The sequence below is a fragment of the Electrona antarctica genome (genome assembly GCF_951216825.1).
Source record: "Electrona antarctica genome assembly, chromosome: 22".
NCBI lineage: Eukaryota > Metazoa > Chordata > Actinopteri > Myctophiformes > Myctophidae > Electrona > Electrona antarctica.
The window spans coordinates 32,389,331-32,646,215 of NC_136805.1; the positions used below are offsets into that span (position 1 = coordinate 32,389,331).

The 256,885-nt window shown below is 44.4% G+C and overlaps 9 protein-coding genes and 4 long non-coding RNA genes across 27 annotated transcripts; all 13 read right to left on the reverse strand.

The window, feature by feature from the left end:
• Nucleotides 1-7,434: 7,434 nt before the first annotated feature.
• Nucleotides 7,435-102,091, reverse strand: LOC306915970 (BAR/IMD domain-containing adapter protein 2-like). 2 transcript variants are annotated; one of them, XM_079493670.1, is made up of 14 exons: nt 101,572-102,091; nt 74,439-74,514; nt 64,669-64,755; nt 45,580-45,641; nt 43,749-43,820; nt 41,258-41,395; nt 20,544-20,696; nt 16,430-16,666; nt 14,492-14,714; nt 13,730-13,931; nt 12,274-12,354; nt 11,691-11,865; nt 10,244-10,281; nt 7,435-7,816 (listed from the first exon to the last, which is right to left on the reverse strand). In XM_079493670.1, the coding sequence occupies exons 1-14, from the start codon at nt 101,617-101,619 to the stop codon at nt 7,783-7,785; spliced, it is 1,626 nt and encodes a 541-aa protein (XP_079349796.1). In that variant the 5' UTR covers nt 101,620-102,091; the 3' UTR covers nt 7,435-7,782. The 2 variants fall into 2 exon arrangements, with proteins under 2 accessions (XP_079349796.1, XP_079349797.1); XM_079493671.1 differs by lacking the exon at nt 64,669-64,755.
• LOC306915651 (enoyl-CoA hydratase, mitochondrial-like) lies at nt 33,567-34,442 on the reverse strand (the record flags this gene model as incomplete). Its single annotated transcript, XM_079493127.1, has 1 exon — nt 33,567-34,442. The coding sequence occupies one exon, from the start codon at nt 34,440-34,442 to the stop codon at nt 33,567-33,569; it is 876 nt and encodes a 291-aa protein (XP_079349253.1).
• A 2,913-nt stretch (nt 102,092-105,004) lies between the features above and the next one.
• LOC306915987 (charged multivesicular body protein 6-like) lies at nt 105,005-112,733 on the reverse strand. The gene is made up of 8 exons (XM_079493694.1): nt 112,495-112,733; nt 111,669-111,778; nt 111,168-111,255; nt 110,964-111,050; nt 110,535-110,600; nt 109,890-109,970; nt 108,338-108,410; nt 105,005-107,096 (listed from the first exon to the last, which is right to left on the reverse strand). Exons 1-8 carry the CDS (start codon nt 112,555-112,557, stop codon nt 107,047-107,049), a joined length of 618 nt encoding a protein of 205 aa, XP_079349820.1. The 5' UTR covers nt 112,558-112,733; the 3' UTR covers nt 105,005-107,046.
• Nucleotides 112,734-113,015: 282 nt separating this feature from the next.
• Nucleotides 113,016-162,868, reverse strand: abca5 (ATP-binding cassette, sub-family A (ABC1), member 5). 6 transcript variants are annotated; one of them, XM_079492106.1, is made up of 39 exons: nt 162,715-162,846; nt 160,892-160,952; nt 159,364-159,524; nt 153,656-153,845; nt 153,247-153,420; nt 152,538-152,635; nt 151,192-151,418; nt 150,074-150,215; nt 148,070-148,258; nt 147,127-147,274; nt 146,865-147,045; nt 146,048-146,106; nt 144,597-144,883; nt 143,493-143,612; nt 143,176-143,317; nt 142,791-142,881; nt 142,417-142,556; nt 141,544-141,663; nt 132,344-132,557; nt 131,395-131,567; nt 130,613-130,740; nt 127,929-128,066; nt 127,696-127,809; nt 126,929-127,099; nt 125,982-126,095; nt 125,685-125,822; nt 125,389-125,457; nt 125,004-125,095; nt 124,451-124,574; nt 123,435-123,552; nt 123,231-123,322; nt 122,642-122,817; nt 121,856-121,931; nt 121,010-121,104; nt 120,490-120,609; nt 119,671-119,823; nt 119,180-119,259; nt 118,946-119,001; nt 113,016-118,544 (listed from the first exon to the last, which is right to left on the reverse strand). In XM_079492106.1, the coding sequence occupies exons 3-39, from the start codon at nt 159,484-159,486 to the stop codon at nt 118,404-118,406; spliced, it is 5,013 nt and encodes a 1,670-aa protein (XP_079348232.1). In that variant the 5' UTR covers nt 159,487-159,524; nt 160,892-160,952; nt 162,715-162,846; the 3' UTR covers nt 113,016-118,403. The 6 variants fall into 6 exon arrangements, with proteins under 6 accessions (XP_079348232.1, XP_079348234.1, XP_079348233.1 ...); XM_079492108.1 differs by having other exon boundaries at nt 160,888-160,952; XM_079492107.1 differs by having other exon boundaries at nt 160,884-160,952.
• A 430-nt stretch (nt 162,869-163,298) lies between these two features.
• LOC306915455 (ankyrin repeat and SOCS box protein 3-like) lies at nt 163,299-172,556 on the reverse strand. Of its 3 annotated transcripts, none has more exons than XM_079492783.1 (10): nt 172,436-172,556; nt 170,481-170,686; nt 169,709-169,879; nt 169,494-169,606; nt 169,224-169,356; nt 168,691-168,868; nt 167,906-168,124; nt 166,410-166,706; nt 165,998-166,131; nt 163,299-163,979 (listed from the first exon to the last, which is right to left on the reverse strand). In XM_079492783.1, the coding sequence occupies exons 1-10, from the start codon at nt 172,453-172,455 to the stop codon at nt 163,777-163,779; spliced, it is 1,674 nt and encodes a 557-aa protein (XP_079348909.1). In that variant the 5' UTR covers nt 172,456-172,556; the 3' UTR covers nt 163,299-163,776. The 3 variants fall into 3 exon arrangements, with proteins under 3 accessions (XP_079348909.1, XP_079348908.1, XP_079348910.1); XM_079492782.1 differs by having other exon boundaries at nt 169,709-169,882; XM_079492784.1 differs by lacking the exon at nt 172,436-172,556 and adding an exon at nt 170,980-171,085 and having other exon boundaries at nt 169,709-169,882.
• Nucleotides 172,557-173,340: 784 nt separating this feature from the next.
• On the reverse strand, nt 173,341-176,292 carry LOC306915930. 2 transcript variants are annotated; one of them, XR_013788900.1, is made up of 3 exons: nt 176,046-176,292; nt 174,347-174,541; nt 173,341-173,960 (listed from the first exon to the last, which is right to left on the reverse strand). It is a non-coding gene; the product is annotated as an uncharacterized lncRNA (long non-coding RNA). The 2 variants fall into 2 exon arrangements; XR_013788901.1 differs by having other exon boundaries at nt 174,343-174,541.
• Nucleotides 176,293-178,197: 1,905 nt separating this feature from the next.
• LOC306915095 (uncharacterized protein) lies at nt 178,198-189,840 on the reverse strand (the record flags this gene model as incomplete). Its single annotated transcript, XM_079492340.1, has 4 exons — nt 178,198-178,495; nt 178,701-179,184; nt 179,488-179,568; nt 189,696-189,840. The coding sequence occupies 4 exons, from the start codon at nt 189,838-189,840 to the stop codon at nt 178,198-178,200; spliced, it is 1,008 nt and encodes a 335-aa protein (XP_079348466.1).
• On the reverse strand, nt 187,984-201,099 carry LOC306915982 (ankyrin repeat and SOCS box protein 3-like). 4 transcript variants are annotated; one of them, XM_079493685.1, is made up of 12 exons: nt 200,979-201,099; nt 199,267-199,472; nt 198,486-198,656; nt 198,271-198,383; nt 198,011-198,143; nt 197,424-197,601; nt 193,598-193,813; nt 192,177-192,473; nt 191,894-192,027; nt 190,304-190,516; nt 189,696-189,829; nt 187,984-189,023 (listed from the first exon to the last, which is right to left on the reverse strand). In XM_079493685.1, exons 1-10 carry the CDS (start codon nt 200,996-200,998, stop codon nt 190,314-190,316), a joined length of 1,671 nt encoding a protein of 556 aa, XP_079349811.1. In that variant the 5' UTR covers nt 200,999-201,099; the 3' UTR covers nt 187,984-189,023; nt 189,696-189,829; nt 190,304-190,313. The 4 variants fall into 4 exon arrangements, with proteins under 4 accessions (XP_079349811.1, XP_079349810.1, XP_079349809.1 ...); XM_079493684.1 differs by having other exon boundaries at nt 198,486-198,659; XM_079493683.1 differs by having other exon boundaries at nt 198,486-198,662.
• A 906-nt stretch (nt 201,100-202,005) lies between these two features.
• LOC306915427 lies at nt 202,006-204,689 on the reverse strand. Its single transcript, XR_013788818.1, has 3 exons — nt 204,435-204,689; nt 202,891-203,085; nt 202,006-202,488 (listed from the first exon to the last, which is right to left on the reverse strand). It is a non-coding gene; the product is annotated as an uncharacterized lncRNA (long non-coding RNA).
• Nucleotides 204,690-210,202: 5,513 nt separating this feature from the next.
• On the reverse strand, nt 210,203-222,119 carry LOC306915981 (ankyrin repeat and SOCS box protein 3-like). The gene is made up of 10 exons (XM_079493682.1): nt 221,999-222,119; nt 220,287-220,492; nt 219,241-219,414; nt 219,026-219,138; nt 218,766-218,898; nt 218,159-218,336; nt 214,296-214,511; nt 212,872-213,168; nt 212,589-212,722; nt 210,203-210,883 (listed from the first exon to the last, which is right to left on the reverse strand). The coding sequence occupies exons 1-10, from the start codon at nt 222,016-222,018 to the stop codon at nt 210,681-210,683; spliced, it is 1,674 nt and encodes a 557-aa protein (XP_079349808.1). The 5' UTR covers nt 222,019-222,119; the 3' UTR covers nt 210,203-210,680.
• A 720-nt stretch (nt 222,120-222,839) lies between these two features.
• Nucleotides 222,840-225,662, reverse strand: LOC306915601. The gene is made up of 3 exons (XR_013788850.1): nt 225,421-225,662; nt 223,652-224,022; nt 222,840-223,253 (listed from the first exon to the last, which is right to left on the reverse strand). It is a non-coding gene; the product is annotated as an uncharacterized lncRNA (long non-coding RNA).
• A 6,123-nt stretch (nt 225,663-231,785) lies between these two features.
• LOC306915983 (ankyrin repeat and SOCS box protein 3-like) lies at nt 231,786-245,026 on the reverse strand. 3 transcript variants are annotated; one of them, XM_079493688.1, is made up of 10 exons: nt 244,906-245,026; nt 241,381-241,586; nt 240,609-240,779; nt 240,394-240,506; nt 240,133-240,265; nt 239,491-239,668; nt 235,634-235,852; nt 234,205-234,501; nt 233,922-234,055; nt 231,786-232,464 (listed from the first exon to the last, which is right to left on the reverse strand). In XM_079493688.1, the coding sequence occupies exons 1-10, from the start codon at nt 244,923-244,925 to the stop codon at nt 232,262-232,264; spliced, it is 1,674 nt and encodes a 557-aa protein (XP_079349814.1). In that variant the 5' UTR covers nt 244,926-245,026; the 3' UTR covers nt 231,786-232,261. The 3 variants fall into 3 exon arrangements, with proteins under 3 accessions (XP_079349814.1, XP_079349813.1, XP_079349815.1); XM_079493687.1 differs by having other exon boundaries at nt 240,609-240,782; XM_079493689.1 differs by lacking the exon at nt 244,906-245,026 and adding an exon at nt 241,880-242,001 and having other exon boundaries at nt 240,609-240,782.
• Nucleotides 245,027-245,309: 283 nt separating this feature from the next.
• LOC306915349 lies at nt 245,310-248,619 on the reverse strand. Its single transcript, XR_013788801.1, has 3 exons — nt 248,363-248,619; nt 246,556-246,926; nt 245,310-246,154 (listed from the first exon to the last, which is right to left on the reverse strand). It is a non-coding gene; the product is annotated as an uncharacterized lncRNA (long non-coding RNA).
• Between the last annotated feature and the right edge of the window lie 8,266 nt (nt 248,620-256,885).

Consider the following 256,885-nt stretch of genomic DNA (forward strand, 5'->3'; position numbering starts at 1 on the left):
AGGGTTGGCTGGGTGGGTGCTCTTTAACAGTGGGAGGGTTGGCTGCTGGGTGCTCTTCAACAATGGGAGGGTTGGCTGGGTGCTCTTCAACTGTGGGAGGGTTGGCTGCTGGGTGCTCTTCAACAGTGGGAGGGTTGGCTGCTGGGTGCTCCTAACCTCGCGTCACCAGACCTTTAGGAGTGCTCCTGCTCCACCACTGGATCACTGGTTGACTCCACACTGGGATGAGGTAGACAACGTGAAACATGGTGAACCTCTACTACAAATCTCTTCTCCAAAAAAGTGCTGACTTACAGGCTCACAATGCTTTGCAACAACACATTGTGAGCTTGTAGATCTACTATTTCTGGCCAATGCCCCCCTCCCCCTCCAGAACACTGGGGTTCAAGTGGTTAAGTTACTGTACAGTGTGAAAATGTGTTATTTAACCTCTTACTATATTGCATAATACAAAAATAAATAAATAATAATAATAAAGCGGATCTACAAGCTTGCATTGAGTTTGTATAGTAGATCGGCTATTTCCACTATTTCTGAAGTATTCTGACAAGTGTTGCCAATCGAATGACATGCCCAAAGTAGAGGTTCCAACTTCCAGGATAAAAGTGGTTGGTTGTGCACTTCAAGCACACACGTTTGGATTAACACTTAATTCCTAGCTTTTTATGCAAATGTGTGCTTGAAGACTTCAAGCATACATTTGCATAAAAAGCTAGGAATTTGATCAATTCAGTTTAATCAACTAAAAAATGCAAAACACAAGATAATAAATGGTATCTATACTGTATGATGGTGATGGTGCTCAATTAACATGCAACATAATTTTCACAAGTGAAAATTGCCATTGGGTGCAGAACTTTAGGTTAAGTGAACATTGAAACAAATGTTATGAAAAGAAAGAAACCAAAAACCAAGTACATGAAAACCCACAGCCAGTGAAAATGAAGCACTTGTGATTTGTGAAAATTAAAGTACACAAGGGAAGAGAGGAAGCAATGAGACAGTGACTGAAGAAGCTCCAGTGACTTACGATCGTTCTTGGTCACTCAAAAGCAGGCGTACTCTGGCCCTGTAGTACTGAAAGGTAAAGACAGTCTTACAATGTAAACATTCAAGCTCACCTCACATTACAATAATTTACAGTATCCGTCTATCTGATGTAGGGATAATTTTATTAATTATAAAGTAAAGTGTGTGATAATAAATTATACATTATATGTTTGGGATTACTTTTCAGGAAATGAAGGGGAATAATTAACCTGTGTTCCAATGCATCCGAGGTTATTATTTAGTCCCAAGCTCGAATACTTTTACCTGATTCAATATTTGTAAAATCCACAGACACATACCACTTTCACTTAAAAAAAGTAAAAATAGAAGGTCTAGAAGCTCAAAAAGCATCACATCGCGAAGCACTGTGAGCTTGAAGATCAGCAATTTTTGCTACTTTTTCTGTAGAAGGGCATTAACAAGGTTTCTGCCATTATACAGCAACAATATGAATCATTCTAACTCCAAACAAACAAACAAACAAGAAAGACAAACAAGCCAAGCAAGCAGGCAAACACATGGACAACCATAAGGGACAGCGACAACAGCTAACATCACATAACAGACAACACTGAAATAGCCCAAGGCCCATGACTAGCACGGATGCACACACACTCCCACAAATTGTACAAAGGTACCTTTATGTTTGCTTAGCAGCAGCAGGCCAGTGGGGTGTCGTACTGTACACAGCAGCCAGGACAGGGTGGATGCATTTTAACGTGCATCTTTATTTGCACATTGTCCACATACAGTACGCTCATGCATTGCAACAAAGGCCAGTGAAAGGTTACCGTGATGATAAATCATCCTACAGGCTGGTCCCCAAGAAGTGTGGAGATGGCAGCTGAGGTGACACCACATTAGGTAGGGTGAGGAGGACATCAACTACACAGCAGTAAAATCCTGTGAGTATTTATTTAGCCATGAAAGCCTTATACTGAGACGTGTTGTGATCAAGCTTGTTTTTTGTTTGATTGAATACTTTATTAGCAGGATTGTTAACAGTACAGGTTGTACAGTCAAAGCCAGGTCATGCTAAAAGGATAACACTAGCCTTAGGTGTAGCATCAAAGTCCTATACTATAATTACTGGATGTCGACAATCGGGGCTTAAAGTTACAACGTGCGTGTGCTCAAAGATTGACGTCCAAAAAAACCTGTCCATTCAGTTGATAATAAAGATATATTTTCCGTCCAAAGTCATATTCAGCATATAAATAAACATGGCAGTCAAAAGAATTATAGACAACGAGTCCTCCAAATACAGTCTAAAAACTGCCTTTTGTGTCAGCTGTGGCTGCTTACAGACAGGGTTAAATAAATACCTGTAACCCTGGCAACCTTGGCCTTGATTGACAAAGTGACAATGCCCCGTACTAATGACGTCAGTAAAAAAATATGGAGGCTCAAAAGGACGGCAGGGCTCGTTTCCACTGTGGGCCATGAATAGTAGATTGGCTATTTTCCAAATAATATATATATTTTTTCGTCTATAATGACATAGGCCAGGTCGAAAGCGGTTAAATCTGAGAGAGGCTCTGAGATTGAAATTGATTTTATTGTGTAGCGGGTGATCATCTCAGCTGACTTCCATTACTCCTTTCTAAGCAAAGGTGTATTGTATTGCTCAAGGGAACAAAAACAGACAAGTCTCTATAAGGCAGACACATGTGTGTGTTTATACATGAGAAAAGTGTTTGCTGAGAAGGGTTTACCGAGTTCCCCAAGCATCTTTACCCGACTACTGCATAATATCAATTCTAAAGCAAAGCTAATTACAAGCTCATAAAAGAAGCAGAAGCAGACAAAGTTGGCCTTTAGCTGAAGATTAATTTAGAGACAAACAAATCATTGCATTCAGAAACTAACCCACCACGTCAAAACCAGAATTCACTCTTTGTCTCGTGAGATGCAAAGGCCCTCTGAATGAATGAGTATACACAACACCCAAGAACTTCCAATTCAATAGATTTATTTAGATTTCTTTGTGTATAGACTTCCACCATACATCTGAGGTCATCCATTTTCAACATTGCACTGTTGCGGTGCCCCCAAACGGCATGCATATCCATACAATCTCTGTACACTTTTTTCTTTTTGTATACAACAAAAACAGTTCCAAAGGAAAAAACAAGACTAATAAATACAGAAATTTGAGTTATTTGGCCACTGGTGGTCGGTGTGCTATCTCCGCAGCGGTGGCAGTCAGTCAGTCAGTCATACCTTGGACTTATTCTAGTGGAGAAAGAAGAAACACTGGCAGCTTCCAGTCGTTTGCACTCGACCTTTGTCTCTAAATTCATCAAAACAGAGATGGGAAAAAAGGGTTGGCAGAGCTAGGGGGAAGACATAACCTGACTCCGCCAGATGGGGCAGCAGAGAGTACACTGGGTTCCCCCCTCCTGCTCCCATCTGGGAACGCTCAGGCAGACTTGATACCCGGCCACAAAACGGCCTGGCCAATCAGCAGCAGCTATCCAGCCTCTAGCTGCTGCTGATGGGAGCAGGAGGGGGGAACCCAGTGTACTCTCTGCTGCCCCATCTGGCGGAGTCAGGTTAGGGAAGACATAAACAGACTCAGCAGTGAGTTCCTCCTCCTGCTCCCATCCGGTCCCTCTCGGACAGAGACGATGTACTGTACTCCGATCGGCGCGATATGTGGCCGTATGCGGCCGCTAGAGGCGGGATCAACACGAGACTGGTGACGTATTGAAGTGCTGCCAAAACGCAAATGTAAACACAACCTTAAGACTACAACTCGAAATTATTATGGAGATATCAGATTTTTGTCCCGCTGCTTCCGGTTCATCGTTTCTGCTTGAGTGAGACCAGATGCAGGCAGGAGGAGGGAACTTGTGAACTCAATACTGCCGCAATCTGGCAGAGTCAGGTTAGGGAAGACAGGCATTAAGACACAAACCGCACCAAAGATTCGCCGTGCATGCAACTCCTTGCAACCAAACAGTTGTGAGTAGTTTCATGTACTTGCATGAAACCATTATCCCCAATAGCAGACAGTTGCATTGGTGTGACATGTCCTTAAAACTGTTTTGTTGCAAGGAGTTGCATTGGTGCGGTTTGGGCCTAAGACAAACAAAGAGGCGAAGAGAGGCTATAGAGACACAGCGCACATACTATGCAGCGAGGAGACCGTTTTGATGTTGTGGGCATGGGAAACGTACAGTTCGAGATGGTCGCTTGCACACCCTTGGGCTAAAGTATTTGGATCTAATATGGGTTTTTAACACATTACGACCTGATTCTACAAAATGTCGTCTAAATCCTGATCAGTGGTGCTCAAAACCTTTCATGTCAAGGACCTCCAGCATTATCTGTATTGTAGATCTGCTTATTTTTAAATAGCTAAAGTTTAAAATAATGGTTAAAGTGGTGAAAAGCTAAGATACGGGTCTTAATGGGTTAAAAGGAGAATAGTATGTCATGGCCTATTCCTCATTGTAGGCTACAGTAATACGATTTAAACGTCATGACCACATCGCTTGCCAAACATGAAAATGTTGAATACATTAGGCTTGCATGACAGACAGGTACTGTACTGACTGACTATACCCTGATTTATAGTGTGTCACGCAACAAATATACAGTAGGCGACCAACAAGCTCACAAACTCATTGCGGATGCGCCGCATTGTGCGACCGCCACGTGTTGTGAGCTTGTCAATCGCTTGTTCACCATGTCGTACGACGACGGACTACACTAAGGAATGTGAATGACGTACAACAGACGACGCAGACGAGCATCTTTATTTGATCACAAAGAGCGACAGACAAGCCTTTCATTCCCTCAAACATAAGGCTTTACTCGTTATATTCTTTGAACAAGTTTTTATTGGAACAACAGTACAGGAAGGCTGAATGAAGAGTCAACATCAAAACGATTCATCCTCCCTTTCGAGGTGGCAGAGGTGCTCATCAAAATCATATCTGGAGTGATATATTCAGACCATCATTGATGTGGACGTCGATTTTCAATCCACAGGAAGACAGACTGTATTTTATTTATCATCATTTGTCGTGTCGACAGCACAAATGATACACTTTCAGTAGAACTCTTTAATTTTCATTATGCTAGGATTTAAGGGATTTGGGTTAGCAGCAGTACCAATAGTCTTTTGTTTCATTCATTAATTTAAGTCACTGGTTCTCTTTAGTTAGGAACCAAAATGGGTCGGTGTACAAACGAAACCAAATGGATCCTTACGGGTCCATTTTGTTCCATTTCTACATTCTCCGAGTTAGGGGGGGGGGGGGGGGGGGGGACCTCAAATGGGGGTCTGTGGCCTGCCTAATTTATATCAAACTGATGGAAGTAAGCCTATACTCAAAGCCTTGCATGTCTCCAGAGGATGAAGGTTGGTCGTCCTCATCCAGCCTTTGTAGAATATTCAGACAACACAACAGAAAAACTCATACTGTAGGACCCCAAAGCACCTGGGTACGTGTGTCCGTCACACCGCCCGTCGGTAAAGAATCAATCAATCAATCAAGTTCAAAGTCCTAAACTGGTAATATTACGAGTGATTGATTACAGAACCCCCACAGAAATATAGACAATAACTTTCATAAGGTGCTTTTCATCATTTTATAAACTGTTTACAGATACTGCATGACAAGCACTGCCATACCGTATACATTTATGGCACATTTATGTACAATAAACATTATTGATTACTTGTGATATTGACCAGCTCCCTTCCCTTAGCTGGAAACCGCTAAATCATGAGTTCACTACATGTGATACATTATTATCCTCAGAGGGATGCAGGAGTTACCGTATCACACAACCACTATGTGTGAAAAGGTCAAATTAGAGCGGTATATACTTTAATACCCAGTAAAACTATTGCTAGATTTTATTTAGACTCACAATTAATTTACCTTCACGGCCGAGCTACGCCAGAGAATGTGCGCGTGACGCATGAACAAGTCCGCGCACACACAAAACGCTACACCAGATATGTGGGCGTGGGCAGATTTGCCCAATTTGTCTCGATTTAGGTGCTGCCAGACTTACTAAAGAGCCGCGGACGTTTTCGGCTGTCGGACAGCTTCTTTTCCGGGTTTTTAGACAGCTGGTGGATGGAAATTAAGCTCCACCTCCGCGGACGACTGCTGCGACGGCCAGATTCCCGGAAATGCTCTCCTCCGCGGCAGTCAGCCGCGGAGGTGGAGCTTCTTTTCCATCCACCAGCTGTCTAAAAACTCGGAAAAGAAGCTGCGGACAGCTTCTTCTGTCCACGGCTGTCGGCCGTTTTCCGCTTAGGTGTGGAAACACTGTTTGGGAGACAATATACGTGCGCGTGGGGGGAATACGCTCGTGAAAAAAATAGAACCGATCCTATTTTTAGAGCATGCGTAATTGCGTATCCGGGGCCTGCGCTGCTATTGGTGTAGTTGGTATTGTTGACATAAATTGGATGTTTCCAAACACGCTGTACGCACGCAGTAAATTCCACACGCAGGCGTGCTTGGTGTAGCTCGGCCATCATACTAATAGAGAGGACAGAATACTGTTAACCACTTAAGCCCTAATAATAATAATAATAACTTTATTTATATAGCACCTTTTTAAACAAAGGTAACAAATGCTTAAAAAAATGTGAGATATGCTGTATATACAACAGCATATTATATACTTAGTTGACGGGGGGAGGGTCGGGGTGGGGGGGACGGGGGGGTCCCTCAGGGCTGTATACTTGGTCCCCTCCTTGTTTCCCATCTACACCAAACCTCTTCGTGAAATAGCCAATCTACAAGTTCATGACACGTGATGAATCTTCAGCTTGTAGATCTGCTATACTTGCTATCATGACATGCCCAGAATAGAGACTGTCTAGGGTGTACAGTATGTGGTCAAGGCCCAAACCACACCAATGATTCACTGTGCAGCTCCTTGCAACCAAACCAGTAGTTGCATGAAGTCACATGAAACCATTAATGGCAGTTGCAAGGAGTTGCATTGGTGTGACATGTCCTTAAAACCGGTTTGTTGCAAGGAGTTGCATTGGTGTGGTTTAGGCATTAAAACCAGGTTTCATTTGACGGGACGGGACGGGACGGGACGGGGGGGGGGATATAAGAACAAAACATGGATATAAGAACAAAACAATGTACATGCATGAAAGACAGGCAAAAGATACATATTCCATTCCATTGATTTCAACAAGGATGGCACCAAGAAGTCTTGTTTTCATTTTGTGTGTGTGTGTGTGTGTGTTCTTGGTTTAGCTTGGCATGGCTCTGCATCAAGGCCTCTGGCTACTGCCCAGTTAGAAAGCACAGGGTGTGGGGGGGGGGGGGGGGATTGGGACATACATACAGTTCTCCAAACCTTCCCCCCCACACAGGGAGGGCTTGGGAAGAGTTTATTGCCATAAGCAGAAAGAGGCGAAGAAGAGGAGAGGAGGGGGTGGGAGAGAGAGGTGGTGGAAGGATGAAGGGGCAGCGAGGTCGTCTGTCCTATTGCACGACTGGCGTCGGGGCTCCACTGAGTGCGTTGCGTTTGGACGGCGTCAAAAAATCAACCGGGGCGATTGGGTGATGCCGTCCAAACGCCCTCCAGGCGCGACCGTCGGCAGTGGAGCACCCTTCATCATTGATTAAAAAGGGAACATTCCCTGCGTTGACGATGACGCGACGCTGACGGGCGGCCGACGGCTGCAGTGGAGCCCCGGCGTGGCTGAGTCTGTTTGTCCCGGCTGTCTGCCTGTCCTCACACTGTGGAAATCAATTTGCCCTCTGTGGAACTGTGGAACAAAGACAGGGAGAGGCTTCCAAATGGGCTGTGCTCAGGAGAGGAAGAACAGCCCAACAAACACAACCGTAGTGGTGGGGAGGTATAGAGGCAGGCCTCGTTCTACCTCCCACAAGCCACGCATGCGAAATGAGGAAAAAATACCTTAATTCTGGGGACATGATGGGAGGTACAGTGGTCATTCTAACGTGGTATCGTCTAATAATGACCACGAGGGAGATAAGCCCCGGTCACACATCTGCGTCAGACACAACTTAAAACGCCTGCGGTCGCGTGAGGCGTGACGCGACTGCTTCCCCGCTCACTTCTATCACAGGAGAGAGAAAAGGAGTGGTGCGCAACGGATGCCTCCCGTTGACGGCACGAAACACGCGAGGACCGATGCGCGTGAAGCACCGTGTTCATTTTCAAAAGCTTCCATCATACAGTCTGGAGAACGGAAGCTATGGTCATGAGTAAAAGATAAAGCGGAAGTGAAGCCTCCTCCCCACTTCCGTTTTGTCTTTACAGTCGCCGCAAATGTATCCCAATATAAATCGAAATCATCAAAGCATAATATATAGCTTGCTGTTTAGCAGAAATGGAAATAAAAATAATAAAATGTAACAATACTTTAACCGGCAATGACAGCTTCCTTACTCGGATTTCGGTGGATGTGTAGCTCAAGACTCTATATTGCATTCGGAGATTGTGCAATAGTTGTCTGGCTACGCGAGACTATAAGACAGAAGCGATGTGCATTGACCCCACTTGAACTACACACCGTTAAAGCGGCTCTCCTGCCAGCATTGCCCACAGCCCTGCAGGATAGCATGGGAAATGGATGCATCCGACTATGGGCCGACGCATCATCGGCATGCGTCGCAGATGCGTTGATTAGAGTGCGTCTGGCGCAGATGTGTGACCGGGGGGATGTACAACAGTGTGTTGTGCAACTTTGGGTTTTAGGTTCATGTTTTAGGTTGTTATTAGAGAAAGTAAAAGATGAGTTGTTTTTATTTTTTATTTTCATTTGCTGCTTTCTTTAGTTTTAATGATTTGACCTATTTTTTGACAGGGGGGGATTCGAATAAGTGGCTGAATATTTCTTTATTGTTATTTAGGCTACTACAATCCTACTAGACCCCAGGAAATTACATCTGGCCACAACGGATATCCACAGCATTCTATTGAATGTGAAGGAGGAGTTGACAAAGTAAAATATTGACCCTATGACACATAGTATGGCATCCCCCTAGTAGTCAGTTGTTCGTTCAGAGTTCAGACACACAGAAAACAACTACTGTGGCTGACTGATGTAATTTCCTGGGGTCTAGTAGGACTATAGTAAATAAAAATAATAATTAAGAAATCACCATAAAATGTCAAAAAATACATATTTAGCCACATATTTAGCCTCCTCCCCCGTCAAAAATAGCTGAAATCGCTAAATCACTAAAGAAAGCAGCTTTTTTTTAACACTCATCTTTTACTTTCTCTAATAACAACCTAAAACATGAACCTTGGTTGAAAACCCCCCCCCCAAAGTTGTCCTTTAAGCAGCTGGAAGCTCTGTGGTGGATTATGGAACACTGTAAAATTCTGAGACAAATTAACATTCAGAATGTTACTGTGAAGCAGCTGAGCTATAGGGGTGGAAGGAGCTGGTGAAAAAGTGCTTTTTAATTAACAAAACAACTTTTGACTTTAATTAAAATTAACCTAAAAGACCATTTTCAACCGTACGCTCATTATAAGATGGCACCATTTGTCTCTGTCTTAGAGGTGGGCTGTGGACCGTTCAGAAACCTGCCACAGCCAAGAAGTATTGGAAATACTCAAAGTACAAATTACTTCAAAATTGTACTCAAGTACAGTACTTAAGTAAGTGTATAATGAGTTACTTTCCACCGATGATTGTCCTGTTTTTGTCTTGGAATACAAGGTACACAGTGCTGCTTAAAACACCTTATGCACACTGCTATCACATCCCTATGCCTGCACTCTCGCTCTCTTTTGACCTCCTATAAACAGCTATAGTGTAGATTCTGTCTTAACACAAACCATTAAATGCCTTTGACAATGAATGGAGAACTTACGTCATAGGCCTATGTGTGTGTCTGAGCAGATCGGCTGTCGGTATGTCTGTCTGTCGGTATGTCGGTGGAAACCCTTGGCCAATAAGGGACCTTATGCCCAACAGTTTGGGCAAAGGGTTTGTTTGCAGTTGAGGGTTTTAATTTTGAACTATGTATTTATTTATGTGTACTGTAAAACATGAGCACCGTTCATATGAAAGAATTAAAGAAACAAGTTGTCTTTGTTATACGAATTGGCTGCATGGAGGATAGTTGAACTTGTACCCTCTGGCTTTAATAGTCAATAGTTTCTACTGACTAGTCAATAGTCAGTAGAAAAGTATTATGAACCTGATTCTTACCTTGTAGGGAAACGGGGCTCATACTCTTCAACTCCTTGCTGTAATATTTAAAAAAAAAAGAAAAGAAAACACTTTATAGGTCGTACAGACTCATACTAATTCCTGATGGATCTATTTTAAAATGTGGTTAAAATTGCCATAATCAAAAGGAACCAGTAGATGGCAGCAGAGTCACAGCAACGTGTAAATATGAGGGCTAAAACAATATTCACTAAAAACCTTAAGTTTGAGGGTAACCATTATGGAATTTAGTTATGGAGGTTATGGTTTACAATATGCTGTGCTTGTGATATCCTGTGTGTATAATATACCATGGGCGTGTGCATGCGTTAGTGCGCGAGTATAAGAGAGAAACAGCGAGAGAGAGATAGAGAGCAACAGAGAGAGACAGAGAACGCAGTCTCTCCTGAGGCTTATTAACCACTTAAACACTGTATAATTAGCTGACTGGAGTCCCCCAGGGTTCTTATATAAGGCCTTCACCTCTGAGCGCTGGAGTCCTTACTTCCCCTCCATATTAAACATCACTTATTCCGTAGAACGCCTGGTCTTTGATTGTGTTATTGGTACCCAGACTCGCCTCGTCTTTGATTGTGTTATTGGTACCCAGACTCGCCTGGTCTTTGATTGTGTTATTGGTACCCAGACTCGCCTCGTCTTTGATTGTGTTATTGGTACGCAGACTCGCCTCGTCTTTGATTGTGTTATTGGTACCCAGACTCTCCCATTGGTGAGTGACTTCCAGTGCAAACGGGGCTGCCTCCGCATGAAGGGCGCCAGTGATCCATTTCCCCCAGAAACTAAACGAATTAACCCGTTATGTGGCATGAAAAGTTAAGGCTGCTAGAGGACTACGCCATGCAATCAGAGCCACACAGGCACACACGTGCACAGAGGCCGTCAGTAGGAAGTCTCTCTCTCTCTCTCTCTCTCTGTTCTGTGTTTCTAAATTGCTGTGTGATCCGGTCTAGACCAGATGGTAAAATAAAAGAAAAAAAAGAAAAACGAGTTGGAATAAAAGATGGATATACCAAACGACCTCTTACTTGAAGAAACGTGTCTGATTCATACGCCGCATCAAGGCTTGTATTGGGTCGGCGCTAAAATTATGATGCTCTTGAACACAGGGGAATTTTGGGTAATACGGATTCCGGTTTGTGGTTTCCTGCCTGATGACTATACAAACCAGTGACTATACATGACCTAAGTAATACATGACTTATTAGTACGGATGAATCATTATTACGGACGAATCATAAACCTGAAAAGGAATATGCTTCCCAGGCTTGCAGCTGGCTAACCGAAGTGGATTTCACAAGATGGCCCCTGAAAAGGTGGAAGCGTTATCAGTGTTTGTGTGATGACTCAGTGTGTCGTATGAGCAAGTTGGCAGGTGAGAGTGCACGCGTGCGTGTGTGTGCGCTTGTGCATTTGCAGCGCCCCCCACCTGTGAGAAGCCTGGCCCTGCCACGCTGTAGGGGCGTTGCTGTGGTCTGCTGTGTGCCAGCGAAGCGCCACTCTGTGCCGCCATGCGGGAGTGCATGCTGTAGTCTGGGACCGGAAGAGACATGTCTTCTTTCTCCAGGAGGTTTCCTGTACTGCTGCTCTTCCCATGGTTGAGGCTGCGCGCACGCACGCACGCACACGCACACACGCACCCACACACCCACACACACACACACACACACACACACCAGAGTTAAATTACTTATGGTGTCTACTGTATGACAAAATCCATATCATCTTTTAAATCACTTCTCAAAACCCATTTTACAGAATTGCTTTTAATTAATTGAAACGCTTTCTTATTGCTCACATTTTCTTTCTTTTATTGTGTCTTATGTACGGTCACGCTGTATCTGTTTTATTCGTAATGGTACGTAGTAAAATGAACACTATGGGTTTTACTGCGTAGAGTGACTTTAGTTAAGCACATCAGTCTGCTGCATTCCTACCTCTGCTGCCTCATATTCTACACTAATCTACAGAGCTGTATCTGTGGTGCGAGTCGAGCGAGGAAGAATACATACTTGTGCACTCGAAGCTGTCTCATGGAGTCACCGTCACCGTCGGAGATGAGCTGCGTGTAGGAGAAAGGAAACCAGCCACGCCTGGGAGAGGCAGAGGAGACGCACGTTAGCTATGCATCAAAATTAACAACACATTAGCCACGCATCATAATTAACAACAAAACGCTTTAGAAAACCCCAGACCAATTAAAAGCCGCTTAACAGCTAATGATATACATATCAGCTGTTTTCGGTATTGGTACGACAATGTGCTGTGCCACGTTGTGAGCTTATATAGATCTGTTTTTGAAAATGTTTACATTTGTAGTGTGGTCCTTTTTTTTTATTCTTTATTTACCCAGGGAAGTAGCTGAGCACAGATGCTCATTTTCAGCAACGCCCTGCAAAGGAACCTCTATATGGGGACCTACCACGGGTCACAGACAGTCAGAGAGAGAAGGATTATGCTGGCAGGGCACTGCGTCAGGCATCCAGAACTAGTGGCAAACAATAACCCAGGGCAAAGCCATGCAGGACAGGCAAGAAGCGCACCACCTACGTAATGTAGATGCACTGCGGTGCGACAGCTTAGGAAAGGCAAGAAGCGCACCACCTACGTAATGTAGATGCACTGCGGTGCGACAGCTTAGGAAAGGCAAGAAGCGCACCACCTACGTAATGTAGATGCACTGCGGTGCGACAGCTTAGGAAAGGCAAGAAGCGCACCACCTACGTAATGTAGATGCACTGCGGTGCGACAGCTTAGGAAAGGCAAGAAGCGCACCACCTACGTAATGTAGATGCACTGCGGTGCGACAGCTTAGGAAAGGCAAGAAGCGCACCACCTACGTAATGTAGATGCACTGCGGTGCGACAGCTTAGCTAACAACACTGTAGAGCTCAAGAGCCTGATGCTAGATAGGAGAGTGTGGAAGGCAGCGATTCAAGAGTCCCCAGTTGGTGTTGGCTAGACCGCACTCTCGCATTGCGGCGCTAGGGTGACCAGACAGTCCTCATTTCCAAGACTTTTCAGGCGTCCCACAAATTGAGACCCTGTCCCACATTGTGACTGGCAGGCATCATTGTTCAAATGCCCTAATAGTTAGTCTCCCAATCGTTGGATTTCTGTTGTAATTTATCATGTTGTCTATTTTCCTGCAAGATGTGCCCATTAAAATAACATGAGGAATATCCTCTAGGCTACAGTACCAAGTTGGCCATACCACCCATGACCAAAACTAGCATTTTAAAACAAAATGTGAGACGCCAAGGAGGTTTAATAACAAAATGATAAGTAATATTACGCCTATGGTCGAATAAGCTAACCCCCCCCCCCCCCCCCCTGTCCCACAGGAGTGATACTTCTGTCTCTCAAATGAACAGTTTGGATCTAGTCACCCATGTGCACAACTGCACATGCACACATCCACGTGCATATATGGGCGTGTCTGTGGCTCTGTGTGCTCAGTCTGCTCACATCCTGTTCTTCTCGTTCTCTCCGTAGTGCCATCCGTCGCGGGCCTCGGGCACCAGCAGCGTGATGACGTCTCCCTCGACGAAGCTGAGCAGGGTGCTGTTGTCACCGGCCGCGTGGGAGAAGATGGCCTGGACGCGCGTCCTCCCGTTCTTCTCCAGCCCCGCCGCCATGGAGCTGGAGCGGGGCAGCGTGCGCGTCTCCGCTGGACGGGAGGGGAAAGAGAGACCATGTTATAGACCGGCGGTTCTCAAGGACCCGACCAGAGGCAGATTCTACAAATGCCTTCTAAAATCAGTAGTTCTCGCAGATGTACAAGACCAGAACTTTCGCGCGCTCACGTCTAGGGACAAAAAAAAGAACAGCATGCACCTGTAACCCATAACACGTATCACGTGATCGGGCGTAGCCGGAGAAAGACGTTGCGGCGCGATGCTAGGGAGTAATACTGGTATTACTCTTATTATTATTAGTATAATAATGTATTTATGATGTACAATACAAGCTCGCAGGGAGGGTGATGGCCTTTTTCATAAGAGATAATAAGAGATATAGGAAAACATCACTTAAGATTTCAGTAGATCAGAGCATGTGAAGGTTATACTTTGTAGCATGGCCCTTGTGGGTGACATGCAATGCAATGCTTATGAATTTTTTACTGATTTGCTTGAGGAAAAAAAAATTATATTGTGGGTCATGTGATAAAGGTATAAAATACGCGTATTAAGCGTGCCGTGGTGTGACGTGTTCTGCTCCCATCCTTACTCAGCGTGGTCTTGCTCTTGGTGGGGGCCACCTTGCGGACAGGCAGGGTGTTTGAGTACCCCTCCCCTCCTCCCTGCCGCTGGGTCTGTGGCGAGGCCTTGCCCGCCTGGGCAGCAGCCTTGCCCTCCATCCAGTGCTGGTAGTCATCTCCTCCGTGGGCGCCGCCCGACGACGTGCCGTTCGTCAGCGACATCCCTCCGTCGGCCCCCCCGCCCATCAGCCTCTGTTGTGCAAACGGCGGGGAAAGGAATTTGCATAGCGTTGAGAGATGCATTCTTGGATTGCCCCTCCTCACTCTCTTTGTCTCCCCCCCCCCCCCCCTTCCTCTCTCCAACCCCCTCTCCCTCCCCCCATCTTCATCTCTCCAACCCCCTCTCCCTCCCCCCCCCCCCCCCCCATCTTCCTCTCTCCAACACCCTCTCCCTCCCCCCCTCGTCTCTTTCTCTCCCCCACCCCTCTCTCTCTCTCGCATCACCAAGGCAGTTATGTAATGAAATGAGAAAAAGAGGTTGCGCATCAGCCATGGTTTTCAATAGAGTGCTACACTCAAACTCCAGTCTACACCAAAAAGTAGGAATTGAAAAAAATATCCAAAAACGGTAGCACATCTAAAATTTCAAATAAATGCAGGACAAAGTACTCATTTCGACTTATTTTTTATTGGAAATGCTCTGATGAAGGCTCATAGCCGAAACGCATAAGCGTTCGTTTTTGTTGGTGTGTGTCAATAAAAAAAGTAGAAATGTGAGTATTTTGCTGTTTTTGCTGTTATGTAATGGTCGGTCACAATGCGCGAGATGTAAAGTGGATGTGATGTACAGATCAGCTAATGACTGATTCATAGAATATAGCCGATCTACAAGCTCACAGCACGTCACATCGCAATGCGTTGTGAGCTTGTAGATCTGTTATGTTCAGCTAAACATGACGAGTGACGACTATACATATCCATCTATACATATTATTATTCACAGACTCGTTCTGAACGGACATCGTACTAGTACGTCTAATAGAGTGAACGTGACAACTAGCCTCAGGATCAACACTGAACTGACACAATCCTAATGAAGGTATCTCACCATCGTGTCTTCAATCTCATCCTCCAAGTTCCATGATTCATTCCACGATTACTTATAGGATGAGATTCAACGTTTTTCTCTGGGAGCACACACACCACCAAGTTACAGTACATGCACCACGGGTTCAAATTAAAAGTGTTTAATTGGAACACATTTCCATGTGAATGTTTTCCGAGTATTTATTCAGTTTCCTTTTCTGGGGTAGCAGTTCGGCTGCTTGTACGCGACAAGCTAATTAGCGTGGCCCAGCACTAACGATGTCATTTGCATGGCTGAGGGTTCCTGAGGATGCTTTGAGAGCTGTCATGATGCGACGGCAAAATCCAGGGGCAGAGCGGGGGGGCATTATTCACTGCCCGGCGGCAGCAACACACTCCAAAATCCTAATTAAAGGCATTGTTATAGGCGCGGAATGCATCGCTCTCACTCTCGTGTGTTTATGTGTGTCACAGATCTTTGCACCCCAACAGAGATCTGAAGCACACTCGCACTACATGCATTGCACGCACTCAAGCAGAGACACACTCACACACACACTCGCACGCACGCACGCACACGCACACACACACACACACACACACACACACACACACACGGGTTGCTCTCCATCACAACAGCTCTTCAAAGCATTCGGGGAAATGGAATCCCTGGATAACAGCATGAGGCTGAGGTATTAGGTGTATTAGGCTAATCAACCAGTTTGAGCAAAACACTCACAACAACATTAAACCTAACGAAGCATTGTTATGCAGCCGAGGTCATAATCATTCAACAGACCCTCCTAACAAACCAAAGGTGTAATGAAAAAATAAAAAATCTGCAGTGCATGAGAACAAGGAAGCAGCTGCCTGGAACCGACCTGTTGTGCCATGAGGGCGGCCAGCTCCGGGGGCACCGGCAGGGGCTTGGCGCCAGGGATGGGTTCAGAGATGACCTTGGAGCCTGTGTGGTGGTGGTGGTGGTGGTGGGCAGCGCCGCCACCAGGCCCCTGACTGATCATCTGCTGGGCCAGGAGCATGGCGCGGTCGGGAAGCTTGTTGGGCTCCGCGCACGACTGCTGCCACAGCGGCATCTTCTGGGAGAGAAGCTCCTTCCCCTGAAGAACACATGGAGGTTGAGGGAGAGCCAGATGTTGACGATTAATAATTGCGATTAACGATATAATTGTGGGGTTTTTTTTGCATTGAACATTGGAATGTTACAATTGAATAATAATAATATAATAATAATGAATTGGATTTTTATAGCACTTTTCCAAGTGCTCAAAGCGCTTTACAATGGTTCATTCATTCATACATTGGGAGGTGAAGCGGCGAACAGTCGATGCCAGCGTCCTCACTTCCCACATTCCCAATGGTGGCAAGCTCACACCGACCAACTCATTGGAGGCAAGTGTCTTGCCCAAGGACACTTCGGCATGTGGACAGGAGGAGCCAGGATTCGAACTGCCGACCCAGGGATCATTGGACCTGCTCTACCTCCTGAGCCACAGCCTGTTTTTCTGTTTAGCCTTTTAGGCTTCGTAATCACAAATTGCACAGGGCAGAAATAAGTAATAACTAAAATATACAAAGAAATCAAATCACCGACACATTCAATCATTTTTTAATAATTCAACGTGTTGTAAGCTTGTAGATCTGCTATTTCTGCTATTGTTGAAAAATGTTTGAACATGTATGGACATTGCCGATAATAATGGTGATTATCTCAAATAATTACGATTAGACAATTATGTAATAATTGTGACAGGTCTATCGAGATGTACTGCATGAGGGCGAGGAAGCGTGAAGACGGTCACGGAGGCGAGGGAAGAGCAGAGCGGAGGAAAAGGACGGAGAAATAAATAAAAAACACAAATCAGGCCCGGGTGGCTAGTGTAGCGGTCCGGGCACCTAGGCTGCTAAGCCAGCCTGGCGGCGTGTTGCGGGTTTGACTCCCGATCCCGACGACCTTCACCGCGTGTCACCCCCCCATCTCTCGCCCCATTTCCTGTCACCATACTGTACACTATCCAATAAAGTCAGAAAAAGCCCAAAAATATACCTTAACCCATTTTGAGCGGGAACCCCTTTTGGTGGTTACATACATTATGTTATCATTTAGCTATTGAAAAATAGCAGATCTACAAGCTCATAGCGAACTACGAACTTGTAGGTCTGCTATTTTTTTTAAATCGTTAAAATGTGCCTCAAATCTTTCAGAAAATTGTCATGATTTAGAAAACTTTTTTTTTAAAATTTCGACGTCAGGCCTGAATGGGTTAAAAAAAACAACACACAAATCAGAGGGAAGAAGACCAATGGGGAGAGAGAGAGAGAGAGAGAGAGAAGAAGAGAGTGATGAGTACACTCATGGGACGCAGAGCCTCTCTTTACGGGCATTTTGAAGGGCTGACTTGCAACTCCTCAATACATTATACAGCAGAGCACTTGGAATCCCAAGTGGGCTTATGCAAAAAAAGAAGAAAACGCCTCATTTGCATTCAATCATCGAGCGAGCGAGTGAGGAGGAGGCAGTTGAAGAAACAAAGAAACAAAAAGCGGTGAGGAGATACCGTATAGAAGCTCAAACTTTTCTCTTTCAAGCAGCTAGTTTAAAAAAACACACGTCTCTCTCTGTCTGTCTGTCTGTCTGACTCCAGAGTCGTGTGGTCCCTGTGCTGTGCGTGGGCTCCCGGAGGGAGCAGGTGTGTGGGTGGAAGGATCAGCCGAAATTAGCATAAAAATAGCAAAACTTAGCAAATAGCAGAAACCCGTCATGAAGTTCTCATTTTATACTTTCCCATATGACGTTTTCACATGGCAAAAATAGATACATTAATCTACACTCTTACAACACGACACATCGCAACGCGTTGTGTGCTTCTAGATCTGCTATTTTTGTTATATTTTAAATATTTGGACGTCTTTGCCTATAATGACAGGCCCAAACGTGCGTGTGTGTGTATTCGCCTCAGTATTTCTGGCTGTTGGTTAGGCTAGTGAATGAATGACTATTTCCCAGTTGGGGAAATAGTCAGGAGTGATAAACTCATCCAGTGTTTCCTTTCACTATTATTCACTCTAGCGGTTTCGGATGTTATCAGATGATTTAATCTCCGTCATCAGCCCGTATCAAGACGGCCATTGTCCGTGGTTGTGTTGTCCGACTACTAACACTATTACTAACCCTACTCTAAATCTTACCCGAACATCAGTCTTAACCAGCCACGTAAGTAAACATAAAGCAAATTTGTTATAAAGCGCAGTTTCACTGTGTTTTCGCTTCGGAGGCAGTCATTTCACTTCCGCGTTTCCTACTCGCCTACTTGCGGTAGGCAGTATGTAGGAAAAGTCCATATTGCTCCATTGCATGGTGTGATAAGGAACATATTGGTGATTATCGGTTGATAACATTCGAAGCGGGTGTTCACTGGATACTTTTACACGCGAGTACTTTTTCCACCACTGAGATGAAGTAAAAGTGACTGTGGGAAACAGCGTAAGGAGGGTGAGAGAAAGAGAGACACACACACAGCCAGGCGGTGGCTCTGCAGTGTTCTTGTAGAAGTAGGCCACTCTCCTGCCCTTACTTGTCTCTCTCTCCCCTCACAACCCACCCACGCGCCCTCCACCTCCCTCCATGTTCCCACATCACGTGCACATCTTCTGCTCCCGGTTCAGACATCCCAGAGCCATAGAGTAAGACAGAGTTACGACATTGAGGGGGCAGAAAACAGCCTGGTCACGTGGTTCATGTACTCGCGCGAGCCCATAGACTCCAATGCATTCCGTAAACTTCCGGTTGTCCCTTTTAAAAAGGGACAAACCAATAGAAGTCTATGTAGAAGAGCCTGGCCCCATGAAGTCAACAGAGTTGTTGTAACTGTCTTTTTAAGGCTCTGAGACAGCTACTGTGCTCACTGCTCGGGCACGAGCACATCTCAGACACAGACAGTTAGGTAACACAAAGCTGCTGACGAACCATTTCTGGAGACAATGTCAGCAGCAGAGTCACGATAGTACGTCCTCTCTGCAGATACTGCTTGGAAGCATTGTATGAATACGTGCATGTACTGCCTGGACGCTATGCATGAATAGTACTCGCATGTACTGTACTGTGTGGAAGCAAATAGGGGTGCACGGTGTTAGAAAAGCATGCGATATTCGATAACGTTGTCGAATACCTCGATAACAATATGAAATGCAGTACCTGTATATAGTTTTAATGTCTTCAGGTTAAGTTTAGCAAAATAAAGACATTAAAACTGTTAAAAATTTAAAACTAATATCTAGCAAATGAATAATGCCTCTGAACTTTGACTTTCAATTACCTTATTGCACATGGCCTAAATGCAATGATAATATTAGGCGTGCTGCCATTCAGGATGGAAAATAAAATTGTCCTGTTGGATTTGGGGAGTGAAAGTAGTTCCACGAGGGGCTACTGGGAAGGGAAGTACTTGATATAAAAAGAAAACGTTCAGTTGAGAGGGGCATATGGGGGTCATGATCTTTACGTCATTTCCAGGACGTCTTCACCAGTTGAAATAATATACTGTAGCTTATTCTGGGCCAGATCTGACGATATGACTTAAGTTGATCTAGCCTTGTTCGGACTCTCTCTGATTCACCCAGGGACCTCCGTCTTAGTGGGCAGAATTTATGTTGGCTGAAATCAGGTGATATTCTGGGCCAGATCTAGTCAAACCAAGACTAGTCAGATCTGGATAGCCCCAATAGAGACGTCACTAATTCGTCCTGGTCCTGACCGTGCTTTCTGCGAAGGCCTATTCATACTCCAGGTTTAGGTGATAAGGTGACTACCGAAACGGTGGTCAGTAAAAAACAGAGAGATGTGTTTGGGTGAGCTCATCACCGCCAGCATGACTCCATGTTGTAGTTTCCGGTGGTCACCTTATCACCTAAAACTGGAATATGAATAGGCCTTTACGGTTCTGATGGTAATGATAAAACCATTGTCCTCTATATCACCTTGCTGTGGTAGGTGTTGCTGTTCTTGGCCACGGCACACTGTCGGTCCACCAGGAAGCAGAACCTCCGCCTCTCCTCAGACAGAGCGTTCTTGTAGCCCTCTGCGATGTAGCTCTCCAGCTCGCTCTGCTTGTTGCTGATGGCCTCCACGTACTGCATGAGGAAGAGAGGGAAGGAGGGAGGAGGACGACATGAGTTCACATGGCAGACAGATAGAGATGTTGCCCAAGATATCATGGGGGGCAAAATCCGTGAACAATGTGGGTATTATTACCCATTTAGGCCTGACCTCAACATTTAAAATAATTATTCTAAATCCTCCAGTTTTCTGAAATAAATATTTTCACGATTTTTCAAAAATAGCAGACCTACAAGCTCGTAGCGCGCCACTCGGTGGCGCGCTATGAGCTTGTAGATCTGCTATTTTTCAATAGCTAAATTATGACATAATGTTTAAAACACCAAAAGGGTTTCCCCGGCCCAAATGGGTTAAACATATTCCTAAAAAAATGGATGTGAGAACTTCTCCTTTGGTCCACCTATTCCTGGGACATGAGACGTGAGAATGATCCAGCAAATCCCATACACCAGTAGTGTGGGTGGGTGTATGGGATTTTTTTCACAGGTCCCAATATCACTAAACAGTAAACACAGGTGAAATTCACCCCAACACCTGCATGTAAAAACAAAATCACACCCGTGTGAAGTGAGGGGCGCTAATATATTAAAGTCTAACTCATGTTGATTAGGTGATGTAATGATGTAAAACAAACGGTGCCAACACAAACATTAAATGCCATTAACAATAAAGAGACAATATGACGTAATGAGGGACAAGATGACGTAAAGAGGGACAATATGACGTAAATTTTCATTGTCAATGGCATTTTTTAAAACAAACATTGAACTAAAAACAAACATTAAACCTGTATATAGGAGGGGCCCCTCAATAACTTCACTTGTGTGAAGTGAGTGGGGCGCTTATCATCATACATGATCATACATCACACTCCGTGCTCATGGAGCTCAAAAACAGGGATGTGGGCAGGGAAACAAACCTACCTTCTATGATGCCATTGTGCATCACATGAAGGACCTACCCACCTCACACATTATCAGCAACATTATGAAAATCACATAATCACAATTGTCCGGGTTAAAATCACCCGGGTTTTGTGTTCTAGGGTTAAATTGATGTTTTATGAGACAGTAAAGGCTGTGAGCTATAGGAAGAGGGCACGTCAGTTAAATGGTAAATGGTGTTTTTATATAGCACCTTTATCCATGGCGCTTTACAAAGATTGTGCATTACATTCACACACCGATGCAAGGCACCAACCTGTACATCGGGAGCAATTAGGGGTTCAGAGTCTTGCTCAAGGACACTTCGACACCAACTCTGGGGGAGCCCGGGTTTGAACCTTGCGGTTCCCATCCGGTCACGACTCTACTCCCGAGCCACTGCCGCTCAGTTAGGGGCTAACGTCTACCCCTGAGCACTGAAGCCAACCAAAATGATGCCCAAAAGCTGTCTTGTATTGCCGACTACTTATCTGTGACAAATCATGGATTTGTGCTCGGGATCTACGCAGAATTATCAGCGTGGAAACAAATGGATTTGTTTAGCTTTTTATGTAAAAAGACTCAAACTTTGTTAATGTGCATGCTGACATAGAGAAAAAAATCACACCCGTGTGAACTGAGTGGTGCAAGGTCTTATATAGCCTGATCAGCTGTGGTCTGACGTAATGTCAGTGACCATAGTAACCATGCTCATTTTTTTGGGTCCCACGTACAGGTACACACATACATAGACACATAGATACAGACAAAGCTGGTTGTTGAAGTGGTTTGCACCACTCAAAAATGATTCACTCAGAGCCATGTAGCACGTTCGGAAAACGCATCCACGGATCAAGATGGAAAACCCTAACTTATAGTCGAGCCACTCAATCACGCGGTCCGATCGTATAAATCTCTCTTACGTGATGAATACGATTTCTCTACATCCTGCAGGATTAGCTTAGCTGAAGCACCCACTATAAGCCTCCCCTGGCGCTGAATCAGATATGTTAAGGCCATTCATTCACCCTCTTGTTCCTTTTATCGACAAAGCTCAATAAATCCTCTTTGTCCTTGAATGAGGGCACAGCACAATGCATGTCTTGTCCAGCTGAAAGTAGCGGAACCACTGATCCACGTGTGATGTCACCACCCTGCGAAGCACCGCGGTGCCGAGGCCAAAGTAAACCAAAGGTAACCTGTAGTGTACAGCAGTGTGCTCTCAAACTGTTTCATGTCAAGGACACCCAAGGGACCCACAAGGGATTTCAATCTCTGGGACCCCAATTTATATTGTAAAATCAATGTTAAATTTAACTCTTAAGAGTGTACACATGGAACCAAATGCATGTGTCCACTCTCTGAGTTAGAGACCCATAAGGGTGACATTTGATTCCCAACTATCAGTTAGCTGGGGACGCCCTGCAACTCCCTCAAGGACCCCTAGGGGTCCCCAGACCCCACTTTGAGAACCACTGGTGTAAGTACCTATTACCTAACCTATAAACTAACCTTGGCTGCTTTTAGAATTGAGTCAAGCTCAGGCATTAGTTACATTTTGCTCACACAGAACAGGAATTGTGAGTACATTTAAGCCTGTCACAATTATTACATAATCGTCTAATCGCAATTATTTGAGATAATCGCAATCATTTTTGCATAATTGTCAATCGTTTCCGTGTTGAAAAATGTCCATACATGTTCAAAATGTTTCCAAAAATAGCATAAATAGCAGATCTACTATATACAAAATGTCTGATGTTCATTCAAATATCATAAGGTAAACGAATGACAAAGTAATCATAGTCTGCTAGGTTTCCATGGATTTCTTTCCTGCTTTCAAAATGAGCAGATATCAGGGGAGTCATGCAAATTAAGGCACTCTAGTGGAGTCCCAGAATAAAAATAGCTGGAAATAATTAGCATAATGGTTCCTCTGTAAAGAGTTCAATCTTATAGGGAGACATTAGAACAAAAAGGTCTAGTAATTCACAAATGGTTATAAGTTAATTATCGCATGATTCATCTTTACATGCAGTCAGCCTACGCACGCACACACCCACGCGTGAAGACGTCGAAATCAGATCCCTGTGGTATACCTGCCCCATATTCACCAATGACACCACACAGGCACACACACACACACACACACACACACACACACACACACACACACACACACACACACACACACACACACACACACACACACACACACACACACACACACACACACACACACACACACACACACACACACACACACACACACACACACACACACACACACACACACACACACACACACACACACGCCTGCAGTACAGTAATCCTCTGGAGTCATTTCTTGGCATCAGCTGTGGTTATTGTTATAGGACACACACACAGTGCCGTTACAGAACTCATTACAACGGGAGCAGGTATGTATTCACTGTAAATTACACACAGATTGTATTTTTTCCTGCTCTCCACACCACACCACCCTGGAGAGTTGCTCTTCACGGAGGTGGTCTTAATCACACTGTTCCTAGCTTTACCCCCCTCTTTGGCTTATTATTGTGCTTCCTTTAACCCTCTCCCCCTCTCTCTCTCTCTCTCTCTCTCTCTCTCATTGCTAATGATGACACCCTTCAGCTGGTGCACCCTAGCCACCTGCAGTTCATGTCTCTGTAACAAGCCTAATGGCTCAGCAATGGCAGGAATGAAGACACAATGGCAGCAAAGTATAGACATGGATTTCATCTCTGTGTACACACCGATTACAGAAAGCCAAAGGGCAAATGAAAAGCTTCATTACCGCTCGATAATACACATGCAGCTTTGGAGAGAGAAAGAAAATCACTAGACCACTCCCAATGTTTCTTAAATCCACATCCCTACATTGATGGCAGTCCAGTCCATTCAATTCCAGTGTCCGTTGAATTCCATCACAAGCGGGCCCAAGTATAGGACGCACAAAAGACATCTGCCACATGGCGGCGCCACAGTGCCACAACCACTCGTCAGATGTCTTACCGTCATGGTGATCAGCGAGTAGAAAGCTTCATGTATTGTCCCTATTGCCACGCAGCCTGGTGGGATCAATACTCCTCTAATCAGGAGCGTCATGTTGTAGTCACTGGTTTGTAGTCGCCAGGCCGGAACCACCAAACCGGAAACAGGATTACCAAATATAATTCCCCGCGATTGAAGGGCCCACCCAATAAAACCCGTGATGAGGCGTAGTTGAGCTTATAGGAATACGGTAGTTTGTTTGGTATGTCCATCTTCTATTCCAACTCGTCGGGACTGGCGAGACTTTCCCACATTGGGCGAGACTAAACTAGTACCAGTTATACTCGATTCAGCATTTAAATGGGGATTGGGGGAACCAAAACAAAGTGGTGCCGAAAAACCGGGAACCAAACAACCGTTTTTGGGGAGTCACACACACTCCATTCTCATTGGGCAGGGGCCAACAAGGCCAATGTCAAATCCCAAATAAGGAACCGAGACTCCATTTTCCAAAATCCGGCAATTTATTTTGGGAACTGACCAACGGGCAACCTGCCTAATCTAAACTCTTCTGTACAACAACGGTGTTACACGCCGAAAACAGCAGAACTCACAACACGTCGCATCCACAACCGCTGTGAGCTTGTACGCCGGCTATTTTTGGCTCCCGACACCATAGTATGATAATGATAAAGTATATAAACCATCCCACGCAAACGACAGACGCGTGCGTTCGTTGGCACCGCGGCTCTCCCTCTGTCCAAAAGCTGAACAACAAACGCGTGGTTGAAGATCTCCGTCCCGCTCTGAATCCCTCATGAGGTCAACAGACAGGGGATCAGGTAGCGTGCAAAAACACACAGGTGATTCTTTTCACCGCAGGAAGGCTGGGTCGAGTGGAGCTATAGAGCAGTCTGCCCTGCTGTAAGGCTAGGCTACCATTAACAAGGTGTCAATATACAGAGACTGGACTAAGGACTAGTGGAGAGAGAATTTGTCCATGTGTGGACAAATGTTTGTGTAACTCGACCTCACGGGTCCATTTGGTTAGGCTACACTTCCACACTTTCAGAGTTAACCACTATTCCTATTCTAGGAGCAAAGTAAACATTCAGCAAAACATAGCAGAGTCTGGAGATGGGCTGTTATCAATGAAGAGATAATGGCGCAAAGGGAGATACTTAAGATTTAAGTTTAGTTTAAACCAAAAAGAAAACACAACTTTTCATTAATTAAGCACAATTAAAATAAAAAAAATAAGTAGCTGCTAGTGAAAATAGCTGATCTTCAAGCTCACAACGCGGCGTGAAGATCGGGAGATCTGCTATTTTCACTAGTTTGGGTCCCAGACAAACTCTTTTGGCTCTTGAGCTAAAAAGTTTGTGAACCACTGCTATGTAGGGATTAAATGATTAAAATAAGGATCTGTCAAGTGTCAACTAAGTACAGGGTTTAGATTGTTAAAAGACTTAAGAATGTTAGTGTGTACAGTACAGTACAGACGTGTATGTTTGTGTCTAGCAGTTCTCTGCTCTATGCAAATGAACAGTGAGTTGGGAGAAAATCAATAATGATGTCTGCTCTGCAGTACGTTTGTGTGTTTTGTTTTGTTTACCTCTGTGGGCGGGGTATTTTTTAATTCCTCATTAACACAGGCCCCCAGGCACACCCTACAAACTGACACGCCCCCCAGATGCACCCTACAAACCAACACGCCCCCAGACACACCCTACAAACTGACACGCCCTCAGGCACACCCTACAAACATGACACGCCCCCAGACACCCCTACAAACTGACACGCCCACAGACACACCCTACAAACTGACACGCCCACAGACACACCCTACAAACTGACACGCCCCCAGACACACCCTACAAACTGACACACCCTACAAACTGACACGCCCCCCAGACACACCCTACAAACTGACACGCCCCCCAGACACACCCTACAAACTGACACGCCCGCCCAGACACACCCTACAAACTGACACGCCCCCCAGACACACCCTACAAACTGACACGCCCGCCCAGACACACCCTACAAACTGACACGCCCACAGACACACCCTACAAACTGACACGCCCACAGACACACCCTACAAACTGACACGCCCCCCAGACACACCCTACAAACTGACACACCCTACAAACTGACACGCCCCCCAGACACACTCTACAAACTGACACCCTACAAACTGGCACGCCCCCCAGACACACCTTACAAACCGACACGCCCGCCCAGACACACCCTACAAACTGACACGCCCACATACACACCCTACAAACTGACACGCCCACAGACCCTACAAACTGACAGGCCCCCCAGACACACACTACAAACTGACACGCCCAGACACATCCTACAAACTGACACGCCCCCCAGACACACCCTACAAACTGACACGCCCCCCAGACACACCCTACAAACTGACACGCCCACCCAGACACACCCTACAAACTGACACGCCCCTGGTTTAAACAACATTAGGAAACAAGCCCAAAAAACAACCCAAAAAAAAACACAGCCCGCAACTACCAATATTTACCAGCAACGTTACAGGAAAAACATGCCGGATGTCGCTGATAATAAGCTGACATGGCAACGTACACTGAGCCAGATAGGAGAAGCTGTCAAACTAGTCTTGACTCCTGCTGATCGCACGCGCGCACGCACGCACGCACGCACGCACGCACGCACGCACGCACGCACACGCACACGCACACACACACACAGAGTACATAGCCTCTGGCTGACTGGCTCCCAAATGTACATATCACAACAAGCCGACAGGCAAAAGTAAAAACATATTGCACTGCATGTGCATCTAGTCTAGAAATGCAGTGACAAATATAACTTAAATATACAACGAAATCACTCTCACTTTATATAGTTGAAATAGTTGATCTACAAGCTTACAACAAGTCACAAAGTGACATGTGGTACGCTTGTAGGTCTGCTATTTCTGCTATTTTTGAAAAATGTTATAAAATGTTTGGACATTTTTCTACATGGAAACAATTGACGATTATGGAAAATAATTGTGATTATCTCAAATGATTGCGATTAGGCAACGTTGTTGGGCCATTATGCTGAGAAATGGCATCTATCAATCTATATAAATGCACCACGTCTGTCTGTCTGTACGACTGTAATCCACGTAACTCGAGAACCGTTCGCCCCACCCCTCAAATTCGACTCACACGATCCACACCCCCACAGGGAGTGCAGTGCCCGGTGTCGAGTTGGTCGGACCCACGGTTGTCCAGAACCGCCACAAAAGGCCTCTGCCCGGGCTCTGGACAGGGCCCCTGCCCAGGGTCCATATATGGGCATGCCTGACATCACAACACTCCATATTTGGGCATGCCTGACACAGGACTCCATATATAGGACTAAAGGAACACAGACCAAGCCCCCAGTAAGGCTATCCAACGTTGAAGCTGCCAGCCTGCCACTACCTACTGGCGAAAAGTGGAACTGCAGCACGTTCATGGAGGTGGACGGACGACAGACGTTCAGCGTTCAGCGTAACTTGCGTAATCCCGGACCTCAAATTTGAGGTCCGGGCTTAACTTCCACTCACTCGAGCCATCGAGTTATATTGTACTTCCAGCAGGCTTCCGGGTGCTTCAAAAACGGATGGAATGGGTACTCTGACACGGGTACAACGGGTATTGCATAGCCGGGTGGGTTACCGACTCAGTGCTCTACAGCCGGGCACCTAACTAGTTGTTATAACAAGAGTTTTATGAGAGAGCCCAACAGCACAGCAGTATTTAGACACAGACAATATTCTAAGATACGATAGATAAAGCCGAAAGACAAGTTACAACGCAGACTCACAACACGTCGTGATTTAATGCAGTGAGAGTAGATCGGTTGTTTGAAAAAAAAAAAAAAAAAACCCACCACCATGGTGTAAGTGTGAGTCTGTCTGTGGGATTTATAAATATTTAAATCGATGAAAACTATTAACAAGAGACAATTAATAGCTACATTGGGATCACGTGGTTCTGTTTTACATTTCCTTACGGGTCCATTTATACACTAGATAGTTAAATGAACACTGATGATTTTAGGGGTGCATATCAACCTGGGGGCCCTTGAAATGATAAGGCTTGAGAAGCACTGATTATGCAATACATTAGAGGCCGCTTATAGTCTGTGTGCGCTTTCCTTTTTTAATAATGCAACGTGTGGGTAATGCCTCACACACCGCCTGCATTATGTGTATGAGCACGTGTGGTGATCGCTCTCAGATATGCAGGATGCACTGTGTGTGTGTGGCATACACAAGCTCCCAGAGTGGCTGGGAAACGGTGACGCCGCACTACCCTACTGGTAGTCTGGGGTCCTTGAGAGAGTTCCAGGGGATCCCCATCTAAATGATAATTAGGAACCAAATGGACCCTCGTGGGTCTGTAACTCAGAGAGTGTACAAATGGAACCAAATGGACCCTAGCGGGACCATTTGGTTCCATTTGTACACTCTGAGTTAAATTAACTTTGATTTTACAATATTTGGGGTCCCAGAGATAGAAATGCCATTAAGTGAGGCCTTGAAATGAAAATGGTTGAAAATCACTGCCGTGAACACCTTCTCTTATGGGGGTCCTTTCCATATATTTTCTAATGTGGGTCCACAGGTTAATGAGTATCATTTTGGGGGTCCTTTGGGAACCACTGGTTTAGAGACGGACCCTCCTATGAGCAGAGAAGAGACTGACCCTCCTATGAGCAGAGAAGAGACTGACCCTCCCATGAGCAGAGAAGAGACTGACCCTCCCATGAGCAGAGAAGAGACTGACCCTCCTATGAGCAGAGAAGAGACTGACCCTCCTATGAGCAGAGAAGAGACTGACCCTCCTATGAGCAGAGAAGAGACTGAGCCTCCTATGAGCAGAGAAGAGACTGACCCTCCTATGAGCAGAGAAGAGACTGACCCTCCTATGAGCAGAGAAGTGAAGCTGTCTAATAACGTCCTTAACTAATGATATAATACACTTGGTTAAGCCATAGAGTGACTTCACCATTAGTTAATGGTGAGGACCAGGAATTAATGAGGAGGTCATGATAAATTCATGACGACTTCATGTGCGAGTGTCATCATTAATTCATCATCAATGAGGCACTAATTATACTGTACATGTCTGATCGAACCCTACAAACCCTCCCGTGCGCTCAGATCAGCCAGCGCAAGGAAGCTGGACGTACCTTCACGAGAAACGCTGGGACGACGCTCCACACGTCCCAAACCCTTCTCCCTTTCTGGCTCCGTCCAAAACTATGGAATGCAATTCCCATTGCAACTCACTGAAAACCCACCTCTTCAGACGCCATCTTGGCCCGTAGCACTTGCTCTAGCCTCAGCGACCTTACAGGCGTATGCAAGTGCGATTACGTGTGTCTGCTAAATGCCTAAAATTGTAAACATTTTACATAGCAAGTAAAGTGTGACTGCATGCGGCTGTTGACTGTCCAACTCAAGTCAAAGATAAAGGGATGCCCAGGCGGTGGCGTAACCGTCTGGGCACCCGACTGGTAATCCAGTCGCAGTGTGCCGCGGGTTCGACTCCCGAGCCCGACACGGCCTTTACTGCATGTCTTCCCCCATCTCTCTCCCGTTTCCTGTCAGCCTACTGTCTGTCCCTTCAAAAACCAATAAAAGGCGTAAGCCGCAAAAAATATCTAAAAAAAAAAAAAAAAAAAAAGATAAAGGGATATGCATAATGTTAAATATGGGAGATAGCTTTTTGCCAGCTCCTTGAAAAGCGACTGGACAACATGTTGATCTACCCCTACTAGGGACCGTAGTCGACACTTTTTCCTAATTGGCTGCTTCTATAGGCTGCCTCTAAGCCAATGGGAGACGTACCCATAAAACCCATACTCTGAACGCCGCAACGTGAAGCAGTGAGCTGAGGCAGAGGCTGCGGCACAAACACTGATTATAGATGTTCATAAACGAGGGCTTTCTGCAGCTGGTAATTATGACTGAGTCATTCTTCAAACTCTTTTGAAAAAACACTTTCATCAAACCGACTCATTAGCATAGGAACAAGAATTGGGTCGTTTGCAGAAAAAAACATTGTGTGTGTGTGTGTGTGTGTGTGTGTGTGTGTGTGTGTGTGTGTGTGTGTGTGTGTGTGTGTGTGTGTGTGTGTGTGTAAATGGTGCATTTATATAGCGCCTTTATCCAAGGCGCTTTACATAGTGCATTACATTCACCCATTCACACACACACGTTGCGTACAAAGAGCAAGGAAGAACAGTGTGAAAATTTGAATGGAAAGATATACTCAATTCCTGGTTTCACTCATTTTATTTCCCTACTCCAGCACAGCAGATCTACACGTCTCCTGTGTTGTATATTTAGATCTACATTGTTCTTGTGTTGCATGTTTGGATCTTATCACTGCACTCTTAATTCATGCAGACAAGCAATGGAGCAATATGGACATTTCCTACATACTGCCTAACGCGAGTAGGAGACTAGGATTACTCAGGGTTACTAATAGGGTTTGTAGTCGGACAACGGCGGACAACAACATCGTCAATATGGAGGAAATGACCATACTGTCTCCATGGCATGGTCTTGATAAGGGCTGATGACGGCTATTATATCATCTGATAACATCCGAAACTGCTAGAGTGAACAGGAAGCTTTTCTTTTGTTCCTACCGAATCACCACCATACCTCCTGGGCTCCTCGCAAAAGAGTGTAATCACACACACACACACACACACACACACACACACACACACACACACACACACACACACACACACACACACACACACACACACACACACACACACACACACACACACACACACACACACACACACACACACACACACACACACACACACACACACACACACACACACACACACACACACACACACACACACACACACACACACACACACACACACACACACACACACACACCTCTGATGTGCGAGCATTTCCTCTGATGCCACCATCTGACTACTGTAAGTATAAACAAATTAGTGTCAAACACGGTGTGGTCTCTTAAAGGTAGGTGGGAAGGTAAATGGAGTGGGTGTGTGTGAAGGCGTAAACGCCCTCCATATTGTGTTTTCACATGAAGAGTGACACATGCTTCCCACACATACGCGCGCACACAGCAGTGTGTGTCTCACTTTCGGTAGGCCCCATGAAGAGATGATAATTGTGATTTTCTTTGTTATTGTGGGTCCATTCGGTTCCATTTACAGTTTAACAGTGTGCTCCATTTCCTCGCAAAGTGGGATGGCGTGAGTGCTATTTAAAGTGATAAAATAAGACTTAAAAAGGGGAATACCACTCAATTTCAACATTGAACTATGTCATTAATATACCTTAGAGTTGTTGTATGGAAAGAATACAAAAGTCCCCCCTTCTGTGTAACCTAGAACAGGGGTTCTCAACGTTTTTGGCCGGGGTCCCCCGGAAATGCTTTGGCAATGTCTTGGGACCCCCGCCCCGCCCCCTCCCGACCCCCAATATAAATTGACTGCTACAATAACCTTAACCCATTTTGGGCGGGAACCCCTTTTGGTGTTTTAAGCATTATGTTATAATTTAGCTATTGAAAAATAGCAGATCTACAAGCTCATAGTGCGCCACCGAGTGGCGCGCTACGAGCTTGTAGGTCTGCTATTTTTGAAAAATCGTGAAAATACAATTTTAAAAAAATAATTTGGGGACCCCCTAAAATAATTTGGCGACCCCCCGAGGGGTCGCGACCCACGGGTTGAGAACCCCTGACCTAGAACCACCTGCATGCATGGTCTTGTTAACATAGACATATATACATAGACGCCTCATTTGCCGCTGCAGTTCATTGGAGCGACGTGTATCCCAATGAAGGCGGAAGTGCAGTGCTGAAGGCTTTTTTTTTTTTTAACAAATCTTTATAACAGTCATGACAATATACATTACAAAACAAGACAAAAAACAAACACAAACAACAAAGTTATTAACAATACAACATCAGAGCCAGGGGGGATTAGATTACTAACAGAAAACATTAAAAGAGTGAACACAAAGCAACAGTTCTCCGCAGCTTTCTTATTTAGAAGTGCTGAAGGCATTTGCTGAAGGCGACTGCGTCGCTGCCCGAGTGACGTCACTCATGTGAATCCTCCATGTCTCTCGCTGTCACTCAAGTGACTACTGGCCAATCACAGCGCGTCTTTTCCGGGACTTATGTTACGCACGCGGAAGCTTGACAAGTTTCCGCTTTGCTTCCGCTATTCTTCGCAAGGAATGTCGGGAAAATAGTGCCTTCAATTTTGACACACGCCTCAGAGCCGGAAGGGGCGTCTATGTATATATGTCTATGCTTGTTAAGGGCTGACGACGGAGATGACATCGTCTGATAACGTCTGAAACCGACACTAGAACTGGAGGACTAGAACTTGGGGTCATGTGATCAGTGACATAGGGAAGGTGTGTACTTTATGGCCTGCAGAATTAAGAGCTTGTAGATCTGCTATTTTCAAAAGATTTTCATACATTTTAAAACTTGAAATGGTACATTATGCATTAACGAGTACTTTTACATTTGTACTTTAAGTACATTTTGATACCAATACTTTCATACTTTTAAGTTCATTTTGAATTACGGACGTTTACTGTACTTGTAACAGAGTATTTCTATATTGCAGTATTGATACTTTTACTTAAGTAGGCTACTACAAAATATATACTTCCACCACTGGCTATATCGTAGTAGATTCTATCAGAGAGAAAGAGATGAATAGATGGAAACTCATGGGTATTCCCACATCCAACCTAGAACGTCTGAGTCACCTCGTCCCTTTGAGTATACAAAACGCCTACGGTCCCCAAGACTATACCTCGTCCCTGACCTGTAAAGCGCACACACACGCACATACACGACCGCCCACTCTACATTCACCCATTCACACACACATTTCAACTCCACTCTACTTGTCTTGGAAGACGGCCTTTCTCTTCTGCACGAACGCAGCCATGCCTTCCTTACAATCCTCCGTGGCGAAGGTAGCGTGGAACATGCGCCTCTCCAACCGATTCCCCTCGGCCAACGCCAGCTCGTAAGCCGCGTTGACGGCCTCCTTCGCCATGGCCGAGACTAGCTTGGAATTGCCGGCAATCTTCTCGCCGCATTTAATGGCCTCCGCCACCACCTGGTCAACCGGAAAGACCTTACTCACCAGACCCGACCGCTCGGCCTGCCGAGCATCGATCTGGTCTCCCGTCAGCACCATCTCCATCGCCAGGGACTTCCCCACGGCACGGGTGAGCCTCTGAGTACCCCCCGCTCCGGGGATGGTACCCAGCAAGATCTCCGGTTGGCCGAACTGAGCCTTCTCTCCCGCGTAGATGATGTCGCACATCATGGCCAGCTCGCAGCCGCCGCCCAGAGCCAACCCGTTGACGGCGGCGATGACGGGCTTCCTGACGGCGGACACGGCGTTCCAGTGAGCCAGGAAGTTCCCGCCGTAACTCTCCTGGAAGGTCCGGTTCTGCATCTCTTTGATGTCCGCCCCCGCGGCGAAGGCCCTCTCTCCGCCCGTGATGACCACGGCGCCGACGTCTCCGTCCACTTGGAAGTCGCCGAGGGCCCGAGCCACCTCCCACATCAGTCCGAAGCACAGGGCATTCAGAACCCTGGGCCGGTTCAGTTGGATGAAACCCACGTTCCGCTTTTCCCCGCGCTTGTCCACCAGGATGTAATCATATTGACCACCTGTACCGGCCCGGCGAGCAGCGGAGAGCATGGCCGGGACTGCTCTAGTGGGCTTCAGGAGTAGAGCAGCAGCGTTGCAGAAAAGGGACATGGCGGCGTCGGAAAATGTTTCTGCCTCGTCAAGTAGTTCCACTCAGTCTAGCACACCGTTTGTTCTCATCATTAGCACGTCCCAATCCATATGGAATTACGGTATTCCACAGTTATTTGGCCAAATATGGGAGTTCCACTTAATCTGTATGTCCGTCAAAACTTTGTCTAAATATGGAGTTCAACCACACATCGTCAACATGACGTTGATCTTGCCCAAAAATGGAATTCCACGACTGGCCTCTCAAGTACACAACCGCTCCGTCCGCAAACTGCACATACTGTAATAACTCGCCTTCCTCTCCTGCTTCAGTCTTACTGCTATGATACCTTCAATAAAGGCATATTTTGGCCCGGGCTGCTGGCGTGGTGGTCCAGGCACCCTTGGCTGCAATGGCTCTTAATGCCAGGCCAGCCTGACAGCGTGCCGCGGTTTTCGAACCCCCATCTCTCTCCCCCCATTTCCCGTCAGTCTACTGTCCTATCAATAAATAAATACATGTGTTTTCTTCAAAATATTTTATGGTTGGTTGCATGTCAACACTACCAAAAATATACAGTACTACCAGATCGCAATCGCACAGAACATCCAGGTTAAATGCTAATGTGGTTCATAAATATGGAATTTCAATCCTCTATTACATACTAAAGTAGAACTGTAGAACATGAGCACGCACGCACGCACGCACGCACGCACGCACGCACGCACGCACGCACGCAGACACACAGAGAGAATATTGAATATCGCTTTGTTCTTTGGCTTAGTACCGATGTCACCTGTTCCTGCCAAACTCTGGTTCCCATTAGGTCCCATATGACGCGCAGCGGGGACCTGGCTACCCACACACACTACTACACCACCACTCTCCATCTAATACACATGGCACTTCAAGAGGCTAGGAAAAACCAAACGCTTACACAAAGTTAACACATTGCAGCACGCACACATGCTGATAGTCTCGACAGCTTTTTAGAAACAGTTCATCTGAACAGAGGAGGACAGCAGCAGACACATGAGAGGTAGGTTCTACTAGATTACTTCAAGAGGACAGGCTTCCCTCTCTCCCCGTCTCTCTCCATGTGTGTCCGTGTCAGGGGATACATGGACTTTTTGGAGCATTGGCTGGTCGAGCCTTTCCACAGCCTCACCCAATGTAAACCTGGATTTATTTTATACTTGGTTGTGCGCCAGTGTCTGCTCAAAACAGCCGAAAGTAGCTATTAATCCAGCGCCCAGGGAGGATTTAGGGCTTAATGTCTTTGCAAAGGGACACTTCGGCACAAAGACCGGGGCCGCGGGGTGAACCCGGGACCTTCAGAATCCCAGATGGCCTCTATAAGCATTCAGCTAAAATCAGGCGTAAGAGCCATGCAATTTTAGCCACCCTGAAAGGGCTAACTAACTGCATGAGACTACATAACACAAGCTTATTCCATATTGTATGTTTTAGTATTATACATGTTGTACGACGACATGTATAATACTGCCACGCTGTGGTCTGGGCCGTGGCTCAGCAGTCCAGGCACCTTGGCTGGTAATCCAGTCTGGCAGTGTGCCGCGGGTTCGACTCCCGATCCCGATGGCCTTTACTGAATGTCTCCCCCCCATTTCCTGTCAGCCTACTGTCTGTCCCTCCATAAAAAATATAAAATAAAGAGGCGAAAGCCACAAAAAAAAAGATGACACGCTGTAAGATGACATAAGGGTCTGTGCAGTAATAGTATACTGCATTCTAGGTCTATATTGTTGCTGTCGGGCAAAACGTGTCGCAATGCGGCGGCGCTTTGCACGATCTGCTACTGTTGAATTTGAATTCTGAAAAGTTGCTGATAAAACAAAATAAAAAATAAAAACAGTTGGTTTCTGGCCCCCGACAACAACCATAATACTGTATGTAACAACTGTCTCTCTGTCTGCAGGGGTGAAAGACAGATGAAAGCAGGAGGACAGCGCGTTATTATCCCATTTTGACCTGAGATCAGATTTAAAAATGTCTTGTACATCCTGACAGTTTTCTAAAAAAAGCTATGTTTCTATGTCAGTCGTTCTTCGATTTTTCAAAAATAGCAGACCTACAAGCTCGTAGCGCGCCACTCGGTGGCGCGCTATGAGCTTGTAGATCTGCTATTTTTCAATAGCTAAAGCATAACATAATGCCAACACCAAAAGGGGTTCCCGCCCAAAATGGGTTATAGCACATAACAAGCATCTCGCTGTGTTGTATAAGGAGGTCCACCCACTGTTTGTCACTTCCCAACCTACAGGCGAGGGCAACAGGGAGGCACACGCAGTCGGTCTACGCCTCCGCTCCGCCAGAGTCATTACCGGCACCAGAGTACCTGTATGTATAATACGGGAGGAATTGCTGTACGCAAATCGCCTCAGCCCACTTCCCTCGCTGTCCTAGTTTAGTTATCCACTTCTATCAACATGTTACATAATGCTGCAGAAGTACAGCAAATGAGAAAATTATATGATAATGGGGAGGAATGAGAAAAAAGGGAAAAAAAGCATGTTAAGTGTCTTGTCGACAGTTTTTCTTTGGGCGAAAACTGCAGAGCATTATTTTGCTTTGCTTCTAGCTTCTGCCTGTTGTAGAGTGATCTAGACTCTCTCTGGTCTAGATTCTTTCTGCCTGTTGTAGAGTGATCTAGAATCTCTCTGGTCTAGATTCTGCCTGTTGTAGAGTGATCTAGACACTCTCTGGTCTAGATTCTGCCTGTTGTAGAGTGATCTAGAATCTCTCTGGTCTAGATTCTGCCTGTTGTAGAGTGATCTAGAATCTCTCTGGTCTAGCTTCTGCCTGTTGTAGAGTGATCTAGAATCTCTCTGGTCTAGCTTCTGCCTGTTGTAGAGTGATCTAGAATCTCTCTGGTCTAGATTCTGCCTGTTGTAGAGTGATCTAGACACTCTCTGGTCTAGATTCTGCCTGTTGTAGAGTGATCTAGACACTCTCTGGTCTAGATTCTGCCTGTTGTAGAGTGATCTAGAATCTCTCTGGTCTAGCTTCTGCCTGTTGTAGAGTGATCTAGAATCTCTCTGGTCTAGCTTCTGCCTGTTGTAGAGTGATCTAGAATCTCTCTGGTCTAGATTCTGCCTGTTGTAGAGTGATCTAGAATCTCTCTGGTCTAGATTCTGCCTGTTGTAGAGTGATCTAGACTCTCTCTGGTCTAGATTCTTTCTGCCTGTTGTAGAGTGATCTAGAATCTCTCTGGTCTAGATTCTTTCTGCCTGTTGTAGAGTGATCTAGAATCTCTCTGGTCTAGCTTCTGCCTGTTGTAGAGTGATCTAGAATCTCTCTGGTCTAGCTTCTGCCTGTTGTAGAGTGATCTAGACTCTCTCTGGTCTAGATTATTTCTGCCTGTTGTAGAGTGATCTAGAATCTCTCTGGTCTAGATAATGCCTGTTGTAGAGTGATCTAGACTCTCTCTGGTCTAGATTCTGCCTGTTGTAGAGTGATCTAGAATCTCTCTGGTCTAGATTCTGCCTGTTGTAGAGTGATCTAGACTCTCTCTGGTCTAGATTCTGCCTGTTGTAGAGTGATCTAGAATCTCTCTGGTCTAGATTCTGCCTGTTGTAGAGTGATCTAGAATCTCTCTGGTCTAGATTCTGCCTGTTGTAGAGTGATCTAGAATCTCTCTGGTCTAGATTCTGCCTGTTGTAGAGTGATCTAGAATCTCTCTGGTCTAGCTTCTGCCTGTTGTAGAGTGATCTAGACTCTCTCTGGTCTAGATTCTGCCTGTTGTAGAGTGATCTAGAATCTCTCTGGTCTAGCTTCTGCCTGTTGTAGAGTGATCTAGAATCTCTCTGGTCTAGATTCTGGTCTAAGGCCACTTTTACACGACAACGGTCTCCAGATAAAACGGCAAAGTCCCGGTGTGTTTTCATTCTTTATTCAGCCTTTACACGGAGACACTACAGCGGCTGAAAACGCTGTAGTGCATGTGTAGACCAGGCACGCATGCGTAATAGAACCACTTCTGTTCTACTTCCTATCACAACAAGGCTGTTTGTTTACATCATGGTTAAATTCACCAATGCAGCGGCTCGCTACTCGCTACATTTGCATTCGTAGGATGAGCGGGGCGAGGGAGCGCTTGCTCATTCTAGGAACTCCAAATATTGCCTACGGCTCTGTACCAATGTACAGTAATAAACGTGAGCCCACGTGAGCCATGATGTCACACGTTTTGCGAATTCATATAGTTTTGCCCGTTTACATGGAGACGCCAGGCGGAGCGTTTTCAGAGATTTCCACTCTGGAAATCTCTTTTCAACCCCCAAAAACTCTGTTGTCGTCTAAACGGACCCATGCAAACAATACTTTATTTTGCGTTCTAATCAAAACCGTTCTCGTGTAAAAAAGGGGCCTAGATTCTCTAGACTCTCTGCCTGTTGTAGATTATGCCCATCCCATCAGCTCATCATGTCATTGGCAAACAGCAAAAGTCACGGCGATGACCAACTGTACTGAAGCTCAAATCATCCAACTATAAATGCACCAAGTCTCTGTCTGTGTGTGACTGTGTGTGTACTTTTGGAATCCACATGACTCGAGCACCGTTCGCCCCACCGACTTGAAATACGACACACGCGTTCCACAACCCCACAGGGAGTGCAGTGCCCGGTGTCGAGTCGGTCGGACCCACGGTTGTCCAGAACCGCCACAAAAGGCCTCTGCCCGGGTTCTGTACAGGGCCCCTGCCCAGTGTCCATATATGGAGCTGCCCTGTTCTGACATCATTCTGATGTCTGCATAGACTCCATATTGGGCATGCCTGACAAAGAACTCCATGTATGGGCATAAAAGGGACACAGACATAATATCAGGGTGGGGCATTCATTCTCCAACTTGCATCGTTCCAAGTACAGCAGTGCCCAGTGGGCACCACTGTAGAGGCTCCAATGGGCACCGCTCTAGTTATACAAAAAAAAAATGGTAACAGAGACATCAATTCTAGACGCGACCAGACATGAAGCAGTGTTTTTGTTCTTTAACAAAAACATAAATAAATCCTCATAGTCAGGACTTAAGACAATAGGATGATGACAATAGGTGATGATGAGCAAGCTTAATTTGCTCCTCTGTAGCATAAGCTGCTGGCGGGCTCTCTGTACGGTGCCATCTGTTGGACTGTGGCCAGCAGGATCATATTGTCATTATGCCATGCTATGAACATTCCATTCCGATCAGCTGGCAGTGGTGGAAACTAACTAAGTACATTTACTTAAGTACTGTTGAGGTATTTGTACTTTACTCGAGTATTTCCAATTTCCAGTACTTTTACTTCTATACCCCACTACTTCTCAAGAGACACATTGTACTTTTACTTTTACTCACTTTTATTAGTTACTAATTAATTTGATTATAATTACAAAACGAAAACATACATTAAACACTTAACCCTTATATACATTTCAGCCATTTGAAAACTTGAAATGGGACATTTTGTACAATGACTACTTTGGGGACCCCCTTGAAAACGAGTTGATGCAACTCAAGGGACTATTCCCCTAGTGAAACTTCAAAATAAATACTTTTACTGTTCGTACTTTAAGTACATTTTTATGCTCTTTTACTCGAGTACATTTTGACTTCTACTTGTGACACAGACAGTACATCTGCATTGCAGTATTGATACTTTTACTTAAGTAAAAAATAGCGAATACTTTTTCCACCACTGCCAGCTGGCCTCGTTGGACCACAAAGAAAGAGAGAGAGAGAGAGAGAGAGAGAGAGAGAGAGAGAGAGAGAGAGGTAGGCTTCTGACTGTCTCCCCATGAAATATTATGGGCAGATCAGCTGATGTTTCAACCATCTGGGTGGGTGGGTGGAAGATGGTGAGCAAGCCAACTGTACCCAGAGCCATTGAATTACGAGTCCGACAGAGTTACGACATGTCCGTTTACTTAATCACGGGGCCCGTCTAATGGCAGCCCCTGGCAGGTATGGGGAGCCAAAGTCATCAGCCGAAGTGTGACAAAGCCCTGGACCTGAAGTTGACAGAATGCACTGGAATGTATGGGAGTCGAGTAGACTTTTTTTAATGACCGTGACCTTTGCAAAAAATAATTGATGTGGACAAATGAAAGAAGACATGCCACAGGTTATTTTTGGATACCTTGTTTTCCTTGTTTGTCATTATATTGACGTTTATGTTTGCACGGCATATTTATGAAGTGCCCTTGAGCAAGGCACTGAACCCCCAACTGCTCCAGTGGAGCTGCTTAGTGGCCAACAGTATAAGACTGGTTGTACTGGTCAGCTCCCAGGTTTTGATGTGTGTGTCTGTCTGTGTGTTTCTATGTGCAGGGCGTTGCTGAAAATGAGCACTTGTGCTCAGCTACTACCCTGGGTAATAATAAAAATAATAATAAAAATTAAAACAACCACTTCAACTCTACTACTGACTAGCGCTCGGGTGCTCAGTTTCTGCCCCCTCAATGACAACTCTCTCCTCTAAACGGCACTGACAGTACGCGTGTGTATTTGTACTGTATGTAATGTAATGTTTCACCTATGTGTTTTTGTATACAAATTGTATATGAGCACTATGTGAATGTTTTACTTATGTATATAGGACCCCCCTCTAAAACGAGATGTGGCATCTCAAGGGGCCGTCCATCTGCAAGTATAGTTTAAAACATGTCCTCCTCACACAGACACCAGCGGTACAGTAGTATACATGCACCAAACCAACATGCGACTTCCATATAAGTGCACGCACACGCACACACGCGCACACACACACACACACACACACACACACACACACACACACACACACACACACACACACACACACACAACTGACCTGCATCTCCTTGTCTCCATACTTGGAGGGGTGTTTGCTACCTTGGCTCTTCCGGCGCAGTTTCTTCAACTCTGCCTGGCACTTCTCCAGACTCTCCCCTTTGCTCCTGTGTTCCGTCTGGTACTTCTTCAGCGCGGCCTGAGGGGGGCGGCACAGAGTTAGTCGCACTGCTTTGATCATGTCTTTATTCATTCAGCTGCCTTTTTATCCAAAGATTACGATTATGTGCATTGCATTCACCCATTCACACTGGTGGCGATTTCGTCGACCAAAACCATGACGAAAAAAATGGTTCGTCGACTACCTTTTTTCAGAGGAAAACTAAATAAAAACGACTTGAGATCTACAAGCTAACAACACGTGTTGTGATTTGCGAACTATTTTCAGCATGCAAACAAGTGTAAAATCAGCCATTACGACGCCATCAAGGTCACCAACATACATTTTAGTCTACTAAATCAACTGTTGATTTAGTCTAAAATCGTATGATATTTAGTCGACTAAAACTAGACTAACACTAACACAAACATTTCAGGTGACTACAACTAAATCAAAATTTGCTGTCAAAAGCAACACTACTTCCATCTACTTTGTGTAAAGCAATATGTTGCCTCTTTCCCACTCAAATCTTTTATTTTTCTTTGTTTAGTGTTTTTTTTTGTGCTTGCGATGACAAAAGGCAGACATGAGGCGTGGTTATTTACTTTTGTGGAAAACTGAAATAACAAAGCAGGCAGACATGCCTGCATGTGTGTTTGAAAAAAATAATCGGAGCCCAGAATGACAATCCACTTTCTTTTCATTTGATAGGCCAATCATCGCAGCGATATATCGTCTTCCACATTATCACAAAGCATGACCTTTCTAAGGCCGACTGCACGAAGAGAACGCTCCTGGAGCCGATCCAAAGATCCTGATAAGGAGCTCGTCCACTGAAATGATTTGACAAAACTCCTCTGGTTTTCATGAAATGACTCATAATTCAAGGAGCAGCAGAGGAGGAAGTCATTTATGTAACTCTACTGCGGCGGTTAGGCTGAGAAGAAGAACCGCTGGGAAATTAAGGCGAGAGTGTGCGGTCCCGTCTCTGGCCGATGACTTTATGAGACCGTGGCTCATATAATCCCCCCTTAACGCTTTCCCTGGAGGGAGGGAGCTATCCGGTGCGGGGCGAAGTTAGACGCAGTGTCGCATCGAGGCTTTCAGTAACACGGTCCTCTCTTCAGAATACTCAGAGAACATGCAGGGCAGTGCTGGAGTGGGCACGATTACATAACACAGAGAAGTAGGATGCATTTGATGGATATATTTCCCTTACATTCTGTGCCGCACAGTGGTGGAAAAAGTATTCACATTGTTTACTTAAGTGAAAGCCTCAATACTGCAATGTAGAAATACTCCAGTAAAAGTCCAGAATTCAAAATGTAAAAGTACAAAAGTAGTCATTATGCAGAATGTCCAATTTGAAGTTTTCAAATGTATGAATCTTTTGAAAATAGCAGATCTACAAGCTCACAATGTATCGCATCACAACACATTGTGAGCTTGTAGATCGGCCATTTGAAAATGGCCGAAAATGGCCGATCTACAAAAGTATTTTTCAACTTATTCTAGTACCTCTGGACATGCTACCTCTGAATCATACTTTACTACAAATTTAGGAAAATATACCTTCGGGAAAGGCGTCATTTCCAAGATAGCGTTAAAAATAGCAGGCTTATAAACTTATAAACGGCTATACTGTATATCGCAATTGAAAGAAAATTATATAAAAGATTTTTCACTTGATTCTTGTACCTTCAGGAAAGGCTTCATTTTCAAGATGGATTGAGCTCCCGGACGCCATTTTGGACACCATCTTGAAAATTAAGCCTTTACCAAAGGTATATTTTTCTTATGTTCATAACCATGTCCACAGGTAACATAATCAAGTGAAAAAACATTAATATAAATATATATTCTATTGAGATATACAGTATAGCCAATTTAAGCTTGGCCGACGTCCATTTTGGACGTCATCTTCAAAATGAAGCCTTTCCTGAAGATAGATTTTCCTAGATTTTTTTGTAAGATCATAAGCATGTCTACAGGTACCAGAATCAAGTGAAAAATCTTTTGTATCGTTTTTTTTTTTCAATTGAGATACCGGTATACAGTATAACCGTTTATAAGCTTGTCCAGCTGCCATTTTTAATGCCATCTTGGAAATGACGCCTTTCCCGAACATATATTTTCCTAAATTTGTAGTACTGTATGTTCTTAACTATCTGTAAACTGATTGTTTTCCAGAGTATTTCCACTTATAGTATGTAGCACTGGTCACAATTCATTTCCAGCCATACAGATTTCTAGATCCAGTCTTGTTCATTTATCAAGGCAGTAGGAAGGGCAGGTGGTGTTCAAATCAGATGTCACTGCACTGTACATCAATACATACAGTACACACTGTATCTCTAAGCACAAAGTTGTTTGTTTTGGACCACACACTCACGTTAAGATAGCGCGCATCCATCTCCACCTTCTTCTCCAGTTCTGTGAGCAGCTCATTGTGAAAAGACTTCAACTAGAAGACACACACAGGAAAAAAAGCTTTAAGCAACGCTATGAAAGGAAACAACAAATAGGAGAACCTATAGACCTCAAGAAGCTGTTTAATGCACAATTGCCAAACCACACTTGTTGGTTTTGCAGTCTTTGCACTCAAACTTACTTAGTGCGAGGCATTAAGTATGTTTTTTTAATGAGTTTTGAATCGGATATGTCACGCACAAAGGATTAGGAGAGGATGTCTGGTAGATATTCGTGCCAAAGTCAATTGGTGACATGTCGGCCTGTTTATGCGTTAAGAAGGCAGAGTTCAGCTAGCGGTGACATGTCACTGCACTAGCTACAAAAATAAAACGGTATTACTCATACTTTCTGATCTGTGAAGCACCCGTTATTATCAAAGCCCTCTGAACCGCCTTCCCCCTTTCTTAACGCCTCCGTTTTAATATTTTCTTAAACTTCTATCAGCTGCCGCTGTGTGACGAAAATGTGGGAAACGGTGAGGTTTCAGACTAAAGGAACAACGCATTCGGAAGCCGGGGGGGGGGGGGGGGGGGTGTGAAGGCCATTGTCTGTGTGTCAGCGTAGAAATGATGCGTCTGGTTACTGTGTTGATTCGAGATTAGCCAATCACCAGACAGACGTCCTTTTCCTCTTCCTACAGTTGGAGGCCATCGATATTGTCCTTTTCTTTTTGCTGAGGTTTGCGTGATCTGCGCAAAAGGACAGTTAACCCATTTTGGGCGGGAACCCCTTTTGGTGTTTTAAACATTGTTATAATTTAGCTATTGAAAAATAGCAGATCTACAAGCTCATAGCGCGCCACCGAGTGGCGCGCTATGAGCTTGTAGGTCTGCTATTTTTGAAAAATCGTGAAAATATTTATTTCAGAAAACTGGAGGATTTAGAAGGATTTTTTAAAATTTTGAGGTCAGGCCTAAATGGGTCAAATGATAAGGGACAATATCGGTGGCACCCAACTGTATGAGGACCAGCGGGGCTGGATGAGTCTCAGTGATTACATGTACAGTAAACACAGGGAGGGTTTTTATCATCATTCTAATGACATTTTTATCATCATTCTAATGCGTTAGGACAGCGGTTTTCAACCAGTGGTCATTGAGGGGGTTCCAGGTGGTCCCCAGCTAAATGATGGACAGTTGGTAACCAAATGGACCCTTATAGATCTTTAATTCTTGAGTAACATCTTCATTACTTAAGTTGATTTACAAGAAGTCTACACAATTCTTATTTTGATCAACGTTTGCCTGTTATCTCTGCTAATGGTACCAACATCAGTACAGCATGGAAATGTGGACATTGGGGTCTGCAAGGCTACATCTCATCAAATGGTGGTCCGTGGCTCAAATGCTGAATAAATAATGGGCCTTGAAATTGTTAGGACACTGGTTCTCAACCTGTGGGATTTGGTGTAAAGGGAAAAGGGAGGAGGGGAGTAGTATAGAGTATAGACCCCCAGAGCTGAATTCCAATACTCTGATGTCTGCCTCCTTGCTTCCACCGTCATCTGTCAACCAGCATGGCGGTGTTACGGTGAAATTGGTGACTTGCCGAAATATGTGACCCTAAATCATTGCGTTTTGTTTATTAGCAGAGTTTACCCTAGCGTTATTAAGGCCACACATATTTAAATACCTCCATGTAAGTTATGCGATGTGAAGACCATAAGATGAAGTCACATATTATACAATAAGTCAAATCCTCATCATCGTCACTTCTGCAACACATGTCTCCATATTGAACGCCGTGCTCACCATCTCTTCCAGTTGGATCTGGATCTGTCTGTGGACCTCGGCCATCTGAAACAGAACATCCCCTGCACAGAGAAAAGACACAAGGGGAAAATAAACAAACAAACAAACACAGGAGGAAAAGGGGAGAGAGAGAGAGAGAGAGAGAGAGAAGAATGATATTAAATCTTCCCAATGCCTCTTAAAGCCACATCCACGTGCATAAAAGAAGACCATGCAGCTACAAACTAAACACATGTAATAGACAGAGAGAGTGTGGATGGCAGCAAGGGACGATGGACAAGATGGAACAAAATGTTTTACAAGCAGACAAAACACTGACAAAATAAAAGTATCTATTGAAGATTACTACAATATGCAGCTGGAAAAAACAAAACAACGTTATGGATGAGACTGAGAAGTAGATGGTTAGAGAGATCTAAAAGAAATGCTACTGCTACGAAGATCCAAAACCAAAACTTAAAATATGAACAAGATTTTCCATTTTACCAATAGCTTATACTGTACTGTACTTACAGGTACAGTATGATAAAAAATGAAAATCTTCTACACTCGTAAAGCAACTATTAGCAGTGTTCAGTAACACATAATGCTTATTTTTCCTTTACAACTAAACAGAAAAATACATCAAAAAGCAGAGCCCAGAGAAGAAGAAAAACTATAAAGATGATTCATGCAGCCAGGAGGGAAGTGCGTTGTCGTTTTAAAGATACCTACATGCTGCCTCTTCTGATTATGCAATGCATTGTGAAAAAAAAGGAACAAAAAGATCTAGTTTGAGAAAAGAACGGATTGGAGGGATAGAGACACCTGGAGAGACAGTGAGAGATCAAAGCTAGCCCAGATAGAAGAATGAGACGACGACAGGTTTTCACACACAAAAACAATATGGCTAATTTAGACTTTGCAGCAGTCTAATCCAGTGGTTCTCAACCAGTGGTCCGGGGACCACCAGTGGTCCTTGAGGGGGCTCCAGGTGGTGGTCCCCAGCTAAATGATGGGAGAGTTGGTAACCAAATGGACCCGTATTAGATGTTTAACTCCTGAGAGTTAAATTACTGTTAGACATCTGTATTACAAGAAGTCTACACAATGAGTACCACAGATGAAAAAAAGTCCAAATTTCAGACTGACCCCTCCACAAAAAGGCCTCGTTGTCCTGACTCCTTATTTATCAGTTATACATTATGGATCAATAGTGTGGACTTAGACTGTTATTCGTCTGTGGCATTATTAGAGAATGTAGAAGAATTGTTATTTTGAGCGTTTGCCTGTTGTCTCTCCTATGATACCACATCAATACAGCATGGAATTGTGGACCCCCCCCACCCCCCCCCCCCCCCCCCTTTCCCACAACGTTTTGGGTCTGAGAGGCTAAATCTCATCAAATGGTGGTCCGTGGCTCAAATGCAGAATACATAATGGACCTGGATATGAAAAGGACTGAAAAGCACGGGTCTAATGTACTGTGACACCACTCCATCTCACCCTATGAAGAATTGGGCTGAGTCTCAACCGGCAGGCCACTGTAAGCTGCTTATTAATAATGGGAGCGGAGCAGACTTATGGAGACCATGTCCGCTCCAGGATCAAACCACGTTCAATTTCCTTCCAAAAATAGCCGATCTACAAGCTTACATTGTGACGTGGTACGTTGAATACCTGGTATTGGGCTGCTGCAGGGGGGGCATTTAATGTATTTATATATATATATATATATATATATATATATATATATATATATATATAGTTAATAATTATTTTCTTTCCCTCCATAATCTACTAAATCCATTAGTCTGATTAGCCACTTAAGCCTTACTTAATACAATGTTGTAAAACAGTCTTGATCTGCATTTAAAAAATATCAGTATCATAATAATTGAAGATTGGCTATTTTAGTCAATAAACACAGTCATACAGCAAAGTATAATAAACCATTAATTGAGAATGGAAATAATTTTGAATGGAACTCATTTGATTCAGCGAACAACAACGCCCGAATAAACGACTGTAATACGCGTCATTGTTTGTCTAATAAGCAACAGCTCAACATTCCAGACTTAGGCATGGTATAGAAGAGATTATGTAAAGTGCTTTAAAACAATAGGGGGAGCCCCCCCCCCCCCCCCCATAAAAAGGCTCGGCTTATAGAATTAGGTTATAGAAATAATAATTCCTGCATGCAAGCGGATAAACGGGTTGGTTATTCAAGAAAGGGTAAGGTCGTCTCCCATAAAATAAAACCACTCAGCTAAATGCCAGAATGCGGTGTGGTCTATATCTAAAAACAGTTTTGGGGTCTGAGAGGCTAAATCTCATCAAATGGTGGTCCGTGGCTCAAATGCCGAATAAATAAATAAATACATAAATAAATAAATGGACATAGATATGAAAAAGGTTGAAAACCACTGATCCAAAATATGTGTGTGTGTGCGTGTGCGTGTGCGTGTGCGTGTGTGTGTGTGTGTGTGTGCGCGTGTATTTGTGTTTGACTCTGACACAGCACCCAGCGGGCCTGACCCCCGGCCGTAGGGAGCTGTTTTTGCCTTGGGGAGAAGGAAGGTGAGAAAAGCCCTATTATGCGGTGCACGTACCCCAGGGCTAGTGCCCAGAGCTGGGTTTTATTACCCCAGCTACACTGTCTCACTGCAGGCCTCAACGGTGGCTTAGAAAGGCCCAGAGGATGGGAGGTATGAGCGAGAGAGTGTGTGTGTGTGTGTGTGTGTGTGTGTGAAAGAAAAATCGTTGTGGTCGTGTGGAAACCTTGCATGTCCAAAACCGTTACTTTTCAGGGAATTTGAAAAATGTGTCCTACACACTATGTAATTATTTAATTTCCATTTCATGGTTCAATATTAAAACCCACAAAAGAGTTCAAAAATAGCAACAAAAAAATAATCACACCCGTGTGAACTGAGCGGTGCAGGCTGTATGTGTGTGTGTGTGTGTGTGTATGTGTGTGTAGCTACTGTACTCTGTACTGTACTGTGCTATAGCTGTCAGTGTGAAGCTCAACAGCTGTATGGTTGCCCTTTAGGCTGCTCAACAGTGCCACTTTAGGTCATCCAGAGGTATTGCAGCTGTCCGTATACTCAAACGGACGGACCTACATAGGGACAGACAGACACACATACAGTAGCTGTTCATTGGAGCGGTTAGGCACCACTCAAACATCTACAAGCTCACAATGCATCGGCCGTATAAAGTCGCTGATGATGTGACAAAGTAGTAGGGCTTTAATTTACGAAAAGACACGAAAAAGCTGAATCACAGAGTTACGAGGTTTTCCGCCCGTCGACATGCAGTGCTGGACGAGGCAGGCACAGTTAATGGCCATATGGAGAGAGGTGTTTTATGTAGTGTGAGTCTTTGTGGGGAACTGCATTATGGGAGGCTCAAAGCAAACAGACAGAGGCCGTAAGCCTCACAATGCTGCAGAGGAGGGAGGGGGAGAGAGAGAGAGAGAGAGAGAGAGAGAGAGAGAGAGAGAGAGAGAGAGAGAGAGAGAGAGAGAGAGAGAGAGAGAGAGAGAGAGAGAGAGAGAGAAGGCGGTGCCGCGGGAGCATTTGTCCTCCACAGAGCCGGCTGATTGGCTGGCTGCTGTTGTGCTCAACTGGTCCTTGAACTTCCTGTAAACACTTTATTGTTCTCCACAATCATGCATGATGCCACTTTATGTTATATACTCTAAATCTCTCTCTCTGTACTCCTTTCCCACGTGCATAAAAGAACAGCACACACACGCACACCATAATTCAAAAATAACTGCTCTCTTGAATTTAGTCTTGAAAGAAGGCTCACTACATTTAATCTTAAAGGTTGTGTCAGCAAAATACTATGACTGCAATGCATTACTCATTTACTAAATAAATGGTGCATTTATACGATTGTTCAACACACACACACACACACACACACACACACACACACACACACACACACACACACACACACACACACACACACACACACACACACACACACACACACACACACACACACACACACACACACACACACACACACACACACACACACACACACACACACACCACACACACACACACACACACACACAGCGGAGGGAACCATGCAAGGCACCGACCTGCACATCGGGAGCAATTATAGGGGTTCAGAGTCTTGCTCAAGGACACTTCGACACAAACTTTGGGGGTTCGAACTGGGAACCTCACAGTTCCATTCCGGCCGCTCTACCTCTAGTCACTGCGTAAGTATAGAGTTTAAGTGTTTAAAGTACTGTAGGCCTGCACTACAGTAATAGAGACTCACAATGTTTCAAGAGTAGGAGAGTAGCGACACACTTTGATCTCGCCGCAAAGCGGGTGCCTATTAGTTCCAAGCATTGTTCCTATGTCTGGAACTATCCCATTGTTACAATGGGAGTCATCGCTAGTGTCGCCACTCTCTTACTATATTACTCGGTTTCAAATGAGCGCTCAGTCCCCTATACTCTCCTTGTAGCTTGACCACAGCCGCCAAACCTAAACATACCATTACCAACGACCAGTTTGGACATAATAAAGGCTCTGAACCCTGCATGCACACCCCATCCATCACTCATCCTCCACAAGCTTATACACGTGTCATGTCGTATAGCACGGAGCCAGCCACAGGCACACACACACACAGTATATACATGTCATGTCCCAGCCGCGCGCTCAGCCTTTGACATCTTTAGTTATACACTGTATTGACAAGAAACACGGATCCCCCCTTCATAAATAAATCAAGGGCGCCAGCAGAAAGATCGATTGGAAATGACCGAGCCATACATAATTATTACAGGCTGGCTGATGAGGCGCAAAATGGAGATTGATTATTCAAACAGGCTGCAGATGCAAGCTGGAGAGGGGGGGGGGGGGGGGTGGGATGGAGGGATGATGATGAACGCAGGAAAGAGAAAAGTCTGAGACGTTTGAGTGCCAAAATCTTTGTGGACATATAGGGCCCGTATTTTCGTCAGTGCTAAACGCCTTATCCCTAAACTTCTTTGCCTTTATTATTATTTTGAAATAGCCGATCTACAAGCTCACATGTTGATGTAGATTGGCTAGTTGAACTATTTTAATATGTTTTTCAAAATAGTATGAATAAAAAAAAAAAAGGCAAAAAAGTTAAGGGATAGCACTGACAAAAACAGAGATCCTGTACACAGTACACGCATTACACACAGCTCACATGGTCCCTCTCTCGACTCCCTTGTGCGATGTGTGTGTGTGTGTGTGTGTGTGTGTGTGTGTGTGTGTGTGTGTGTGTGTGAGTAAGAAAACTAGATGAAGTCTGTATGAGAAATGGAAGGCTCGTCTGCCCTGTAAGGTGACACAATTGTGACAGTTGTGACACTAATGTATGTCTGGGTGAGAATAAGACAGACAGACAGACACCATCAGGGAACCGAAGGGCGCCGCTACGCTAGCACTGTAGCGTCTATGAAGCCAGTCGCTTCATAAAACACATCAGCCGGAGCGTGAATCCTACAGGATATGTCGCACAGTGACAAGATTAAGACGGTTCATTTGCGCTAAGCCTGTGTGTATTGTTGTGCGTGCGTGCGCGCGCGCGCGCGCGCGCGCGCGCGCGCTCGCTCGCTCGCTCGCTATGCATACCGGTATGTGCTATGCATACAGTATATTGTCGGGCAGAAACCATGGATCTCCACCATATTCCAACTTTGTGTTTTTCCATAAATTAACACCTTTGGCTACTTCGTCATTCAAGAGTGTGGCGCACACACACTGCCCGGGTGAGTCGCTGTCGCTAAATCGTTAATTTTTACATTCATAATTAAAAAAGGAACGGTTTTGGACATGCAGGGTTTCCACTTCGACAGCGCCGATATTATGCGTGTGAGTGAGCGCGTACGTGTCATTAACACACATGCACCAGCACCGATAAGGGGGAGGCGTCATTAGGCGTCCTGTGGCACTGAGTGACTTTTTAACACTGCAGCAATAGGAGCCAGCCTGTGTGTTTGACTACATTATCAGCACCATTAAGTCACCATTTGGCAGAGTCCCTACACACCAAGGACAGTGCGACAACTGAAGGACATTATCTCACAGCACGGTGTCCAGTAAGTAAGCCTTGGCGAGCCATGAGGGCAGGAGCCCATCTCCTGTTTCTGTAGCGTGAAGGCAGCTTGATGTACAAGTACACCACCTGGACATGACGCTAGTATGTTGCAGGGACTTAACCCGATCTAACCCTTGATGCTGAGTGTCAAGCAGGGAGGCACTGGGTCCCCAGTCTTTGGTATGACCCGGCCGGGGATGGAACCCCGACCTCCCAGTCACAGGGCGGACACTCTAACCACAAGGCCACTGAGCCGGCGTCCAGTAGGTGGTTCAAACTACATCAACACCTATCTCATCTTGGTTCGATCTGTGGGCCACGACCAACTCACAGATCCAATGTCCACATACAAAGTATGTTCCTATCATCCTCTCTCACTTAAAACAACAACAATATACTGATTTTGAACATAGATCCCATGGTTATTAATGATCAAATAATGTATAGGAGTATTTCTCAGCAAAATGCAGAAGGACATGGTGGCGCAGTCCGTCGCCGCACAGCTAGAAGGTCCTGCGTACAATTCCCCCTGGGGATGCGGTGGGCGTATTCTCTCCTCCGCGTCATCAGTGCCCATACCCTGGGTGGGGTTGCATGTTCTCCCCGTGTCCCCTAGGTTAGGTAGGTACCCTCAAAAAACATGCAGTAATCCTGGTCTCTATATACTGCCTCCCCCTGGTCAGCTGGGGAGCCTGATGGAGGGGAAAGGAACTGGATGGAATAACGTGTTACTTCCACGGCACGCACTACGTTCAACAGGGGAAACTCCCCCCTGTGTCAGGTGAAAAGAAGCTCACTCCTCATGCATTGAAGGAAGCCTATGAAATTGGCACCGGGTGTGAAAATGAGTTGCAAAATCGTGAAAAAAGAAGAAGAAAGAAATGGACGTCAACTGTGTTTCATGTCGTGCACATTTCCAGATATTTTTATGTGAAGAAGCAGCAGAAACATTGTACACCATACACTGGCCTGGGAGGCAAACTGGAGCCAAAAGTTTGATGGAATGCATTGAAGCCAATGAGAGCCAGCTGGACCAGCTTATGAACAAACTATCTTTTATGATTGTGACCTTTGTCAGATAATTGGTTAAAAAAATAAAGACGTTCAATAAATAATATGTATCCTATTTTTCTATGTGCATATTCTATAATTTTATTGAATTTATTTAAAGAGCACAGGTGGAATTGACAGACCAAGAAAGTGACGTGTGCAAAAAAATTATAATAATATATATATATATATATATATCGCGGCATGGCAAGTGATGCGCTACGTGCGTGTGCACACATGTGTGTGTGTGTGGTTGTGTGGTAGGGGGGAGGGGGGTAAGAGGAGTGGGCTGTCTCTTGTGGGCTCTGATGTCACAGTGATGTGCTCACCAGGGGCAGGCATGCAATTATGGAATAGGAGTTGGATTCTTATTAATTTTATTTTGTGAGGTGAAGTTTGATTTCAGTGGGGGGGAAGGGGGGGGGGGAGCGGGGAAAGGGAGAAGGAAGGCTTTGAAAGAGTGCTCTCACTGCAGTTTCCTGCAATGCAGTGCAAGTGTGAGCAGAATTCTGAGAAGGTTTGGGTGGTGGAGGCGTATTTTTGCTGCGTTAGCTGGGAGTTAATGCGGTAGGGGTCACCGCAAGGTCACAATCTCCCTCCTTAAAGGCCTTGGCTTGGGGCTACGGTAGAAATTTCAACCTTGACGATGCTTGGAAATGAGGGAGGGGGGGGGGGGGGGGGGTAAAGTTACTTGACAGACGTGTCAGGAAGCAATGATATATCGAACTGCGAACAAATTGTTTGTCTTTCCTACCCAGTTTCCTAATCTATTGGGTCTCAAAGTACCCCCATAGGGGTTAAAATAGCATCAAAATGTGTTTAGCTACTTGAACCCCTTACTGTTATGTACCTGTACACAAGATGTAACAATAAAGTCGAACCTTGAACCTTATTTTGAACCACAGATCTTCTAAGGGGCGTACATATGAATTTGGGGGTCCTCGACATGAAAGCGTTTGAGAACCACTGTCCTCTAAACTAGTCTAGTGTTGTGTCAAAGACCTCTTCGCAGTTTGACGCAGAACTGCCATTTTCTAAATTACGCCTCTTGATTCACAATGATATGATAGGACATGCCGGGCCAGACATGCTTCAAAACATTGTTACCTTACAAAATTGGATTTGGCCATTTGAATTAAGACTTCAATTGGTTTAATGAGATGGGCTGTACGCAATGAGGGAACATAATCAGAGATGAGAATTGGATGAGGGGAGGAACGAGCTGGAGTAATTAATTAAGAATCAGGCTACTTTAACTCATTTAGGCCTGAGGACGTGTCTGTGTCGCCTTAGCTTTTAACCACTTTAACCATTATTTTAGACTTTAGATATAGAAGCTTGTAGATCTGCTATTCTTGAAAAACCGTGAAAATGCACATCGTTGAATATATATTCCTTCACAGCAAACGTATTTAACTCAAATATTTGCTTCTGGGGGTCCCTGGAACAACATTATTTTCAGATGGGGGTCCAAATACAGATCATTTTGGGGCTCCTTGACATGGAATAGTTTGAGAACCACTTACATAGAAACATAGGATTTTCAGATTTAGAAGACATATTGTAGAATCTGGTCTCAGGTCATAATGCGTTAAAAGCGTGCAGATTAGAACAGAAAGATCTGCTCACCAAATGGCTCCCATTAACAGGATTTGATTTAATCAGACTTTAGAAGTCTGAGGAAGGGCCTAGTGTTGCTCCAAACATCTGTACTTTACCACTTTCACAATCCGGTGTCTCTATTTCAGGCACCAAACATTTCAGGAATAGCCAACGCGTGAGCTTGTAGATCGACTATTTTAACCGTGACAGACGTGTCTAAATGGTGCATTTACATACATAGCACCTTTATTCAAAGTGATTTACATTACATTCACCGATCGACGGCGGAGGACACAAAGCAAGGCACTAACCTGCTCATTGGCAACAGTTAGATCTAATCTTATGATATTTAGTTGACTAAAACTAAATGGAATTTCCTTCAAAAATTGCTGTCAAAATCAACATTGCTCTCTAGGGGTGCAACGATACAACAGCGATACGATACGCATTACGATGCATGCCGGTTGACGATACGATACATGGACAGCATTGGTTCATTCATGGAGATTGAATGATTTTAAATCGATACAGAAACTATTTAGCAAACGCATTAAATCTGTGTGAAACGTGTGGATAGTGTCGTTTTTGTTAAGGGAAACATGTATTATTATGGATATAAATGAGTAAACAGTGATTCTCTGGCAAATACATGGAGATTATATTTGAACACATATGGACAAACCTGCACCTTGACATGAACACAGAGAATACACACATTTATCAATAGACCAAGTGTAGCTACACAGTATGGAAAGGAAAATTAAGTCAACCCCGCTTTTTACTCTTTCTTCTTAAAAATGCTAAATACAATGCACAGCACATGTACAGTACATAGTATTGATACAATCGATTATTTGCATTGCAAAACCATTCGATAGCGATTGCTTCCATTGCAAAGCGATGTGATACGATACAAAGTCAAGCGATACGATTTGTTGCCGTTCACATTTCGATTATACTGCTTCAAATCTTGAAATTAAAATCGATATTTTGATGCATTTACTATATTATCACACCCCTACTGCTCTCTTATAGCATGAAGCAGGGCAACACTGCGTCTCTGTAAGTGTACTGAATGCACTGCTCTGCCTGTGCGCTGGACTGGAGCATCTTGGTGACACACACACTGACTGCGAGAGAGAGGCAAATCTGCTGGAAATAAAGAAATAAATACATCTGCATCTGAGTGACAACACAAACACAATAGTGACTGAGCGGGTCCATATATGGCCAGAGAGCGAGGAGGGGAACCGGAACTGCAGGAGCTTCCACGTCCATATTTAGCATGCGGAAGGAAGACCGCGCGAGAGAGAGAGAGCGAGAGAGAGAGATCCGCTTTTCAGACGATGTTGTGACATCACTGCCGACGAGCCTTTTTGGACAGCGCTGAGCGTACTCCGTCTCTCTCCTCCTCCTCTCCTCCTCATCATCATCATGCACACTCTCTCTCTCTTTCTATGTTTGATCTATTTTTAGAAACGCATGTGTGTGCGGCGGACAGGCAGCATGTTTTCTCCACCAGGCTCCCACATCAATGCGGGGGCGTTGTTCTCAGAATGAGAGAGAGTGTGTGGGGGGGGGGGGGGGGGGGGTCTGACTTATACTTAATTTATGCACCACAAGTCCATAGTATAGCCGTCTGGGGATATGACGATATGTGTATTGTTTTTCTTTCTTTTGCTGAATGCAGTGAATTTGGTTGATTGAGTGCATTGAGAGAGGGAGTTCCAGGGGGTCCCCAGCTAAATGACAGTTAGGAACCAGATGGAACCAAATGGACCCTACCCAACTGGTCCATTTGGTTCCATTTGTACACTCTGAGTTTAATTCTTTTTTGTATTAATGTTTTTTTTTGTGGCTTTCGCCTTTATTTTTATATATTTTATGGAGGGACAGACAGTAGGCTGATAGGAAATGGGGAGAGAGATGGGGGGGAAGACATGCAGTAAAGGCCGTCGGGATCGGGAGTCGAACCCGCGGCACACTGCCAGACTGGATTACCAGCCAAGGTGCCTGGACCACTGAGGCATGGCCCAGGCCTCTCCGAGTTGAATTAACATAGATTTTTACAAAAATAAATCGGGGTCCCAGAGATGGAAATGCCATTAAATGGTTGTCTGAGGCCTAATGCATGTCAAACTGGGGATCATTGAAATTAAAATGGTTGAGCATCACTGCTAGAGCACAAATAGCAGATCTACAAGCTCACAATGAGTCACGGGGGAAAGATAAGACCGCACTTGTATGTTTAATGTATGTTCAAATGCAAGGCAACATTTACACCTGTGATTTCTGTTACATTTTGCGAGCCACACTCAAAGTCAAAACTTCCAGCCAAAACCTCTTGATGTCAAAATAGCTGAACATTCAACCACTTAGTATGCTTGCTATTCTGAGCTCTCGGGGCTGCGCATCAGCTTTGCCATAAGTGATAAACAAGCTCTTGAACAAACACGAGTCGGCGTGAGTGGATGATGTGTGTCAGTATTAGGTGTATTTTGGGAGCCGTTAGCGTGGATCAGGGCAGGCAACCTTAAGCATGGGTGACTGCCAACACTGGCACAGGGGAAGGGCGAACACTGGCACACGTGTGAGAGATTTAAAATAAAATATGTTTTCGAGAAACATAGGTTTTTCAGAAAACTCATGATTTGTAGAATCTGGTCTCATTGGGTTAAATCCAGGCTTAAAAGCCCTTTTATATTCACAATCCCCCTGATGAACTTGCACTTTTACGATGATAAGGGTTTGCCTTGCTGCTTTTAATGTTTTTCTACTGTTAGTTGAGGAGCTTAGGGAGAGATAAGGGATATTTCACGCTAATTCGTCTAAAAGCGCCAAATTTTGCACAGATGTAGCCCAGGGCATGCTCTAATGATTTAGCTAGGGTGCCCAAACCGGCGACACAGCGGCATATGGCCACCATTAACAACTTATACAAGGCAACATTTTCTAAATTTCGTTATGCTTTAAGTAGCATGCAACGTGTCAAACTAGGGGTTTTTCATGATTCCAAGCATTAGTTTTGCACGAAAAAACACTCCTTTGGCTAAAAACGGCATCACAAATGGGCACATATGGGCAAGAGGCTATAATGATAATAATAATAATAATTTTATTTATATAGCACCTTTCCAGGCATGAGCCTGCACAGGAATAATAAGAAAATAGAAAGGAAAATATCATAATAAACGTAAATAAACAAGAAATAACCAAACATTTAAGCAAATCAAGATAACAGAACATCAGTTAAAGGAAGGGGGAAACAAAAACGGTTATTTATAGGAATGCTTTTTGAAACAAATGGGTTTTTAATAGAGATTTAAAACGTGTAAGGGAGTCAGTGAGGCGAATTCTTTCTGGAAGCGCATTCCAGAGCTTATAGGTGCTCGGATGGCGAAGGCCCGATCACCCTTCGTGACGTAGTTCGCAGTGCCAGTTTTTAGGAGCCCCTTGCCTGTGGACCTCAGGCTGAGAGGAGGGTCATGAGGGGGCAGGTATAGCGAGGGGCAAGACCTCTTTGAGCCTTACAAGAGATTAAAAGAACTTTAAAATCAATGGCCGAATTTTGCCCAAGGAGTGTTTTTTGTGCAAAACTAATGCTTGGAATGGATTCAGAATCATGAAAACCCCCTAGTTTGACACGTCACATGCTACTTAAAGCATAATGGAATTTAGAAAATGTTGCCTTATGTACGATGTTAATGGTGGCCATATTGTTTTGGCCCCTAGCAAAATCATTAGAGCATACCCTGGGGGCCTGGGCTACATCAATTTGGCGCTTTTAGACGAATTAGCGTGAGTGAAATATCCCTTATCTCTCCGTAAGCTCTTCCACTATGTACTTGAGGTTGTTTTTATTACTGACTTATTACTGTTTTTCTGTTTTTTTCCCTTTGTTTTCTTTTCTTTCTGACCTGTGTTTTCGCTCATTTGAACCGTCAATCTTTTCCCGATGTTTTGATCGAATTATGTGACTGACGCCCCTAATAAATGTCATGTAAAGTTGTTATGCAAATTACGCCGTTTCAGCTACAAGTCTGCACTGGCACATGCATGCGTGTGTATCGACGTGTATGTACAGTGCGTGTTTTGACAGATTCAATCTATCCGTAGCCTGCTCCCCTGCGGTGGCTGTGGTGTACACAGTGTACACACCAACTGCGCACGGTGTAGCTTGAAAAAGGCAATTAAAAACAGCAGTATTCTCTTTCCAGGACGCACAGCAAAATCACGAGTGTTTTTTTTGAGAGTGTACACTCTCAAAGTTACAAATGGATAAGTAAACACTAGAGTATTAGTAATGATGGGTATTAGTCACCAATGTGGAATGAAGCCTTCGAGCTGTGTGCCTTGTGTTCGTTAGATAACTAAACCTGAGGGGACATTCGAGAAATCCCACAGGTTTCCAATGCAGCGCAGAATGATGGACCGCAGAACCAGTTTGTACGTTCCACCCGAGAAAACGCAGTGTGTGTGTGTGTGTGTGTGTGTGTGTGGTTTCCATGTATGTTCACTATGTCACTATGTTCATTGTGCTCTGTAGGCCATGTTTCATCAGACAGCGATAGTTACATAGACACTGTAGATATAGGAAGGAACGAACAAAGCAATCACGACAAAACATATTAAATTATGTTTTCTATCAATACCATTTATTATACCAGCTATTCTGAATAATTGTCAATCGTATATATGTCTAATGAAGATACTATTGATCTGCAGTCAGGCCCAAACCCTAACCCTAACCGTGGAAGCCGGACTAAGGGGATGTTGGACCCCCCCCCCCTCCTCATGTCCCCTGCTGTCTCCCCTGTCACTCGCGGGAAAATCATGTGTGCACGCCACGTACTAGTGCCCATTAGTTGCCAACTGTTTTAAACCATTATTTTCTTCCAATGCAGTCCTCGTGACAATGAATCCTCCAAACACATTTCTGTTGCTGCCACTGCTATTGTACCCTATACTGGCTCACTAGCGCTAAGGCCTGTCACAATAATTACATAATCGCCTAATCACAATTATTTAGATAAATCAATCAAGCTTACAAGCACGTCACAAAGTGTTTGTGACGTGCTTGTAGATCAACTATTTCCGCTATTTTGTCAATCTTTTGGAAAGAAAGAATTATTAAAAATGATTAAATGTGTGTGATTTCTTTGTGTATTTACGTTATTTGACATATCTGCCCTGTGCAATTTGTGATTTATGAAGCCTAAAAGACAAACCAAATGGACCCATAAGGGCCCATTTGTACACTTTCAGAATTACACACCCATACGGGGCCATTTGGGACCCACTCAAGGACACTAATAGCTACTGTACCCTGCTGTGCCATCCGCAAGATTATAAGCATTAATCCAGCATTTCAAATTATATATATATATATATATATATATATATATATATATATATTACTCACGTGGTAGAAACAGCTACATCCAGATCCGACGTGCACATAGTCCCTTTTCTCCTCAAAATGAGACAAACTACGATCTTTGGGCCTTATAAAACCTGAAACTTTCATCGCGCTAAGAAAATTAATCCATCGCGCATCGACACACAGCCTAGAATGAGAATGAGGCTCAAATATGGAGGGCTATCACTTCCGGGTCGGGCGGAAGTGGTCACTTCTTCTGTGTATTTCGCACAATTGCCTGGCACTGGCCTCACGATCCCGCCTACAGCAACGGGAGAGAATGTGTTAAGACTCCACGCTTGCTGGCTTGACAGGCACTTGGGTGGCTGCACCACTGAGCTGACGCTCATTTTAATGCTCACATTAAATACATTGTTCCAGTAATTACAACTTCCTCTCTCTCTCTCTCTCCGCAAGAATTTGCTCCCAGAGTTCACAGCCATGTAAATGGTGCATTTATAAAATGGTGCATTTATATAATGGTGCATTTATATTGCGCCTTTATCCAAGGCGCTTTACATAGATTGTGTACTACATTCACCCATTCACATGCACATTCATACACTGATGGCAGAGGAAACCATGCAAGGCACCAACATGCACATCGGGAGTAATTAGGGGGTTCAGAGTCTTGCTCAAGGACACTTCGACTCTAAGCCCACAGGGATCATTGAGCTGAGAACTTCAACATCCGGCCGCTCTACCGCCCTGAGCCACTGCCGCCCCCACAAAAACCAACGATAAGCCTATGCTTTGCTGTACACAGTACAACACACAACACACAACACACAACACACAACACACAACACACAACACACACACACACACACACACAGAGAGAGAGAGTGTACAAGTGGGTCTAAACCCTCACAGGTCCATTTGGTTACATTTGTACACTCTGCAAATGGATAAACGGACATTTCAGATTGTACGTTGTGAGCACAATCTCCTCTCTGTGACCAATGCTGTGAACCCACCCCACCTTCCCCTCCGGTGTTGCCTCTGAGCTTTAGTAACTACATAATCATCACAATGGAATGGGCTAGGCAGCAAGGGCTAATTATGTACATTCTTTGTTTGGAGATTTGGAGACGTGCATTCATGAACTAAAGCACATGGGACTGGGAAGTATTCACTAATAACCACTCCCAAATAATAACAATGCATGTAATCTAAAGAGGAGGTTGGGACTACCTTTACTGTATGTGTGTGTGCCAATAACTGGCATGCAGCTTGTATCAAATGCTGGGGGCCCATAAAGAGCTCAGGGGGATGCTAGCCAGAGCCTTAGCATGAATAGAGCGTAGCGCAGTCCCACCCCCTTTCAGAACGACAAGCCGAACAAAACATTTGAAAAAAAAAAAAGTGTTGTACCCTGCCCTTTTCTTCCTTCTCAATAATGATTTGTTCGGCCCAAATGTTTTTGTTTATTGTCATGATTTATCAGGAGCCGAGTTGCACTTTGTCCGAGGCTTAACCCATTTTGACCTGAGATCAGATTCTAAAAATGTCTTCTACATCCTGACAGTTTTCTGAAAAAGCTATGTTTCTATGTCAGTGGTTCTTCGATTTTTCCAAAATAGCAGACCTACAAGCTCGTAGCGCGCCACTCGGTGGCGCGCTATGAGCTTGTCGACCGCAGGCAGCGTTCCAACCGACAACCTTCCGCAAGTGCATTACAATGCATTCTAAGACCGGTCCTTAACCCATTTTGACCTGAGATCAGATTCTAAAAATGTCTGTTTGAAAATGACAGTTTTCTGAAAAGGCTATGTTTCAGTGGTTCTTCGATTTAAAAAAAAATAGCAGACCTACAAGCTCGTAGCGTGCCACTCGGTGGCGCGCTATGAGCTTGTAGATCTGCTATTTTTCAATAGCTAAAGCATAACATAATGCTAACACCAAAAGGTCGTCTTACCACATAGATAGGTATAGTATGTATAGAATATAACACAATCTGAGGGGGCAGATATTATGCACACAACGTGCCGTCAAGACAAGTCCAACTCACATTATGCGTCCATCCACACAGACATACGTGTCAGCATTTAGAACCCTTCTGTTTTTAGACGCAGACAGCGGTCGTCGTCGTCATCCCCCCCGCCTCCAGGGGCGATGCTGATATGCGAGGACAGCATCAATCTGGCTGCTCAGCCTAGCTTGTAATTTAAACCCAGAGGCACAGGGAGGCACTGCGGAGTTTAACCACTTGAACCCCAGCAACCCTTTTCTGAGGCGAACGTAAAAAAAAAAAACATTGCCAATCTACACGCTGTCAACACGTTGCAATGTGACGCGATGGATTTGAAAAGACGAAGATCTCTGTCCATGCATGGTACTCAATGTGTTAAAGCATCTGTGTAACCACCTTAACCCTTATTTTATACTGTGGCTATTACATATACTATGTATAGATATATGTACAAGCTCATAGCGTGTCACTTCATGCCTTTCGGGGCCCTGGAACAACATATTTTGAGATGTCAAATACATTCTTTGGGGGACATGAAATAGTTTGAGCACCATGACTGCAACAAAGGTTATTCTTTTCTTTTTTTGAAAACTGTTTTAGAAGAAGACATTTTGTAGAACCGGACTCAGGTCTTAAAGTGTAGAGTTGGCCCACAGAGTGGCTGGGATGAGGATGTCACTGCCACACAGATAATGGAGCTGAAGCAGGGCTCAGAGAATGCACTGGGGGGGGGGGGGGGGGGTGCCGTACGGAATTGGAGCGGACACAGTTTCACACGCACACACAGTCCCACACCCACACACCCCACACACACCCCACACACACACACACACACACACACACCACAGTAAAATCCTCTGTGGATACTCCAAAGAATGTACAAATGGGAACACATTGACCCTGTTACAGGTCCATTCAGCTCCATTTGTACACCCTTTTGAAGTTAAATCAAGTGTGTGGAAGCAAAACAAACGAACGTGATGTGAGAGTATAGCCAAAAACACAAATGCAGAGAGAGAGAGAGTGCTTTTATATCCACCTAACTCGCTTCATATTATCCATAGCACACGCACACGCGCACGCGCACGCGCGCACACGCACGCACACACACAACAGTAAAAACCTCTGTGTATACTCCTATTCATACTCCATTTGTTGGTGATAAGGCGACCACCGAAACGGAGGCTATAGTAAAAACATAGAGATGTGTTTGGTGTGACGTCATGTTTAGTATTCACCTAAAACTGGAGTATGAATAGGCCTTTAGCCACACTGAAGTGTCTTCAGTGCTACGTAGATAGCTCTGCCACATTCATACACCAATCCAGACACTGTCTCGCACGGCGATAACGCTAGCCTGTCACCAAGCCTTGTTACAGATCATTGCGGTCAGGCAGAAACCTCCAATATCCAGTTATTGTTTGTTTTTGTTTTTTAAGTAACGGTTTCACCCCAACAACAATGTTGTGGAACTTGTGCTACTTGTAAACAACACTTAACAGGTGTCCTACTGTTGCTCACGTTGCCAGACTGTTGCTCACGTTGCCAGACTGTTGCATGAGCTATCATGAGCAAAATATGTGGAGCCTCCTTCCCCACTTCCGTTTTGTCTTTACAGTCACGCACATTTATCCTAATATAAATAGAAATCATTTAAGCATAATATAGCTTGCTGCAGCTTAGCACAAATGGAAATAAATTTTTAAAAAAACTCTTAATTTGTGAACTGAAATGACAAACAGATTACTCGGATTTCGGGAGCTGTAGTTCCAGACTCTATATAGCATTCGGAGATTGTGGAATAGTTTATATACTATTATTACCCATTTCCCCTTCCTTGCACACTGTCCACTGTCTGAAAGTCTAGCATCTATAATGAGCAGAACCAGAGCCAATCCAACCTGAACAAGACCAAGCACATTGTGAAAGCTGCTATTGTTTTTGTTTTTAATATAGGGGAAAAGTCATGAAATATTCATTTGTGCAATTTCCCTCAGAATAGCATTTTAAAGATGTTGTTTAACATGGAAACGGCGAATACATTCTGCAATACATTCACATGGACAAAACGGGGGAAATCTGCTGCGTCTCTTATTTTATGAGATATCAAATGAGAGATGAAATGTGTGAATAATTGAAACGCTTTGAAAAGTTATAACACGGAAGCCACTAAAGAGGTTCTCTAGCTTCTTCAACGTTGGGGGGAATCATGCCAGGAGATGAACAAAACAAGCACTGCGGTGCGGTAACACATGTCAGGAATTAAACTGCACAGAAAATGATTGTTCATGACAACAGGTGAGGCGGCAGGTAGAAAGTCGTATAAAACATCCAAATCACACCTTGTGAGGCCTCGAAACCCTTTGCTAAAATTGCACAGAACAATAGGGAGCTATCCATGTGTGCTGTGTGGTGTGTGTGCTGTGTGGTGTGTGTGTGTGTGTGCGCGTGAGTGTGTGCATGCGTGTGTGGAATACCAAACGACTCGCCCCTTTACCAACTCGCCCCGGGTGTACAGACGGCGGAACTGCACAGCCTGGTATTCCTAAAGTAATCTAAGTAAAGTATGCTTAAACGGAAACCTAACCTTATTCCTAACCGTAACCTCAATAAAATGCCTATGCCTAAACCTAACCCTATAACTAAATTTAACCCCAGTAAAACTATGCCTAACCCTAAACTTATTCTCAGTAAAACAAAAAGAATACAAGAACCGTCGGACCAATCGGTCGGCGTGAAGTCGGCGGAAAAATCGAGGGGCGAGATGGTTTAGGGGCGACCGTACCCGATACCTGTGTGTGTGTGTGTGCGTGCGTGTGTCTGTGTGTTGTCTTGTGTATACATCCAGTTGCAGGTTGGTCATTGGCTGCTTCTGCCCATAGCCTATAGTCTACGTCCCACAGTATCCATTATAGTTACACCTACAGCGCTACAGTCAGCCACTACTAGGACTCACCGAGATCTTTTGAGCCTTGACTCTGGCTGGCCATCTCGCCCATCCGCACCAGAGCGTCGAAGTAGCCCTTTGCAGCAAATGTCACACCTGGAAACATGGAAGTATTGGGCATCAGATCAAGGGTGCGGAGTGGGACATGAGCCCCGATCTCACCCAAACACGGTGAAAGAATAACACAGATGGCAATTCCGTACATACACTACTAGAAAACCCCCAAATGAGGAGACAAGTGCTCTCCCCACAACATCTACTATTCTATTCGGGTTGCTACTCGGACGGGGCCTTCACAACATTCGCCACGGCAACTCGCTCGCTTTAGCTCGCTCGGTGGTGGCTCTCGTTGCTCAAGTTCGCTTGGGGATTTGGGGGTTTTCTAGTAGTGTATGTACTTGTACAGAATTGCCAATCCGTGTGATTTCACCGTGTTTGGGTGAGATCGGGTTGGGAAAACGGTATCTCTGGCGGCCCTCTAGCTCTCCTGTTGGCCGCAGAGGGTGGGCATGGGACATAAATTGCTATAAGAGATACTATGGAGAGACTGAAAGGAAGGAGGGGAAAGTAAACAACAATGACAAAAAGCACTAGAGGAAATAGAGCAACTACAGGAAATGCTAACGGATAGAAGAAGCTAAATTAGAGCGAGACGGAAGCTGCGAACTAAGAACAGACCATTCTTAACCGCTAGGAACACCCAAGGCGTGATGAAATAATAAAGGCTGTTAAGAGAAGAAGACCAATTCTAAGAGAGCACCGTTGTGGAGCCACCTTAAGACAAAAGCTCTTTACATGCCCAAACAAAAGCATCTCTCAACCATCTTAAGTTTTTAAATGTAGTTTTCTCGCATTCGTTTCACAATGGGAACAAATAATGAGACACTCACTCATGCTACAACCAAGGTTACGCTAGTAGTACCCCAAAGTTTGCGTGACAGAGAGGAAAAACTATTCAGCGATTCGAGTGCTGCGGCTGCACCCCGCCGGCACCACGCCGGCACCCTGCTGGCAACACGCCGGCACCCCGCCGGCACCCTGCTGGCAACACGCCGGCACCCCGCCGGCACCCTGCTGGCAACACGCCGGCACCCCGCCGGCGGCGCCGTCTATCATCACACGGAAACGGGAACAAAGGTGCGACAATACGACCACTCCCTCCGTCCCCCAGCATGAGGGACGCTCTGAACTCACCAGCATGAGTCTATAGTCATAGAAGCAGTTGATTGGAGTTGAGGGAGGTCAGAAGGGTGAGCCACACGCCAGGGGAGCAGTGATTATGACAGCGGAAACATGGCCAGTATAAAAGGAACATACATATGGATGAGGAGTGTGTGGATTACAGGCAGCCGGCCAGCCACACTGATTTGGTGATTTTAGCCACCATCCAGATGGCTTCACAGAATGCACACTACACTCTGTCTAGATTAACAATGAAGACCTTTGCTGTCAGAAGGTCCCCAGAAGATGGAACGACCTGTGCCAGGAACTAGGGTTAATTTGTAGCGTGCACATGATGGGGCGATATTGTAGCCTGCATGGCTCCAGACCATATAGATGGACGTGTCCTATACGTTTGAAACTCAAATTGGTTAGGCCTACATCATCCACATATGTCGGTGTTGTCACTCGGCCAATCAGGGATTGTGTATTTTTGGTGGCGTCGCTCAGGCCAATCAGAGCTCTGCGTATGTCGGTGGCCCCCCTCGGCCAATTGGATTGGCTCCCTATGTTGGTGACGGCCATTCAGGGATTGGCTGATGACGTAACTATGTATGTTTACGTAAAAACTGTGGTTCCTGATTAGCTGAGGGAGTCAACGACATACAGACGAAAACAGTACTTGCACTCTGCTCGCGCAAGTAACAAGCAATAATAATAATAATAAACCATCGTGCTGAAAAAACAGAGCTTCTTAATACGGCACAGTTAAAAAGCAGGAGTTGGACAATTAATCTGGTGTCCGTGAGGTCAGATGTAGAGTATCTATCCATATATGCAGATCTAGGTGATGAATGATGATCCAGTCTTCTCCATGACACACACCATATATGGAGCGTGTCTTGAGTGTACAGGGTCTGATGAGGTCAGATCAACATAATGGAATGTCAGAACAGGTCAGCTCCATATATGGAGATCTAAGGGTTTGATGAGGTCAGATCAACATACGGTATGGAATGAATTCTGTATCAGTACTGGCCATATATGGAGCGTGTCTTGAGTGTACAGGGTTTTATGAGGTCAGATCAACATATGGAATGAATTCTGAATTGGCCATATGGAAAATTAAGAAAATGCTTAGTTAAAAAGATAGGTTTTTGCCGCATTGCCGTAGAATCGTAGATGCACTGATGTGTTTGAAGGTAAATCTTGTAGGTAATCAGGCTAAATATATTTGCTTCATCTAATACTGTAGTACCTCTTGTCGGCCAGTAGTGGTCCTACTCCAACACAGAACATACATAGGGAGCCACTGTAGTTATACTGTACGATAGCACACTGTACCAAAGTGGTGCCTTTTCATATCAAGGACCCCCATCTGAAAATATTGTGTGCCAAGGACCCCCAGTAGAGAAGATTTGTGTTTTTAAAAAAAATCTAAATGATTAAAAAATTTCTCAAATATAGCAGATGTAGAGTACAAGCTCACTGTGTATTTTTGAGAAGCCAATCAGTAAATGTGGATGAAGTGGTTGTGTTGTATATTAACTAATGTTTCTGGGGACCTCCTGGAGGAACCCTCCCAAAGACCCCTGGTGAGTCCACTTCCTGATTTAACTAAAGTACAAGAAAAGTACAATATATTTTTTTTTATTCAGGAGCACGCACATGCATTGATTACAAACAACCCTTCATTTTGCACCTCAACAAAGTTTACAAAAGCGGGCAAGTGCCGGGTGTCCCACCTGAGCCTATAGATGCATATCAATGAATGGCCAACAACCTAGTATTCTAGGTGTTAAGCGATATGTGCGTGGAGCAGTGGTGTCATGGTGTTTTTTTTACTGGTACCAGAGCATGTTAATGATGTCATGTGCACGCGCGTGCATGTGCGTGCATGTGCGCATCATGGCATGCACACAGAACAGCTGATATATTAGCCTAAGCCTACTGTTAAATGATTACACTGCAGGGAAAAAGACAGACAATATTTACTCTCGATAGTAGACGCAACAGAACAAGCTCACATTGCATTGCTGTTTTTCCTGTGGCTGACTGAAGTCCTTAGAGACCAGGCCTTAACGCCTTCCGTTATGCAACTTATTGTTCTCCTTCCTGACTATGAAACCGAGAGTCTGGCTGCACACACACTCCATAAACAATAGACATGGCTAGCACAATAATGCTTCAATAACTCTTCCCCCCTCTTGAGAAAATGATCAAAACAAAAGCAACAAGGCTGCTCCGTCTGCTCCGGAATCCCTTCTTTATTATTAAGAATCCTGGACCGTAAAACCGCCCAGAGACTTAACCAAAACAAATTGAAGGCAAACACAAGCACGAGACGGCGCTATCTAGCGTGTGCAGAGCTTCAATCTGTCATGAATACATGTAAAATATGATACATGGCACATTATGAACATCGTTCATAAACAGATAGTACTTTTAAAAGAACAACATACCATCGGACGGTAAAGCCTGGACACGAGAGACTGTGGAGCACTTAAGCCAGATTTCTAGGTAGTTGTGTGCCAGGATTGCATTGGTCATCACTGCACACGGTACCACGGCCGTCCACCCAAAGGTTTTTCAGGAGCACGCACACGCATTGATTACAAACAACCCTTCATTTTGCACCTCAACAAAGTTTACAAAAGGCGGCCAAGTGCCGGGTGTCCCACCTGAGCCTAGATGCATATCAATGAATGGCCAATTGTGTGACCTAGTAGTCTAGGTGTTAAGCGACATGTGCGTGGAGCAGTGGTGTCATGGTGATTTTTTTACTGGTACCACAGCGTTTTAATGATGTCATGTGCACGCACGCGCACATACGCATCACCTAGTAGTCTAGGTGTTAAGCGACATGTGCGTGGAGCAGTGGTGTCATGGTGATTTTTTTTACTGGTACCAGAGCGTTTTAATGATGTCATGTGCACGCACGCGCGTGCATGTGCGTGCATGTGCGCATCATGGCATGCACACAGAACAGCTGATATATTAGCCTAAGCCTATTGTTAAATAGTGTATGAGAGTTTTAGACCAAAACTATGTTATAGCCTTGTCCACAGCAAGGCCAGCCAGCGTTCAGGACAGGTAAGGGTAGGATTAGCTTGGGGGAGATCCGAGAGCTTTTTCCGTCTGTGGCACGGCGATCTGGCTGGGCGTGGACAGACAGGGATACGAGTGATTGGACGGAAGAGGGAGGCGTGAAGAGGATTAGAAGAACGGCGATCAAGGCCGATAGGGGACTCGGTCGGGAGCAAACGTGTACGCGGTGCCTCCCCTTGCCTCTTCCGCAGTCAATTAAACAAGAACGAGTGACGAGACCCGGCTCTGAACCGGCTTATCTGCCCATTGATCAGTTGTTGTACTCCAGGCTTCGTTCACAGCTCACACCCCCCTTTCCCACTCAACACCACTCGGATCTCCGTCAAGCTTTTAACATCCTCCATCAAATGCCCTTATTACTTCCTCTCCTACACAGTACACACTCTTATCCTTCTTTCTTCCCATTTCTCACGGTTAAATTCTTCCTGGTGACAGCTCTCTCCGCCCCCCGCCCTCATAGCTCTATGGTGCATCATGGGACTGAGTGACAAGTCCCCACCTTTCCATCCATCCATCCATCCATCCATCCAGCCCACTCAAACAGAGGGCTGTACTGTACTGTACAGTACAGTACAGTACAGTACAGTACTGTACTGTACTGTACTGTACTGTACTGTACTGTACTGTACTGTACTGTACTGTACTGTACTGTACTGTACTGTACTGTACTGTACTGTACTGTACTGTACTGTACTGCCCATGTTGCATCCATGAAGCTATGAGACAAGTTTAGGGATGTCAATTATTGATTCATAATTATTATTATTTTTTTTATCTGAGATATCTTTATTTCCCTCAATGTCTAACATAAAAATCTACATTTTGCTGATATACAGAAATAATACATATAATATACAGGTATATCATATAACTTAATCAAGTATTAATTTGACTATTTGAGATACAGGGCCAGACAATGGCATCTTTGTATGAGGAATACAATGAAATGAAAAGTGCACTGTCGTGTGTGTCACGCCACATGCAAAAAGTAGAGACGTTTCTGTGGCTACCAAAGGTGTGGGGGGCGACGACGACAACTTTTTTTTAGCCGGCCTACATGTGCGTTCCTCGGCCACGCGTGCACGCAGACAGACAGCATTCACAGAACACCGCCCAATGATACAAGTTTCTGTTCAAAGCATCTCATTCTGCAGTCCCCCACCTTGCTTTGCATCAAACCTGCAAGCACCTCACAATCAAACACAACCGTCTGGAATGGAGCCAAACAGGTCTCTCTCCGTGTCATTCCACTCCCCCCCCCTAGCCCAGCTGATACTACACACCCTAGTATAGGCTCATTCCCGACCTCAACAACCAAGAGGTGCTATAATGGCTATTGTTTGCGGTATCCCGATGGATTGCCTACTGGGTTCCCGTGTAGCTTTGCGGCGTGCTTTATTCTAACTCCCTCTGTCTCTCTCTGAGTGCACTCTGTATGAAAGCCCAGGCATTGCTGGCTGCCTGGCATTGACAAAGTGTAATCCCCTGCTCTTGGGAGTCGCAGGGCTATTTTTAGCCTTATCTATCTAGACTGTGCTGAGCGAGGCCTCCTTCCTTTTATTGGCCTGTGAGTTTCTCAGAGACTTCCCTGCTCTTCCCTCTCGATGCTGGGGAAGGATTGCTCACGGAACACAGCTGCAGACATGGTGGAAAAACGTACTCACATGTTTTACTTTAATAAGTAAAAGTATCAATACTGCAATGTAGAAATTGCAGTATTGGCAATAGTAAAAGTATTGACATCAAAATGTACTTAAAAGTACCAAAAGTAGAAAGTACTCGTTATGCGGAATGTCGCATTTCAAGTTTTCAAATGTATAATAATATTTTGAAATTAGCAGATCTATGAGCTCACAATGAGTCACATCGCGACGCATTGTGAGCTTTTTAGATTGTCTACTGGCTGAAATGTCCTATATAATAATAATAACAATATAGGGCTGAAGTGGGTAATGTATGTTTTGTAATTAATAATCCAAATCTACAAAGTAACTAGTAAATAAAGCTGTCAAATGAACGTAGTGGAGTAAAAGTACTGTACAATGTGATCGCGCAGATCATGATGCCATGCATAGATATTAAAAAAAGTGAGGGGCGCTCTTATCATCATACAGTACATAAAGTACATCATCGCGACGCTGTCATATTTTCTTTGGTCTGCGGTACACACAGTCCTACTCTCGCCTCGGACCTGTCATATTTCATAATTCCTCAGATAAACCAGACGACGCCATCTTGTCGTCCTCCCGGCAGAATGAATGAAGTGGAAGAGACAAGCGCTTAAAAGACGCCTTATCACAGCCGTCGCTCAAATGGCGCCCCGGAGCCCATCAGGCTTACCCGAGTCCGACCCTGTCCGTCAACGGTTCAACGGTGTTGGGGACATTAGTTTTGATGAGAGTCCAAAACCTAATCAACATTCATACAATTATGCAAATTAGAGACGCCTAATGACCGGCTCTCACCAGAATCCATGTAACACGGATTAATAACTATGATGACATGCTGCTGTGTCGAGGTAATGATCACCGATGTCGGTTCCTGTCGGCTCTGTAGCTGACGAAAGCACGCACGCACGCACACACACACACACATGCACGCACCCACACACACACACACTGTCCAGGGAAAATCTAGCAAACCGATGGACCGATCAGCAGGAGGTTTCTCGTGCATGTGCCAATAGTGTGTACCAAAATCTCCTGGAGGGGGCGTCAACATATGTGTCACGTGGTAGCGGCCGCCATACTTGTTGGCTTGTCTGGTTTGTTTACATTGAGCGACTATCCAGTGTGCTTATATACGTTCTTTTTTTAAACTGACCTCACAATGGTGCAGACTTGCTCAGTAAATAAGTGCCACAGCAGGTCACGTCGAGGGAATGAGCCAGAAAACGGAATTAGATTTACAGCTTTCCAGCATGGAGACAGCATCAAGGAACCCAGATTGACGAGTTTACAAAAATACGTAGAATGGCTTGGATCTCGGCTGTACGGCGCACGGGCGCAGAGACATAACGTTCAACAAAGTATCTAAGCACAGCCGTGTTTGTTCACAACATTTTCCTTGTCCTTGTAATGTATTTGGGCCCGACGTTCTTTCTATCCATCCTGGTGTTGGTTCACTATGTTGTCGCCAAGAACGAGCTCAATATTTACAAAAACATACCACCGTCACTCTATTCTGAGTGATGTGGGCTAGAATTGAATGCCCACGAGAGGGCCGTCCCTAGCTTTTCAGACGCCGTCCTCCTCTTGGTGACGTACACATTTTCACACGCTATAGGCCATTGAAGTTTTACATTTATTTATTTTATTTTATAATGTAGTGTTTCTCAACGTCTGGCCTTGCGACCACTGTAATTCAGAGAGCACAAATGAAACCATCCATTTGGTTCCATTTGTATTAACAACAGTAATGATTTTACTGTGTAGATTGAAACGAGCAGCTGCAGCAAGCTCTCGTTTAAGAACATCAATAATCACTTTTGTGCCGCAGATTCTTCCTCAGCCAACGGCTTCACGTTGCGGCGTTCAGAGTATGGGCTTTATGTCGTTCAGACTATGGGTTTTATGGGTAAGTCTCCCATTGGCTTAGATGCAGCCTAGAGGCAGCCAATCGTGAAAAGGTCTCCACTACTGTCGCTAGTAGAGAACATGTTGTCCAGACGCTTTTCAAGCAGCTGTCAAATGTATCAAACGTGGTCTCATGAATATCAAACTGGGGGTCCTTGAAAGGTTGAGAATCACTGTTAATGGAAGTCAAAGGGGGTCTGTTTCTGGCTGAAACCATATTAAATCGGCCACCCGATATTATCGGTCTGAACTGTATATAATATTGATATAATATTTTTATTAGATATGTGATATCGTTTACTTTTGGTGAAAAGACTGCATGTATCGGTATTTTATCGGTATATCGGAAAGTAAGAGTTGGGCAATTTTGGAAAATCGGATATCGACCCAAAAAAAGAAGCCAAATGGAGCCTGGCCTTACATCACGGATAGTGTCATAGTTATGATTTAGTTTTAATGTTTTGAATACAATTCCATTTACTTTTAGTCGTCTGATTATGTTTTAGTGTTGGTCTAGTTTTAGTCGACTAAATCATGAGAATTTAGTCGACTAAATCTACAGTTGATTGTGTGCGTGTGTGCGGCTGTTCTTACAGGGTTTTTTTTGTTACCCAAAAGCTTGCAATGAATGTTCAGTCTTAAGCCCAAACCACACCAAAGGGTCGGGCCGGGAAAAAACGTTTTTTAAGGTCAACCACACCAATGCAACTCCTTGCAACTCAATGAGTTGCATTGGTGTGGTTTACCTTAAACAAATGTTGTCCCGACGCGACCCTTTGGTGTGGTTTGGGCTCTATTCTCCCTATTGTTAATTTCAGTCTGGCTCCTCCTCTCCCTGAGCTGTGTTCAGTCGTGTCCTGGATAGATACCGCCGTAACTGTGTCCGTTCTCTTTTCCGTGGACCCCTGGGGGCCGGAGGGGGGGGGGGCTATTCTCAGAGCTAGTCTCCCTGCTCCACTTCCCATTGGCCTGTGCCCCATTTAGCTCCGCTCCTCCTCCCCCCCACCACCCCACCTCTCCTCCTCCCGCCTCCCTCAAGACATTTTCATCAGCTTCAGTCTCCTCAACCTTGAGCCATCATCACTGCATGCATGATGCATGTACCCCGTTAAGCGCACGCACGCACGCGCGCGCGCACGCACGCACGCACGTCAACATTTTAGGAAGCCGATTTTATGAATGCAATGTTGTGCCATTTCTGACCCCAATAAGCCTAAGGCCAAAAAATTGCAGATCCACAAGCTCACAATATGCCACGTGGTGCCTGTAGTGGTGCCGTACTTTATACCTCATACTTTAAATGCTTAGTATGAGGTATAACGTACAGCAGCCTTTCCGTTTTTTTTTTTTTTTTTAATGTTGCCACTACTGTTGGAGCAGCCATAAACAACACAGGTTCATCCCGATGTTCTGGGCATCTTTGTAATGTTAGTGTTAGTAAAAAGCAGGTAAAGGAGTAATGTTTGAGCAGACTAACATCAGTCACTCTACCATTCAATGTAGTAGAAGACGTGTGGGTTTACCCCGCAGCTACGTCAGCTACAGGAAATACGTAAGCTGCGACCATGAGACCCGTTTCTGGATTCGTCTATATATATACACACAGACCTGGCTAATAAAGTCCCCTAGGCACCCCCTGCGGTTTAGGGTTAGGTCTAACGCTATATGCACCCGGATGGACCCCAACTACATCAGCAGCGACAGAAGAACAACACCCCATAATACCACATGGAGCCGAGGTCATCTCTAGCTGAGACTGACCGAGAGAAGACATGAAAGCAAGCAGCGGCCGGCAAGTGTCCCGAGGGCAAGCTGTGGCCCGTTACCTGGACCACAAGGCAAAGAGGAGGAGGAGGAGGAATGACAGACAGGGGGGAGAGAGAGAGAGAGAGAAAGAAAGAGAGAGAGTAAAAAAAAGGGGGTTCGTGTACTCACTGGAGAGTGCCTTCTCGTAGCTCTTCCCCATGGCGACGAAGTTCCGCAGGCACGGGTTGAACTGCTCCATGATAGACTGCGAACAGAGAGAGAGAGAGCACGTTTGTGTTTTTCGTCGTTAAGTTAAAGCCTGATTTGTTGCATCGTCATCGTGCGGTGTGACGTGACGTACGGAGGGTAATCGACGCATAAGTCACCCACACGAGGAGAAGGGAAGGGAGACAGTCAGACAGAGAGAAGGAGAAGGGAAGGGAAGGAGAAGGGAAGGGAGACAGTCAGACAGACAGAGAGCGAGCGATCGGGAGGCAGTAGACTGCTACAGTGCACTCACACAGTCACACACCCCACTTTTTAGTAGGGCACAGACAGACAGACAGACAGACACCACCGCTCATTCAGGGGGAAGAAACAAACTATGAGGGAGAGGAGAAGTGTGAGGATTCACTGTGCAAACTCACACTATCATGGGCTGGACAGAGAGAGAGAGAGAGATAAAGAGAGAGACCACTGATGGTTTTAGTGTGTATAAAGCATGAGGAAGGCTCTTGCTTCCCTCTCTAACCTCACTTTAGACAAACTGTGAGTTTGGCTGCTGACTGGCAGTGCCCAGCAGCAGACCTGGCACCCAGTCACTATGCATGCATGTCCTTGTCCACTGTGTGTGCGTGCGTGCGTGCGTGCGTGCGTGCGTGCGTGCGTGCGTGCGTGCGTGCATACAGTAAATTATAATATCTTGGGCCGAGTTTGCTAAAGCCACCCACTATTTGGGGATTTCTCATGCAAGGGGTTACATTATGCATACAGTAGGTGTGGTACTTTGGGCGTTACAACATTAAAACCAAATTATCACCGTGCCAGATGCCATCGTCTTTGAGAGAAGACATTATCCCCAATGGAATCTTATGCCCTCTCCCTCTGCCCATGGAAGAGCGACGTTGCCTTGGAATAAATGTATATTTCATATGTTTGGGTTTCGTGTATAAATCGTGATTGTATTGTCTCTCTATCAAACGATATCAAGCGAAAAGCAAATGATATGAAAATGGGTTGTACTAATGTGTTCTTTTATTTACGGAGGGGAACAGCAAAATAGGAAATGTGACGAGGCTTACTCTTTAGCAGAGAGAGCAAGTAGAAGTACACTAGAGGTCCACCGAAAACCCAAAGTAGCCAACAATAAAATATCCGAGACCCCGGCGAGTCCGGGGCCGTGTTTTATTATGTCCAGCCTAGGCCTGCAGGTACAGTACCTGGAGTCCCGAGCCTGTTTATCATGATGTGTAACATCAGAGTGGGGTCTGAGGAGACCCGTGGCTCTGCGTCGATCAGAGGACAAAATGATGCTGCGATGCAAAAGGAGGAGATAAAAAGTTGAGCTGCGGCATCCGTGTCACCCAGGCTGCCAGCTGAGAGAGAAGATCAAAAGGTGTGCGATTATGGATTCCTTCTTTCGGAGAGCTGAAAACATGTTGTTTGATTTGTCTCTCATGTAGGCTGATAGGTTCCATTATGGAGTAGCCACTGGCATATACTGAGTTTTTACATGAATGAAGGCCATACTTCATCATGCAAGAGTCATGCAAGAGTCTGCTAAATGCCTAACATTGCTGCACCAACCTACATTATAAGAATATCAGATCTACAAGCTCACAATAGAATTTTCACTATTTTTAAATTATGATTTTTTTTTCCTTTTTTGAGTGGTGCAAACCACTCCAACAACCAGCTTTGTTTGTATCCGTGTTTGTGTGTACCTGTATGTGGGGCCCAAAAGAATGAGCATGGTTACTATGGTCACTGACATTACGTCAGACCACAGCTGATCAGGCTATATAAGACCTTGCACCACTCAGTTCACACGGGTGTGATTTTTTTTTAAAGGTACAGCTTTGACTATTTTTAAATTATGATAATGATTTTTTTTTAAATTGAACAATTTTAGACTTGGGTTTCCACCTGACAGCAACAATGTGATACCCAACAGCCTATCACAGCCGGCGGCAGGATCTCCAGGCAGACACATGGTCGCAGATAGAAAAGAACACCAACGACCGAGAAGTCTACCGAGAAGTCTATGTCCCTTGTCGACGGCCTGGCTATATACCCCAGTAAGGGTGTCAGGCATAAATAAAGTAAGTATGCAACAGCAGGGGTCGGTTGTTTGCATCTTGGAAATGGAAACAAATGGGATCTTGGAACTCCAAGGTCCAATTGGTGTTCGGGTCCATCGTGCACACCTCAAACCTCATGGTTAACTTTCTATTTGAGAGGGTACAAATGTAATCAAAAGGAACCCATACATTTGTACACTCCCATAAAAATAATAATAATAAAAAAGGTACAGTATACATTCACTCTAAAGTTAAAGTTGCAGCAAGTGTTATTATTATTCCCCGTTACTGAACAAACACTCTATAGCATGGTCACTATCAGAATAATAGCACTAAATTAAACCTCCTTAACTAAAAGCTTTTTGTTTTAACCAAAATATATCACTTTTGTCTCTCTCTGAAGCTTGCAATATCATGGTCAGGTGGGCGTAAAATAAATGGACCATTTCCAGTTCTGGATGCTCCATCTGAATATACAGTCACGACTGTTACAACCCGTTTGTGTTCTCCATGCAGGAGCCTTTTTCTCTCTCTCTCTCTCACGCACGCACGCACGCACGCACGCACTCACTCTCTCTCCTCCCTGACAGAAGTATAGATCCCCTCTCTCCTGCCACCTGTGTGGGATCCACCTCAACAGCACAAGGTCGTTAATTGGACGTGAGCGCTGTGACGTTTCGGTGGACCCTCAGGTCACCCACTGTCCACTGACTGGGCTGTCAGCGGCCCACCAGCAGAGGGAGGGGGGCCCTTGGCCTGCTGGCAGTGAGCACAAGAAATGTAGCACCGATCGATCCAGTGGTTCACGAGATTAGCCCCAGACTGTGTGTGTGCGTGTGTGTGTGTGTGTGTGTGTGTGTGTGTGTACACTGCATTTGCCTCAGCATGCAGGCAGTGGAGGGTGTCCAGTGTCCACACACTTACAGCACATACACAATAAGCTGAGGTTCTGAAGGAAAAGCCATGAAGGCATACAAGGACTTATTCTCTCCTCCTCCTCTCTCTCCCTCAGCATCGTGTCTCCTCCTCCTCCTCTCTCTCCCTCAGCAGCATGCCTCCTCCTCCTCCTCCTCTCTCTCCCTCAGCATCGTGTCTCCTCCTCCTCTCTCTCCCTCAGCAGCATGCCTCCTCCTCCTCCTCCTCTCTCTCCCTCAGCATCGTGTCTCCTCCTCCTCCTCCTCTCTCTGCCTCAGCAGCATGCCTCCTCCTCCTCCTCCTCTCTCTCCCTCAGCATCGTGTCTCCTCCTCCTCCTCTCTCTCCCTCAGCAGCATGCCTCCTCCTCCTCCTCTCTCCCTCAGCATCGTGTCTCCTCCTCCTCCTCTCTCTCCCTCAGCAGCATGCCTCCTCCTCCTCCTCCTCCTCTCTCTCTCCCTCAGCATCGTGTCTCCTCCTCCTCCTCTCTCTCCCTCAGCAGCATGCCTCCTCCTCCTCCTCCTCTCTCTCCCTCAGCATCGTGTCTCCTCCTCCTCTCTCTCCCTCAGCAGCATGCCTCCTCCTCCTCCTCCTCCTCCTCTCTCTCCCTCAGCATCGTGTCTCCTCCTCCTCCTCTCTCTCCCTCAGCATCGTGTCTCCTCCTCTCTCTCCCTCAGCAGCATGCCTCCTCCTCCTCCTCCTCCTCTCTCTCCCTCAGCATCGTGTCTCCTCCTCCTCCTCCTCCTCTCTCTCCCTCAGCATCGTGTCTCCTCCTCCTCCTCTCTCTCCCTCAGCATCGTGTCTCCTCCTCCTCCTCTCTCTCCCTCAGCATCGTGTCTCCTCTCTCTCTCCCTCAGCATCGTGTCTCCTCCTCCTCCTCCTCCTCCTCTCTCTCCCTCAGCATCGTGTCTCCTCCTCCTCCTCTCTCTCCCTCAGCATCGTGTCTCCTCCTCTCTCTCCCTCAGCAGCATGCCGCCTCCTCCTCCTCCTCCTCCTCCTCCTCCTCTCTCTCCCTCAGCATCGTGTCTCCTCCTCCTCTCTCTCCCTCAGCAGCGTGCAGAGGAGCAGTGAGTGAGTCAGCCTCCTACACAGTCCAGGCTGCCCTTTCTTCCACCACGCTGCCTCTGACACCAACCCAAAAAATCACAACAACTAGTACAGCAACAATCCTCCCTTTCTGCAATCCACATTTTTAATGTAATAATAATAATAAACAGTAATATTATATTACCGTTAGTCCATATAGAAGGCCCCAATAAGCGGAAGGAGGATTCATAAAACCATGTAAAGGAGTTATGTTCCATGCAATCTGAGAATCCCATCATCAAGTATTCCGGAAAACAGCGCCCCCCTGTTGTTCCTGTTCCATGTGACTTGTGGATGGACACTTGGACAGTCAAGACAGGCATTGAGACATGTCAGGCAGTAAGACAGGCAGTAAGACATGTCAGGCAGTAAGACAGGCAGTAAGACATGCCAGGCAGTAAGACCGTCAGGCAGTAAGACATGTCAGGCAGTAAGACATGTCAGGCAGTAAGACCGGCAGGCAGTAAGACAGGCAGGCAGTAAGACATGCCAGGCATGTCAAAGCAGCCAGCCTCTGCTGAACAGTGATTTGCCAGGCATGACAGATTCTGTTGTGTGAGCAGAGTCTCTCACACACACACACACACACACACACACACACACACACACACACACACACACACACACACACACACACACACACACACACACACACACACACACACACACACACACACACACACACACACACACACACACACACACACACACACACACACACACACACACACACACACACACACACACACACACACACACACACACACACACACACACACACACACACACTTACTTGCTGGGGACAAACAAACAAAACTATTTATAGTCCAATACCCCCTGCCATCCCGCTGTTCCCTGCATCTCCGTGCGCATCTTCTGTTATGTAACAAGCTTTGTCTGCTGAACAAACGCATTGCCTCCTTGGCAGTCCAGCAGTGGTGGAATCCACTGGTTCCCAAACCTTGTCATGTCAAGGACCCCCAAATTGACGCCAATTAACCCGCAGACCCACATTTGGAAAGGTATGCCAGAGACCCCTATAGAGCGTCGCAGTCCCGCCTCCTACCCTGGACCAGGAAATTATTCTCCGTTCATTTTCCTCATAGACATTTCAGAAAGTATTTATTTAAAGACGTTTACGCCGCGGACAAAGCCAACTCGAGTCGTGACAAATCATGACAACAAACACAATTTTTTGGGCCGAACAAATAATTAGAAAGAAGAAAAACACTTTTTTTGTTGTTTTTCTTCTTTGTAATTATTTGTTTGGTCCAAAATATTGTTTGTGTTGTCATGAGTTGTCACGACTCGAGTTGGCTTTGTCCGCGGCGTAACCGTCTTTAAATAAATACTTTAAGAAATGTCTATGGGAAAAATGCATTGGGTTTCATTTCCTGGTCCATGGTAGGGGGCGGGACTGCGACGCTCTATAAGACAAGATTTGTACGGCTCTAGCAGTCAATTCTCAACCCGTTTTAATTTCAACCCCCAGTTTGACATGCATTAGTCTACACGGCACGCACCCATTTAATGGCATTTATATCTCCGAGACCCCCAATTTATTTTGTAAAATCTATGTATATTTAACTCTGAGTGGACAAATGGAACCAAATGGACCCATTAGGGTCCATTTGGTTCCATTTGTCCACTCTCAGAGTTAGACCCACAAGGGTCCATTTGGTTCCCAACTATCATTTATCTGGGGACCCCCTGGAACTCCCTCAAGGACCCCTGGGGGTCCCTGGACCCCACTTTGAGAACCACTGGTGTAATCAGCCTGGCGTGAGTATACACGCATCATCTTTGGCAGGAATGAAAGAAAGCGTAGTAGAGGAAGCTCATATGAATATCAAATATGCAGAGCCGCCACTCTCTGAATATGAAAATTTCACACTTCGCCCTGAATAAACAGCTGGCGTGGAATGTGAAGAAAAACACCAACAACAACAGTGGTGCCAGGGGTATTGAGAAGCGTGTGTGTGTGTGTGTGTGTGTGTGTATGTGTGTATGTGTGTATGTGCGTGTGTGCGAGTGCGAGTGTGTGTGTGTGTGTGTGTGTGTGTGTGTGTGTGTTTGTGTGTGAGAGAGAGAGAGAGAGAGATAGTGAGAAGGATCATGAGAGAGGAGAGTGTTAATTAGTGTCATTAGAGTGGTATGAGTGTTTTGAATGAAGTCATCATCCAACAGGTCTGACCTCACGTCCTACATTCCTCTTTGGAGATGCCAGAAAATCATGGAAGCTTAACCCATTTAGGCCCGACGTCGAAATTTAAAATGTCTTGAGAGTTTTCTGTAATACCTATGTTTCTATATCAGTGGTGCTCAATATTTCATGTCATGGACCCCAAAGATTATATGCATTTCCAGGGACAACCCCAGAAGCAAAGATTTGAGTTAAAAACGTTCGTTCTGAAAGAACATAATTTATATTCAAAGAATTGTGCCGCATTTTCATGATTTTTCAAAAATAGCAGACCTACAAGCGCGTAGCTTGTAGATCTGCTATTTTTAAATAGCTAAAGCATAACATAGTGCTTAAAACACCAAAAAGGGTTCCCGCCCAAAATGGGCCACTGTAGATCACCGGAACATGATACAACAAGCACAGCACAGCCCAGGGTGAGAAGACGCATACAGGGACATATGGATCGAGACGCGTCATAAAGCCTGGTTGTTTCACTGATTAATATTGATGTAGGCCAATCAAAGACTGTGCTGTACATACAAGTCAAGATGGAACTCTGTGGCTCCTGTAGGCAGTGAAAATCCACAGTGTTAATTCAAAATGGACAGTGACACACACGAACACAACATGGTAAATGGTGCATTTATGATTTATATAGCGCTTTTATCGAAAGCGCTTTACATATGATGCACAAACCTGCACATTGGGAGCAAATAGGGGTTCAGAGTCTTGCTCAAGGACACTTTAACACTAACTCTGGGGGAGCCCGGGATCGAACTGGGAACCTCACGGTCTATCCGGCTGATCTACTGGTCACTCTACCCCCCCGAGTCAATGCCGCCCCGAGACACAGACACAAGCGCACGCATGCACGCACATTTTACACTATTAAAATGCATAGTGTGGACACCACTGGGACTGTAGCCTCTGCCTAACTCCTGATTTCCTCCTTAATCACCAATCAACAGGCTCTAAAATAACTGCCCATCAGCATCAGCACCACCATCCCTGCAGCACCACATGGAATATGAATTATGAACATTAATGTGGCCAACGCTAGATTAACCCACAGTTTTTATAAACCGCAACAAAAGACCGATTAGCGATCCTCGCAATCATGAACGATGATATTTGAAGAAGAAGAGGAAATTAGTGTGATTACTGAGCTAAACGGGCTAAATCAGATAAGCCTGCTCTGTGCTTTAATTGGTTATTGAGTCACTTTAACCTCCATTTAAAGTGGTTTGTTTTAATTGTGTGTATAATAATCAATCAAGAGAAGAAAACGTATTCATATTACTGCATGTGTGTGCGTGCATGTGTGTGCGTGCGTGTGTGTGCGTGCGTGTGTGTTGATTCCGTCAGCCTCTGAAGCCAACTTCCTCTGGATGACGATGTCTTGGCTCTCCAGCTGAGCACCAGTACTAGAACACTGCATACAGTAGCAGGTCGGTGTTAATTACTATCATTACACTATTTATTTAAAGCTGCATTGCTTGATACGTGGCCCGTACGTACGTACCCATAAACAAGGGGAAATAAGATTACACGCCACTGTGTTTCTAAACAAGCCAACTCTCCCACTCCACTCTGGCACCAAGGAATACTACCAGAACGCTCGCCTCTAAACACAGTCGCCCTAGCCTGGGCTCCATTCCGCCCAACTCAGAGTGGTCTCTACCTGGTGTTCTTAAACGTAGCATCAGTAAACTATGCCAAAACCTAACCCTATTCCTAAACTTAACCTCGGTAAAACGGTGCCAAAACCTAACCCTATTACTAAACTTAACCTCAGTAAAACGGTGCCAAAACCTAACCCTATTCCTAAACTTAACCTCAGTAAAACGGTGTCAAAACCTAACCCTATTACTAAACTTAACCTCAGTATAACTATGCCTAACCCTTAACTAATCCTAACTTTATCCACAGTAAAACAAATACAAGAATACAAGAACCGCCCCACCGAGCGGTCGGTGTGCAGTTGGTGTTAAAAAAAGGGGAAAAAAACGAGGGCGAGGGTGTTTTGAGGCGAGCATTCCGGCCGGAACACTCTACCACACGTCTCTACGAGACAAAACAAGATACAACCACCCAGTCAGTTAATCCTGCATGTGCCTCGGCAACAACTACATGAAAACAGCAAGAAAGTTCAACTCCTGCTTTTAGCTACGGTTAAGACAGGGTAGGGTCACCTCCCATGAGGAAAGACACAGCACAAAGAGTACCTTTCTCTTTCACACATACACACATAGAGCACACGCGTGGTTCAAATGGGCAGTCTTTAAAATATTTATCTTCAAAAAGTAGAGAAAATATCCAGGCTCACCAAAGCTATGTTTTTGTTAGTGGATGCAATGGGGGAAGCATCTGAAAGTGGGTAAAAGTGTATTTATGAACACATATGAATGAATGTCTGCATCCATGCATATAGTGCTGCACAATTAATTTAAAAAAAGATCGAGATCTAGATGCAGACACCCATGCGATCTCATTTCTTAATTTGAGAAAGTATCGTGCAGCACTAGTTGGCTGTACAATTCATTTTAGTTACGCTTACGTTTCTTCTACAAGGTAGTCTATTTTAAGCCACAATAGTTGGCTCCAGGTAATGTAGTAATAGTAATGTTCAGCAACTACAGACATGACCTCAATAACCTTGTGGAGGAAAATCGAGATTCACTTTTGAGCAAGAATCGTGCAGCACTACATGCATGCAAATCCGCAATCGAAACATGTTTGTCAGTGTATCAACTCTCAATAAGAAAGTCAAAAATTGTGAAAATAGCTGGCTATTTTCCACAATATTTATCTGTGGAACCGATTCTAACCAAAACTAAATGTAATGCCTCAACTCCTACATTCCAAGTGCTTGTCAGGGTGGGGGGGTCCCCAGTTCAAACAAATATGATTATTTTGGGGAGGTCCCCAGTTCAAATGTGATTATTTTGGGAGGTCCCCAGTTCAAATGTGATTATTTTGGGAGGTCCCCAGTTCAAATGTGATTATTTTGGGAGGTCCCCGGTTCAAATGTGATTATTTTGGGAGGTCCCCAGTTCAAATGTGATTATTTTGGGAGGTCCCCGGTTCAAATGTGATTATTTTGGGAGGTCCCCAGTTCAAATGTGATTATTTTGGGAGGTCCCCAGTTCAAATGTGATTATTTTGGGAGGTCCCCAGTTCAAATATGATTATTTTGGGAGGTCCCCAGTTCAAATATGATTATTTTGGGAGGTCCCCAGTTCAAATATGATTATTTTGGGAGGTCCCCAGTTCAAATATGATTATTTTGGGAGGTCCCCAGTTCAAATGTGATTATTTTGGGGAGGTCCCCAGTTCAAATGTGATTATTTTGGGAGGTCCCCAGTTCAAATATGATGATTTTGGGAGGTCCCCAGTTCAAATATGATTTTGGGAGGTCCCCAGTTCAAATATGATTTTTTGGGGAGGTCCCCAGTTCAAATATGATTTTGGGAGGTCCCCAGTTCAAATGTGATTTTGGGAGGTCCCCAGTTCAAATGTGATTATTTTGGGAGGTCCCCAGTTCAAATATGATTATTTTGGGAGGTCCCCAGTTCAAATATGATTATTTTGGGAGGTCCCCAGTTCAAATATGATTATTTTGGGAGGTCCCCAGTTCAAATATGATTATTTTGGGAGGTCCCCAGTTCAAATATGATTATTTTGGGAGGTCCCCAGTTCAAATGTGATTATTTTGGGGAGGTCCCCAGTTCAAATGTGATTATTTTGGGAGGTCCCCAGTTCAAATATGATTATTTTGGGAGGTCCCCAGTTCAAATATGATTCTTTTGGGAGGTCCCCAGTTCAAATATGATTATTTTGGGAGGTCCCCAGTTCAAATATGATTATTTTGGGAGGTCCCCAGTTCAAATATGATTATTTTGGGAGGTCCCCAGTTCAAATGTGATTATTTTGGGAGGTCCCCAGTTCAAATATGATTTTGGGAGGTCCCCAGTTCAAATGTGATTATTTTGGGAGGTCCCCAGTTCAAATATGATTATTTTGGGAGGTCCCCAGTTCAAATATGATTTTGGGAGGTCCCCAGTTCAAATATGATTATTTTGGGGGTCACGGCCTGACAATGTTGAGAACCGCTGGTAGGGGACATGGAGGGGAGCTTTGGATCTTCTGTGGTTTGACTGGGAGGCAAACACAGTGGCTGCTATTGCGGTGTGCCCATGAAATTCTGCCTTTTGTATGGTTTTGAATAGCATATAATCAACATCAGTGCTCTGATAACAATCGACACCGTTGTCGCACAATGGTGTCACGTCATGGGGTCGTCTACGAAGCTCACAACTCCTCGCATTCCCGCGTGTCGTTGCGAGCTTGTAGATCGGCTATTCTTTCACCATCTGTGAAAATAAGGCCATGCCCAAAATAAGGAAGCCAGTTTGAAAGTGGTTAATATAATGCCAATTAATAGTGTATTGAAATCAGGTGCTTCGCTCTCAAAAGGTTTTTTTTTTCTATCCTAAAAACTTGTGAACTGCTGTTTACAGACATAAAGGAGTTTGGCTGGAAGCCAATGAGTTTGGCTGGAGGCATAACTCATAGGCATTACTCACAGCAGTGCATTGCCTCGTTGCAAAATGTTGTTTACAATTAAACATTTTGATACATGGAGCTATGGTTGAGAGTTGCTGGTGGTGGGTTATGATTAATGTGCCCGGTTGTTAACCCATTTTGACCGAGACTACAAAATGTCTTCTAAATCATGACAGTTTTCTGAAAAACCCTATGTTTCTATATCAGTGGTTCTCAAACTAGTTCATGTCAAGGACCCCCAGAATTATCTGTATTTGGCCGCCGACCCCCATCTGAAATCATGTTGTTCCAGGGACACCCCAGAAGCAAAGATTTGAGTTAATGTTGGCTCTAAAAGTATATATTCAAAGATTTGCACTACATTTTCACGATTTTTGAAAAATAGCAGACCTACAGATCTGCTATTTTTCAATAGCTAAAGCATAACATAACGCTTAAAACACCAACAGGGGTTCCCGCCCAAAATGGGTTAAGAAAGCCCTATTTACAAAAATATGTATTTGACTCGGAGTTTGAACTTTCACATCCAAGTGCTTCTGGCTTCGACTGCAAAACTGCATCCTCCTCGCCCCGAGAGGACATTATTTATACTTTCAATTACCTTTGTGAATACAGACAGCACTGTGACCTTCCAGATAAGTGGGCAGGTCCAATTCTAATAGTCTGTCAACATGACAGAAGGTTGGAAGCTCATCACTACAGCTGAAATTGAGTGTCATTCCACTTTAAGTCTAAAAGCTGGCCATAACAGCTGGCTCATATGAGTCAAGGGAAGGGAGATGGAATAGGTAGCAGCCAGCCCTCAGCACTGAGGGTAGAATAGATCCATCACACAAACATGTCAGTGTGTGTGAGGACATTTTGCCCCTCGCAAGATATATTATATATATATATATATATATATATATATATATATATATATATATATATATGAGTGATCTGGAGTGGAGCCAGAGGTTATACAAGATATTGAAGGGGATATAAGTGATATTTTTGTGTTAAAATAAGTGTTAAATACATGATTTGTATTCCAACAGTATATTCGTCTCTTTACACAATTCACACACAAAAAAAATCATCACACCCGTGTGAAGTGAGTGGTGCAACTCCGTGTGGGGGTCCCTGGGGGGACCCCCACACAGGGGACCCTTCCAGACCCACAGGAACGCGGCCAGGGTGCCGGCCCGGTTCTGGCGAGCCGCCCCGCGTGTGTAGCATGTGTGTGTGTGTCCAGGGGGTCCCTGTACTGTACTGCACTGTACTGTACTGTACCGTACCGTACCGTACCATACTGTACCAGCAGATGAAATTGGGCGAAGAAGCTGGAGATGGATTGGGCACACACTACGCAAACCAGTGTCACCTACCACCAGACAGACTCTGACTTGGAACCCTCAAGGGAAGAGAAACAGAGGCCGGCCCAAAAACACCTGGTGGAAGGATCTCCAGGCAGACACCAAGAGGCTGGGATGCACCTGGTCACAGATAGAAAAGAACGCCAAACCCTTGTCGACGGCCTATACCCTGGAAAGGGTGTCAGGCATAAGTAAGTACGTTTCTACGGCCGAGAGTGAGGGGCATTAGACTGAATCGCGGGCGGCAGTAAAAGGGTTAAAAGAAGTGTGTGGAAAAAGATGCTCATGTGTGAAAGCATACACATGCACAGACATACAGTAAAGTAAACAACCGTAACCACACATAAAAAGGAATTGGACTCAAACAAAAAGGCTTCGGAGAACATTGTGACCTAGCTGGCACTGCCATGGAGATTTGGCCGGCGGAGCAAGAATCCGTGCTCACGTGTGTGTGTGTGTGTGTGTGTGTGTGTGCGTGTGCGTGTGTGTGTGACGTGGCGGGATGGGATGGAGGCGGAGGAGGAGTGTGTGCGGTGAGGTGAGTCAGAGGAGTGCTGCTACACAAACACCAGCAGGGTCATTCTTCTTCTTTGAGGGGCGTAAATTAGTGCGACGCCACGCCAGCCATGTGGCACCGTTAGGACCTGCTGTGACTCGCTTTCTGCCAAACACATTAAGCCACACGACAGGCAAGACCTGGCAACGCTATACCAGGCATTAAGAGACAGGCAAGACCTGGCAGAGCTATACCAGGCATTAAGAGACAGGCAAGACCTGGCAACGCTATAACAGGCATTAAGGAGACAGGCAAGACCTGGCAACGCTATACCAGGCATTAAGAGACAGGCAAGACCTGGCAACGCTATAACAGGCATTAAGGAGACAGGCAAGACCTGGCAACGCTATAACAGGCATTAAGGAGACAGGCAAGACCTGGCAACGCTATAACAGGCATTAAGGAGACAGGCAAGACCTGGCAACGCTATAACAGGCATTAAGGAGACAGGCAAGACCTGGCAACGCTATAACAGGCATTAAGGAGACAGGCAAGACCTGGCAACGCTATAACAGGCATTAAGAGACAGGCAAGACCTGGCAACGCTATAACAGGCATTAAGGAGACAGGCAAGACCTGGCAACGCTATACCAGGCATTAAGAGACAGGCAAGACCTGGCAACGCTATAACAGGCATTAAGGAGACAGGCAAGACCTGGCAACGCTATAACAGGCATTAAGGAGACAGGCAAGACCTGGCAACGCTATACCAGGCATTAAGAGACAGGCAAGACCTGGCAACGCTATAACAGGCATTAAGGAGACAGGCAAGACCTGGCAACGCTATAACAGGCATTAAGGAGACAGGCAAGACCTGGCAACGCTATAACAGGCATTAAGAGACAGGCAAGACCTGGCAACGCTATAACAGGCATTAAAGAGACAGGCAAGACCTGGCAACACTATAAGAGGCATTAAGAGACAGGCAAGACCTGGCAACGCTATACCAGGCATTAAGGAGACAGGCAAGACCTGGCAACGCTATACCAGACATTAAGAGCCGATTTGCTCGTCTACATGACGTACCGTAAATTCTCCATTCATTGTCAATGGCATTACTATAGCTGTTTATAGGAGGGTCTAGCGCCCCTCAAAAACTGTAACAAATATTTGCTAAGTTACTTCCTTGGCATACTCGCACTGTGCACGAAATGTATCGCAGATCAGTCCACACACACCTGTATGTATGTGTATGCAGCACTGCACACAGACAGACCCTCTTCTAAGACACCCCTATAGAGCCATGCTGTATATGAAGCACTTTGAAAACCAGCTCTGGGTAAGTCGACACGCATACAGTATGTACATTTTGTACATTTCTTAAATGTAAATATCAGCTCACCCGCTCCTTGGCTGCGGCTCACCGCTCCAAGAGATGGGTCAAATGCGGAGAACAAATTGTGTGTGACTTTTGACTTTCTCCCGTTTCTTTCCCGTGCAAATGATGATGAAATGGTCCCAACGTCGGCCAGGTGATTTGACACATTCTAGATGCATGTCAACACGTTACGTGCCTGCTCAGCCAATCAAGACAGAGCGCTATCCATCAATGTATTGTGGCAGCTGTGATTCATCATGGGGCTAAAGCTATAGGTGCTCGGTAGCGGTTCAAAACAATGCAGACCGTGTGTGTGTGAGTGAGTGACAGTGATTGGGTCTCAGCCTCATCGCCTGCACAGTAAAGTGGGTGTAAATGTATCCCATCCGTACGCTCTCCTAGTTAAATCAACACTGATGGTTTTCCGGTGTGGTTTCCGGTGTTTCACTGATTTCATCACCACATTACATCACTTCAGTCACCCTGATGACGACAGAGATCATCACAGACTGACTAGGCCTGTCACAATTATTATACATAATCACCTAATCACAGTTATTTGAGGTAATCGCAAATATTTTGTCATAATCGGGGCCATGTTGAAAAAAGATTACACAAAAGAGCTGAAATAGCAGATCTACAAGCTTACTTACGTGTCACGTCATTGGTCCGACAAGCGACAACCTACCTCACTCAAACCCTAACCTAACCATAACCGCAAGTACGGGAGCAGCGAATGTTCGTACGGTTCCCGTTCGAACATTCGCTGAAATAGCAGATCTACTAGCTTACTTACAACGTGTCACGTCAAGTATAAAATGTATTAAAATGCCAGAAATGTTTTGGTATATATCAGTTATTTGTCACATCTGCCCTGTGCACCTTTTTTTTTATTACGAAGCCTAAAAGGCAAACGGAATTGTAATTTTTATTCATGATGGTCCAATGTTCAATGCCAAAAACACAATTAACTCAACGCAATAATTAACGCAATTATTTGTGTGACAAATGATCGTCAACGTAAATGTGTAATCGTCGACAGCCCTAAATGTCTGACACATAGTCCAGGAAAATAACCTCTCAATCCATCTAGCCATCTGTTCGGCTCCATGTCACGCACGTGTGCATGTGGACACACACAGTCCTTGACAGGAAATTGTTTGACATAGAAACATTCAGTTTTTCCGAGTATTGTCTATTTAGAAGACTTTTTTTTTTTTAAGAATCGGCCTCAGGTCTAAATTAACTCTCAGGATCTCTCTCACACTCTCACACACTCACCTCACACACGCACCTTTTGTCCTGCTGCTATTTGGACAAGATGCATATAACCTGGTGGGGGGGAGAAGGTTAGCCAGATTACAGTGTAATCACACTACACACACACGCGAGCGCACACACACACACGTGAGAAAGGTCATTTAGCCTGCAGGTGTCCATGGCAACCGGTGGGGGGGGTGGGGGGGTTCCGGCCGTGCCAGTGTGTATGAGACAACGGTGCCAGCGAGCATGCCAAGGTGACCTGGCACCTACAACTTGTAGTGTGTGTGCGCAACGTGCGTGTGTGACTGAATGAAGGAGAGACATGCATCACCACCACCGCTGGGAAAAACAATGTTACTTAAATCTCAGACGAGTGCACAAATGAAACCAAATGAGTCCAGAGCTGGTTACACATCATGAGCACTGTTCTGAGTTCTAGATAGTCCTTTATTGATCCCGCAAGGTACATTCAGTTGTCATGGCACTAGCACAGTTAAAGGTTTATTAAACCGTTCTCTTTCTGCTGCAAGTTGGCAATGCGTGGGGTTCATTCTATTGTTGATTTGTTTGCTTACGCACCTGTTTTTAACATTTCTTTATCTAGGTGTGGAAAAACCATAGTTCTGAAAAACAGCGCAAATACAGAAAACAGATACAGCTAGGAGGAGAAAAGAGAATTCATAACAAACTAGAAAAAGTGCCCTTCTGGGCACAGGTCTCCACCAGGAGGATAGGACTGTGTGAGATGTTTGGCAAAATGTTTAGGAGTAATATAAATAAGTAATATGTTTGCCTTTGATGGCAATTGGATGATTTGAGGCGTTTTGTTCCAAAAATGTGTTTTGCAAAAATCAACCTGTTGGTGGCGCTATAACAGGCCAATGTGAAAAGGGTGGGATATATTCCTCAGCCTAGTAAGAAAATGTGTGAAAGATTTGACGTAAATTGCATGCTGCGTTCATGATTTGAGGCTTTTGTTCAAAACGGGGCAATCTTGCAAACTGTGAAAGCCAATTATAGCCAATTAGGATGGAATATGAAATATCGGACAGATCCGACTTGAGCACATGACCATAGAGATACTGTGTAACGATTTTTGAGATTTTTGGACAGAATCTGGAGGAGTAATATCCAAAAATGTGTTTAACAAAATTCGGCCTCCTGGTGGCGCTATAAAAGGCAGATGTGGAAAATGCAGGTCAAAGGTTTGTCCTTGGCCTCTAGGGAGTGTGCATGCAACGTTTCACGCAGATCGGTGCAGTTTTAGGTAAACAATGTTAAAAGCTGCCTCATGGTGGCGCTATAACAGGCCGTTCTGGAAAATGCGGGGCAGAGGTTCATCGTTGGCATCCAGGGAGTGTGTGTGCAAAGTTTGACATCGACCGGGTTAACGGTGCCGGAGATTAGCTGGTAACGGACGGACGGAAGGACGGACACACACACGGACGGACGGACGGACACACACACGGACGGAGTGCAAAACATACTCTCTCCCCATGCCTTCGGCCTGGTGGAGACAATAATAAAGAGTAACAGGTAGTAAGTATAGTATAGTATGGCACGAGGATTATGAAGAAGCTAGAAGCTCACTTCTAATGCCACACGGCACACGCCCGCGTTGTTGTCGTTTCTCCGTGAATATCATGTGTCCGAGTGAGACATTATAAACACACACATACACACACACAAAGCGTACATTTTAATTCTTAATTTTTATCCCACGATTTTGTAACCCATTTTTTCACCCAGTGTCAATTATCGAATGTAATCCTGGGCGCTACACTTCCTCTGCCAACCTGGGGGGGGGGGGGGGGGGTCAGCGGACTGACCTCATGCTACCTTCTATGCATGAGGAGTCCAAGCTGCTTCTTTTCACATGACTGGGGAGTTTCCCCGGGCCGGACATAGTGCGTGGGTAGTTTAGAGACCAGCATTACTGCATGTTTTTTGTAAGGGTACATACACTAGGGGACATGGGGAGATAATGCAAACTCCATACAGAAAGGGAGGGAGGGCAGAATCCAAAAGAGCCGGACACCGGCCGGCTGGCCGGCCGTCAACAGGCTGGCCGACCTGGTAATAGTCATCGTGTACATGGGTGGTTAGAAATATACAATATGCCAGGTAAACCTTTGACAGTACACAGCTTAGTCTTAGTGGAATACACCGTATGGCTTTTATCCCGTTCTCTGCCACACGCCATCCATACACAAAATATCATCCTCCTCCTCACTTTGAAGATTCACATACTGTACACATGAACGAGGCATACTGTACACCCACCCACCCACACACATACAGTACTATATGCATACGCATACAGTATTGCTCACGGATGCAGACAGACACACACACACACATTACACAACACGAGCTCCGTGCATAGAATGACAATGAGACTCTCTCCCTCTGTCGGCCGAGCATCGAGCCGAGAGCTTGTAATCCAACGGAACACATTAGTGCTTCAGCATTATATTCCATGGTATGCGTACCGTGTAGGTCATACGGCGTGAGGAGTGTGCTAATATTTAGTGACAACCGTAACTGATATGTGCACGTTGCGTACATTATAGCGCTCACGGCACAATCCCTCAACACGCTCCCCCAAACCCCCCCCCCCCCCCCCCGCGAGCCGAGGAAGGGGCCGTTATTTTTTTGCCCCTGCCCTGGCTATGACTGTATGCGCCTATCATTTCACAAGAGCTTGCACTGCTTGACTGCCTTCAGGAGATGGAAATTCAGTCTCCATCATCACACTGTGTTTATGTATGTGTGTGTGTGTGTGTGTGTGTGTGTGTGTAGTACGCATCCAGCCAATTTCCCTTTCAGATGAGCTCTTATCGGTACACACTGAGGCGACTCAGGCGAGCCAGCCAGCGAGCAGAGAGAGGTAGCGCTGGTGCCTTTTCCACAGGCGCAGGCCGAGTGGAGGAGGGGGCTATGGGGAGGTGGGTGGTGGGAGGAGGGGGGGGGGGGGGGGGTGCACTTCCGATTCCATATATGGAAGTGCTGGAATTCCCCCACCCATAACAGCAACAGGGTACCGACCTCACCTTCGGGTGCGTTCGGTTTCCGTTCGGTTATGTGTCACTGGGAAGGGGGAGCTGTGTGTGTGTGTGTGTGTGTGTGTGTGTGTGTGTGTGTGTGTGTGGTGATTTTGTCGGCTAAGAATATGACGAACATTTTTTTGTCGACTATTCATCAGATTGATTCTGATAATAAAAAAAATATTGCGATTATTAGGCGATTATGTAATAATTGTGGAAGGCCTAGTCCGACAGCGACGATATGCTAACACAGTACAGTACAGTACAGTACACTACGAACCCCATGCAGGCGATCAGTTGACAGTTCACCATAGCTGGAGGGTTTGACTGGTTCATGAAACTAACTGCAGTGTACAAAGCAGTGGATTCATATTAGCCGTTCATCTGAGATCTGCCTACTGGTGCGAGAACAGAACATATGATGAGCGGAGATAAGAAGAGAACATGGTTCATCGTTTGAGTGGGAGGAATCTATGCAATACTAGTGTACATGAAGCCGTGCACGCACACTAGGGGATACAGCCTATTATAGCGGTGAGATAAAAGCCAGTTCCTGCTTGGACTCCCACTAGCACAACCACTGCCTTCATGATTAAATGTCACTCTAGAAAAAGGTAGCAATGGGAAGGCAAATCTCCTATTAAAAGCGAGCGTGCACGCACTCACTCACTCACTCACGCACGCACGCACGCAATGAATTCTAGCCTTCATTTCCTCCTCATGCCTCTCTTTCCCTCTAATTAGAGCTGGAACTTGAGCACAAAAGGTCCTCACTCCTCAACCTCCTCTTCTATTCTATCCCCTTCCGTTTCTGGGGGGGGGGGGAGCCCCAATGTTCCCCGTAACGTTCCTCTCTCGACCTCAGCAGTCAGTCTCCATCTCTGCACCTCATATGAACGCGTACAGTATAGGAGGGGCCGTTAGACTGCATTCCCACCCAGCAGAAGCACAGTCAGAGCTTCAGGGCACGAGTGTGATGACAGCTATAGGCTATACGGTGCGAGCCAAGAGCTAGGAGAACAGTTGGTACAGTATAGGAGGCAACACAGGACACACTTACACCTGCACAGCTGCTAGGAACTGCCTAACGTGCTTGCTAGAGTGCACGTCCAGGGCTTCCCTGGTGGTAGCCATGGTATATTGGTTCATGGTCCAACTTCAGCCTGTTTTTTTTTCGCGCCGGCTACATTTACCGAGCAAACGTGCAACGTTCAGATTTAAAAACCGCCGGTTTCCTATATTAAGCACACTGACCGCACTGCCAATATAAACTAATAGGCGAGTGCGCTCCCGGTATTAAGAATGCACGGGTGCCAATTGCCGACCCAGCTAAATTCTAACATCCGTGGAACCTTGGTGAGCGCTTAAAATTGAAATCTGAACGTTTATCTACACGTTTGCTCTGTAAATGTAGCCATCGCAGAAAACAGGCTGAAGTTGGACCATGACTCAGACTGTCTGATTATGACAGTCATGTTTCAGGTCTACCCTGGTGGAAATGTTTAACCCATTTAGACTGCACCTGAGCTCCGATTTTAAATCGATCTGCTTCTCTTGTCTTAAGCCATATTCGCACGGAAATAGCATTACCCCAGGACCTCAGGTAAGATGTAATAATCACAGAGGACGTCTGTTTTTAATCCTGTGCAAATCCACCATGTCAGTGATTTGGGCTGTAATAATTGCAGGCCAAATTACCTACCATATTTTTATTATTTTAGGTCCTATGATAATTGTAGTCCCGTGCGAATAGGGCTTTTGATATGGTTGATTCACCAGGTTTTCTAAAGCAAGCATTTAAAGTAAACGTGTGAACTCGTGGACACCTCTGCCATGTACTGAACATGAACACGTCAAGGAACGGCCTCCTCTTACGTAACAACACGCAACAATAGGCAGACAATGTCATCAGGGTATGCTTAATTGCAACACATTGCCATTAAGAAGAGATTAGGCTTAACCCACTTACACAATAAATATATATAGTACTTAATTGACCGGGATCCCCCAGGGATGTGTACTTGCCCCTCAGTCACTCCCCCCACCCCCCCCCCACCCGCCTCCCTCACAATGCGTCGCAAGTTGGCAACGCAAAGTGAGCTTGTATTTTTCGACGAATGTTGGCCTGCTCCGACATGGTCAGAATAGGGATGAAGGCCCGGGATGAAAGGAAGCCCTGGAGCCCGGGAAGACTCAGTGAGTGGGGATCCGATAGACGCACAAAGCCGGATATATAGCTCCACACAGAGACAATGGAGGTTGAAAGCACTGTGATTAACACAGTCTATCCTCTCAAAGATACACAGTTCCATCAGTCTCTCCTCGCAAACACACACGCGCACACACCGGGAGGATTAATACGCTCCTGTATACCATCGTGTCTCATCACATAGTGGGTGGATGAGTGACTCGGGGTGAGGTTTCCTTCTTTTTTTGCAGTTGAGATCATTCAAGGTGAGTTCAGGAGACCCCCCCCCCCCCCCCCACCCACCACCACCACCACCACGATGAGCTTATGCTGTTCCACCAAGACCGTCTTTCTCCCTCCGGTGTGATTGTGTCAAAGTAGTGATCACCACGCCTCCCTCTGATTAGTCTGCCTTGTGGCAAAAGATTCCAACTCCCCCCTCCCCTCCACTGCTGCACACATCCAAGCCCCCCCCCCACCCCCCACCCCCTCAACAGATGCCCTGCCTCTCACCTGCAGAGCGCTGGCTGGGACAACAGCTCTCGCTCTCACACACACACTCACACACCCCCCCCCCCCCCATTCATTTAACGCTCTCAAGAGTTAAATTATTGTTAAACATCTGCATTACTTAATTTACAAGAAGTGTACACAATTAGAGAATGTAGAATAATTGTTATTTTGATCAACGTTATGTCTCCTGTCATAGCAGCATCAATACAGCATGGAATTGTGGACAAAATCATGTCCAACGCAAAAATATTCTCAAGTTTTGGGTCTGAGAGGCTAAATCTCAGCCCATAAATAATGGGCCTTGATACAAAAAGGGTTGAGTGAAACCAGGAGAGTGAAACCAGGAGTGAAACTCTCGGTTTGCCAGTAGTAACACTCCGGAGAGGTACAGTAGAAGGAAGAAAGAGCCGCGTGTTGACAGACTGTACTTCTGTGCTGCTTATGGGGATCACGTGTTAGTCAGCATTAACATTCTTCTGTCAAGAACAAATATTTCTGGCATGCTGTGTGTGCATTTGTCATATGACCAGTTTTTGCCCTTGTGTCTTAAAGGTATATTCAGTGATTTCACTTAATTATTTTTATTTTGGATAATCCTCCCTACTATAAAGTGTGCTGACCATATAAGGAGTTCCTCCCTGTCCCCAGTGAGCCCCTGGGGTAAAACAAAACCCTAGTTTCGGTTTGGGCTTTGGGTGGCAAAGCCTTCATCCAATCAGGATGAGAGGGGCCTTCCTCCAATCATGATCGAGTGGGGCGGGCCTTGGTGCACGTGCTGTTGGTCTGTTGTACTTCCCCCACTGTAGAGCGTGTGCATGTGCACATCTTGTTACCGGGGCGGACCGGGGTTTTCCAAATCACTGAATGCTCCTTTAACTCACTGGCCCTTATTGAAACTAGCTCCTCGCCACTCGCCCTACACACTTCCACTCGGTTTGAGCATAGATATATAAATAATAGAGACGCCACCAGAATTCCCCTCCCACCCAGTGCCTTCTCTATTATTTATTTATCTATGCTCAAACAGAGTGAAAGTGTGTAGGGCGAGTGGCGAGGAGCTAGTTTCAAAAAGGGGGTCTCGCTGCCAGGAACGTCTCAGGACGTCTTTTTTGCCCATGTCACTCGTTGCCAAGAACGTCTTAGCCTAAGACGTCCCGACGTCAGTCGGGATCGGGACTCGAACCCGCAACTTTTTATACATTTATTGATTCAGAATGGTCTCACCGATATTTACGGTATATGTAGCTTCCGATGCTAGGCAACGCTCGCTTCCGCTGTGGTCCTTCCGTCCTTCCACTTTGTCCATTATATGCGTGTTTTTCTATGAATTGAGGCTCAGATTGAGTTGATTGAACAGAACGTCGATGTTAGGAGCTCATTAAAAAAAATTGGCAGTATGTCGCGGTTACAATATTAACGATTCTGGTGAAAGTAACTACCAGCAGATTAGTTTTGGGGTCTTCAAAATATAAGACGCCGCTGCCTCCCACGGTACATAAGTTGCAGCGCCGGAGTCAATGGTGGCAGCGAATGAGTTTTAAAGAGGCTCACGGCTGGAAATATGACAATATTTACAAGCGGGGATTTACGCCTTACATCACCTACGGCAGCTCCCTGGAGGAAGACAGCACATGATGTATACAGTAGTTACAGTACATATACGTGCATCTGCAGGGACGATTGATGAGTCAGCCGTAAATAAAGCTGCTGAGTGACTTAAATACGTTCAGCAACATGCTATTTATGACTCATAAACGAGTACACACACACACACACACACACACACACACACACACACACACACACACACACACACACACACACACACACACACACACACACACACACACACACACACACACACACACACACACACACACACACACACACACACACACACACACACACACACACACACACACACACAGCTGAACCAATCCAGTCAATAATATATCCATCTACCTATTCAGTCAAACATAAACCAATGAGCCGAGTCCCGACAAACATCTGAACAAAACTGCTTCTGACTCACCGCATTTCTTATCAAAGGTGATAGCCTACACACACACCAAGAGATTTGTATAAGATTATGAATTAGAGGCTAAAGCAACAGTACATTGTGTGTGTGTGTGTGTGTGTGTGTGTGTGTGAGTGTGAGTGTGTTTAATCACTCTAATGTGGGGTGAAGGTTGGCAAAATGTGAGCAAGGTTGCAGCAAGCAGCCCACATTCCTGTCCACAGATAAATTCATGGCCAGCCCCAGTATCAGTCAGTGATGTGGAGGCTGAGATACAAGCACGACACGCGCGCGCACACGCACACGCACACACACACACACACACACGTGTGAGTCACACAATATCGCATTCCCACAGCTCCCCATCTCTCAGCAGAGAGGCGATGACATTACTCAGCAGTTGTCAGGTTGAAACATTCAGTTCAGTTCTTTCCTCTATTGGCTCAATGTGACTGAACTGCCTCAGACCTCATTTATAATTTTTTCCGTTATATCGCTCACCGAAAATATGTTCAAACGTCTATTCTTGGCCAGTAAGCAGCTGGCCAGCGGCTAACTACAAGTACACTCTTGTCAAACTTTTCGGGTACTTTGATTGTTGGCCACTTAAGTCTTGAGTTAATGACCGTGCTCTCTGGTAGTTTTGCTCTACTCATACCAACACTGTACAGTTCAAGCCCCCTGTGCCACTGGTTGTCCAGGGACCCACAGGGGTCAGGCCTCGAGTCCCCAGTAAAGGGACCATGGAACCAAATGGACCCTAATGGGTCCTGATTTTTAAAGGACCACTTCATCTATTTTCAACGCATCTTCATGACATATAATCATTCGTCACTAATGCTCATTGAACAATGGCTTCCATCCAAAAAATGGCCGTGAATAATAGTCAATTAGCTTTGAAAAATGAAAATCCCCATCGATGTCCTTGGTAGGTTCCTGAACTGTCCATAGCCCACAATGAGGTGCAGGGAGAGAGAGTGGACAGTGAATCAGTGAATCTAAGTGAATCAAATCAAGGTTTTTCACATTGATCTTTTTACAATAATATACTTAATAGTAAATGGACATCGGATCCAAAAAGATCTGCCTCTGGCTCTACTTGACATGTACTGGATCACCGACTCCTGCTCGACTCGGGTGCACTTGCACAATACACACGGACCACTGGGACGTACACCACAGAACCAATGACTAATAATAATTACCCAACAAACAATTGACAAAAGGTGGCACATTACATTACTAGCTGGGCTCACCATCATCACATACGGCCAGTTGAAAAACCTCTCCATTAGCCGTTGAGTGCCACCATAGCCTCAACATTAAGCCACAGAGTGTCAGTCGCTCACTAATCAGTCCCCAGCAGGAAGTCACATTAGCATTAGCAGTGTTCTTCTCTTCCTACGTCTCCGAGTGAGCACCTGCTGCTTCTGTAATGATGCTTCCTGCTGATGGATGGATGGAGGGAGGGAGCAAAGAAACATGTTGAACTCTCTGCAAACAGAATTCTCTTTTCGCTCCCCCTGATTTTTAATCACTTTTTAAATCAGGACTCGAACCTGCGACATGCTGTCACTGGCTACACAGTAGGCTAGCCTATAGAGCGTTGCAGTCCCGCCCCCTACCAGGGCCCAGGAAATGATTCTCCGTTCATTTTCCTCATAGACTTTTCAGAAAGTATTTATTTAAAGACGTTTACGCCATGGACAAAGCCAACTCTTGTCGTGACAAATCATGACAATAAACACAATGTTTTGGGCCAAACAAAGAATTAGAAAGTAGAAAAAAACGGCAGGTTACAACACTTATTTTGTTGTTTTTCTTCTTTGTAATTGTTTGTTGGCTTTGTCCGCGGCGTAACAGTCTTTAAATAAATACTTTTTGAAATGTCTATGGGAAAAATGCATTGGGATTCATTTCCTGGGCCTGGCGTCGTCATGACAGGGGGCGGGACTGCGACGCTCTATAGGTTGCATGATTTTGCACTTTTTTGAGTGGTGCAGCCACTCCAAGTAACAGCAATGTCCGTCCCTCCCTCCCTATGTATGTATGTCCCTATATGTTTGGACCAACAGGTGCTAAAGTGGCGCTGTTGCTACAAACAGAGAGAGAGAGAGAGAGTGTTGCACTGTTGCCAATACCACACGAGAGAGAGAGAGAGAGAGAGAGAGGGAGGGAGGGACTTGTGAGAGAGAATGTGCAGCAATGTCTGTACCGTGAGTGACTCTGCAACGTGCAGCATGACAGGCAACGCTGAGGCCAGGAACCAGACCCCCCGGGGACCCCCACACGGAGTTGCACCACTCACTTCACACGGGTGTGATTTTGTTTTACAAAATATAGGGCTGGGCTAGGACTCACCAAAATCGTGAGTGCCATTGATTGGAACCAAAAATCCATCCCCAATGCTGGCCTTTTCTCTTCTTGACAAGGATTTTCTCCTGCTTCATCTCTGTGGCTTTTCTTTTCACTGCTTGACAAGCCCTTTCTCATCCGCGCATGCACCGCACGCACGCACGCACACACACACACCCCTTCCTCATCATCCAGTTACTCCTCCTCATCGTTATCTGCACTCTCCTTTCATTCCCCCCCCCCCCGTCTTCTGGCATCTCTCCAGCTCTTAATGATCCAACAGAAACGTTCCGCAGGTCACAGCGGCAGGCCGTGACTTCCACAGTACCATTGATCACCCATTAGAGTTCTTTCAAAGGGTTGTGTGTACACACGTGTGTGTGTGTGTGTGTGTGTGTGTGTGTGTGTGTGTGTGTGTGTGTGTGTGTGTGTGTGTGTGTGTGTGTGTGCTCGCAGGAATAACTCCATGGTCATCATCATCACTTTAACACTATAAAAGCAATAACAAATTGAATAGGCGGCACATCTTTGGGCTTTAAAAAGAAGCAGTTATTTCTCTCCTCCCCACTTACGTCACATTACATAACATCAACTACACTGCCATTCCTCTGCCAACAGTGACAGTCTGTCTGTGAACTCTCCTTGACCTGCAATATGTCCTGCCAGGCAGTGTCATTCTCTGCAGACAGACACACACCTGGCCTTGTACAGAAACCCTTCGACCTTCCATATTTTATATTTCACTTCACTGACCAGTCCAGTCCAGAGTATGCCAGTTTCCAGAAATCTCTTCGCCTAAAATAGCCGATCTACAAGCTCAACATGTCTTCAGATGAGCTGGTACATCTGTTATTTTAGCTGAAAATGGATGATGTTGGACATTCCGAGAACAAGAAGTCAAACGTTGGGGGGGGTGAATACAGCACATGTTGACTTGTTGACTAGGCCCTATAGTCAACAACATCTATAGTCACTATGGGGATATGAGTGACAAATGAATGGTTGTACATTCAACTGCATTGGGAAAGTTTTCACACAGTTTCCATCTAATGCGTCATATACTTCTTCACTTATTATCCACTTGACTAAGCTACAGTACAATAACCTTTCACTATTCAAGATAATTATTTGGGATTAAAAGATCTCACAAAAATCAACTGGATTATTCATAACTGTTGCTGGCTGGGGGCTATACAATATACAGCCTATCTATCTCTCTAATGAGAGAACAATTGAATGCAGACGTGCAGCTGAACTTTGTTAGAATTAATTTCAAAGTATGAGTCATATGCAGTCACTCAGCCACGAGGGAAGCAGAAAAGCAGTTTGCCCCACGGCTTGGACTCCTCAGCCCTGACAGACTGACTGGCTGCACCATTCACTGTCAAGTGAAGCCAATGTTAAACGGCATCGCAGGCAATCAAATCCATAATGGACAACAGCTGGACAAACGAAACGGGACATTTAGAAGTTTCATCAGCCTACGACGACGAACCGTCCCGACATAATGTCAATGGTGCTGGTGCAGCTAAAAGCAGCAGGTGTCACGGTCCGTCACTAAATTCACAATCGACTTTGTTATTATTATGCAACATATGGAGAGTCTGACTGTCACCGAGTCAGCGGAACGAGAACTGGACGTGCATCATCATCATCTTACCTTATAGACATTCTCCGTTATGCGGTGCACCTCGTCGGTCCGGGACATCTTTGAAGAACTGTCGGCCAGAACCAGTCCAGAACAACCATAGACAAGATCTCCTCTTTCTTGGACTGGGTGTGTGGGGGGGAGCTTTCCCCCAATCCCCCCAACTAAAATGCTACTGAAATGACTGAAGAAGATGAACCAGAGAGTTTGTGGTGGTGGTGGTGGTGGTAGACAGTGGTAGTGGGGGAACTGACTGTTACTGCAGCAGTGGTAGAACTAGAAGTCTTCAGCTGAGAGAGAGAGACGAGCTGTGGAATCCCTGCTTTTATAAGGAAAGCCCTGCTCCACGTACTAACTGCACCCACACTGGTGTGTCCCACGCGCGGGCACGGCACACACAGTCAGTCGGTCGGCGGTATAGGAGTGTGTGGGCTGTATGAGAGCAGAGGCGCACTTCTCACAGATTCCTACTCAGAGCGCCTATGTGGTGCCATTTGAACGAGCCACGCCTCCATGTCTTTCATGCTGCTGCCCACATTATAGCCGCCCTCTCCGCCTCTGCGTAAAAAATCATTCATATAATACCAACCTGAATGATGCTGCGGCTGCTTGCTGTGCTGTGCCCCCATACATACAAAACCATGAACCAGTGGGTTTTCAAACCTTTTGATACCTTGCCTTGGCCTTATTTATTCTGTATTTGAGGCTTTGAGCCACCATTTGATGAGATTAAGCCTCTCAGACCAAAAACTAAATGTTTTTTTTTTGTCCACAATTCCATGCTGCACCGATTTAGTACCATAGGAGAAATAATTAGGCAAATGTTGATCAACAATAACAATTCTCCTACATTCTCTAATTGTGTAGACTTCTTGTAAATTAATTAATGCAGATGTTTAACAATAATGACATTTAGTTAAACTATCTATAAAGGGTCTATTTGGTTACCAACTCTCCATCATTTAGCTGGGCACCACCTGGCTGGAACCCCCTCAAGGACCACTGGTGATCCCAGGACCACTGTTACCTAGGGCAGTGGTTCCCAAAGTGGGGTCTGGGGACCCCTAGGGGTCCTTGAGGGAGTTCCAGGGGGTCCCCAGCTAAATTAGTTAGGATGAGTTAGGAACCAAATGGACCCTTATGGGTCTGTAACTCTGAGTGTACAAATGGAACCAAATGGACCCTTATGGGTCTGTAACTCTGAGTGTACAAATGGAACCAAATGGACCCTTATGGGTCTGTAACTCTGAGTGTACAAATGGAACCAAATGGACCCATTTGTACACTCAGAGTTCAGAGATAGAAATGCCATTACATAGGGGACCGTAGCCTAGTGCATGTCAAACTGGGGGTCCTTGAAATGAAAATGGTTGAAAATCACTGCTAGAGCTGCAAAAGTCTTCTCTTATGGGGGTCCTTGGCATATCTTTTCAAATGGGGGTCCGCATGCGTATCATTTTGGGGGTCCTTGACATGAAAAAGTTTGGGAACCATTGACCTAGGTTATATAACCAATGTTACCTACAATACCTAGCCCTACGCAGTAAAATACAGTACACAGTTAACGAATGGAACCAAAGGTCCATTTGGTTCCATTTATTTTATATAGGCCTACACAACACATCAGATCACCCTGGGTATTTTACTTTTACTGTGAGATTGTATATTTCTACATTCCCATTCATGAAGCCATGTAGCGTGTCATTTACATGTTTTATAATTTACAGGCAGTGTTTTAGTGTGAGAAGATTTCGCTACACAAGAGAAGAGATTGAAATTGTGTAGCGTACCTACCCTACATTACTAGGCTAAATGTTTCCATTGTTCAGTGAGAGAGATGTGAAGACATTCTATTTTGTCACCAAAATCCAGAGTTAGTGAAAATCAATCATGGTTGGTCTTTGGAAATGTCATTATGATTTGTTTTGGGCATAATTAGGCTACGCTTCATTATATTAAGCCAGGTGTAATATGTAGGCTACAGTGATGTCAATATATACTGTGTCAAATTGTCAATGGTGCATATTGACACTGACAGGCGGATTCTTGAAGTCACCTAAACTCAACAAGGCCAGTGTGAACAGTCCACATGCACTGTTCTGCAACTGTGAACATCGTGCATGTGATGAACGTGAGTGGAAGACAGAATGAGAAAGAAATAGTAGACATGGATAAAAAACAAACGAATAACGCGTGTCTCTACAGCGAACCCTCAACCCTCACACACACAGACCTGCCTCATTGGAGGATGAGGTTGGACCGTGGAGGCAGAAGGAAGGTTGTCACAAGAGCCCCCATGACGCCCCCCGCCCCATCTACACACACACACACACACACACACACCAGTGGTGGAAAAAGTACTCACATTTTTTACTTAAGTAAAAGTATCAAGTACAAGTCTGGAATTCAAAATACTCCAGTAAATTACAAAAGTATTGGTATCAAAATGTACATAAAGTAGGCCTACCAAAAGTAAAAGTACTCATTACATAGAATGTCCCATTATAAGTTATTTGACAATAGCTGATCTCTACAGTACAATGTGTCGCATTGCGACACATTGTACTGTACAGGTAGATCAGCTATTTTCAAATGTCTGAAATATATACTGTAGGTGGTTACTGCATGTTTTGTAGTAAAGTACAAATATCTCAAAATTGTACTTGTACAGTACTTGAGTAAACGTACTTAGTTACTTTGCACATGTCTGTGTCCCCCCCCCCCCCCCCCCCCCACACACACACACACACAACTCCTTTCAGTTACACTGCAGAGGTGGCCTATAATCCCACGCCTTCTACAGCCTACTCATTGCAGTTCTCTCACGCTGAGGGCTCTCTCTCTCTCTCTGCTTTCAAAGTAGTGAATCATGAAGGCAACAATTCCTCCACCATTCTTCTCCCTGTAGTCGACGCATCCATCGCCAACACTCCTACGTCACCCCCACAGTAGTGGCAGTGAGCAATCAGCCAGCCACCACAAGATGATAATGGGGGCATGGCAACTCATTAAAAGTAATATCTTAATGTCAAGGTTGCTGTTTTTTTCTCACAAACTCCAGTTTACATCATTTACCGCATGAGAAGTTCAAATGGAATGGGTTAATATGCCAAAACCTTAATATTTCTGGACTGTAGATCGGATATGGAGAATAAAAAGAGTTATTGAGTTTGTGCTTGAAATGTACTGTAATTCTGTAAACTGTTAATAAATATTTCAATCAATCAATCATTTATCTCACGGAATATGCCATATTTATCAGTCCAAACCATAGACTGTAAGGTCCAAACTCCAAAGGTAAATACTAGACGTCAGTACAGTACCATTATAAGCCACCTGCTGCACCTTGCAGTTGATAGTGTATTGTCATTGGCTGCCACCTAGTGGGCAAACAAATACAATTCACCAAGGGCAAGCTCAAGTGGAAGAATGAAGGGCAGGACAATTAAAAAAAAAAGTATTTTTAATTGTTACAGAATAACAATAAAGAGGTACATTTTCTGAATGAACCAGTTTAAATAAAACTGGTCTGTCATATAGTCCCAATTGTGAAAGGACTTCCACAGAGTGAGAGAATTAGTAATCACACGATCGGTCTGCCTGACAACCTGATTCTACAGATTAGAGATATAGGAGTTAGAATGATCCTGTGTGTTCCAGAACACAGTCCATTGTACTCTGGCGCGCTCATATAAAGCATTAGCATAAGTCTTATGCAACGGTGTGAGGTTAACAATCTGTTTTGTGTGTGTTTTGCTGCAGTTAAACGAGTCTACCCAAGTGATATGTGGTGCGATATGTACAGTAAATTGCCAACTATGTTCATAATACTCATTTGGTAAGAGCTCATGCTCTTTTGTCATCAATTACCATGTCGGTCAGAGATATTGCCTTCGACATTTTTTTTTTTTTTTACAGAGGTACAGAGGAAAGCCCCCCCCCCCCCTCACATTACAATACGATTAGCCTGTTCTCTGATGACAAAGAACTAATCCATAAGGGGAGTGGATAATTAGATTGGTTAAGCTGTTTTCCAGAAGGGGTCAGAGTGAGTGGGTCAACATTATGTGAAACAGATTCTTACGCAAACATTCCAATGCAAAGTTCTAGGACAGATCATTTATATAGTCTTACATACATTGGTTCTCAAAGTGGGGTCCGGGGGCCTCTAGGGATACTTCAGGGGGTCCCTATAGCTAAATTAGAGAAAGTTAGGAACCTAATGGACCCTTGTGGGTCTGTAACTCAGAGTTAAATTAGCAGTGATTTGAAATTGGGGTCTCAGAGATAGAAATGCCAATAAATGGGGGTCAGAGTCCTTGAAATTAAAACGGTTGAAAATCACTGCTAGAGCCGTAAACATCTTCACTTATGGGGGTCTGCGGCCCAATAAATAATAATAATAAATGATTATAGTCCAAACCCACGTCAAAACTGTTCATGTGTGTGCCGGGAGGAAGGGGAGAATGTTTAGGCCTGTCACGAAGATGAAAAACAATATTATACTATATCTGATTGACTTTTACACCACTTAATGGTACTAGATTTCTAGGTTTCTCCAGATCGGGTAAATTGCCAATCACTGATCGAGTCATTTGGAGTGAAAATCGTAAATGGATGATCGATCGGATCAACTCTAATGATAACGCAGCCTCTAGAGTCGCTACATGTTATCATCAGTCAGGTGGAAACCTATGTCCAAAACTGAAATGGGAAAAAAATGCCTTTGATACAATGTAGTTATTTGGTTAAACGCTCTTGTTAATACTTTGCATTGGTTTAATATATTAAACCCAAAGACAGACTTAACCACTTCCAATTGCAAAAATAATCTTGTAGATTGGCTATTTTTGCTACTTTTGTGTGACACTGTAGTATGACAAAATATGTCGTACATTTACGAAAAAAAATTAAATATGGAAGGTTAGATTTCTGCCCGACAGCAAAGTTAATCAAGCAAATGTCAATCCTGCCATGATCGATTGTGAGGTTAAAATATAAATTGTAGTCACATACATGAGCAGAGAAATAATAATAAGTGGCATATATTTGTTAGTTCATCAAGTGAGTAATATAATCAGTCAGTCCTTCACAAAAGTTTAAACACAAAACAGAAAGATCAAATAACGATGTTGGGGTTTAGGCACAATTACTGAAATCCTGTACACGCCTTCAATATGGCGCTGCAGCTAATTTGCTGATAGATGACCAGTTATTTCCCCAGCCATACAGTGTAGGGAGAACTGGATTATATCCGAGGCCAGAGAGGGAGTGTAGGCAGGTAGGCATGTTACATGGCCAGATGCTGGCTGTAGCTGCCTGGATGCTGTGAGGAGGTCCAGTCTTCATCACTGAGGATGGAAATCACATCAGGCCTCTCGGTAGACGGGACAGATCTCCAGGCAATGTTTGTGTGTTTGTGTATAGAGAGAGGCCAGTCTGTTGAAGAGGAGCCACCAGGTCACCTGAGGGCTTCCAGGCATGCGTCTAGGCCGCAAGCATCTCTCGTTCGGGCTTCTTACTTGGCCGCTCCCTCTCTGAAGCAAAGACAGATTGACAAGCAGCACAGCGACATGTTTAGCCTCGTATGCTACGGACAGACATCACACATGACCGGGGCCAGAGCAAACAGAAGGAAGGTGTGTGTTAACAACTGAAACCTTTTTCTTCTCCTAGATATTTTTTGGGGCTTTTTGCCTTTATTTTACCAGCTCAGAACCATAGCCAAACTAAAACCCATTCTAACCCATACAGACCTAGTCACAGTCACTCATACATTTATCACCTCCCGGTTAGACTACTAGTCTAGTTGCCAGCCCATAGAGCCCCATTGTGAACCCGGACATGTTGAGTACAAAAACGTTTTATGTTAGAAATGTTGAGTATGGGTCCCCAGCATGTAGAAACTGCCGGATGCTAACTTGCATATGTTGAGCAATTTTCATAATTGGCATAATATGTGACCATACCATTAACAACCTATAGAAGGCAAAAGATTGCAAATTTCATCATGCTTTATGTAGCATGTGACATGTCAAACTAGGGGGTTTTCATTCCAAGCATTCGTTTAGCAAAAAAACACTTTCATTCCAAGCATTAGTTTAGCAAAAAATGTGGCCATATAGCTACATATACCTACTGGACCGCTAAGCCAGCCCAGGCCAGGAATTCTTTTTTAATAAAGACGGATGGACAAAACCAAGACCGACAAACTCACAGTCGCGAGCTGTAGCAACACTGATCATAGAATGTTTGCGAGACCTGGCGGTCACACGGATGGAGTGACTGCCAGTTCTGGACATAGGAGGTGTAAGGCCATTTATTTTCCATTTGTTTTGTTTCTTTTTTATGACGTCACCCAAGGGCTTGGTCAAGGCCAAGATTGGCCAGGTTATTTGAGGAAGTCGATAATGACGCACAGGTGTTGCTGAGGAAATTGAGGCAAACAGTGTTCTGACTGTGTGAGGGTGAAGTTGTTTCTGCTTTACGCTGACTGTTTATTATTAATTTGTTTATTTTTGTATAATCTTACTGAAGTGACAGTGAATAAATATAAATTTGTTTTTGTATTTCAAACTAAGTCAACGTTTTGGACTTTTCTTTTCTTTTATAATCACACGTCTAAACTAAAGTCTCTGCGTCAGCAACCACCGAGTAACGTCAAAATTTAGGACTGAAAGTACAGGAGGTTTCCTGTGACAATATCAAAGATCTCTGATTAAAACACTTATCTGGCCTCTCCTCGGTTTCCTCTGGGACTTCTGATTAAAACACATACCTGGCCTCTCCTCTGTTTCCTCTGGGACTTCTGGCAGCTCATCCGTGGGAACTTCAGGAAGCTCCACGTCTCCCTGAAAGGAAAAAAACACACACACATTGACTGTGAAAAAAGCATCAGAGCCTGGATCCATTACGGATAGACAAACAGCAGCACTGCACAGAAAACAGCAGTGGTAAATAAATGATCATTAGGTTTGGTGGAGAGGGGAAAAAAGAGAGCGGACAAAGTACAGTTGATCCCGATCAACTAAGTATTAGTTTTCTAAGTATAGAGGGTTTAAGTTATTCATAATGCTTTATGGGACAGACTCTTCAGATGACTGTCAGCCCGCTGTCTTTGATCTCGCCACGAGTATTGAGTGTGCTTCATTAACACTGATGAATGGGGTAGGGATGTTAATAGTTAATCGATTAATCGACCGTTAAGAAATTCTTCAATTAAACTTAACAGTTAACAATTCTTCGAAAAGTCTGCGGTTCCATCATTGGGTGTTTTTCTGTGAATGTAATGCTGAATGAGTGCGCATGTGGCCGAGGAACGTAGCCTGGCTAATAAGCCAGACTCAATCCGTCGGCAGGCAATTTTTTTTTGCCAACGGCTGATTCGGTCTGGCTTATTAGCCAGGCTACGAGGAACGCACATGTGGGCTGGTTTAGAAACTGCCCCCCTTAAATTCATTTATCGATAATTGACATCCTTAGACTGGGGTTCAATGCTGGAACCACAGTAGTGTTCTGAAACCATTGGTCGCCCATGGCATGCATTACATCTGCAATTCTGCATACTGTACTTGTTCTTGTCATCTCTGAGCACACCAAAACCAGTTCAACTGTTCAAAAAAGTTGTTTTTGGCCATATATTATTACTGAATGTTCTTCGTTCACAAAGGAAGTCTGTCCCAACACTTTTACATCTCACTAGAAAATAGGTCTGGCCAATATATCGATATTATCTTGATATGAGACTAGATATCGTCTGGGGTTTTGTATATTGTAATATGGCCAATTTTAGCTATTTTTGAAAGATTAAAAAGAAAAAAGTAAAATCACTGGCTTCCAATGTTATCAACCTATAATCACCAATATGTTCTAATCAAGACCATTCAATGAAGCCAGTATGGACATTTCCACATACTGCCTACCGCGAGTGGGCGACTAGGAAATGGGGAAGTGAAATGACTGCCGCCGAAGCGAAACTGACTTACATGATGGCCGGTTAAGACTGATATGAGGTTAAGGGAATTACATGGCCCGTTAAGACTGAGGTTAGGGTTAGGCTTTAGAGTTAGGGTTAGATTTAGCCGTTACCGTTAGTAATAGTCGAACAACATGACCAACGCCACTTCGGACAATGGCTGACAACAACGTCAGTATGTGGAAATGTCCATACTGGCTGAAATGAATGGTGTTGATAAGGGCTGATGACAGACATTAAATCTGAAACCGCTCAGTAAAATTATCGTCACAATATCGATAGGTATTTATTATTTGGACAAAAATACCAAGCCATTTTATTTTGTCCACCACATCCCTACATGAAACACACTGACCTGAGTGATCGCCTCCAGCTCAGCCAGTACAGCATCTTCATCCTCTTGTGTCAGAGACCCTGCGAGCATCTCATCTATTTGCTGTGTGGCCAGAGAACAAACTCTCAGCAAACAAACAACCAACGCATTTCAATGTCAAACGAAACCCACGATAGTTTCGGAAATTAATGATTGGGCCTGTCACTATTACATAATCACCTAATCGCAATTATTTGAGATAATCGCAAAAAAAATTTGCATAATGGTCAGCATAATGGTCAATCATTTCAATGTTATGATATAATAAAAATGTCCATACATTTTTTTTTTTTTAATCAAAAATATCAGAAATGGCAGATCTACAAGCTTGTAGATCCACTATTTCCACTATTTTGAAAATTGTTTTTTTTGTCAGTTATTTGTGACAAAGTCACATCTGTGCAATTTGTGACTACGAAGCCTAAAAGGCAAACCTTAATTGCAATTATTTGTGCGACAATTATCATCAAGTTAAATGTGTAATCGTGACAGCCCTGTGACCAAAAACTTCCTGGAAAGGGAAAACGACAAAATACCATTTACAGACAATCAGTGTTAGACTTAGACCAAGATGAAAATGAAAGCATGTGGTGCGTTTCTGAAGTTATTTTGTGGGGTCCTCCTCACCCTTTGGTAGTCGATAGAATCCTGGGTTTCATCCATGATCCGTTCCACTTCTTCGATGGACATTACCTAGTTTGTGGAAAACAAGAGCTCATCAGTATAGACATTCTTAGAGCACAGTTAGGAGAGACATACCCTAGAACTAGATCACTGGGTCTCAAAATGGGGTCTGGGGACTCCCAGAGGTCCTTGAGGGGGTTACAGGTGGTCCCCAGCAAAATTAAGAAAAGGTAACATTTAAGCCCCATTTTATTTTTTGGCAAAATCTGTAAAAATCTTAGCTAATGGGGGTCCCCTGGCATAACATCTTTGAGGGTCCACGGCCAGACTTATTATGAATTTGGGGGTCCTTCTTTACATGACAATGTTTGAGAACCACTGCTCTGGATTGCATGGTATGGAACAAATTCATCAACATTTAATTGTGCCTACCTCATGCATTTTCTTCAGACAGTCATTTCCCACTTTCAGTCCTTCGATGACCTTTACTTCAATCTGCACGAATTCCAGATCTTGAACCTGTATTGAGTGAGAAATAGTTGCATCATTTGCAAGTGGACAAATAAAGTGTTGGTGCATTGCATGCCAATGACATGATGTTGGCTATTTTAGCTATTTTTGAGTCAGTTTAGTCACCATGCGCTCCAGGTTGCTAATCTGGTTCTCCGTCTTGTCGAGGAGCTGGTCCTGGTAGCGCTTCTTCTTCAGCAAGAGCAGTGCTTTTCTGTAGGAAGACAAGGAAATAATGCAATGAGGGTCAAATCAGAAATGATATCAGATTACTTTGTCCCAGGTACTGCGTGCATAGGGACTCAGTTTCAAACCAATTAGAGGTGCTCCAATCGATCGGCCACCGATCGGTGATCTGCAATTTACCCGATCTGGAGAAACCATTTAAGTGGTATAAAAGTAAATCAGATATATAGTATAATATCGTTTTGCATCTTTGTGACAGGCCTAAACATTCTCCCCTTCCTCCCCACACATACAGGAACAATTTGGATGTGGGTTTTGACATATAAGAATTGTGGAGATATATTCAAAATTTCCCCTTACGCGATCGGAGCAGAGATGTCACAGGAGCAGGCTGTATATTATGTATGACTGTCTTATTAACGTGGGGATTTTGTTACTTACTCTTTCTTTCCATTCTTCAGCAACTGTTTAGCTAGAAGTCTCTCCTTCTCTAGGTGCAGATTGATCCTCTTCTGATATTGCCTCAGCTTATCTCTCTGTTGCTTCAGTTGCTGAAATCAGACAAGAAAGATAGACATAATAATGCTGCAAGACAAGTCAATACATGAATGCCTGCCTGATGCATGTCAAATTGGTGGTTCTTGAAATTAAAATGGTTGAGAGAATCACCGCTATAGAAAAATCTTCAGTGTCAATTTGGGGGTCCTTGACATGACACAGTTTGAGAACCAAAGATTTAGACCAGTGCGTTCTCTTCTCAAACAACAAGTATTATTATTATATCCAGGAGGACCATCCATGACCATAACTGACCAGAGCTACCATGACCATAGCTCTGGTCCATAGCCTTCTACTGCTTCTACGATTCTGCCCTGCAGTAGAAGGCTATGACCAGAGCTACCATGACCATAACTCGAGTGTACAAATGGGACGTTTGGTTCAAATTGTACACTCGTAGATGTTACAGACCTGTAAAGGATCCATCCCTAAAATGTCTGTGATCTTACATTTCATGGAATACATGAAATGCATGCAAGATCACAGACATTCTAATCTAGGGCTATAAAGTATCAATTACCCTGAAGAAAACATGAGGGTCCCTGCCTGGACCTCACTTTGAGAACCACTGATTTAGACCAATACGTTATATTCAAAACAAAATCCTGAATATTTTTCGTTGCGCAGTTATAGTTTCTCATACACATACTGTTACAGTATAACGTTACAGTAGTTTAGCTAACGCTGGCTAGCTAGCTAACACACTCACCAATATCGCCTTGTCTTGCTCTGTCACTCGTGTACGTTTCTTCTTGCCAAAGATATTCCCCATAGTGACACCGCATCCCAGCCAGTAAACACAGATATGAATAAAGATGTAAGCACACTGCGCTGGATTAATACTAGTTTAGAATAGTGTCAAATCCTGCGAATAGAGATCACTGCTGGTTGTTAGCCTCCTAGTCCATAGTTTGTGGTCCACACCCACATCAGGAAATACGGAGGCTGGAGAGGGACATACTATGCATGCCATTTGATTTTTTTCCCCTTTATGATGATGCCATAAGGGGTCCATTTGGTTCTTAACCATGGATCATATAGCTGAGGACCCCCTGGAAACCCTGCAGTGCAATGACCTAGCCCCTTTCAGGACCCTCGGTTACCTTTTCTAATACAGTAAAGGAAACCGAGGGTCCCAAATAGGGGATACCTGTCTGATGACCCTGGTGGACACAATTCAAACAATTTACTCACTATGACTGAGTAAAAAGTAATAATAAAAAAATAGACTACATTTTATTTAATATTTTATTCATGAGAATGTTGCATAGGGGTAGGGGAGAATTTAATTACGACCTGTCTGTGTTCATTTTGACAATAGGGGCGTTGTAGTTGTAGGAGCAAATCACAGCACACTGCTAGACCACACAGTCTTTATAAAGTAAAATAAGTGCATAAATAATCTTACAAAGATTGCATAATATACAGAAAAGGTTTAACATTTCCCAGAAATAGTGCAATTATACCACCACCAGGAAATAAACAAAAACAAAGATTGCCATATCAAATGTCTATAATTATATACAGAGCCAAAAATCTGTTCCAGGTGAAAGACTCTAGGCTTAAATATATTTATTTTTTCCCAATCTGGTAGCCGGTATTAGAAAAGTGCAAAAAGAAAGCAGATGTTATTTTAGATGGCTACATTTGACTGCGAATGACACTTAAAACCACAACAAACACATGGATATTGCAGTAGTTGACAACATTGATATTAAATGTTTGTAGTGATAACCCCATGCATGTATCTTCTGCACAGTGTCTGTCTGTAGTGTACACTGTCAGAATAACCATCTCTCACCTATCCCAGTCACACGTAAATACTGTACCAACCCAACTGTAACAAAGTTAGTCTGCTCCAGTGGTTCTCAACATTTTTATGTCAAGGACCCCCAAATTGACAGTAATTAGTCCAGGGACCCCCGATATGCCAGGGACCCCCATTAGAGAAGATTTTTACGGTTCTAGCGGTGATTCTCAACCATTTCAATTTTGAGGACCCCCATTTGACATGCATTAGGTTACGAATCCCCATTATATGTAGAAATGATAGAAATTCCTATTTCTATCTCTGGGGCCCCAATTTATATTGTAAAATAAATGTAAATTTAACTCAGAGAGGGTACAAATGGAACCAAATGGACCCGTTAAGAGTAATACAGAGCCATAAGGGTCCATTTGGTTGCTATACTATCTTATCATTTAGCTGGGGACCTCCCTCAAGGACCACTGGGGGTCCCCAGACCCCACTTTGAGAACCACTGGTCTACTCTATGTATTGTGCCCTTAGATTGTGCCACATTCAACTGCACAAGGCTACATGTGTGCAAAAAATATATATACATTGAGTATATCTCAAGTAAAATAAAGGTCATTCAACTTCCTCACTTTGTGTGAGGTTAAATAAATGATCTTTTGGAAACTGTCCCACAAACACCTGTTATATTAACTTGATACAAACTACCTCGTGACAAATTAGTACAAATGTTTAAATAGATGTTTCCAAAATTGAAAATAAAACATTGAAGAAAAAAAAAGCCAATATGTTTGAAGACAAACATCCCTCTCAGAATATTCATAATCAGACAACTTGTTTGAAAATGTACTAAAACAAGACTTCAGCATGACACAATGGGATGCCTAACCACATGCATTCTAGTGTCCCTGTACTAATAGGCAAACATTCGGGGAAAATAATAATCGAACATTCGGCTAAAATAGCTTTCACTATTTGATGTACAACAAGTATATAAGGGTTAAGTGGTTAAGGGTAGTAAAAAACAGCTTCTCTTCGCTCATCAGTGACAGTAAAAAATAAAATAAAAATAAGAGCCCATAAAATCCATTAAACAAAAAGACATTCTAAACCACTTAACCCAAACACCTTTTTTTTAGGATACTAGGACAACTAGTACAAGTCAGTGTTGGCATTTGAAATGTTGGGAGTTTGATGCACGAAGAAAGATTTTAGCTTTAAGAGACAGGTGTGTAGTGTACACAGTAAAATCCTTAGTGTTAAAGCTGCAATCCGGAATTTATATGAATGAATAAAATGTATATATATATTTTTTTTTAACCAATCTCTATGGTAGAGTACATTAATACAATATCTATTCTATCACATCTGCAAATTCTGCAGTGGTTGGAGGTGGTCTACCTACTCCATTGAGAAACGTAGACCCTGGTGGTGTCTGGAAGCACAAGCAGCCCTGCCTGAAGCTAATCAGCTCAATATCGCTCTCGTCTGAGCAGTAGATTGTTTGGTTTTCCCAGAGACCGCAGGTTCGAATGACCAGGTTACTGTTGCAATTACTACCTCTCTATAAGTCGTGACAGGACGTAAAACGTATTGATTGTAGCTCCAACTTCACTCCGAAACTTAACCCAGAGTGTACAAATGGAACCAAATGGACGCCACTTCATAATGTAAATTGTGTCTGCTCTGCTGCAACTTCCTGCGGAAAGCCAGAGGCAATAATTGTCATACTTTTTAATCAAGGACTGGAAAATGCAGCACGTAAAAAAACAGATTCATTCAAGTGAATACTTAACACTTGAAATTCCTAACAACACCTACTCCTCCTCTCACCTGCATATAATAATAGGTTAGGTTCAATTACAATTCAACGGGTTGCAGATATTGCACCAAAAATGCATTTTCGGTACCTACGTATACAGGCTGGTAGTACTAGCCTATACAGGCATATACCCCTACCATCCCACTCACCCCCCACCCAAATCTGTACAAACACATACATACTGTATACAATAAACACACTAAATAGGCTAGAGAGGAATCTAACAAATGGTCTTTCTATGATTAAAAGTGGCACCAAAGTGTAAAGCCTGTGTTATAATCCATTCAGGTGATTAGGTTACCACCGAAACATTGGTTAGTAAAAACAGAGACATGCGTTTGGGTGAGCTGCGAGTCGCTTATCACCGCGGCGTCGTGTCATCGTTTTCGGTGGTCACCTTATCACCTAAAACTGGAGTATGAATAGGCCTTTACGGTGTCACGCACCAAAAACATCAATCTACAAGCTCACAACGCATCTCGACGTGACATGTTGTGAGCTTGTAGCTCTGCCATCTTCGGTGCACGGCACCCGGCACACGACCAAGTACAAATCAGGTTTAAGAGTGACATTGGAGCTCCATAGATTTCTTTCCATGCCAGTATTATTATAATGCAGTTATAGCCACAACAACTCCACTCCCGCCCTTCTCTTTGGAGGCCCAACATACATTCACAATCTACGGTCAGAAATATCCACACCCCCATAAAGCTTGAATGATTGAGAAAAAAAATCTTTTAAAATATTGTCTTGAGAAAACTACCGTATGTACATACATACATACATACAATTACCGTATGTACATACATACATACATACATAAATCGATTTAAATTTGACGCAGCTGCCTGCGGCCTGAGGTCAGTGCCTGTGCAGAGTGTTTGATGAGAATGGCGTGCTACATGTACTACTGGAGTGCATTATTCTAACTAGACAGGCAATTTAAATTCTGAAGCTTAAACCTACAGAGAGAAAGGCCACAGGGCAGTGGGCACATGTCCAAAATAAAACCCAATGAATGTCCATCTGTCTCATTCTAAAAGACTGCCTTCTTCAGCATGCATGCTGGAAGTAAGAGAGAAAGCTCAGAGAAAAACAAGAAGTAGCGACATCTTTGCTGAGCAGTGAGGCGTTCACCAGTACTTCATTTGGGGGACACTCTAGGGGGGGGGGGGTACTGTGAGAAGGGGTACTCGTATTCCTGTACAACATAAAATGGCATCTCTCCTCCACAACAGTATGCTTCATGCATCTGTGCAGCAAATGGGCATATGCACTCTGCCTCCTCCCATTGGCGGGGGCGTTCACACGAGGCATATGCAAAGATGCAAATATCACAGCATATTTGTTGCTTTGTACATCTGTTGCCCAGATGGTTTTTGAGGTCATCAAGCGTGCGTCCGTAATGATGTGTGTCGGAGGCGCGGCGGCCGGCGGGGGAGATTGAAAAACAACAACAACAACAATCTAGCATGGATGGAGTCTCAACTGTGAGCCCTTTTGGAACTAGGCATTATTAATATGCACTGGAAACAATGGAAACGGACTAGAAGAAGTCGTCGTGAGTTTTTTGTCAGCCGGGTGAAAAAATGCGGGAGGGGGAATAAAAATAAATTGCAGCTACAGTTGTAGCTTTGCATCTGGAAGTTGAACCCCGCTCAGCTTAGCTTTGCATATTTTGCAGCAGCTATACAAACGTCAGATTTGCTTGGTAGCTTCACATCGCTGGCTTCCATTGACAATGAATGGTAGACTGTATCTTTGCATCTGCCCGTGCGAACGCATTAGAGCGATTACGCAGTTTTATCCACATGCTACCGACGCTACAAAGAAAAGTGCCTCTCACACTAGTGTGCACAGGAGTGTATGAGTGTGGAGTGTGTAGTGTATGAGTGTGGAGTGTGTAGTGTATGAGTGTGTAGTGTATGAGTGTGTAGTGTATGAGTGTGGAGTGTGTAGTGTATGAGTGTGGAGTGTGTAGTGTATGAGTGTGTAGTGTATGAGTGTGGAGTGTGTAGTGTACGAGTGTGTAGTTTAGAAATGTGCTGCTTTGGTACCATCGTGAACGGATCCCACTACTGGTAGTTTTTTAATAAACACCTACGAATAAACCACTATAGAGTTTCACAAAAACAATGGCTGACACGCTTACTGTAATGTGGAGAATGGATGGAAAGGTTTACAAATTATCGTGTGTGTATTTATATATATATATACACACGTACACTTTATATATATATATATATATATTTTCTCGGTCGGGTGGAAAACTCATATGTCCAAAACAGTTTTTTGCAGCTTTTGTGTGATGCTTAGGATGATCAAGTAGTAGGGCATTAATTTACCGAAGAAAAACTCTCAAAAAACTAAAATATGGAGATATGAGGTTTCTGCACGCACAACAGCAAAGATATATTTTTCCCAACTCCGCGTGAAGATAATAAAAAAAGTAGGTATCGCGTTAGTGAATCGTCTGTAGGCTCCACGGTCAGTGCAAGTCAGAAAACACACAGAGAGAGCACCCTTCATACACGGGTTATAGACATAGCACCTCAGCCCCACAGACAGGGAGCCTTAATACCAGCACGCACGCACGCACGCGCGCGTGCACGCACGCGCACACGCACACGCACACGCACACGCACACGCGCACACACACACACACACACACACACACACACACACACACACACACACACACACACACACACACACACACACACACACACACACACACACACACACACACACACACACACACACACACACACACACACACACACACACACACACACACACACACACACACACAGATCGGCCCCATGTAGTGATACCGTCACCATCCCCTCCAGCCAGGGTCCAGCCCCGTAGAAGAAGAGGTGTGTCTCGTCCACACGGAGGGGGGGTGGGTGATAGGCGTGTGGAAGGAGCGGGGCGAGTAGTGCTAGCCTGTGGTCGTGCCCCGTTGGCAGGCAGCTGCACCTGGCTGGTCAGTATTAGTTGATGGCCGCCGCCATCCCCCTGGTGGGTGGACGGGGGATCACAGCTGGTGTACGATGCTGTCCGTGTGGTTGGTGGGCGCGGGGCCGTCCTGACGCAGCCTCTGCCACTGGAAGGTGGTGCTCTGAGAGCCCACCTCCTCCTCCTCGTTGTCCTGCTCCTTGGCAAACTCCATGAACACCTGGAGGACGGAGGGAGGAGCGGAGGGAAGGGGGAGAGGAGGTTTAGCGAGCGTTGCAGCAGGTAATGTTGACATAATTGAAACACCCGCTTTTATTGTTAACAACTGATAATCACCAGTAGGTTATTATCACTCGAATGCAATCGAGCCAGCAGGCTCGCCAGAAGCCTACTGTACTGCATGTATACTAGCTGCGATTAGGAAACATCGTGAAACTGACTTGCGTGGCCGGTTAAGACTGATGTGAGGTTAGGGGACTTGCGTGGCCGGTTAAGACTGATGTGAGGTTAGGGGATTTACGTGGCCGGTTAAGAATGAGATTAGGGTTACAGTTAGGGTTAGTAATAGTCGGACAACGCAACCAACGCCACATCGGACGTCTCCGAACAACTGGAACGTACCTGCTCTAACGTAGACTGTGAAAAGTTGTACCCTTCAAAGTTGAAGCTTTTCCTTGCTGGAGGTGAAAAGAGAAAAAACACACATGATTAATCTATCAAAATATCCATTAAATTGAGTCGGTACGCATAAGCCAGATGACTAGTGAATGAATGTGTTTGTGTACGTGTGTACATTTGTGTGAGTGCGAGCAAGCGTGTGTGCGTGTGTGTGAGAGAGAGAGAGAGATCACTTACCACTCTCGAGCTGAGAGAATGCCGTGGCCAGTGATTTGACGTCTTCCATGGGGATCTTGTAAACCATCAGCGTGGCAAAGCTGCAACACCGTGCCGAATAAAATGTTGGTTAGAAAACAGACACACATGCATACAAAGTCATATCTAATTTATATACAGTATAAGTAAGTAAGTAGCCTTGCCGAGCCATGAGGCCCATAGGGCAGGAGCCTATATCTCCTATTTCTGTAGCGTGAGGCAGCTTGATGTACAAGTACACCCCCTGGACATGACGCTAGTATGTCGCAGGGACTTACCCCCAATCCAACCCTTGATGCTGAGTGTCAAGCAGGGAGGCACTGGGTCCCATTTTTAGAGTCTTTGGTATGACCCAGCCAGGGATTGAACCCCCGACATCCCAGTCTCAGGGCAGACACTCTAACCACAAGGCCACTGAGCTGTATACTTATACTATACAGTATACAATGGCATAAATGAGGACTTGGTCTCACCTCTCCTGTCGGGCAGCATGAGGGAAGATTCGGAGGATCTCCTTGTGCAGCAGTGCCACTTGTTGCTGACCTGTCAGCTCCTCTCGGAGCTTCACTTCCAGGCTGTAGCCTCGGCCATACTTCCCTTTCAGGTGTTGGATGGAGCCGATACACCTGACAGAGAGAAATGCTCATGTTGTTAACTCTGTTAAAACCCCGACAAGTTTAACATGCTGCCAAATTAACTACTAACGAGAGCTACAGCATGTATGTTACAATTTAGGCATTTAGCAGACGCTCTTAATCCAGAGCGATTTACAGTAAGCAAGAACAACACATGGTAATACATCAAATACATAGAAATAGTCATCAAGAATCATAAACAAGCTAAGAACCTAACATCTGTCTAACAGTAGAATATCTGTACAGTGAGAGTATACACTATAGAGCGCTATGTCTGCAGTTCTGATTGCAATGGGGAGTTCATTCCATCTTACATGCATGCCTGACTGTTAAGCCCGATTCATAGACACTTTAAGTTTAACCTATACTCGATCGGCTGTGTTCGGCACGCTTGTGTGCCTCTGTAACACCCGGGAATCGAGCCCGGGTCTCCTGCGTCGGAAAGCCAACATCTTAACCACTAAGCCAAAAGCAAATTGCCTATGGCTCAGGGGAGATATTAGACTAGTTATTATTAGACATCAGGCTGAGGCTGTGAGCCACTCTGCTACACATCATGCACTAACCTCAGCTGACCACCAGGGGAGATATTAGACTTGTGAGGCCATCAGGCTGAGTCTGTGAGCCACTCTGTTACACATGCAATGATGCACTAACCTCAGCTGACCAGACACCATAATGGCTACGCGGTCACACACGGCCTCGGCCTCCTCCATGTAGTGTGTGGTCAGGATGGCTCCCCGCTGCTTGTTCTTGAAAGCAGCACGAATTGCCCTCCTGCACACAAGAGGGAGAGATAATACAGCCGTTTTTAGAGTTGGTGACAACAGAGGTCAACATTTGGACACCTTCCTTAACACATTTTGTGCCCAAGACGTCTGTGAACGTCTTTGGTATTACCGCACGTGCAGTGCCGAAGACGTCTGTGGACATCTTTGAAAAAGATATATATATATATATATATATATATATATATATTTTTAACATATATATTTTTTTTAAATTCATGGTGCCAAAGTTTGTGTTTTCGCCATTGAGAATGCATTGGGCGTTTAAATTAAATAACTCAGAAACTATAAAACATTTCAAAGTAAAAAGTTCCAGCATGTGTCTCCACAGTCAGCTGAATTAAAAAACAACACTTTAACAAAGTGTTACAGAGCTTTTATCGTCTCACCACATGCGCTGTTTGGACTTGGGATCCATGCCCGTCGAGGGCTCGTCCAGTAACACAATCTGAGGGTTCCCCAGCATGCTCAGGGCAAAGCACAGCTGGAAACGAGACACAACAGGCGGGTCAGCCACGGAAATGCAGCAATAATTAAAGGACCACTTCACCACTTTTCAACCTATCTTCATATAATAGGTCCTCACTAATAATCATGAAAAAAATGGTGCAATTTTTTTCTACTCGGTCTGTGTCTCATAGGAGGGCTGTGGGCAGTTCAGAAACCGTCTTCCAGTGACATCATTGATGGGGAATACAAGCTAATAGAAACTGCAGGCTTTCTAGTCCTGAAAAGTTGCAAACATTTTTGTAAAAAAATCTTGTTTAAAAAACAATCTGCCTAATGATGTCGTCACTGGAAGACCGTTTCTATACTGCCCACAGCTGTCCTATGAGACACAGACTGAGTAGAAAAAAATCGTGCCATTTTTTCATGATTATTAGTGAGGACCTATTACATGAAGATAGGTTGAAAAGTGGTCCTTTAATCTGTGAATGTGTGAATTTGCACATGGGAAATGAGCTGAAAGAAAACAATTTCAAAAGGTGTCTGGATGGCCGTGGGAGTAAAATAATGTTTTATTAGTTGTGCACAGATGTCGCACAACTTAGACATTTTATTTATACCACGCGTTTTGTTCTCGTCTTTTTTTTTTATGGCTTTTGTTTTACAGGTCTGAGGGCATTTTGTCGTTTTTTGTGTATACTGCAAAAACCTTAATAAAAAGACCTTGATGATCAAAAAAAGAAGTAACAAACTATGCAGAAGAGCTAGCGGGAAGAAGCTCTTCTCACCTTCCTCTTGATCCCTGCAGACAGTGTCTTGGCTTGCTTGTTCAGGTGGTCCTTCAGCTCTAGAGCATTGACAACACTGGAGAGAAAAGAACACCTGTCACTAAGTGCAAACCACATGGACCAGTGGATTTCAACCCTTTTCACATCAAGGACAATTATTTATTCAACATTAGATGTCACAGACCACCATTTAATGAGATTTAAGGCTCATACATAGTCTGGATTTTCGGTGGTGAGGTGACCACCAGAGCTGAAATAACGTTGAGCGGTGGTGAGTAAAAACAGAGAGAAGGGCTGGAGCGGTGGCGGTGGTTTGCTCTTCACCGCGGCTCGTGACGTCATGTTGTAGTTCGGTGGTCACCTCACCACCGAAAATCCAGACTATGTATGAGCCTTCAGCCTCTCACACCCAAAATATTTTGTTGTCGTTGGTTAAGATTTTGTACACATTTCCATGCTGTATTGCTGTTACCATAGGAGAGACAACAGGCAAATGTTGATCAAAATAACAATTCTTCTACATTCTCTTATTGCGTAGACTTAAATGAAGTAATGCAATAAGAGACAATCATTTGACTCTTGAGAGCATAAAATGGTTTAATTTTACACTCTCAAGAGTTAAAGATCTATAAGGGTCCATTTGGTTACCAACTTTCCATCATTTAAGTTTAACTGGAGACCACCTGGAACCCCCTCAAGGACCAACGGTGTGATGAAGACAGTTTTGCAGAGGAAAATGGATAGTTCCATTAGTGCCAGTGAGTGAGCGGGGCATTAACAACATACCGTTCAATGATACCTGGCACCTCCTGTGCCCGGATGCCCTTGATGGCAGCGTAGATCTCCAGGTGCTCCTGTAAGGTGATCCTGGGCCACAGAGGGTTGACCTGTGGGCAGTAGCCCACGTGCTCCAGGGGATTGTCGACGGGACGGAACTCTGTGCTGTAGTCACCCATCAGCACCTAGTGGGGAGGGAGGGAGGGTTCATAATTTCAACTCTGTGCTGTAGTCACCCATCAGCACCTAGTGGGGAGGGAGGGAGGGTTCATCATTTCAACTCTGTACTATATTAGAAAAAGGCTGATGCACACCTCAGAAGGCTAGTGACAGGTGCGTAGGGCAATAGATCATACTTAAAAAGTCAGGACAGACCGAAACGTCGAGACCAATTAAGAGCGACATTTTGGCAAGTGTCTGACAGTGTGCGGGACCCTTTCTTTGTTTTTCAGAGATACCCTTTTTAAGTAAACTCTGTACTGTAGTCACCCATCTGCACCTAGTGGGGAGGGAGGGTGGTTCATCGAGCTTGTAGATCTGCTATTTTTTTTTAAAACCCGTGAAAATGGAGCGCAAATCTTTGAAAAGACAACATTACCTGACCAGCCGTAGGGTCTGTGTCACCAGACAACATATGCATAACGGTGCTCTTCCCCGCTCCGTTTGGCCCCAGCAAACCAAGAACTTCACCTGAAGGAACATCAGGGACAACATTTGTGAATCAGGAATTTTGCTTAACTGTGAAATATGCGTTAACATGTTTCACAGTGTTAACGACGGCAGTGTGGTCCTCTGAACGTACCTTTGCGAACACAGAAAGAGATGTTTTTCGTGGCCACTTTCCTCCTCTTGGTCAAAGAAAATCCTTCCCTCCTGCCCTTGTACTGCTTCCTCAAGTTACTCACTACCACCACGGGTTTCTGAAGGGGGACGGTGTTGAGAAAAGGAGATATATTAGATTACATGAATTAGATTAGATTTTAGGATAAAGCACAGCCTGCACACACTGTAATGCCGCTTTAGAGTTGAAAAAGTCTAGTGTCAGAAGTGGTCGGATCAACCGAGTGCATGGGCATGTAGTGAGAAACATTAAGATCGATACACTTTCTCACAGTAACTGACTCCTTGTCTTGAGCGCACAAAAATGGTAAATGGTAAATGGTGCATTTATATAGAGCCTTTATCCAAGGCGCTTTACATAGATTGTGCATTACATTCACCCATTCACACACACATTCATACACCGATTGCAGCGGAAGCCATGCAAGGTACCAACCAGCACATCGGGAGCAATTTGGGGTTCAGTGTCTTGCCCAAGGACACTTCGACATGTAGACAGGAGGAGCCGGGATTCGAACCGCCAACCCATGGATCATTGGACGACCTGCTCTACCTCTTGAGCCACAGTCGCCCTCTTGAGCACAAGCCGTATGAAATTGATAAACTCACTGGAACGGAGCTGTGTCACTTTAGCGTTTAACCACATTAACCATTATTTTATACTTTAGCTATTGAAAAATAGCAGATCTACAAGCTCATGGCGCTGCATCGAGTGCCGCACTATGAGCTTGTAGATCTGCTATTTTTGGAAAAATCGTGAAAATGTGGTGCAAATCTTCGAATGTATATTCTTCCACAGCGAACGTGTTTAACTCAAAAATGTATTCTGGGAGGTCCCTGGGACAACATATTTTGAGATGGGGGTCGGCGGCCAAACACAGATATTATTTGGGGTCCTTGACATGAAATAGTCTGAGAACCACTGATGTAGAAAACATAGGACTTTCAGAAAACTGTCATTTGCCAAGCACAACTTACCTCCTCACAGCACTGACAGGTGATGGCCTCCCTGACCCGGGCCTTCTCCATCTGTACATCCTCATCCTCCTTCAAGCCCTCCTCTGGGTTCCTCTCCACTTTGGACTTCCCCTTCGATGAGATCCTTAAAAGAAAAATCACACTTGTGTGAAGTGAGTGAGTGAGAGTGGGCGCTCTTGTCATACATCATCATACAACACATTCTGTGCTCAGCCAATCAAATCATCCCAAATGTCATTCGGCCAATCACTTTTGGCGTCTTCTCTTTTCTGCCCTCACCTTTATCCTCAATATGTACTTTGCTCAGCCAATCAAATGACATGCTATGGGGAGATCAGCCAATCATCAGCCAATGTTTGTGTTCACACATACAGACAAAGCATCTGGGGGGTTAGCACCCCTCAAAAAGGGAAATAAGCATTGGGATCAATTCACTCTAATTTGGTCGATTAAGAAGGTTTATAGTTATTTTATTCTTAATAAATTGCTTCTGTCGGGCTGTGAAGTGATACTCATTGGTAAATACATTCATAAACGATGTCTACAGAATCACCTGCAGAACTGGTCGTTCTTCATGGTCCTTCCTCCATAGCGGATCTCCAGCCAGCGAAGCAGGAACAGCAGCAGGATGCACTGAAGATAGGGCTACAAACGCGCACGCACACACACGCATACACAGATACGCGCACACACACACACACACACACACACACACACACACACACACACACACACACACACACACACACACACACACACACACACACACACACACACACACACACACACACACACACACACACACACACACACACACACACACACACACACACACACACACACACACACACACACGCGCACGCACACAGTCTCAACGTGTCCTTCTACAGCAAGTGTTGGACAATGTCAATGTTTTGATGTAGTGTACTAGTACATACGGCCACGACAGCGATGAGCAGGTTCTTCCACAGGAAGTTCTCTTCGTAGAGTGACGGCAGGAAGGTAGCCTGGATGAGAAAGTCAAATGTCACAGAGGGTCTGTAGTACAGTCTGGGAATGTATCTCTCCGACTCCCACCCACACACACACACACACACACACAAATACCAGTTTGGGGGACCACCGGAAATCGACTGTGTCCTATATTTCTAAGCGCTACATTATAAGGTGTAGTGTGCTGATTGTGATGAATACAGTGTAAAACGGTGCAGGAGGAACTGAGAAGCGGGCCTACCTTGGTGATGCAGTTGAGGCAGCCCATGAGAGGGTACAGAGGGTTGAAGAAACACAGGGCGTTGTGCAGGTTCCGCGTCAGGCTCGGGTTGTCGTTGACAAACGACAGCTGGACCAGGGAAGCAGACACTACACACACCTTTAAAAGAACAGGACGGACAACACATTCATTAATGACACTACTACACACACCTAAAACATCGGAAATATTCAGTGCATTGTCACCCAGTGTATATATCTTTTTACAATATTCTGTAGGTATTTCTGAACGTTTCCGTGTCATAAATTGCAGTCTCACCATCATGGAGACCACGGAGAAGAAGTCCCTGTTGCTCTGGACGCGGGCGAAGCCAAACGAGACCACGTAGGTGAAGAGGATCATGGCCGGGCAGAAGCCCACCGTGCACAACACCTGGGGGAGGAGGGGAAACGGCAATATCATGGCAATGCACATGTGTCTCACATCAGTCTTGGCGTCTTGCTCGGCGAGTTTAGTTACTCATTGCCTAACTGGCGGCTGCAAGCTACCAGGCATGAGCATGAGCCTCACTTTTTTGGCGAGTGGTGCAACCACTCCAAGGAACAGCAATGTCCGTGTTAACCTATGTATGTGACTATGTGACTATGAGTACCAGTAGGGGCAAAAGTGGCGCTGTTGTGCCAGAAACAGAGAGAGAGAGATAGTGCTGCACTGTTGCCTGCTAATGACAGAGAGAGAGAGGGGGGGGGGGGGGTGCACCACTCAGTTCACATGATTTTTGTTAATACACGTAATTCATCACAGTCAAGATGTCTAATAAAACCCTCGGGGCTGCTCAATCCATCGTTTATATTCTCCATTGATGTCTAAACAATGCACACATTTCTGCATCTGTAGCTTCTTTCTTATACCAATAGGTTTGGCACTTTTACTCATGTAAAATTTGAATTCCGGACTTTATCTTGTACCAGAGTTATTTCTACATTGCAGTATTGTTTCGTCAGTACTTTCCCTTTACATGGGAAGGTATGCTGCAAGCAGCAACACAACGTTGTGTTGCTGCTTGCAGCATACCTTCCCATGTAAAGATGAAACAATAAAGTGCCTTAAAGGACTACTCTGTGAGTGCTGGTATTCTCCTTCTTCTAAAGTGATTCCTGACCGTGCACCCGGTAAAATGTTCCAAGAGCTGAGATAGCTGGAGTTGTGCGTGCTTCTTCCTTTCGTCAGTACTTTTCCCCCCACCACTAGGTGCTGCTACTAACCACAGCGGTGAGGTTGCTGGAGGTGAGCAGGCTGCCCGTGTGGAAGCAGAAGAGGATGACGGTCATGGCAGACAGGATGATGTAATAGAAGGGGATGTCCACCGCCGCCTGGCCACACCAGTAGGCCGAGGGCACCATGCCTGAGATGCGCAGAGTGGAGCGACACTTGATCTGCAACACACAACAAGGTAAGGTCACTCAATCTGACCACGCCGGAAGGCTGAGGGCACCATGGACCTGTGAAGGGTCCATCTGGATTCATGTTACGCTCTCAAGATTTAAAGGGCCACTTCACTCCTTTTGCAACCAGAGCTTATTTTAATGATGTTTAGGACACAAGAAAAACTTTTCTGGGGTTTTTATGTGTGAAAATGTGGTCTCGCTTCCTTCCTGGACTACAAAGTCACACCCCCATGCAGCCTCCCCCCTCTCCACAAGGAGGGGAAGTGCACTAAAGCATTATGGGCATTGTAGGAATTCAGCAATCCAGTCAGACTTCCATTGTTTTTGGGTACAAATTTCAAATTATGCTACCGTTACCTACTAGTACAAATACTATTAACATTGAGTGACTGCAGTTTCTTCCAGCGGTGAAATGTCCCTTTAAAGATCTATAAGGGTCCATTTGGTTATTACCAACTCTCCATCATTTAGCTGGGGACCACCTGGAACCCCCTCAAGGACCACTGGTTGAAAACCACTGCACTAGCCCCAATGAAAATGTTCGCTCTGAAATATATATAATATAATATATATATAATATGTACCTCTCTGTCCCGGGTGTGGTCCATGGCAAAGTAGGCTGGCATTCCAGCCGCCAGCATGCCAAGTATGATGGCCTCGATGTACACCAGGGCGTAGGACGTGGCTTCTGGGATTTGCTGGAGAATTAATCATTTCCATAACACATCAACACGCGTTGAACCAAGGTCTGCATAAGTAACACAAGTTAATCTGACTGATTTGATAGATCATGATGTGTCTTAGTTAAAATGCTCACATAGTCAAAAGGCTTGGTCCAGGTTCGGATCCTCCCGGTGCCGTTGAGGCCTCGCAGGAGAGCGTTGCTGAGGACATTGACCGCCATTGGCAGGGAGTGTACCGTGGTGCTGTTGAACGCCACACTGTACCGGAAACCCTGTTGAAAAGGTAGTAAAAAAGGTTTTAGGTTTTTTTTCTGTTTTATATAAATGTATGCATCATCATACAGTGTCACACCAATTTTTGAATAATTATTTGAAGTGTTTCCGAAAACGTAGATCAGTATTTAGAAGGCATTTTTTAGAATCGGCCTCAGTCCTAAATGCGTTTACATTTGAAAAAGGAACGTTTTTGACCCGACGGCAACGAAAATAGGGCACCACCAGTGCCTATTCTGCATGCCAGGAAAACAGTGGTGGAAAGTAACTAAGTACTTTTACTTAAGTACTGTACTTATACTGTACTTAAGTACAATTTTGAGGTATACTTTACTTGAGTATTTCCAATATCCAGTACTTTTACTTCTACTCCACTACATCTCGGAGCCAAAATCTTTACTTTTACTCCACTACAATTATTTGAAAACTTTAGTTGCTAGTTACTTTGGCGATTTAAATTTTGATTAGAAAACATACATTAACCACTTCAACCCTATACATTTCAGCCATTTGAAAATAGCCGATTTAGATCTGCTATTTTCAATAGTAGTACTAGTACTTTTACTTTTAGTACTTTTACTTTTAGTACTTTTCAATTCCGTACTTTTACTTGTAATGAAGTAGTTCTAAGGCCTCACTCAAACCTTTACTGCATTGCTGTATGCTTGTTGGATGAATGTTGTGTAGTGTCATGGCCGCCCCAATGCATTTCCAATGGAAATGTCACATGGTTTGTAGTCCACATTTTGGACTACAAGCTGTTGTATGGCTTTTGGCTGTGTTTCGGCTGTGTTTCGACTGCGCCCCTCCCCCTCATACAACACAAATGTTGTGTCAAACCATGTGACTCCCATTGGAAATGCATTGGGGCGGCCATGACACTACACAACATTCATCCAACAAGCATACAGCAATGCAGTAAAGGTCTGAGTGAGGCCTTAATTGCAATATTGGTACTTTTACTTAAGTAAAACAATTGAGTACTTTTTCCACCACTGCAGGACAAGTGTCCTTTTAAAGAATTTAACGTCTGGCTTTCAATAGACCTCTTAGTAGCCCTCAGACGGAGTGCACTCTATGTTTACATAAATGGAAATGCAACGAGGAAAGATGTCAGTCCATGACTAAGGTTAGATCTCTGGTAACATAAAAAGTCTCGTCTTCAAGAGACAAGAAAGTGGCCAACCACACACACACTGATACAGCCAAAGTGCCAATCATGTATTTTAGGACGCAGAGAGAATAAACGAACCAACGCTTCAGCAGACAACTGCCTTCTTCAGGGTGATCCCTGATGACAGCCAGGGGATCGCATGGCGTTTACATTCTTATAGCATCAAATAAACTGTGTCACGATTATGACATTTTACGACATAATTGTGCTTTTTGGCATTCAACATTGGAGCGTTATGAATTACAAACCTAATTTATGTTTGCCTGTTAGGCTTCTTATTAAAAAAAATCACAAGGCAGATATGGCAAATAACCTAAATATACAAAGAAATGACTGACATAATTTCATACTTAAAAACAAAAGTACAAATAGCCGATCTTACAAGCTTTGACAGACAAGCTTCGACAAAACCTCACTTCTGTTGTAAGCTTGTTGATCTGCTATTTCTGCAATGTTTTTGGAAAATGTATGAAAGGTTTTCGACACGAAAACGATTATGCAAAATTAATTGCGATGATCTCAAATAATTGCGATTATAATTTTGCAACAGGCCTATACAGTGTATCATGAATCAGAGATGAAGTGGACCTTGCTGGATCCTGTCACGTTGATCATGGCAGCGATGTGAGGATGTTAGCGGCTTCGGATGTTATCAGATGATTTAATCTCAGTCATCAGCCGTTATCAACACCATTCAATGAAGCCAATATGGACATTTCAACATACTGACGTTGTTGTCAGCCGATGTGGCGTCTAATTCTAACCCTAACCTCAGCCTAAACCGGCCACGTAAGTCCCTTAACCTCATATCAGTCTTAACCGGCCATGTAAATCAGTTTCACAATGTTTTCGCTTGGGCGGCAGAAATTTCACTTCTGCATTTCCTAGTGGCCTACTGGCGTTGGCAGTATGTAGGAGATGTCCATAATCAGTTGATGGCAGCACTGTGAGGAGCCGCTGCCATGTAGTCAGGTTATCCCATTAGACCCGACACTAGATTCTACAAGATGTCTTCTAAAATCCTGAAAAAAAAACTATGTTTCTATGTCAGTGGTTCTCAAACTATTTCATGTCAAGAACCCCCAGAATTATATGTAATTGGCCGCGGACCACAATCTCAAATTATGTTGTTCCAGGGACCCCCAATAAGCAAAGATTTGAGTTAAAAATGTTCGCTCTGAAAGAATATATATTCCAAATTTGCGCCACGTTTTCACGATTTTTCAAAAAATAGCAGACCTACAAGCTCGTAGCGCGGCACTCGGTGCCGCGCTATGAGCTTGTAGATCTGCTATTTTTCAATAGCTAAAAGTATAACATAATGCTTAGAACACCAAAAGGCGTTCCCGCCCCAAAATTATGTTATATTACCTTGCTGGATCCCGTCACGTTGAGGGCAGCGCTGTGAGGAGCCGCTGCCATGTAGTCCACCTGCTTCATCATCTCCACCAGGATGTTCTGAGACTCCAGGTTGTGGACCAGGTCAGAGATATCCGAGCCTGTCGAGAAATGACAGTTAAGGTGGTTGCACACTGGACGCGTTTTTCGGAAAACCGATGGAGAAACGCAGCTAAATTCAAGGTATAGAATCCTTACCAAGGTATTAGTCAATACAAAGGTAAAGGATTCATATTGATCATTTGCCTCCATAGCACGTCAAATGATTCTAGAAAAATATCACACCCGTGTGAACTGAGTGGTGTAAGGTCTTATATAGACTGATCAGCTGTGGTCTGACGTAATGTCTGACGTAATGAAATCACACCCGTGTGAACTGGGTGACCATAGCAACCATGCTCATTTTTTGGTACGAACAGACACGTAAACTAACAAAGCCAGTTGACCATAGCAACCATGCTCATTTTTTGGTACGAACAGACACGTAAACTAACAAAGCCAGTTGTAGGAGTGGTTTACACCACTCAAAAATCACACCCGTGTGAACTGAGTGGTGTAAGGTCTTATATAGACTGATCAACTGTGGTCTGACGTAATGAAATCACACCCGTGTGAACTGGGTGACCATAGCAACCATGCTCATTTTTTGGTACGAACAGACACGTAAACTAACAAAGCCAGTTGTAGGAGTGGTTTACACCACTCAAAAAAAGGATTGAGGGGTGGGTAGGGGGTAAACTAAATGTTAGCCTAACCTGAGGAGTTGCAAACCAGTAAGCTGGTGGAGTACTTCCTGGGCGCTCCCTGGTGGCGTTTGAGGAGGTAGACATTGGGCAGGAACTGTCTGTCCGGCGAGTGGATCTGGATGTTGCCCGTGGCCAGAGACAGGACCAGCACAGCGGCCACAAACACCACCAACAACGCCAGCCTGGGACAGAGGGACAACATTAACACACAATCATCAACATCATTTTTCGACCGCGGTCGAGATCATGGATTTCACAATGCCACGCCAGACTTCCCGGTCCTTCATTACCATCCCCAGTTCCTGCTTACTGATGCATGTGCCCCTAGCGATGGCATCAGGGAACGACAGTTTTCTACCTCTGGTCTGCTTTGAGGCAGGACTCCAGAGAAGAAGGGAAGATATAACCTCATTGTCAGCTCTGTAGCAGTGGCCGTCAAACTGTGTTCTTCTGGATTGGACTAGTGAAGAAACACGGCAACCTTCCGTAACACACAAACTTAACACACAAACACCACCAACAACACCAGCCTGGGAAAAGAGGGAGGTACGGGAAGGGGGGAGAGATTTAAGGCCACTTTCCTCTCGGTCCTGGAATATGGTGACATTATGTATATAGGTCTGCTGCTCCATCACTTTAAAGCGTCATTTAAAAGCGCCTAGATACTGTCTACCACTCTGCCTTAAGGTGGACTACTGGTGATAGTTACAGTACCCACCACTGTGCACTTTATGTGAACTCAGGTTTATTCTCTCTGGCTGAGAGGTGGGACAAACACTGCTACCTATTTCTATATAAAGCATTGCTGGTATGCTCCCTGCCTGGGTACCGAGGCCACTCACGTGTAGACGAAGGTTTTCGTCTCCCTGCGCATGTGGAGCCAGATTCAGAGTTACTCACGTGTAGACGAAGGTTTTCGTCTCCATGCGCATGTGGAGCCAGATTCAGAGTTACTCACGTGTAGACGAAGGCCTTCCTCTCCCGTCGCATGTTGAGCATGTGGAGCCAGGCCACGGTGCTGAACTGCTGCCTCCACAGCTCGTGGCCCGACGCCGCGTCCGACGCACGGCCGTCCGAGAAGGCCAACAGCCGCTGGTCCGTGTCGTCCGTGGAGATGGAGGACGCATCGCACTCCTCCTCCACCTTCTGCTCCTGGTTGAACACGCTGTAGTCTGAGACACAGACAGACAATATGAACACGCTGTAGTCTGAGACACAGACACAATATGAACACGCTGTAGTCTGAGACACAGACACAATATGAACACGCTGTAGTCTGAGACACAGACACAATATGAACACGCTGTAGTCTGAGACACAGACAGACTATATGAACACGCTGTAGTCTGAGACACAGACAGACTATATGAACACGCTGTAGTCTGAGACACAGACAGACTATATGAACACGCTGTAGTCTGAGACACAGACAATTTGAACACGCTGTAGTCTAAGACACAGACAATATGAACACGCTGTAGTCTGAGACACAGAGACAATATGAACACGCTGTAGTCTGAGACACGGAGACAATATGAACACGCTGTAGTCTGAGACACAGACAGACAATATGAACACGCTGTCGTCTGAGACACAGACAGACAATATGAACACAATATGAGAGGGATCTCTTGATTTTTTAGCTAAAACCAAGGCCTTGTTTTTTAGCTGGAGCATAGATGACAGCTCATAAGAGAGCCAACTACAGTACCAAGGGCTAGATCTGGCTTGTATTCTTTGCTCTTTAAAAGGGGCATGTAGTACATTTACAATTACAATTACATTTACTGTAGGGGGATTAAAGGGGGAACAGGAGACACATTGGATGTGCGGGTGCCGTCGGTGGTGGACGAAGGCTGTTTAGCCCACTGGCGAGGATGACCCCCCGACTGTCTAGGCACCGCCGAGTGTAGCAACTCACGGCGGACAGCGGGGGGTGACGCTCTCCGCTCAGTTGGTGAATGGACAGCTGCACCAGCCATCTCGACCTGGGTACTGATGGCAGGGTGTGAAACGGACGAGGCCAGAGTGAACAGACTGGACCTAGGTCCGGGGGATAGAGAGGAAGACTGACAATCAGGCTCCGAGGGCACCGGGAGCCTGCCACTTTGGACCAGGGGGGGGGGGGGGGGGAATTATTCATATCCAAAATGGAAAATGGATTGCTAGTGGACAGCGTAGGTGCAGGTTGGTGTGGACGGAAGGTTCGGGAACGGGACTTCCCATAGGACCGCCGACTGACCACTTTCCAGGGGACAGGAGGGACGAGGTCTTGGTCGAACGCCCAGACTGATCCATTTGTCAGCGGTATCCGGGTGCGGGAGGGTGGAGTCCAGCTCGGCGTTTCTGAAGAGCATCCATGTCGACGGGGACAGTGGCGTCCAGCTCAGCCACCACATCGGCGGTTGGGCCGACGGAGACATCCTGATCCAACGACTCAGGCTCTGGGACAGATGCGACGGTGTCGGGGCAGATCATGGAGGACAGCTCGTCGAGGATCAGTTCATCTCCCCGGACCTGGTGGAGGACGGAGACTCTTCCCTCCAGTTCCGAGATGGTCTGGGTCAGCCGAAGACATCCTACACAGACGGATGGTACGGTAGGTGGACCCATGGTATTGATGTTTGCTGCGGATAAAAAAACAGCGACAGGGGCCCATCGAACTGGGCCCACTGCGTTGAATCGCTGTTGGTTTAGCGTTGATCTTCGACCATTATAGCTGTGTGGTTAGCCTCCCGGCTGGCAAGCTGCCAAACCGACTAGCCTGTTTGATAGCTACTGCTCCCATGCAGGTAGGGAGATTGCAGAGAGTTGTAGCAAACACGCTGTACATCCGATCATTAAAACCACTTAACCGGATTAAAACACACTGCTAAAACTACCTGTAGGTAAAAGGGAGTAATACAAATCTGACTTAAAAATAGATCAAATAAGTCAAATAGTCGGACGCTACTAACCATCGTCGCACAAATCCTGGCGCATGCGCATCCACGAGGAAACCTATAAAATAAAAATCACACCCGTGTGAACTGAGTAGTGGAAATCCCCCCCTCCCTATCTCTCTCTCTCTCTCATTAGCAGGCAACAGTGCAGCACTATCTCTCTCTCTCTGTTTCTGGCACAACAGCGCCACTTTTGGTACTCATTGGTACTGGTGCTCATAGTCACACACAAACACACAAACATGAAGACACGGTTGAACACACGGTTGACACGGACATTGCTGTTCATTGATGTCACATTGATGTTTAAAAACAAACAAACATCTGGGAAATTGCATAAAAAAATATATATATATTTAAAAGGCTAATATCGCAACGCGCGGTTCCACAGTAAAATACAGACAGATGTCATGGACTGTGCTGGGGTGATCTGTGGATTATGAATCTGGGCCAACGGGTTTGTTTGTTGCTTGTTTTGTGGACTTTGTTTTCAGTTGCTGTTGGTAGACATGGCCGCCAGTTCCCACCTGATGTTGTGTGGGAGTCGAGACTGCTCCAGACCGTACTGAATAACTGCGACCTTGCACAGCGTCTTGAGACTAGGATTCAAGTCTAGGATGTACAGTTCATTGGGTGTTCCCAATAGGATGACACGAGCTCCCACCATGCAATAGCACATCTCGTACATCGTAGATGGGCCTTTCCCTTTGGTCCCAACCTTCTTCCAGGAGAAGGTCTCTGGGTTGAATTTCCACGCATCACTGGAGGTGTTGTTGTAGCCACCAACTATGTACAGCTCTCCATTGTAGACAAAGGCTGAATGTTCTTCTGGAGGAGGCTTTGCAGGAAGCGTTCTCAGCCAGCAGTTGGTCTCTGTGTCAAACACTCGGGTGATGTTGTTGTACTTGTTGTCCCACGAGTTCCACACACGCCCAACTACAAACATCTTTGTCCCAAGTATGGTGGCAGAGTGACTCCTCTGCAATGGAGTTCCTCCGGTCTTAATTAAAGACCAGAGCATCGTGGTGGTGTCCAACTTGTGCATGTCATTAGTCCATCTATTATGGTAATTATGCCATCCAGCCAGCTCGTTCCATCCTCCATAGATAAACATGACCTTCTCCAAGACACAGGCTGAGTGGTCGCACCTCCCCTCTGGAACAGTCCCAGAGGCCCTGGGTTGAAACCATCTGTGGGTGTCGACATCAAATGCATGAAGAACGTTGTGGCACGCATGATTAGAGATGTGACACCCACCCCAGAGGTAAACGACATCTATCAGAACAGCTGTGTGGTAACAATTTCCTCCACCCGTTGTCACGGAAGGCAGCATCCTCCAGCGCAATGACACTGTGTTAAAGACATGTGCACATATCCGACTCTCAAACATTTTCGTAAAGCAGTACACCTTGTATCCAACTGCTACCGCAGCAGTTATGCGCAGTTTTTGTTTTTTTTCACTCAAGTTCAGTGTCCAGCAGAACATTTCTCACACCGTATTTTAAGCCTTTCTCCGTAATAGACAAGTAGAATCCTAATTGTGTGCTCTGCTGCTTATGTTGGTTTGGTGGCACGGATGCCTCCCAAAGTCTGACAAATCCACACAGCTGATGAGTTGGGTTTGGTTAATCAGGGAACGGTTGTTGTGGTGAATTGATGGACAGTGCAGTCACGCCCCAGGCAAGTTCTGGTTCATGGCAGACGGTCGGGTTCAGCGGTGTCGGCGACTACTCTTCAGAAGTTACTTCAAGCAGAAAGAATTGTTGTTAAAATGTTGCACAATGACAGTTTGGTTTAGTCAACGTTTTATTTTAAGGGATAAATCTTTGTGATGATAACGTTGCGATGTCGTCACATGATGATGTCATTACATAGAATCACCCAATGACGTTGCTCCAACTGACTGCCGTCTGGGATTATGTCAAAATAAAGTAACTTTGAACTTTGGATACAGTAGTGTCCAGGGGTGCACTTGTACATCAAACTGCCTGACCCTACTTTAACGGACCAAGCAGTCCAGAAGGGACTTGGTCCCAGTTTTCTTCTTCTCCTTCTGCCAAAAATAGCAGTTCTGGCTGAACCGTGCGGTCGGTTTTCGCGAAACGTGGCAATAGAGAGTATGCGCGTGACATCATCATCAAACCAGGAAGTTATGCAGGAACGCCTACTGAGTGGCTAAAAACTACTTTCTGGCCTTGACAGCCCATACATCCACACAGAAAAGTCATATCTGATTGCATTAAACAACATTAAACAATGTTAAACTCACTTTGCATGTTGCTTTGCCACTCAATTTGCCACTCGATGTGCCATTCACTTTAAGCATGCGCATACTCTCTATATGGTAAAGGACTATGCCAAATGGTGGTGCTATAGCACTCAATTGAAAATGCAAACTTTGAACGCGCATAGCTCATGAACCGACTTCCCATAGGACCGCCGACTGACCACTTTCCAGGGGACAGGAGGGACGAGGTCTTGGTCGAACGCCCAGACTGATCCATTTGTCAGCGGTATCCGGGTGTGGGAGGGTGGAGTCCAGCTCGGCGTTTCTGAAGAGCATCCATGTCGACGGGGACAGTGGCGTCCAGCTCAGCCACCGCATCGGTGGCGGCGGTTGGGCCGACGGAGACATCCTGATCCCACGACTCAGGCTCTGGGACAGATGCGACGGTGTCGGGGCAGATCATGGAGGACAGCTCGTCGAGGATCAGTTCATCTCCCCGGATCTGGTGGAGGACGGAGACTCTTCCCTCCAGTTCCGAGATGGTCTGGGTCAGCCGAAGACATCCTACACAGACGGATGGTACGGTAGGTGGACCCATGGTATTGATGTTTGCTGCGGATAAAAAAACAGCGACAGGGGCCCATCGAACTGGGCCCACTGCGTTGAATCGCTGTTGGTTTAGTGTTGATCTTCGACCATTATAGCTGTGTGGTTAGCCTCCCGGCTGGCAAGCTGCCAAACCGACTAGCCTGTTTGATAGCTACTGCTCCCATGCAGGTGGGGAGATTGCAGAGAGTTGTAGCAAACGCGCTGTACATCCGATCATTAAAACAACTTAACTGGATTAAAACACACTGCTAAAACTACCTGTAGGTAAAAGGGAGTAATACAAATCTGACTTAAAAATAGATAAAATAAGTCAAATAATCGGACGCTACTAACCAGCGTCGCACAAACGCTGGCCCATGCGCATCCGCGCATCCACGAGGAAACCTATAAAATAAAGATCACACCTGTGTGAACTGAGTGGTGCAAATCCCCCCCCCCTCTATCTCTCTCTCTCATTAGCAGGCAACAGTGCAGCACTATCTCTCTCTCTCCGTTTCTGGCACAACAGCGCCACTTTTGGTACTCATTGGTACTGGTGCTCATAGTCACACACAAACACACAAACATGAACACACGGTTGAACACACGGTTGACACGGACATTGCTGTTCCTTGGAGTGGTTGCACCACTCAAAAAGGCTAATTGGGATTATTTTACATACATACAAAAAAAAGAAAAACAATAGTTTTAATAGTTTATTTACACTTTGTTAATGTTTCTTTATAATTTTATGTATGTTTAAAAACAAACAAACATCTGGGAAATTGCATAAATAAATAAGAAATCACACCCGTGTGAACTGAGTGGTGTAATATAGCCTGTCTGACGTAATGAAATCATGTCTGACGTAATGAAATCACACCCGGGTGAACAGGGTGAACATAGCAACCATGCTCATTTTTTCTGCACAGACTAGCAAAGCCACCCGGGTGAACAGGGTGAACATAGCAACCATGCTCATTTTTTCTGCACAAAAAAGCCAGTTGTAGGAGTGGTTTACACCACTCAATAATGAAATCACACCCGGGTGAACAGGGTGAACATAGCAACCATGCTCATTTTTTCTGCACAGACTAGCAAAGCCACCCGGGTGAACAGGGTGAACATAGCAACCATGCTAATTTTTTCTGCACAAAAAAGCCAGTTGTAGGAGTGGTTTACACCACTCAAAAATATATTTAATAAGCTAATATCGCAACATGCGGTTCCACAGTAAAATACAGACAGACGTCATGGACTGTGCTCGGGTGATCTGTGGATTATGAATATGGGCCAATGGGTTTGTTTGTTGCTTGTTTTGTGGACTTTGTTTTCAGTTGCTGTTGGTAGACATGGCCGCCAGTTCCCACCCGATGTTGTGTGGGAGTCCAGACTGCTCCAGACCGTACTGAATAACTGCTACCTTGCACAGCGTCTTGAGACTAGGATTCAAGTCTAGGATGTACAGTTCATTGGGTGTTCCCAATAGGATGACACGAGCTCCCACCATGCAATAGCACATCTCGTACATCGTAGATGGGTCTTTCCCTTTGGTCCCAACCTTCTTCCAGGAGAAGGTCTCTGAGGTCTCTGGGTTGAATTTCCACACATCACTGGAGGTGTTGTTGTAGCCACCAACTATGTACAGCTCTCCATTGTAGACAAAGGCTGAATGTTCTTCTTGAAGAGGCATTGCAAGAAGCGACGTCAGCCAGCAGTTGGTCTCTGTGTCAAACACTCGGGTCATGTTGTTGAACTTGTTGTCCCACGGGTTCCACACACGCCCAAATACAAACATCTTTGTCCCAATTATGGTGGCAGAGTGACTCCTCTGCAATGGAGTTCCTCCGGTGTTAATTAAAGACCAGAGCATCGTGGTGGTGTCCAACTTGTGCATGTCATTAGTCCATCTATTATGCCATCCAGCCAGCTGGTTCCATCCTCCATAGATAAACATGACCTTCTCCAAGACACAGGCTGAGTGGTCGGACCTCCCCTCTGGAACAGTCCCAGAGGCCCTGGGTTGAAACCATCTGTGGGTGTCGACATCAAATGCATGAAGAACGTTGTGGCACGCATGATTAGAGATGTGACACCCACCCCAGAGGTAAACAACATCTTCTATCAGAACAGCTGTGTGGTAAAAATGTCCTCCACCCGTTGTCACGGAAGGCAGCATCCTCCAGCGCAATGACACTGTGTTAAAGACATGTGCACACATCCGACTCCCAAACATTCTCGTAAAGCAGTACACCTTGTATCCAACTGCTACCGCAGCAGTTATGCGGTAGTAGCACAACTGGAGTCTTTCTCCACTCAAGTTCAGCGTCCAGCAGAACATTTCCCACACCGTATTTTAAGCCTTTCTCCGTAATAGACAAGTAGAGTCCTAATTGTGTGCTCTGCTGCTTATGTTGGTTTGGTGGCACAGATGCCTCCCAAAGTCTGACAAATCCACACAGCTGATGAGTTGGGTTTGGCCAATCAGGGAACGGTTGTTGTGGTGAATTGATGGACAGTGCAGTCACGCCCCAGGCAAGTTCTGGTTCATGGCAGACGGTCGGGTTCAGCGACTACTCTTCAGAAGTTACTTCAAGCAGAAAGAATTGTTTTTAAAATGTTGCACAATGACAGTTTGGTTTAGTCAACGTTTTATTTTAAGGGATAAATCTTTGTGATGATAACGTTGTGATGTCGTCACATGATGATGTCATTACGTAGAATCACCCAATGACGTTGCTCCAACTGACTGCCGTCTGGGATTATGTCAAAATAAAGTAACCTTGAACTTTGGATACAGTAGTGTCCAGGGGTGCACTTGTACATCAAACTGCCTGACCCTACTTTAACGGACCAAGCAGTCCAGAAGGGACTTGGTCCCAGTTTTCTTCTTCTCCTTCTGCCAAAAATAGCAGTTCTGGCTGAACCGTGCGGTCGGTTTTCGCGAAACGTGGCAATAGAGAGTATGCGCGTGACATCATCAAACCAGGAAGTTATGCAGGAACGCCTACTGAGTGGCTAAAACTACTTTCTGGCCTTGACAGCCCATACATCCACACAGAAAAGTCATATCTGATTGCATTAAACAATGTTAAACTCACTTTGCATGTTGCTTTGCCACTCGATTTGCCACTCGATGTGCCATTCACTTTAATTGAAAATGCAAACTTTGAACGCGCATAGCTCATGAACCGTTTGACCGTCGGCAATGAAACTTTGATGCACATATGCGTCTCCTCATGCCGAACAACTTTCGTGCTCTGGCCTTTGACCTCTGACCTTTAGAACACCCGCCATTTTGAATTATATGAAAAACTGTTAAAATCTATCTCCTCCCAGGAACTTTGATCAAAATGCACGAAAACTTCTACACGTGAACTTTGGACCTATACGGACAAAAACGTTTTTATGAGCCAATGAAAATTGCTGTTTTGTGAAAATTCTTCTTCTTCCCCTAATACATACATGCAGTGTCATATGCTTATGAAACTTTACACTATGGTAGAGAGTCATGCCAAATAGCACTGAAACCAGTCGTACTCCAATTGGCCAAAGGGGGGCGCTATAGCATTTTTTTTTAAATGAAACCTTTGAACAGGCGTAACTCATGCCTCGTTTGGCCAAAAGTCATGGCACTTGTTTCCACATGTTCCTTGACTCATGGGGAACACATCTGTCACTTTGAACAGTAAGCTCCGCCCTCAGATATTCCGCTATTTTGAGCAGTTTGAAAAATGCTTATACCTGATTTTCTGCCTGGATTTTTGAGCAATTTGCTTGAAACACTTTACACACAATCTATGGACCATTATCTGAAATGAGAAGTTTGTACGTGAACACATGAACAGCGAACACACTGTAGTAATGTCCAAAACTAGGAGACACATACTTGTTTTCAAAAACACTGGATGATTTAGCTGTTAACAATAGAACAACTGATTGTGTCTGGATAGCTCAGTTGGTAGAGCTCTTGCCTTTTGAAACAGAAGTTTGTGGGTTCAGATCCGGGCACCGCCAACTCTGTGTATGAGTCTTCAATAACCCTGCCCCTATCCCACACAATTAAAAACAATTGTCACAATTACAGGGTCTTCTTTTTCTCAAGTTCAGTCTTCCATGTTTCTATGGCTTATTCGTGCATATTGTTCTCATTGCTTATTGTCTTCCGGCTTGGTCCCGCCTTATCGCTGCTTGCAGCTATATTTATTATTATTATTTAGTCACAACTAGAGCGGTGCTTGTTGGGGCCTACTTGGAATGATGCAAGTTGGAAATGAATGCCCCACCAAGTTATAACCCTATACTGCACCATATCTCTTTGCATCTTTCTTCAGCGAACATTCCCCCCCTCCAGTTATACACGGATTGGGGATGTGTCTTGGAAGCATTGTTCTCACTCACCAGCTTGGTCTACTTCAGCCTCAGCTTCCAGACGTAGGAACACGTCCTCCAGAGTGGTCATAGAGACGCCGTAGTTGGTAATACCCAGATCTGGCCTGCAGTCCAGCTCAGAGAACAGACCTGAAGACAAGGGGACATATTAAATGTGATGACTCAATGACTTAGTACTCGATATGAGCCTGATGAGGTGAAATAATTAGTTTCAAGATGTTATGGTCACCATAAGGGTGAGGTTTAGCATAATATCAGTTATAAGGTTATGTATCTATCATATGTAAATGTTCCCTACATCGTGGGAGGGAAGCAATGATGAGCCTGTATAATCAAGTTTTTCACCCACCTTACTTGAATTGTGATGTGACAATAAAGATTGATTGATTGATGATTGACTTCCAAATGCTTTGCTGTCCTCGCCTAAACATTTTGACACTCATTGTATTATGCAACATGGCAAAATACCTCTCATCTGGCACTTACTGTAGGATTATAAAACAAATTCCAAGTTACATCTAATGCACTCATTTCTGGTCATAGTACCGTCCGCTACAGCCATACAGACCACTAAATGGTAAATGGTGCATTTATATAGCGCCTTTATCCAAGGCGCTTTACATAGATCGTGCATTACATTCACCCATTCACACACACATTCATACACCGATGGCAGCGGAAACCATGCAAGGCACCAACTAGCACATCGGGAGCAATTAGGGGTTCAGTGTCTTGCTCAAGGACACTTCGACAGTAACTCTGGGGGAGCCCGGGTTCGAACTGGCAAACCTTGCGGTTCCCATCCAGGCACTCTACCCCTGAACCACCGCCGCTGTTCATGCCACTATTACTTTGCTGTTCATGTCATTCCTGTGATCTGACCTGCAAAGGTGTCCATGCTTTCAAAAGGCAGAGTAAACGTAAGCTCTGCCTCCTGTTGCCTGGACAGATGGGCCTTGGGAACATGCTCCTTGACCAGTGATGTGACTGTGTCTGCCTCATATCCCTCTTTGACAGACATTCTAGATTCAGGAGAAGGAAGAAAGTAGTACATCAAATAGGCATGCAAACACCGTTTATTTTCATCCGATAAAGATCATAGAATTAAAACCAACCACTATATTTTGTCATATGATGAATAGTGAAAATAGCTTATTTTTGCAACACTTTCGCATATAATGACATGCCCAGAGGCCAAAACAGGGACGCCAGTTTGGAAACATCACATTTTAACAAGGTATTAATTATCTACTTGCCTGAGGTTATATCCCACGCCACACTTGGTCTTGAGATACAGGGATGAGCCAACACACTTCAGCCGACCCTGAGAGATCACAGCTTTGCGATCTAGACACAGAAATGTACCAGAGTCAGTGGTTTAAAAAGTCACTGTGTGCATAGTTGACCAAAGTCAATAATATTTGGTACAATGGGTTTTGCTGGGGGTCTGGGGGTCCTTGATGTAAAATAGTTTGAGAACCACTGGTCTCAATGGGTTGACACGAAGAGGGACATACATACATACATACATACATACCAGCCAGAATGTCAGCCTCGTCCATGTAGTGAGTGATACATACAGTACGTACCAGCCAGAATGTCAGCCTCGTCCATGTAGTGAGTGATACATACAGTACGTACCAGCCAGAATGTCAGCCTCGTCCATGTAGTGAGTGCTCAGAACGATGACCCTGCCCGCCGCCCTGCGACTCCTCAGCAGAGACCAGACCTGGTGTCTGGAGCAGGGGTCCATGCCCGCCGTGGGCTCGTCCAGGAGCAGGATCTAAGGCACAGCACACACACAGGCACGCACGCGCACACGCACGCACGCACAGACGTTAGTATTAATCTTCTTGACACACGCCAATACATTACGAGGCAACTCCATGGGACTTCTACAGCCCAACATGACTCCTACTGTATGATGCACATAGACACGGTCCGCTCCCTCCCGTTACCTTAGGATCTCCTAAAATGGCAATTCCCACAGAAAGCTTCCTCTTCTGACCTCCACTCAGGTTCTTGGCCTGAGCGTGCATGATCTTCTCCAAGTCCAGATCCTTCAGGACTTTGTTCACCTAAAAGATGGAGAAAAGAACCCACACAGTGAGCCACTGATCCATCAGGGTGAATATCCTGTGTAATGTGCTGTTAAGACCCGAGTCAGATTTTTTTTCATGTGTCTATGAGGTGACCGTACTTCATTAGACACCCTGGAGTCGTCTTTATGTGCAATGGTGTATTAACTTTGTATTTAGGGTTTCTTCCTGGAGGCTGAACCCTTGACAGTCAAACGGGCCAATGAAATAAACAGTAATATAGTGACGTCACATTATCAGCCCCTCCCATAACCCATCCCCCTTTATCATACAACTACAGCTGTGGGTGCGGCTTCAGTTCAGGTGGATCACCACCCATCACCACCCACCAGGCAAACCAGGCATACTTAATGAACTGGTGGGCGTGCCCACATAAAAACAACATTTTAACAAATACTGTACACTTTTTTATAACAATAAGACCTGATGATCATGTTTTAGGGTGGAAAAAAATCACGGCACTCCATCTTTAAAAAAAAAGAAAGAAAAAAGTCTTCTGAATCCTAACAGTTTTCTGAAAAACCTATGTTTCGATATCAGTGGTTCTCAAACTTTTTCATGTCAAGGACCCCCACAATTATATGTATTTGCCCGCCGACCCCCATCTGAAAATATTTGTTCTGGAACAAAATATTTTGAGATGGGGGGGTCTGCGGCCAAATACATTCTGGGGGTCCTTGACATGAAAACGTTTGAGAACCACTGACATACTGTAGGTTTTTCAGAAAACTGATCTAGAAGACATTTTGTAGAACCTGGTTTCAGCTCTCAATGGTTTAACCCATTCTGGACAGGAACACGTTTTGGTGTTTTAACTAAGCATTATGTTATACTTTAGCTATTGAAAAATAGCAGATAAAAAATAGCAGCTCATAGCGCGCCACTCGATCTGCTATTTTTGAAAAATCGTGAAAATGTGGCACATATCTTTTTATTAGGCCTAAACGTGTTAAGTATACAAACCTCGCCGTCGATGTCCGCCGGCAGTATCCCTTTGATGGCGGCGAATATCCTCAGGTGCTCCTGGACGGTGAGCACGTCGAAGATGATGTTGAACTGCGGGCAGACGCCCACCAGCTGCTTCATCTCCTGGCCGTCCGCCAACTCCGCCACGGGCGAGCCGTAGATGGTGGCCGAGCCGTCGCTGGGCGGGCAGATGCCGCACAGGATGTTCATCAGGGTGGACTTGCCGGCGCCGCTGTGGCCCAGCAGCGCCGTGATCTGGCCCTCGTAGATGTCAAAGGTCAGGCCTGAGAGGGCAACGGGTGGGTCCGTCAGAGAGGGGAACGAACGGGAGGACTGGCGTCAGAGGGGAGGATGCTTCTCTCTCTCTAGATCAGTGGTTCTCAAACTTTCTCATGTCAAGGACCCCCAAATAGACACTAATTAGCCCGCAGACCCCCCCATTTGAACATATATGCCAGGGACCCCCATGAGAGAAGATGTTTACGGCTCTAGCAGTGATTCTCAACCCATATAATTTCAAGGCCCCCCAGTTTTGCATATTAGTCTACAGGCCCCCATCTAATGGCATTTCTATCTCTGGGACCCCAATTGATATATTGTAAAATCAATGTAACTATGAGAGTGTACAAAATGGAACCAAATGGACCTGTTAGGGTCCATTTGGTTTCACTTGTACACTCTCAGAGTTACAGACCCATAAGGGTCACTCAACTGCATTCACCTGGCCTTCTTGTCATATCAAGTATAATGTGACAGACTCGATGAGTGCAATCAAAGGCTCTAAGGAAAGTGCAGAATGACTCGGACTCTGTGGAAGGTATCCGCCAATCAAGTAAATGTACCGTGGTCTGTAGTCCATATATGGACAGGTCACAGAATGGTCATCATGCTGTGGTTGACTGTTTGGTACATTGGGGGAGACAGCCAACCAATCAGCACCCATTATGGCTGCCTCACTTGAAACAGTACTGTACTCACATGATACACTGACCAAATTAACTACTGACTGATTATAAGTTAATGACTGAAAAGTATGAGGGAAACATTTTATCTCTTTGTCATAAACAATACTAGCATTTTAACTTGGTGGCGTCTCTCGTGGCTCAAGTTCGCTTGAGACGACGCCCCTCCGTCACGGTGTAAAACTATAGGGCGAAAGTCCCTCCCTTCGTGGGAAAGTCCCTCCCTTCGTGGGGGAGAAAACTGTGTAACTACTGGCTACATCCCAGGGAGGTTCTAGGCCACAGAGTGACACATCTCCACGCTTGGCTCTAAGATCAATAAGGAGCTGGGCTGATAAACAAAAGTGCAACTCTATCTACTGCATGAACTCGATTGAGGTGTCCTCCTCTAAGAACTCATTGATTCGTTGTTATAATCACCGCTTATGTGCAATTTGAGAAAGCACTACCTGAACTGAACAACCATTCAATAGAACGAGGCCTCACCTCTCAGAGCCTCCACCGTGATGTCTTTCTCTTTGTAGACCTTACGGATGTTGTTGATGCTGACGGTGGGGGACAGGGAGAGTAAGCAACAACAGGGTCAGCGTTAAAAAAAGCTATGGCTGCAGACAGAGCTTCTGCTGGTCAAGGAGGCCAATGTAATGAAAGAGTAAATGAAACTCTGGCTGCAGACAGAGCTTCTGCTGGTCAAGGCTAATGTAATGAAAGAGTAAATGAAACTCTGGCTGCAGACAGAGCTTCTGCTGGTCAAGGCTAATGTAATGAAAGAGTTAAAGAAACTCTGGCTGCAGACAGAGCTTCTGCTGGTCAAGGCTAATGTAATGAAAGAGTTAATGAAACTCTGGCTGCAGACAGAGCTTCTGCTGGTCAAGGCTAATGTAATGAAAGAGTTAATGAAACTCTGGCTGCAGACAGAGCTTCTGCTGGTCAAGGAGGCTAATGTGATGTGATGTGATGAGTGGAACTGGACTGGGCTGTACTACTATCAGGTTGACACTTGACACTTTAACGCATATGTGTAACCTTAGCTTTTAACCACTTTAACCACTATTTCATACTTTAGCTGTTGATAAATAGCAGATATACAAGCTCATAGCTCGGCACAGAGTGCCACGCTATGAGCTTGTGGATCTGCTATTTTTGAAAAATCGTGAAAACGTGTGCTAATCTTTGAACAAATATTCTTTCACAGCAAACGTTTTTAACTCATATTTGCATCTAGGGTGTCCCTGGAACAAAATATTGTCAGATTAAAACTCTGGACTAGAGTCATTTGTCATGTGTAAAAGCAGGTATTCACCGGATAGCTTCTTTCCCTCTGAACTCTGGCGAGATGGGCTCGACAGACTCGTCTCCTAACGGGGTAGTGCCGTTCATCTCTGCGTCGTACACCGAGCTTACTTCCACGTAGCGCTTACTGCGTTTGGACCAATAGGACGGCTTCAGGAAGTACAGCGGAGACCGCCTCAGCCCAAACTCACCTGAAGAGTGAAAAAATATTTTTAAATGTGATTCTAAATACATTTCAATGGCTGTATGAAAGCTTGTGCGTGCGTGCGTACCCGGCAGCACCTGGTCCAGGTACACAGCCAGCAGCAGGTACAGAACACAGTCCAACACCAACATGAGCATAGGGACGTAGAGGGGATGAGGTCCGTTGGTCAGGCTGGAGAACACAGCGCCATCTCCCTGCGCCTCCAGGTACACCACCTAATGACCACACACACACACACACACACACACACACACACACACACACACACACACACACACACACACACACACACACACACACACACACACACACACACACACACACACACACACACACACACACACACACACACACACACACACACACACACACACACACACACACACACACACACACACACACACACACACACAGAGAGAGAGAGCTATGAACAAACACCATGGTTCAAGAAGGGGGTAGAGTAGCCGGTAGAGCAGCCGGATGGGAACCGTGAGGTTCCCGGTTCGATCCCGGGCTCCCCCGGAGTTAGTGTCGAAGTGTCCTTGAGCAAAGACGCTGAACCCCTGATTGCTCCTGATGTGCAGATTGGTGCCTTGCATGGTTTCCTCCGCCATTAGTGTATGGATGTGTGTGTGAATGGGTGAATGCAATGTTGTACAATCTATATAAATGCACCATTTACCAAGAAGAGAGGTAAAGGCTGTTTGCAAGGGGTACAAACAAGGGACACACGTTAAATACTGACAAAGATCCTCCTGAATAAACAGTAACACGTGCCTGGATTTGAATGCCTGCTGAATAAAAACATCTTCAAGGCCACAGCAAGGCAAACAGTAAAACATTGTGGGCTGTATTTTGTCTTAAGTACCAGGTCTTATTACTTAACTTAAGACCTGGAGGCGTGATCAATGCCATTTGCCTGGTACTTAAGACACACAAAATACAGCCCTGTGTGTTTGTTATTTCTAACGCACAGTGTGTGTGCGTGCGATCCGTGCGTGTGTGCGTACCTGGGCGATGCCGATGGAGAAGGCGCTGGGAGACAGCAGGCAGAGCAGCCAGACGGCAGGTTGTGGGAAGTCTCTCATCAGCACGGTGAACAGAGACAGACATCCAAACACCACCGTCAACATGGAGCCCACCGTGCTGGCAAACTTTGGCTTCTTAAACAGAGGCGTCAGCATGAAGGAGAAGAAGATCTGTGGACCGAGAGAGCATAGATAACCAAAGACACTTTAATATAGATTATACATATAGACTTATGCTATGTTAACATCACCTTTTAAAATAGTTCAAATAGCCGCACTCTAATTGATAAATTAGCACATATAAATTAGATTCCACATAGGCCAGGGCACTTCAAACCTGGCCTGTGGTATTGGCATATCAAATGTAGTCCGAGGGCTGCATAGTACTGGCCTTGCACTCCAAGGGCAGTATTATGTGTGTCTTAAGTACCAGGTCTTATGACTTAACTTAAGACCTGGAGGCGTGGTCAATGCCATTTGGCTATTCTGGGTGGCCAAATGGCAAGTTAAGTAATAAGACCTGGTACTTAAGACACGCATAATACTGCCCCAAGAGTGTACAAATTTGGTCAAATCCTCCCAGGTCCAAATGGTTTCTCAGGTAAATAAAAAAGGCCAATGTTCAACCTAAATAAAATATCCCATTGTTCTGATTTCTGAAGTGAGGAGATCAGTGATATAGTTTGTCAAAAATACTAGTATAATAATATTGTGGATTAAATGTATTTCTCCACAAAATGCTGATGTAGTGAAATGTGTGAAACTACGCGTCTCACATCACTGAGCGTACGGAATGTGCGCTAGTACTGATCGTTGGTATTGATCTCCTCACACATCTCAGCGACGCTATTGAGGCTTTCCTTCAATCCCGAGGATTGTATTGTGAATCAAGTTCCATCAACTCATTGAACTTTCTGCTACAAAACCCCATCTGATTAGAATAATCTTCGCTCGCTTCGTCACTTTAGGACATCCATACATTCACACCTTGACTCATCAGGTACAGGCTTTAGTCCCGACATACTATTGGTCCTACAGTCATTATACCGACAACCTACCTCAAACCCTAACCTAACCATATAATATAATATATAATAACCGCAAGCACGGGAGCAGCGCATGTTCGACCGCATGTCCGACCGTTGTTTCCGCATGTCGGACATTTTGTGTGTCAGATCTGCGTGTGCTCACCTTGTTGGACTCCTTGTTTATGCTTCTAAACTGACAGTAGCAGTTATGACACACTTATGTATTTGTCTCTTTCCTCTGTTGTTTAACAGCTGATGATGTGGTGGCTGGTGGGGTGGCTGGAAGAGGGTGAGCAAGCTATCTGTGTATATGTACACAATACCCATGTATGTATCTGTATCTGTGTACTGTATGTTTCTATGTATCTTGATTCTTGTTCATGTTTTATGGGTCCCCCTTGAAAATGACATGCTGGAGGCCACGGTGGCACAGTCGGTAGTGCTGTCGCCTCACAGCTAGAAGGTTCAATTCCCGCTGGGGACGCTGTGGGAGTGTTTCCTCCTCCGTGTCATCAGTGCCCATACCCGAGGTGGGGTTGGCGAAAGGGCCTTTCTGTGTGGAGTTTGCATGTTCTCCCTGTGTCCCCTAGGGTGGGTACCCTCACAAAAACATGCAGTAATCCTGGTCTCTAAAACCCCCTGGCCAGCCGGGGCGTCTGATGGAGGGGAAAGGAAGTGGTCGGAATAACGAGTTCCTTCCACGCGCTACGTCCGGCCAGGGAAATTCCCCCTGTCAGGTGAAAAGAAGCAGCTTGGACTCCTCATGCATAGAAGGAGGCATGAGGTCAGTCCGCTGCCCCCCCCCAGGTTGGCAGAGGAAGTGTAGCGCCCAGGATTACATAAGATAATTGGCACTGGGTGAAAAAAACTGTGTTGCAAAATCGTGGGATAAAAATTATTTAAAAAAATGACATGCTGCGCCTCAAGGGGCTATCCCTTAATTAAAAGATATACTCACAGAGGAGATACCATAGAGAAAGATCAGGAAAAAGATGACGAAGAAGTCACTGTTGGGGAAGAGGGCGGTGTAGGTGGCTATGATGGACATCAGGAAGGCCATGGTGGTCACCAAGGCAGCATACAGCAGTCCCCATGACAACCTGTTTGGAGCACGCACGCACGCACCAATTAGAGGCACCTAAAATCATGTAATCCTCACACTTTTTGGACATAAAAGTAGGGCTGTCACGATTACAAATTTGATTACAGATTATCGTCACGCAAATAATTGCGATTAATGATTGAATTGTGTTTTTTTGCGTTGAACATTGGAACGTGACAATTAGTATTCTAGCCTTCGTAATCACAAATTGCACAGTGCAGATATGACAATTAAAGGAGCATTCAGTGATTTGGGTGATTTGGAAAAAAACCCGGTCCACCCGGTAACAAGATGTGCACATGCACACGCTCTACAGTGGGGGAAGTACAACAGACCAACCGCACGTGCACCAATGCCCGCCCCACTCGATCATGATTGGAAGAAGGCCCCTCTCATCCTGATTGGATGAAGGCTTTGCCACCCAAAGCCCAAACCGAAACTAGGGTTTTTTGACCCCAGGCGCTCACTGGGGACAGGGAGGAACTCCTTATATCGTCAGCACACTTTATAGTAGGGAGGATTATCCAAAAAATAAGTGATATTTGAATTAAGTGAAATCACTGAATATACCTTTAACTTAAATATACAAAGAAATAGCTGACACGGGGCACGGTGGCACAGTCGGTAGTGCTGTCGCCTCACAGCTAGAAGGTCAAGTGAAAAGAAGCAGCTTGGACTACTCATGCATAGAAGGAAGCATGAGGTCAGTCTGCTGCCCCCCCCAGATTGGCAGAGGAAGTGTAGCACCCAGGATTACATTAGATAATTGACACTGGGTGCAAAATCGTGGGATAAAAAATCTTAAAAAAGGAAAATAGCTGACACATTTAATCATTTTTCATGTTTTTCCATAAAATCCCGATGAGCAGATTGGTGCCTTGCATGGATTCCTCAGCCATCGGTGTATGCTTGTGTGTGTGAATAAAGTGAATGTAATGCAAAAAAGCGCTATATAAATGCACCCTTTTATTTACCAGAAGGAGGTGTCGTAGAGGCCCATCATGCTCATGGTGTCCTTGAGGCGGTGCTCCTTCTCGGCCGCCACGTTGACGATGAGGAAGGTGACGAAGGGCGTGAAGGCCAGGACCAGGTAGATGGAGATGAGGGCGTGGGGGAACTTCTGCACCTCCACGGAGCCCGGCTGGCCCATCATCACCACACGCAGGTCCATCTCGCTACGCACCGAACGCCTGGTCTGCATCTACACACACACACACACACACACACACACACACACACACACACACACACACACACACACACACACACACACACACACACACACACACACACACACACACACACACACACACACACACACACACACACACACACACACACACACACACACACACACACACACACACACACACACACACACACACACACACACACACACACACACACACACACACACGTATGTTCAGGATGGGCTCTGTTCACCCCCAAAATGCCTTTTTACAGGTGGCTCGAAAAGCCAGCTGTCAACAAACACCCAGAGGACTAGTGGCGATGTAGTGGTGGCGAGATATGCGTGATTGGCTGGCCTCTAAGTAGGGATGTCCCGATCACGTTTTTTGCTCCCGATCCGATTACTTGATCTAATCTGTCGATTCAGATTTTTCCCGACCCGATATTTATATCCAATGTACAATATCCAAAATCACAGACAATATCCAGTCTAATATCATGATATGGATATAATATTGATACTAGGGATGTCCCAATAAAAATGAACACTATTTTGACTGATCTGTATGACTGATCTGTATGGTAGATTATGTTAAAATACAATTTAAATAGCACATCTGCAGTGGTTGGAGGTGGTCTCCGACCGTACACTTCCATTGAGCGATGTGGACCCTGTGGTCAGCAAGGACCACTACAAGTGGTATTGCCTGAAGCCCAAAGCATGTTCGAAAGTTTGAATGCTGGTGGGAAGTACATATATCTTGCGTATTGCGGTTTCTAAGATCCCCAAACATGACCATACATTTGACCATAAGTTATACACCATTTGGGCTATACACAATTTCTGTGTGACCTTAACCCATTTTGAGCGGGAACCCCTTTTGGTGGTTAAATACATTATATTATAATTTAGCTATTGAAAAATAGCAGATCTACAAGCTCATAGCGCGCCACTCGGTCTGCTATTTTTGAAAAATCGTTAAAATGTGCCTCAAATCTTTTAGAAAATTGGCATGATTTAGAAAACTTTTTTTTTAAAATTTCGACGTCAGGCCTGAATGGGTTAAATAACAGGTGCAGGGAGACACCCGGACAGCAGGATCCGGCTGTCGTTTAGCCCCATCATTACCTGGATGATGGCCGCGTCGATAAGAGACTGCAGGCGGATGAAGCCAGAGTACCAGTAATTGGCTGCTCTGCAGTTCACTGAGCTGGCAAAGCAGTTGGCTGAGGGGGAGAAAACACAGTGACCACTTCTATTACACTTCTGTTGTACCTTGTCTCAACATTGCCTTACTTTAGTAACAAACCCTCAAAACGTACAAACAGTTGTTAGTACGTTTCTGTAATAATAATAACCCCGGTTCTCAATCCGTTGTTCTGAAAAATGAAACGCCATTATCACGTGGGCCTAGAAATGAGCGGTAAAATGAACAATGAAGAGGGCACTAAAACGACAATACAATCCACCGTTATACCGATGGATTTGGTGTTGTCGCTGGGCAGGGGCAGCTGGTTGTAGGGGAAGGAAGCCTTACCGATAGACTCCGTGTAGTCGCTGGGCAGGGGCAGCTGGTTGTAGGGGAAGGAAGCCTTACCGATAGACTCCGTGTAGTCGCTGGGCAGGGGCAGCTGGTTGTAGGGGAAGGAAGCCTTACCGATTGACTCTGTGTAGTCACTGGGCAGGGGCAGCTGGTTGTAGGGGAAGGAAGCCTTACCGATAGACTCCGTGTAGTTGCTGGGCAGGGGCAGCTGGTTGTAGGGGAAGGAAGCCTTACCGATAGACTCCGTGTAGTCGCTGGGCAGGGGCAGCTGGTTGTAGGGGAAGGAAGCCTTACCGATAGACTCCGTGTAGTCGCTGGGCAGGGGCAGCTGGTTGTAGGGGAAGCGCAGCCGGTAGGACGTGGCGGACGCGTCTAGGAAGACCACCCCCACGTAGCCCGACGGCTCGTACAGGCTGGCGTTCTCCAGGTCCTCCTCGCTGGAGAACATCTCCAGACGGTCTGTCATGTCTGGAGAAACACACAGAGGACGGCATGAGTACACTGGAGGACACAGTCTCCACTCTTATCGCCCGTCTGATTTGCATATGGTAGTTTCCTTTCATCTCCGCTGTGAGCTTGCACATCTGTCTATTTTTGAACAATCTTGAAAGTGTGAGAACTACTGATTTTGATTTTGTCGTAGAATCGACCACAGGTCTTTAATGCTGGGCCCACGACGAACGACGTTATGGTTGCTACTCACGCATCTCCTGGGCCACCTCCTCCATGATGTGGCTGGTGACGTTGGTGATGGGCGTGTAGCCCAGGCCTTTGAGGAAGTGGTAGTCGTCCCGCTCCAGCTCCATGGTGCTGATGCCTCCGTAGTACACGTGAGGGTTCAGCGTGCTGATGAGGATCAGCAGGCCCAGCAGCAGCAGCGGCAGGATCAGTTCCTGGAGGACACACCACGGGAGGGAGACATCGAGGGCTGGTCACCGTTACACACGATTAATTGTCACACAAAGAATTCAGTTTTTGGCATTGAACAATGGAACATATTGATAAGGAATACATTTCTGTTTGCCTGGTAATCAGAAACTTAAGTAATCGCTGCTTCTTCGCCTGGAAAGGACCCAGCTTAGGTGGTTCGGGCATCTGGTTAGGATGCCTCTCGAGCGTCTCCCTAGGGAGAACCTCGATGCACGTCGCACTGGGAGGAGACCCCGGGGCAGACCAAGGTGCAGTTGGAGGGATTACATCGACTCACTGGCCTTGGGAACGCCTCGGGATCCCCCAGGAGGAAGTTACTAATATTGCTCTGGAGAAGGAAGTCTGGAGCTCTCCCCCAGCGACCCGACTACGGGTCGCGGTTGAAGATGGATGGATGGATGGATGGATGGATGGATGGAAATCAGAAAATGACGAGGCAGATATGACAAATAACGGAAATACGCAAAGAAATTACTGACATATTCATTATTTTTGTACTAAAATAAAAAAGGTAAAACAATATAGTGCAAATGCCTCATATTCAGAGTGTTGCAGCACGCTGTGAGCTTGCAGATCTTTTCCGAATGTTGGCCTCCCAGAATAGGGATGATTAGGATTTATGGGGTTAATTTTGCTGTGTGAAGTGGTTTAGTTTTTCTTCCCGAGGTTCCGTACTGAACAATAAAATCAAGTTAAGTCCTCCTCGGTACTTCCCTAAAACCACAAATTAATTCCCTTTTCATCTAAGACAGAGATGTAGCTTTGGCTCTTGGGAAGCAGCCAAGAAGGCCTGACTGTTTTAGATTCACTGCATAATATGCTGCCTTTAGTTTATCTGGTGTGCTACCACACAGAGCCTGAAAGGATTCCTGTGAATGTCTATGCCATTCTACAATATAAACCATGTGGCCCAATGTTGGCCTTGCTGAAGGACTTCCAACACAGCTGTCACCACCATTAAATCCCATGATAAATGACAGCCACGTGCAGTCGCAGACACACAGCAGCCAACCAGTGCCTTCCCTTCGTAGGAGAAAGTGCCCTTTGTCATACAAGATCTCTCTCGTATTGGATTCGTCGATGATGTCGGGTGGAAACCTCATAGTTTTTAATTTGAATCCTGACATTTTCAGAAAAACTAGCAGAGGAAAATGCATTGCTTGTAGATCGGCTATTTTTGCTACTTTTGTGCGACACTGTAGAGCAGGGGTGCCCAGACCTTTTTGACTTGAGAGCTACTTTCAAAATGACCAGCTCAACACGATCTACCCACCGAAAAAATATTATCCCATTGCTGAAAATAGTTCAAAAATGTACCTGAGGGGGAATAGCGGCCCTGGCGTTACATAATATGACAAATACACTTGGAATGGGAAATAAAGGGGGTTGATGCAATTGTTTTTGGCGCAAAGTATTCCATTGTAGGTTAACAAGCAATTATTTTATTAATCAAGTCACCTTAATTCAAGTGTCGGATGCCAAATTATTATTTTATTTATTATGTTTTAAGGACATGTGATCTACCTGCACAGCCTTTGTGATCTACTACCTTTTGGGCAACCCTGCTGTAGAGTGACGAAGTAGGGTATTCATTTAGAAATAAAAGAAAGTATGACGTGTCTGCCCGACAGCAACGATATACATCTCTTCTGCCAAATGCTCTCTGGCCTGTATAGAAAACACAGTCATTTTGTTTTCTCCTCCCGATACAGTCAAATCTAGTTTGAGCAAGAAACAAGGACACTGCTGTGCTCAACTCTAAAGAAAGCAAACTAAAGTCATCAGCACTTGAAAATAATTACCCTATGTCACATTTAATAATGCAGAAGGAAACGGATGCGTTTCCTCAGCGTTTCTGAGACATAATATTTCTGTCAGGCAGAAATCTTTTTTGGGTTCCGATACCCAGGCAGACGACCTCTATCTCTACCTACTAGGTACACTATAAATTCTTGAGGGAGTTCCAGGTGGACCCCAGCTAAAGGATGGAGAGTTGGTAACAAAATGGACCCTTATAGATCTTTTAACTCTTGAGTCTGTAAAATCAAACCATTTGGTTTCATTTCACGCTCTCAGAGTAAAATTATTGTTAAACATCTGCATTACTTCAGAATGATTTACACAATTGTAGAAGAATTGTCATTTGGTCACGTTTGCCTGTTATCTCTCCTATGGTACCAACATCTATACAGCATGGGATTATGGACAAAGTCTTATCCAAAGGCAACAAAATATTCAACATTTTGGGTCTGAGAGGCTAAACCCCATCGGGGTGGTCTGTAGCTCAAATGCGGAATGAATAATGGACCTTGATATGAAAAGGGTTGAAAACCACGGCTATAAATGCATTGTATACAAAAAGCATCCCGAGAGGACTAAATAACACAAAAAAGCACAGGTCTTAGGCTCTTAAGAGATTTAGGTCAAGGCAGGGATGAGTCATACACTCATGATGAACAGACCCAAAACTGCATCTGGTAAACACTTTGTTAGCCTGCCCAGACAAATCAATAGCTTTACTGTCAACGCTGTTGACAGTGCTGTGGAGTCAGGTCTGGCACCGAAGAGCATGTGACATGATTCATCTGACTCCCACCTAACAACTTCTGGAAGGATGAAATGCATCAGGGTCAAGACTTCTGATGACAAACTGCCATCTAGGGCTGCAAATAGCAATTATTTTTCTTAGAGATTATTCTATTAATTACTGGATTATTGGAATAATGAAGCGTGCTTTTTTTGTTTTTTTACATTAAAAGCAACAAATTGATTAACCACTTGGTGTTATTTTACACTTATTCGAAGCTTATGTGTCGAATGATGGTCTCATGCAAAAAGTCAAAATAGGGATGGATTGTTAATTGATTCTTTTATTAAATTATTGATTATCGCTTATCGGTAATTTTCTTCAAATTGATGTAATCAATTTGTTTGATTAACTGTTGCACCGCAACTGACATCTCTGGAAGAAAGGGCAGAACAGAAAAGTGCTAATATCGGCACTATTCTTTTCAGTTGCTACATTCCAGGAGGTCGGGAAGAAAGGATGAAACAGAGACGGTCATTAAATATGCATTGGTGCAACTTAAATCCAAATGAAAAATGCATGGTTTTACAAAGACAGAAAAGGGGGTAGGTGGGGCATAATGGTAGTGTTTACTCAATTCCTAAATCAAACGCGGGACAGTTGAAGTGCTCTGCCGGGAGGAGAGAATCAATCGATCAGGGTTTTATTGTCTCCACCACCAGGCCGAAGGCATGGGGAGAGAGTATGTTTTGCACTCCGTCCGTGTGTGTGTGTGTGTGTCCTTCCGTCCGTCTGTTACCAGCTAATCTCCGGCACCGTTAACCCGGTCGATGCCAAACTTTGCACACACACTCCCTGGATGCCAACGATGAACCTCTGCCCCACATTTTCCAGAACGGCCTGTTATAGCGCCACCATGAGGCAGCTTTTCAAATGTTTTACCTAAAACTGCACCGATCTGCGTGAAATGTTGCATGCACACTCCCAGAGGCCAAGGACAAACCTTTGACCTGCATTTTCCGCATCTGCCTTTTATAGCGCCACCAGGAGGCCGACTTTTGTAAAACACATTTTTTTATATTACTCCTCCAGATTCTGTCCAAAAATCTCACAAATCGTTACACAGTATCTCTATGGTCATGTGCTCAAGTCGGATCTGTCCGATATTTCATATTCCATCCTAATTGGCTATAATTGGCTTTCACAGTTTGCAAGATTGGCCCGTTTTGAACAAAAGCCTCAAATCATGAACGCAGCATGCAATTTACGTGAAATCTTTCACACATTTTCTTACTAGGCTGAGGAATATATCCCACCCTTTTCACATTGGTTATAGCGCCACCAACAGGTTGATTTTTGCAAAACACATTTTTGGAATAAAATGCCTCAAATCATCCAATTGCCATCAAAGGCGTATGAAGAAATGGCATCCTTTTCACACTGGCCTATTATAGCGCCACCAGGAGGCCACAACCTGACCTGCCCTGGTGGAGACCTGTGCCCTAGTTTTCCCCTGTTGCTCACTCACTGCATGTGTGTTAGTTAACATGGAATTGCAGCAGAAATAGGTATATAGCCATAATAAGAGAGAGAGACTGAGGACTTGGACAAACAGACATGATAATGCACTAGATTCAAAATGACACATACCGTATGAGACTGGCATATGACTAATGAAATACGCTTAATATCGTTTTCTAATGTGAAATAGCCGTGAGTTGAATTGGGCATCTAAATACTGGTTCAACTGTTGGGAGTATTTCTATGTTTTAACCATACGAACGCTAACTATCTGTGTTCTGGTCATTGGTGAACATTTAATGACAATAGTCGATCTACAAGCTCAAAATGCATCACACAACGCAACGGCACGGTTAGCTTGTAGGTCGGCTACTTCAGGGAAGATCGGCTATTTCCAACGAAGTATAGGATTTTAAGTTGTTAAATAAAAATACACAAAGCACACTATTGGGATAGATATTGTAAGAGGTACATACTACTGTTGGGAGACCAACAATAATACATGAGGAATACAAAATAAACCTAACACGAAAATCGCACAACAGAAGTTAATTTGCACACAATTAAAAGTCCCTGCGGACTGCTGAGTTTTTAAGATTTGTCTCTGCGTTTTCTTTCGCCATTTTTCTGAAAAACGGCAGCAGTCTGCATCGCAAGGACCTTATGACTTTAAAGATAGAGTATAGTCCAGATTTACTGCTGACATCCTTTCACACCTCACAAAGCTACAGTATTGTCCAGGTTTACTGCGGCCATCTTTCACACCTCACAATGTGTAAACTGTCAACCCACATTCCTGTCAATTAGACTAGATAGATACTGTGCCAGCTGGTTCCAAAAGTACTGGGCTACTGGCACACAAGTTGCAATATCAAAAACATAGGTCTACAAAGAATTAAACACATAGCAAAATCTACAATTCTACACATTCCGCTGTGCTGTCCTCAACGAAATAAATTCTCAGTTGACCGTTAGTGATAGGAATTTGTCGACTTTTAATCAACTAAACTTAGGACTTCCCTGTATACATTCACATCTTGTCTCACCTTGTTTATGCTTCTAAACTGACAAGTACCAGCAATGACATATACACTGATGTATTTGCACTGTGCCATTCTTTCCTCTGTTGTTTAACAGCTGATGATGTGGTGGCTGGTGGGGTGGCTGGAAGAGGGTGAGCAAGCTATCTGTGTATACAGTATGTACACAATACACATGTATCTGTATACTGTATGTTTCTATGTATCTTGTTCATGTTTTATGTTCATGTTGAAAATGAGATACTGCATCTCAAGGGGCTATCGCTTAATAAAACTCTAACAAGCCACCTGTGAAATTGTGTTACGCTGCTTTTTTCAGAATAGCATTTAGAAGACATTTGGCAGAATCGGGTCCTACTCCTATGGTCTTATAATGGTTTTAAGAAACAACACCTGCAGGCTCTGCTGTTTGGTTCTCCATTTGATCAGCAGGTTCTTGTAGAGAAGACTTCTGGTCTGGTGCCACACTCCTGCACTTCTCTTGTAGACGGGCTGCATGCTGCCAGCCTGCCTCATCTGGCCGACGGGGTGTGGAAGAGATGAGCTCTCTGTTGCTGCAACGTCAAGTCAAACAAAATGCCCAAATTTGAATACCGCCATAACATCGTTGCATGTCACTAAGATTTTGTCAAAGGATGCATTATTTTCTAGCACACTGCAGGCATTGACAGGACTCAGGTTGCCCACCTGCCACTGGCAGGTAAATAAAACCTTTGGGCAGGTTTGCTTTCAGATTGCCCGACCGGGTAAGTGCTTGTTTGAGAGGGGACGCAAGTCACGCAACCATCAAATCCATCCATCCATCAAAATAACAAGGGTGAACCCATATTCATAGCTATGTAGGTATTTGGCATAAAAATTGAGCCCTGTGTTAAATTGAACAGTAATTCAAATTTCACCTATCATTTTATAATTGGCGATTTACATTTTGGGCAAGTAGAACATAACCTGTACGTGCCCGATGGGCAAGTAGAACATAACCTGTACGTGCCCGATGGGCAAGTAGAACATAACCTGTACGTGCCCGATGGGCAAGTAGAACATAACCTGTACGTGCCCGATGGGCAAGTGCCTCTGATACCCGTCAACTCCTGCACTGCAGTAACGTTACTTGGCTGTGAGGTGTTGAAGTAGGAAAAAGGCAAAGCTTGTTAATGAATAGACGCTCACTGTCTGCTGTGCATTTAATCATTTCTGAACTATAAGGTAGATAGATATAGATTAGAGATGATCACCGATCGAGTCATTTGGAGTGAATATCGGTCGATCACCGATCGGTGGCCGATATTCACTCCAAATGACTCAACCTGTGATTTTCAATTTACCCTATCTGTGATCGGCAATCATTTTGTATCTTTGTATCCCACACACACACACACTCACACGGGAACATTTTTGACGTGGGTTTTGGAAATACTCAAAGCGTCCCCTTGGTTACGCTAGATTGGTATGATCATGAGAAAAAGCATCCCTAGTATAGATAGGTGGGCAGTGGGCAATGGGCACCAAGGAACAGTTTGCACCTCAGTCTTAAATTGAATATTTCTTTTTACAAAATGTTAAAAAATATATATATTTGAAAAATGTTTTTAAGTACAATATACATGATTAGATCATGCTTAAATATTCAACAATTAAGGTCTAATGTTTCTACAATTGATACAAAACCCTTATATCCACTTTATCCAGTCATTTTGGGGGCATAAACAAGACGTTGACGGATACAATTAAGTCTGATAATGATGTACCATGCATGTTGTTCACATCATGTAGGTATACGACTACTTTACATCCCTTAAGACTTCAAATATTTCATTTTTTAACATTTTGGACAAAATGGACAAAAGGGTGCCCAGATGTCCCTGGCTAATGGCTAAACAGTGCAAATGTGCCATGCACCTATACTTACTTACTTACTTACTTAGGCAGGTTATCGTCACGTTATGCAGTAGTTACAGATGACAGCCCAGATGACATTGGGCCTTTTAATTTAAAAGAGACATGATGGGATGTACAGATGTTCCATTCCAATTCTTCACTTCACAAGAACAAGATTCCTTTACTGGATCTTCTCACTGGTCAACAAAACACCTTGAAGACCCTAACAGGAGCCTTCGTACAAGGTTTCTTTGACTATGCATGGCTTGCATGCACCTCCTGGTACCACAGCACCTCAAAGGCCCTTAAAACAAGGCTCCAGACTTCCCAAAACAAACTGGTCAGGCTCCTCCTCCGAACCCCCCGAACCCACCTCACCCCTGCCCACTTTGACAGGCTGGAATGGCTTTAATAGGGTCGACGACAGAGTACAGCATCTTGCAATGGGTCTGGTCCACAAGATTCGATACACCACCAAGATACCCATGTACCTGTCTAGATACTTCCTTAATGTTAACGAAGTCCACACCCACAACACCAGAGGGAGTGCAACGAACCATGTGCAACCCAGATTCGGCACAAACAGGGGACTACATTATTTTCGCTCCTATGCCACCAAAATGTAGAACGCCCTACCAACAGTCATTAAGACATGCAAATCCCTTGACTCCTTCAAAACCGCTCTCAAAGGGCACCTACGGATGGCTGCAATTCGAAACGGGCCCCCGTAAAATCTGAATTCGCCCCCCACCACCACCACCACCCACCCCTTTTTCCCTTCACTGTATATGTTTCTTTTCCCTTGTTACCGCCTTTATGATGAATTCCTGTTCTGTTCTTTGGCTATATAGAAGTGTCTATTTGTACGTCTCTAAATGTTTTGATGAATTGAACAAGGTGGACCCTCTTGTAAACAAGTGTAATGCTTTATTGGGTCGTCCACTCACAGTTAACAGTCTTTGCATTGAGTTTGTGCTTGAAATGTACTGTAATTCTGCAAACTCAATTCAATCAATCAAAAAACTCTTTCCTGAAAATGTTTTCCCTGCCGGTTTTGTTCACTGATTGGCCTTGCTACTGCTTTGCAACTGAAAAGAAGTGTCCAGCAGAGCATGCAACACCATGACAGATGCCACCCTAGCCCCATATGTGCCCTCTCCCTACGCTCATTCTGTACTACAGAATGAGCATAGGGAGAGGGCACATATGGGGCTAATGCCACCCCTTTCTCACTGACAATCTACTGAATTATATTGTTTATGTTTGAAGGTGTTTTGTTGCAGATGTTACTGGTATCAGATGTTTTTGAGTGGATGGGAGAGCCTCATATGTGTATGTCCTTGTTGATGTATAGTCAAGTTGATGTTTGACATGTTTGATGTATTAATTGCTTTGTCTAGGTTTTGTGCTGTGCCCTCAGGACCCCCTCGTAAACGAGATGATGCATCTCAAGGGGCTCATCCTCAAAATACATTTCAAATAGAAATAAACATCTGCACCACGTACGACCATACAACATGTCTTAAGAGGGAGCTGCTAGCTTAACGTTATACTGTTACTGTATATAGCCAACCACCTAAAGCTGCCGATATATGCGATGAATGAATGATGCTGGTGGCCATGGGTTAACTAACACAACTGCACGCCATCAGCCGTGACATTTTCCTCCAGGCTCCACGCATACATTTATATTCATTATACTTTATAAAAACACAAAGTCGACATGTTGAGAAGAATGTTACGCTTTCAGCTGCAGCAGCATCGACTATAAAGCTAGCAGCATAAAGCTAACCAACACAACCATCATCAATAATATCTTCACATATTATAACATCAGTATATGGAAGAAACGCACATGGTACTCACGTATAAAATACATTAAGGCATGTCTTTCTGGTAAATGTCCGATTCAACGAGCACGCATTTATTGTCAGCTTTCAGGTGATATGTTTGTGTCAGTAAATGAAACAGATGTAAAAATTGTTTCTCTGCTTTACTTCCGCCTGTCAGATTCGGGCACGCCCCATAATGGTCACGTTGGCCAATCACTGGTCGCGTAGGCGTACGTGTTTTAATGCTTTTTTATCATTATTATTTCAACGTAATTAAAATGTATTATAAGACAGTGGTGGATGAGATTTAGCCTCTCAGACCCAAACTAAAGAATATGACCACATTTCCATGCTGTATTGATGTTGGTACCATTAGGAGAGATAACAGGCAAACGTTGATCAAAATAACAATTCTTCTACATTCTGTAATTGTGTAGACTTCATGCAGATGTTTAACAATAATTTAACTCTTGAGAGTGTAAAATTCATTCATTTCAAATTTCAGTAATTTCAAATTGTATTTCAGTGAAATCTCAAACTCTACCACCAATGTACCACTGCGCTCTGACCACTATGGTACATTCACTGTCAAAGGAAAGTGTTCAACATATCAAAACATGGAGGGCGACACTCATTTTTTATTCTTAGATTATGCCATAAGATGACAGACGTTTCAGATATCCAGCCTTCATCAGTGTGAATAGAGGGTATGCGTGTGACATAAAAAAAACAAAAACAAAGGGGAACACCTACTGAATAAACTACTTTGTGGCCTTGACAGCCCATACATTCAAACAGAAAGGTCCTAGCTGATACTAAATTGCATTAAACAATGTTAAACTAATTTTGCCACTCACTGAATGCATGCACATACCCTCTATAGTAAACAAACAAACCAACAATCGTTCCACTCCTGGCGTTTTGAGCAGGAAACAAGGGAACAGATGTTCTCAACTCAAAGGAAAGCAAAAATAGTAATCAGCACTTGAAGATAAGTTGGAAATAATGTACAAAAGGTTTAGTCATATTGCATGGATACAAAATAATATAAATGTACTATAAAGAGAGGCAGAAGGGCATAATTACACAAGTGTCTTTATAGAACATGTCTGTGAATGTGTATGTGTACGATATCGGTGTGCCTTTGATCTGGCAAAGGCGGGGGTGGTGGGACGTCTGAGAAGTGGAGGTAGCCATGTAGTCGGGTGGGCACTGGAAGCTGCTGGATGAGCGTCGGATGCCCCCCCAACACATCTCTGATCTTCAGCCTGCAGAGGTGGAAGAGAGACGGTACACAGTCTAGAGAGGAAAGGGGAGAGAGAGAGAGAGAACAGAGATGGATTGTTAAAATTCCATTGTTCAGAAGACACTGTGGAATCTGTTAATGCTGCTTTGTTTCTGCACCACATGTCCATTCAATCCAACCTTGGGTCGGGAGCATAGACTGTAAGGTCGGGAGCCTATCTTCTGTTTCTGTAGCATGAGGAAGATGGATGTACCTGTACCTGCCCTGGACATGACGCTAGTATGTCGCAAGGCCTTACCCCGAATCCAACCCTTTATACCAGGGGTATAAACCTGTTTCATTTGAAAAACCATTATTTATTCACCATTTCTAAAACGGTTAGTCCCAATACTTGATTCTGATTGGCTGGTTTATGATTAGACCGTGTACTAAATGTCACAATAAATAATCTACACCTTAAAGCTGCTATAAGCAATAATGACAAAATTTGAATGACCTTTTTTTGGTATTTAGACAGCCATCAATGAGTAAAACGCTCCCCCAAAAAAATGAGTCTCTGTGACACATCTAGGCATCTGCATTCAAACTTTCAAAGATGTTCCTAGAAGCTTTGTCATTGGTCAAAAACACTTCTAAGCACCACCCGTGCTCTAAGGACTGTGAATGAGTCTCTCCAGGCGGGCTTGTAAAGACAGCAATCCTATTCCCCTGTGAACAGCTGACCACCCTCGTAATGTAGCCAAGTAGCCATGCTAGAGTTTGTGACATGATGTTCACATACATATCAGCTAAATCTGCCACCACATAAATGTTGTTTGTCAATGTAACTTCGTTTGGCAAAAGTTGACAACTAACAAACAAAGCCTGACTGGAATGGCTGAGTAAACAAGGAAGTAGCTCTATCTGGTGGCCGTAAAGTGTAACTACTTTCTTCAGTAGGAATCGTTTTATGAGTTTAATATTGCCAATTGTTTGTAACCGTTTTAGACACGTCTCGTGCCTCAACACGCCTCTCAGCCATTATAAAATACAAGGTAATCTGAGACCTCTTGTGGCTTATTGCTTTATTGAGCCACGGAACAACATTTGATGAGATTTAGCCTCTCAGACTCAAAACTAAAGAATTGGCTTGATGGCCCGGGTATCGGAGGAGACCCGAGGCTTTCTTCACCCTCCCAATGACTGATTGTGGGGGTTAGCAGAGATGGAATACTTGTAGAGAGGCTGGGGAATTGGGAATTGGCTATACTAAATTGGGACTTGAAGGGGAGAAAATGTTTTTATTTTGTTTTGCATGTTTTGCACAATAACAGTCTTTTCATTATGTCTGCCCACGATCTCTGATTCATACAGTGGGCTACGTTTGTTTACCTCAGTCACTGATACTAAAATCTGATATTCTATTTTTATTTTTTCTATGAACCTGTGACTTGACACCCATACTGTTATAAAACGGAAATAAAAAGATTTTGAAAAGAAGATTTCTCATACCGGAAGTTCAATGAATATATGGCAGTGAATGGAGCCGGCAGGACCAGCTCGTGAACAAACATTATTTCTGAACAATTGAGACCGTTGTCATATAAATCGGTTCAGGAATACAAAAAAAGACATATCACAGGTTGTTCTCTAATCACTTGCTTTTCGATGTGCACAGTACATCATTTTATTGAGCATCATAAACAGCGGTATAGGTATCGTTTCTGCCAGACAGGAAGCGGTGGAAAGTCTCACGATACTTGGTACGTTCAGAAAGGTACTTTGTGCTCTTTAGATACCATACCTCTATCAAATTACACAGTGTACATACTGTACTGTACACATCAAAAAGCAACACAGCAGACAATAATGTGTTATATGTCTTCTGTTATTTTTCAGAAGCGATTACTTTACAAAAGGCCTCAGTCATTCAGAAATAGTGCAGCCCAGTCACGTGACCATGTCCTTTCCTTCTGTAAGCTTCCTTGGTTTATGGCAGACAATCTTCCTTATTTACTCTGATTCTACGGCACTGTCCGTGGTTTTGTCCTAATTCTGTCCTAATGTCTGACTTGATCATGCGTGGCCTTACCAAAACAGGCCAGTGGTGTCCAGGTCTTCTCATCCAGTCTCCGGAGCAGAATGTTTCTCAGATCTTGTGACAGGGTCGACCAGTTCACGAATGCCAGTAGGTAGTTCAACACCTCGCTGTCTGCCTTTTCCAGCCTATGAAAGCAATCACAAGCTCAATGTGGTGTCCTTGACGGAGCTAGTACAGTCAGGGGGTCCCCAGCTAAATGATTGATAGCTAGGGAGTATGAACCAAAGTGTTACTGTAACAGTGTACGAATGAAGTCATAGGGATGCTAAAAAAAAGCTAAAAAAAAGGTCATATCGAGCCAGGATTGAGAATCACTGCTCTAACCCATTTGTAGATTTTGTACAGTGTCAAATTATATCACTAAAGTAAACAGGACTATGCAATGAAAAAGCAAAGAGCTTACATGATGGGCTGCAGCAGTAAAGACGGCTCCAGGTCTGCCTGTAGGAGCACGGGCAGCCAGCCGGAGGCAAACTTCACATAGTTGAGTGCTACACAGAGCAGTGCCCTCAATTCAGTGCGCCTCAACACTCTTCGGTGGTCTGGTATGGAAGAAAGGGTCCGGCTCATATTCTGGATCTTGGGGATATGTCTTTGCTGCAGTATCAGCGGCAGCAGCCATGGTTTAATGGGCAAGGCAACCATCCACACAGCCTCAGTCAAAGTGGCTCCTGCGGCCAGCAGCAACTTCGCCGTTTCACTGAAAGAAGAGATTTAGTTGTATATTTCAGCCATGTCATACAGCAGAAAAACTGCATTTTAAATTTACATACTGTAGGTGTTAGACTCCTCTAGCATGTGGCAGAGTCCTGCACGGGTCCAATTTTGACAACGATCAATAATCAGAACCGCGTTCCGACACACTACCCACGATATCAAAATACAACCAACAATACCGTCCCGCCCGTCAAATAATGGACCCGTTAACCGTTCATATCACCGGCACCGCTCGCTATCTTTGACTTAATTTCATCCAACACCATGTGGTATGGTCACTGTGGTGTGGTGGTGGGTCGCACACGGAAGAGGGAAGGCAGTTGACTGGCATTAGAGACATGCGGATGACCATCCGCATGTGCATATTAATAATCTGCCCGTTATCCGACCGCATTAATTAATTATTCCAATTTATAAATGCGGTTTGCGAGATTCTGCCGAGATTTTGTGCGTTTTAAAAGCTATAATAAGCCTATAGATAGATGCCATTAATCTATTTGCCGCATGTTTTCACCCGTGGTTTATCCAATATTAATTTATAATATATTTGAATGACCCAAATCCACCCTAAACTGCAGTTTAACCGCGGCTAAATCTGCCATCCGCAGGTCTCTTTACTGTTGCTATATTATCATCACAACATAAAGTTATATCATGAGTTCCACCTACATGGCGTTATATATCAACAAGGATAGGATGATAAGATTAGCCTGCCCTGATGAGCGTCTTGAATTGATCCAATTCTGATCCATCTGTATCAGAAATTACGTTAACTTTCTGAGTGACGCATTACTTTACCTGGGTTAGCCTACATCTTGTACATGAATGTGGACATTATAATCCATTGGCGTTTCAATAGCGCAGGGTGACGAAAATAGCCTACAGGCAGCTCGTAGTGAGAACTGAGAAGGCCCTGACACCCCAGGTTCAGCGCTTTGCCCTGGGGACCAACAGGTGGTTGGCAGTGGCACCACCAGGGGCATGGTGATGTATGAGGTCGTAGAGGTAGCAGAGAGCTGCTAGGTTGTTCAGGGCCTTAGGTGGTGAGCAGTATTTTAGAATCTATTCTGTATTTTACTAGTGAGCCAGTCCACTTCGGGGAGCCAGAAAGAGGGGCGTTGAGCTTGTATCTCTGATATTTTCAAAGGGTTTTTTTTTTGTTAAATGAGTTTGTGTACAAACCTGCATGGGTGGGCATGGTCACACGCTATAGACATGGCCAGTGGGGAATGATGACCCAGTTTGAGACTGCAGTCCTGGGCGTCTGGACTGTAGCCCTCCTGCAAGAGCAGCTCGACACTCTGCTGCCGCTTCTGATCCACAGCTACGTACAGAGGACTCACCATGGCCTCGCGGCGGGCGCACGCACGGTCCGTCACAGCTATCAGCCTCTTGAGGATGCTGGAAGCACAGAAGTGAGAAACATTTCTCAGTATACTCAATGATTCACTCAACTCACGATACGATTCAAATCACGATATTAGGTTCACGATACGATTTTGAAACGCAAAATATTTTGCATCTTTTCCAAATGACCGAAAATTATTTCTCTTATGGCCCCTACACACTGTAGGAGTTTTAAAGTATTTTTTGAGGGGCGCTAATGTTTGTCTTTAGTTCAATGTTTGTTTTGTAAACGCCATTGACAATGAAGGGAAAATGTGCCTCATTACACACACATTGCGTAACAAACATAGAAGACGACGAAGGTGAGGATGCAAATTCTGATTGGCCGGAATGAGATGATGTATGATGATGTACGATGATAAGAGCTGATGATGATGCACGATGTGACACACAGGTGTGATCTTTTTTTTAAATCAATTTAAATTTTCACCATTTTGAATAGCGAATATTGCCAATCTACAATCTCACAACACGTTTTATAATGACATGCAGCCTGCAGTGTACTGTGTATATACAGTTATATATCACACAGAAACATCTTATGGATCAGTACTAGGTACCTGATGTGGCCCAACTGAGCGGCAGCGTGAATGGGGAGCTGGGGCCAGTCAGAGCTGCATGGGAGGTTAGGATCAGCGCCGCGCTCTAAAAGAAGCTCCACGCATCCTTCATAACCCTCTTGAGCTGCAATAAACAGCGTCGTGGCCAAGTCCTCGACCTGGGCATTCACGTTGGCACCTACAGTGGAAAACACACGTGAACACCTAATAACAACAGTAATAAACTAGAAAGGTGCAATTCTGGGGAATTGCAAGTGTGGTTGCACTGATGCGAGTCGTGGGGAATCCATTTATATTATAGAAATAGATAGAGAGTGTGTGTGTGTGTGTGTGTGTGTGTGTGTGTCATTGTGTCTTATCATTAAAATAAGATCTGGTTGCAAAAGGGGTGAAGTGTCCCTTTAAAGGCAGAAAAGCCCCCCAAAAATATTTTTAAATAAAGAAGAGAGGACCAGCCGGCGGGCGGACCATGTCTAGTAATAATGATGATGATGATGATCGTCACAAAAACACAGTAAGGGAAATTGGTTGACCTGCATCAATAAGAATCTCCAGGCACTGCTGCTGTCCGTACTGCGAGGCTAAAAACACAGGAGTGATATTGTGGTCATCGAGTGCCTCCAGGTGACACACACCAACCAGTGTGCGTAAAATGTCACTGTGACCCTTGGGAAAGAAAATAATAAAACTGTGACATGATTCATGGTATAAAATGTAAACTGTACATCTGTGTGTGTCTCTGTGTGTGTGTGTGTGTGTGTGTGGGGGGGGGGGGGGGGGGTGTGTGTGTGTTAAAATATTACCTTATAAACAGCTTGGTGAAGGCAGGACCAACAGGAGGCAGTATGTGTGCCGTTGACTTCTGCACCTTTACGGACTAGCAGTTCCACAATCCCTTTATGCCCAGCATCCACAGCTACAGTATATAGTAACAAAACGGATAAATAACATATAATATACAGATTTAAGTACCACAATGACAATAGTAATGAATGAATGCGTTCGTTACATACAGTACCTGCAAAAAGAGGACAGGACAGATCGTTGGTTGGCTGGTTAATGTTGCCGTGTGCTTTCAGAAGGGTTCGTACCACCGGCAGGTTCCCTTGCCGTGCCGCCAGGTACAGTGCAGACTCTCCCTCGTGAGTCAAAGAGTTCACGTAGCCGCGATGGCCGTGCGATGAGCCTGCTGCTTAGCAATTCAGAGGAGAAAAGAAAAGCAGGAAGAGAAAAGGGCGTCTTTAGCCACTGAAACCTAATACTGTGCCATACGACGAACATGAGCCATGAGCAATAATGTACGGAAGTATTTGAGACCACCTATTGATAATCAAAGGCCCCTTTTCCACCAAAATAAGATAATAATAGAACTGGTTCCCTTCTAGATTCTTGGAACCGTGGCGTTTTAATGGAACCGGCGGCCATTTTTTGGTTCCAGTTCTGAACCAACTTTTAGGGTTCTGAACTTCTGAACCAATTCATTTTCAGTGGAAACACTCTGAACTGGTTTAATATTAGGCGGGAAAAAATACTTGAACCAGTTCCACCCCGGTGGAAAAGGGGACATAGGGTACTCGTGTCATACGTGGCACAGGGGTAAAGTGGGATATGGTGGTTCAACTGCAGTGCTCTTATTTTACATTCCACAGACCAGAAGACAGAATGTTGCGTGTTGTGTTTATTGTTGGTTGCGTCTCCTCTCAAACAAGCACTTGTTTGAGAGGAGACACCCCCCCCCCCCCCCAAGTATGTATGAACATAACTGTTTGCCGTATACAATCCTTGCTTACCAGCAGCAGACAGGATCTCTTGCACGCACTCCTTGTGGCCAGCGGCTGCTGCCTCGTGCAGGGCGTTCCAGCCACGGTTGTCTCTGCTGTCTACGCTGAGGCCTTTGCAGATCAGCTTCCGAACACGCTCTCTGCACCCGGAGCGAGCTGCTGCCGCGACGCTGGACACGGTGTCCCCGTAACACTCAGTGAAGTCCATCGCCTTTCTAAGTGTTGGAATTTAGGAGGATATACAATTATATTATACATACAGGAACTGGGAAGTTTGTGTTTTTTTCCCTCACCTATGAATACCTTAATGGAGAGAGGGAACAACAAGTTTAACTAGAGTAGTTTTCCACCCTTAAGCATCATTTTATACTTTGTCGCACATGTGCAAAAAATAATGGAAATGGCAGATCTACAAGCTCACAACAAGTTGCATAGCAGTGTTATCGGCTTGTTGATCTGATATTGTCACTATTTTTGAAGAATTGTAACGTTTCTTGAAACTTCTCACCTATGACATGCCCAAAATAGGGACTGTTTTATTAAATTGTTGATATCAATTACTTTTATGATACATTAAATCGATTAGTTCTCTTAACTGCTGCACCCCTGATCTGCAGGGCAGAATCATAGAACCATTAGGGCTATGGACCAGAGCTACCCAGCTGATCTGTGATTGGACGGTGATAAAACCTTTCCAGTTTGCTCTCTGTGAGTGAAAAACATTTAGCTAATTAACTTGCCCTACATTTGCCAGGAGCCCAGGACCGTCAGAAGATAATTTACAAGGAAGGGGTGCTTGCATAGCCTTGGATCAATTCAAGACTATGTCTTTTGACATTTGCATAGAGAAATACGAAATTATTGGTCACGGCCACACAGCCAACTCAAGGTACGGCCACGGAGCCGACTTGGTGACCCAACGCAGCTCCTCCAAGGAAAACAAACAAATGAACGGAGCTGAACGTGAATCCCCCCCACCGCCCACACCTTTTTCCCCCTCACTGTATACGTTTCTTTTCCCTTTTTACCTCCTTTATGATGAATTCCTGTTCTGTCCTTTGTCTATATAGAAGTGTCTATTTGTACGTCTCTAAATGTTTTTGATGAATTGAACATTGTGGACCCTATTGGAAACAAGTGTAATGCTTAATTGGGTCGTCCACTCACAGTTAACAGCCTTTGTATTGAGTTTGTGCTTGAAATGTACTGTAATTCTGCAAACTGTTAATACATTTTTCAATCAATCAAAGTATTAGTCAGACTCGGATATAGTCTTGAGCCAAGGCTAGCATTCTGTCATTGCTGTGTGACTGTGACTGAGAGAGTTCATACAATACAGTGCAAAGAGAGATTCCTGCATTCGTGTTTAAACCTAAATGGAAAACGTAAAAAAATAAATGTCCAATTGATTGATTGAAATATGTATTAACAGTTTGCGGAATTACAGTACAATTCAAGCACAACGAGTCAATACAAAGACTGTTAACTGTGAGTGGACGACCCAATAAAGCATTACACTTGCTTGAAATGAAATTAAATGAAATGAAATCTATATTTACCCAGGGTATCTGGGCTAAGCTCAAGAACTTGTTTCCAGCCAGGCCCTGCTCATAGAACACATTTCATCGTAGTGGTTCAATGCCTTGTTCAAGGGCACTTCAGCGGTGGTAATTTTAACGTGTCGGACGGCTGATTCGAACTAGGAACCTTCCGGTATCAAGACCGCGCCGCTATCCGTTCGGCCACCGCTGCCACTTACAAGAGGGTCCACCTTGTTCAATTCATCAAAAACATCACCAACGCAATGGACCAGAGCCCCACACACAGTGTTACGCTAGGAGACAATTTAAACAAACGTAGTACTGTAGTGATTAATACTGTATATGATTTTATATATGTATATAAATACATGTATACACGATTACACGGTAATGATCGGTTGTAGTAACGAGGAAAGTTCCTACCCTGTGGGCATTTGGTCCATTTATAAATGTATATCAAGTGCCAGTTGGGGAGTTTCACCAAAGAGGACCATTTTACCAGTTCACTTTACTTCCGTACACACACGGCAGCTACTGCTGCGATTGGTCAACAGAAAAGACCCTGTGACATGATTCGACCAATATTATTGTGGGTGCAAAAACCTAGATTGGGCGAGAGGCTCCCCCTAGTGGCTAATCTGAATTCCGCTGCAACTTCAGATTTAAATCAACTAAGGCAAATACCGTTAACTTCAAATCATGATGCAAAGGTCAGTTTTAAAAGGTCTTTCAAGGGTTGTCAGTTTTAATTTAATGCTGCTACATCCACAAATTCCACCTGCATCCTCAGAGGAGTGAGAGTTCACTATACCAGATTCTAAACCCTTTTCATTCCAAAAAACATAGTTATACAATTTGTCATCCGTCTCTGGTCCCCAAATCTACACTTTTATTCATAAACTCTGGTAAGGGTTCATATATTGGACCCCTGGTGTTGAGAACCAGTGTACTATGAAGGCATGTGGTACAGCGTAGACAGTATACTGTACCACACATGTGGTTCTCCGCTGCAGTCTATTCCAGAGCAGAGCTTTTCACTTTGTGCCCAACAAAGAGACAAGTCAAAATCTCAAGTCATACCTGTATTTAGTGAAATAGACGATCTACAAGCTCAGTATGGCACAATGAGCTTGTAGATCTTTTGTCTGGGGGTGGAAAATAAATTCCTTAGTGGTTAAAATATTCTTTGTAGGTATATCATTTTTTTGCCTCTGCATGGGGAAACTGGGTGTGCAGAAAATACTTATGTAAACAGAAATGTTATAGTACAATACAGTATATTGCAATAATGCATGTCTGTCACACAATCCCAAGTCACACCAATAGGAACCAAGTGTCTATTCAATCAATTTCTTAGAAAAAGTACATTAGTAAATAAACCAGGTGAAGGTTTCATGGGCATTACAACTAGTGGCACAACTTCCTTTTAAACATTACCATAGTACCATACTAAATTATACCACCAATTCAAAATGTATTACATTTATTATTTACATAATGCATATATTTACAAAAATGTACATGTGAGAACTTTGCTATAGTTTGCCATTTACATTGATAAGTCATAGATATGTTTGACATGAGACCTTTTCCATATGATGGTACACAGAACATAACTGATACATTGTCTTTGGCACAACAAACATGTAGTATGTTATGTAGCCTACATGACAAGTAGTCTACAAGGTCCCAACACAACACGTGAGCTTGTAGATTGACCATTTGATGTCGAGTCACACCCATCCAAAACGCATCACTCTCATTTTGAGTAGGCTCTCAGAGAAAAAAAAAATATATATATATAAAGGTTGATGAAAGGCAACATGTCTGCAAGCATGTCCGATTCAACCTCAGGGATTGCCAAGCAGCTAGACGCTCACAGTAGACGACTGCAGCTCAGAAAGGCCAGTGACATCAGCTTGCTCTCCGAGTTCTTCTCCTTGACAGCCTAGTTGAGAGGGAAAACTAGCATTAGAATTATTGTATTTAAACATGTTTTACTCCATTATATTATACTAACCCTAGTGGAGAGGAACTCTTGTATTAAACATCCCCATCTAACTCCATTATATGCTACATTTTACTAACCCTAGTGGAGAATAGACATTTAGTATTCAATATTTATCCACGTAAACATCCCCATCTTACTGCATTATACTCACTCCAAGTTACAATTAAGCAGATGCTCATCACATGCAGAGAGTGTCTCAGTAATCTAGAATAATTGGATCGAAACTATAGGATGCCTGGTAAAGAAATGACCCTAGCATCCGTCTTAAATAACATGCCATCTAACCTACATTTATACTAACCCCATCCCTAGTGCCAACTCACCTGGAAATGTTCATTCCCCTCACTGACATTCTTAGCGATGTGCTGCATAATTGGTTTCAGGTGAGCCTCATCATGTTGTGAGATGGGTCTCCTGATGTAGCTGGAAACTGTGATGAACCTTGATCAGCCAGTCCATTAAGACAGCTCACATGTGTGCCGTTATCTTGTAGCCCTTCACGTACCCTGGTGTGTGACCTGTGCAAACAAAACATTTCATTACATTGCTGCAAGATACCAGGTCACATTATAGGCCCCACCTGTCCCAATTATAATATAGTCTACAAGCACACAATGCGTTGCACAGATTTGTGAGCTTTTAGATTGGCATTTTTTGCCTATCTAAGTTAATTGTCAAATCTGCCTAGTGCAATTTGTGTTTACAATGCCTAAAAGCCAAATACAATAATTGCAATTGTTTTTCATTGAACATAAACATTTCATTTCTATGACAATTAAATGTCAAGTAAAATGTCATGATTGTGACACAGACAACCCTAGTCACATCATCACAAATATAATATATATATATTATACACACACACACACACACACACACACACACACACACACACACACACACAGTTTAGAAGACATTTTGTAGGGCGAATCTAGCCCCTAGGATGACCCGAGGCCCACCACTTAAAAACCACATGCTACGGTGCCCAAATCTGAATTTAGGTGCTCAAATGAACTCAAACTGAAGCAATTCAGTAAAGGTCAACACTCCAGTAAAAGGCCTAAATACTCTCCAAGAGTTGGGGAACAACATATCAAGAGAGTGGAGTGGTAGGCCCTTGGATTGACCTAGGACCAGTGATTAAATGTACCCCACTGAAAAATAGCAGATCTACAAGCTCGTAGCGTGGCACTCTGTGCCGCACTACGAGCTTGTAGATCTGCCCAAAGTTGAAGGGCTTCAACCTTGGGTACTGGGTAGCTGAAGTTGAAGCTATGCCCTTCAACTTTGGGCACTTTTACATGTAGGCTGACCCAAAGTTGAAACAGTTGCAAGGGGGACATCTTTGGGCATGGGGTCCTCATCGTTGGATATGTTGTTCCCACAACCAAGAAGAGTATTTTACCCTTTACTGGAGGTCCTAGGCCCTAAAATGACCCCATGAGGAAGCGTTGACCTTTACTGAATTGCTTCAGTTCATTAAGACCACCTAACTTCAGATTTGGGCACCCTAACATGTGGTCTTTAAGTGGTGGGCCTGTGGTCATCTTAGTGGCTAGGAGGTCCAGTGAAAGGCCTACATAATCTCCCAAGATGGAGGAACAACATTTTACAATCTGGGAACCCTAGGCCTTTGTATGGCTACAGTGAGACTGGTTCAATCCTACCCTAAATCTAGGCCTAAAACGTGACACCTCAAAGTGGGGTACATTGCATCCACTGGTCAATCCAAGGGCCTACCACTCCACTCTCTTGATATGTTCTTTCCCAACTCTTGGAGAGTATGTAGGCCTTTCCCTGGACCTTCTACTAGTGGGTAGATCTTGTTGAGCTGGTCATTTTGAAAGTAGATCTCACGTCATAAATGTGTGGGCACCCCTGGGCTAGAGTGACAAGAGTTCATGCAGCTTTCTCTGCTCCAGCATTTGGCGAGTCGCCTTGGATGAAGAGCAGTGTTCAAAGATAAGAGAAAAAGAGATGAAACTACTTCAGAAAAGTAGTGTGTGTGTGTGTGTGATTTACCTGGGGTCCCTGCTCAGTTGTGCATGTTGTAAGGGTCTCCCACCACACACCTCCTAGCATGCTCCATGGTGGTATCACCTTGGACGTCTGCCTGGAGTGCTTTGGATCCTTGGTGATTTCTGTAAAAGGTTTGTTTTATCTACAGGTGGTCCTTCGTCTGATCCCTTACCCTTTGAGCTGTCCGGCATGGTGGCCCCTGCCAAGACCTGCTCTCTGGGTAAGCGATTCGCAAGCTCCTCCACCAACGTCAAGGTGACCACCCATGGGAGGAGTCCCAATTTAGTCATCGCCAATTCCCAATTTCCCCAAGTGTCCTTGAGTCCCTGTTGCTGGCACCACCACAGCTGGGGAGGTATAAACTACTGTGTGCATCCTCCCATACACACTTGGAAGTAGCTTCTGCAGTGCAGCAAAAGGGACAGTCACTTGATCCATCGCCAGCTTAATTTCCCACCCATAAACACGGCCAATTGTGTTTGATGGAGCGCCAGGCCAAGCTGGAAGCACTGCAGTTACTCCTGGGCGTTGAACCCAGCTTTCTGCTGCAGTGGTAGGTGAGTACTTTACCTCTTACCACACCCAGACGCCCCACAGACAGACAAACGCAAGACGCAACCTAGAGCATTCACAGGGTTGAATGGCACCTCCGCCAGACACAAGGCCAACTGACTGGTGAAGATGACACCGAGCAGCAGCACGCAAGACTCAGTCGGTAGAAACCTGTGAACTGAACATACTGCAGAAATGATACAGGCAAACAAGACACTTTGTTAGTTTTGTCATAATCACCATTATTACGTTGTTAAAAGTTAAGTCAAAACAGTGCGATAGTGTCAAGTTTCTCTGAGAGGGCTAGCACATGTGGAGGAACATGAAGTCCTCCCAGATCCACTTCCTGCTGAAGGCACCAAACCAACCCTCACATCAACATAGATCACCCTCCCCAACTTAACACACCGATGCCCCATCATTTGTGTGTGCATTTTTCATAATTTCTAAAGTAGTCAGCCAATAGGAAAAAAGAAAAGTCAACCACCCCTTAACCTTAAATGACTTATCAATATTGTAACAATGGAGCAGCGGTGTGCCCCAGAGGCGAGGACACGCATTGGTATCAGCCAACCTGATCCAATCACTGACATCACAGGCATCCTCTAAACCTGCAGGTTCCACACAGGTCGTCCTCATGAAGAACTATAAACAAAACATCAAATTGAATTTAGTTTAATGTAATTAAAAATTAATTTGAAATGAAGAGCACGTCACTTCACACGGGTGTGATTGTCAAGGTCCAAATTGGATTGAAATATTGTAGATCCAGTGAGGTGAATGAGCTAAAAGTCTAACAGAAAAAAAAAATTTATTACAGTAATTAATCAATAATACTTACTTGCCATAATACTTACTTGCAGTCTTGCACGTCCGAGGTAGACGACGGCTCGTTCTCCTCAGGGAAGCTACAGAACACAGACGGCTGCATCTGTAGACGGTCACCCTCCACTGGCACGGGACAACCCGTAGGAGAAAGGTCAATTTCCTGATCCACGCGCCGGTAGAGCTCAGGGACGCACGCTGTGATTCCTCAGGTTGTCCACGTGGACGTTGATCTGCCTTCTGGAACGAGCTCCTGCAATGCAAAACACGTTAGTTAGTTAACCATCATCGTTATGCTAAACTGAAATGTTTGTTGAGGGGTGCTAGCCCCTCCTATGCTCAACATGGAAGACAAAAATTGTGATGATGTATGAATATGATAAGAGCTCCTCTAACTTCACACGGGTGATTGTTAAATTCCAAATTGGATTGAAATATTTTGTAGATCCAGTGAGGTGAATGAGCTAAAAGTCTAACAAAAAAAATGTATTACAGTAATTGATCAATAACTTACTTGCACGTCCAGAGGTTGAAGACAGCTCGTTGATCAACTTGATGTGACACCGCTCCATTCTGCTGTTCTGTGGAAACTAAACATTTACTACTAACTGTAGCCTAATTAAGTACAATTTTTAGGTAGACCACTGTAGTAATATGGAAGTAAAATACTTTATACATCTCATTACAATACATTAGTTACAAAATATTAATTTACCAATTAAGCTTACTTGCCATAATACTTACTTGCACGTCCGAGGTAGACGACGGCTTGTTGCTCTTACAGTCTTAGACCAGTCATGCTTCGAGGAGGACCTCTGGCGATGGTCTGAAGAGGAAGGCGCTCCGTCGGCCCGCCGCTAAAGGCGAGACACCTCCGTACTGTCTCCTCAGGGAAGCTACAGAACACCGACAGCTGCATCTGTCCATCTGTCCTGTAGACGGTCACCCTCCACTGCCGCGGGACGACGCGTCCCCCCAGTTCCCATGTGGCGGAGACACCGGAGATGACTCTGGCCAGCTGCTGACCGTTCACCTCTACAAGGTCATGCTGGTTGCCGCTGCGGGCGTTCCAACACCTGAAGGGGGGTAAATGAGGAAAAAGAGGTTGCGCATCAGCAATGGTTTTCAGTGGAGTGCTAAACCCAAATCCAGTATATGCGTTTCGGCTATGCAGCCTTCATCAGAGCATGATGCTTCATGATATAATAAATAAATGGAAGTGTGTACTTTCGTGTGTAAAATTCCAAAAAGGTAGCAAATAAATGGTGGACAAATTCCTACCTGAAGGGGGGTGTTAGGGTGTCAGGGTGGGGCGGAGTCACCAGGGACCTGGAGAATTCCTGGAAAAGAATGTTGTTTTGAGTGGTCACCACCGCTGGTGTTGGCATAGGCCGGCGCACCCGCACAAACTTCTTAGTAGGGGGGTCATACTGCATACAGCCACAGCGGTGGTACTCGGGTCTGAACGCCGGCCTCCACCGCTTAGTACGCCGGTCATAGCGTTGGTACACCGGCCTCCACTCCTTAGTGAGACGGTCATAGACACACTCGCAGGGTCTGTTCAGGTGAACAGCAGGTGTGAAGTCCTTTGGAGGTCTCAGGAGCTGCTCGTCTACTACTGTGAGAGAGGAAAGGTCACTTTCCTGATCCACGCGCCGGTAGAGCTCAGGGACACACGCTGCGATGGCCTCCATGTCGTAATCGGTCAGTGGGCGGTTCCTTAGGTTGTCCACGTGGACGTCGATCTGCCTTCTGAAACGAGCTCCTGCAATGCAAAACACAACGTTAGTTTACCATTAGCGTTATCGTTCTTAACTGAAATGTTTGTTGAGGAGCCCCTCCTATGCACAGGTTTGAGTGTTTGTGTAAACACAAACATGGAAGCCAAAAGTGAGGACGCAAATTGTGATTGGCCAGAATGAGATGTATGAATATTATAAGAGCTCCTCTCACTTCACACGGGTGCGATTGTTAAATTCCAAATTGGATTAAAATATTTTGTAGATCCAGTGAGGTGAATGAGCTAAAAGTCTAACAAAAATGTATTAGTTATTGATCAAAAACTTACTTGCACGTCCAGAGGTTGAAGACAGCTTGTTGATCAACTTGATGTGGCACCGCTCCATGCTGCTGTTGTGGTGAGGGGCTGCTGAGAGAGAGAGGGGGGAGAGAGAGGGGGGGGGGGGGGGGGGTGCTGAGAGAGAGAGAGAGAGAGAGAGCTGAGAGAGAGAGTGAGAGCTGAGAGCTTCCCAGAGATCTGACACCTGTGAAGGAGAGAGAGAGAGAGGTCAGTTTATTATGTCAGTGGTGGAGGAAAGTAACTAAACATTTACTACTAACTGTAGCCTAATTAAGTACAATTTTGAGGTAGGCCACTGTAGTAATATGGAAGTAAAATACTTTATAAATCTCATTACAATACATTAGTTACAAAATATTTATTTACCAATTAAGCCCCAAAATACAAACTCGCAATCGTATTGTTAGCTTGTAGATAGAAAAATAAGCAGATCTGCTTATTTTTTAGGGATAATATAGGCCCCCCTATGTCCAGCTTTTAGTTTATGTAACCCAAATTTTGTCCCAACAAACATTAAATGCCATTGATAATGGACAATCTTGAGTGTTTGGGTAAATACAAACATTGCTGTAACAAACATTGATGAAAGAGAGGACACATTTATGATTGGCCGGGATTACATGTAGCCATATATGATGATAAGAGCGCTCCTCACTTCACACGGTGTGATTTTTGAAATATTAATTTGGCCAAATTCCATTCATAATGCATATAATTACTGTAACTGTTGATTTGCTCCCATGCACTCTAACCTTATTAGGTCATGTATAGCTCTGGTCCATAGCCTTACTGCTTCTATCTGCAGGGCAGATATAAGCAGTAAGGCTATGGACCAGAGCTAGGTCATGTTGAGAGAAAATTTGGGGGGAAAAAAAAAAAAAAAAAAAAAAAACAGATCTCCCAACGTTCCAAAGAATTGTTTTTTTCACAACAGTGACACTAGATGGTGACCGATTTGAAATTTGAACGACTGTGTAATCCGTTGTTACTAGTTTGATTCAAATGTGAATCACGTTTGAATCAAACGAGTAACATCATAACCGAGGCCCAGAGCCATTAACGTCAACACGTTCACGATCGTTAACGTTTAAATGCAAGTAGGCCTGACTCCTTTAAACACACTACAACTTACAACGGCAACCGACAGCCTATTTAAATTACATTACCACCGTTGGGTTTTTAAAAAAAAAACACAACTGTTCCATAAACGGTGCACGTTGCATCATGTACCGATGACAGCCACGGTAACGGAGTAGCCACACCGACGACCGACCTTGCAGCTGAGCTTCTAGACTATAGACGTTAACCCACGCTACAAACACATCAATAAATAGGCATTTTAAACTGCATAGCATTGAAATGTCAGGTGGCCCTAAACCCCCAACGGACTAGCTCCGTTTGGAACCTCATATCTAGGTAGCCCCTTTTGGAACCCTACGTTAAAGTTTCTGACATTTAAAGTCATCAAAATGTCAGAAACTTTAACGTAGGGTTCCAAAAGGGGCTAATATCTAGGCTGCTACGCTCAGAGCTCAAGCGTACTAGCAGTGTAGATAGAGGTTCCAAACGGAGCTACCGTTGCACGACTCCACGGGCATTTCGAAAATAAACTCACCGTTTGTAGAGGAAAAGCTGGTTAAGAGCAACAAATAATACTGCTGCAAAACGCTGGTTCCTCTAGTTGGCGATGTACAGTATCCTGTTTAGCGCTGGTCTGGTTGGTTGGTTAGTTAGTGGTTTGCTGTTAGGCAGTTAGTGATGCTGTGAACTTGAAGCGAGTAGAATGCGACTGGTCCGATCAAGGTCTGGAAGCATTCAGAGAGGTGAAGGTCCGCGCTGTGGTTTAAATACCTGCAGTGGTCTGCTCGAGCAATGGGCCCGCCCCTCGTCGTTGATTGGTCAACTGTGAGCTGACACCGGCCGATGATTGGTCAGATTGAATGTCAACGTAAGATGCCATAGTTCAAAAGTTCAATATCGTCGCGTAACGTAACAAATTGTTGTTTTTATTTTCGCGTTGCAATTGTTATTTTTGTTTTAATTAAGTGACACGTCCGTTTAGAGGAGAAAATATTTAAGTTTAAAAGGTACGAACGCTCGTTTATTTACTTTTATTAAAGTGACATACGTTACGTTTGTTGAACCACCACTGCGGGCCACTGAGCAGATCTTACCGTAATTACAATCCTTAATGCGCAATGAAATTATTTGTGGTGTGTTTACTGTTTACATGACATCACGTCAGAGCACATCAGCACATTAGCACATCAAGCTACTGTCATGTGGGCCTCATTTACAATATTAACCGAATCCCCCATTCATTATGTAAATGTGGCCCACCCGTTGTTTGTTGTGTATTGATAATAGAGTACCGGTATAGTATTTCCGTATTTACATCTAGGAGATTTACATTAAACCTAAGACAAGTGATGTGTCCTGAAGAAGCCACTATGAATGCTGCCATAACACTGTCACGGGGCAGCCATAGGGGGGCAGCACGTGCCCTATAGAGACCTGTCTCGCGTTGCCAGACTGTTGCCTCTCGCAATTTCCAAGTGCTTATACTTATAGCATTCGGATATTATAGTAATAGTTATCTGGCTACACGAGACTATAGAGCCAAACCGGGACAAAGCCATAGACTGTGGACAATGCACACACATTCATCTACACAATTGCTTCTAATTAATTATCACTGGTCAGCTTGAAAGTGACTGTGGGGAGTGGTGTGTTTCATATGTCTCAACTATATCTTAATGAATTCCTGAGCATGGACATTGCAATTATTTTAAACATGTTCAAATTGGGTCACCTGTCCTGACTCCTCTCCAGTGCTGGCAATCCTCCTGTTGATTGGGAGGTGCCAAGTGCTGTAGAGGAGAGGGGTGTTTGTTCCCGTTTTATATTGTAGATTTTCTAATTATAGGCCTAATGTGTTTGTAAAGTGGTGCTCCATCTTCCGGTCGTTGAGATGGACAGACGTGTTTCGTCTCGCTCCTGCGCCAAGTCACAGAATGTTGACAAAAAAGCGCATTTTCTCGCTCATTTTCTTTTCATACTCCTGTGGATTATGGATTTCTACTCCAATTCACCCTGGTTCTACCATCACGTGGATATGAGGAGAATTGATTACGAGAACAACACCAGCGTAAACAACGAAGAACACAGCACGTTCTATCTCCTCGGCAACAACAACAATGGATCGACCAGTAAACATCTCGGACACGGCGCGGCTGGAATCCACGCACTGTTAACCTGCAATCCGACCAAAAGAAACAAACCCCTACTTGGCAAGATCGACAGACGCCTGTTCTGTTGTATATTCTTGTTAATGGCAGGAGACATCCAACCCAATCCTGGTCCTGTAATCACTAGACTTCAGGCGAAGAAACAAACTTGCCTGATGATCACGGACGCAAGGACAACAAAGGAGACGGTCGCGGCCACACAGCCAACTCAAGATACGGGCACGGAGCCGCCTTGGGGATCCATCGCAAGGACAACGCATGAGACGGTCACGGCCACACAGCCAACTCAAGATACGGGCACGGAGCCGCCTTGGGGATCCATCGCAAGGACAACGCATGAGACGGTCACGGCCACACAGCCAACTCAAGGTACGGGCACGGAGCCGTCTTGGGGACCCAACGCAGATCTTACATCGGCGGCAGTCGAGGCAAAAGACACGGACAACACCACCATCTACAGGCGTGAAGAGTCTCCACATCCAACCAAGGGGGACAACGAGGCTGGAGACGGACACCGTGATACTTTACCTGCTATTTCTGCTGTTTCTCCGGTCGACACCATGGCTCAATCGGCCCCACCAGAGCCCTCGGGACCCCATCCCCCACTCCCGCCACCCCACGACGACCCCCACGCACCCCCCACCCTCCCCCCACGGCAACCCGCGGCTTCTACAGACAACAATGGCCCTCCGCTCCCCTATTTCGCCATGGAGGAGATAAGCACCATAGTCAGAGCCAACGGACTTCATATCTTTCACCTGAATGTCAACAGCCTTGGACCCAAAATGGCTGAAATCAGGCATATGTTTCAATGCGGTAAGGCGAACATCATTAGCTTCTCTGAAACCAAACTTGATGAGTCAACTAAAGACCCAGAAGTTGAAATAGAGAACTATTCTTTGATCAGAAACGACAGAAACAGGCATGGTGGTGGCGTGTGTATGTATATTCACAAAGACACTGAATATGTTACTCGTACTGACTTACAGCATGATGAAATTGAAACTGTGTGGGTTGAATTAATTTTCAAAAAAGCTAAATCAGTATTAGTGGGCACCGTCTACAGACCGCCTGACCAACATGGGTTCTATGATATACTTGAGGGGTGCTTAGCTGAGGAGGAAGGTGTAGAGAAAATCCTGATTGGCGACTACAATACAGACATGCAACGAAAGGAAGCACCTGTGTTTAAGTCATTCAGTAAGTTCTGTGATCTACATAGTGTCAGTCAGCTAATTACCCAACCCACTAGAGTGTGTGATTCTACTCAAACTGTCATTGATCTCATTCTGTCCTCGGACAAATCCAGAATCTCCAAGAAAGGGGTTATTGTATGTGGGCTTAGTGATCATTTTATGATATTCTGTACCCGCAAAATACAAAAACTTAAGACCGGCTGCCACAAAACAGTCATATCAAGGGACCTCAAAACCTACTCTAGTGAGGTCTTTAACCAAGTATTGGAGAGTCTGGATTGGTCCGATGAGCTTGAATGCACACATGTCGAAGAAGCTTGGCTTGGCTTCAAAACCAAATTTACATCAGTACTGAACAACATGGCTCCTTTGAGAACCACCAGGGGCAAAACCCGCTCGGAACCATGGATGAATTCGGACATACTGGCTGCAATGAAAGCCAGAGACAAAAAATGCTCTGAGGTTCTAAAATGCAAGTCAAAGCTAGCCAAGCGCTTCGACAGTGTTCGCCAAGCTCGTTTGAACAACCTAAATACACAACGAATCAAACTACGAAACAGTGTAACTGCCATGACCAAATCAGCTAAAAGTAACTTCATTAATGATAAAGCTGAGGAAAACAAAAACAATCCTCATGAGCTCTGGAAGCTACTAAACAATACACTAAGCTATGGTCAGAAACTAAAAACCAGATTTTCGAACATAAACATCAAATCTGACAACACTCTCATCACTGACAACCTTGATGTGGCCAACTACTTGAATATCTTCTTTACAAACATATCAACAACTCTGGTTAACAAACTGCCCTCCCACTCTGGGCTCTTTGGTGTAGAGCACATTACAACCTTCTACAAAAACCTAGGTGTTTGTAAAGACGATTTCAAACTAGTTATGGTAACAACTGATGAGGTAATTAAGAAACTGAGTGCCCTCCAACCCCACAAGGCCACAGGCCATGACAACATTCCCTCCAAATTTCTCAGAGACTCAGCCATCTCTATAGCTCCAATCATCACCCACATAGTAAACCTCTCCATCAAACAGGGACAGGTCCCCCAAGATTTCAAACTGGCCAAAGTAACCCCCTTGCACAAGAAAGGGAGTAAATTAGACCCCGGCAACTACCGCCCTATTTCTATTCTTAGTTCCATCTCGAAAGTGATGGAAAAAATAGTCTATGAACAGGTTGAAAAGTATCTTGCCACTAATAAATTATTATACGAGTTCCAATCTGGCTTCAGAACATCCCACTCCACTGACACATGCCTCCTCTATTTGAGCGACCACATCAAACAAGAGGTGGACGCTGGCAAATACTGCGGCATGGTCATGCTGGACCTCCAAAAGGCTTTTGACACCGTGAACCACTCCATACTGGTTAACAAGCTAAAAGCAATTGGTTTCGATAGCACATCAGTGAGCTGGATGCAATCCTACCTGGAGGGGAGAGAACAGATGGTGGAAGTGAACGGAACACTGTCCCCCCCCCTCCCAGTGAGCTGTGGCGTTCCACAAGGAAGCATACTAGGGCCTCTACTGTTCCTAATATATGTAAACGACATGACTTCAGCCTGTGACTGCAACTTGTTCCTGTTCGCAGATGACTCAGCACTGCTGGTCTCGGACAGGGACAAACTGCAGGTTGAAAATGCCCTCAGCTCTGAACTCGGTAGAATCTGCACCTGGCTCGCTGATAACAAACTATCTTTACACCTGGGAAAAACTGAATCCATTCTCTTTGGCTCTATTAGTAATCTCAGCAAGGCAAATGGCTTCTCGGTTAGAGTGGGTGACAATGTTATCACACGTAAAGATGAAATTACCTACCTAGGTTCCATCCTGGAGGCTAATCTTTCCGGTGATAAAATGGCCACCAACGTAATCAAAAAAGTCAACCATAGAACAAGATTCCTCTACAGGATCTCCTCACTGGTCAACAAAAACACCTTGAAGACCTTAACAGGAGCCCTTGTACAGGGTTTCTTTGACTATGCATGCACCTCCTGGTACCACAGCACCTCAAAGGCCCTTAAAACCAGGCTCCAGACTTCCCAAAACAAACTGGTCAGGCTCCTACTTGATCTAGCCCCCCGAACCCACCTCACCCCTGCCCACTTCGACAGGCTGGAATGGCTTAGGGTCGACGACAGAGTACAGCATCTTGCAATGGGTCTGGTCCACAAGATTCGATACACCACCAAGATACCCATGTACCTGTCTAGATACTTCCTTAATGTTAACGAAGTCCACACCCACAACACCAGAGGGAGTGCAACGAACCATGTACAACCCAGATTCGGCACAAACAAGGGACTAAATTCTTTTCGCTCCTATGCCACTAAAATGTGGAACGCCCTACCAACTGTCATTAAGACATGCGAATCCCTTGACTCTTTCAAAACCGCTCTCAAAGGGCACCTACGGACGGCTGCAATTCGAAACTGGCCCCTGTAAAATCGGAATCCCTCAAACACGAACGCAATGACAACACAAGAGACGGTCGCGGCCACACAGCCAACTCAAGGTATGGCCACTGAGCCAACTTGGGGACCCAACGCAAGGACATCACAAGAGATGGTCACGGCCACACAGCCAACTCAAGGTACGGCCACGGAGCCGACTTGGGGACCCAACGCAGCTCCTCCAAGGAAAACAAACAATTTAACGGAGCTGAACGTGAATCCCCCCCCCCCGCCCCCCCCTTTTTTTCCCCTCACTGTATATTTTTCTTTTCCCTTTTTACCTCCTTTTTGATGAATTCTTTTTTGATGAATTCCTGTTCTGTCTATAGAAGTGTCTATTTGTACGTCTCTAAATGTTTTGATGATTTGAACATGGTGGACCCTGTTGGAAACAAGTGTAATGCTTAATTGGGTCGTCCACTCACAGTTAACAGCCTTTGTATTGAGTTTGTGCTTGAAATGTACTGTAATTCTGCAAACTGTTAATAAATTCTTCAATCAATCAAAAATCAATTGAAATATGAAATGTAAATAGTTAAGTAATGGTGTGTAAATTATGCAAAGGCTCAACTTATGTAACTTAGATAGCATTTTATGTAGACATATCACTATAGTATATAGGCCTACTCATAGTTTCACTGTTAGGTTCTTAACTTCTTAGCTTAGGTATGATTCTTGATGACTATTTCTATGTATTTGATGTATTACAGTATTACCATGTGTTGTTCTTGCTTGCTGTAAGTCACTCTGGACCACTTGCCCAAAATGTGCTGACCTCATCACATTTGTGATGATGGACCACTTGCCCAAAATGTGCTGACCTCATCACATTTGTGATGACGGCTATGGCCGTTTTGAACCCAATGAGTGTTTTTTGTGCAAAACTAATGCTTGGAATGGATTCAGAATCATGAAAAGCCCCTAGTTTGACACGTCACATGCTGATGCTACTTAAAGCATAATGACATTTTTAAAATGTTCCCTTATATAGATTGTTAATGGTATGGTCAGTCACATATAAACCCCTATAAAATAAATACCGCCGGTCAGCAAGTGGATTCATGTATGTATATTGACAATATTTTAGGCCAATAAAAAAAACTATATACCAAATTTCACACTCCACACCCCCGGCTGCCGGACTAGAATAGAATAGAATTATCAGAATGTGATTTTCATAATGTCAGATATCGTTAATCATGTATATACTACAGCTTAAAAAGAATAAAAACAATTCCCGTTTTTCATTTCACACTGGTTGAAACCGCTGTTGGTGGTGGGTAGGACATTCTGGTCAGAAACAATTAGCCCTTCGCTAAGAGCCTCCCCAAACTGTCCTTGTCACGTTAGCAGCGAGGAGACAGCTAGGGCAAGCTGTCCTTCTCCCCCATTGAGATGCATGTTAAATGATGGGATTTCTCCATATAAATATAATGGATCATTTCAGTAACAAAACCTTCATAATGTCTTCTAAATCTAGTCAACCAGGCCTGCAGTAGGCTAAGCACTCATGGGCAAATGTGCATGACATTATTTCAATAAGCTAGAAATACGAGGAAATGACAGAGGCAGAAACAGTATCCAACAATCAACTTTAATGCCCGTCCGACGGGAGTTTTCATGTTGCACGGTAAGAGTACGGTCATTGGTATTATTGCCATCACCTGGGTGGCTCAGACGTGTACCTTTCCCGACGTTAAGCTGTGTATGTGTTCAACAACACAGCCATGAAAAATAACAATGACATCTATGAGGTGACGAAAGTTGCTAAACTATTTGGCCCTTTTTGGGGTGGGGTTTTAGCGAAGGGCTAATTCAGGAGCCAAATCCCAATATTCAAATTTCTGCCTCCTTCACACCAATAGAAACACATTTTCAATATGGGGTGGTACCAATCCTACCCACTCATACAGAATAAACACATGCAATTGGACAGTGGTTATAAAGTAACTAAGTACATTTACTTAAGTACTGTACTTGAGTACAACTTTGAGGTATTATTTACTTTACTTGAGTATTTCCAATTTTGGATACTTTTGAAAACTTTAGTTACTTGTTACTTTACAGATTTTGATTAATATTACAAAACATTAGCCATTCGAAAATAGCCGATCTACGACACAATGTGTCATTTTATACAATTAAAAACTTTGAAATGGGACATTCTGTATAATTAGTACTTTTTGCATTTTGATACAAATGCTTTTGTACTTTTACTGAAGTAAATTTTGAATTTTGGACTTTTACTTGTAACAGAGTATTTCTACATTGTGGTATTGATACTTTTAATTAAGTAAAAAATATAGTACTTTATCCACCACTGCAATTGGAAGTGATGAAAACAATAATAGCAGACAAATTTGGAAATGAAAGTAAACACTATACAATTTAAGATGATGAATAATCAGGTTTTTTTTTTAAATAAATGAAAATGTGCCATAAACAGTAGACCTGAGATCAAGATCACGGTGGTGAGATGTCGGAAAATGTGAGGAAGTTATGGAGCAGAGTTGGAACCGGTAGCCGCTCAACGGCATTGGTTCTCATAAGGACGTCACTTCCCAGTATGTCCCTGATCTTCAGCCTGCACAGGTGAAGCAGAGAGGGGAAACCATCTACCCCCCACACACACACACACACACACACACACACACACACACACACACACACACACACACACACACACACACACACACACACACACACACACACACACACACACACACACACACACACACACACACACACACACACACACACACACACACACACACACACACACACACACACAGTTATTAATTTTTCCAGAAACACATACACAAAGAAAAGTAAACTATGGCACCCAGCCTGACGGCGTGTCAGTCCCCTTCACTCTCCCCATTACCTCTCAGTCTACTGTGATCTATCAATAAAGGCAAAAGCCCCCCAAAATCTTAACCCTAGAACACTAAACCCGGATGAGTTACTGACACCCTGTGGTGATTACCACTTACTGTAGGAAATCCCAAGCAATCCCTATCCTTGTAACGGTTGTGCACATTTTAAGTAACAAAAGTTAATCAATGTGTGTTTGTCCATCACGTCGTATTCTGAAGAGCTCACAACATTATGCAATGCTCTTGGAAAAGTGGTCCTAACGCATTGCGTTGTACATTGTCATTTTATCACAACCTTTGTGCATCACGATGAAACAGGGCATTCATTTACGACAAAACATAAAACTTTTAAATATGGAGCAACAATGTACTAAATGGCATACAGCACATAAGTGAATGTGTTGTACACACCGACGGGACAAGCAGGTATCCAGGTCTTGCTTCTCAGACGCTGCTGCAGAACTTCAGTCAGGGCCGGCGACAGCGTCGACCAGTTCACCATCTCCAGCAGGTAGTTCAGAACCTTGTCGTCTGCCGTTCTGAAACTGTGTGGCATGAATGACGACAAAAACACAGCAGCGATCAGAACAATTTATCAGTCGAGTCACGATTATGCACATCAACAACATCTCTAGCACAGTGGTTTTCAACCTTTTTCACATCAAGGTCCATTATTTATTAATTCTGCATTTGAGCCGAACCACCGTTTGAAAAAACACCTACTGAATAAACTACTTCGTGGCCTTGACAGCCCATACATTCAAACAGAAAGGTCCTAGCTGATACTAAATTACATTAAACAATGTTCATTGTGCCACTTGTATTGCCACTCACTGAATGCATGCACATACCCTCTATAGTAAACAAACAAACCAACAATCTTTTTTGTTTGGCGTTTTGAGCAGGAAACAAGGGAACAGATGTTCTCAACTCAAAGGAAAGCAAAAACAGTAATCAGCACTTGAAAATAATGTACATAATGTTCATATTGCATGGATACAAAAGAGGGGCATAATTACACAAGTGTCTTTATAGAACATGTCTGTGAATGTGTATGTGTACGATATCGGTGTGCCTTTGATCTGGCAAAGGCGGGGGTGGTGGGACGTCTGAGAAGTGGAGGTAGCCATGTAGTCGGGTGGGCACTGGAAGCTGCTGGATGAGCGTCGGATTCCCCCCCAACACATCTCTGATCTTCAGCCTGCAGAGGTGGAAGAGAGACGGTACACAGTCTAGAGAGGAAAGGGGAGAGAGAGAGAGAACAGAGATGGATTGTTAAAATTCCATTGTTCAGAAGACACTGTGGAATCCATTAATGCTGCTTTGTTTCTGCACCACATGTCCATTCAATCCAACCTTGGGTCGGGAGCCTATCTTCTGTTTCTGTAGCATGAGGAAGATGGATGTACCTGTACCTGCCCTGGACATGACGCTAGTATGTCGCAAGGCCTTACCCCGAATCCAACCCTTTATACCAGGGGTATAAACCTGTTTAATTTCAAAACCCATTATTTATTCGCCATTTCTAAAACGGATAGTCCCATTACTTGAATCTAATTGGCTGGTTTATGATTAGACCACGTACTAAATGTCACTAAATAATCTACACCTTAAAGCTGCTATAAGCAATAATGTCAAATTTTGAATGACCTTTTTTTGGTATTTAGACAGCCATCAATGAGTAAAACGCTCCCCCAAAAAAATGAGTCTCTGTGACACATCTAGGCGCCACAATCTGCATTCAAAGATGTTCCTAGAAGCTTTGTCATTGGTCAAAAACACTTCTAAGCACCACCCGTGCTCTAAGGACTGTGAATGAGTCTCTCCAGGCGGGCTTGTAAAGACAGCAATCCTATTCCCCTGTGAACAGCTGACCACCCTCGTAATGTAGCCAAGTAGCCATGCTAGAGTTTGTGACATGATGTTCACATACATATCAGCTAAATCTGCCACCACATAAATGTTGTTTGTCAATGTAACTTCGTTTGGCAAAAGTTGACAACTAACAAACAAAGCCTGACTGGAATGGCTGAGTAAACAAGGAAGTAGCTCTATCTGGTGGCCGTAAAGTGTAACTACTTTCTACGCCTCTCAGCCATTATAAAATACAAGGTAATCTGAGACCTCTTGTGGCTTATTGCTTTATTGAGCCACGGAACAACATTTGATGAGATTTAGCCTCTCAGACTCAAAACTAAAGAATATTTTGTTGTCGTTGGAAAAGATTTCTCATACCGGAAGTTCAATGAATATATGGCAGTTGAGACCGTTGTCCTATAAATCGGTTCAGGAATACAAAAGAAGACACAGTACATCATTTTATTGAGCATCATAAACAGTGGTATAGGTATCGTTTCTGTCTCGGGGGTATCACGAGATTTGGCTGCCAGACAGGAAGCGGTGGAAAGTCTCACGATACTTGGTACGTTCAGAAAGGTACTTTGTGCTCTTTAGATACCATACCTCTATAAAATTACACAGTGTACATACTGTACTATTATGGCAGACAATCTTCCTTATTTACTCTGATTCTACGGCACTGTCCGTGGTTTTAATAATTCTAATTCTAATTCTGTCCTAATTTCTGACTTGATCATGCGTGGCCTTACCAAAACAGGCCAGTGGTGTCCAGGTCTTCTCATCCAGTCTCCGAAGCAGAATGTTTCTCAGATCTTGTGACAGGGTCGACCAGTTCACGAATGCCAGTAGGTAGTTCAACACCTCGCTGTCTGCCTTTTCCAGCCTATGAAAATAATCACAAGCTCAATTGACGGAGCTAGTACAGGGGGTCCCCAGCTAAATGATTGATAGCTAGGGAGTATGAACCAAAGTGTTACCGTAACAGTGTACGAATTAAGTCACATTTATGCGTTGAAAAAGCAAAGAGCTTACATGATGGGCTGCAGCAGTAAAGACGGCTCCAGGTCTGCCTGTAGGAGCACGGGCAGCCAGCAGGAGGCAAACTTCACATAGTCGAGTGCTACACAGAGCAGTGCCCTCAATTCAGTGCGCCTCAACTCTCTTCGCTGGTCCGGTATGGAAGAAAGGCTCCGGCTCATATTCTGGATCTTGGGGATACGTCTGTGCTGCAGTATCAGCGGCAGCAGCTCTGGTTTAATGGGCAAGGCAAACATCCACACAGCCTCAGTCAAAGTGGCTCCTGCGGCCAGAAGCAACTTCACCGTTTCACTGAAAGAAGATATTTAGTTGTATATTTCAGCCATGTCATACAGCAGAAAAACTGCATTTTAAATTTACATAGGTGTTAAGAGTCCTCTGGCGTTTCAATAGTGCAAGGTGACGAAAATAGCCTACAGGATAAACACCACACGTGAAATGCTACAATAAGGATGCAAGGTTTCGGCCGTGATGTCACTTACAACACGGAAGTAGCATAGCAGCAGAAAGAACGCCATTATGAAGGAAATAAGGAATCGGCAGTGATGTGACATCACTGGCGATTCCTTGACTTGGGTATGCGAGAAGCACCCAGATGCAATCTTGCAGTGCGCTCTGATTAAAGTGTTACCCGCCCGCGTTTAGTTCAGATAACGCTCGTCCCCGTACCATAGCCCCGTACCCGTGAAGTATATTTTTCCACCCGCTTTCACCCATCAAAGGTTGCAGGACTCTGGCATGTGGATAGTTTATCCACTTACGGTGCTGTAAGTGATCTAATATAACTTTCAATTGAAAATGTTACACAGTATGTCCTTAAAAGTAAGACAAAAGGGCAAAAACAAATAGAGAAAACAACTAAAACTGTTCAAATTAGAAAAGGGGAATTTGATTAGGTGGGGAAGGCAAGTCTGAAGACGTGATTTTAATCCATTTACTGTAGGACTGAGGCCGAAGTTTTCTGAAAAACGTACAAAAAATTACAAAACATTTATGTTGCTATACTGTACATAGCAACAAGAACCCCAAAAGGGGTTCCCGTCTTGAAGGAACAAACACCAAAAGTGATTCCCGTCCTAAAAGGGTTGAAGAAGGGTGAGTTTCATAGGGAAGGCCAGCGAGTGAGAACTGAGAAGGCCCTGACACCCCAGGTTCAGCGCTTTGTCCTGGGGACCACCAGGTGGTTGGCACCACCAGGGGCATGGTTATGTATGAGGTCGTAGAGGTAGCAGAGAGCTGCTAGGTTGTTCAGGGCCTTATAGGTGGTGAGCAGTATTTTAGAATCTATTCTGTATTTTACTAGTGAGCCAGTCCACTTCGGGGAGCCAGAAAGAGGGGCTTTGAGCTTGTATCTCTGATATGTTCAATGTTTTTTTGTTTGTTTTTGTTTTTGTTAAATGAGTTTGTGTACAAACCTGCACGGGTGGTCGTCACACGCTATAGACATGGCCAGCGGTGAATGATGACCCAGCTTGAGACTGCAGTCCTGGGCGTCTGGACTGTAGCCCTCCTGCAAGAGCAGCGCGACACTCCACCGCCGCTTCTGATCCACAGCTACGTACAGAGGACTCACCATGGCCTCGCCGCGGTCGCACGCACGGTCCGTCACAGCTATCAGCCTCTTGAGGATGCTGGAAGCACAGAAGTGAGAAACATTTCTCAGTAAGTATTTTTTGAGGGGCACTAATGTTTGTCTTTAGTTCAATGTTTGTTTTGTAAACGCCATTGACAATGAAGGGAAAATGTATGTCATAATCAGTGTTGGGTGTAACGGCGCTATTAATAACGGCGTTATGTAACGGACTACTTTTATTGGTAACGGAATAAAGTAACTACTTAGTTTTGCAATTTAGTAGTTAGTTACCTAGTTACATTTCCAAAAAAGTAATCCCGTTACTATAATGTGTCCCTGTTCATTTTGTTGGCAAGATTTAAAAAATAATAAAGCCCCGACTGCCCGCGGAGTCTATTTCTCCTGCCTTCTGTGTGAGTTATCCTTCCATGCCCACTATACCATGTACTATACATCCTGCGTCTACTACATCCTGTAGTTCACTTAAGAAATAAAAGTATTGTTACACGTAGCTTTTATTTTGAAGAGGAAGAGGAAGTTGTTTCGGTTGTAGCCAGCTGCCATGACAGTCTAGTCGACTGGAAGTGCCGGGTGGTAGTGGAATAATAATAACTAGAAAAAGTGCCCCTCAGGGCACAGGTCTCCACCAGGGCAGGTCAGGTTGTGGCCTCCTGGTGGTGCTATAATAGGCCAATGTGAAAAGGGTGCCATTTCTTCATACGCCTTTGATGGCAATTGGATGATTTGAGGCATTTTGTTCCAAAAATGTGTTTTGCAAAAATCAACCTGTTGGTGGCGCTATAACAGGCCAATGTGAAAAGGGTGGGATATATTCCTCAGCCTAGTAAGAAAATGTGTGAAAGATTTCACGTAAATTGCACGCTGCGTTCCTGATTTGAGGCTTTTGTTCAAAACGGGGCAATCTTGCAAACTGTGAAAGCCAATTATAGCCAATTAGGATGGAATATGAAATATTGGACAGATCCGACTTGCGCACATGACCATAGAGATACTGTGTAACGATTTGTGAGATTTTTGGACAGAATCTGGAGGAGTAATATCAAAAAATGTGTTTTACAAAAGTCGGCCTCCTGGTGGCGCTATAAAAGGCAGATGCGGAAAATGCAGGTCAAAGGTTTGTCCTTGGCCTCTAGGGAGTGTGCATGCAACATTTCACGCAGATCGGTGCAGTTTTAGGTAAAACATGTGAAAAGCTGCCTCATGGTGGCGCTATAACAGGCCGTTCTGGAAAATGTGGGGCAGAGGTTCATTGTTGGCATCCAGGGAGTGTGTGTGCAAAGTTTGGCATCGACCGGGTTAACGGTGCCGGAGATTAGCTGGTAACAGACGGACGGAAGGACGGACGGACACACACACACACACACGGACGGACACACACACGGACGGAGTGCAAAACATACTCTCTCCCCATGCCTTCGGCCTGGTGGAGACAACAACAACATGCTTTTAGCCAAAGTTCATGAAAACCGCATGCGTCTATGACTTAAACAATGTAGGCTAAGCACTTTGGAATTACGTTTAACATGGTATATCCTCCGTGGCGGCGTCATTAGGTGAGTACTAGTTAATGAATTGTTAAGTTTCATAGTATCATTCATCATCAACAACAGGCTGTTGTTGTTGCCCCCCCAAAATGAACAGGTTACTGCCTACAGGATTCTCATTCTGTTACTGTCACTGCCTGCAAGGATGGCCGCCGTGCCATTGCTTATAAACTATCTAATTCATACGTGGGTCGCCGTGGGTCCACGTGGAGTTAACGAATGTTAACGAAGTCCACACCCACAACACCAGAGGGAGTGCAACGAACCATGTACAACCCAGATTCGGCACAAACAAGGGACTAAATTCCTATGCCACAAAAATGTGGAACGCCCTACCAAGACATGCGAATCCCTTGACTCCTTCAAAACCGCTCTCAAAGGGCACCTACGGATGGCTGCAATTCGAAACTGGCCCCCGTAAAATCTGAATCCCCCCCCACCGCCCCCCCCCTTTTCCCCTCACTGTATATGTTTCTTTTCCCTTTTTACCTCCATTATGATGAATTCCTGTTCTGTTCTTTGTCTATATAGAAGTGTCTATTTGTACGTCTCTAAATTTTTGAAGAAGTTTTGATGAATTGAACATGGTGGACCCTGTTGTAAACAAGTGTAATGCTTAATTGGGTCGTCCACTCACAGTTAACAGCCTTTGTATTGAGTTTGTGCTTGAAATGTACTGTAATTCTGCAAACTGTTAATACAATTTTCAATCAATCAATCAAAGTTGTTGTTGTTGTTCATGCGCCACGGCGTGCGGCGTGGAGAGGGCATCAGAGCGCAGCGCAACAGGTATGGCATATTGTAGTGTACTCTCTGCACTCTCTTTCTGTCCAGTCCTACGTGTATAGGCTGGTGATTGTGGCAAATTATATTCATTAATAAAGAGAGAGCTGTAAAGGGGATATTGTCTATGGTCAGTTCATGGTGTGTATCATTCTCGTTTTTAACCGGGCCGTGATAATGCGGCGCAATGACGGTAGGCAGTAGCCTAATACAATGTAACCAACTTGCGCAAGCATTACAAAATGGGTTTTAATTGTCAGGTAACGGAAAATAATCTAACCTTTTACTTTTCTCAGAAGGTAATTTGTAACGGTAAGGGATTATTTTTATGGGCAGTAATCCAGTAACCTAACGACGTTACTTTCTAAAGTAACGATGCCCAACACTGGTCATAATGTGCCTCATTACGTCATATTGTCTCTTTATTGTTAATGGTGTTTAATGTTTGTGTTGGCACCGTTTGTTTTACATCACTATTACATCACCTAATCAACATGAGTTAGACTTTAATATATTAGCGCCCCTCACTTCATGTGTGATTTTTGAAATTGACTGTCATTATATCTTTGTGGCTTTCACACTAAACGATTGGTCGCCGACTAGGCATCACACACTGCAAGAGTTCACCAAGATGCGATCCAGACCCGATCATATAGGCTACATCATTTGTTTTTTATTCCAATTCATTTTGACATTGCACGTACGTGCAGGATAGATCTGGTACCCACACCGTGATACAAGCGCAAGACCGACACAGGACGCTTTCACGGGCCGGGACGTTTTTCGGGTGTAAAATGTGTGCTAATTAGTAAGGCCAGGTGGGGCCTCGGGCCAGCCCAGTTAAGACCCAGGTGGGGCCGGGCCTTCATTTTGAGAACTGTTTTCGCCAGCTGCCGGGCACAGCTGCGCTAATAACCTTGGGGCGTTTGAATGGACATAGTCAGAGTTTGAATGGACCGGTATCAGTCAAAAGGGAGACATCGAAGAGAAAGGACGGGTGGGGAGGATCTGGAATGTCAGTTCAGGTAGGCTCCATATATGGAGATCTAAGGTTCGAGGTCAGATGTAGAGTTGCTGGCCGGCTCTATGAGATGAGATGAGATGATGTATGATGATGTACGATGATAAGAGCGCCCCTCATTTCACACGGGTGTGATTTCTATGAAATCAATTGAAATTTTCACCAGTTTGAATAGCGAATATTGCCAATCTACAATCTCACAACACGTTTTATAATGACATGCAGCCTGCAGTGTACTGTGTATATACAGTTATACTATCACAGAGAAACATCTTATGGATCAGTACTACAGTAGGTACCTGATGTGGCCCAACTGAGCGGCAGCGTGAATGGGGAGCTGGGGCCAGTCAGAGCTGCATGGGAGGTTAGGATCAGCGCCGCGCTCTAAAAGAAGCTCCACGCATCCTTCATAACCCTCTTGAGCTGCAATAAACAGCGGCGTGGCCAAGTCCTCGACCTGGGCATTCACGTTGGCACCTACAGTACAGTGGAAAACACACGTGAACACCTAATAACAACAGTAATGAACTAGAAAGGTGCAATTCTGGGGAATTGCAAGTGTGGTTGCACTGATACGTGGGGAATCCATTTATATTATAGAAATAGATAGAGTGTGTGTGTGTGTGTGTGTGTGTGTGTGTGTGTGTGTGTGTGTGTGTGTGTGTGTGTGTGTGTGTGTGTGTGTGTGTGTGTGTGTGTGTGTGTGTCTTATCATTAAAATAAGATCTGGTTGCAAAAGGGGCGAAGTATCCCTTTAAAGGCAGAAAAGCCCCCCAAGAATATTTTTAAATAAAGAAGAGAGGACCAGCCGGCGGGCGGACCATGTCTAGTAATAATGATGATGATGATGATCGTCACAAAAACACAGTAAGGGAAATTGGTTGACCTGCATCAATAAGAATCTCCAGGCACTGCTGCTGTCCGTACTGCGAGGCTAAAAACACAGGAGTGATCTTGTGGTCATCGAGTGCCTCCAGGTGACACACACCAACCAGTGTGCGTAAAATGTCACTGTGACCCTTGGGAAAGAAAATAATAAAAGTGTGACATGATTCATGGTATAAAATGTAAACTGTACATCTGTGTGTGTGTGTGTGTCTGTGTGTGTGTGTGTGGGGGGGGGGTGTGTGTGTGTTAAAATATTACCTTATAAACAGCTTGGTGAAGGCAGGACCAGCAGGAGGCAGTATGTGTGCCGTTGACTTCTGCACCTTTACGGACTAGCAGTTCCACAATCCCTTTATGCCCAGCATCCACAGCTACAGTATATAGGAACAAAACGGATAAATAACACATAATATACAGATTTAAGTACCACAATGACAATAGTAATGAATGAATGCGTTCGTTACATACAGTACCTGCAAAAAGAGGACAGGACAGATCGTTGGTTGGCTGGTTAATGTTGCCGTGTGCTTTCAGAAGGGTTCGTACCACCGGCAGGTTCCCTTGCCGTGCCGCCAGGTACAGTGCAGACTCTCCCTCGTGAGTCAAAGAGTTCACGTAGCCGCGATGGCCGTGCGATGAGCCTGCTGCTGCTTAGCAATTCAGAGGAGAAAAGAAAAGCAGGAAGAGAAAAGGGCGTCTTTAGCCACTGATACCTAATACTGTGCCATACGACGAACATGAGCCATGAGCAATAATGTACGGAAGTATTTGAGACCCCCTATTGATAATCAAAGGCCCCTTTTCCACCAAAATAAGATAATAATAGAACTGGTTCCCTTCTAGATTCTTGGAACCGTGGCGTTTTAATGGAACCGGCGGCCATTTTTTGGTTCCAGTTCTGAACCAACTTTTAGGGTTCTGAACTTCTGAACCAATTCATTTTCAGTGGAAACACTCTGAACTGGTTTAATATTAGGCGGGAAAAAATACTTGAACCAGTTCCACCCCGGTGGAAAAGGGGACATAGGGTACTCGTGTCGTACGTGGCACAGGGGTAAAGTGGGATATGGTGGTTCAACTGCAGTGCTCTTATTTTACATTCCACAGACCAGAAGACAGAATGTTGCGTGTTGTGTTTATTGTTGGTTGCGTCTCCTCTCAAACAAGCACTTGTTTGAGAGGAGACACCCCCCCCCCCCCCCCCCCCCAAGTATGTATGAACATAACTGTTTGCCGTATACAATCCTTGCTTACCAGCAGCAGACAGGATCTCTTGCACGCACTCCTTGTGGCCAGCGGCTGCTGCCTCGTGCAGGGCGTTCCAGCCACGGTTGTCTCTGCTGTCTACGCTGAGGCCTTTGCGGATCAGCTTCCGAACACGCTCTCTGCACCCGGAGCGAGCTGCTGCCGCGACGCTGGACACGGTGTCCCCGTAACACTCAGTGAAGTCCATCGCCTTTCTAAGTGTTGGAATTTAGGAGGATATACAATTATATTATACATACAGGAACTGGGAAGTTTGTGTTTTTTTCCCTCACCTATGAATACCTTAATGGAGAGAGGGAACAACAAGTTTAACTAGAGTAGTTTTCCACCCTTAAGCATAATTTTATGCACATGTGCAAAAAATAATGGAAATGGCAGATCTACAAGCTCACAACGAGTTGCATAGCAGTGTTATCGGCTTGTTGATCTGATATTGTCACTATTTTTTAAGAATTGTAACGTTTCTTGAGACTTCTCACCTATGACATGCCCAAAATAGGGACTGTTTTATTAAATTGTTGATATCAATTACTTTTATGATACATTAAATCGATTAGTTCTCTTAACTGCTGCACCCCTGATCTGCAGGGCAGAATCATAGAACCATTAGGGCTATGGACCAGAGCTACCCAGCTGATCTGTGATTGGACGGTGATAAAACCTTTCCAGTTTGCTCTCTGTGAGTGAAAAACATTTAGCTAATTAACTTGCCCTACATTTGCCAGGAGCCCAGGACCGTCAGAAGATAATTTACAAGGAAGGGGTGCTTGCATAGCCTTGGATCAATTCAAGACTATGTCTTTTGACATTTGCATAGAGAAATACGAAATTATTGGTCACGGCCACACAGCCAACTCAAGGTACGGCCACGGAGCCGACTTGGTGACCCAACGCAGCTCCTCCAAGGAAAACAAACAAATGAACGGAGCTGAACGTGAATCCCCCCCACCCCTTTTTTCCCCTCACTGTATACGTTTCTTTTCCCTTTTTACCTCCTTTATGATGAATTCCTGTTCTGTCCTTTGTCTATATAGAAGTGTCTATTTGTACGTCTCTAAATGTTTTTGATGAATTGAACATTGTGGACCCTATTGGAAACAAGTGTAATGCTTAATTGGGTCGTCCACTCACAGTTAACAGCCTTTGTATTGAGTTTGTGCTTGAAATGTACTGTAATTCTGCAAACTGTTAATACATTTTTCAATCAATCAAAGTATTAGTCAGACTCGGATATAGTCTTGAGCCAAGGCTAGCATTCTGTCATTGCTGTGTGACTGTGACTGAGAGAGTTCATACAATACAGTGCAAAGAGAGATTCCTGCATTCGTGTTTAAACCTAAATGGAAAACGTAAAAAAATAAATGTCCAATTGATTGATTGAAATATGTATTAACAGTTTGCAGAATTACAGTACAATTCAAGCACAACGAGTCAATAAAAAGACTGTTAACTGTGAGTGGACGACCCAATAAAGCATTACACTTGCTTACAAGAGGGTCCACCTTGTTCAATTCATCAAAAAAATCACCAACGCAATGGACCAGAGCCCCACACACTTTAAAGTGTTACGCTAGGACACAATTTAAACAAACGTAGTACTGTAGTGATTAATACTGTATATGATTTTATATATGTATATAAATACATGCATACACGATTACACGGTAATGATCGGTTGTAGTAACGAGGAAAGTTCCTACCCTGTGGGCATTTGGTCCATTTATAAATGTATATCAAGTGCCAGTTGGGGAGTTTCACCAAAGAGGACCATTTTACCAGTTCACTTTACTTCCGTACACACACGGCAGCTACTGCTGCGATTGGTCAACAGAAAAGCCCCTGTGACATGATTGGACCAATATTATTGTGGGTGCAAAAACCTAGATTGGGCGAGAGGCTCCCCCTAGTGGCTAATCTGAATTCCACTGCAACTTCAGATTTAAATCAACTAAAGGCAAATACCGTTAACTTCAAGTCATGATGCAAAGGTCAGTTTTAAAAGGTCTTTCAAGGGTTGTCAGTTTTAATTTAATGCTGCTACATCCACAAATTCCACCTGCATCCTCAGGAGTGAGAGTTCACTATACCAGATTCTAAACCCTTTTCATTCCAAAAAACATAGTTATACAATTTGTCATCAGTCGCTGGTCCCCAAATCTACACTTTTATTCATAAACTCTGGTAAGGGTTCATATATTGGACCCCTGGTGTTGAGAACCAGTGTACTATGAATGCATGTGGTACAGCATAGACAGTATACTGTACCACACATTGCAGTCTATTCCAGAGCAGAGCTTTTCACTTTGTGCCCAACAAAGAGACAAGTCAAAATCTCAAGTCATACCTGTATTTAGTGAAATAGACGATCTACAAGCTCAGTATGGCACAATGAGCTTGTAGATCTTTTGTCTGGGGGTGGAAAATAAATTCCTTAGTGGTTAAAATATTCTTTGTAGGTATATCATTTTTTTGCCTCTGCATGGGGAAACTGGGTGTGCAGAAAATACTTATGTAAACAGAAATGTTATAGTACAATACAGTATATTGCAATAATGCATGTCTGTCACACAATCCCAAGGCACACCAATAGGAACCTGTCTATTCAATCAATTTCTTAGAAAAAGTACATTAGTAAATAAACCAGGTGAAGGTTTCATGGGCATTACAACTAGTGGCACAACTTCCTTTTAAACATTACCATAGTACCATACTAAATTATACCACCAATTCAAAATGTATTACATTTATTATTTACATAATGCATATATTTACAAAAATGTACATGTGAGAACTTTGCTATAGTTTGCCATTTACATTGATAATTCATAGATATGTTTGACATGAGACCTTTTCCATATGATGGTACACAGAACATAATTGATACATTGTCTTTGGCACAACAAACATGTAGTATGTTATGTAGCCTACATGACAAGTAGTCTACAAGGTCCCAACACAACACGTGAGCTTGTAGATTGACCATTTGCTGTCGAGTCACACCCATCCAAAACGCATCACTCTCATTTTGAGTAGGCTCTCAGAGAAAAAAAAAAAATATATATATATAAAGGTTGATGAAAGACAACATGTCTGCAAGCATGTCCGATTCAACCTCAGGGATTGCCAAGCAGCTACTCTTCACAGTAGACGACTGCAGCTCAGAAAGGCCAGTGACATCAGCTTGCTCTCCGAGTTCTTCTCCTTGACGGCCTAGTTGAGAGGGAAAACTAGCATTAGAATTATTGTATTTAAACATGTTTTACTCCATTATATTATACTAACCCTAGTGGAGGGGAACTCTTGTATTAAACATCCCCATCTAACTCCATTATATGCTACATTTTACTAACCCTAGTGGAGAATAGACATTTAGTATTCAATATTTATCCACGTAAACATCCCCATCTTACTGCATTATACTCACTCCAAGTTACAATTAAGCAGATGCTCATCACATGCAGAGAGTGTCTCAGTAATCTAGAATAATTGGTCTGAACATCTGTACATCGAAACTATAGGATGCCTGGTAAAGAAATGACATCCGTCTTAAATAACATGCCATCTAACCTACATTTATACTAACCCCTTACCCCATCCCTAGTGCCAACTCACCTGGAAATGTTCATTCCCCTCACTGACATTCTTAGCGATGTGCTGCATAATTGGTTTCAGGTGAGCCTCGTCATGTTGTGAGATGGGTCTCCTGATGTAGCTGGAAACTGTGATGAACCTTGATCAGCCAGTCCATTAAGACAGCTCACATGTGTGCAGTTATCTTGTAGCCCTTCACGTACCCTGGTGTGTGACCTGTGCAAACAAAACATTTCATTACATTGCTGCAAGACACCAGGTCACATTATAGGCCCCACCTGTCCCAATTATAATATACAAGTCTACAAGCACACAATGCGTTGCACAGATTTGTGAGCTTTTAGATTGGCATTTTTTGCCTATCTAAGTTATTTGTCAAATCTGCGTTTACAATGCCTAAAAGCCAAATACAATAATTGCAATTGTTTTTTTCATTGAACATAAACATTTCATTTCTATGACAATTAAATGTCAAGTAAAATGTCATGATTGTGACAGACAACCCTAGTCACAATATGTAGTAAAAAAAAATATAATATATATATATATATATATTATACACACACACACACACGTGGTTTAGAAGACATTTTGTGCCCCTAGGATGACCTGAGGCCCACCACTTAAAAACCACATGCTACGGTGCCCAAATCTGAATTTAGGTGCTCAAATGAACTCAAACTGAAGCAATTCAGTAAAGGTCAACACTCCAGTAAAAGGCCTAAATACTCTCCAAGAGTTGGGGAACAACATATCAAGAGAGTGGAGTGGTAGGCCCTTGGATTGACCCAGGACCAGTGATTAAATGTACCCCACTGAAAAATAGCAGATCTACAAGCTCTTAGCGTGGCACTCGGTGCCGCACTACGAGCTTGTAGATCTGCCCAAAGTTGAAGGGCTTCAACCTTGGGTACTGGGTAGCTGAAGTTGAAGCTATGCCCTTCAACTTTGGGCACTTTTACATGTAGGCTGACCCAAAGTTGAAACAGTTGCAAGGGGACAGCTTTGGGCATGGGGTCCTCATCGTTGGATATGTTGTTCCCACAACCAAGAAGAGTATTTTACCCTTTACTGGAGGTCCTAGGCCCTAAAATGACCCCATGAGGAAGCGTTGACCTTTACTGAATTGCTTCAGTTGCAGTTCATTTGACCACCTAACTTCAGATTTGGGCACCCCAACATGTGGTCTTGAAGTGGTGGGCCTGTGGTCATCTTAGTGGCTAGGAGGTCCAGTGAAAGGCCTACATACTCTCCCAAGATGGAGGAACAACATTTTACAATCTGGGAACCCTAGGCCACAGCTACAGTGCGACTGGTTCAAGGCCTTTCCCTGGACCTTCTACTAGTGGGTAGATCTTGTTGAGCTGGTCATTTTGAAAGTAGATCTCACGTCATAAATGTGTGGGCACCCCTGGGCTAGAGTGACAAGAGTTCATGCAGCTTTCTCTGCTCCAGCATTTGGCGAGTCGCCTTGGATGAAGAGCAGTGTTCAAAGATAAGAGAAAAAGAGATGAAACTACTTCAGAAAAGGTGTGTGTGTGTGTGTGTGTGTGTGTGTGATTTACCTGGGGTCCCTGCTCAGTTGTGCATGTTGTAAGGGTCTCCCACCACACACCTCCTAGCATGCTCCATGGTGGTATCACCTCGGACGTCTGCCTGGAATGCTTTGGATCCTTGGTGATTTCTGTAAAAGGTTTGTTTTATCTACGGGTGGTCCTTCGTCTGATCCCTTACCCTTTGAGCTGTCCGGCATGGTGGCCCCTGCCAAGACCTGCTCTCTGGGTAAGCGATTCGCAAGCTCCTCCACCAACGTCAAGGTGACCACCCATGGGAGGAGTCCCAATTTAGTCATCGCCAATTCCCAATTGCCCCAAGTGTCCTTGAGTCCCCGTTGCTGGCACCACCACCCCCACAGCTGGGGAGGTATAAAACTACTGTGTGCATCCTCCCATACACACTTGGAAGTAGCTTCTGCAGTGCAGCAAAAGGGACAGTCACTTGATCCATCGCCAGCTTAAGTTCCCACCCGTAAACACGGCCAATTGTGTTTGATGGAGCGCCAGGCCAAGCTGGAAGCACTGCAGTTACTCCTGGGCGTTGAACCCAGCTTTCTGCTGCAGTGGTGGGTGAGTACTTTACCTCTTACCACACCCAGACGCCCCACAGACAGACAAACGCTCAGGCGCAAGACGCAACCTAGAGCATTCACAGGGTTGAATGGCACCTCCGCCAGACACAAGGCCAACTGACTGGTGAAGATGACACCGAGCAGCAGCACGCAAGACTCAGTCGGTAGAAACCTGTGAACTGAACATACTGCAGAAATGATACAGGCAAACAAGACACTTTGTTAGTTTTGTCATAATCACCATTATTACGTTATGTTAAAAGTTAAGTCAAAACAGTGCGATAGTGTCAAGTTTCTCTGAGAGGGCTACCACATGTGGAGGAACATGAATCCCTCCCAGATCCACTTCCTGCTGAAGGCAGCAAACCAAACCTCACATCAACATAGATCACCCTCCCCAACTTAACACACCGATGCCCCATCATTTGCGTGTACATTTTTCATAATTTCTAAAGTAGTCAGCCAATAGAAAAAAAAAGAGAAGTCAACCACCCCTTAACTTAACCTTAAATTACTTATCAATATTATAACAATGGAGCAGCGGTGTGCCCCAGAGGCGAGGACACGCATTGGTATCAGCCAACCTGATCCTATCACTGACATCACAGGCATCCTCTAAACCTGCAGGTTCCACACACCCGTCGTCCTCATGAAGAACTATAAACAAATCAAATTGAATTTAGTTTAATGTAATTAAAGATTGAAATATTTTGTAGATCCAGTGAGGTGAATGAGCTAAAAGTCTAACAGAAAAAAAGTTATTACAGTAATTCATCAATAATACTTACTTGCCATAATACTTACTTGCAGTCTTGCACGTCCGAGGTAGGCGACGGCTCGTTGATCTTACAGTCTTGCTTCGAGGAGGACCTCTGGCGATGGTCTGAAGGGGAAGGTGCTCCGTCGGCTCGTCGCTAAAGGCGAGGCACCTCCGTACCTTCTCCTCGGGGAAGCTACAGAACACAGACAGCTGCATCTGTAGACGGTCACCCTCCACTGGCACATTGGCTCCTGCAATGCAAAACACAACTTTAGTTTACCATCATCGTTATTCTAAACTGAAATGTTTGTTGAGGGGCGCCAGCCCCTCCTATGCCCAGCTTTGAGTGTTTGTGTAAACACAAACATGGAAGACAAAAGTGAGGACACAAATTGTGATGATGTATGAATATGATAAGAGCTCCTCTAACTTCACACAGGTGCGATTGTTAAATTCCAAATTAGATTGAAATATTTTGTAGATCCAGTGAGGTGAATGAGCTAAAAGTCTAACAAAAAAAATGTATTAGTTATTGATCAATAACTTACTTGCACGTCCAGAGGTTGAAGACGGCTCGCTGATCAACTTGATGTGACACCGCTCCATTCTGCTGTTCTGTGGAGAGAGAGAGAGAGAGAGAGAGAGAGAGAGAGAGCGAGCGCGCGAGCTGAGAACTTTGCAGAGATCTGACACCTGTGAAGGAGAGAGAGAGAGGTCAGTTTATTATGTCAGTGGTGGAGGAAAGTAACTAAACATTTACTACTAACTGTAGCCTAATTAAGTACAATTTTGAGGTAGGCCACTGTAGTAATATGGAAGTAAAATACTTTATACATCTCATTACAATACATTAGTTACAAAATATTAATTTACCAATTAAGCTTACTTGCCATAATACTTACTTGCACGTCCGAGGTAGACGACGGCTCGTTGATCTTACAGTCTTAGACCTGTCATGCTTCGAGGAGGACCTCTGGCGATGGTCTGAAGAGGAAGGCGCTCCGTCGGCCCGCCGCTAAAGGCGAGACACCTCCGTACCTTCTCCTCAGGGAAGCTACAGAACACCGACAGCTGCATCTGTCCATCTGTCCTGTAGACGGTCACCCTCCACTGGCGCGGGACGACGCGTCCCCCCAGTTCCCATGTGGCGGAGACACCGGAGATGACTCTGGCCAGCTGCTGACCGTTCACCTCCACAAGGTCATGCTGGTTGCCGCTGCGGGCGTTCCAACACCTGAAGGGGGGTAAATGAGAAAAAGAGGTTGCGCATCAGCAATGGAGTGCTAAACCCAAATCCAGTATATGCGTTTCGGCTATGCAGCCTTCATCAGAGCATGATGCTTCATGATATAATAAATAAATGGAAATGTGTGTACTTAGAACAATTTAAAAAAGGTAGCAAATAAATGGTGGACAAATTCCTACCTGAAGGGGGGTGTTAGGGTGTCAGGGTGGGGCGGAGTCACCAGGGACCTGGAGAATTCCTGGAAAAGAATGTTGTTTTGAGTGGTCACCACCGCTGGTGTTGGCATAGGCAGGCGCACCCGCACAAACTTCTTAGTAGGGGGGTCATACTGCACACAGACACAGCGGTGGTACTCGGGTCTGAACGCCGGCCTCCACCGCTTAGTACGCTGGTCATAGCGTTGGTACACCGGCCTCCACTCCTTAGTGAGACGGTCATAGACACACTCGCAGGGTCTGTTCAGGTGAACAGCAGGTGTGAAGTCCTTTGGAGGTCTCAGGAGCTGCTCGTCTACTACTGTGAGAGAGGAAAGGTCAATTTCCTGATCCACGCGCCGGTAGAGCTCAGGGACACACGCTGCGATGGCCTCCATGTCGTAATCGGTCAGTGGGCGGTTCCTCAGGTTGTCCACGTGGACGTCGATCTGCCTTCTGGAACGAGCTCCTGCAATGGAAAACACAACGTTAGTTTACCATTAGCGTTATCGTTCTTAACTGAAATGTTTGTTGAGGAGCCCCTCCTATGCACAGGTTTGAGTGTTTGTGTAAACACAAACATGGAAGCCAAAAATGAGGACGCAAATTGTGATTGGCCAGAATGAGATGTATGAATATTATAAGAGCTCCTCTCACTTCACACAGGTGCGATTGTTAAATTCCAAATTGGATTAAAATATTTTGTAGATCCAGTGAGGTGAATGAGCTAAAAGTCTAACAAAAATGTATTAGTTATTGATCAAAAACTTACTTGCACGTCCAGAGGTTGAAGACAGCTCGTTGATCAACTTGATGTGGCACCGCTCCATGCTGCTGTTGTGGTGAGGGGGTGCTGAGAGAGAGAGGGGGGAGAGAGAGGGGGGGGTGCTGAGAGAGAGAGAGAGAGAGAGAGAGAGAGAGCGCTGAGAGAGAGAGAGAGAGAGAGAGAGTGAGAGCTGAGAGCTTTGCAGAGATCTGACACCTGTGAAGGAGAGAGAGGTCAGTTTATTATGTCAGTGGTGGAGGAAAGTAACTAAACATTTACTACTAACTGTAGCCTAATTAAGTACAATTTTGAGGTAGGCCACTGTAGTAATATGGAAGTAAAATACTTTATAAATCTCATTACAATACATTAGTTACAAAATATTTATTTACCAATTAAGCCCCAAAATACAAACTCAATCGTATTGTTAGATTGTAGATAGAAAAATAAGCAGATCTGCTCATTTTTTAGGGATAATATAGGCCCCCTTTGTCCAGCTTTTAGTTTATGTAACCCGTGTGATTTTTGAAATATTAATTTGGCCAAATTCCATTCATAATGCATATAATTACTGTAACTGTTGATTTGCTCCCATGCACTCTAACCTTATTAGGTCATGTATAGCTCTGGTCCATAGCCTTACTACTTCTATCTGCAGGGCAGATATAAGCAGTAAGGCTATGGACCAGAGCTAGGTCATGTTGAGAGAAAATTTGGAAAAAAACAAAAAAAAACAGATCTCCCAACGTTCCAAATAATTGGTTGCGCTATGCTTTTTTCACAACAGTGAGACTAGATGGTGACCGATTTGAAATTTGAACGACTGTGTAATCCGTTGTTACTAGTTTGATTCAAATGTGAATCACGTTTGAATCAAACGAGTAACATCATAACCGAGGCCCAGAGCCATTAACGTCAACTCGTTCACGATCGTTAACGTTTAAATGCAAGTAGGCCTGACTCATTTAAACACACTACAACGGAAACCGACAGCCTATTTAAATGACATTACCACCGTTGGGTTTTTAAAAAAAAAACACAACTGTTCCATAAACGTGCAAGTTGCATCATGTACCGATGACAGCCACGGTAACGGGAGTAGCCACACCGACGACCGACCTTGCAGCTGAGCTTCTAGACTATAGACGTTAACCCACGCTACAAACACATCAATACATTTTAAATTTTAAACTGCATAGCATTGAAATGTCAGGTGGCCCTAAACCCCCAACGGACTAGCTCCGTTTGGAACCTCATGTCTAGGTAGCCCCTTTTGGAACCCTACGTTAAAGTTTCTGACATTTAAAGTCATCAAAATGTCAGAAACTTTAACGTAGGGTTCCAAAAAGGGCTAATATCTAGGCTGCTACGCTCAGAGCTCAATTGTACTAGCAACGTAGATAGAGGTTCCAAACGGAGCTACCGTTGCACGACTCCACGGGCATTTCGAAAATAAACTCACCGTTTGTAGAGGAAAAGCTGGTTAAGAGCAACAGATAATACTGCTGCAAAACGCTGGTTCCTCTAGTTGGCGATGTACAGTATCCTGTTTAGCGCTGGTCTGGTTGGTTGGTTGGTTGGTTAGTGGTTTGCTGTTAGGCAGTTAGTGATGCTGTGAAGCGAGTAGAATGCGACTGGTCCGATCAAGGTCTGGAAGCATTCAGAGAGGTGAAGCTCCGCGCTGTGGTTTAAATACCTGCAGTGGTCTGCTCGAGCAATGGGCCCGCCCCTCGTCGTTGATTGGTCAGCTGTGAGCTGACACCGGCCGATGATTGGTCAGATTGAATGTCAACGTAAGATGCCATAGTTCAAAAGTTCAATATCGTCGCGTAACGTAACAAATTGTTGTTTTTATTTTCGCGTTGCAATTGTTATTTTTGTTTTAATTAAGTGACACGTCCGTTTAGAGGAGAAAATATTTAAGTTTAAAAGGTACGAACGCTCGTTTATTTACTTTTATTAAAGTGACATACGTTACGTTTGTTGAACCACCACTGCGGGCCACTGAGCAGATCTTACCGTAATTACAATCCTTAATGCGCAATGAAATTATTTGTGGTGTGTTTACTGTTTACATGACATCACGTCATCTTGAGAGTGTAAAATTCATTCATTTCAAATTTCAGTAATTTCAAATTGTATTTCAGTGAAATCTCAAACTCTACCACCAATGTACCACTGCGCTCTGACCACTATGGTACATTCACTGTAAAAGGAAAGTGTTCAACATATCAAAACATGGAGGGCGACACTCATTTTTTATTCTTAGATTATGCCATAAGATGACAGACGTTTCAGATATCCAGCCTTCATCAGTGTGAATAGAGGGTATGCGTGTGACATAAAAAAAACAAAAACAAAGGGGAACACCTACTGAATAAACTACTTTGTGGCCTTGACAGCCCATACATTCAAACAGAAAGGTCCTAGCTGATACTAAATTGCATTAAACAATGTTAAACTCATTTTGCCACTCACTGAATGCATGCACATACCCTCTATAGTAAACAAACAAACCAACAATCTTTCCACTCCTGGCGTTTTGAGCAGGAAACAAGGGAACAGATGTTCTCAACTCAAATGAAAGCAAAAATAGTAATCAGCACTTGAAGATAAGTTGGAAATAATGTACAAAAGGTTTAGTCATATTGCATGGATACAAAATAATATAAATGTACTATAAAGAGAGGCAGAAGGGCATAATTACACAAGTGTCTTTATAGAACATGTCTGTGAATGTGTATGTGTACGATATCGCTGTGCCTTTGATCTGGCAAAGGCGGGGGTGGTGGGACGTCTGAGAAGTGGAGGTAGCCATGTAGTCGGGTGGGCACTGGAAGCTGCTGGATGAGCGTCGGATGCCCCCCCAACACATCTCTGATCTTCAGCCTGCAGAGGTGGAAGAGAGATGGTACACAGTCTAGAGAGGAAAGGGGAGAGAGAGAGAGAGAACAGAGATGGATTGTTAAAATTCCATTGTTCAGAAGACACTGTGGAATCTGTTAATGCTGCTTTGTTTCTGCACCACATGTCCATTCAATCCAACCTTGGGTCGGGAGCATAGACTGTAAGGTCGGGAGCCTATCTTCTGTTTCTGTAGCATGAGGAAGATGGATGTACCTGTACCTGCCCTGGACATGACGCTAGTATGTCGCAAGGCCTTACCCCGAATCCAACCCTTTATACCAGGGGTATAAACCTGTTTCATTTGAAAAAACATTATTTATTCACCATTTCTAAAACGGTTAGTCCCAATACTTGATTCTGATTGGCTGGTTTATGATTAGACCGTGTACTAAATGTCACAATAAATAATCTACACCTTAAAGCTGCTATAAGCAATAATGACAACATTTGAATGAACTTTTTTTTGGTATTTAGACAGCCATCAATGAGTAAAACGCTCCCCCAAAAAAATGAGTCTCTGTGACACATCTAGGCATCTGCATTCAAAGATGTTCCTAGAAGCTTTGTCATTGGTCAAAAACACTTCTAAGCACCACCCGTGCTCTAAGGACTGTGAATGAGTCTCTCCAGGCGGGCTTGTAAAGACAGCAATCCTATTCCCCTGTGAACAGCTGACCACCCTCGTAATGTAGCCAAGTAGCCATGCTAGAGTTTGTGACATGATGTTCACATACATATCAGCTAAATCTGCCACCACATAAATGTTGTTTGTCAATGTAACTTCGTTTGGCAAAAGTTGACAACAAGTGGCCGAACGGATTGCGGAGCGGTCTTGATACCGGAAGGTCGCCAGTTCGAATCAGCGGTCCGACACGTTAAAATTACCACCGCTGAAGTGCCCTTGAACAAGGCATTGAACCACTACGATGAAATGTTCTATGAGCAGGGCCTGGCTGGAAACAAGTTCTTGAGCTTAGCCCAGATACCCTGAGTAAATATAGTAATCATTTCATTTAATTTCATTTAATTTCATTTAATTTCAACAAACAAAGCCTGACTGGAATGGCTGAGTAAACAAGGAAGTAGCTCTATCTGGTGGCCGTAAAGTGTAACTACTTTCTCCAGTAGGAATAGTTTAATGAGTTTAATACTGCCAATTGTTTGTAACCGTTTTAGACACGTCTCGTGCCTCACCACGCCTCTCAGCCATTATAAAATACAAGGTAATCTGAGACCTCTTGTGGCTTATTGCTTTATTGAGCCACGGAACAACATTTGATGAGATTTAGCCTCTCAGACTCAAAACTAAAGAATATTTTGTTGTCGTTGGATAAGATTTCTCATACCGGAAGTTCAATGAATATATGGCAGTTGAGACCGTTGTCCTATAAATCGGTTCAGGAATACAAAAGAAGACACAGTACATCATTTTATTGAGCATCATAAACAGTGGTATAGGTATCGTCTCTGTCTCGGGGGTATCACGAGATTTGGCTGCCAGACAGGAAGCGGTGGAAAGTCTCACGATACTTGGTACGTTCAGAAAGGTACTTTGTGCTCTTTAGATACCATACCTCTATAAAATTACAGTGTACATACTGTACTATTATGGCAGACAATCTTCCTTATTTACTCTGATTCTACGGCACTGTCCGTGGTTTTAATAATTCTAATTCTAATTCTGTCCTAATTTCTGACTTGATCATGCGTGGCCTTACCAAAACAGGCCAGTGGTGTCCAGGTCTTCTCATCCAGTCTCCGTAGCAGAATGTTTCTCAGATCTTGTGACAGGGTCGACCAGTTCACGAATGCCAGTAGGTAGTTCAACACCTCGCTGTCTGCCTTTTCCAGCCTATGAAAATAATCACAAGCTCAATTGACGGAGCTAGTACAGGGGGTCCCCAGCTAAATGATTGATAGCTAGGGAGTATGAACCAAAGTGTTACCGTAACAGTGTACGAATTAAGTCACATTTATGCGTTGAAAAAGCAAAGAGCTTACATGATGGGCTGCAGCAGTAAAGACGGCTCCAGGTCTGCCTGTAGGAGCACGGGCAGCCAGCAGGAGGCAAACTTCACATAGTCGAGTGCTACACAGAGCAGTGCCCTCAATTCAGTGCGCCTCAACGCTCTCCGCTGGTCCGGTATGGAAGAAAGGGTCCGGCTCATATTCTGGATCTTGGGGATACGTCTGTGCTGCAGTATCAGCGGCAGCAGCTCTGGTTTAATGGGCAAGGCAAACATCCACACAGCCTCAGTCAAAGTGGCTCCTGCGGCCAGAAGCAACTTCACCGTTTCACTGAAAGAAGATATTTAGTTGTATATTTCAGCCATGTCATACAGCAGAAAAACTGCATTTTAAATTTACATAGGTGTTAAGACTCCTCTGGCGTTTCAATAGCGCAAGGTGACGAAAATAGCCTACAGGCAGCTCGTAGTGATAAACACCACACTTGAAATGCTACAATAAGGATGCAAGGATTCGGGCCGTGATGTCACTTACAACACGGAAGTAGCATAGCAGCAGAAAGAACGCCATTATGAAGGAAATAAGGAATCGGCAGTGATGTGATATCACTGGCGATTCCTTGACTTGGGTATGCGAGAAGCACCCAGATGCAATCTTGCAGTGCGCTCTGATTAAAGTGTTACCCGCCCGCGTTTAGTTCAGATAACGCTCGTCCCCGTACCATAGCCCCGTACCCGTGAAGTATATTTTTCCACCCGCTTTCACCCATCAAAGGTTGTAGGACTCTGGCATGTGGATAGTTTATCCACTTACGGTGCTGTAAGTGATCTAATATAACTTTCAATTGAAAATGTTACACAGTATGTCCTTAAAAGTAAGACAAAAGGGCAAAAACAAATAGAGAAAACAACTAAAACTGTTCAAATTAGAAAAAAGTAAAAAGGGGAATTTGATTAGGTGGGGAAGGCAAGTCTGAAGACGTGATTTTAATCCATTTACTGTAGGACTGAGGCCGAAGTTTTCTGAAAAACATTTATGTTGCTATACTGTACATAGCAACAAGAACCCCAAAAGGGGTTCCCGTCTTGAAGGAACAAACACCAAAAGTGATTCCCGTCCTAAAAGGGTTGGAGAAGGGTGAGTTTCATAGGGAAGGCCAGCGAGTGAGAACTGAGAAGGCCCTGACACCCCAGGTTCAGCGCTTTGTCCTGGGGACCACCAGGTGGTTGGCACCACCAGGGGCATGGTTATGTATGAGGTCGTAGAGGTAGCAGAGAGCTGCTAGGTTGTTCAGGGCCTTATAGGTGGTGAGCAGTATTTTAGAATCTATTCTGTATTTTACTAGTGAGCCAGTCCACTTCGGGGAGCCAGAAAGAGGGGCTTTGAGCTTGTATCTCTGATATGTTCAATGTTTTTTTGTTTGTTTTTGTTTTTGTTAAATGAGTTTGTGTACAAACCTGCACGGGTGGTCGTCACACGCTATAGACATGGCCAGCGGTGAATGATGACCCAGCTTGAGACTGCAGTCCTGGGCGTCTGGACTGTAGCCCTCCTGCAAGAGCAGCTCGACACTCCACCGCCGATTCTGATCCACAGCTACGTACAGAGGACTCACCATGGCCTCGCCGCAGTCACACGCACGGTCCGTCACAGCTATCAGCCTCTTGAGGATGCTGGAAGCACAGAAGTGAGAAACATTTCTCAGTAAGTATTTTTTGAGGGGCGCTAATGTTTGTCTTTAGTTCAATGTTTGTTTTGTAAACGCCATTGACAATGAAGGGAAAATGTATGTCATAATCAGTGTTGGGTGTAACGGCGCTATTAATAACGGCGTTATGTAACGGACTACTTTTATTGGTAACGGAATAAAGTAACTACTTAGTTTTGCAATTTAGTAGTTAGTTACCTAGTTACATTTCCAAAAAAGTAATCCCGTTACTATAATGTGTCCCTGTTCATTTTGTTGGCAAGATTTAAAAAATAATAAAGCCCCGACTGCCCGCGGAGTCTATTTCTCCTGCCTTCTGTGTGAGTTATCCTTCCATGCCCACTATACCATGTACTATACATCCTGCGTCTACTACATCCTGTAGTTCACTTAAGAAATAAAAGTATTGTTACACGTAGCTTTTATTTTGAAGAGGAAGAGGAAGTTGTTTCGGTTGTAGCCAGCTGCCATGACAGTCTAGTCGACTGGAAGTGCCGGGTGGTAGTGGAATAATAATAACTAGAAAAAGTGCCCCTCAGGGCACAGGTCTCCACCAGGGCAGGTCAGGTTGTGGCCTCCTGGTGGTGCTATAATAGGCCAATGTGAAAAGGGTGCCATTTCTTCATACGCCTTTGATGGCAATTGGATGATTTGAGGCATTTTGTTCCAAAAATGTGTTTTGCAAAAATCAACCTGTTGGTGGCGCTATAACAGGCCAATGTGAAAAGGGTGGGATATATTCCTCAGCCTAGTAAGAAAATGTGTGAAAGATTTCACGTAAATTGCACGCTGCGTTCCTGATTTGAGGCTTTTGTTCAAAACGGGGCAATCTTGCAAACTGTGAAAGCCAATTATAGCCAATTAGGATGGAATATGAAATATTGGACAGATCCGACTTGCGCACATGACCATAGAGATACTGTGTAACGATTTGTGAGATTTTTGGACAGAATCTGGAGGAGTAATATCAAAAAATGTGTTTTACAAAAGTCGGCCTCCTGGTGGCGCTATAAAAGGCTGATGCGGAAAATGCAGGTCAAAGGTTTGTCCTTGGCCTCTAGGGAGTGTGCATGCAACATTTCACGCAGATCGGTGCAGTTTTAGGTAAAACATGTGAAAAGCTGCCTCATGGTGGCGCTATAACAGGCCGTTCTGGAAAATGTGGGGCAGAGGTTCATTGTTGGCATCCAGGGAGTGTGTGTGCAAAGTTTGGCATCGACCGGGTTAACGGTGCCGGAGATTAGCTGGTAACAGACGGACGGACACACACACACACACACGGACACACGGACGGAGTGCAAAACATACTCTCTCCCCATGCCTTCGGCCTGGTGGAGACAAATACTCTCTCCCCATGCCTTCGGCCTGGTGGAGACAACAACAACATGCTTTTAGCCAAAGTTCATGAAAACCGCATGCGTCTATGACTTAAACAATGTAGGCTAAGCACTTTGGAATTACGTTTAACATGGTATATCCTCCGTGGCGGCGTCATTAGGTGAGTACTAGTTAATGAATTGTTAAGTTTCATAGTATCATTCATCATCAACAAAAGGCTGTTGTTGTTGCCCCCCCAAAATGAACAGGTTACTGCCTACAGGATTCTCATTCTGTTACTGTCACTGCCTGCAAGGATGGCCGCCGTGCCATTGCTTATAAACTATCTAATTCATACGTGGGTCGTCGTGGGTCCACGTGGAGTTAACGAATGTTAACGAAGTCCACACCCACAACACCAGAGGGAGTGCAACGAACCATGTACAACCCAGATTCGGCACAAACAAGGGACTAAATTATTTTCGCTCCTATGCCACAAAAATGTGGAACGCCCTACCAAGACATGCGAATCCCTTGACTCCTTCAAAACCGCTCTCAAAGGGCACCTACGGATGGCTGCAATTCGAAACTGGCCCCCGTAAAATCTGAATCCCCCCCCACCGCCCCCCCCCCCCCTTTTCCCCTCACTGTATATGTTTCTTTTCCCTTTTTACCTCCATTATGATGAATTCCTGTTCTGTTCTTTGTCTATATAGAAGTGTCTATTTGTACGTCTCTAAATTTTTGAAGAAGTTTTGATGAATTGAACATGGTGGACCCTGTTGTAAACAAGTGTAATGCTTAATTGGGTCGTCCACTCACAGTTAACAGCCTTTGTATTGAGTTTGTGCTTGAAATGTACTGTAATTCTGCAAACTGTTAATACAATTTTCAATCAATCAATCAAAGTTGTTGTTGTTGTTCATGCGCCACGGCGTGCGGCGTGGAGAGGGCATCAGAGCGCAGCGCAACAGGTATGGCATATTGTAGTGTACTCTCTGCACTCTCTTTCTGTCCAGTCCTACGTGTATAGGCTGGTGATTGTGGCAAATTATATTCATTAATAAAGAGAGGGCTGTAAAGGGAATATTGTCTATGGTCAGTTCATGGTGTGTATCATTCTCGTTTTTAACCGGGCCGTGATAATGCGGCGCAATGACGGTAGGCAGTAGCCTAATACAATGTAACCAACTTGCGCAAGCATTACAAAATGGGTTTTAATTGTCAGGTAACGGAAAATAATCTAACCTTTTACTTTTCTCAGAAGGTAATTTGTAACGGTAAGGGATTATTTTTATGGGCAGTAATCCAGTAACCTAACGACGTTACTTTCTAAAGTAACGATGCCCAACACTGGTCATAATGTGCCTCATTACGTCATATTGTCTCTTTATTGTTAATGGTGTTTAATGTTTGTGTTGGCACCGTTTGTTTTACATCACCATTACATCACCTAATCAACATGAGTTAGACTTTAATATATTAGCGCCCCTCACTTCATGTGTGATTTTTGAAATTGACTGTCATTATATCTTTGTGGCTTTCACACTAAACGATTTGTCGCCGACTAGGCATCACACTGCAAGAGTTCACCAAGATGCGATCCAGACCCGATCATATAGGCTACATCATTTGTTTTTTATTCCAATTAATTTTGACATTGCACATACGTGCAGGATAGATCTGGTACCCACACCGTGATACAAGCGCAAGACCGACACAGGACGCGGTCACGGGCCGGGACGTTTTTCGGGTGTAAAATGTGTGCTAATTAGTAAGGCCAGGTGGGGCCTCGGGCCAGCCCAGTTAAGACCCAGGTGGGGCCGGGCCTTCATTTTCGGGCCTGTTGAGAACTGTTTTCGCCAGCTGCCGGGCACAGCTGCGCTAATAACCTTGGGGCGTTTGAATGGACATAGTCAGAGTTTGAATGGACCGGTATCAGTCAAAAGGGAGACATCGAAGAGAAAGGACGGGTGGGGAGGATCTGGAATGTCAGTTTAGGTAGGCTCCATATATGGAGATCTAAGGTTCGAGGTCAGATGTAGAGTTGCTGGCCGGCTCTATGAGATGAGATGAGATGATGTATGATGATGTACGATGATAAGAGCGCCCCTCATTTCACACGGGTGTGATTTCTATGAAATCAATTGAAATTTTCACCAGTTTGAATAGCGAATATTGCCAATCTACAATCTCACAACACGTTTTATAATGACATGCAGCCTGCAGTGTACTGTGTATATACAGTTATACATCACAGAGAAACATCTTATGGATCAGTACTACAGTAGGTACCTGATGTGGCCCAACTGAGCAGCAGCGTGAATGGGGAGCTGGGGCCAGTCAGAGCTGCATGGGAGGTTAGGATCAGCGCCGCGCTCTAAAAGAAGCTCCACGCATCCTTCATAACCCTCTTGAGCTGCAATAAACAGCGGCGTGGCCAAGTCCTCGACCTGGGCATTCACGTTGGCACCTACAGTACAGTGGAAAACACACGTGAACACCTAATAACAACAGTAATGAACTAGAAAGGTGCAATTCTGGGGAATTGCAAGTGTGGTTGCACTGATACGTGGGGAATCCATTTATATTATAGAAATAGATAGAGTGTGTGTGTGTGTGTGTGTGTGTGTGTGTGTGTGTGTGTGTGTGTGTGTGTGTGTGTGTGTGTGTGTGTGTGTGTGTGTGTGTGTGTGTGTGTGTGTGTGTGACTGTGTGTGTGTCTTATCATTAAAATAAGATCTGGTTGCAAAAGGGGTGAAGTGTCCCTTTAAAGGCAGAAAAGCCCCCCAAAAATATTTTTAAATAAAGAAGAGAGGACCAGCCGGCGGGCGGACCATGTCTAGTAATAATGATGATGATGATGATCGTCACAAAGACACAGTAAGGAAAATTGGTTGACCTGCATCAATAAGAATCTCCAGGCACTGCTGCTGTCCGTACTGCGAGGCTAAAAACACAGGAGTGATCTTGTGGTCATCGAGTGCCTCCAGGTGACACACACCAACCAGTGTGCGTAAAATGTCACTGTGACCCTTGGGAAAGAAAATAATAAAAGTGTGACATGATTCATGGTATAAAATGTAAACTGTACATCTGTGTGTGTGTCTGTGTGTGTGTGTGTGTGTGTGTGTGGGGGGGGGGTGTGTGTTAAAATATTACCTTATAAACAGCTTGGTGAAGGCAGGACCAACAGGAGGCAGTATGTGTGCCGTTGACTTCTGCACCTTTACGGACTAGCAGTTCCACAATCCCTTTATGCCCAGCATCCACAGCTACAGTATATAGGAACAAAACGGATAAATAACACATAATATACAGATTTAAGTACCACAATGACAATAGTAATGAATGAATGCGTTCGTTACATACAGTACCTGCAAAAAGAGGACAGGACAGATCGTTGGTTGGCTGGTTAATGTTGCCGTGTGCTTTCAGAAGGGTTCGTACCACCGGCAGGTTCCCTTGCCGTGCCGCCAGGTACAGTGCAGACTCTCCCTCGTGAGTCAAAGAGTTCACGTAGCCGCGATGGCCGTGCGATGAGCCTGCTGCTTAGCAATTCAGAGGAGAAAAGAAAAGCAGGAAGAGAAAAGGGAGTCTTTAGCCACTGAAACCTAATACTGTGCCATACGACGAACATGAGCCATGAGCAATAATGTACGGAAGTATTTGAGACCACCTATTGATAATCAAAGGCCCCTTTTCCACCAAAATAAGATAATAATAGAACTGGTTCCCTTCTAGATTCTTGGAACCGTGGCGTTTTAATGGAACCGGCGGCCATTTTTTGGTTCCAGTTTTGAACCAACTTTTAGGGTTCTGAACTTCTGAACCAATTCATTTTCAGTGGAAACACTCTGAACTGGTTTAATATTAGGCGGGAAAAAATACTTGAACCGGTTCAACCCAAGGGGCCAGTGAGGCGCTCCAACGTTGAAGCTCTGGGCCCTAGTGGTAAGAGGAAGGACTGCAGGCGGACCCGTGCACGGACACGTAGGACCATCACTCCCTACGTCACCCATACGTCACCCCGGACCTCAAATTTGAGGTCCGGAGGAGGTACTTCCGGCAGTCTTCCGGGTGCTTCAAAACGCCACTGAGCAACTTCATCGAAATGAATAGCTTGGGGGCGGGGCTAGTGCTCCAGTTCGGTCTCTATCCTTTATATACTCTATGGTTCAACCCCGGTGGAAAAGGGGACATAGGGTACTCGTGTCATACGTGGCACAGGGGTAAAGTGGGATATGGTGGTTCAACTGCAGTGCTCTTATTTTACATTCCACAGACCAGAAGACAGAATGTTGCGTGTTGTGTTTATTGTTGGTTGCGTCTCCTCTCAAACAAGCACTTGTTTGAGAGGAGACCCCCCACCCCCCCAAGTATGTATGAACATAACTGTTTGCCGTATACAATCCTTGCTTACCAGCAGCAGACAGGATCTCTTGCACGCACTCCTTGTGGCCAGCGGCTGCTGCCTCGTGCAGGGCGTTCCAGCCACGGTTGTCTCTGCTGTCTACGCTGAGGCCTTTGCGGATCAGCTTCCGAACACGCTCTCTGCACCCGGAGCGAGCTGCTGCCGCGACGCTGGACACGGTGTCCCCGTAACACTCAGTGAAGTCCATCGCCTTTCTAAGTGTTGGAATTTAGGAGGATATACAATTATATTATACATACAGGAACTGGGAAGTTTGTGTTTTTTTCCCTCACCTATGAATACCTTAATGGAGAGAGGGAACAACAAGTTTAACTAGAGTAGTTTTCCACCCTTAAGCATAATTTTATGCACATGTGCAAAAAATAATGGAAATGGCAGATCTACAAGCTCACAACGAGTTGCATAGCAGTGTTATCGGCTTGTTGATCTGATATTGTCACTATTTTTTAAGAATTGTAACGTTTCTTGAGACTTCTCACCTATGACATGCCCAAAATAGGGACTGTTTTATTAAATTGTTGATATCAATTACTTTTATGATACATTAAATCGATTAGTTCTCTTAACTGCTGCACCCCTGATCTGCAGGGCAGAATCATAGAACCATTAGGGCTATGGACCAGAGCTACCCAGCTGATCTGTGATTGGACGGTGATAAAACCTTTCCAGTTTGCTCTCTGTGAGTGAAAAACATTTAGCTAATTAACTTGCCCTACATTTGCCAGGAGCCCAGGACCGTCAGAAGATAATTTACAAGGAAGGGGTGCTTGCATAGCCTTGGATCAATTCAAGACTATGTCTTTTGACATTTGCATAGAGAAATACGAAATTATTGGTCACGGCCACACAGCCAACTCAAGGTACGGCCACGGAGCCGACTTGGTGACCCAACGCAGCTCCTCCAAGGAAAACAAACAAATGAACGGAGCTGAACGTGAATCCCCCCCACCCCTTTTTTCCCCTCACTGTATACGTTTCTTTTCCCTTTTTACCTCCTTTATGATGAATTCCTGTTCTGTCCTTTGTCTATATAGAAGTGTCTATTTGTACGTCTCTAAATGTTTTTGATGAATTGAACATTGTGGACCCTATTGGAAACAAGTGTAATGCTTAATTGGGTCGTCCACTCACAGTTAACAGCCTTTGTATTGAGTTTGTGCTTGAAATGTACTGTAATTCTGCAAACTGTTAATACATTTTTCAATCAATCAAAGTATTAGTCAGACTCGGATATAGTCTTGAGCCAAGGCTAGCATTCTGTCATTGCTGTGTGACTGTGACTGAGAGAGTTCATACAATACAGTGCAAAGAGAGATTCCTGCATTCGTGTTTAAACCTAAATGGAAAACGTAAAAAAATAAATGTCCAATTGATTGATTGAAATATGTATTAACAGTTTGCAGAATTACAGTACAATTCAAGCACAACGAGTCAATAAAAAGACTGTTAACTGTGAGTGGACGACCCAATAAAGCATTACACTTGCTTACAAGAGGGTCCACCTTGTTCAATTCATCAAAAAAATCACCAACGCAATGGACCAGAGCCCCACACACTTTAAAGTGTTACGCTAGGACACAATTTAAACAAACGTAGTACTGTAGTGATTAATACTGTATATGATTTTATATATGTATATAAATACATGCATACACGATTACACGGTAATGATCGGTTGTAGTAACGAGGAAAATTCCTACCCTGTGGGCATTTGGTCCATTTATAAATGTATATCAAGTGCCAGTTGGGGAGTTTCACCAAAGAGGACCATTTTACCAGTTCACTTTACTTCCGTACACACACGGCAGCTACTGCTGCGATTGGTCAACAGAAAAGCCCCTGTGACATGATTGGACCATTATTGTGGGTGCAAAAACCTAGATTGGGCGAGAGGCTCCCCCTAGTGGCTAATCTGAATTCCACTGCAACTGCAGATTTAAATCAACTAAGGCAAATACCGTTAACTTCAAGTCATGATGCAAAGGTCAGTTTTAAAAGGTCTTTCAAGGGTTGTCAGTTTTAATTTAATGCTGCTACATCCACAAATTCCACCAGCATCCTCAGAGGAGTGAGAGTTCACTATACCATTACCAGATTCTAAACCCTTTTCATTCCAATAAAAAATAGTTATACAAATTTTGTCATCGGTCTCTGTCCCCAAATCTACACTTTTGGAAAATAAATTCCTTAGTGGTTAAAATATTCTTTGTAGGTATATCATTTTTTTGCCTCTGCATGGGGAAACTGGGTGTGCAGAAAATACTTATGTAAACAGAAATGTTATATTACAATACAGTATATTGCAATAATGCATGTCTGTCACACAATCCCAAGGCACACCAATAGGAACCAAGTGTCTATTCAATCAATTTCTTAGAAAAAGTACATTAGTAAATAAACCAGGTGAAGGTTTCATGGACATTACAACTAGTGGCACAACTTCCTTTTAAACATTACCATACTAAATTATACCACCAATTCAAAATGTATTACATTTATTATTTACATAATGCATATATTTACAAAAATGTACATGTGAGAACTTTGCTATTGCCATTTACATTGATAATTCATAGATATGTTTGACATGAGACCTTTTCCATATGATGGTACACAGAACATAATTGATACATTGTCTTTGGCACAACAAACTGTAGTATGTTATGTAGGCTACATGACAAGTAGTCTACAAGGTCCCAACACAACATGTGAGTTTGTAGATTGACCATTTGCTGTCGAGTCACACCCATCCAAAACGCATCACTCTCATTTTGAGTAGGCTCTCAGAGAAAAAAATAAATATATATATAAAGGTCGATGAAAGGCAACATGTCTGCAAGCATGTCCGATTCAACCTCAGGGATTGCCAAGCAGCTAGACTCTTCACAGTAGACGACTGCAGCTCAGAAAGGCCAGTGACATCAGCTTGCTCTCCGAGTTCTTCTCCTTGACGGCCTAGTTGAGAGGGAAAACTAGCATTAGAATTATTGTATTTAAACATGTTTTACTCCATTATATTATACTAACCCTAGTGGAGAGGAACTCTTGTATTAAACATCCCCATCTAACTCCATTATATGCTACATTTTACTAACCCTAGTGGAGAATAGACATTTAGTATTCAATATTTATCCACGTAAACATCCCCATCTTACTGCATTATACTCACTCCAAGTTACAATTAAGTAGATGCTCATCACATGCAGAGAGTGTCTCAGTAATCTAGAATTGGTCTGAACATCTGTACATCGAAACTATAGGATGCCTGGTAAAGAAATGACCCTAGCATCCGTCTTAAATAACATGCCATCTAACCTACATTTATACTAACCCCATCCCTAGTGCCAACTCACCTGGAAATGTTCATTCCCCTCACTGACATTCTTAGCGATGTGCTGCATAATTGGTTTCAGGTGAGCCTCATCATGTTGTGAGATGGGTCTCCTGATGTAGCTGGAAACTGTGATGAACCTTGATCAGCCAGTCCATTAAGGCCCCATTTACACTGGCAGCCAAATCCAGCCTGAATCAGATCTGAGCCACATCCAGATTGGAATCTGATTTGTCTAAATGAGTCATGTGACCATTTAAACCAATCGGATTTCAATCTTGATGTGGCAGAGATCTGATTCAGGCTAGATTTGTCTGCCAGTGTAAATCAGGCCTAAGACAGCTCACATGTGTGCCGTTATCTTGTAGCCCTTCACGTACCCTGGTGTGTGACCTGTGCAAACAAAACATTTCATTACATTGCTGCAAGACACCAGGTCACATTATAGGCCCCACCTGTCCCAATTATAATATACAAGTCTACAAGCACACAATGCGTTGCACAGATTTGTGAGCTTTTAGATGGCATTTTTTGCCTAAGTTATTTGTCAAATCTGCCTAGTGCAATTTGTGTTTACAATGCCTAAAAGCCAAATACAATAATTGCAATTGTTTTTTTCATTGAACATAAACATTTCATTTCTATGACAATTACATGTCAAGTAAAATGTCATGATTGTGACACAGACAACCCTAGTCACATCATGTAGTAAAAAAAAATATATATATATATTATACACACACACACACACACACACGTGGTTTAGAAGACATGTTGTAGGGCGAATCTAGCCCCTAGGATGACCTGAGGCCCACCACTTAAAAACCACATGCTACGGTGCCCAAATCTGAATTTAGGTGCTCAAATGAACTCAAACTGAAGCAATTCAGTAAAGGTCAACACTTCCTCCTGGGTCATTTTAGGGGCTGGGACCTCCAGTAAAAGGCCTAAATACTCTCCAAGAGTTGGGGAACAACATATCAAGAGAGTGGAGTGGTAGGCCCTTGGATTGACCCAGGACCAGTGATTAAATGTACCCCACTGAAAAATAGCAGATCTACAAGCTCATAGCGTGGCACTCTGTGCCGCACTACGAGCTTGTAGATCTGCCCAAAGTTGAAGGGTTTCATAGGCAGATGCGGAAAATGCAGGTCAAAGGTTTGTCCTTGGCCTCTAGGGAGTGTGCATGCAATGTTTCGGTGCAGTTTCAGGTAAAAAATGTGAAAAGCTGCCTCATGGTGGCGCTATAAGAGATTAGGAGATTAGCTGGTAACAGACGGACGGACGGACACACACGGAGTGCAAAACCTACTCTCTCCCCATGCCTTCGGCCTGGTGGAGACAATAACACAAACTTTGGCATGCTACTAATCCTACATCAGGGGTGCCCACACATTTATGTAAGTCACCAGTTAATTCTAAGTGTCAGATGCCATTTTTTTATATTTAAATTAAATATTTTTAGGACCATGCCATGTGATCTACCTGCACAGCCTTTGTGATCTACTGGTAGATCGCGATCTACCTTTTGGGCACCCCTGCTATAGGTGTAAGTATGTAGGACTAGTAGCATGCCAAAGTTTGTGCTATTGCCATTGAGAATGCATTGGGCGTTTAAGTTAAATACGGGGGGGACATAGTTTGACAGCAGACAGCTGTCATAATTTCTCCCCCTCCCTATTCCAAAGCCCCCCGCCTTGGATGAAGAGCAGTGTTCAAAGATAAGAGAAAAAGAGATGAAACTACTTCAGAAAAGTAGTGTGTGTGTGTGTGTGTGTGTGTGTGATTTACCTGGGGTCCGTGCTCAGTTGTGCATGTTGTAAGGGTCTCCCACCACACACCTCCTAGCATGCTCCATGGTGGTATCACCTTGGACGTCTGGATCCTTGGTGATTTCTGTAAAAGGTTTGTTTTATCTACGGGTGGTCCTTCGTCTGATCCCTTACCCTTTGAGCTGTCCGGCATGGTGGCCCCTGCCAAGACCTGCTCTCTGGGTAAGCGATTCGCAAGCTCCTCCACCAACGTCAAGGTGACCACCCATGGGAGGAGTCCCAATTTAGTCATCGCCAATTCCCAATTGCCCCAAGTGTCCTTGAGTCCCTGTTGCTGGCACCACCACAGCTGGGGAGGTATAAACTACTGTGTGCATCCTCCCATACACACTTGGAAGTAGCTTCTGCAGTGCAGCAAAAGGGACAGTCACTTGATCCATCGCCAGCTTAAGTTCCCACCCGTAAACACGGCCAATTGTGTTTGATGGAGCGCCAGGCCAAGCTGGAAGCACTGCAGTTACTCCTGGGCGTTGAACCCAGCTTTCTGCTGCAGTGGTGGGTGAGTACTTTACCTCTTACCACACCCAGACGCCCCACAGACAGACAAACGCAAGACGCAACCTAGAGCATTCACAGGGTTGAATGGCACCTCCGCCAGACACAAGGCCAACTGACTGGTGAAGATGACACCGAGCAGCAGCACGCAAGACTCAGTCGGTAGAAACCTGTGAACTGAACATACTGCAGAAATGATACAGGCAAACAAGACACTTTGTTAGTTGTCATAATCACCATTATTACGTTATGTTAAAAGTTAAGTCAAAACAGTGCGATAGTGTCAAGTTTCTCTGAGAGGGCTACCACATGTGGAGGAACATGAATCCCTCCCAGATCCACTTCCTGCTGAAGGCACCAAACCAACCCTCACATCAACATAGATCACCCTCCCCAACTTAACACACCGATGCCCCATCATTTGCGTGTACATTTTTCATAATTTCTAAAGTAGTCAGCCAATAGAAAAAAAAGAAAAGTCAACCACCCCTTAACTTAACCTTAAATTACTTATCAATATTATAACAATGGAGCAGCGGTGTGCCCCAGAGGCGAGGACACGCATTGGTATCAGCCAACCTGATCCTATCACTGACATCACAGGCATCCTCTAAACCTGCAGGTTCCACACACCTGTCGTCCTCATGAAGAACTATAAACAAATCAAATTGAATTTAGTTTAATGTAATTAAAGATTGAAATATTTTGTAGATCCAGTGAGGTGAATGAGCTAAAAGTCTAACAGAAAAAAAGTTATTACAGTAATTCATCAATAATACTTACTTGCCATAATACTTACTTGCAGTCTTGCACGTCCGAGGTAGACGACGGCTCGTTGATCTTACAGTCTTATGCTTCGAGGAGGACCTCTGCCGATGGTCTGAAGGGGAAGGCGCTCCGTCGGCTCGTCGCTAAAGGCGAGGCACCTCCGTATTTTCTCCTCGGGGAAGCTACAGAACACAGACAGCTGCATCTGTAGACGGTCACCCTCCACTGGCACGGGACAACCCGTGGGAGAAAGGTCACTTTCCTGATCCATGCACCGGTAGAGCTCAGGGACGCACGCTGTGATGGCCTCCATCGGTCAGGGGGCGGTTCCTCAGGTTGTCCACATGGACGTTGATCTGCCTTCTGGAACGAGCTCCTGCAATGCAAAACACAAACTTTAGTTTACCATCATCGTTATTCTAAACTGAAATGTTTGTTGAGGGGCGCCAGCACCTCCTATGCCCAGCTTTGAGTGTTTGTGTAAACACAAACATGGAAGACAAAAGTGAGGACACAAATTGTGATGATGTATGAATATGATAAGAGCTCCTCTAACTTCACACAGGTGCAATTGTTAAATTCCAAATTAGATTGAAATATTTTGTAGATCCAGTGAGGTGAATGAGCTAAAAGTCTGACAAAAAAAATGTATTACAGTAATTGATCAATAACTTACTTGCACGTCCAGAGGTTGAAGACGGCTCGTTGATGAACTTGATGTGACACCGCTCCATTCTGCTGTTCTGTGGAGAGAGGGGGGGGGGGGGTGCTGAGAGAGAGAGAGAGAGAGAGAGCGCGAGCGAGCGAGCGGACACCTATGGAAGTAAAATACTTTATACATCTCATTACAATACATTAGTTACAAAATATTAATTTACCAATTAAGCTTACTTGCCATAATACTTACTTGCACGTCCGAGGTAGACGACGGCTTGTTGATCTTACAGTCTTAGACCTGTCATGCTTCGAGGAGGACCTCTGGCGATGGTCTGAAGAGGAAGGCGCTCCGTCGGCCGGCCGCTAAAGGCGAGACACCTCCGTACCTTCTCCTCAGGGAAGCTACAGAACACCGACAGCTGCATCTGTCCATCTGTCCTGTAGACGGTCACCCTCCACTGGCGCGGGACGACGCGTCCCCCCAGTTCCCATGTGGCGGAGACACCGGAGATGACTCTGGCCAGCTGCTGACCGTTCACCTCCACAAGGTCATGCTGGTTGCCGCTGCGGGCGTTCCAACACCTGAAGGGGGGTAAATGAGGAAAAAGAGGTTGCACATCAGCAATGGTTTTCAGTGGAGTGCTAAACCCAAATCCAGTATATGCAGCCTTCATCAGAGCATGATGCTTCATGATATAATAAAGAAATGGAAATGTGTGTAAATTCCAAAAAGGTAGCAAATAAATGGTGGACAAATTCCTACCTGAAGGGGGGTGTTAGGGTGTCAGGGTGGGGTGGAGTCACGAGGGACCTGGAGAATTCCTGGAAAAGAATGTTGTTTTGAGTAGTCACCACCGCTGGTGTTGGCATAGGCCGGCGCACCCGCACAAACTTCTTAGTAGGGGGGTCATACTGCACACAGCCACAGCGGTGGTACTCTGGTCTGAACGCCGGCCTCCACCGCTTAGTACGCCGGTCATAGCGTTGGTACACCGGCCTCCACTCCTTAGTGAGACGGTCATAGACACACTCACAGGGTCTGTTCAGGTGAACAGCAGGTGTGAAGTCCTTTGGAGGTCTCAGGAGCTGCTCGTCTACTACTGTGAGAGAGGAAAGGTCACTTTCCTGATCCACGCGCCGGTAGAGCTCAGGGACACACGCTGCGATGGCCTCCATGTCGTAGTCGGTCAGTGGGCGGTTCCTTAGGTTGTCCACGTGGACGTCGATCTGCCTTCTGAAACGAGCTCCTGCAATGGAAAACACAACGTTAGTTTACCATTAGCATTATCGTTCTTAACTGAAATGTTTGTTGAGGAGCCCCTCCTATGCCCAGGTTTGAGTGTTTGTGTAAACACAAACATGGAAGCCAAAAGTGAGGACGCAAATTGTGAGGCCAGAATGAGATGTATGAATATTATAAGAGCTCCTCTCACTTCACACGGGTGCGATTGTTAAATTCAAAATTGGATTAAAATATTTTGTAGATCCAGTGAGGTGAATGAGCTAAAAGTCTAACAAAAATGTATTAGTTATTGATCAAAAACGTACTTGCACGTCCAGAGGTTGAAGACAGCTCGTTGATCAACTTGATGTGGCACCGCTCCATGCTGCTGTTGTGGTGAGGGGGTGCTGAGAGAGAGAGGGGGGGGGGGGGGGGGGGTGCTGAGAGAGAGAGAGAGAGAGAGCTGAGAGAGAGAGAGAGTGAGAGCTGAGAGCTTTGCAGAGATCTGACACCTGTGAAGGAGAGAGAGAGAGGTCAGTTTATTATGTCAGTGGTGGAGGAAAGTAACTAAACATTTACTACTAACTGTAGCCTAATTAAGTACAATTTTGAGGTAGGCCACTGTAGTAATATGGAAGTAAAATACTTTATAAATCTCATTACAATACATTAGTTACAAAATATTTATTTACCAATTAAGACCCAAAATACAAACTCGCAATCGTATTGTTAGCTTGTAGATAGAAAAATAAGCAGATCTGCTTATTTTTTAGGGATAATATAGGCCCCCCTATGTCCAGCTTTTAGTTTATGTAAGCCGAATTTTGTCCCAACAAACATTAAATGCCATTGATAATGGACAATCTTGAGTGTTTGGGTAAATACAAACATTGCTGTAACAAACATTGATGAAAGTGAGGACACATTTATGATTGGCCGGGATTACATGTATCCATATTCCATATATGATGATAAGAGCGCTCCTCACTTCACACGGTGTGATTTTTGAAATATTAATTTGGCCAAATTCCATTCATAATGCATAAAATCACACCCGTGTGAACTGAGTGGTGTAAGGTTTTATATAGCATGATCAGCTGTGGTCTGACGTAATGTCTGACGTAATGAAATAAGGTAAGGTATTATGTAGCATGATCAGCTCTGATCTGACGTAATGAAATCACACCCGGATGTGATTTCACAACTGGCTTTTTCTGCGCAGAGAAAATGACCACGGTTGCTACGCTCATCCAGTTCACCCGGGTGTGATTTAATTACGTCAGAAATTATTTTGAACATAGCAACCATGGTCATTTTTTTATGCACACAAAAGCCAGTTGTAGGAGTGGTTTACACCACTCAATAATTACTGTAACTGTTGATTTGCTCCCATGCACTCTAACCTTATTAGGTCATGTATAGCTCTGGTCCATAGCCTTACTGCTTCTATCTGCAGGGCAGATATAAGCAGTAAGGCTATGGACCAGAGCTAGGTCATGTTGAGAGAAAATTTGGAAAAAAACAGATCTCCCAACGTTCCAAAGAATTGGTTACGCTATGCTTTTCACAACAGTGAGACTAGATGGTGACCGATTTGAAATTTGAACGACTGTGTAATCCGTTGTTACTAGTTTGATTCAAATGTGAATCACGTTTGAATCAAACGAGTAACATCATAATCGAGGCCCAGAGCCATTAACGTCAACTCGTTCACGATCGTTAACGTTTAAATGCAAGTAGGCCTGACTCATTTAAACACACTACAACTTACAACGGCAACCGACAGCCTATTTAAATGACATTACCACCGTTGTTTTTTTTTAAAAAACACACACACAACTGTTCCATAAACGGTGCAAGTTGCATCATGTACCGATGACAGCCACGGTAACGGAGTATCCACACCGACGACCGACCTTGCAGCTGAGCTTCTAGACTACGTTAACCCACGCTACAAACACATCAATAAATAGGCATTTTAAACTGCATAGCATTGAAATGTCAGGTGGCCCTAAACCCCCAACGGACTAGCTCCGTTTGGAACCTCATATCTAGGTAGCCCCTTTTGGAAACCTACGTTAAAGTTTGACATTTAAAGTCATCAAAATGTCAGAAACTTTAACGTAGGGTTCCAAAAGGGGCTAATATCTAGGCTGCTACGCTCAGAGCTCAAGCGTACTAGCAGCGTTGATAGAGGTTCCAAACGGAGCTACCGTTGCACGACTCCACGGGCATTTCGAAAATAAACTCACCGTTTGTAGAGGAAAAGCTGGTTAAGAGCAACAAATAATACTGCTGCAAAACGCTGGTTCCTCTAGTTGGCGATGTACAGTATCCTGTTTAGCGCTGGTATGGTTGGTTGGTTGGTTGGTTGGTTGGTTGGTTAGTGGTTTGCTGTTAGGCAGTTAGTGATGCTGTGAAGCGAGTAGAATGCGACTGGTCCGATCAAGGTCTGGAAGCATTCAGAGAGGTGAAGCTCCGCGCTGTGGTTTAAATACCTGCAGTGGTCTGCTCGAGCAATGGGCCCGCCCCTCGTCGTTGATTGGTCAGCTGTGAGCTGACACCGGCCGATGATTGGTCAGATTGAATGTCAACGTAGGATGCCATAGTTCAAAAGTTCAATATCGTCGCGTAACGTAACAAATTGTTGTGTTTTTATTTTCGCGTTGCAATTGTTATTTTTGTTTTAATTAAGTTACACGTCCGTTTAGAGGAGAAAATATTTAAGTTTAAAAGGTACGAACGCTCGTTTATTTACTTTTATTAAAGTGACATACGTTACGTTTGTTGAACCACCACTGCGGGCCACTGAGCAGATCTTACCGTAATTACAATCCTTAATGCGCAATGAAATTATTTATTTGTGGTGTGGTGTGTTCAGACCCAAACTAAAGAATATGACCACATTTCCATGCTGTATTGATGTTGGTACCATTAGGAGAGATAACAGGCAAACGTTGATCAAAATAACAATTCTTCTACATTCTGTAATTGTGTAGACTTCATGCAGATGTTTAACAATAATTTAACTCTTGAGAGTGTAAAGTTCATTCATTTCAAATTTCAGTAATTTCAAATTGTATTTCAGTGAAATCTCAAACTCTACCACCAATGTACCACTGCGCTCTGACCACTATGGTACATTCACTGTCAAAGTAAAGTGTTCAACATATCAAAACATGGAGGGCGACACTCATTTTTTATTCTTAGATTATGCCATAAGATGACAGACGTTTCAGATATCCAGCCTTCATCAGTGTGAATAGAGGGTATGCGTGTGACATAAAAAAAACAAAAACAAAGGGGAACACCTACTGAATAAACTACTTTGTGGCCTTGACAGCCCATACATTCAAACAGAAAGGTCCTAGCTGATACTAAATTGCATTAAACAATGTTAAACTAATTTTTCCACTCACTGAATGCATGCACATACCCTCTATAGTAAACAAACAAACCAACAATCGTTCCACTCCTGGCGTTTTGAGCAGGAAACAAGGGAACAGATGTTCTCAACTCAAAGGAAAGCAAAAATAGTAATCAGCACTTGAAGATAAGTTGGAAATAATGTACAAAAGGTTTAGTCATATTGCATGGATACAAAATAATATAAATGTACTATAAAGAGAGGCAGAAGGGCATAATTACACAAGTGTCTTTATAGAACATGTCTGTGAATGTGTATGTGTACGATATCGGTGTGCCTTTGATCTGGCAAAGGCGGGGGTGGTGGGACGTCTGAGAAGTGGAGGTAGCCATGTAGTCGGGTGGGCACTGGAAGCTGCTGGATGAGCGTCGGATGCCCCCCCAACACATCTCTGATCTTCAGCCTGCAGAGGTGGAAGAGAGACGGTACACAGTCTAGAGAGGAAAGGGGAGAGAGAGAGAGAGAACAGAGATGGATTGTTAAAATTCCATTGTTCAGAAGACACTGTGGAATCTGTTAATGCTGCTTTGTTTCTGCACCACATGTCCATTCAATCCAACCTTGGGTCGGGAGCATAGACTGTAAGGTCGGGAGCCTATCTTCTGTTTCTGTAGCATGAGGAAGATGGATGTACCTGTACCTGCCCTGGACATGACGCTAGTATGTCGCAAGGCCTTACCCCGAATCCAACCCTTTATACCAGGGGTATAAACCTGTTTCATTTGAAAAAACATTATTTATTCACCATTTCTAAAACGGTTAGTCCCAATACTTGATTCTGATTGGCTGGTTTATGATTAGACCATGTACTAAATGTCACAAAAAATAATCTACACCTTAAAGCTGCTATAAGCAATAATGACAAAATTTGAATGACCTTTTTTTGGTATTTAGACAGCCATCAATGAGTAAAACGCTCCCCCAAAAAAATGAGTCTCTGTGACACATCTAGGCATCTGCATTCAAAGATGTTCCTAGAAGCTTTGTCATTGGTCAAAAACACTTCTAAGCACCACTGCTCTAAGGACTGTGAATGAGTCTCTCCAGGCGGGCTTGTAAAGACAGCAATCCTATTCCCCTGTGAACAGCTGACCACCCTCGTAATGTAGCCATGCTAGAGTTTGTGACATGATGTTCACATACATATCAGCTAAATCTGCCACCACATAAATGTTGTTTGTCAATGTAACTTCGTTTGGCAAAAGTTGACAACTAACAAACAAAGCCTGACTGGAATGGCTGAGTAAACAAGGAAGTAGCTCTATCTGGTGGCCGTAAAGTGTAACTACTTTCTCCAGTAGGAATAGTTTTATGGGTTTAATATTGCCAATTGTTTGTAACCGTTTTAGACACGTCTCGTGCCTCACCACGCCTCTCAGCCATTATAAAATACAAGGTAATCTGAGACCTCTTGTGGCTTATTGCTTTATTGAGCCACGGAACAACATTTGATGAGATTTAGCCTCTCAGACTCAAAACTAAAGAATATTTTGTTGTCGTTGGATAAGATTTCTCATACCGGAAGTTCAATGAATATATGGCAGTTGAGACCGTTGTCCTATAAATTGGTTCAGGAATACAAAAGAAGACACAGTACATCATTTATTGAGCATCATAAACAGCGGTATAGGTATCGTTTCTGTCTCGGGGTATCACGAGATTTGGCTGCCAGACAGGAAGCGGTGGAAAGTCTCACGATACTTGGTACGTTCAGAAAGGTACTTTGTGCTCTTTAGATACCATACCTCTATAAAATTACACAGTGTACATACTGTACTATTATGGCAGACAATCTTCCTTATTTACTCTGATTCTACGGCACTGTCCGTGGTTTTAATAATTCTAATTCTAATTCTGTCCTAATTTCTGACTTGATCATGCGTGGCCTTACCAAAACAGGCCAGTGGTGTCCAGGTCTTCTCATCCAGTCTCCGAAGCAGAATGTTTCTCAGATCTTGTGACAGGGTCGACCAGTTCATGAATGCCAGTAGGTAGTTCAACACCTCGCTGTCTGCCTTTTCCAGCCTATGAAAATAATCACAAGCTCAATTGACGGAGCTAGTACAGGGGGTCCCCAGCTAAATGATTGATAGCTAGGGAGTATGAACCAAAGTGTTACCGTAACAGTGTACGAATTAAGTCACATTTATGCATTGAAAAAGCAAAGAGCTTACATGATGGGCTGCAGCAGTAAAGACGGCTCCAGGTCTGCCTGTAGGAGCACGGGCAGCCAGCAGGAGGCAAACTTCACATAGTCGAGTGCTACACAGAGCAGTGCCCTCAATTCAGTGAGCCTCAACGCTCTTCGCTGGTCCGGTATGGAAGAAAGGGTCCGGCTCATATTCTGGATCTTGGGGATACGTCTGTGCTGCAGTATCAGCGGCAGCAGCTCTGGTTTAATGGGCAAGGCAAACATCCACACAGCCTCAGTCAAAGTGGCTCCTGCGGCCAGAAGCAACTTCACCGTTTCACTGAAAGAAGATATTTAGTTGTATATTTCAGCCATGTCATACAGCAGAAAAACTGCATTTTAAATTTACTGTACATAGGTGTTAGACTCCTCTGGCGTTTCAATAGCGCAAGGTGACGATAATAGCCTACAGGCAGCTCGTAGTGATAAACACCACACGTGAAATGCTACAATAAGGATGCAAAGGATTCGGCCGTGATGTCACTTACAACACGGAAGTAGCATATTATGAAGGAAATAAGGAATCGGCAGTGATGTGACATCACTGGCGATTCCTTGACTTGGGTATGCGAGAAGCACCCAGATGCAATCTTGCAGTGCGCTCTGATTAAAGTGTTACCCGCCCGCGTTTAGTTCAGATAACGCTCGTCCCCGTACCATAGCCCCGTACCCGTGAAGTATATTTTTCCACCCGCTTTCACCCATCAAAGGTTGCAGGACTCTGGCATGTGGATAGTTTATCCACTTACGGTGCTGTAAGTGATCTAATATACATTTCAATTGAAAATGTTACACAGTATGTCCTTAAAAGTAAGACAAAAGGGCAAAAACAAATAGAGAAAACAACTAAAACTGTTCAAATTAGAAAAAAGTAAAAAGGGGAATTTGATTAGGTGGGGAAGGCAAGTCTGAAGACGTGATTTTAATCCATTTACTGTAGGACTGAGGCCGAAGTTTTCTGAAAAACGTACAAAAAATTACAAAACATTTATGTTGCTATACTGTACATAGCAACAAGAACCCCAAAAGGGGTTCCCGTCTTGAAGGAACAAACACCAAAAGTGATTCCCGTCCTAAAAGGGTTGAAGAAGGGTGAGTTTCATAGGGAAGGCCAGCGAGTGAGAACTGAGAAGGCCCTGACACCCCAGGTTCAGCGCTTTGTCCTGGGGACCACCAGGTGGTTGGCACCACCAGGGGCATGGTTATGTATGAGGTCGTAGAGGTAGCAGAGAGCTGCTAGGATGTTCAGGGCCTTATAGGTGGTGAGCAGTATTTTAGAATCTATTCTGTATTTTACTAGTGAGCCAGTCCACTTCGGGGAGCCAGAAAGAGGGGCGTTGAGCTTGTATCTCTGATATGTTCAATGTTTTTTTGTTTGTTTTTGTTTTTGTTAAATGAGTTTGTGTACAAACCTGCATGGGTGGTCATCGTCACACGCTATAGACATGGCCAGCGGTGAATGATGACCCAGCTTGAGACTGCAGTCCTGGGCGTCTGGACTGTAGCCCTCCTGCAAGAGCAGCTCGACACTCCACCGCCGATTCTGATCCACAGCTACGTACAGAGGACTCACCATGGCCTCGCCGCGGTCACACGCACGGTCCGTCACAGCTATCAGCCTCTTGAGGATGCTGGAAGCACAGAAGTGAGAAACATTTCTCAGTAAGTATTTTTTGAGGGGCGCTAATGTTTGTCTTTAGTTCAATGTTTGTTTTGTAAACGCCATTGACAATGAAGGGAAAATGTATGTCATAATCAGTGTTGGGTGTAACGGCGCTATTAATAACGGCGTTATGTAACGGACTACTTTTATTGGTAACGGAATAAAGTAACTACTTAGTTTTGCAATTTAGTAGTTAGTTACCTAGTTACATTTCCAAAAAAGTAATCCCGTTACTATAATGTGTCCCTGTTCATTTTGTTGGCAAGATTTAAAAAATAATAAAGCCCCGACTGCCCGCGGAGTCTATTTCTCCTGCCTTCTGTGTGAGTTATCCTTCCATGCCCACTATACCATGTACTATACATCCTGCGTCTACTACATCCTGTAGTTCACTTAAGAAATAAAAGTATTGTTACACGTAGCTTTTATTTTGAAGAGGAAGAGGAAGTTGTTTCGGTTGTAGCCAGCTGCCATGACAGTCTAGTCGACTGGAAGTGCCGGGTGGTAGTGGAATAATAATAACTAGAAAAAGTGCCCCTCAGGGCACAGGTCTCCACCAGGGCAGGCCAGGTTGTGGCCTCCTGGTGGTGCTATAATAGGCCAATGTGAAAAGGGTGCCATTTCTTCATACGCCTTTGATGGCAATTGGATGATTTGAGGCATTTTGTTCCAAAAATGTGTTTTGCAAAAATCAACCTGTTGGTGGCGCTATAACAGGCCAATGTGAAAAGGGTGGGATATATTCCTCAGCCTAGTAAGAAAATGTGTGAAAGATTTCACGTAAATTGCACGCTGCGTTCCTGATTTGAGGCTTTTGTTCAAAACGGGGCAATCTTGCAAACTGTGAAAGCCAATTATAGCCAATTAGGATGGAATATGAAATATTGGACAGATCCGACTTGCGCACATGACCATAGAGATACTGTGTAACGATTTGTGAGATTTTTGGACAGAATCTGGAGGAGTAATATCAAAAAATGTGTTTTACAAAAGTCGGCCTCCTGGTGGCGCTATAAAAGGCAGATGCGGAAAATGCAGGTCAAAGGTTTGTCCTTGGCCTCTAGGGAGTGTGCATGCAACATTTCACGCAGATCGGTGCAGTTTTAGGTAAAACATGTGAAAAGCTGCCTCATGGTGGCGCTATAACAGGCCGTTCTGGAAAATGTGGGGCAGAGGTTCATTGTTGGCATCCAGGGAGTGTGTGTGCAAAGTTTGGCATCGACCGGGTTAACGGTGCCGGAGATTAGCTGGTAACAGACGGACGGAAGGACGGACGGACACACACACACGGACGGACACACACACGGACGGACACACACACGGACGGAGTGCAAAACATACTCTCTCCCCATGCCTTCGGCCTGGTGGAGACAACAACATGCTTTTAGCCAAAGTTCATGAAAACCGCATGCGTCTATGACTTAAACAATGTAGGCTAAGCACTTTGGAATTACGTTTAACATGGTATATCCTCCGTGGCGGCGTCATTAGGTGAGTACTAGTTAATGAATTGTTAAGTTTCATAGTATCATTCATCATCAACAACAGGCTGTTGTTGTTGCCCCCCCAAAATGAACAGGTTACTGCCTACAGGATTCTCATTCTGTTACTGTCACTGCCTGCAAGGATGGCCGCCGTGCCATTGCTTATAAACTATCTAATTCATACGTGGGTCGTCGTGGGTCCACGTGGAGTTAACGAATGTTAACGAAGTCCACACCCACAACTCCAGAGGGAGTGCAACGAACCATGTACAACCCAGATTCGGCACAAACAAGGGACTAAATTCTTTTCGCTCCTATGCCACAAAAATGTGGAACGCCCTACCAAGACATGCGAATCCCTTGACTCCTTCAAAACCGCTCTCAAAGGGCACCTACGGATGGCTGCAATTCGAAACTGGCCCCCGTAAAATCTGAATCCCCCACACCGCCCCCCCCCCCCCTTTTCCCCTCACTGTATATGTTTCTTTTCCCTTTTTACCTCCATTATGATGAATTCCTGTTCTGTTCTTTGTCTATATAGATGTGTCTATTTGTACGTCTCTAAATTTTTGAAGAAGTTTTGATGAATTGAACATGGTGGACCCTGTTGTAAACAAGTGTAATGCTTAATTGGGTCGTCCACTCACAGTTAACAGCCTTTGTATTGAGTTTGTGCTTGAAATGTACTGTAATTCTGCAAACTGTTAATACAATTTTCAATCAATCAATCAAAGTTGTTGTTGTTGTTCATGCGCCACGGCGTGCGGCGTGGAGAGGGCATCAGAGCGCAGCGCAACAGGTATGGCATATTGTAGTGTACTCTCTGCACTCTCTTTCTGTCCAGTCCTACGTGTATAGGCTGGTGATTGTGGCAAATTATATTCATTAATAAAGAGAGAGCTGTAAAGGGGATATTGTCTATGGTCAGTTCATGGTGTGTATCATTCTCGTTTTTAACCGGGCCGTGATAATGCGGCGCAATGACGGTAGGCAGTAGCCTAATACAATGTAACCAACTTGCGCAAGCATTACAAAATGGGTTTTAATTGTCAGGTAACGGAAAATAATCTAACCTTTTACTTTTCTCAGAAGGTAATTTGTAACGGTAAGGGATTATTTTTATGGGCAGTAATCCAGTAACCTAACGACGTTACTTTCTAAAGTAACGATGCCCAACACTGGTCATAATGTGCCTCATTACGTCATATTGTCTCTTTATTGTTAATGGTGTTTAATGTTTGTGTTGGCACCGTTTGTTTTACATCACCATTACATCACCTAATCAACATGAGTTAGACTTTAATATATTAGCGCCCCTCACTTCATGTGTGATTTTTTAAATTGACTGTCATTATATCTTTGTGGCTTTCACACTAAACGATTGGTCGCCGACTAGGCATCACACACTGCAAGAGTTCACCAAGATGCGATCCAGACCCGATCATATAGGCTACATCATTTGTTTTTTATTCCAATTCATTTTGACATTGCACGTACGTGCAGGATAGATCTGGTACCCACACCGTGATACAAGCGCAAGACCGACACAGGACGCGGTCACGGGCCGGGACGTTTTTCGGGTGTAAAATGTGTGCTAATTAGTAAGGCCAGGTGGGGCCTCGGGCCAGCCCAGTTAAGACCCAGGTGGGGCCGGGCCTTCATTTTCGGGCCTGTTGAGAACTGTTTTCGCCAGCTGCCGGGCACAGCTGCGCTAATAACCTTGGGGCGTTTGAATGGACATAGTCAGAGTTTGAATGGACCGGTATCAGTCAAAAGGGAGACATCGAAGAGAAAGGACGGGTGGGGAGGATCTGGAATGTCAGTTCAGGTAGGCTCCATATATGGAGATCTAAGTTTCGAGGTCAGATGTAGAGTTGCTGGCCGGCTCTATGAGATGAGATGAGATGATGTATGATGATGTACGATGATAAGAGCGCCCCTCATTTCACACGGGTGTGATTTCTATGAAATCAATTGAAATTTTCACCAGTTTGAATAGCGAATATTGCCAATCTACAATCTCACAACACGTTTTATAATGACATGCAGCCTGCAGTGTACTGTGTATATACAGTTATACATCACAGAGAAACATCTTATGGATCAGTACTACAGTAGGTACCTGATGTGGCCCAACTGAGCAGCAGCGTGAATGGGGAGCTGGGGCCAGTCAGAGCTGCATGGGAGGTTAGGATCAGCGCCGCGCTCTAAAAGAAGCTCCACGCATCCTTCATAACCCTCTTGAGCTGCAATAAACAGCGGCGTGGCCAAGTCCTCGACCTGGGCATTCACGTTGGCACCTACAGTACAGTGGAAAACACACCACGTGAACACCTAATAACAACAGTAATGAACTAGAAAGGTGCAATTCTGGGGAATTGCAAGTGTGGTTGCATTGATGCGAGTCGTGGGGAATCCATTTATATTATATAAATATATTTCTATAATATAGTGTGTGTGTGTGTGTGTGTGTGTGTGTGTGTGTGTGTGTGTGTGTGTGTGTGTGTGTGTGTGTGTGTGTACGCGCATGTGTGTGTGTACGCGCGCGTGCATGCATGCGTGCGTGCGTGCGTGCGTCATTGTGTCTTATCATTAAAATAAGATCTGGTTGCAAAAGGGGTGAAGTGTCCCTTTAAAGGCAGAAAAGCCCCCCAAAAATATTTTTAAATAAAGAAGAGAGGACCAGCCGGCGGGCGGACCATGTCTAGTAATAATGATGATGATGATGATCGTCACAAAAACACAGTAAGGGAAATTGGTTGACCTGCATCAATAAGAATCTCCAGGCACTGCTGCTGTCCGTACTGTGAGGCTAAAAACACAGGAGTGATCTTGTGGTCATCGAGTGCCTCCAGGTGACACACACCAACCAGTGTGTGTAAAATGTCACTGTGACCCTTGGGAAAGAAAATAATAAAAGTGTGACATGATTCATGGTATAAAATGTAAACTGTACATCTGTGTGTGTGTCTGTGTGTGTGTGTGTGTGTGGGGGGGGGGGGGTGTGTGTGTGTTAAAATATTACCTTATAAACAGCTTGGTGAAGGCAGGACCAACAGGAGGCAGTATGTGTGCCGTTGACTTCTGCACCTTTACGGACTAGCAGTTCCACAATCCCTTTATGCCCAGCATCCACAGCTACAGTATATAGGAACAAAACGGATAAATAACACATAATATACAGATTCAAGTACCACAATGACAATAGTAATGAATGAATGCGTTCGTTACATACAGTACCTGCAAACAGAGGACAGGACAGATCGTTGGTTGGCTGGTTAATGTTGCCGTGTGCTTTCAGAAGGGTTCGTACCACCGGCAGGTTCCCTTGCCGTGCCGCCAGGTACAGTGCAGACTCTCCCTCGTGAGTCAAAGAGTTCACGTAGCCGCGATGGCCGTGCGATGAGCCTGCTGCTTAGCAATTCAGAGGAGAAAAGAAAAGCAGGAAGAGAAAAGGGCGTCTTTAGCCACTGAAACCTAATACTGTGCCATACGACGAACATGAGCCATGAGCAATAATGTACGGAAGTATTTGAGACCCCCTATTGATAATCAAAGGCCCCTTTTCCACCAAAATAAGATAATAATAGAACTGGTTCCCTTCTAGATTCTTGGAACCGTGGCGTTTTAATGGAACCGGCGGCCATTTTTTGGTTCCAGTTCTGAACCAACTTTTAGGGTTCTGAACTTCTGAACCAATTCATTTTCAGTGGAAACACTCTGAACTGGTTTAATATTAGGCGGGAAAAAATACTTGAACCAGTTCCACCCCGGTGGAAAAGGGGACATAGGGTACTCGTGTCGTACGTGGCACAGGGGTAAAGTGGGATATGGTGGTTCAACTGCAGTGCTCTTATTTTACATTCCACAGACCAGAAGACAGAATGTTGCGTGTTGTGTTTATTGTTGGTTGCGTCTCCTCTCAAACAAGCACTTGTTTGAGAGGAGACACCCCCCCCCCCCCCCAAGTATGTATGAACATAACTGTTTGCCGTATACAATCCTTGCTTACCAGCAGCAGACAGGATCTCTTGCACGCACTCCTTGTGGCCAGCGGCTGCTGCCTCGTGCAGGGCGTTCCAGCCACGGTTGTCTCTGCTGTCTACGCTGAGGCCTTTGCGGATCAGCTTCCGAACACGCTCTCTGCACCCGGAGCGAGCTGCTGCCGCGACGCTGGACACGGTGTCCCCGTAACACTCAGTGAAGTCCATCGCCTTTCTAAGTGTTGGAATTTAGGAGGATATACAATTATATTATACATACAGGAACTGGGAAGTTTGTGTTTTTTTCCCTCACCTATGAATACCTTAATGGAGAGAGGGAACAACAAGTTTAACTAGAGTAGTTTTCCACCCTTAAGCATAATTTTATACTTTGTCGCACATGTGCAAAAAATAATGGAAATGGCAGATCTACAAGCTCACAACGAGTTGCATAGCAGTGTTATCGGCTTGTTGATCTGATATTGTCACTATTTTTGAAGAATTGTAACGTTTCTTGAAACTTCTCACCTATGACATGCCCAAAATAGGGACTGTTTTATTAAATTGTTGATATCAATTACTTTTATGATACATTAAATCGATTAGTTCTCTTAACTGCTGCACCCCTGATCTGCAGGGCAGAATCATAGAACCATTAGGGCTATGGACCAGAGCTACCCAGCTGATCTGTGATTGGACGGTGATAAAACCTTTCCAGTTTGCTCTCTGTGAGTGAAAAATATTTAGCTAATTAACTTGCCCTACATTTGCCAGGAGCCCAGGACCGTCAGAAGATAATTTACAAGGAAGGGGTGCTTGCATAGCCTTGGATCAATTCAAGACTATGGTCCTCATTCACAACGGCGTTTACGCTCATAAAGTGACGTTACGTGAGCGGAGCGTGAGCGGACAGGCATTTACGTGGATTCCCACATTACGTGGGAATTCATGAACTTGAACGTGAACTTGACGGTGACGTGGGTTGGTCGGAAATTCCGCTGAAAGCTGCGCCACCTCTCATGGTCGTGTACGGCTTGCGTAGATTTATTAAGAAGGCTTTAGTCTTCATGCTGAATCAATGAAAAGTCGCCAAATCTCAGATAAAATATGTAGGCATGTGTCCCCAACATTGGTCGCACATAAAAAAAAATATAGCCTATATAAAAGCCAAGTATCACTTGTATGCCTAAATGCATGCATTCTAGAGGCAGGTTAGCCTAGAGTGCCATACAGAAACTGCCCCTGCAAGCCCGACACCTTTTTTATTTATTTATTAGGATATTTCTAGCATGCGCGATTGCGCTGCTCACTTGACAGCTTTCTACTCGCAGTGCAACGCGCTGTGAGCTTGTAGATCGGCTCTCGCAGTCTCGCGGACTCGCGCTGCATGTTAAAAAACAAACTCACAATTATAATAAGAACATACACTTATCTGCATTCTGCACTGTACGAATCCAACGTTGTTTAGTGTAGTAATGTCTGCAGTATAGGCCTATTTAAATTGTTTCGTTATGGAGCTCCTTTGAGTCAGTCTGACTGTCGGTGCGTGTGTGTGTGTGTGTGGGGGGGGGGGATTAGCCCTATATAAAAAATAGAAGACCACATTAGCCTATTTGAATGAATGGCATCAGCGTGTTTGAAAGTCGGCCAGTCATATCATAGTTTTAAGCCAGCTCACCTCCACTCGCGCTTGTTCACAAACATGACGGACAGACAGACAAGAAAGGCTGTTGATGATGATTATTATTACCACTGTAACTCGCTGATCAGCATGTTGACAGAGACTCAGCCAATTAAAGTTTCACGTAGGCCTAAATGCATTTGCTGCAAGCACCTATCTGCCTCCATTTGCGTCGTGGTATTAATTTATAATATGTATATTGATCACATGCGGACGCCACACAGAATAGCCAACTCTTACCTGCAGCTGAGGAAACATACAACGTAGTTGGGTCGGATGAAATATAGCCTTAAGTCCAAATCCCACAAGAAAAAAAAGAAAGAAAATATGTCCTGTGTCCATGCATGTCCATATATTTGCTTTCCAAATCCGACAGTGCAGGGCAGGGAATCAATCACCGCAGTAGACTAATCAATAGGGCCTTTTATCATTGCCGAGTTTTAATATAGCATTTGGTTGTGTGGTGAACAATACAAATTAACTTCTTTCTCATTATGTGAAAGTAACTGTAACATCAGTTAACTTATTAACGTTCTGACATTTAACAAGGAGTGAAGCAATGCGTGCCAAGTTGGCAAGTTTCGTTTATAATTATATACAAAACTTGCGCTGTTTGCTTGAAGATCTGTCCATGCAGAGACCCGCCTGTCAAAATTAACTGCTCTACAAGCTCATCGCGGCTGTTGTATATAATTTAAAGCCCGGTGCAGGCTATGATGACGTATTTCGATATTTCCTGTTGCCTTATATGGTGTGGGATGGGCGTTCTAACCAGGCGACACCAGGCGAATCGCTTGGGAAAAATGCGGAAAGGCTACACTCTGCGATCCGCACAAATGAAGTGATTACACCAGCTTCCCTGAATACGACGGGAGCAAATCGCAGCGTGATCGGACAGAGAAATACGATGATATTTAGTATCTGTTTACGCATACGTTACACTGCGGTGTATTTCTCCTTTGTGAATGAGGACCTATGTCTTTTGACATTTGCATAGAGAAATACGAAATTATTGGTCACGGCCACACAGCCAACTCAAGGTACGGCCACGGAGCCGACTTGGTGACCCAACGCAGCTCCTCCAAGGAAAACAAACAAATGAACGGAGCTGAACGTGAATCCCCCCCACCCCTTTTTTCCCCTCACTGTATACGTTTCTTTTCCCTTTTTACCTCCTTTATGATGAATTCCTGTTCTGTCCTTTGTCTATATAGAAGTGTCTATTTGTACGTCTCTAAATGTTTTTGATGAATTGAACATTGTGGACCCTATTGGAAACAAGTGTAATGCTTAATTGGGTCGTCCACTCACAGTTAACAGCCTTTGTATTGAGTTTGTGCTTGAAATGTACTGTAATTCTGCAAACTGTTAATACATTTTTCAATCAATCAAAGTATTAGTCAGACTCGGATATAGTCTTGAGCCAAGGCTAGCATTCTGTCATTGCTGTGTGACTGTGACTGAGAGAGTTCATACAATACAGTGCAAAGAGAGATTCCTGCATTCGTGTTTAAACCTAAATGGAAAACGTAAAAAAATAAATGTCCAATTGATTGATTGAAATATGTATTAACAGTTTGCAGAATTACAGTACAATTCAAGCACAACGAGTCAATAAAAAGACTGTGAGTGGACGACCCAATAAAGCATTACACTTGCTTACAAGAGGGTCCACCTTGTTCAATTCATCAAAAAAATCACCAACGCAATGGACCAGAGCCCCACACACTTTAAAGTGTTACGCTAGGACACAATTTAAACAAACGTAGTACTGTAGTGATTAATACTGTATATGATTTTATATATGTATATAAACACATGTATACACGATTACACGGTAATGATCGGTTGTAGTAACGAGTTAAATTCCTACCCTGTGGGCATTTGGTCCATTTATAAATGTATATCAAGTGCCAGTTGGGGAGTTTCACCAAAGAGGACCATTTTACCAGTTCACTTTACTTCCGTACACACACGGCAGCTACTGCTGCGATTGGTCAACAGAAAAGCCCCTGTGACATGATTGGACCAATATTATTGTGGGTGCAAAAACCTAGATTGGGCGAGAGGCTCCCCCTAGTGGCTAATCTGAATTCCACTGCAACTGCAGATTTAAATCAACTAAGGCAAATACCGTTAACTTCAAGTCATGATGCAAAGGTCAGTTTTAAAAGGTCTTTCAAGGGTTGTCAGTTTTAATTTAATGCTGCTACATCCACAAATTCCACCAGCATCCTCAGAGGAGTGAGAGTTCACTATACCAGATTCTAAACCCTTTTCATTCCAAAAAAAATAGTTATACAAATTTTGTCATCGGTCTGTCCCCAAATCTACACTTTTGGAAAATAAATTCCTTAGTGGTTAAAATATTCTTTGTAGGTATATCATTTTTTTGCCTCTGCATGGGGAAACTGGGTGTGCAGAAAATACTTATGTAAACAGAAATGTTATATTACAATACAGTATATTGCAATAATGCATGTCTGTCACACAATCCCAAGGCACACCAATAGGAACCAAGTGTCTATTCAATCAATTTCTTAGAAAAAGTACGTTAGTAAATAAACCAGGTGAAGGTTTCATGGACATTACAACTAGTGGCACAACTTCCTTTTAAACATTACCATACTAAATTATACCACCAATTCAAAATGTATTACATTTATTATTTACATAATGCATATATTTACAAAAATGTACATGTGAGAACTTTGCTATTGCCATTTACATTGATAATTCATAGATATGTTTGACATGAGACCTTTTCCATATGATGGTACACAGAACATAATTGATACATTGTCTTTGGCACAACAAACTGTAGTATGTTATGTAGCCTACATGACAAGTAGTCTACAAGGTCCCAACACAACACGTGAGCTTGTAGATTGATCATTTGCTGTCGAGTCACACCCATCCAAAACGCATCACTCTCATTTTGAGTAGGCTCTCAGAGAAAAAAATAAATATATATATAAAGGTCGATGAAAGGCAACATGTCTGCAAGCATGTCCGATTCAACCTCAGGGATTGCCAAGCAGCTAGACTCTTCACAGTAGACGACTGCAGCTCAGAAAGGCCAGTGACATCAGCTTGCTCTCCGAGTTCTTCTCCTTGACGGCCTAGTTGAGAGGGAAAACTAGCATTAGAATTATTGTATTTAAACATGTTTTACTCCATTATATTATACTAACCCTAGTGGCGAGGAACTCTTGTATTAAACATCCCCATCCAACTCCATTATATGCTACATTTTACTAACCCTAGTGGAGAATAGACATTTAGTATTCAATATTTATCCACGTAAACATCCCCATCTTACTGCATTATACTAACTCCAAGTTACAATTAAGTAGATGCTCATCACATGCAGAGAGTGTCTCAGTAATCTAGAATAATTGGTCTGAACATCTGTACATCGAAACTATAGGATGCCTGGTAAAGAAATGACCCTAGCATCCGTCTTAAATAACATGCCATCTAACCTACATTTATACTAACCCCATCCCTAGTGCCAACTCACCTGGAAATGTTCATTCCCCTCACTGACATTCTTAGCGATGTGCTGCATAATTGGTTTCAGGTGAGCCTCATCATGTTGTGAGATGGGTCTCCTGATGTAGCTGGAAACTGTGATGAACCTTGATCAGCCAGTCCATTAAGGCCCCATTTACACTGGCAGCCAAATCCAGCCTGAATCAGATCTGAGCCACATCCAGATTGGAATCTGATTTGTCTAAATGAGTCATGTGACCATTTAAACCAATCGGATTTCAATCTTGATGTGGCAGAGATCTGATTCAGGCTAGATTTGTCTGCCAGTGTAAATCAGGCCTAAGACAGCTCACATGTGTGCCGTTATCTTGTAGCCCTTCACGTACCCTGGTGTGTGACCTGTGCAAACAAAACATTTCATTACATTGCTGCAAGACACCAGGTCACATTATAGGCCCCACCTGTCCCAATTATAATATACAAGTCTACAAGCACACAATGCGTTGCACAGATTTGTGAGCTTTTAGATGGCATTTTTTGCCTAAGTTATTTGTCAAATCTGCCTAGTGCAATTTGTGTTTACAATGCCTAAAAGCCAAATACAATAATTGCAATTGTTTTTTTCATTGAACATAAACATTTCATTTCTATGACAATTAAATGTCAAGTAAAATGTCATGATTCTGACACAGACAACCCTAGTCACATCATGTAGTAAAAAAAAAAAATATATATATATATATATTATACACACACACACACACACACACACACACACACACACACACACACACACACACACACACACACGTGGTTTAGAAGACATGTTGTAGGGCGAATCTAGCCCCTAGGATGACCTGAGGCCCACCACTTAAAAACCACATGCTACGGTGCCCAAATCTGAATTTAGGTGCTCAAATGAACTCAAACTGAAGCAATTCAGTAAAGGTCAACACTTCCTCCTGGGTCATTTTAGGGGCTGGGACCTCCAGTAAAAGGCCTAAATACTCTCCAAGAGTTGGGGAACAACATATCAAGAGAGTGGAGTGGTAGGCCCTTGGATTGACCCAGGACCAGTGATTAAATGTACCCCACTGAAAAATAGCAGATATACAAGCTCATAGCGTGGCACTCTGTGCCGCACTACGAGCTTGTAGATCTGCCCAAAGTTGAAGGGTTTCATAGGCAGATGCGGAAAATGCAGGTCAAAGGTTTGTCCTTGGCCTCTAGGGAGTGTGCATGCAACGTTTCGGTGCAGTTTCAGGTAAAAAATGTGAAAAGCTGCCTCATGGTGGCGCTATAAGAGATTAGCTGGTAACAGACGGAAGGAAGGACGGACGGACGGACGGACACACGGAGTGCAAAACCTACTCTCTCCCCATGCCTTCGGCCTGGTGGAGACAATAACACAAACTTTGGCATGCTACTAATCCTACATCAGGGGTGCCCACAAATTTATGTAAGTCACCAGTTAATTCTAAGTGTCAGATGCCATTTTTTTATATTTAAATTAAATATTTTTAGGACCATGCCATGTGATCTACCTGCACAGCCTTTGTGATCTACTGGTAGATCGCGATCTACCTTTTGGGCACCCCTGCTATAGGTGTAAGTATGTAGGACTAGTAGCATGCCAAAGTTTGTGCTATTGCCATTGAGAATGCATTGGGCGTTTAAGTTAAATACGGGGGGGGACATATTTTGACAGCAGACAGCCGTCATAATTTCTCCCCCTCCCTATTACAAAGCCCCCCGCCTTGGATGAAGAGCAGTGTTCAAAGATAAGAGAAAAAGAGATGAAACTACTTCAGAAAAGTAGTGCGTGTGTGATTTACCTGGGGTCCCTGCTCAGTTGTGCATGTTGTAAGGGTCTCCCACCACACACCTCCTAGCATGCTCCATGGTGGTATCACCTTGGACGTCTGCCTGGAGTGCTTTGGATCCTTGGTGATTTCTGTAAAAGGTTTGTTTTATCTACGGGTGGTCCTTCGTCTGATCCCTTACCCTTTGAGCTGTCCGGCATGGTGGCCCCTGCCAAGACCTGCTCTCTGGGTAAGCGATTCGCAAGCTCCTCCACCAACGTCAAGGTGACCACCCATGGGAGGAGTCCCAATTTAGTCATCGCCAATTCCCAATTGCCCCAAGTGTCCTTGAGTCCCTGTTGCTGGCACCACCACAGCTGGGGAGGTATAAACTACTGTGTGCATCCTCCCATACACACTTGGAAGTAGCTTCTGCAGTGCAGCAAAAGGGACAGTCACTTGATCCATCGCCAGCTTAAGTTCCCACCCGTAAACACGGCCAATTGTGTTTGATGGAGCGCCAGGCCAAGCTGGAAGCACTGCAGTTACTCCTGGGCGTTGAACCCAGCTTTCTGCTGCAGTGGTGGGTGAGTACTTTACCTCTTACCACACCCAGACGCCCCACAGACAGACAAACGCAAGACGCAACCTAGAGCATTCACAGGGTTGAATGGCACCTCCGCCAGACACAAGGCCAACTGACTGGTGAAGATGACACCGAGCAGCAGCACGCAAGACTCAGTCGGTAGAAACCTGTGAACTGAACATACTGCAGAAATGATACAGGCAAACAAGACACTTTGTTAGTTTTGTCATAATCACCATTATTACGTTATGTTAAAAGTTAAGTCAAAACAGTGCGATAGTGTCAAGTTTCTCTGAGAGGGCTAGCACATGTGGAGGAACATGAAGCCCTCCCAGATCCACTTACTGCTGAAGGCACCAAACCAACCCTCACATCAACATAGATCACCCTCCCCAACTTAACACACCGATGCACCATCATTTGTGTGTGCATTTTTCATAATTTCTAAAGTAGTCAGCCAATAGGAAAAAAAGAAAAGTCAACCACCCCTTAACCTTAAATGACTTATCAATATTGTAACAATGGAGCAGCGGTGTGCCCCAGAGGCGAGGACACGCATTGGTATCAGCCAACCTGAGCCAATCACTGACATCACATGCATCCTCTAAACCTGCAGGTTCCACACAGGTCGTCCTCATGAAGAACTATAAACAAAACATCAAATTGAATTTAGTTTAATGTAATTAAAAATTAATTTGAAATGAAGAGCACGTCACTTCACACGGGTGTGATTGTCAAGTTCCAAATTGGATTGAAATATTGTAGATCCAGTGAGGTGAATGAGCTAAAAGTCTAACAGAAAAAAAAATGTATTACAGTAATTAATCAATAATACTTACTTGCCATAATACTTACTTGCAGTCTTGCACGTCCGAGGTAGACGACGGCTCGTTGATCTTACAGTCTTAGACCTGTCATGCTAGGAGGACCTCTGCCGATGGTTTGAAGGGGAAGGCGCTCCGTCGGCTCGTCGCTAAAGGCGAGACACCTCCGTACCTTCATTTGTAGACGGTCACCCTCCACTGGCACGGGACAACCCGTAGGAGAAAGGTCAATTTCCTGATCCACGCGCCGGTAGAGCTCAGGGACGCACGCTGTGATTCCTCAGGTTGTCCACGTGGACGTTGATCTGCCTTCTGGAACGAGATCCTGCAATGCAAAACACGTTAGTTAGTGTTAGTTTACCATCATCGTTATGCTAAACTGAAATGTTTGTTGAGGGGTGCTAGCCCCTCCTATGCTCAACATGGAAGACAAAAGTGAGGACACAAATTGTGATGATGTATGAATATGATAAGAGCTCCTCTAACTTCACACGGGTGATTGTTAAATTCCAAATTGGATTGAAATATTTTGTAGATCCAGTGAGGTGAATGAGCTAAAAGTCTAACAAAAACAATTTATTACAGTAATTGATCAATAACTTACTTGCACGTCCAGAGGTTGAAGACAGCTCGTTGATCAACTTGATGTGACACCGCTCCATTCTGCTGTTCTGTGGAGAGAGAGAGAGAGGGGGGGGGGGTGCCGAGAGAGAGAGAGAGAGAGAGAGAGAGAGAGAGAGAGAGAGCGAGCGAGCTGAGAGCTTTGCAGAGATCTGACACCTGTGAAGCAGAGAGAGAGAGAGAGAGGTCAGTTTATTATGTCAGTGGTGGAGGACATTTACTACCAACTGTAGCCTAATTAAGTACAATTTTTAGGTAGACCACTGTAGTAATATGGAAGTAAAATACTTTATACATCTCATTACAATACATTAGTTACAAAATATTAATTTACCAATTAAGCTTACTTGCCATAATACTTACTGCACGTCCGAGGTAGACGACGGCTTGTTGATCTTACAGTCTTAGACCCGTCATGCTTCGAGGAGGACCTCTGGCGATGGTCTGAAGAGGAAGGCGCTCCGTCGGCCCGCCGCTAAAGGCGAGACACCTCCGTACCTTCTCCTCAGGGAAGCTACAGAACACCGACAGCTGCATCTGTCCATCTGTCCTGTAGACGGTCACCCGCCACTGGCGTGGGACGACGCGTCCCCCCAGTTCCCATGTGGCGGAGACACCGGAGATGACTCTGGCCAGCTGCTGACCGTTCACCTCCACAAGGTCATGCTGGTTGCCGCTGCGGGCGTTCCAACACCTGAAGGGGGGTAAATGAGGAAAAGAGGTTGCGCATCAGCAATGGAGTGCTAAACCCAAATCCAGTATATGCATCAGAGCATGATGCTTCATGATATAATAAATAAATGGAAATGTGTGTACTTAGAACAATTAAAAAAAAGGTAGCAAATAAATGGTGGACAAATTCCTACCTGAAGGGGGGTGTTAGGGTGTCAGGGTGGGGTGGAGTCACCAGGGACCTGGAGAATTCCTGGAAAAGAATGTTGTTTTGAGTAGTCACCACCGCTGGTGTTGGCATAGGCCGGCGCACCCGCACAAACTTCTTAGTAGGGGGGTCATACTGCATACAGCCACAGCGGTGGTACTCGGGTCTGAACGCCGGCCTCCACCGCTTAGTACGCCGGTCATAGCGTTGGTACACCGGCCTCCACTCCTTAGTGAGACGGTCATAGACACACTCACAGGGTCTGTTCAGGTGAACAGCAGGTGTGAAGTCCTTTGGAGGTCTCAGGAGCTGCTCGTCTACTACTGTGAGAGAGGAAAGGTCACTTTCCTGATCCACGCGCCGGTAGAGCTCAGGGACACACGCTGCGATGGCCTCCATGTCGTAGTCGGTCAGTGGGCGGTTCCTCAGGTTGTCCACGTGGACGTCGATCTGCCTTCTGAAACGAGCTCCTGCAATGGAAAACACAACGTTAGTTTACCATTAGCGTTATCGTTCTTAACTGAAATGTTTGTTGAGGAGCCCCTCCTATGCACAGGTTTGAGTGTTTGTGTAAACGCAAACATGGAAGCCAAAAGTGAGGACGCAAATTGTGATTGGCCAGAATGAGATGTATGAATATTATAAGAGCTCCTCTCACTTCACACGGGTGCGATTGTTAAATTCCAAATTGGATTAAAATATTTTGTAGATCCAGTGAGGTGAATGAGCTAAAAGTCCAACAAAAATTTATTAGTTATTGATCAAAAACGTACTTGCACGTCCAGAGGTTGAAGACAGCTCGTTGATCAACTTGATGTGGCACCGCTCCATGCTGCTGTTGTGGTGAGGGGGTGCTGAGAGAGAGAGGGGGGAGAGAGGGGGGGGGGGGGGGGTGCTGAGAGTGAGAGAGAGAGAGAGAGAGAGAGAGAGAGAGAGAGAGAGAGAGAGCTGAGAGCTGAGCAGAGATCTGACACCTGTGAAGGAGAGAGAGAGAGAGAGAGGTCAGTTTATTATGTCAGTGGTGGAGGAAAGTAACTAAACATTTACTACTAACTGTAGCCTAATTAAGTACAATTTTGAGGTAGGCCACTGTAGTAATATGGAAGTAAAATACTTTATAAATCTCATTACAATACATTAGTTACAAAATATTGATTTACCAATTAAGCCCCAAAATACAAACTCGCAATCGTATTGTTAGCTTGTAGATAGAAAAATAAGCAGATCTGCTTATTTTTTAGGGATAATATAGGCCCCCCTATGTCCAGCTTTTAGTTTATGTAACCCGAATTTTGTCCCAACAAACATTAAATGCCATTGATAATGGACAATCTTGAGTGTTTGGGTAAATACAAACATTGCTGTAACAAACATTGATGAAAGTGAGGACACATTTATGATTGGCCGGGATTACATGTATCCATATATGATGATAAGAGCGCTCCTCACTTCACACGGTGTGATTTTTGAAATATTAATTTGGCCAAATTCCATTCATAATGCATATAATTACTGTAACTGTTGATTTGCTCCCATGCACTCTAACCTTATTAGGTCATGTATAGCTCTGGTCCATAGCCTTACTGCTTCTATCTGCAGGGCAGATATAAGCAGTAAGGCTATGGACCAGAGCTAGGTCATGTTGAGAGAAAATTTGGAAAAAAACAAAAAAAACAGATCTCCCAACGTTCCAAAGAATTGGTTGCGCTATGCTTTTTTCACAACAGTGAGACTAGATGGTGACCGATTTGAAATTTGAACGACTGTGTAATCCGTTGTTACTAGTTTGATTCAAATGTGAATCACGTTTGAATCAAACGAGTAACATCATAACCGAGGCCTGACTCATTTAAACACACTACAACTTACAACGGCAACCGACAGCCTATTTAAATGACATTACCACCGTTGGGTTTTTTTCCATAAACGGTGCAAGTTGCATCATGTACCGATGACAGCCACGGTAACGGAGTAACCACACCGACGACCTACCTTGCAGCTGAGCGTCTAGACTATAGACGTTAACCCACGCTACAAACACAATGTCAGGTGGCCCTAAACCCCCAACGGACTAGCTCCGTTTGGAACCTCATATCTAGGTAGCCCCTTTTGGAACCCTACGTTAAAGTTTCTGACATTTAAGGTCATCAAAATGTCAGAAACTTTAACGTAGGGTTCAAAAAGGGGCTAATATCTAGGCTGCTACGCTCAGAGCTCAAGCGTACTAGCAGCGTAGATAGAGGTTCCAAACGGAGCTACCGTTGCACGACTCCACGGGCATTTCGAAAATAAACTCACCGTTTGTAGAGGAAAAGCTGGTTAAGAGCAACAAATAATACTGCTGCAAAACGCTGGTTCCTCTAGTTGGCGATGTACAGTATCCTGTTTAGCGCTGGTCTGGTTGGTTGGTTGGTTGGTTGGTTAATTAGTGGTTTGCTGTTAGGCAGTTAGTGATGCTGTGAAGCGAGTAGAATGCGACTGGTCCGATCAAGGTCTGGAAGCATTCAGAGAGGTGAAGCTCCGCGCTGTGGTTTAAATACCTGCAGTGGTCTGCTCGAGCAATGGGCCCGCCCCTCGTCGTTGATTGGTCAGCTGTGAGCTGACACCGGCCGATGATTGGTCAGATTGAATGTCAACGTAAGATGCCATAGTTCAAAAGTTCAATATCGTCGCGTAACGTAACAAATTGTTGTTTTTATTTTCGCGTTGCAATTGTTATTTTTGTTTTAATTAAGTGACACGTCCGTTTAGAGGAGAAAATATTTAAGTTTAAAAGGTACGAACGCTCGTTTATTTACTTTTATTAAAGTGACATACGTTACGTTTGTTGAACCACCACTGCGGGCCACTGAGCAGATCTTACCGTAATTACAATCCTTAATGCGCAATGAAATTATTTGTGGTGTGTTTACTGTTTACATGACATCACGTCAGAGTACATTAGCACATCAGCACATTAGCACATCAAGCTACTGTCGGTTTACAATATTAACCGAAAACTGTGAGTGGACGACCCAATTAAGCATTACACTTGTTTCCAATAGGGTCCACCATGTTCAAATCATCAAAACATTTAGAGACGTACAAATAGACACTTCTATAGACAGAACAGGAATTCATCATAAAGGAGGTAAAAAGGGAAAAGAAACATATACAGTGAGGGGGGGGGAAAGGGGTGGGCGGTGGGGGGGATTCACGTTCAGCTCCGTTAATTTGTTTGTTTTCCTTGGAGGAGCTGCGTTGGGTCCCCAAGTCGGCTCCGTGGCCGTACCTTGAGTTGGCTGTGTGGCCGCGACCGTCTCTTGTGTTGTCCTTGCGTTCGTGTTTGAGGGATTCCGATTTTACAGGGGCCAGTTTCGAATTGCAGCCGTCCGTAGGTGCCCTTTGAGAGCGGTTTTGAAAGAGTCAAGGGATTTGCATGTCTTAATGACAGTTGGTAGGGCGTTCCAAATTTTGGTGGCATAGGAGCGAAAAGAATTTAGTCCCTTGTTTGTGCCGAATCTGGGTTGTACATGGTTCGTTGTACTCCCTCTGGTGTTGTGGGTGTGGACTTCGTTAACATTAAGGAAGTATCTAGACAGGTACATGGGTATCTTGGTGGTGTATCGAATCTTGTGGACCAGACCCATTGCAAGATGCTGTACTCTGTCGTCGACCCTAAGCCATTCCAACCTGTCGAAGTGGGCAGGGGTGAGGTGGGTTCGGGGGGCTAGGTCAAGTAGGAGCCTGACCAGTTTGTTTTGGGAAGTCTGGAGCCTGGTTTTAAGGGCCTTTGAGGTGCTGTGGTACCAGGAGGTGCATGCATAGTCAAAGAAACCCTGTACAAGGGCTCCTGTTAAGGTCTTCAAGGTGTTTTTGTTGACCAGTGAGGAGATCCTGTAAAGGAATCTTGTTCTATGGTTGACCTTTTTGATTACGTTGGCGGCCATTTTATCACCGGAAAGATTAGCCTCCAGGATGGAACCTAGGTAGGTAATTTCATCTTTACGTGTGATAACATTGTCACCCACTTTAACCAAGAAGCCATTTGCCTTGCTGAGATTACTATTAGAGCCAAAGAGAATGGATTCAGTTTTTCCCAGGTGTAAAGATAGTTTGTTATCAGCGAGCCAGGTGCAGATTCTACCGAGTTCAGAGCTGAGGGCATTTTCAACCTGCAGTTTGTCCCTGTCCGAGACCAGCAGTGCTGAGTCATCTGCGAACAGGAACAAGTTGCAGTCACAAGCTGAAGTCATGTCGTTTACATATATTAGGAACAGTAGAGGCCCTAGTATGCTTCCTTGTGGAACGCCACAGCTCACTGGGAGGGGGGGGGACAGTGTTCCGTTCACTTCCACCATCTGTTCTCTCCCCTCCAGGTAGGATTGCATCCAGCTCACTGATGTGCTATCGAAACCAATTGCTTTTAGCTTGTTAACCAGTATGGAGTGGTTCACGGTGTCAAAAGCCTTTTGGAGGTCCAGCATGACCATGCCGCAGTATTTGCCAGCGTCCACCTCTTGTTTGATGTGGTCGCTCAAATAGAGAAGGCATGTGTCAGTGGAGTGGGATGTTCTGAAGCCAGATAGAGACCTGTGCCCTATAGAGACCTGTCTCGCGTTGCCAGACTGTTGCCTTTCGCAATTTCCAAGTGCTTATACTTATAGCATTCGGAGATTATAGTAATAGTTATCTGGCTACACGAGACTATAGAGACAAACCGGGACAAAGCCATAGACTGTGGACAATGCACACACATTCATCTACACAATTGCTTCTAATTAATTATCACTGGCCAGCTTGAAAGTGACTGTGGGGAGTGGTGTGTTTCATATGTCTCAACTATATCTTAATGAATTCCTGAGCATGGACATTGCAATTATTTTAAACATGATGTTCAAATTGGGTCACCTGTCCTGACTCCTCTCCAGTGCTGGCAATCCTCCTGTTGATTGGGAGGTGCCAAGTGCTGTAGAGGAGAGGGGTGTTTGTTCCCGTTTTATATTGTAGATTTTCTAATTATAGGCCTAATGTGTTTGTAAAGTGGTGCTTGAAATATGAAATGTAAATAGTTAAGTAATGGTGTGTAAATTATGCAAAGGCTCAACTTATGTAACGTAGATAGCATTTTATGTAGACATATCACTATAGTATATAGGCCTACTCCGTTTCACTGAGCTTACGTATGATTCTATCTTGATGACTATTTCTATGTATTTGATGTATTACCATGTGTTGTTCTTGCTTGCTGTAAGTCACTCTGGACCACTTGCCCAAAATGTGCTGATCTCATCACATTTGTGATGACGGCTATGGCCGTTTTGAACCCAATGAGTGTTTTTTTGTGCAAAACTAATGCTTGGAATGGATTCAGAAACATGAAAACCCCCTAGTTTGACACTCGCATGCTGATGCTACTTAAAGCATAAAGACATTTTTAAAATGTTCCCTTATATAGATTGTTAAAAGCGCTCCAAGGCTCTAGAGCGATGCGAACGGTTTTGTTTTCATTAATCTCCGTCCTGTTTATCAGTCCTGTTTATCAATCTCCGTGTTGGGCACTTGACCATGACCTTGAACTTGGACGGAGAACTCCGGCTTGGACATCCAAGGGTAATGGTATGGTCACATATAAACCCCTATAAAAGAAATACCGCCGGTCAGCA

Bases quoted from the DNA above. Each gene is read 5' to 3' on its own strand.
- LOC306915983 (XM_079493687.1), bottom strand. From the start codon at position 244,925: ATGGACCAAATGCCCACAGG. The intron at 241,587-244,905 runs GTAGGAATTTAA...TCCAACACTTAG, and splicing joins ATGGACCAAATGCCCACAGG to AAAGGCGATGGACTTCACTG. The intron at 240,783-241,380 runs GTAAGCAAGGAT...TGAATTGCTAAG, and splicing joins AGAGATCCTGTCTGCTGCTG to CAGCAGGCTCATCGCACGGC.
- LOC306915987 (XM_079493694.1), bottom strand. From the start codon at position 112,557: ATGGGGAATATCTTTGGCAAGAAGAAACGTACACGAGTGACAGAGCAA. The intron at 108,411-109,889 runs GTCAGTGTGTTT...TTTTCCTTTCAG, and splicing joins AGCTGGAGGCGATCACTCAG to GGAGACGTGGAGCTTCCTGA. The intron at 107,097-108,337 runs GTATGTGTTTTA...TCTTTGCTTCAG, and splicing joins GGAAACAGAGGAGAGGCCAG to AGAGGGAGCGGCCAAGTAAG.
- LOC306915981 (XM_079493682.1), bottom strand. From the start codon at position 222,018: ATGGACCAAATGCCCACAGG. The intron at 218,899-219,025 runs GTAATATTTTAA...TTCTTTCCCAAG, and splicing joins TTCACCAAGCTGTTTATAAG to GGTCACAGTGACATTTTACG. The intron at 218,337-218,765 runs GTCAACCAATTT...ACTGTACTGTAG, and splicing joins GGAGATTCTTATTGATGCAG to GTGCCAACGTGAATGCCCAG.
- LOC306915970 (XM_079493670.1), bottom strand. From the start codon at position 101,619: ATGTCCCGGACCGACGAGGTGCACCGCATAACGGAGAATGTCTATAAG. The intron at 16,667-20,543 runs GTGATATAGAGG...TGTGTTCTTCAG, and splicing joins GCAACACCTACCACAGCAAG to GGGAAGGAGCTTCTCTCCCA. The intron at 13,932-14,491 runs GTAAGGATGGGA...CCTCCCGTCCAG, and splicing joins CAAGAGCAAGACCACGCTGA to CGGAGACGCGCACGCTGCCC.
- LOC306915982 (XM_079493683.1), bottom strand. From the start codon at position 200,998: ATGGACCAAATGCCCACAGG. The intron at 199,473-200,978 runs GTAGGAACTTTC...TCCAACACTTAG, and splicing joins ATGGACCAAATGCCCACAGG to AAAGGCGATGGACTTCACTG. The intron at 198,663-199,266 runs GTAAGCAAGGAT...TGAATTGCTAAG, and splicing joins AGAGATCCTGTCTGCTGCTG to CAGCAGCAGGCTCATCGCAC.
- abca5 (XM_079492105.1), bottom strand. The intron at 148,259-150,073 runs GTGAGTATATCT...CTCGGTCCACAG, and splicing joins TTCTCTATGGTATCTCCTCT to ATCTTCTTCTCCTTCATGCT. The intron at 147,275-148,069 runs GTACGCACACAC...TGTGGTCATTAG, and splicing joins TCTCCATCGGCATCGCCCAG to GTGGTGTACCTGGAGGCGCA.
- LOC306915455 (XM_079492782.1), bottom strand. From the start codon at position 172,455: ATGGACCAAATGCCCACAGG. The intron at 168,125-168,690 runs GTACCTAGTACT...CTGTGCTTCCAG, and splicing joins GCTCAGTTGGGCCACATCAG to CATCCTCAAGAGGCTGATAG. The intron at 163,980-165,997 runs GTAAGGCCACGC...TTTCCTCTCTAG, and splicing joins GACACCACTGGCCTGTTTTG to ACTGTGTACCGTCTCTCTTC.